The sequence below is a fragment of the Schistocerca nitens genome, chromosome 1 (assembly GCF_023898315.1).
Source record: "Schistocerca nitens isolate TAMUIC-IGC-003100 chromosome 1, iqSchNite1.1, whole genome shotgun sequence".
NCBI classification, from domain to species: Eukaryota; Metazoa; Arthropoda; class Insecta; order Orthoptera; family Acrididae; genus Schistocerca; species Schistocerca nitens.
The window spans coordinates 493692575-493980932 of NC_064614.1; the positions used below are offsets into that span (position 1 = coordinate 493692575).

At 40.3% G+C, this 288358-nt stretch overlaps 1 protein-coding gene across 1 annotated transcript; it reads right to left on the minus strand.

The window, feature by feature from the left end:
- Window positions 1-2171: 2171 nt before the first annotated feature.
- On the minus strand, window positions 2172-228991 carry LOC126252652 (kinesin-like protein KIF11-A). Its single transcript, XM_049953558.1, has 18 exons — window positions 228820-228991; window positions 213434-213581; window positions 213187-213336; window positions 194160-194317; window positions 164565-164714; window positions 144764-145193; window positions 83320-83502; window positions 83012-83220; window positions 69379-69518; window positions 57542-57657; window positions 54414-54599; window positions 45641-45808; window positions 27571-27828; window positions 12560-12739; window positions 7514-7736; window positions 7308-7432; window positions 7049-7159; window positions 2172-3711 (listed from the first exon to the last, which is right to left on the minus strand). The coding sequence occupies exons 1-18, from the start codon at window positions 228873-228875 to the stop codon at window positions 3595-3597; spliced, it is 3108 nt and encodes a 1035-aa protein (XP_049809515.1). The 5' UTR covers window positions 228876-228991; the 3' UTR covers window positions 2172-3594.
- Window positions 228992-288358: the final 59367 nt, after the last annotated feature.

A 288358-nucleotide genomic window follows, 5' to 3' on the forward strand; every position in this document is an offset into this window, starting at 1 on the left:
TGCGATTGTTGAACTGTAAATTACTTGAATGCAGGTTAATTCAAGGAAGGCGGACATGAAATCGGGAAAACCTCTTACAAATTAAAAGTGCACAATAATATTAAATCAGTGTATTATATGCTTAACTCATACAAATATGCTTACATTTGCCAGCACTCGAAAGATGTCCGTCGACACACAATAAAGACAAGAGAAGAAGTAATGAAGACGACTAAAAAATTAACAAAAGAGTGTATCTTACAAATTATGAATGTCTTCTTTCGTAATATGGCACTGGGGACGCTATAACCACTACTGTATACTGTCACTCAGTAGTCTGACAACACAAGTATATAGTAGGAAGCAGTTGTGATAGATCTTATGTTGTTTTAGCTATAAAGTAAGTGTCATTTAATAAGCATCACACTGTGCAGGGCACAAACAAACATGCCCTTGCCAAAGGAAAATACATATATGTTATATTTTTCCTTAGGGCAATATCAAATTTTTCACTTCAACTATCTCTCTCTTCCCATCCATGATTCTAGTTGGACGTGTTGTGTGTGTTAGACAGCTATGTGTATTTGTGTAAAAGTGTTTTTCACAATGTGTCTTGTGGAAAGGAAGGCTGTTTCTTTCATTTATAAATTACTCATCCTGAAAATGGTACCTACATATACTGTAGACAGCAATCTTTGGATATCAGCGACATTATTTCCGATTGTATTATACTGCAGTCTTGATCATGGTGCTTCCTTTCCTTCAAGAATGAAGTAGTAAATATAACTCTGTTTAAAGGAGGGTTAATACATCAATCAATTTAGACTGTTTCAGTGGCAATCTTAGCGAGGGACTGTACAGGTGCAAATTCAGATGCATGAACTGCTTCTGGTGAAGGTATCCACCAGCCACACACCTCGAAATAATTCAGATTAGTCGCACCTCCTTAGGCCACATGTGCTTAAATAGCAGTATAAGTGTCACTTCATGCAGCAATGACAGATTTCTGCCAAATGATTACCCCTGAAAGACACACTGTCAGTCAGCAAGAAACACACACACACACACACACACAAACACACTCTCTCTCTCTCTCTCTCTCTCTCTCTCTCTCTCTCTCACACACACACACACACACACACACACACACACACACACACAGAGAGAGAGAGAGAGAGAGAGAGAGAGAGAGAGAGAGAGAGAGAGAGAGAGAGAGAGAGATTACCTCTAACTTGGAGTACCCTGGAAGCAAAAGCTATCACCTTTGGCAATGTTAGTGCCTCCTTAAAAATTAAAAAAAAAAAATTATTATTATTGTTAACTCACTCTCTGTCTGTGTGGGTGTGGTTCTTTAATTTATAAAAGCAGTTTATATATAAGGCTGCCCAAACATAAGTATAGAAATCTACGAATTTTAAGCAATCTGTGGGTATACATCTGGTGGAAAATCTGATGAACTTTGACAGTGCCGGTGAATGGTAAAACAACAGCTGAATTTTGCAGTTCCACCAGAGAGGGCACTGCCACTGTGAAGTGTGGTCCATCTGTCAACTTCAATCTTTACATTTGAATGGAATACTCTGAGCACACTATATATGGTGGAATGGAGCAAGCATTCATTGGTTCACCTGAAGATGACTGACAGGTGCCCTGTCGAAATATCATGCAATGAATTAGACAACAACTGGATGCAAGCCCGAAATTTGTTTGAACAAAGAGTCTGTATATTGAACCCAGAGGACTGTATAGTAGCTGGATATTTCTGTACGGAAAGCATGGATGGAGGGATGGGAGAGAGGAAGAAAGGAAGATTAAAGAGTCTTAACATCCCAACAACAGGGCAGCCATGGGTGACCAAGCACAAGCTCTGACTACAGAAAGTTTGGGAAGGAAATCAGTCATGCCGTTATCACAGAAACCATCCCCACATTTGGCTGGAGCAATCTAGGGAAATTATGGAAAACCTAAGTCTAGATGGCCGAACAAAGATTTGAACCACTGTCTCATGAATGTGACTCCAGTCTGCTGGTTGCTGTGCTACCTTACTTAGTAAGGAGAAGTTGTCATGCACGTTAAAAATAACATTAAGTTAAAAATTACGAAGTATACACATCCCCACAGGGAGATTTTCATATATTTTTGGAAGGAAAAATTTCCATTGTGCCACCTAGCAGACACAAGAAACAAAATAATATTCGAAGAGATTTTAATATTAATGTTCTGAAGAATTATGATGAACATAAATTGAAACTATTACTTTGTCACTTACAATAGTGTTCCATTCTTAATGTTTCCACCAGAATTACACAGGAGAGCAGTGCATTAATATGCAACACATTTAGTCAATGACAAACATTTCTAAAGCAAAAAATGCCCCTGCCATTGACATTATTTTTTTCACAATTTTCTGTTGCCAATACAGTATGGGAAAAAAAGGAGAGAGGGAGGGAAGGAGAGAGAGAGAGAGAGAGAGAGAGAGAGAGAGAGAGAGAGAGAGAGAGAGAGAGAGAGAGAGAGTCTTGAATCACGAAAATTTTCATATCACATGAAATACTATATAATAATAATTCAGGCAATACTTGAAGAGAGAAGTGGAGCAATGTGAATGTCCATTATTGTTCAGCTCCTTTCTTTAAGCACAGTCAGGCACCCAAGTATTAAACAAGCTCAGAAGACTGGCATTGATACTGCAAAGGATGAAGCAATGCCAATGCTACATATGTACAGTCAAATTTCAGTTGCACTGGCCAGTCTCACGGTTTTTTCTATCATGGAGGTGCTGGAAAATAATATGTACACAAGAAAAACACACCTATTGCAAAGTACAATACTTCTCAAATTTGATTTTCAAATACATCTCTCCATAAAATTTACAATTTTTCTATTCATGTATCAAATTATACAAAATTTAAACAAAATATTGCAAACTGGTGTATTCTGTTATTTGTCCAAAGCATCTTCTTGTGCAGCTCACTCCATTTTCCTACAACAGGAATTCCAGTAGTATGGTATTGAGATCTGGCTGCTAACAGAAAGGTTGGAGAATATTCCACTAAAAAACTCAGGGCACGTACACTGTAAAACAACACCTTCAGATTGTGGCTGACTTACTACAAGTGTACCACAAGGACTGACGCTGGGACCACTCTTTTACAGGAATACAAAAAAATGATTTGTTATAAAAGCATTACAAACTGGAGTCAATTTACTGTAATACAACTTTGGCGTCATAATGGCACTGTTTCCTTAATTTACAGTAAGACTCGACACAAAGCTGTCAAGTTCAGTTATTGTTACAGGAATGTACAAAAAATTAAAATAAATGCCTAGTTACAAAAGAACATTAGCACACTAACATACAATTTATTATATTTCTATAAATATTCACATGTATGATGGTAAAAATGGCAGTGAAAACCTAACCCTACTGGCATTTTTTTCTCTTAAAACAAGCTGTAAAAACTTTGTCATAATATTTACAGACAGCTTCGCACAACTACAATATATGTTTCATTTACATTTAATTGCAAGATAAAGCTGAGGTTCACTAAACTTTTGTTTCCTCTTACAGGAATGTACAAAATAAATTCAAGTAACGTCGTGATATAAAAGCATTCAGTTTTTAGCATTCAGAGGTTTACGTGGTGTGACTTTCATATCATTTAAACTTGCAGACTTGAGTAACTTGTTCGTTTCTTTGTCACTAGGCCGTGAATTCTCTTTATTAATATCCTGTAACAAAATAGAAGTGTGATTCAGAAATGGAACACTTGGAGAAATATGGTAAAAGTTATCTAGTGCCACCTAAACTTATTCCAATAAGTTGTTGCTTACACCATTGAAGTTTGAATGAAAGGGCTACAAAATTGTAATTCTCAGTCCCGCAATGTAACTTGCTTAAATTTAAAAACTGATATTGAATTTTCTGTAATAAATATCTGTAGTATGCACACAATTTTCATATCAAGAAGTTTCAGTTCAAATTAAACTAAACGGTTTTGAGTGTTTAAGTACTACAGTATTAAGTTAAGTGTCAGAACCAGCATCCCCCAAAAAATACAGTTGATCCAAGTAGGGCATATTAGTAACTGGATCTAGTGAAACAGCTAGAAATTTAGTGTATGGAAGGTGTGTGTGTGTGTGTGTGTGAGAGAGAGAGAGAGAGAGAGAGAGAGAGAGAGAGAGAGAGAGAGAGCAGGGTGGAATTGGGACGGGTGTGGGGGATGGAAATGTGTAATTGGGGGATGGGGACATTGTAAGCATTGAAAACAATGTGTTGCAAGTTGGATGGATAGGCACATTGGGAGGTAGAAGTCTCAACAATACGATTTCGTTACAGTCCTGTGTATTATTGAGTGACAAGAGGATATGCCATCATTATCTGAACAGAGAAGAGAAGTTTGTGGCACAACTTGACTAGAAGAAGGGATCAGTTGGTAGTGATATGTTCTGAGGCATCAAGGGATCACCAATTTAGTATTGGAGGGCAGCGTGGAGGGTAAAAATCGTAGAGGGAGACCAAAAGATGAATACACCAAGCAGATTCAGAAGGATGTAGGATGGAGTAGGTACTGGGAGATGATGAAGCTTGCACAGGATAGAGTGGCATGGAGAGCTGCATCAAACCAGTCTCGGGACTGAAGACCACAACGACGACGACGACAACAACAACAGATATCAATTAAAATGCAGGGTCTACAGGTGGCGACACTGCAGGAGAGACTTTTTGGTGCTAACCAGTTGACAGCTGTTGAAGTTGAGTTGTTGCTGGTCACTGGTAGGTTTGGTGTGAACACACATTCTTATGGGGCAGTCAGTAGGTGAATGCAAACATCCACAAAGGTGGATAGCCGAGCTGAAGACAATCAGGTAAAGGGGGGGGGGTCTAAGATGGCCCTCACCCTGTGAATAAATCATTATGACACAACACGAGGTTTGCGACCAAGTGACTACAAAAATGCCTTGAAATAGCCCAAGAACATACTGGAGTGTGAGGTGCAGACCTGCTGGTATGGCAGTTGTAAATATCTTTGTACAACCATCCTTTAAGTGACTGGCTCATGAATTTGTTCATTTCAAGACATTTATAACACTAAAACCAAATGTTTAGGATTCTTGACATTTGTTTTAAGAATATATTTTATTCTCATGATATGTGAAATATCTAACTTGAAAAGTTACACAACCAATTCAAAAGGGATGTCTCGTCTATAACAGCGTCAATAAAATCTCCTTGCACACTTGCAGAAGGAATTGTGGAAGTCACAGATATGCACTAGCAATAGCTTATCAGCGAAGTTTGTGAATGCTTTGACACTTGCTCTGTCAGCACACAAGTGAACACACACAATTCCTCCAACAAAAGCATTGAGACATCTTCCCTGTGGATAGATTAATTCATTTTCAAGAAATATAATGGATATTACCAATTCCCTAATCCTTCAGACTGCAACATGTTGTCCTTCCTACCCTGTCACCTCAGATCATGAAATTTTTATCCAGATATTTTCAACAAAAGCAACAAAAAGCTTGTTTCAAGAAATTATCTTCCAAAAACATATATTTTTATTAATAAAAAACATCCTACATTGAAAGACATTACTTATATACTTACAAAGATAGCTTTTAAAGCTCAAAATAATGAGTTATAGCTTTCTGAACATTTCCATAAATAAATTCCCGAGTGTACTCATGTACTGGACATCAACTAAAATATCAAAAAACTTTAAGTCACTTTTTAGTTTGTGTAGCTATGAAGTCGTTCACAAAGGTTTCCTGTGAACACTAACATTGGAGGAGCTTGCTGGAGCACAGTGGACGTATTTTCTCTTACCATTGGCCAGCACTTAACTGACGAACTGTTGTAACTTCCAGTTTCTAATGAAAACATCACATTTTCCTTCACTTTCTGAGCTGCTAAATTCAATGTGAGTCTCAGGATTACTGTAGTATCCTCTTTCAAAAGTGCTGCCTAAGCAACAATATGGAACAGAAGTTGAAAGTGTGTGTTTTGTTGGCAAATATCCCAAGCAGCGCACAGTGTAGACAATATCTAGAGGCAACCACCTCAGCCAAAACACGACAGCCACACTAAGAATGTAGGATTTAAGCAAGATTTAATTTTTCAAAGATCTCTTCTTAAGTTGCCCGAGGATACTTGGGATTTTTTAGCTTTCCAAAATAATAAAACCAGAGTAAATTGGGATTTTATGTTTAGAGGTAAAACAAAAGGCTGCAAAATATTTTAAATACAATAAATCTTACTGAGATAGGGACTCTGCCATTGCCACTTCCCATCAGTGGTAACTGCACACATTGTGATTCTAGAAAGCACTTAGTAATAAAATAAATGAGGGTTGCCCAGAAAGTAATGCACCACATTTGTTTCCTTTAACAATCCTTTATTGAACATAATGAGAATTACACACACGAAAGAATTGTGTTTATTTTTACACACCCTATTTTTCCACTTTATCTCCATCTCATTCTATGTTCTTCATTCAGCGCGAAACAAGGGCGTGTATGCCCTGTTGGTATCAATCCTTGTCTTGGTGGCAGAGCTATTGCTTCACTGTATGAATCGTCATCTGTTCATACTCGAAATGTCTTCCACAAACGGCATCCTTTAATGGCCCAAACAAGTAGAAGTCCGAGGAGATTAGGTCAGGTGTGACAGCCATGGACGGTCTCCCCGACTGCCGCAAATCTTAACGCTCTGCTGAACCGCCTTCTGATGACCTCACTTTACGTGCCCAGCGACTACTTTTGCTGACAGCAGTTGCTCCATAGACTTTGCACAAGTGTTTGTGAATATTCCCCACAGTTTCTTTCTCTGCAGTGAGAAATTCAATGAAGGCATGTCGCTTGTAATGCACCATTTTGTAACTGCCCTGCAGCTACACTACCTGTCGGAAGTGGCAGAAACTTGGTGCACTCAGGTGACTTCACATAACACGTAAGTAACGTTTCACATTTACAGAATTGTTTTCGGCTGAGAAAAAAAATGTAGTGCGTTACTTTCTGGGCAACTCTTGTACATTGCGGAAATATAACTCTAAACAATATATACCTCATTACTCTTAGCTTTATGTAAGCTAATGGGTGTCCTTAATATATTTTCTGCATCTTGATTACTGATGGAGGAGTCTGTGCTCTCTGCTTCTACATCTTCTGAAATAACCTGGAAAACACAAGATTATAATAGAGAAAGCATTACATATATAATGATTTCAAGCTTTGTTTTCTCCAAGCAGCATGTACAGGTTAACAATGGACAGGATGGTGCATTTATTTTCTCCTACAGCCCACATCAAAAATATGTAGCTCACCTGATCCAGCTTATTTTTGAGTTGCGCAGCTTCATGAATTTTTTGTAACTTTTCCAACACCCTTGTAGGTGTTGAATTTATTAAGGTTGTCGGGTAGTTGAACTGCCTTCTCTGCGGAGTGGTGCCTACAAATCAAGGGACACAATTAAGAGGAAATGGCTCTGCAGCAGTTATAACAAACACTGGAAGCAGTAAAGTGAAATTACCAGTAGGGATATCTTGACGTAGCAATTCCACAAGGAACTGTTCAACATCTTTATCCCGTTCTTGCACATGACCATCAATACTGTACTGCCAGTCAGATATATGTGCACACTGCTGTTCGAGAGAAAGGACACGGTCACGAATAAAACTGGCATATGCCATGCGTTGTTCTTCTATATGTACTTCTTGAGCATGTGCTGACTTGTGGAGACTCCCAGTTAATAGCTGTAGAAGAGACACACATACAAAAACAGGCATGAAATTTTGTTATTGAACTAACATGTTAAACGGAGTACGTGTAAAACAACTAACACTGTTTATGTAAAGAATTATATTTATATTTAACTCTTCCAGTGCAAACTTTGTAGTATATTTCACCTAACTAATTATCTTTTATTCAATTTTCTTTCCAAAGCATAAATGTATATATAATGAAGCTTCTTACAAGAATAACAGCGCCTTCAGTGAGAGAAAGAACTTGAGTGTATCCAGCACTTCAGACACTGACTTTTTGGAAGTGGATAAAGCAGTAAATACATTTGGAAACTTTTACACATTTGATTTAAAGAGAACCTTATCCGGGTGGTAAACATTATAGGAATATAGGACAGCTGTAGAGCGAAGATGCCACAATGTTAGGTGAAGAGCGAGTGATGTAGGGAGTGTGTGCGCACGAGCATGTTTACCATTGTGCGTCTCAGCAGGACTGAGAGGTAGACCGCATTGGCATAGAGAAATCTGGAAACTGATTTTACACACATTAAAGCAGAGATGTCCAATATAACTTCTGCTGACAGGCTACATGTTTCAGGATGAAGCAGCTCTAACGAATTTTAAGAGATTGTGACAAATTGCTTTTATTTAAGCCAACTGACATGTCATTTTTGTGAAAATTTGTAGGTATTTCATCACATGGAAACAACGTTGTTGTATATGATTCTTGGCTTCCCAACATCTACACTTTTGTACTATACTAGTCATTTATAAACAATCTGGGATGAACAATTCGATCAGCCTTGCAACATTTAAATCAAAATGGTCAATGGAAACTCTTAACTTAGAATACTTTACATTTTTAATTTTCTTTAAATTGAAATATTTTTATTTTAGTTTTGTAAATTCCAATCAATAGATAAGTCAATCAAATTTATCACCACCTTGAGCATCATTGTGAAAACTGAGTCAGAACATGTTCTACTTTGATTACAACACAGTGAAACCGTTAGCCTCCCTTTACTAAATTTTCCACCTGGCATTTTTCTGCTATGAACTCATAAGTGTTTTCCAGGCAGAAAGTGCAAAAATAAAACAATTTCATCTGCATTAAAATCATCATTAGGACTGTACTTTCCTATGATAGCTTGAAGAGTATTTTTCCACAATTCTGCAGTGTCAATGTCATGCTTCCTGCCTCACATCTAACATTTATGTACTAATTGTGTGTTCTTGTCATTTAAAATATGGTATGCTATATAGTCATTGGGACATTTTCTTGGGGACCCAGAGAAAAACACACAAACTTTGGTAAACATGTGCAGAACAGATCAAATGAGGAATGAAAAAGCAAGCTGTGGAAAACATCCAGCCAAGTGATGAACACACAAGATATCATCATAAGTAATAACGACAGGAAATAATACAATTTTATTTCATACAACATTCAAACAGGATTTAAAATTTTAATCCTCAATAATATGTGAAAGTTATTTACTCAGTTGCTGGTAACAGCCTTTCTACTAATGGTCAAAACTTTAAAATATACAATTCTGCTATGCAGGTACTGTTCACATTTAGCTGAATCCTCCTTTGTATCTTTTTATGAGGCCAGTGGAAAAATCTATTTATATTACTCTTATGTGATATGCAACTGAAGTGACACTGTTACTGTCTGCATTATAACTGTATGCAGTACTGAGGTGGAGCACTTTGTCATCACTATTCTTCTTTCCTCTAAACATAATTTGCTTCATCTCAAGCAACAAGAACCCTTTCAAGTTTGAGCAGAAAATGCAGGAATTAATTAATTGTAACCCTAGTGCTCTGCTTCTTGTAATGAACTGCTGACTGTCAATGTGTTAATGTGTGAGTGCAGCTTCATGGATATCTTAACTGAAATGATCGTGTGTTTGAGATCCCCGACACAGATCCTCTTCGCAGTGAATGAAAATGATTTATTCGTAAGAATTCATTCACCTGTGTTCACCCAAATTCAGTAACAAAGTTTCCTGTATGTCAAAAACTTAGTATCATCAGTAAATTTATTTTAGTTACATTTTAAATGTTGTCTTCAAAATTTGCTGTCATAAATAAAACTAATGAAAGCGTAGAGCATATCTCCAAGAGAAGTGATACCAATTCCTTCTTTGTCACTGACCAGTTTAAGATTTTAATGAAACTGAAGGCTATGTATGTGTTCTGTATGGGACGTGCAACTCTGCTGGTGTTAGAACTAAATCACTGTTTCCTAAGTTTTTACTACTGTGGCCAGATTAACAAGGAACATTTACCACTGATTGGTAGACTTTTTCCACCTATCACCAAACACAAATTAGGAACATTAATGGTGCCTGCTGTGTGCAATATGAACCCATTCTGTTCCTGTATCACAGATATGTTTGTGTTACAGAAATTCCTCATGAATGAATAATAGCCACTATATTTGTGACTTTTTGGCTTAGCAAATGCAGTTTAAGGAAATCAATAGTCCTCTAAAAAAGACTGTCTTACATAAACGTACTGTCCACATCCCCACTGCTTTCTCTGCTCACAGCTTTCCTTCTTTCTCAGTGTCCTTGCTAATGTTACTGACCTCCTATGATAATACTGCTGTATAATACGTATATAAATAACAGAATAGATTTTCTTCAAGAAACATGATAGCAAAATGATTCATTGCAGGACAACTAGTAAAAAATTCCTAGGAAAACTAAGCACAAGTCATATGCATCCATTCAGCAATTAACCACTGGTGTATAATAAGATCAAGGGATCTTTCACAGAACCCAAAGAAGTTCTGGTCATATGTAAAGGCTATTAGTGGCACCAAAGTTAGTGTACAATGCCTAGCAAATGAGACAGGAAACTAAATTGATAGTAGCAAAGCAAAAGGTGAAATGCTTAACTCCATTTTCAAATGTTCCTTTACAAAGCAAAACCCGGGAGAAATGCCCCAATTTAATCCTCGAACCACTGAAAAGATAAATGAACTAAGTATGGTGTCAGTCGTATTGAGAAACAGCTGAAATAGTTAAAAGTGAACACAGTTCCTGGGCCCGATGGAATCCCTGTCAAATTTTATGCAGAATTTGTGGCCAAGTTAGACCCTCTTCTAACTATAATCCATCTTAGATCCCTCAACCAAAAAACAATGTCCAGTTCTTGGAAAAATGCACAGCTCACATCCATCTACATGAAGGGTAGTAGAAGTGATCCCCAAAATTATCGCCTAATATCCTTGACACAGATTTGTTGTAGAATTTTAGAATATATTCCGAGCTCAAACCTAATGACGTATCTCGATCAGAATGACCTGTTCAATGCCAACCAGCATGGATTTCAAATTCTTGGTTTCCGAAAAGCATTTGACTCAGTACAACACCTATACTTATTGTCAAAAGACCGAACATATGGGGTATCAAATGAAATTTGTGACTGGACTGAGAACTTTTAGGTACAGAGGGTGCAGTATGTTATGTTGGATGGAGAGTCATCGTCTGAGGTGGAACTAACTTCGAGTGTGCCCCAGCGAAATGGGTGGGGATGCCAGGCTTTTTGCAGATGATGCACTTATCTATAATGAAACAGTATCTGAAAGAAGCTGCATAAATATTCACTCAGATCTTGATAAGATTTCAAAGTGGTGCAGAGAATGTCAGCTTGCTTTAAATGTTCAGAAATGTAAAATTGTGCACTTCACAAAATCGTAAAATGTAGTATCCTATGACTATAATATCAATGAGTCACTGTTGGAACCTGTCAACTCATACAAAAAGCCATGTGTAACACTTCGTAGGGATATGAAATGGAATGATCACACAGGTTCAGTCATGGGTAAAGCAAGTGGTAGAATTTTGTTTATCGGTAGAATACTGGGGAAGTGCAATCAGTCTACAAAGAAGATTGCTTACAAATCACTCGTGCAACCAGTTCTAGAATGTTACTCTAGTGTGTGGGACCCGTACTAGATAGGACTGACAAGGAACAATGACATATACTGAGAAAGGTAGCACAAGTGGTCAGAGGTTTGTCTGATCTGTGGAAGAGTGTAACAGAGATACTGAAGGTATTGAAAGACTCTTGAAGATAGTCATAAGCTATCTCAAGAAAGTCTAATAACGAAGTTTCTAAAACCAGCTTTAAATGATTATTCTAGGAATATACGACAATCCCCCATATGTCACTCACATAGGAATCGAGATGTTAAGATTAGTGTAATTACTGCACACACAGAGTTATTCAGACTCTTTCTTCCCATGCTCCATGTACACTGGAGTGTATCCTCTGCCATGCACCTTATGGTGGTTTGCGGAGTACAGATGTAGATTTAGATCTAGGAGATAGAGGTGTACTTATTCAGGTTTTGCCACCTCCCTCTGTACATTGTTGAGTATTTTTTACTGTTACTTTCTTCGCTGAGCATTGAAAGGCCTGATAATAGGACTCCTGAGACATCATCATGATCTGAATGAGCCTGAAGTATTTCATTATTATGAAGGTTGAAGACCAATAAATAAATAAATAAATAAATAATAAAACATGCGTAATAAGGTTGCAGTATAGCCACTAAATCTGGATAGCTGATGTTGTGTAAAAAGCTAATGTATAACTTTAAATAAATAAATAAATATTATAATTGTTTATTTACAAGCAAAGGGATGAAAATACTCCAGACTGAGGTGAGAAGGAAAACTGGAGTAACTTTGTGTCAATGACGTTTTACATTGTTCTGAAAGTACACAACTGTCACAGTATTAGCTTTCAATAACAAATGCAGGATGAAAACAATTGCCAACCAACAGATTAGGTTTTATTACTTGTTACTAACTTACTTGAGTATGATCTTGATGCTGTTTCTCAGCTTCTCTAATATTTTCTGATATATGACGAAGTTGTTGCTCAATGAAACTGTATTGTTTTGACCATGCTCCTTCTGTATCTGAAACTGCTTTCCTTACAACAGTTTCCAGTTCACCATTACATTCTTCAAGCCCACTTTTAACAATAGAAATCTGAAAAAAGAAAACAATTTAATTTTAAGATAAATATTAAACAAATACTAACATTATGTATAAGGGAATTAGATTAGGAAATGAGACACTTAAAGTAGTAAAGGAGTTTTGCTATTTGGGGAGCAAAATAACTGAGGATGGTCGAAGTAGAGAGGATATAAAATGTAGACTGGCAATGGCAAGGAAAGCGTTTCTCAAGAAGAGAAATTTGTTAACATCGAGTATAGATTTAAGTGTCAGGAAGTCATTTCTGAAAGTATTTGTATGGAGTGTAGCCATGTATGGAAGTGAAACATGGACGATAAATAGTTTGGACAAGAAGAGAATAGAAGCTTTCGAAATGTGGTGCTACAGAAGAATGCTGAAGATTAGATGGGTAGATCACATAACTAATGAGGAAGTATTGAATAGGATTGGGGAGAAGAGAAGTTGTGGCACAACTTGACCAGAAGAAGGGATCGGTTGGTAGGACATGTTCTGAGGCATCAAGGGATCACCAATTTAGTACTGGAGCGCAGCGTGGAGGGTAAAAATCGTAGAGAGAGACCAAGAGATGAATACACTAAGCAGATTCAGAAGGATGTAGGTAGCAGTAGGTACTGGGAGATGAAGAAGCTTGCACAGGATAGAGTAGCATGAAGAGCTGCATCAAACCAGTCTCTGGACTGAAGACCACAACAACAACATTTGCTACTTATGCAAAAAGCAATGATATTATCAAGTAAGAGAATTCTTGTTAACCATTTTAAATTGTTGCATGATATGTAGTTTGCACAGTACACACAGATCTGTACATAAGACACTACTTAATTGAATGTACTTTTTAGTTACTAAGAACACATCGGTAACCTCAGCAACAACTCAATAAAACATATAGACAAGATTCAAGGATACTTCACTGCACACCACTTTTACTATTATTCTGATAAACATTATTACATTACTACAATTGGTTTGTCAGTGAAATATGCAAATTTGTCAGATTTTTGAGACAATATTTCAGGGTCTGTGTAAATAAGAAAATGATTAAAATTATTTAGCACCCCATTTTCGGTTACACCCAATAATGTACTTCTGGAAATGCAATTAGAAGTGACAGACCTTTTTTTTAAATAAAATAAAAAAAAAAGCCCTTAGCGGAGATAAAACTACAGCACCACAAATCTGTTCAGATATACTGGAAAATTGGTTGATTCATGGGAGGGAACCAAACAGCGAGGTTATCAGTCTCATGGGATTAGGGAAGAATGCGGAAGCAAGTCAGGACCCATCCTGGCATTTGCCTGAAGTGATTTAGGGAAATCACAGAAAATCTAAATCAGGATGGCCGGATGCGGGTTTGAACTGTCAGCTTTCCAAATGAAAGTCCAGTGTGCTAACCACTGCGCCACCTTGCTTGGTAACCATTGGAAAATCTGTAAGCATTGGAAAATACGGACTGCAATGCAACATTATGAAACAAGATAGATCAATACTCACCACATAAGGGAAGCATTTAGTAACTGGCAGGCAGGCATGTTTAAAAAAGACTGCAACACTTCATATGCAGAAATGAAGACCCCCCTCCCCAAACACACACACACACACACACACACACACACACACACACACACACACACACACACACACACACACACACACACACACACACACACAAACGCTGGTCTCTCTTCCTCCACCACTACACTGCTATCCCTCCCCTTCCCTGCACCACACCTCACACCTCTTCTGTACTCCCATTCCCACCCCGCCCCCTCCCCCCCAGACAAGCTCAATGCTCACTGCAGTTGGGCCATAAGCCCGTCACAGGGGGAGTCAATTTGACTGACATATAATTATAAAATTGTTAAGCCTTTCGAGGTCACTTGCTAACGAACTGCCTATTGGCTTCTGTCTCTGGTTCTTCAGCTGACATTCGTCTGATGATTTTTCTGACGTTCGCCAGCACGAGTGGCTAGCATTGTCAAAGTTTCACACTCCATTGCTGGTGGTGGACGTGAGCCGAGCTCGCGGCCACAGACTGTATGTACCTGGTGTGCCGATGTCCAAAGGCTTCTATGCAGTCATTTCCGGTGTGGTTCTCCTCTTGCTACGGTCGTTCATTGCAGCACAGGAAGCCAGGATCCATTTACCTTGAAGCTTTCTTCTTTCTTGATGAAGCTATTCCCATGTTTTTGTATTTCTATAGGTTCTCTGAACAAGTGTGTGTGATAGTTCTCCTCTCCAGCCAAAACTTCAGTGTTGGAAAATTTTACTACGTAGTCTAGTCTCCTGCAATGCGTGCTCTGCCACGGCCTATTTCTCCACCTGCTCCAATCTGCAATGTTCCTTATGTTCTGTGATCCTGGTGTTGATTGATCATCCAGTCATTTGACAAACTTTTCACATGTGCATGGTATGTGGTATATTCCTGACACTGCAAGTGGGTCTTTTCTCATTTGCCGATCTAAGACACTTTTTGATCTTCTTTTTTTGTTTGACAATAGTCTTTAACCCACGTTTGCACAATATGCGGCCAATTCTGTCTGTCACTCTGGGAATTTATGGCAGAAAGGCCGAGCTTGATATTTATTTTGCTGATTTGTCACTTTGCTGAGTGTTTTGGCTCTGTTACACCACATGTCATCCTCATGTGGAAAACCTTATGTCGGAATGACTGGATGATCAACACCAGGATCAAAGAACATAAGCGACATTGCAGGTTAGGGGAGGTGGAGAAATTGGCCGTGGCAGAGCACACACTGGATGAGATTTACAGGGTAGAAGAAACAGACATGAATAAAACAACTACCCAGGGACAAATGCAGTCCATCCTAAAATAGAATTCACCGTTAAGACAAAAGCAATCGTGAAATTAAATTTCCTGTACATCACCATAGACACAATCAACAGTAAACACAATACAAACTATACATACAGCCGTGAGTACAACTGTTAACAGCCAGTCCACTCACAGAAGTGCACAAAGTTTCACATACATGCTACACTCCATAGGACAAACTCAACTATACACATGAAATGTACACAATGAATCAGATAGCTAGAGAGCATGGGTACAATGCACAAACAATAAGAAAACTGAACAACAAATAAAAAAGCAAATTACAGAAAAAGTCGTCAGTCCTGTGACTCACTCTGAAGATGGCCGGACGATACGCAGCTGAAATATCAGTGGAGGAAATTTTATTTGCGTGGCTGCATGCCCGAAATTTAATGGACTATTCATTACGCCGCGAGAAGTTGAAAATGCACATCAAGTACCTCTTCGAGGAGGAGATGGTTTCATGGTTCCATAGTTTGGACATATTACGACACAAGAGAGCAAGACTATTGAGCTCCTTGAGTTTCTTACTGAAGTGCCATGACCATGGAGTTGTCCCAAAATTTGCAAGGTTGGTTCACTTTGTTAAGAATGCTGCAGTAAATAAAATTTTACATAGGGCTGGTTCTGTATTGTCAGAGAACGAATTCATTTTACTAGTTGGAAGTTTGACATTGTATCTGAACACCTATATCATCTGCATTTGAAGGTAGCAGCTGAATTATGGTGTTGCCATGGGAAGTCCCCTCTCCCCTCTGGTAGCTAATTTATAAGACATGCTGTATATCGGAAACCAACACATATCTTCATGCCAGTAGATGCCATCACCCTTCATAGACCATAGGTGTCCTTAAGACCTTAGTGCATCGGGTGCACTGTATACCCGATAAAGACAATTTGCAAGAAGAGCTCACACATCTCAAGAGCATTTTTAAATCAAATGGATTTTCTCCAGAGCAAATTCGTAGAGCATTCGATGCAAAACCTAAAATGCATGTATGTGATGGGGAAGAAGATAGTAATGCCTTCAGATCTAGTGCGGTTTTGCCCTATGTGGGTGCTCTTCCCTCGAAGATAGGCCGTATTCTTGATAAACACTGTGTTAAGGTGATCTTCCGGCCCCCCACGAAGATTGCAGCTTTACTCGGCTCTAGGAAGGACGATTTAGAGCTTCGTAAAGCTGGTGTGTATCAGATTACTCGCAGAAATTGTGAGAAGGCGTACATAGGTCAAACAACACGCACCGTTCATGAGAGGTGTGTTGAGCATCGAAGATACACATTGTTATTACAGCCAGACAAATCAGCTGTGGCCAAACACTGTATTGATACAGGGCATTCCATGAATTACAGTGATGTGAAGATTTTAGCATCCACTTTTTTTTTTTTTTTTTTTTTTTTTTTTTTTTTTTGGGAATTTGTCTTCAAGGAAGCTATAGAGATTAAATTGCAGAGAAGTCGTCATGATCATACATCGATAAGTGAATCTAATGTCTGTACACCTTCGCCACAGGCAGCACATGTGTAAACGTATTTCTCTGCCGCCGACCAGCACCTGTGACCTGCATGCGCAGTACCGCTGTGGTGGAGCATCTGAGGCCGCGCTTGGCATCTTGTCAGACTTTTGACTCACTCTGAGGATGGCTAGACGATACGCGGCCGAAATTTAATGGACTACAGAAAAACTAATCAAGGATAAATTATCAGCCGCTACAAAACCCAAGAGCACCTACACTTGACAAACACAGAATGGACCATAGAAATGTATATCAACAATGATGTCCACAGGATGGGGACGATTCTGAAGAAATGACTACAATATTGAAACAGATGGGATGTTCCTCAGAGAAGCAACAATTGGGTCAAGATTTTGTTATGAATGTATCTGCCATGAGGAGGATTACAACTACAGAATGGTTCCAGCTTTAGGACCCAACACTAAAAAAAATTCTGTGTCTTGCAGCAGCATGAATATTTTGATACTTGTAAATAAAAATAAGTCTTGTTATAGAGTTTAACAGGGTAACACAGTGGGCAGTGTGGGAATGATATTCGGAAGATATTGTCTTACTTTAGGGCTTAGCTTGAAAAAGTCCCAGGATGTAACTAGATAGAAATGGGGGAAACCAGTTTTGAGTTTACAAATTGTGGTACTGGGGGTTTCAATGGTAGGGCAGATCAGTTTAGCACTGACACCTAAGTTGTAGGCCAGGTAGAATTTCATAAAGTTGTGAGATCTGTCAATACTGAGGTACTTTTTGCTTAATAGCTGGTTTCATACAGACTGAGGTTTGAATATGATTTTTAATGACTTGGAAAAGGACCAGATATATGTAAGTTGGGGTATGATGTGTTTAAGGCTGTTGGTTTTTTTATGCGACAGATAATGGCTTTATGGTTATAAAGAAATCCTCCATTTGGCCTTATCTATCAAAGTTCTTTTACTATAGAGTTCAGAACTTTTTTTATAATTTGTGGATTTTTTTTGAACACATTTTATAAACAATGGAAATTTTTTTGCCATACATAAAACCTGTTTAATTACCACATTATCACATAACAGGCTCATAAAAATCAAAACCTAGCCTTATTTAACATAATTTTAGTTTTGAAAGATAAGTAAGAGACTCCTTTTTAAAGCATTTTAAATAGTTCCAAAATGTATGTGAAAGGTCCAAAGACAAAGGCTTCAATTTATACAACTTCTGTGCACACTGTTTCGTACTGAAATTAGCCAGCCAATGACCTAAAAATGTGTTCCACTGCTTCAGTATCTTCCTTTGATATAGTGAGATGCCTTCCTGTTGAACCAATAGGAACTTGAGCACTTACAATCGTCAATCTTCATAATATTGTGAACAGGAACTGAGCACTGATGGCATTGTTTTTGTCCATCACCTGGAAACCTATATCCAGCAGCTAGTCCATTTGGTAGCATAAAGTTCAATTCAATTTCGTTTAACTCATAATGGGTGCCTATAGTCTCTGCAATCCACTAGTCACAGTAATACACACATGCCACAAACATCCATCTTCTCAGGTTGAGAATCTGAACATTATCCTGCTGTTTCTCAGGTGTTGGCCGAACGAACTAAATTTCTTCTTTCTTGCACTCTAAAGTGCATGCAATATGAATCTGCCTACACTTTAAGTCCAAAAATGTAGTCTTCTGAGTTCCTTTCACAGGAGTAGTTTGTTTGGACCATTCGTCTTTTTCTGCTCATGGAATTCTTTGATTTCCTCTTTGGACAAAAGAAGGAGAGCTGAGGATGTGTAAGATTTCACAACTCTAGTAAAATCCTCAGCATTCTGAATCCCAGCTGTATTTGGTCTGGAAAGATTATGTTTTGTAACATGGTGCTTCAGCAGGCCTCGTACACCATCACAAGGCCTCTTCCCATGGCCACTACCACTGTATACCCAGTCAGCTGGCACAAGTGACTTACTCAATCCAAATAGCTGGTAACGATTTTTAAAATGACTAGGAGCATGATCAGAAATAATGATGATCATCTCTCCCCTGTTTGCAGTTAAAGAATATTGCGCATTGCTAGCAAAGCATGTGCTGAGTCATGTCCTGTGTCATCACTTATAACTGCAACACTTTTGGTTTTGTTTTGAAAAATGTCAGTCCTGTAAAAATTGAAACTTGGTCATTACTCCAATGATACCCTTGTACTTCTCATGGTAGAATTATGGACCAGTGAAGCACTAAATGTAGTTCTTCAGCCTGTACACACCCTTTCACTTCTGCAATGTGTTATTGTTGCAATTTCTTCAGATGCTGGTGTATTACTGCTTTCACTGACCATTTACCAAGTTCATGAATGAAACTGTCAAAGGCAACAGTTTTCTTAATTACTTTATTTTCCTCCAATGTCACATATGTAATTTCTGCACAGTTATCGGCTACGTCTGTAAAGACAGTCCTGCCTTTCCAGGGGAGTGACCACATTCTTGAAATAACTAAGTATCTTACTTTACGTTACAGACTACTTACGACTTCACATGTCCAACCATGGTGTCATATGTAACGTGCTCCAGTAAGTTCTGCAAAGTTACTACACAAAGTTCAAATTCACACAGTACACACATAAACAGACATCTCTATGTAGATGTGGAACTACCTACTTAGGTCATAGTGCATAAAATTTTGATCTTCCAACGTGTGAAGTTGTATAGGTGCTCTTATAAATTGAAAAAGTTTCTTTAATACTGCAAGTTATGTACCTCTTCACTTTCACAACTTTTTTACCTTCAAGTGTTACAGTTACAGTGTATTTTTCGTCAGCGCTTTGCCGATAACAGTCCCATTTACCTTCCAGATAAAATGACCACACTATTTGAACTTGAGCTGCTTCCACAGGATGACCATAATAGGGATCTGGTCTTCCAAATACTCCTTTTACATACCTCGCATTTCTTGAATTGTCTACCATGTACTTTAGATACTGGTGGAATGTGGTTCAAAATTGTTTTCTTTGAAAAATGTCTCTGGAATATTAGTTAGAACTTGCACATTTTCACTGTTGGATGCACAATATTCAACAGCTGAATTGATATTTGTGAAAAATTCCTGGCAAGAGGTGCAACAGTGCTTTGGTTCATTTTCTTCTGAAGATGGACTTTCTACTGTGAATAGTGTGGTCAGTTTGCTGTAGTGTATTCATCCATAGCTTTATTAATTTCTCTGCACTTTCCTGTGTCTCCTGTCAGAAGACATTTAAAACAGTCCTTTTCACAAAACACACTGCACTTTTATCTAGTGGCAAATTCATCGCGGAAACATGGATCTCACTGGACGGTATCAGACTTCTTGGAAGCCTCTTCGGTAAACAAATTAGCACTGAACAACTACAATACAGAAACCTGCAATGAACAACCATGACAAGGAAACTGACGAGAAACTACAGCAAAGTATAAGAAATAACTGCAACAAAGAAATTAGTAAGAAAAAACTTCAGTGGAGACATACTTTATCCCTCGAAGTAAAAAAAAAAAAAAAAAAAATAAATAAATAAATTTAATAATAATAATAATAATAATTTTTAAAATAAAACCTATCCAACACGAAAGTAGAAGATCTCCTTTACAGCGAATATAGTACTACATAGTACTAATCTAATCAACAAAAAAATGTTACTTTTCTGGATTTAAAAAACTACTGTATATTACTAAAAAATTCAAAAGGTGGCAGTAAGAGAGCTCTGACATATGTCCAAACAGAGGATACCATTGTACTCATAAAGCATTTATCTTTGGAGGCCAGTATCTTGGGGCAGGATTACTACTACTACTACTACTACTACTACTACTACTACAACTACTATTATTATTATTATTATTATTTGTGGGAAAAAGGTTTCTTATTTACTCCTGAATTTTAACAAATGCTAAATTCAATAACATCTGAGGCTATGAAGGTAAACCCAACGTGCCTGAAGTGATACGGATTATGCCAATAACATCATACATGACATCGTGTCATCCAACATGGCGTTTGTCATGTCATGCAATTTGACACACTCTTTAGGATGCATGCACCCTCATTCTAGGATATTTCATATTGAAGATGCATCCCACTCTCCAGAAGCACATCGATTTCTCTCTGTTTGTTCTTACACACATTTAACATGGGTTTAAGCCACTGGTTCATAGAATCTTCAATGTATAAACAATGAAATGATAATCAACTTCTAGACTGCTATATCATGGCAAAGAAACAATCTTTCACAAAACAACACGATGACCAATAATTACAAGTTTTTCTACCACCTTACAAAATTCGAGCAGATTCGTGTAAGTTTGAAACACACAGGTAGCACATGTATTTTGCATGTAAAAACCAAATGAAGCTAGACTTTAAGTGGCTTTCCAATTTCATTGTAAGAATCCTTCTTTTAATTTGATTCACTTTAAGCCATTTCCGCACATTCAATTCACATAAGAATGAATTTTATGTGCTACATTTAGTGAACTTTAAATTATTGTATCTGAAGAACGGATAAGGATTATAGGACAAAAAAGTTCATTTTTACTTTACCATTTTATTTACCTTCCTATATTGTTTGAACAGTGTCGCAACAACTTGAAGTACACAAGTGGCGCGGTCCAAAAACCTCCCGGAAAAACATGTTTTATGCATGTAAAATCCAAATGAATTAAGATTTTTTAACAGTTAAAACTCACCTTGGACCAAGGACTGATACAATGGTGGACCAAATTTGAATCACCAGTCTCTCTCCAATCCGGAGTAACTGAAGGGCAACTCTTTTTGTAAATAAAATCTGAACAGCGCACATTCAAATGGTGCAATTGATTTCAGCTCAATTAAAAACTTTTGCAAAAGGCATTAAACAATTCACACAATTTGCCTGGGTGCCGGTTCTGGTTTGTTGTTCAAACTTTGCTTAATGTACAGTAACACAGAGGGGTTACACAAATGACCGCTGGTCCTGGCTAAAATAAAAACTTTTTACACGTAGGAACTGAGTACCAGGACCCAACCGTGAATCAGCAAGTGGCCTTTTAATACATATTTGTTAGAGTGCTTCAACACTGTAACAATGTCTTCCACGTCAACTGACAAATTACAACCTAAACTACACTGATTTTACTTATTCTGCCCTTAATTTGTCATTAAAATAATATTTGTACTGAATGTTAACTTAAATTGAATTTCAGTCACAGTTGTATCCAAGAAAATGGCAAAATACACTTCACGAGAAAGGTATAAATACAGGGTATCCATTTATGTAGATGTGTCACCGTACTAGCCAGAATAGTATCAGTGGGCTCCTCTACTTTTGTAACAAAGGCAGGAAGTCATCTGCTTGGGAGAAAAGCAGACTTTTTTTTTTTTTGGGAGGGGTGTTGGGGGGTATAATTACATCAGCTGATTAGTTGACACACAGGTCAACAGCAGTCGACATCACTAACTAACCGTGTATAAAAATGAATATAATAGAGGGAAACATTCCATGTGGGAAAAATATATCTAAAAACAAAGATGATGTAACTTACCAAACGAAAGCGCTGGCATGTTGATGGACACACGAACAAATACAAACATACACACAAAATTCAAGCTTTCGCAACCAACGGTTGCTTCATCAGGAAAGAGGGAAGGAGAGGGAAAGACGAAAGGATGTGGGTTTTAAGTGAGAGGGTAAGGAGTCATTCCAATCCAGGGAGCGGAAAGACTTACCTTAGGGGGGAAAAAAAGACAGGTATACACTCGGGCACACACACACATCCATCCTCACATACACAGACACAAGCAGACATTTGTAAAGGCAAAACTCTTTGCCTTTACAAATGTCTGCTTGTGTCTGTGTATGTGCGGATATATATATATATATATATATATATATATATATATATATATATATATATATATATATATACACACACATACCTGTCCTTTTTTTCCCCTAAGGTAAGTCTTTCCACTCCTGGGATTGGAATGACTCCTTACCCTCTCCCTTAAAACCCACATCCTTTCGTCTTTCCCTCTCCTTCCCTCTTTCCTGATGAAGCAACCGTTGGTTGCAAAAGCTTGAATTTTGTGTGTATGTTTGTATTTGTTCGTGTGTCCATCAACATGCCAGCGCTTTCGTTTGGTAAGTTACATCATCTTCGTGTATAAAAATGCATTTAATAAATCATTCCTCTATGAATTTCTGGGCTTAAATTATTTTTATTATTAATTCATTTCTTTAATCAGTAACTTCTTAATACCCAGGTTAAAAAGAATTGGCACAAACTGCATTTTTTAAGGATAAATGAATGGGAATGTGTTGCTTTGTGCACAGATGGAATTCATGGGGATGAGTCAAGATAAATATGCTGGCAAAGCAGGGACTGAAGTTTGAAAAATTTGTACACAGTGGAAGCTGCTATTCCTTGCTTGAAACTATGGATCTGGGATATTGGCTAAGCTTTAACCCTGAGACATTGATGCTAATTATTGAATGGTGTGAAAAGCAACATGTAAATACACCTAATAGCATATTTATCAGTCAATAAATAGAGAAATAAATAATTTTACATAAACCACAACCTTTTGTACTAGAAATACGATTTTTGGGGAGTTTCTTCTTCAATCCACTGCATTATTGACAGAGAACAATATCCTACTTCTGACAACAGTCTTTTAGAAAACTGACATTGTGGTTACACAGCCCTTCAGCACTTTTTTTTTCTTTTTTTGATAGGTAGTACTGATGATATGATTCCATACTTCTAACAGATCTTGTTGAGCAACTTTAGGGTTATTTTGCAGATAATAACTGGAGTGTTACAGTAGTTCCAGTTCACTTTTTGCAAATTATTCTTTTCTTGTGGTTTTTTGTATGTATGCATGTTTTGCCCATCTTTAGAGCCAATCATTTCAACAGCAGCAAGCAAATCTTTGGTGGTTTTGATTGCCTTCATCTTGAAAATTTATGTTCTTGAATACAGGTGCCAGCAATGTTGATATGGTTAATGTATTAAGATGTTCAGCTGGTAGTAAGTGTTTTTTGGCTTCTGTTATTATATTATTCTTTACATTCCCTTCAACAGTCAGTATTGATTGTATACCAGATGTTTTTATGTTCAACATACTGGTTTTGAGATAAATTCACTACTTGCAACATACTTTTCTACGCAAATTACCAGTGTAGCCAATTCTATAGACCAAAGAATATCACAACGATCTAAAATATCGGTAACTGACAGTGCAAGTGGTGCACTAGCATGGCAATAACTGGATATGGCTGCACAAAACTTTGCATTAAATCTACTGGATACTGCTCATATTAGTTTGAAATCTCTTTCCTTAGCTCATCACTTGCTATTAAACTTTGTTTACACTACATTACAATTATTTACACAGTATTTACCAACTCAAGTCAGACTTTTGGATAGCTTATTTACTTCATTTTATTTTATTTGTGTGTGTGTGTGTGTGTGTGTGTGTGTGTGTGTGTGTGTGTGTGTGTGTGAGGGAGAGGGGGGGGGGTTGTACCAATGTGAGCAACGCATATTATGCACTGCCTTCTTCCACACATTATTTCTTTTCAGTTTAAGAAGTAGCTGCACTCTTTACTTGCTTGTATTTAGAGACTTCTGCACAACAAGCTTCTTACTTATGAACAATTAAGTCATTTTTATAAATTATATTTTTACGCAAGTCTAGGTCAGTGGTTCTCAACCTGAGGGTAATTACCACCTGAGGCATAAAATGAAATTTTCTGAGGAGTAAAAACTGAACAATTCGATTCTGTTTCAGTCATAAAACTAATATTTTTCAAAATATAATTACTATTATCACAATTTCGTAAGACTCTGATAGTGATTATATAAGTTATCAATAATTACATCTTCTCAATTAGTAGTATTAATGTGGTGGATGTTACAGGTTCCTCACATAGTCCAGCCATGACACGTCATGCATTGTTCCGCACATTGCTGATGACAGAAGTGAGACTTATAAATAACAAATGCTAAATATCTTAACAAAATATCTTCTCCAAGTTGTAGATAGTACCTGTAGTAATCCAGAAATTATTTTATTACTCGACATACTGAAAATATACATAAATTTAACACAAAATATCTAAGGGATGCGCTATGACTATTTTGGAAGAATTGTAGATATAAACACACACATAAGAAATTTCCCGAATGACTTATTGAACAAACTGACCTGCAATACAACTCCTACCTAAAAATTTTATTGAAATATTTGACAACTAGAATGGATAAACATGAAATCATAGATAACACACATACGAAATTTTTATAACTAAATAATATCTATGCAATAAACACACCATCTTGGACTCCCAAAGAAGAAAATCTGTTATTATACAGCACCTAAGGATGACTACTGTCAAATGACTATCAAACAATTATCACGAATAATTACAGATTATAAAAATACATGATTATAATATTATTTCGTAACAGAGAGTTCACAGTTGGACCCTGGATCCCATAACATTGTCAACTCCACCTATACATAAGCACACTGTAATTTATAAAAATGGCATTACTGATCATAAGTAATACAGAAATAAGAGTCACTATCTACATTAACCACAAATGCACTATAGGTCGAAACAGGGAAGCTTTTTGTGCAGAAATCTCTAAACACAAGCACATAAAGATTACACTGCAGTTACTTGAACTGACTTTGTGTAACACGTGGTATTCCTGCTCAGCTCACCCTGCAAGCCCTACTGACAAGAATACATTGACAGTGGTAACAAGTAGATTGGTTTTACACCAACACTGAAGGTCGATATTTTGTCATCAACACTGATGTAATTATGTTTCAAATGCTCCAGTGTCAAGATCGACATTCTGTAAATATTGATGACTATTTAACATCCATACTTCAAATTATCATTTAGGACAATATTATGCAATTGTAAATAATCTCTCAAATTTCTTAATGGGAGTCAATTTCTGTATCTCATATATTTCAGGAACAACAGTATACTAAAATGACAGAAAAGAAAGAAGAAATATTATGTTTAGGACCTTAGTTTCCATTCTCATCACCCCCTTCTACAAATTTAACACATTAATTTCTTTATGTTTAAAAATATCAATTTCCTGTGAAGTGTTCCATAATATCAAATTCCTGTGACAATGGTGATCTACAATGATAATCCAAAACATTATGACCACTGCCCACTGTGATGTTGGATACTGCCTTGTGGCACTGCAGGCCTATGACATGGTAACAAATATATGCAGAGCAGACACAAACAGATGAGCACCTGAGTAAAGATATGGGCTACAAATGGGGAAATACATTGAGATAAGCGACTCTGACAATAGGCAGATTATTATTACGCAGAGCATGGGAGCGAGTAAGTTAAAACAAAGAAGAAGAGCCACTGTCTTGGGCCTCTATGGAAGAGGTAGAAGAGCAGTGAAACTATCAATAGGCACTAAATGGTTGGACGTCCACGACTCTTCACACTGACTGTGGGGTTCGGAAGCTTGTGAGATCTATAAAGTAGGAGAGAATGTGATCTGTGGCCACTCTGCTGAAAGAGTACAATGCTGGTGCATACGCAAATATTTTGGAGCACACAGTTCATCGTACATTGTTGAACAACTCTGCAGCAGACCACCCCTGTATGTTCACACGTTGACCCAAAACATCATTAATTACAACTGCAGTGGGCACAGAGCCATCGAGATTCAATCATCGATAAATGGAAACGTGTTGGCTCTTTGGTTGAATCACATTTTTGCTGAAACTAGGTTGATGATTGCCTCCACTTATACCATCACTGAGATGAACGGCAGTTCGAAACGTGCAGCGCGTCATGGACGCAGTAGTGGAAGACACGCACATAGACGCAAACCACCTGCTTTCTTTCATGCTCAATGTGTTCCCTGACAGCAATGTCATCATTCAGCAGTATAATTGTTCATATCTCTGAGCCAGAACAATGCTGCAGTGGTTTGAGCGGCATTATAGGGAACTCACGTCTCGGCAATCAAATTTGCCTGACGTAAATACTATGGAACCCGCCTGGGTCAAGTTCAGGTACCATCACCACATCTACAAATCAACAGCCCATTATTTATGCGAATTACGTGGCCTGTGCATAAACATCTAATGCCACATACCTCCACAAATTTACGAACAAACTAACAGGTCCCTGATATGCAGTATCAGTGATGTATTTCATTCCAAAGACAGACAAATAAGCTATTAAGCAGGTGGTCATAATGTTTTGGCTCATCAAGTGTTTATGTGCATTGTTCTACAGTAAATCAGTTTATATCCTGGTATCACTTTATTCTTTATGGCACTGCTGTCAAGAGATTACAATTTTTGGGAGTAAAACTATTAAAGATGTACCTGAACAATATCTACTGAGACCTCAATTCCCACTTCTGAGGGCAATTCTTTTGCTCTTTGTTCTATAATAATTACTTAGCATATTCAGTTCAGTTACTGCACTAGAAATTGAACACTCATTTTCATTTTCCATACTCACCCTTTCAAGAAATCCTTTTACCATTTCCGAAGTTTCTTCGCCATGCACCTCTATGCTAGTATGAAAATCGCGGCACCGTCTTTCTTCTGTTTCCAAAGCAGATGATACCATAAGACTAGCTTTCTCTGTATTTTGCTGGATTTGCTTAAAATCTTCATCTGTTTCCGACTCATCATTTTCTTCTGTAAGAAATTCTTGGTGTCTTCTTTCAATATTTCTAGCATTTTCTATCAATTTTCGTAAACTGGAGAAAAGTTCCTGTAGTAAAAAGAGTAATGCTTTAATGCACAGGTGTGATGATAATTGCTACCTTCAAAGCTCTTATCAGATAACCTTCAAACAATTTTGAAACAAAAGTCAAATGGAGCCTTCTGAACTAGTGTAATGATTAAGGGCCTCGAAAGATAACATCCGTTTTTGGCGAAACTGGAACCAATAAAAGCAAGCACGCCTCACGCACACGTCTGTCAACTCCATCTAGGGCCAGAATGCAACTGTCGCATGAGATGCAAGCCGCAATCTGGGGGCGGTTGGAAAGGGAAAGGGATAGTAGAACATGGGTGGGGAGAGAGACAAACGCTGTCTGATAGAGTGTGCAGGGACTGGAATGCCAACACGCGTAGTGTCAGGAGGTTGTGGGGCAGCGAAGTGGGGAAAAATGGACCAAAGAAGGAGAGGAACAGGGAAAGACTGGCAGTTGCATTGGCAGAGGACTGGAAATAAACAGGGTGAGAGATGATAAGACAGGGGTGGAAACTGTTGGATGGAAGTTGTGCGAAAAGTATGTTACTGTAGTTTGAGGGTGGGATACTTACAGGAGCAGAGAATTTGTTGTAAGGATAACTCCCCATCTATCCAGTTCAGAAAAGCTGGTAGTGGAGGGGAGGATCCAGATGGCTCGCGCAGTGAAGCAGCCATTCAAATAAAGTGTGTTATGTTCAGCTGCCTGTTGTGCCACCTTAATTCCAACACTGAACCCTGCATCTTCCAGTTCATACCACCATAGAACTGTGATCCTCACACTACCCCCCCCCCCCCTCCCACTTAACCCCCACCAGTCACCTTCGAGGAATTCCTTATTCCTTGCTTCCAACTTAGCCTTCACCATCCTTCAGTGGAAGAAAGAACAGCCATACACAACCTCAAAACAAATCCTGACCTGACCATTCAACCTGCAGACAAAGTTTCCACCACTGTTGTCATGAATCACAGTGATTAATTGGCGGAAGGTCTCCACCAATTATCTAACTACTCCATCTATAAACTCTGCAAGTGTGATCCCATCCCAGAAATCCAACCCAATCTCCAATCCCTGCTTAAGACCATAGCCAATTCCCAGAAAATCTCCCCTGAACCCATTTCCGTCCTCACCCTATGACATCCGCACACCTTCTACACACTCCCCAAAATCCACAACCCCAACAATCCTGGACGTCCTATTATGGCTGATTATTGTGCCCCCACTGAAAGAATTTCAGCCCTCATTGACCAACACCTTCAACCGATTGCCCATAATCTAGCCTTCCACGTCAAAGACACAGACCCTCCACCATCACCACCCCTTTACCTCCTGAATCCTTACTTCTCACTGTTGACACCACCTCCCTATGCACCTTCTTTCATGCCCACTGTATTACCATTATTGAACACTACTTTTTCCAGCATCTTCAGATTCCAAACTCACTACCTCATTCACCTTACTAACTTATCCCAACCCACCCTTTGAAGAGAAGGTACATAAATCCGAGGCACAGCCATGGGCACCCACACAGTACCATCATATGCTAACGTTTTTATACGATATCTATAGGAGACCTTTCTAGCCTCCCAAGCACCAAACCCCTTGTCTGATTCTGGCTCATTGATGATACCTTCATGATCTGGACTGAGGGCCAAGACACTGTATCTTCATTCCTTCACAACCTCCAACACTTTCCCACCCATCTGCTTCACGTGGTCCTCCTCAATGCAGCGTGCCACCTTCCTAGATATTGACCTCCCCGTTCTATCTAATGGCTGCATCTGCACCCCTGTCCACATTAAACCCACCAGCCACCAACAGTACCTGCATTTTGGCAGCTGTCATCCCTTTCACAGCAAAAAAATCCCTCTTATACAGAATGGCCCTGGCTCAGTAAGCTGAGGGATTTACCAGGGCCATCACAGACAGGTACTATTCCCCAGACCTAGTCCACAAACAGATCTCCTGTGCCATTTCTCTTCACACCCCCAATCTTTCCACGGCCCTCAAGAACCAGCCACAAAGGAGTGTCCGCTTCACCACCCCGGACTAGAAAAACTGAACCACATCCATCGCTAAGGCTTTGATTACCTACTATCATGCCCTGAAATGAGGGACATCCTTGCTGAGATACTTCCCATCCCTCCTAAAAGGGTGTTTCGTTGACCTCCCAACCTCCACACATAACGATCATATCCCTGTGGAAGACCCAGGTGCAAAATCAGCCCAATCCACCCACCCAGCACTTTCTATTCCAGTCCTGTCACATGTTTATCCTACCCCATCAGGAGGTGGGCCACCTGTGAAAGCAGCCACGTCATTTATCAGCTCTGCTGCAATCACAGCACAGCTTTTTACACTGAAAAGCCACAGGAACTGGTACAAGTCCTTAGTATCATGCAGGGGCCCTGTGAGCATGCAGAAATGCTGGAACAGGACATGGCATGGACACAGCATGGATTCGACTAATGTCTTGAAATAATACTGGAGAGAATTGACACCATGAATCCAGCAGAACTGTCCATAAATCAGCAAGAGTATGAGGGGTGGAGATATCTTCTGAACAGAACATTGCAAGGCATCCCAGATATGCTCAATAATGTTCATGTATGGGGAGTTTGGTTGCCAGAGGAAGTGTTTAAAACTTCGTTCCTGGAGCCACTCTGTAGCAATTCTGGACAGGTGGGGTGACACATTGTCCTGCTGGAATCGCCCAAGTCTGTCGGAATGCACGACGGACACGAATGAATACAAGTGATCAGACAGGATGCTTATGTACATGTCACCAGTCATAGTTGTGTCTACATGAATCGAGGGTCCCATTTAACTTCAACTGTACACGTCTCTCACCTTTACAGAGCCTCCACCAGCTTGAACAGTCACCTGTGCAGGGTCCATAGATTCATGAGGTTGTCTCCACACCTGTTCACGCCCATCTGCTCGTTACAATTTGAAATGAGACTTGTTTCCAGTCATCAACAGTCAAAATGTCGGTGTTGACGGCCCAGGCGAAGCATAAAGCTTGTGTCGTGAAGTTGTCAAAGGGTACACGAGTGGGCCTTCAGCTCTGAAAACCAATATTGATGACGTTTCGTTGAATGGTTTGCACACTGACATTTCCTGAGGGCCCAGCATTAAAATCCACAGCAATCTGCTGAAGGATTGCACTTCTGTCACGCTGAACGATTCTCTTCAGTCGTCGATGCTCCCGTTCTTGTAGGATCTTTTTCAGATGCAGCAATTTAGGAGATTTTATGTTTTATCAGGTTTCTGATATTCATGGTACACTCATGAAATGTTCGTACAGGAAAATCTCCACTTCATCGATACCTCCAAGATGCTGTGTCCCATTGCTTGTGTGCTGACTATAACATTATGTTTAAACTCACTTAAATCTTGATAACCTGCCATTGCAGCAGCAGTAACCAGTCTAATTGCTGCACAAGACACTTATCTTATGTAAGCATTGCTGACCACAGCATCATATTCTGCCTGTTTACATAGCTCTGTATTTGAATACGCATGCCTATACCAGTTTCTTTGGCACTTCACTGTATATTGGTATGAGTACCAACCAGATGTCCACCAGAATGAACGGCCACCAACAAACAGTGGCCAAAACTAAAGTAGACCACCCTGTGGCCCAACATGCAGCAGACAAATAACACACTTTATTTCAATGGCTCCTTCAATGCCCGAGCCATCTAGATCCTCCTCTCCACGGCCAGCTTTTCTGAACTGCACGGATGGGAGTTATCCTTACAACATGTAACAATCTCAGCCTCAACCTACAGTAACATACTGTCCACACACCCTCCACCCAACGGTTTCCACCCCTGTCCTATCATCTCCTCCCATTTTCATATCTCACCCTGTTTATTTGCAGTCCTCTGCCAACACATCTGCCAGTCTTTCCCTGCTCCTCTCCTCCATTTTCTCCCACCTTCCAGCCACACAATCTCCTTATTCTGCGACTGTTGGCATTCTAGTTCCTACATGCTCCACTAGACAGTGCTCGTCTCTCTCGCCACCTGTACAGTACTATCCCTTCCCCCTTTCCTGCCCCCTCCAGATTGCTGCTTGCACCCCATGTGATAGATGCATTGTGGCCCGAGATGCTGGAGTTGGTGTGTGTGTGTGTGTGTGTGTGTGTGTGTGTGTGTGTGTGTGTTTTACAGGTGAAGGCTGTGGCCGAAAGGTTTATGTAAGTGTCTACAACTTAGTATGTCTTTTTTGACAGGAAGTAGTGATCTGTCTTCTACTACATTTATGAAACATGACTTTAGTTATGACCACTAAATTCCTAATGTGTGAGGACAGAAATGGGTGTGTGTTGTGCAACTGTCCAATGGATATAAAAACCAATTACTTCAGAATGGAAGCTGATATTGCTCCGATCTCAATCTGAAATTTCTATAGCTTATCTGCATTTCATATGCTCAATATATGATCTAAAATCAAGCATACACAAAGTTTATCTAACGTGTTTTTACCACTGCAAATTCTTTAAAATTGTGTGCAATGTTTTCCTTATATTGATGGAGTACAGTAACTGATGTATAACAAAAGGAAATTGGTCTTTTATCAAGTGAAAATATCAGACTGTAACATGTGCAAAATCAATTTCTTTCATCGAATAATTTTCTTAAAATCTGATGATAATTACTTCATAGAGGCCTGAAAGCCATCTCAGCACAAGTAGCAGCATTTGACGAGTAGCATAGCCACAACAAAGCTACAGTCAGCATGGATGACAGAGAGCATGTTCGTAACAATGAAAGGATTAATGGTAATTATTCATTCGTTTTCAAACAATAGTGACTGGAAGTTTAGTATATAACTGTCTGAAGTAACTGCATGATAGATAATTATCTGTCTTCTTTTTCCATCAGGGACTGTCATTCTCCCCTTGGGTGTACCAACCTTCCAACTTCCACTAATGAATGAAATCAATTTTCGTATGTGTAATGAATGATCAAGGTTAAACCAAGTCTGATAAAGCTACACAATATTATCCAACAAGGGAACCTCCCCATCGCACCCCCCTCAGATTTAGTTATAAGTTGGCACAGGGATAGGCCTTGAAAAACTGAACACAGATCAATCGAGAAAACAGGAAGAAGTTGTGTGGAACTATGAAGAAAATAAGCAAAATATACAAACTGAGTAGTCCATGCACTAGGTAGGCAACATCGAGGATAGTGTTAGCTTACGAGCGCCGTGGTCCCGTGGTTAGCGTGAGCAGCTGTGGTACGACAGGTCCTTGGTTCAAATCTTCTCTCCGGTGAAAATTTTAATTTTTTATTTTCAGATAATTATCAATGTTCAGGCACTCACACATAATCAACTTCGCTCTCCAAAATTCCAGGACATGTTCAGATTTGCTTGGACATATACAGAATTTGACGGTCTACGCACGGAAACATTTGAAAACGTAAAAAACATATGTTTTGACAGAGCACAGGGAAAACTGTGCGACTCTGAAACTGTTGCATTCATTTGATGCAGTTTATGTGACAAACTCTTATGTTTTCATCACTTTTTTTTGGAGTGATTATCACATCCACAAGAAAAACATAAATCGGGTAAGGTAGAAGTATCTTTTTACCCATTCTCCAAGTGTGCAAGTTAGGTGGGTCGGCAACATATTCCTGTCATGTGACGCACTTGCCGTCACCAGTGTCGTAAAGAATATATCAAACGTGTTTTCCTGTGGAGGAATCGGTTGACCTATGACCTTGCGATCAAATGTTTTCTGTTCCTATTGGAGAGGCACGTCCTTTCGTCTACTAATCGCACGGTTTTGCGGTGCGGTCGCAAAACACAGACATTAAACTTATTACAGTGAACAGAGACGCCAATGAATGAACAGACAGATTGTAACTTTGCGAAAATAAAGAAAGTAAAATTTTCACTCGAGGGAGGACTCGAACCAAGGACCTTTCGTTCCGTAGTTGCTCACTCTAACCACGAGACCACGGCGCTCGTCAGCTATCATTGTCTTTTATGTTGCCTATCTTGCACATGGACTACTCAGTTTGTATATTTTGCTTATTTTTTCATAGGTCCACACAACTTCTTCCTGTTTTCTCGATTGATCTGTGTTCAGTTTTTCAAGGCCTATCCACTGTGTCAATTTATAACTAAATCTGAGGGGGGTGCGATGGGGAGGTTCCCTAGTAAGGTCTCACCCACCATATTCCACAAAAATATCAGCTATTATCTCTCCATCTCATATTTCTGAACCATTAATAAATGAAGTCAACTAAGGTTTACGTTTCTCAGCATTGCGCGTAATGAAAATTTACTGCCTTTGAGAAGATACAACCTTCCTGAAGTAACAAAAGAAGCTTTAAAAGTGTTGACTGTTCCCTTCTCCTAGAAAGACAACAATTGTTATCTTTCTTATAATCATCCAAAGCTATCATTTACTTCTTACTCTGACAGTTTTAACCTGGGAAATGCCAATTTGCTGTGACAGTTTCATTATAATTTCACCATTATTTTGCTATTGACACCAATGTGCTTTTGCTTATTTCCCAAAGCTGTTGTGGTCCTCTTAAGACCTGACTAATAGCTCACAAGTTACCTTTTCTGTTCCAAAGCACTCTTTTGCCACATGGATGTATAGCACATATTTCTCCCTCATGTGTGTGGCTTGTACCATTCATTGTATACATCACTGTTTAGAATGAAATGGAAGTGAATAAGCATGAATAATAACAAAAACTAAATAAACTCACTTTTGCAGTTAAATGACTCTAAAAGCCAAATATATGCACACAAGTTCCGGTTCCATTGCACAAATGATGTCATGTGGTCAGCTACACATCAATAAGTTATACATAATATGGTAGCTATTGCAGTAAAACTGGTTAATCTAAATATTTTATTCCTTTTATGTCTAAATATTTAACATACACATGAAGTGCACAGATTCAGATCACTGTACTGTAACCACAATGGTAAATCGGGACACTATCGGAAAGGCTGTTTTGTATCTGCATTTTTGGAAGGCAACATAGGTATTTGATGAATGCAGCAGCAGTAGCAGCAGTGGGGGGGGGGGGGGGGGGGGGGTAGAGAGAGAGAGAGAGATGGACCAAATTCAAATTTGTTTAGTTATTTTCCAGATGGACTATGTAATTCAGATGAACAATCGTAACTACAACTAAGACAATGAAGGTAGTAACTCAAGGGACAAAATATCCTGTTTTAGTGCAAAGTTTGGCAGCTGAAGTAACATCAGTTAGTGACACTGCTTTACAGATAATAAGTGTAAGAGGAGGATGAGGCACAGACACAGAGTGATATTTCCTCCTAAGGCAACACAGTTCCACTGCAGATACCAAGATTTTTTGCTATGATATTTGTGCAACTAATGTGTAATGCATAATTAAGGCACATGAATTTTAATTTTTATCTGTGAAGTGGTAATCAGAGGCAATTAACTTTGTAAACCTTGACAATATGTACTGGCACACTGTGTTCCTATTTCACCCTTAACATCTCTGAAATGTGCGTAACTGAACTTCACATACGATGACAGAAATCAAGTAAATAGTCAGTTAATTCATATTTAATATTTTTCAGCCCATATAAACACTTAGTTGTTTAAATTATATAAAATAAACAGGAAATATCACAAGTACTTGCAGTCATTCAGTGTCAGATTTCATATGATTTTCACCACTGTTATACCAGCAATATATTCCCAATATATAAATAAAATACTGCAGAAAAAAAAAGATCATCAATTGAACTGAAATATTAAATCCCATCTCTTTTGCACAGTCAACACACGTCTTTCTGCTGCATTCCACGCAAACTGGGTGACCAAATTTGATGCACTTATATGCCATTTTCCTCTTCTTGGTGACAGGGCACTTCGTACACGCCTTCCTTTTGACCATTCTATCACTTGGTATGCCTTCGCTTGATCGCTGAGTGTCTCCTAGAACTTTGTGTATCATTTCCTTGACATTTCTAGGACGAGTTAGCATGGGGTTTCCTCTGTAGCACAAATACAGAACAAAACTGTTCATGCAACTGATGTTTAAAAGTGTGTAAAAGACTGCCATTGGGCAGCACCTTGTACGTCTGTTTGACAAATAATTGGCACATTTCATGCCGAGCAAATCATCTCCAGATTTCATTACTACAATGCAACAAATAATTTCTAGCTTATGTTTTATGGTATCATTTTCAATGGGATGATGCTTTGAAGACACAATAATTACAGCTTTGTTTCTCTTAGGAACAAATGAAACCAGTGTTGTATTCTCAGAGAATCCACATAATGCTGATCCAACTGGCCTACTTTTATCAGCCAAAAACTCTTTGAGAATTTCGTGTTTGTTCTTTCTGACCGTTCCTACGTATGTTAGTCCTCTCTTTCTCAGCTCACGAATGAGTTCTAGAGATGTAAACCAGTTGTCAGCAGTAATATTTCTGTTACTTCCTTCTATTGGTTTGCACAGATGTAAAACAGCCCGAGTTGGTTTGGCAAGCCTTTTCTCTTCTTCTGTCAGGCCACATCCATCATTATCTTTCCCTGAATATATGTAGGCATTGAAGAGGTAAGCGCTTCGAGAGTCTGCCAGGCACATAATTTTTATGCTGTATTTGACTGGTTTGCTAGGCATATAAACTCGGAAAGGACGTTTTCCCCTGAACGGTACAAACATTTCAGCCACTGTAACATTGCATTTTACACAGTATAGTTGCTGAGAATTGAAAATTAATTTCTCAAAAATGTTTGATATTGCAACAGCACGACCTGTCTTCTTTCGTTTCTGGTAGTCGCATCGTCAAGTCTCAGGCTACTTAGAAGTATTTCAAAGTGCTTTGCCGACATTGTCACCACAAATATACGACAACAGGTCAGATCCTTTTCGAAAAGAGACTTGTCAGTATCTCTGTAATTGGACGGATTAGTTGTTTCCTGCAACTTTACCCTTTTGTATTCAGTTTCATATTTGTGTGTCAAACTATTTCATCTATCATGTCATCATCAAATAAATTCTCCCATATTTGAGATTTAGTAGGACTTTGTCCCAAACTTCGACTTTTGACTGTTAGGCCAGGCATTCCTCCTTTCAGAATATTGTGCTCTGGTGGTGTTCTCATTCTAACAGCCCACTGGATATTATTTTTGCCATAAAAGTACTGTGTTTGCTGTGAGCTATTATCTGTAGTATACACTGCTCCAGGCTCTTCTTCCAATAAAACCTTTTCTTCACTATTATCACTCTCTGTTTCAGGGTGACTACCACCTACCATGAAATCTGTATCATCATCAGAATCGTCAAACGTGTCATCAGTATGTCTTCAGTGACGAAGTAAAACTGATTGTTGACAGCTGCTTTACACGCGGCAAGCACTACGGCGAAGGTACTGAGCAAGTGAAGCCGCGCTCTTTTGCACTGCTGCCACACTCACCATTTAAAATAAATCAGGGGTCTGAGAGATCAATGTTTCATGTTAAGGCTTAAGCATAAGAGCATTATGGGTAATTCCATGTGAATTCCATGCAGGGGGGATTTTGTCAACCTGATCATCTCAGATTTCTTTTCAATTTGATTCATTCAGTGATTCCCATTAGAGATGGAAGAATACCAATTTGCAGAGGTGTATGAGAACTGCTAATAAAGGAGGAGGGGGGGGGGGGGGGGCGGACATCCCATTAGATCCCCAAAGCTAAGTGCTGCTACGCAGGGCTAACACTTGGATGGGTGAGCATCCTGTCTGCCGAGTGCTCTTGGCAAGCAGGGTGCACTCAGACCTTATGAAGCAAACAGAGAAGTTACTTGACTGAGAAGTAGCGGCTCCCGTCTCGTAAACTGGAATATGGCCAGAATAACGATGTGCTGACCATCTGTGTCTCCATCCAGTGACGCCTGTGGGTTGAGGATGATATGGTGTCCAGTTGGCACTGTTGGGCCTTCAGGCCTGTTCGTGTAAAGTTTAGTTCAGTTTTATTGCTTGAATATGCAATTGTGAACACCATAAATACCAAGTCGACACACCAAAGGCATTATGCCCAAGAATTTGTCACCATCAGAGTACCTATCAAAATGCTTAGGAGGGGGGGGGGGGGGGTGAGAAGAAGTTGTGGGTCAGGATGAAGCTGGCTAAGGTAATGAGGTAAGAGGTTTTAGGTAGGGTGGCAGGTGATCGGCGTGAAAGGAAGTGCTCCATCGCAGCGAGGCCCTGGACGTGCGGAATATTTGTGTATAAGGAAGTGGCATCAATGGTTACACGGATGGTTTCCGGGGGTAACAGATTGGGTAAGGATTCCAGGCGTTCAAGAAAGTGGTTGGTGTCTTTGATGAAGGATGGGAGACTGCATGTAATGGGTTGAAGGTGTTGATCTACGTAGGCAGAGATACGTTCTGTGGGGGCTTGGTAACCAGCTACAATGGGACGGCCGGGATGATTGGGTTTGTGAATTTTAGGAAGAAGGTAGAAGGTAGGGGTGCGGGGTGGCTGTGGGGTCAGGAGGTTGATGGAGTCAGGTGAAAGGTTTTGCAGGGGGCCTAAGGTTCTGAGGATTCCTTGAAGCTCTGCCTGGACATCAGGAATGGGATTACCTTGGCAAACTTTGTATGTGGTGTTGTCTGAAAGCAGACGCAGTCCCTCAGCCACATACTCCCGACGATCAAGTACCACGGTCGTGGAACCCTTGTCCGCCGGAAGAATGACGATGGATCGGTCAGCCTTCAGATCACGGATAGCCTTGGCTTCAGCAGTGGTGATGTTGGGAGTAGGATTAAGGTTTTTTTAAGAAGGATTGAGAGGCAAGGCTGGAAGTAGAAATTCCTGGAAGGTTTGGAGAGGGTGATTTTGAGGAAGAGGAGGTGGGTCCCGCTGTGATGGAGGATGGAACTGTTCCAGGCAGGGTTCAATTTGGATAGTGTCTTGGGGAGTTGGATCCTTAGGAGTAGGATTAGGATCATTTTTCTTCGTGGCAAAGTGATATTTCCAGCAGAGAGTACGAGTGTAGGACAGTAAATCTTTGACGAGGGCTGTTTGGTTGAATCTGGGAGTGGGGCTGAAGGTGAGGCCTTTGGATAGGACAGAGGTTTCGGATTGGGAGAGAGGTTTGGAGGAAAGGTTAACTACTGAATTAGGGTGTTGTGGTTCCAGATTGTGTTGATTGGAATTTTGAGGTTTTGGAGGGAGTGGATCTGGAAGTGGGAGATTGAGTAGATGGGAGAGATTGGGTTTGTGTGCAATGAGAGGAGGTTGAGGTTTGCTGGAAAGGTTGTGAAGCGTGAGTGAGTTGCCTTTCCGGAGGTGGGAAACCAGGAGATTGGATAGTTTTTTGAGGTGGAGGGTGGCATGCTGTCCTAATTTGCGGTTGGCCTGTAGGAGGATGCTCTGAACAGCCGGTGTGGATGTGGGAGAGGAAAGATTGAGGACTTTTATTAAGGATAGGAGTTGACGGGTGTGTTCATTGGCTGAGTTGATGTGTAGGTGAAGGATTAGGTGGGTGAGGGCAATGGATTGTTCAGTTTGTGTGTGTTAGTTTGTGTGTCTATCGACCTGCCAGCGCTTCGTTTGGTAAGTCACATCATCTTTGTTTTTAGATATATTTTTCCCACGTGGAATGTTTCCCTATATTATATTCATATCATTAATCTGAACCCAACAATTACGTTTGTTATTGTCACTGTTGCATTTCGAAATCTTTTCTGTCGTCTTATTTTCTCTTTCTGTTTTTGCCAGTAGTTTCACTTTGTATTCACCTTCTTTTTAGCGTAATCCACTATACTATTTTATCCCGCCTATATATACTCAATAATACGTAACCCACTTCCATACCATAACCAACAACCGCTGCTATAAAATCCATCGTTTCTAGTTCACAAACAGTTCCTTTCACCTATTGAACAACCATTTCGGCTAGTTCTAATAACTTTCGCTATATTTCCGTTTTTCCCACATCACTGATAATTTTTAGCCGCTTCCCACAGGTTTTAACGTCATTATTTCTTCGTCAGACAACTGTTAGCCTCATTTTCATAATCTGCCACCACAAAACCACTCCTTTTAATACATTTACACGCAGTTTTTTCGAAATTTTCCCGAATTTCTCCGTCCTTTAACGTGTTTTAGCGGCAACACAACCACCTAACCTTTGTGCACATCGTTGTCTACCAACCCAAGTCCAACATAGCCCAGCTGTAACCAACACTTTGCCTTTTTTCACACCAGATCTCCAGTTACTTTCCAGTTCACCTTTATCTATCCCCATATATTTCTATTTTCGTTTTCATATCAGCCTCATGTTACACTTTCCACCACCTAATACCATGTCACCCTCACAACAGCCCCACAATGACCCAATTAAGTTTTATTTACATTCCCTCCGGAAACATGCCTTCGCCCTAGCCAGATTACGCTCCCATACTCTATTTTCTCAGGATTGTCTAACATTTGGCATTACCCCCAAAGGCCTCACACTTAAAGTTCCCATCTCTGGCTGCAACCCTTCTTTCCATCCGTCCCTATACCAGTTCCAAACTGAACAATCCATTCCCCTCACCCACCTAATCCTTCACCTACACATCAACTCAGCCAATGAACACACCCGTCAACTCCTATCCTTAATAAAAGTCCTCAATCTTTCCTCTCCCACATCCACACCGGCTGTTCAGAGCATCCTCCTACAGGCCAACTGCAAATTAGAACAGCATGCCACCCTCCACCTCAAAAAACTATCCAATCTCCTGGTTTCCCACTTCCGGAAAGGCAACTCACTCACCCTTCACAACCTTTCCTGCAAACCTCAACCTCCTCTCATTGCACACAGACCCAGTCTCTCCCATCTACTCAATCTCCCACTTCCAGCTCCATTCCCCCCAAAACCTCAAAATTCCAATCAACACAATCTGGAACCACAACACCCTAATTCAGTAGTTAACCTTTCCTCCAAACCTCTCTCCCAATCCGAAACCTCTGTCCTATCCAAAGGCCTCACCTTCAGCCCCACTCCCAGATTCAACCAAACAGCCCTCGTCAAAGATTTACTGTCCTACACTCGTACTCTCTACTGGAAATATCACTTTGCCACGAAGAAAGATGATCCTAATCCTACTCCTAATGATCCAACTCCCCAAGACACTATCCAAATTGAACCCTGCCTGGAACAGTTCCGTCCTCCATCACAGCGGGACCCACCTCCTCTTCCTCAAAATCACCCTCTCCAAACCTTCCAGAAATTTCTTACTTCCAGCCTTGCCTCTCAATCCTTCTTAAAAAAACCTTAATCCTACTCCCAACATCACCACTGCTGAAGCCAAGGCTATCCGTGATCTGAAGGCTGACCGATCCATCGTCATTCTTCCAGCGGACAAGGGTTCCACGACCGTGGTACTTGATTGTCGGGAGTATGTGGCTGAGGGACTGCGTCAGCTTTCAGACAACACCACATACAAAGTTTGCCAAGGTAATCCCATTCCTGATGTCCAGGCAGAGCTTCAAGGAATCCTCAGAACCTTAGGCCCCCTGCAAAACCTTTCACCTGACTCCATCAACCTCCTGACCCCACAGCCACCCCGCACCCCTACCTTCTACCTTCTTCCTAAAATTCACAAACCCAATCATCCCGGCCGTCCCATTGTAGCTGGTTACCAAGCCCCCACAGAACGTATCTCTGCCTACGTAGATCAACACCTTCAACCCATTACATGCAGTCTCCCATCCTTCATCAAAGACACCAACCACTTTCTCGAACGCCTGGAATCCTTACCCAATCTGTTACCCCCGGAAACCATCCTTGTAACCATTGATGCCACTTCCTTATACACAAATATTCCGCACGTCCAGGGCCTCGCTGCGATGGAGCACTTCCTTTCACGCCGATCACCTGCCACCCTACCTAAAACCTCTTACCTCAGTACCTTAGCCAGCTTCATCCTGACCCACAACTACTTCACTTTTGAAGGCCAGACATACCAACAATTAAAGGGAACAGCCATGGGTACCAGGATGGCCCCCTCGTATGCCATCCTATTCATGGGTCGCTTAGAGGAAGCCTTCTTGGTTACCCAGGCCTGCCAACCAAAGTTTGGTACAGATTTATTGATGACATCTTCATGATCTGGACTCACAGTAAAGAAGAACTCCAGAATTTCCTCTCCAACCTCAACTCCTTTGGTTCCATCAGATTCACGTGGTCCTACTCCAAATCCCACGCCACTTTCCTTGACGTTGACCTCCATCTGTCCAATGGCCAGCTTCACACGTCCATCCACATCAAACCCACCAACAAGCAACAGTACCTCCATTATGACAGCTGCCACCCATTCCACATCAAACGGTCCCTTCCCTACAGCCTAGGTCTTCGTGGCAAATGAATCTGCTCCAGTCCGGAATCCCTGTACCAATACACCAACAACCTGACAACAGCTTTCGCATCCTGCAACTACCCTCCCGACCTGGTACAGAAGCAAATAACCAGAGCCACTTCCTCATCCCCTCAAACCCAGAACCTCCCACAGAAGAACCACAAAAGTGCCCCACTTGTGACAGGATACTTTCCGGGACTGGACCAGACTCTGAATGTGGCTCTCCAGCAGCGATACGACTTTCTCAAATCCTGCCCTGAAATGAGATCCATCCTTCATGAAATCCTCCCCACTCCACCAAGAGTGTCTTTCCGCCGTCCACCTAACCTTCGTAACCTCTTAGTTCATCCCTATGAAATCCCCAAACCACCTACCCTACCCTCTGGCTCCTACCCTTGTAACCGTCCCCGGTGTAAAACCTGTCCCATGCACCCTCCCACCACCACCTACTCCAGTCCTGTAACCCGGAAGGTGTACACCAGGGCTTCACAACATACGTGCTCGCGGAGCAAGCTGTGAGCAGCAAGGCGCGAGCACGGAGCAACGCGAGCACGCTATCCCCACTACCGGACCAGAGCGGAGAGTGGGGAGAGTCATTTGGCGTACACAACAGCTGCTGCCAGTCAATGTAAATCCGCGGCTACCTGCAGGGATATCACTCACGAATTATTACTGCGACAAATGAAACAAATAAAGGAGAATGTACACGTGCCACATAATTTTATTAGCTTAGTGTATGCCTCTACCATCTGTAGACACTGAAACTAAAGAATTCCACAACAATCCTATATTTTCAACACTTTCTTCAACACTACTTAAAATATCACCTCCGGTTGTAGTGTTCTTCATGGCTACTACATCGAGGAGCTCCTCCCTCACCTGAAGATCTGTATTAACACCTCTAATAAATATGGCAAGCTGCGCTGTTCCAGTGATATCAACACTTTCGTCCAGAGCTAGAGAATACGCCATAAAATCTTTACAGATATTTGCAAGCTGGCTCTGGACGTCATCTGCCATGTCCTGTATGCGAAGCATAATGGTCATGTTAGATAATGGCACAATCCGTAACTGTTCAACTTGAGATGGACACAAATGTTCCGCTGCAACTACCCAACATTATTTTATTAAATCGCCATCAGTGAAGGGGCGCAGGGATTTTGCTAAAAGCAAAGCAATTTTGTAACTCACTCTGAGAGCTGCCTCAGTTGGTTTTTCTTCGTCGTCCAGATCTTCTTCGGATGGCTTCCTTTTAAGTTTGATAACTTCCTGTGCACGATCTGGTCCATCACATTTTCTACGTCCGTAGTCTTTCGCGTGGTACGACATATAATGTCGCTGCAAATTAAATTTAGTAAAAGAATTCAGCGTTTTGTGACATACTAAACATTTTGCAACACCATCTTTTTCTGTAAACAGATACAATTCCTCCCAATGGGGGTTGAACTGCGAAAGCATGGTTGGGGTTACACAACGGCGACTTGACATGATTCTTAACCAGCGAAGTGACTGTTAGAGCTGATCGTAGAATTTTAAACGTTACACAGTCGGCGTGAATTCAATAGGCACGCAGCGGCCCTATTCAAACGTGTGCACGCCTTTCCCTCCATCCGTACTCCGCGACCTTGCACCTGCTCGCGAGCACGTGCCTGAGCAGACGCGAGTACTCGCGCTCAAAACAGGCCAGTTGTTAAGCCCTGGTGTACACGATCAAAGGCAGAGCCACGTGTGAAAGCACCCACGTGATTTACCAACTGGCCTGCCTACACTGTGGCGCATTCTATGTGGGAATGACCAGCAACAAACTGTCCATTCGCATGAATGGACACAGGCAGACAGTGTTTGTTGGTAATGAGGATCACCCTGTGGCTAAACATGCCTTGGTGCACGGCCAGCACATCTTGGCACAGTGTTACACCGTCCGGGTTATCTGGATACTTCCCACTAACACCAACCTATCCGAACTCCGGAGATAGTAACTTGCTCTTCAATATATCCTCTCTTCCCGTTACCCACCAGGCCTCAATCTCCGCTAAATTCAGTTGCCGCCACTCACTCATACCTCACCTGTCATTCAACAACATCTTTGCCTCTGCACTTCCGCCTCAACTGACATCTCTGCCCAAACTCTTTGTCTTTAAATATGTCTGCTTGTGTCTGTGTGTGTGTGTGTGTGTGTGTGTGTGTGTGCGCGCGCGCGCGCACGCACGCAAGTGTATACCCGTCCTTTTTTCCCCATAAGGTAAGTCTTTCCGCTCCCGGGATTGGAAAGACTCCTTACCCTCTCCCTTAAAACCCACATCCTTTCGTCTTTCCCTCTCCTTCCCTCCTTCCTGATGAGGCAACAGTTTCTTGCGAAAGCTTGAATTTTATGTGTGTGTGTGCCAGCACTTTTGTTCGGTAAGTCACATACAGGGAAACATTCCACGCGGGTAAGTCACATCATCTTTGTTTTTAGATATATTTTTCTCACGTGGAATGTTTCCCTCTATATATATATATATATATATATATAATAGAGGGAAACATTCCACGCGGGTAAAATATATCTAAAAACAAAGATGATGTGACTTACCGTACGAAAGCGCTGGCAGGTCGATAGATACACAAACAAACAGATACATACACACAAAATTCAAGCTTTCGCAACCAATGGTTGCTTCGTCAGGAAAGAGGGAAACATGAAAGGATGTGGGTTTTAAGGGAGAGGGTAAGGAGTCATTCCAGTCCCGGGAGCGGAAAGACTTACCTTAGGGGGAAAAAAGGACAGGTATACACTCGCGTGCACACACACACACATATCCATCCGCACATACGCAGACCAAGCAGACAAAACACTTTGCCTTTACAAATGTGTGCTTGTGTGTGTGTGCGCGCACACACACCCACCCACACCCACACACACACACACACACACATAAAAAAAAAGAAAGAATTTAACCCACACCAGTGGGTGGGTACGGGGGAGGGAGGGGAGAGAGATTCAAAACCTTTTTGGTCATAGGGTAGATTCGTTAAATTCTTTCTATCTGTGTATTGGGCAACACATGCATCCTAAAAGTAGTAAATGTACTTTGGAGTTGAAAGTGACATTTTAGGAAATTGACGAAACTGTGTTGGAAAGCAACCAATTTTTGCTGAAGGTACTTTGTTACATATTTTTGAAACATTTAATCACAGCACTGTGTTTTCCACTGTTTATGAGCATGTAATTTCAATTTCATAAAGATTAACATCACCGAAATCATGCATCTCCCTTATTCAATCTTCTTTCGCAGCTGTAATTAAAACTTAATGGAAAGTAAGCTCCAGATTTAATGTGTAAAATTAAATACATAATTAAGAAACAATCTTGCTTTCTTCTATGCACTACACAGTTTGGCACGTCACTGCTGTAGCAAATATAATCTCTATTCATTTTTAGGGTCTCAAAAACTTAGAATATAAATAAGGGTAAATTTGACTGTAGCATTACCTCATTATATTTCTGTTTAGCTTCTTGCCTCTTTTTATGATCCTTCTGCATTTGCTCTGTTGTCTCTTGAACTATCTGAATAGGAATGCTAAAACTATGTCGTAGTTGCGACAGAGCTTCCAGCTGCATTCTAGTGAATGTTGCAACTGTCTCAGAGCTTCTCTGGGTCTGAAATTAATTAAAAAAAAAATAAAAAAAGGTAGCATTACTGTAACTCGCCTGAGCTAAATTATTCTCCGAGTCTCATTGAAATAATTCAAGATCGACATGCAATCTTTTCAAGCCACTGGATAATTTATTGCTTCCTTGTTGCCAAAGTTGGCGATTTTATCATTAACAACTTAACAGTAGGGGTCATGATCAGTGAACTACTCCAAATTCTCTGCAGTCATAAAATATTGACCAGGAAAGTGGTCTATCCACATCATAGGCAGATTAAATATCCCTGAAGATATGTCCAATGTAGCATAGTCTTCTCTCCTACTGAGGATATAGTAGATAGTAACAAAAGTACAATAGCATGGATTTCTTGTCAAACTTACATAATAAAACAGAATTGTCAAATCTGAGAAGGTACGTGACCAGGGGAAGCAGTTGCTCAAATTCAGGAACACATTTTAAGTCATGCCACATTCTTGGAAGGTTTAGAAAAGAATTTTAAAGAGTTAAAGCTTTGTACTGAGTAAATGTTTAAACAAATAATAAAGAAGATTGACAAGGTTTTACAGTTGCTCAATTAGTGGCTAATGCTGATCCTAGTCCCCATAGCACAGTCCCTGTCAGGATCAGAGAGAGAAAGTAGAGAAAGTAAGATCATTATTTAAGACTTAAGAAGGGTCTTAATGGAAACTAACATAAGAGAATCAGTGCACGAGTTAAACGACAAGGTTCCCACTCTTTTCCTGATCTGAAAATTAGAGCCTGCGAACACTCGCGTTCTAAAGAGGAAACTAAAGAAGAAGTTGCGAATTTAAGGTAAGAAATTCACTAGTCCCACATAATTTTTTTTATTTAGCAAAACCAATTAAAAGGTGTGACACACTTTAAAACATGTATTTTAAAAGTAAATTTTATTTTACACACACGTAATATATAATTTAGTTTCATATCTTTCTCTAAACCTTTACAATGCACCAGAGTTATCAAAATTAAAACAGTTTTTATGGTATCTCTATGTGAATGTTAGAGATATTTTGCTTGCAGTGGCGCACGTCGATTGTTTGTTAGATCATTTATAGTCTTGCATTAACAAGGACAATGACAAAGAAAAATATATTTCTATCTAGGCTTTCTGTCAGAAAACTGTGGAAAAGAAACTAACATCTTCCACGAGGAATGGAAGCTGAAGCATATTATTATTATTATTAGTTTTACTGTAAAATGGTTTTTGCCTCATTAAGTTAACAATACTGATTACTAATTTTCATGGTTCATGATTGATATTGCTAAATGGAATGATATGAAAAATAAAGTTGCATTATCAGAATAACAGTGTTTTTGGTTATAAAAAAATATGCAAAAATCTTTAGATGTGGAATTTAATTTAAGCATAAAAATTAACTCAAGTCAATGATTATAAAGAATCCGCCTCGATTGCAAATACACACTCACGCAAATGCAACTCACTCAAGATATGTCCAAGTTTGAGGAAGGTATTACTGGCCAAAAGCTATCTTTGTGACAGTCTTTTTGTTGTGCCTATCTGCAACTCAGCATCTCCGCTATACCATGAGTAGCAACTTTCTTTTTCATAATATTGTTACATTCCATCCTGCATTTTCCATTGTTTGAGATGTGATTCATGACTGTCAGCGATGTAATTTGTGATGTCACAGAAATGGCGGTGGCACATGGAGGCATCAGGATAAAAGACCGGATCACAATTTGAATAGTGATTACAGGAGAGGCAGGAACAATTGGAATGCTAGACATTTTAGGAATTAAAGAGATAGCAGACGTAATGGCAAAGATGGTCACAGAAATGAGACACATTCAGTCTTGCACATTGGGGCCGTACAATCACTTGAACTGCGGAATAATGTGTAGTAGCCACGAACAATTGAATGTGTGTAATTTTGAAGATATGGGGGAGCTTTTGCTTGTTTAGAAACAGGAAAAATTAAATTCTCTAGTGAGTCCAGTGCTTCAAATAGAAGGTGAAACCACTGGTAATACATTATGCACCATTACTTACTATTATTCCACAAAGATTAGAAGAGCTAGCAGCAATAAGCCTTGTTTGTCCTCTTGGGATAACTAATAAGGGGCCCATTTGCAAGTCCTTAAGGCATTTCTTGCATGAAGTTAGACAGGTGAAGAAGATGGTATTGGACAACAGTCCATAAATCAGATCAAAAGTCTGTAAACATGCTCCACAACATCACAAGATTAGAACTATTTCCATTTCACTATATCATCAGGCATCCAATCCTTACGATAGTATGATGAAAGAAAAGGGAAAATTGCGCAGACTTTTATTGTTAAAGATGCCACAATCATAGCATTCCTATATTCAACAATTTGAGGAAGTCCTTAATGAATTACAAAGTAATTCAAAATACCCATCACAAATTCAGGCCCTGCGTACGGGGGTAGGGGGTTGAGACAGTGTTTATGTGCAGCTGGCTTTATGGAATATCAGAAGGGATGCCAGGAACAATAACTGCAAGATCGTAGCGAAGTCAATAGTCATGGGATAAAATAACCAATTACCCAGTAAATGATATTCACTGATACAGAATGCATTTTTTTCCTGCATATTTAAGACCATACTGAGTGAGGTGTGTTGTACATGAAAACACAATCAAGGTGGAGACTAAAGAGCAGGAAAAGCCAGGGAGCCCTTTGTCTCTGCAATGTGGAAATATATAAAGAGCAGAAAGTGGAGAACAGTATTTTGACTTGGAGTCCTGTTGTGATAAAGTATTTACGGCTCTTTGCCTACTATGTTCTGTATTATGAGATGGTTGAGATTTCAGAAGTAACTGAGTGACGCCACACTAGATTTGTTCAGAATAAACAAAGAGGAAGTATTTGAAGGATTGAGTGCAGCCACCACAGGAATAATTTCAGGATGGACTTGAGACAAAAAGTAGTAAGATACAGCAAGCATGATGTGAGTGAGCATGCTGAAACTTCTACCTTTTATCCCTGTATTTTAATGAATGAAAATAACTTTTCGACCTAAGGTATAGAAGGCGTGTAGGGTTTCTTGTTTTATGTTATTCGTATCTGAATTGGTGAATGAGTACCATTTTTCCAGTTAGGGCAAATTTGAACATCAGCGTTGAATGTGTAATGTTAACTACCTTACAGAAAACATTCCAAGTCTGCCCTCAAATTCCAGTGGAATCTGATGGAAATGGAAATAATCTTATGGCACTGTTGGCCGGGAGGTCCCATTCGGGGGAGTTCGGCCGCCGTATTGCAAGTCCTCTTTAGGTGATGCCACATCGGCGACTTGCGAGTCAATGATAATGAAAATGATTACGAAGGACACACAACACCCAGTCCTCTGCCGGGAATCGAACCCGGGTCCCCTGCGTCGTAGGCGGTAATGCTATGGAGGAGGACAGGGGAATCTGATGACAAGTGTCCACTATAATTGGCCATCTATCTACTATTATGTTTTTACACAACTTTGACTCGCAAGCAATCTTTGCTGTTATACCTGTGACACATCCACCAACATCCGAATACTTACACCTGCTTTGGGTACACAAGTGTTTCGCTGAGGACTATGATGAATGCACAGCTATGGCTAATGTCTACTGAGGGTGTTGTTGGCGCACATGGCTTACTTGCTATTAAGGAAAACAAGCCTTCGAACTATTCCATTTGGGCTGTTTGGAAGGGAAGGTATGTTTTGCTCATGAATGACATTGTGTGGTGACAGTGACTGCGTTAACACACACAGATAATAGGAGGGAGATATGCATGGAATCAGCAACGGCTTGTACTGACGAAGTAATAACAAGAATATACAGCTGCTTTACATGCTCCTATCCTGCAACACCCAGTAATGTTATTATTTGCTTTACAAGTGGCATAATGGCACTCGCAGTTATGATCGATGCGGGGCAGATCCCATTTCGTTTATGTATTGTTTGATTTGTGATTGGGTTTAACAAGTCAGTCTTGCACTCACCAAATAGGTTTAATATTTTCTATGCCTTTTCAAATTTATGTCACTGACTGGAGAAAGTCGTACATGTCTTGAGTAACCTTAATGGCTTTGAAATAGGTAAAACTTTCGTTATTGTGGAACAATAATAATTATAAAGTTAATGCAAATCTCATTTTATTTCAAATTTGCACCTTTCATAAATTTAATTAACAGAAGTACAACTATTATTAGATAGTAGAAGTGGGCACCAATGACGCATAGCACATTCCTTATGTGGAAGTAATTAAAACAAAATATTCTCGAGCCTAATCCAAGTCAGCTTTTTTTTTTCCTCATCGAAACCATTTTTGCCCATAGTGGATGCTTGCAAAAACCACTCTTTGGATTGGTAAACTACTTTTATGTTACAGACAGTAAGTTACCTTGAGAGCTTTGAGACTGTGGCTACTCAAAATTTTACTTACTGGGTTTGCGATACTGCAGTACTGTAAGGGCATTTCACTGAAATAAAACAATTTCATACATGAAGCATAAATTTGGGTCTCTGTATTGCTTATTGTTATGAACATGAAAATTTAGCGTATTTTTGTTTATAAATGATTGTGTGTTTAAATTTGAAAGATTGTCATACTATCTGCCTGAGGATGAAGCCTTAGCATTTTGAAACAAGACTAAAAAATTGATGATTTGGGACCTTTTTGACTGGAACATTTGCTTTTCTCCTAAATGATTTTGGCTAATTTTCTTCTTTTTCAACAAATGATACCTTCTGTTGAGAAAAGGAACGATTTTCCCACCCATTTCAAAAATTCCAAAATTCCATGGTACTGACTTCTGGCAAAATCAAACAATGGCAAATCCAGGATGGAATGTAACAATATTACGAAAAGGACAGTAAAGAGGACACACACACACACACACACACACACACACACACACACACACACACACACACACTCTGGCTGCTAAAACTAAACTTGGCAGTCAGATTTCTGAATGAAGGCCTTGTTGACCGGAAGCTCGCTTTCTAACCGTCTCTTTGTTCTGTCTATTTGCAATTCTCCATCTCCGCCACATGGTGTGTAGCTACTATCCTTTCATAATATCGTAATACTGACTAACGTCAGTGGGCATTCATAGCCATGCAACACATACTTGACAATGTTAGAGAGGGAACCAACAAGGTAGATACTGGTACTTGGAGAAAAGTAGATAAAATATGCCGCAGAGAAACAGAGGTGCTGAACTAAAGATTAAATGTCCTTTGCCATATTGCTGTAAAGGATAAAAAATAAAACACGCTTGACAGCCAGCACATTGTTCACTAAAACGACCAATAATTCATACGGTAAACATAAATTGGAACATGAGTGGTTAAAAAAGGGCATTCAATCAGGAAATGACGAACCGTCAAAGGTTGAGGGCAATAAGCAGAAAGTGGTGGGGAGCACCACTTGACAAACAGTAATGGCTACGAAGGTAAGGCCCAATATGCAACCTAGCTAAAATGATCTCAGATAGATAGGGCCAGGAGGTTGTCCAAGCCACTGGGAAAGGTTAAATTTCCCAGAGCTTGTTCCCACGAAGAGAGAACCAGTGGTGTTGCCAAAGTGACATCACCTGCTGACGGACAGCTACAGAGAGATCCTCGGAGGGAATGGAAGAACTAATGGGCCGAGGTACCAGGACTGCAGCCTTGGCAGCAGCATTTCCCGTCATATTGATGTGCCCAGGAACCCACAATGACACAGTGGATCTATCAAGAGTGAGCAAGTCATAGCTTTCCTGGAACTGTTTCACCAAGGGATGGACAATGTACAGCACACAGAAGTTCTGAAGGGTACAGAGAGTTGGAGCAAATGATGCAATTGAAAAGCCTGTGTCTCCAGATGTACTGCATGGCCTGATACAGGGTAACGAGTTCTGCTGTAAGTACTGAGCAGTGTTCCGGAAGCTGGTATCGAAAAAAGTAGGTGCCAATTTCGAAGCCACATCCGAATCACTTTCACTTTCACACGTTACACTAAGGCCATCAGCATGATCAAAATACATTAACACATACTGCTTTGTGGTCACTTTATAGTGCAGAGTGCTGGCACTATAAACTGGCAGTTGCTTACGAACATAAACCAACTAGAATTTTGACTGCCATAGATAATAGTAGCAGTGCAGGGAAGCAATCCCCTTGCAGTGCAGCCAGTGTACAACCGCATTCTGCGTTTCTGGAAGAACAGAACTTGATACACAGTTACTGTGATCTCCGATCCCTACTGGTGTTATTAGCTTCTATACTCATTTAAAAAGAAAAGAAAACAAGAGCAATGCACAATGCAAAGCATTCAGTAATAGCTACCACAAAACTGCTTGCTGATGTTGGCAATGTCATGAACAAGGTAGTTCAAGCCCGAACTCAAGCAGTAGTTTATACAACCACAGCTCTAAACAGTCACCTCCTAAAACTTCCATGTTTAAGTGCCCACATTATGCCAAATTTTGAACTTAAACTAGCAGAAAAACAAAAAACACATTTCTTTGTTCTCAGGTTCTACATCCCACACTTGAGCCCTACATCGCATTGTGTAATATACAGCTTACCCAGACCATTCCGAATAATAAAACTAGCCTTACAACAAAGCGTCAAGAGCAGATATGTCATTGCATTCATACATTTGTTGTTTTGCAAACATGTTCTTACATACATTATATATAGAAACTGGGCTTCACTAGATTTGCAATACCAATAGCTACAAGCTGAGTACACTTTCAGTATTTACCTGCAGAAAACAAAGCTATTTCAAACTTGGTCTGATAAAATACAATTCACTTCAAAATAGCATTTATGCGTAATTTTGTGTTTCTGCACTTGAGACAGAATTCGCTTGTATGTTTACATCTACTGGAAACTGCAAAATTTTCAGGTCCCTGCATGTTATGCAAATATGAAATACTATTAGGTGGAGGTAGCTTAAGGAAGAGGCAATACTGAAGTATTACAGACATTAAAGTAAATGTTACATTGCACTATATAAGTATGTGTGTCTGTACAACCACAGTTCAGAACAGCCAGGCTATATTTCATTAATTTAGGCCTTATTCAGTTTTTAAGGAAGGGTAATCTTTATGTGGGACTTAGTTACCACAGAGTATTACAGTTAAGATAATAAAAAATATCCATTTGCTGCACAGACTCCATGCAGGATTCCCTTATGCTTGTGTTTTACTGTGAGCCCCATCTGATACTCTTCGGTCACATTGCACACAGCATCCCTGTGTTTAGGAACAGTCTATTTTGGCTGATTGTCACAAAATATGCAACAGATGACGCAGAATCGCAGCCAAATTCTACAACCAGTTGTTAATAAGAATAATGCACCCTTAATGTATTCACAGTTGTGAATATGAACAACCACAAGCTGTATAAGAGAATGATGACAATGAAAATCTGTGCTGGACTGGGACTCAAATACAGATCTCCCACTTTACGCACGTGGGTGCCTTAACCACTTCATTATCCATGCATGAGCCATGGGCATACCGAAACTTACATATGTTGTCACTCATGCAACACAATCTGTACACAATACCATACTGCAGTGCCTGTGCTGTTAAAAAGAACAATGCAGTGACCCTTTGGACAAGCATGCAAGTCTGAAGGAACAGGCACTGCAGCGACTACAGCTGTTACAGCAGGAAATCTTGGTTTGAGTCGTGATCTGGCACAAATTTTGATTGTTGTCATTTCCTTGTACAGCTGATGGCTGTTCGTATTCTTAAGTACAAATAAATTCCACACAATTGTTAACAGTTACATTGTTGTCAATTGCACCACTATGTGCATCCAAAGAATCATCCAAGTGACGCCTTCTAGTGAAATTGCAATCTTTCTACAACACCATTTCTTTAAACATTCACTGTAAATAAACTGCTCTGCCAATTTGAGTGCTGGCATTATTTGTTTAACAACAGATTTTAAAACCACACTAACAATACGTCAACAGCACCATTTAATGTTGCAAAAACTCAAAATGTATGTGTCATATAGGACTAGCAGCCTGCCTACACCGTATATGATTGTCCCCTACCCAACTTTGTTGGGATTTAATCTGCCAAACTGTAACTTTGTTCTTGTTAGAAATGTTCAATGATGGGTACACATGGAATTTGTGAATAGTTTTACAAACCTACATCATAAAAGAGCAATGTCAAACAGAGTTGTCATTATGGATAATTACTGGATGAATAAGAACACAAGTAAATGGGGTAACACCATTGACTGCACTACTTTCAGGATACTGAAAATGAAATGTAAATGGTTGGCAAATATCCTGTAAAGCTTAGAATCTATTAACAGTGTCTGCTGCTGAGAAGATTTACCAACAGACGAGTAATTGCACAGATGTTATTTTAGCAGGTCAAATTAAATAACTACATATCTTCTACGGTATCATAATGTAAGGACGCATATTCTAACACATTTGAGAAAATGGATAACATCTTTGTTAGAATTATGCCTGTCTACTCATTTTATATTCCGATCACAAATAATTCTTGTTATTTAACTACATTCTCATCACATGAAACAGGCTTAGGCTATATTTCAACAGTAAAGAAACACCAGAAATTATGTTTTACACAGTAATTACTCACCTGCTCAATCACAAGGCGTGCAAAACCATCATTTTCAGCTTTTGAGCGAAGAATTTGATGTTGAAGATTTTGGGTTATGGGTAAAAATCTTTCAGTCAAGAAACTGTGTACCGAGTTTATTTCTGTATCCGTTATGCTTCTCGCATCTTGAAGAAGATTTTGTGTATTTTGTTGTGCTGCACCTATCTGAAGCAGAACATATTTTTCACTTATGACAGGTATTTAAAGTTGCCTGAATTTTGTAAGGCAGTGCTGCCTTTATTCAGTGCAAGTGACACCTTACAGTCTACAATTACACACACCATGATACAGCAGGCTGTAATGTTTTGAAGTTTACATGAGAAAAGATTGATCCTTTTAAGATATTAATCAACTCTCATCAAATAAAAAATAATGACCAATCTTTGGTGTTAACAGAACCTGTTTCAATGTTTAAATACACCTAGTTAAACAGTGGTCTTTGAGATCAATTAGAAATAAATGCCAAAATTTGAGCATCCTGGATGTTTCTCATCTTCATTATGTAAATATTCCTCAATGTCTTTTAGTAACAAACGCTTGGTTTTTTTTTATGTTGGGAAAAAATTCTCCCAGAAAGGCAGAATATTGATTCAAGCCCCAATCCTACACTGTTGCTTTATTTTTTATTTTATTTTATTTTTAACCCTTCGGAAATAGTATACAATCCTTTGTAATCAATTTAATCCACTTCATTGATTTCTGAATGAGTGACAGAATATTTTAGCTCTACTGCATTAACTATTTATTAATAAAAACAAATAGCTGAATCTTAAAAAATTACTCTCATTGATTCAATTTTATAGAAAAATGGATTTTGTTTCATGTATTTCTGTTTACTTTGTTTCATGCAGTTTGAGTGAACATATAGCAGATTAGATTAAATGAAGAATTACCCATTAGCAGTGTTTCACCAACATGAAAGTGAACAAATTATATGTGGATGAGAACAACAAAGTGACTGACGTCTAGCTTTTTACTGATCAGAGAATGCAATTGGTTGATACTTCCATTCGCCATTGTCAAATCACACTGCTACTGCAGGTAGCAGTTACCAGCTGGTTGCAGACAATGCTTTTCACCAGTAACCTAAGAGTTGTGATCTGCTTTTATTGTGTGCTTTAGTTCTTTGTATTTACACCACTGAAACTTGCAGCAGGAGTGTGCAGACAAGTGTGGGTGTTTAATGGAAAGTTCAGCAATCTGCTCACGCCTTGTGTGGTGAGAAATGTGGGTTTGTGGGATCAGTGTGGGAATATTTCGAGAAGAAGAGAGAGAATAGTGTAGCTATTGCCTCTAACAAATGTAGTCTTAAGAACTGCAGACATTCTAAACGGTCACAACAATCTTGTCAAAGTTTCTATGGGAAAATACTTTGTGGACCAGGAACGGGTTGGTTCATTTAATCTACAGGGTGATTCATGAAAATTTGCAAATATTTTAATATGTTATTCTACAAGTAAAACTAAAGAAAAAAGTTCATATAAACAGAGGTCCACAAATGTTAAGTAAGGGAGTTTTCTTCTTGAATCATCTTGTATAGACAACCAGCATAAAAAAGAAAGACAGAACAATGAGAAAAACTCTGATTTATTCCAATACGATGCTACTAGTCACCACATATATGGATATTATAAGAGAAAACTGTGTGTTACTGTTCACAAGGTACGATTATCCAGTGTCAGAAAGAATTCTTTGTTAACAGTTATCGTAACCTTCGGTTTCAGATACAAAAAAATTACTTATCACAAAATTATAATTAAGATAAGTGATGATATTGCGTAGCACACACTAAATGGTTTGGGCTCTCCAACAACAAACAGTTATAGCATAACTGTGGCAGAAATTGTTAGTAGATGCAGTGGCACAAATAAAACCAGTGTAGTGGAGTAGTGCTGTATGACACACACACACACACACACACACACACACACACACACACACACACACACACACAATGAAGTGACTATAGAAAGTAATATAATTATATCCTTCACCAACTTCAGTGACTCTTCCACGGACCATAACAGCATAGTTAACATGTCGAGGTAGGAAGTGGGATTTATCCTTTGTTTAAGTTTGTCTTCCTTCACTGTCTGCAGACATCGGTGAGTGGCATCTGCCACACTTCCATAATAAATCTCATATCATTCTTTGTGAATATGCCTCTGCATTAAGTATGACATATCACGTGGACACTACACAGATTGGCATGTACTTAAGCAGTTGATACTATTTTAATGTTGTTAGTTATTGTATTCACATGCAGTAACCTTACCCATTTGAGCATCCCCTTTGTATAAAATTCACCAACTAAATGTGAATAATTTTGATTATTATAAAGACAGTGCTCACCCCTTCACTTTTGTTGAGGTATATAAGTAATAGGAAAACATTTATTTTATACACAGTAGTACATTCCTTAAGCAACAAGGATATTGTGACCCTGTAAAATGAACTCAATATTGCATATTAACAGAGTGTGTGAGAGGATGTTCAGTACCGAACTGTACACCTGTTGCTACTACAGTCAAATTGTACATGCATGCAATGGCAAGCCTACAAAACACCCCCATTCATACTCAACTGCGCTTTGCTGTCAATCACTGTTATTCTTATCCACATATAATATGTTCTTTCAGTAAGGACATAACATATACATTTCTCACTGTGTGTAGAATAAACACTTCCACAAAGCAGAGTACAAAATATATATGCATAAGTATTTTCTGCTATTAAAAAAAGATGTGCAAAGTTATTCTCTTTCAGGTAATCAGCCTGAACATTCAGTTACACTGAATCTCCAGTCTTTCACACTCTAGTTTCAACAGTGCCACATGGAATTAAATCTGATACTGTACTCTCATGAAACAGGAAACCCAATTCAGTTCTTCACAATTTCTGTGTTTTAGTACTTGCATAAATGTCGAGCTTCACATGCAGAATATTTATGGAAACTATCATTCTACTGTAGCCTCAGCACATATAATTAATCAGAAATTTTTGAACATTACATGGAGCGTAGTGTGTATTAGCTGCTGAAGTCATATGCTCTCCCAGTCGGGTCACACTAAATTATTAATAGTCACCTGAATTTCTTGACAAATTACCTTCTCAGAAGATTTTTTGTTCCACTTCTGCAAGGTAGTTGTTAGCATATTTACTAAGGAAGCCAGATCATCACTTAATATGGATAGATCTTCATTTTTCTTCTGTACACTTTCATCTGAAATTTAAAATAAATTTTTCGTAAATACGTAATTCACGTAATAAGAATTGTAATGTTGTCATGAATGTTTTGTTTGCTGAAATATAATATGTTAAGAACGTGCTTTTAGTTGTTAGTACAACCACAAATTTTGAGAGACCTACGAGTTATCAACTTGGGATAGATACTAAGCTACTCAGGAACTGGTGCATGGTCTGTGTAGCACACGTCTGGAGAAGAAACATATTTATTATGAAGCAGTGATACCTTTGTATTTATGGCTCTGGTAGAAGTTCTGGTATTTTTGCAGGCTTATTGAGAAGGTTGACAACATGATTCTGATAATGTCATCAAACAAGAGCGTGCAAGTAACAGAAACCATTGGTGTGTTGATGAGAACATGATAAAATGGTCGTAAAACTGTTGGTGTGATGGATGCTGACAGTCGACAAGCAGTTATACCTTTTAACTTTCAAACTCTGCACGAAACAATTTGAGAGCAACATGGAGGACATTTTGCAGTAAGTTTTTACTGTCAACAAGCCATGGATTACTATAAAGTAAGTAACAATCCAAACAAGCTGTTTCTAATGAAGATGCTCCAATACAGACAGATTGTTCCATCTGCTGGGAAAGTGATGGAGCATGCTTCATTTTCAGTGCTACCTCAACCATACTTAAATTCATTAATCCAAAAGTAAATAGTCTTCAATAATGGTCCAGAGTCAGTGTGAACTTCATTTATTTCTGTTTTGATTTGTGTGGCAGATCAACCCTACAAATGAAAATTAATAACAGCACAAATACTGTCATCTCGACTTTTAATCCCAGTCGATGCACCGAACAATTCAGACAGCTTTACACTCTACAGTGTTGGAATTCTTCACACTTTACTTTGTACAATCAAGCTTACCAGCCATGAAGATTTAGCAATATTTGTTCCATTCTCACATGGAAATTTACCACACATATCACACCACCCTCGTAATTCTCTCTCACAAAAATGCGAAATATAGAGCGTATTGAAAAGAATCATCCAATCTGGCACGTCTATATTTCTGAAACTGATCAACATATACAACGAATTTTGTTTTTCTATGAACGAGAGACTCAAAAAGTTTTTTTTCCCCCCCCCCATACCTTTTCATAGGTGTTCTATATACCCCACTCAAGATGAATTTTTGTAGACCCCGCCACAAGAAATAATCACATACACCCAGGTCCGGTATCTCGGAGACCAGTAAACTAAGGCTGAATCATTTGGTCCAGTACAACCAATCCATCGTTCAGTAATCCTTCGATGTAAAAATTCCCGCACTTCCAGTTGCCAGTGTGGCAGTTCCCCATCCTCTTGGTAAATGAAGTCATTCGTATCAGTTTTCAACTATGGGAAAAGAAAGTTTTCAAGCATATCGAGACAGGTGCTTCCCGTTACAGTGTTCTCGGCAAATAAAAATGGACCATACACCTTTCCTGTGAAACTGCACAAAACACATTAAATTCTGGAATTCCTCTCATGTTTTACAACCCCACGTGGTTGTTCCATACCCATATTCTCACATTATGACGGTTCACCTTTCTATTTAAATGGAATGTTGCCTCGTCACTAAACACTAAGTGTGGAAGGAAACTGTCATCCTCCATCTTGCTAAGAGCAAACTCCACACATTGTTGTTTGTCAACTTCACTAAAAGCTTGCAGTAGCTGAATTTCATATGGTTTTGTGTGTAAACGTCAATGCAGCACACATTGGGGGCATGTTGAGCTGTCGAGCTGCACAGAGAATGAATTTCTGAGAACTTCTTGTGTTAGACATTCGGGGATGGCCCAGCAATTTGCCTTTACATAAACAACCTGTTTCATGCCATCATCTAATGCTCTTTTCTAGAATGGAAGTGGGCACACACTGCTGCTACTTAAGTGGAAACCATGTAAAACTCGAGTGTTTGCTCTTTCCAACAGTATGTTGTTCACACACGTATCTCAAACATAATAATAGTTATGATTTTTAATTGGATGATTCCTTTTGATACGACCTGATAAAAAGAAATTTTTCCATCGAGTGTTTGCAAACATAACTCTTTATTTTCAAGCTTTCATTCACTAATTTAAATAACTTTATTTCCAGATCATTACACAATTTGTGTGTGCATTCATTCAAGAGACTGTTCTACATCACATTTCAGTCCTTAACTTCTGGGAATGAGGTCTTTATTCCAAGGATATCTTAAGTTTGGTTAACACTAAGCAAACAAACATCAGCTCAAACTGCATTCTCTCGTGTGCAAACGGTAGGCAGGTGCGAGCAAATGACATTCAATTAAGTTTGATTCGTAGGTCACTCACTATGCACCATGCCTCAGATGTTTTTGAAAATGTTCAGAAACATGTGACTCAAATCTCTTCTTTCACATTACATTATTTTCCTCATAAATGAAACAAATCCTGTCTATAATGTAATTTTCCCTTTCATGCTTAGCCTTTTCCACAGAGAGAAACCAACTTACTAAACAACTTAATACCGAATGCATAATGCCAACATTTGCAAACATTTCCATGATGGAATCATCATTCTGTTGTGTTCCCTTCAATTCGCTATCCTGTAAATGCCCACGAAACAGACACCAGAATGGCAGAGAGCACTAACAAACTGCTCACTTGAGCCCTAGGTTTCCATCAGAGTGATGTGTAAACAGTGGGCAAGCACAAGAAACATTCTCTCATGTTTAGTATGCATTCGCTGGTCTTTGGTCGTGTTAGGTAGTAGTTAGTCTTTTAGCGAAACATCAAAGGAAGTCAAAACTTTGCTACTTCGGGTCTTGCACTATCCACTGCTTCATGTGCAAACAACTTTGTGATGATCATGGGTAGTTAATGCTCTTTTAAATTTTCTGCTTTAAGTATAAATGGGACCCAATGAAGGATGTCAACCAACATATACTGCTATAATGCTGGAGCCGAAACTGAGTTTTAAGTTCACCACCTCGATGTAATTCACAATTATGTAAAATTCAGACACCTACACACTTATTTCCTTACTCAGTTTTGCTTCCTTCATCAGAAACAGCAGGGAAAATAATTGTACCCCAATACCAAAGATTTACATCATAGCTATAATTAGGGCTGTTATTGTGCGAAAGCTATGTGATCGATTTAAAAAGAATTGCAGTGTTAGTAGAGCCGGCAAGATATGCTCATTCTCTCATGTTCTCTCCTGTGTAACCAATTGCTCACAGGCACAAACAGGGTGTATACGTAGATGAGGGGAAAAAAAATTCCCCAGATTAGTCCTGGAATTCCCAGTTAAACGTACACTTCCTCCCAGGTGAAAACACACTTTTTCCGTGTTAAGTCAGTATACTTTTCCTCGGAACTGTAAAAGTTTGAATGGTTATGGTTTTATACATCGGCGTAGAATTTCCCAGCACTTTAGCAAAAGAAACTCAGGGAACAAAACATGATTTGGGAAGATGTCTGATGTGCAGCAACATGTACACTGTTTTTTCATATTACAAAAGTAAAAATTTGAATTCCACCAAACACCGCATTTTACTTTCTGAAGCATTGAAATCGAGATTGTGATGCGCTTTTGTAAGCCAGTCATAGCTCATGTCACGAGATCTCGCCAGCCGACAACAGTGAATATTCAGAACCTAGGACATGTGATGTAGTCAGCCAATAGCAACATCACTTAATTAGTGCGAACACACAAATAGGAAAACTTAAAGGTTTAAATTAATACACATAGTGCTTGCTACAAGAAAAGAAAAGCTTTTACATATAATGATGCCCCTTCTTACACATGTTACACTTTAAGATACATCACACAAATGTGCCAGCAAACTTTTTAAGAACGTAAATGTCAGATCTTTTGGGCTCGAAATTATTCTTAATCATCATACTCGAAAGGCTGATTTTTAAATGAGAGTCGAACGCTCTGTGATTGAAGAAATTCGTCGTACATTCTCACACACAGTTCATCTTGCGTAAAAGGAAATTTACTTTGAAAGTAACGCTTTTCAAACCACTATTCGCAACATTTTCCCGTGACCTATTACAAATAGGTTCATTTCAGCAGCTGCCAGAGAGCGCCAGATAACAAGCGTCACCTCGCTTGCCCAGCCACGACAGCACAGGAAGCCCGTATGTTCGTACGTGTAAAACATTAATAGATCTTACATAATTGCATAAAAGAAACAAGACATTAGAGGATACTCCAAGAGCACGGGAATTTCGTGAACCATACTGAAATGCATAATTCGGCTGAAAGTGCACATTCGTGTGTCCAGATTCAGATGTGAATTTTCTTCGAGTACCTGTACTGTATTATCTCATGTTTGGTTCTTTATTGTGGCATAATGCCATGTATGCTAGAAGATGAAAACGTGCACTTGAAATGCAGCGAACAGTTGAAACTAGCCAAGAAGTGTGGAATTAAACACTCCGTTTCAAATAAATTGGTTGGCTCAGTGGAAAAGATTAAATAAAGCCACATTTCTTTATCAAATCAACAAAAATAACTTCATTGTTCTCCAAGGTGATTATACTTGACTGTCAGAAAGGGGACATAAAATAAAATCTGAAACTAATAACATATTTTAGCCTTCCATAATTATGTAAATGTATTTTAATGGACTTGATAGCTCCCGGCCACAGAAATCAGTTTTGTTTTCTTTCAATGTGAGAGCAATAAACGAAAAGGAAACAGCAAACTCACTAAACGTGAACACACATCACATGGGACTACCCGCCTCCCCATCACGACTTAATACTGCTCTGTGGATCAGGCCCGGATCTACGATATTTCCAAACTGGGGCAATACTAGATAGTGGCGCCCCTCCTACCTCGAGCGTTTGAGGTAGGGCGCCAAAAATTTTAAAAATAGACTTTTAAAAAATATGTCCATTTTGTAGCGCACATCTTTCTGAAGAGTTTGATACATAAAACGAATGTGTTTGAGGAAGTGTTTGATCTTAAATGTGCCAAAGTGTAGTGCCACGCCTCTTCACACAGCATTCTTCCATCGCACATCACTGTATTTCGCTCTGTGGAACTCAAATGTGTAACATTTTGTAATGAGTGCCATCAAACTGTATACAGGACAGTGGAAATTAAAATGTCTTGTGGTACCTCTCTTGCTCCCAGTCAGCCGGTTTGACAACCTACCCCTGTTTAAAAAAACTCAATAAATACTGGATGGGATTATTTGTAACCGGGAGAACAGGAACTCTTCACAAAATCTGCACTCTTTTATTGCCTATTAGCTAATAATTTTATGTTTTGTGTGACATAACATTAAATATAGAATACATAAAACCAGTAAAGACAATAGACAAGCAAGACAGTAGACAGTTCTTCAATCCTTAGCTCCTAGAATGGCTTTTCTCACTAACCTTATTACAGCTTTGCATGGTGTGCTTTCCTTTTGGGAAAGAATCCATTAGCTCACCAAAGGTTTTGCCACATGAAAAAATCAAATGTCATCATCTAATACTGAAAAAGCTATTAATATGAATAGTATCCAATACTGGTGTGCTTTCTCGATCTGATTACATGTATTTTGTCACTGTCTGCTAGATACCACAAAATAGGTCTGCCTAATACTGCAGGAATTTTAACACACACCGAATAAACGACACTGTTTTGACACAAATGGTCATTTTTATAACATGATAGAATATAATCACGAGGCACCAATATCAAATGCCTATTAGGCCTACTGCAAGAAAAAAGCTTCATGTTAGGAAATAATTTCACATTTCATTCAAATGCTCTAGCTTCTGAAGCATGAAATCAAAAAGTAGTAGTACAAAATTTTATATAAACTTGGAATCATCATATTCTTCCATAATTTTTCCTTCTCCTTCCTCGTTCTAACAATCTTGCAATTACTAATACTGTAACTATTCCTGCCACGGTTAAAACTTATTTTCCGGTTAACTTGACTAACCCTGCCACAATCACCGGTTTAGTTATCCCGCATTTATTTTTGGGTTAGGCGTTATTACATGTTCATACAACGTGTTTTCCGCGCTACTCCCAGAATACAACTTTAGCGGCTGCTAGCCGGGGACTGTACAACTGCCCCTTACTAGTGTAGCGTTCTGGAAAAACAAAATTTCCGCCAAAATTTCATTTTCTTGGATACGCCGAGAAGATAATACGTAATCTTTCTTACCTGTTATTCAGCAGGGATGCATTTCAAAATCATAGGAATAACCGATAGACCGATGTGCGCTGGATGCTAGGCGCTTTGTGAAACAAGGTCTTTCCTCCCCCACCAGAAATTGCCGCCCGGGGCAGATACCCCGGTTTGCCCCCCCCCCCCCTCCTCCCATACCCCCATATCCAAGGCCTGTTGCACATGCATGAATCTGAAATTTTAGGTGCGCCAGTGAAATTTTTTCCGGGTAGCATCTGGCTCCTTGCTGCTATTGCTTATACAGCCAACTGCCACACTTCTGCAGCCAGATGCGGGAGAAGGTACTACTCATACGCGACTCAACTGTGCATGCGCTCGCTCACAACTGCTCAAACAAATCTAATGTAAATGGTTGTGATGTCACGCTCATCGGAGGCAATTTGTTGTTAGAAGCATTGCATAGTCTTCCTAAAGCCGTTGACACATTTTGCTGTTGGTAGACGCTTGTGTGAGCTCTGTTTTTTTTGCTGTATATGGCGCATTTCCTTGGCAACTCAGTTTTATTTTTGTTTCTCTCTCTCTTTCATGTTTTATTGCTGCACTATTATTCTGCAGTAGTGAGATACAGTAATATGCTTTGTTAGAGTATTGGTTCTTACCAGTCAATGTTACAAAAATTTAACTGAAAACTAAAGCAATGAAAAATTCCCAGAATTTAAAAAATTCCTGGTTTTCCCCAGGATGAAAAAATTTCCACGTTTTTCCCAGATCTCACGGTCGTTCTGGGTCGTATACACCCTGACAAATGAATGATAGTGAACGCTGCCGAATTGACTGTTCACTTCCATTTGCTGCAGTGTAAACGAGGCTTTACACTAGTTCATGTAGTATGCACCAGGCTTTAGAACACAGAAATATCATCATATGATGATGATGATGATTCCTGGCTGGAAACCATAGTCATAATACACTTCTTAAGTGAAATCATTGCTGCCATTACACTGTTTTTATTATTCCTGTATTTCACTACTGCGATTCCAGCTGTGGAACTATTTTCAAGTGCAAGGTCACAACTAAGTACGGCTCCTTAAATTGTGTTGTTTATTAAATTATGCTTTCCACTTTGTTAACCATGTTTTATAGGTTTGAATTTTCACCTTGCACTTGAAAATGTCTCTACAGCCGAAATCAGGATAGTGAAATTAAAGTGTCAGATGGCGGCAATGAATTCATTGAAAAGTATCATATGGCTTCGGTGCATGACGCGCAGTTGCTGCATTACACCATCGTGTAAATTTCAGCAGTCTTGAGTGCTTAGAGCTCTTTACTAGTTATTACTTGTAACTAATGCATTCATTCATTTGAATTCAAAATTCACTTCCATAATCTTTCGTCACCTTTAACAGGAAATCTGAGCATTCTTAGTCCATGACTTGTCCGTCTGTTGCTTCTACAGATGATTTTCTCAGAGGCATTCAGCAAGATGACTCAATCCATTAGCAAGGCTCCCTCAGAAACAACTGAACTTCGCAGCCATGAACAGTGGAAAGAGACTAAGGGATTGCTTGTCGCTAGGCAAGGTTCACACAAATTTCACTGAATGGAGTGTCATCTAGTGATTGATGCCACAAGTAAGGGTGTGGTGGTATCGGTTACAAATATTAACACACTCCTGCCCTCAGATGTAAAAGATTTTTGTACAGCAACTGTGAAAATGCTAGTTGAGGCAATTTGTTAGTCAGTCAGTTTCACAGTAGTCCCTAAAAATTTATTTTTTGTGTTTTCATTACTGTGAAATTCTCTCTTCCCTAAATATAGGTGTAGCAAAGCCAAAACCCAGAACTATTTTTCAGCTCTTTGAAGACAAATACAGTACCAGTCAACCTCCATACTGCAATGAACTATTGCCCCACCATTGCTCCAATCTCATACGTATAACACACTTTCAAAACTAAACTCATTAAAATAAACCCAATCAGCAAGATCAGGAATGATAAACTCTCCCTGAGTTGATGCCAAGGATGGTCTTAGCACAACCATAATCAACTATCTTGTGACAAGCATATTGTCAGTCTATAAAGACATTTCATTTGTCCAGTGCTCATGGAAATCATTCCACACAAGGGAAACGAAGCACCGCCTAAGCCATCAATAGAAAGGAAAAATTACAAGCACTTTTATACCAGCTGATCAGCATTTTACCAGCTTTGTTCAAACCTTGGAATACATTGTTCACAATGTACATCCTAACAATTCTCTATAGTAATGGATGAGCTGTAATATACTACAGATAACCATGCGGCAAAACAACACTGACATGTCCAGATTTGAGCTACGAATTTGAAAGTCATATATGATACACAGCCAACAAAATTTAAACATTTGAAATTTTCAGACAGCGTGATGAATCAGTATGAAACACACTGAAAAAGACTACAGCACACTGTCCGTAAAAACAAAAAGTAATGCTTAACTCAAGTTCCCGTTCGGATGAGCACAAAACTTTATTTTAAGCACCAAGTTATTTCAGAATCTCATCCAAAGTTAAACAATCTGGAAGACTGCATACTCTTACCACTTGTCTCTTAGGTGGCCTTAATAACGCATTTAAAACTGAAGAATCCAGATGTAACAATGGATGAGCACTTCTATCGTGCAGAAAACACTGTCCCAAGCACAGGGAGACTTCCGCATTGTCTGAATGACACTTAAAAATTTCAGAAAATATTTCCTCAGACTGTGAATGGGATGTACAGCCATGATTATTTTTCGGTGCTACTGACACTGCTGTGACTAACGCAAGGGGCCGTGGGAGCAGGCCAGGCCAGAGCCAGACAAGCATAGTTGCATCAACTACTACCCACTGTGTGACACCCTGACACCATATCAGGAGATTGGCACATTGATGGCATGACCGAAGTATCTGCATCGTAATAATGATACGGCAGAAAGACAAGAGCCATTGTCGGGAGGTGGCTAGTTTACTTCAGGTCCGAACCACGGGCTTTGTTGGGCTATGTGACAGGAACTGATGACTTGGCATAACAAATATGGACCGTGCCTGTCATTTTTATCTAGAAAGCATTAGTCTGGCAAGAGCAAGCACCAAAGGGACATCCATGTTGATCTACAAGTTGACGTGAATCTACGATTTGTCAACACAAGACAGACATCGCTAACTGCAAACACACTGTGCCCGAGTCCAATATAGGCCACCTCTGGGCCTACTTCCTGTCACTGCCTGCCTCTTATCCCGGAGAGCTATCGTTCAAGAGCATGGCGGTGCAGCCGCCCAGCCACCTTCAAAGTGTGGACATACTGTTGCATGTGTGTGTCACTACAAGTGCAGGCCCTGCTTTTGAGAGCTGTCTTCCTCTTCGGGGTCCACGGCAGGATTCTGTGCCTTCCGGCATGTATGTCCTCGTGTGTCAGCATTGCTGCTGAATCACTGCAGTCACCGCAAGCTATTGGAGGCCACATGCTTACCTCAGCATTTCCACACGCGCTGTCTTAAGCAAATACCCTGGAATGTCATGCCACCTCAGAGCATCTTTATGATTGTTGTTTATGTTCACTAATAAAATTTATGCTTAATCAATGATTTTTTTTTTCCTTGATGACATGTCACCCTGCAACCAGACTACCACTTGCTGTCCCAATTCTAAACCACCCAGGATGGTGAACTACTGGTTTCTAATTCTTCCAACTCAGTAAAACTTGACAAAGGGCCGTCAGCTGGAATAGCTGAATTGTGAATCAGTTTTCCATATCATAAACTTATAGGTGTTGTCCACACCTGTACATTGGGTGGCCCATTGTAAACTTTAGCCACCAACTCAGTTCCAGCATCCACTGCTGCAGCCAGCCATTACATGGAAATCCATGGAGTCTCTATTTGGGCCGAACAACTGTTAGTACAAGCTATAAACCAGAATAAACTATTAATACTTTGGTGTCATATGTGCCCCTGCTGAAAGAATGGCTACCACAGTTGCACCAAGACTACTCCATGGAACGGGTGAGCATTATTGGTAAGTGAAAATGGTTTACGCATGCACAACAGGAGTTGCGGAGTCATAATGAAAAACATCAGCCACCTCATTGTTAGTGTGATAGGCAATGTTGGCAGTTCATATTGTAGAGTCAGCACCAGCTGACACCTTCAAGATCTCGGGACGTGTCCCAGCACAGGGATGGTGTTTCACTGGTTTCTGAATATTTCTGTGCCCCACTATCTTGGATCACAGATCATGTACTTATAAATGCGAACATATCTTACTTATCAAGTATCCAAATTGTATCCATCTGTTAAACAAAGAACATTTTCTAACTATTCCTTTACTGATGGCACTCCTTGAACAAGATAGATTGCACTAAACACACTACATTGCATCTAACTAAATGGTAAAGTGTTTCTTTTTTGCCAGCATTACAATTTTTTCAACAACTCCCCTCACTGCCTCAGCTCAAAACTACATATGCCTTTCTTTAATAACCTCTGTTCAGAATTTTCACAGACCTATATAAACTCTGCCCCCCCCCCCCAAATGATGATGCTTTTAAGCTGATAATCAATTTTGGGTGTTAGATTGCACACTAAACATAATATCTAGCATCACATGTGTGCTTACGAATGTACTGATAAAATATGACTGCCTGGTTAGTTATGAGATACTCTTGCCAGAATAAATAAATAATTTTTCTGAACATTCTCCTTGAGAAAAGCAGCGTTCTAGCAAAAATACATTAAAATGGATTAAAAACAGTCTTGGCTGCAACAAAATATTCATTTTTAATAATTGGTTTTGGTCAGAATGTGAGTATCTGCAGATCATCACAATGGTAGGTGGTGGCAGTGAATGAAATAGGTGTTATGGTTCCCAGAACGGTAACTGCAGTGAACAGTCCATGGAGCCGCAACTTCTACTCCATTCACTGCCACCACTTACCATCATGATATAAATGGTCTGAAGATGGTCACATTCTGACAAACAGGTTGCCATCACAAAAATAATTTACTGTGGTCAACTCAGTTTAAGTCAGTTTTGAAATAAATAATTAACACATGCCCTAAATTATGCAGTTCTCCAAAATAAAATTAAGTTTATTGTAATTGAACAAATTAAATACACAACATAAAATAGAAAATGACAATATTATGAAAATTAGAGATTGCTACCAGCATAGAGGCAATGCTGAGTTGCAAAAAGCATAAAAAAAAGGCTGCTAAACTTGTGAGCTTTTGGTCAAAAAGCCACCTGCTAATGCAGAAAACACACAAGCAAGCACAACTCCCACAACCACTGAGGCAGAACTGCGAGAAACTGCATCCGATGGAGATGAAATCTGGGTGATGAGGATAAGGAGGACTGGAGAGGGATAGCAGGGTAGTGGGTAGTGCTGCTTGTGGGAGCATGCAGGAACATAGTACGTACCCTTTTCATATGATCATCACTATTCCATCTTGTATTTTACATTGTTTTAAAAGAGAAAATTGTAGTACAAGATTAATTTAAAAAAACTCTTGAAAGCAGAATTAAAATTTCAACTTATAAAATCTAAATTCATTGCAAATTTGAACTGCTGAAAATCTTACCAAGTGTTTTTCTTATTTCATTTAAGGCCGTTATATGCCCACTTAAAAAATTTGTGATGTCACCCTGTATCTCAGTAATTTTTTTGTGGAACTCTAAGCGAAAATCATGACTGATTCGGGAATTCTCCTGTTCAACAGACCTAGAAAATAAAAAAAAAAAAAAACAAAAACAAATAATGAACAAAGCAAAATCGAAGTGTGCAGCTACTAAATGATACAATGCCCGACTGTCTATAACAGCGGTGGTCAAAAACCACTGTGTTTCGATACCAATACTTTTCAGATTAGATTTACTTTCATTCCAATTTATCAGTAGTGAGGTGGTCCTCCATGATGTAGAACATATCAGAAAAACAATACTACAAGACAAATATTTACAACTGAAACAAATAAGTTAATGTACCTTCCACAGGTCCCAAGTGAAATGACTGTCTTTTTTTTAAATTAACACTATACAAAAGAATCATTCTACAAACACTCATTTACTAGGATCGCATTAATGCACTGAACTTAAAATTAGAAATCTTTATTTGTAAGGTAATAATACATGTACTAGTACACATTACTGCACTGAAACGGCGCAGAAGTAAGATTGTACTTAGTTAAATTGTGTACACACACACACACACACACACACACACACACACACTCACACACAAAACAGTTGGTCCTACTGAGAAATTCGTCAATGGAGTAGAACGAGTTGGCCACCAATAAATCGTTTAGGCTTCTCTTAAACTGAGTTTCATTGGTTGTTAAGATTTTTATGCTGCTGGCAAGTTATTGAAATGTGTGTTCCTGAATAATGCACACCTTTTTGTAAAAGAGTAAGTGATTTTAAATCCTTGTGAAGATTCATCATCTTCTTCTTCAAGTACCAATTCCATAAATTGAGCCGTTGGTTTGATAAAGCAAAATACTTTTAATGACAAATTTCATTAAGGAATAAATACACTCCTGGAAATTGAAATAAGAACACCGTGAATTCATTGTCCCAGGAAGGGGAAACTTTATTGACACATTCCTGGGGTCAGATACTTCACATGATCACACTGACAGAACCACAGGCACATAGACACAGGCAACAGAGCATGCACAATGTCGGCACTAGTACAGTGTATATCCACCTTTCGCAGCAATGCAGGCTGCTATTCTCCCATGGAGACGATCGTAGAGATGCTGGATGTAGTCCTGTGGAATGGCTTGCCATGCCATTTCCACCTGGCGCCTCAGTTGGACCAGCGTTCGTGCTGGACGTGCAGACCGCGTGAGACGACGCTTCATCCAGTCCCAAACATGCTCAATGGGGGACAGATCCGGAGATCTTGCTGGCCAGGGTAGTTGACTTACACCTTCTAGAGCACGTTGGGTGGCACGGGATACATGCGGACGTGCATTGTCCTGTTGGAACAGCAAGTTCCCTTGCCGGTCTAGGAATGGTAGAACGATGGGTTCGATGACGGTTTGGATGTACCGTGCACTATTCAGTGTCCCCTCGACGATCACCAGTGGTGTACGGCCAGTGTAGGAGATCGCTCCCCACACCATGATGCCGGGTGTTGGCCCTGTGTGCCTCGGTCGTATGCAGTCCTGATTGTGGCGCTCACCTGCACGGCGCCAAACACGCATACGACCATCATTGGCACCAAGGCAGAAGCGACTCTCATCGCTGAAGACGACACGTCTCCATTCGTCCCTCCATTCACGCCTGTCGCGACACCACTGGAGGCGGGCTGCACGATGTTGGGGCGTGAGCGGAAGACGGCCTAACGGTGTGCGGGACCGTAGCCCAGCTTCATGGAGACGGTTGCGAATGGTCCTCGCCGATACCCCAGGAGCAACAGTGTCCCTAATTTGCTGGGAAGTGGCGGTGCGGTCCCCTACGGCACTGCGTAGGATCCTACGGTCTTGGTGTGCATCCGTGCGTCGCTGCGGTCCGGTCCCAGGTCGACGGGCACGTGCACCTTCCGCCGACCACTGGCGACAACATCGATGTACTGTGGAAACCTCACGCCCCACGTGTTGAGCAATCCGGCGGTACGTCCACCCGGCCTCCCGCATGCCCACAATACGCCCTCGCTCAAAGTCCGTCAACTGCACATACGGTTCACGTCCACGCTGTCGCGGCATGCTACCAGTGTTAAAGACTGCGATGGAGCTCCGTATGCCACGGCAAACTGGCTGACACTGACGGCGGCGGTGCACAAATGCTGCGCAGCTAGCGCCATTCGACGGCCAACACCACGGGTCCTGGTGTGTCCGCTGTGCCGTGCGTGTGATCATTGCTTGTACAGCCCTCTCGCAGTGTCCGGAGCAAGTATGGTGGGTCTGACACACCGGTGTCAATGTGTTCTTTTTTCCATTTCCAGGAGTGTATATTAGTAAGCAGTAGTTAGTATCCCTAGTTCCCTAAACAGGCTTCTGCAGGATGTTCTTGAGGTCACACCACATATAACTCTTATTGCACGGTTTTGTGCCCGGACAACTTTAGCTTGGCTTGATTAATTACCCCAACAAATAATCCCATATGACATTATGGAAAGAAAGTAAGCATAGTAATAACACGCCACCATAGTTTTCATTTTTATATCACCGATGTCTGACAATTCGCATTGCAAATAGATTTATTTAGATGCTTCAGAAGTTCTGTGGTGTGCTCCTCCCAACACTGTCCAATTCTTCTATCTGCTTGTCAACGTATGTTAGGCATATACTCGTGAGACACCCCTTACAAGTTCTGAACTGCATGTAGTGTGTTTTTCCAAAGTTTAGTGACAAATAATTGGCTAGGAACCAGAGATTAATGTCCACAAATATTTTACTAGGCAATATTTCTAAGGCTACACTTTATTTGCTATTTATTGCAATGTTTGTATCATCGGCGAACAAAAAGAACTTGGCATCAGGTAATGTTACTACAGAAAGGTCATTGATATACACAGGAAAAAGTAAAGGCCCTGGGGGTGGAACCTTGTGGGGACCCCACATGTAATTACTTCCCAGTTGATGATGCCTGATAGCTTAATACATGTCTCTTTCCTAATAACACCCTGTTTCTTGCCAGAGATATAAGATTTGAATCATTTTGCAGCATTTCCTGTTACACCATAATATTCTAATTTACTTAAAAGGATATTGTGATTTACACAGTCAAATGCCTTTGACAGATCACAATATATACCAGTTGCTTGCAATTTTTTGTCTAATGAATTAAGCACATTTTCACTGTAAGTGTAGATAGCCTTCTCAATATCAGAATCCTCTAGAAATCCGAACTGCAACTTTGACAGTATGTTATTTATGGTAAGATCGTTATAAAGCCGATTGTACATTACTTTCTAAACTTTTTGAGAAAGCTGGCAAAAGTGAAATTGGATGGAAATTTGATGCTATTTCTTTATCTCCCTTTTTAAACAGTGGCTTAAATTCAGCATATTTCAACCATTCAGGAAACATTCCACTGATCAATGACTCATTACACAGATAGCTTAATATGTCACATTCTTTAACTATGTTGATATTTCATCATACTCACTAGATGTTTTTGATTTTAAAAATTTTACTGCGGACATTATTTCTCCTGGGGTAGTTAGGGTCAAATTCATATTATGGAGTTACTTGAAATGTCTGGTCTGAGGTATTATTCCATAGCAGCATCTAAAGAACCTGACAACCCCATCTTTTCAGTAACAGTTATAAAATATTTGTTAAAAAGTTCTGCAAAACTACACACATCTGTCTAAATGTTATTTGTCCCTCTTCATGTCTGGTTCTACCGGTCTCCTCCTTCACTATATCTCATATTGTCTTCATTTTGTTATCTGATATATCTTTTTCTTGTAATGTATTTGCTTTGATGTCCATATTGAAGTCTTTAATGTTTTGCAGTATTTCTTGTAATGTGCTATAGTATCAACATCAGAACTGCTTCGGATTGACAGATACAGTTTTGTTCATTGGACTTTTCTATAAAGATAGTATCGATGGGTGTTTGTGAGCAATTGGCTACCCTAGTGGGGAACTTTACATAACTCAAATAAGTTCTTATTGGGAGAGTCTTTAACCCTAGGACTCACTCTGGGGTCATAGGTGACCCCAATCATCTTTACTATGGATAAAATAATATTTCTATTTCTTGTAAAAATCCAGAATTTTATGACTTTTACCACACAGTATTGTAGTTCTCTCACAAAAATTTTTAGAGCGCTTGACGCAACATTTAAGTCAATAATTAACAAAAAACTACTGTTGGGGTCAGTTATGACCCCAGATAGATTATATGTAACATTCATAGAATGTATAGATTATCAACTATCAATCTCTTTCTTAGGTATTTTGAGTTGGTAACACTGAATTCAGGTGTTATTCAGGTGTTACTCAGAACTAACCTCAAACTGGAAGTTCGTTTGTACGTTTGTTGTTGCAGTGTAATTTCAGCATGGATGGAATACGTTTTGCTCCTGGCTATAGTGTAGAACAAGCTACGGAAGACTTATTTCGTAGCAGTAGTGATTCAGGAGGTAGTGACGCCGAAGATGATGGAACAGAGACACAGGTAGACCAAAGTGATGTAATTTGTTTACATGAATTAGAAGAAAATGAAATTCTTGCTGAAAATGATGACAGTGGAGAAGATGAAAGTGCAGTACCGGTAAGCAGGGATCGGGTTAGAATTATGTTTCCTGTTGAATTGTTCATCACATTTTCTGTAAATTTTAAGCCATTGTGAAACATTTACGAGTGAAACAAATTATGACTTAGAGTAATATTGTAACTTCTGATATGTAATTACTCTGTCATATGTAATGTAATTCTACTACGTACATACCTGTTAAAAAGCTGTGAAATGTGTCTAAATAATAAATAAAATGTAAACAAACAGTATTAAACGACAGTACGTTGTTCTCTGAATGATTAGTACACACAGTCAATTATATATTGATTGGGGTCATGTATGACCCCAGATGGAGTACTAAGGAAATTTTAGCAGAGTGAGTCCTAGGGTTAAGGAAATCTACATTTAAATCACCAGCAACCACTATTCCTTTGTTTTTTTGTTAAATGGGCCAGTACAGCTTCAAGGTGGTTTATGAACAGATATACTCTTTATATTACGAAGGATTTTTTGCGAAATTCTACTTCTGTTGCACATGCTTCCATATGCTGTTCTAGGCAAAATTTATGAATGTCTATGTTCTTAAATTTATGACAGTTCCTGATGAATGTTGCATTAACATTAATGAAGGAAGTTCTTATTTTAAACATAACATTTTACTACACTAGAGAATTTTTTTTTTTTTTTTTTTCAGTCTGCTGTGAGATACTTAAAATCTGGCCAATAAATAGTGAGCACAGTTCTCATAGTATAGCATTAATGTCCATCAGTTAGTTCATACTGATATTTGAAATAAATTAATGTGAGTGTTGAGTATAGTGAGTCTCAAACACTGAGATTAGTCTTGGCACACCCTTGTGCAAAACTACACACTACAAACTATTTTGTTCTGGCACCTTCTTGCAAGTTTTCAGTAATTGAACATATCACCAGAAGAATATAGTAACCAACATTTTTGACAATTGCACCTCAGAACAGTGTTGTACCTGACACCCTGCATCTGCTGATTCAATTTTTTCTGCCTCACAATTTTAGTACCACTGTCAAACCGCAAAGTTCTTTAAGCTCCAAAGTCATTTGGATATCAAAGTGATTGTAAATTATAATTTTAACAAAATGCTAGTCCAGATAACAAACTAATTTTAAATTCCAACTATCAGTTTCAGTTAATAGGATCTCCTTCAGATCAGAGGCATTGAAATGTATAACATAATAGGTCATGTAAGAGGGTGACTCCAAAAGAAATGCACACTATTTTTTTTTTAAATTCATCTTTTATTCTACATGTTTGAAAGTGTGTAGATACGTCCTTTAGGAACAATATTTTCATTTCTCCACATAATTTCCATCCCTCTCAACTGCCTTACGCCATCTTGAATCCAGCACCTGTATACCCGAACGGTAAAATTCTGGACCAACCTGTTGGAGCCACTGTTTGGCAGCGTGCACAAGGGAGTCATCATCTTCAAACCTAGTTCCACAAAAAGAATCTTTCAGTTTCCCAAAGAGATGATAGTCACATGGAGCCAGGTCAGGACTGTAAGGCGGGTGTTTCAGTGTTGTCCATCCGAGTTTTGTGATCGCTTCCATAGTTTTATGACTGACATGTGGCTGTGCATTGTTGTGCAACAGCAAAACATCCTGCTTTTGCCGATGTGGTTGAACATGACTCAGTCGAGCTTGAAGTTTCTTCAGTGTCGTCCCATATGCATCAGAATTTATGGTGGTTCCACTTGGCATGATGCCCACAAGCAAGAGTCCTTCAGAACCGAAAAACACCATAGCCATAACTTTTCCAGCAGAAGGTGTGGTTTTGAATCCCCCCCCCCCCCCCCCCCCCCTTGGGTGAATTTGCATGATGCCACTCCATTGATTGCCTCTTCGCCTCTGGTGAAAAATGATGGAGCTATGTTTTCATCACCAGTCACAATTCTTCCAAGAAATTCATCTCCACCATTCTCATACTGTTCCAAAAGTTCACTGCATACCATTTTTCTTGTTTCTTTGTGAGCCACTGTCAACATCCTGGGAACCCACCTGGCACAAACCTTTTTTAACACCAACACATTCAGTATTCTGCAAACATTTCCTTCCCCTATCCCAACGTAGCATGACAATTCGTTCACTCTCTGCACATTGTCTGGAGAGTGTGCAGTACAAGGCCTGCTGCTGTGAGGACAATCTTCTATATTGCCGTGCCAATTTTCATCGCATAAACTGCTTGCCCACAAACTGTACTGCGATCGACAGCAGCCTCTCCATACACCTTCAACTTCTTGTGGATGTTTCCCACTGTCTAGTGTTCACAGCACAGGAATTCTATGATAGCACGTTGCTTCTGACGAACATCAAGTGTAGCAGCCATCTTGAAGACATGCTGTGATGGTGCCACTCACAGGAACAGGTTGAACTAAATTGGAAAACAAGCGAGAAGAATGTATCTACACACATTGTAAAACTTGCACACATGCAGAATGAAAACTGTATTTTTACAAAAATAGTGTGCATTTCTTTTGGAGTGACCCTCGTACAACAACGTTTATTCGCCGTAAAAACTAACACAAAAGCAACAGTTATAAAATAAAATAACATGTTACCAGATGATGTGAAGACCTTATACACAGAGCTCCTGTGAATACCAACAGCTACTTATCAAGTGCTAACTAGCTAGCAAAGGCTAGGCATCATAAAGAGGACACTCCACCCACTATTCCACATACGATCTGCGATAAAAGCAGTTAAAATTGACAAACAGTGCATGTATGATCAGAAAAACATCATCCAGGGCACACAAAGATAACACAATAAATTATCAAAAAATGGAAACTTCAGTTAACAATTAAAGCAAGGCATTGATGAATAGTGCATGGCCTAATGTACTGAGGACACATGGCCCTGTTCCTGGAAAATTGCCACCTCATGGGGTGAGTGGAAAAACACCATTACTTATTATGAAGAAATGTTTCTCAAATTTTACACAACCAAAAAGTTGCACAAGATTTTCATTCACACTAAAACCTTTACATCACATATTTACTGAAATGTTCAAAATATTTGGAATGCAATTTCATTCTTTTCTTGAAAAGAATTTCCTAATGTTAGTTTACATGAAGAGAATTGCAGGCAAATGATAAGGAACACTTATTTCAAAGATTTTACTCTCATTATTATGACAAGAATAACAATTCTGGCTTCTCAGTGCACTGAGATGGCTTATGTGAAGAGATTTACAACAGAATAGGGTGTCTCTTATTGTCATTGTTCATTTACATACAATTTGTCTTTAGAATTAAGTGAAGTGTCAAAAAACACTGTGTGACGTTCTGATTATTACAACTTAGATTGATAAAGAAGATACAAGAGGAAAACATTCCAACAAATCTCACAACACACAGTTCACGACAGTGAGAAAGAAACACTGGATCATTTCCATTCCAAGAAAGTGAATACTCCATGTATAAAAGTAAGACCATATTTTAGATCTGAGCATGCAACAAATTTACGTCCTTTTCAGGAGTACACCAACTAAACACTGTCGAAATTATATCTAACAAGGGAACCTCCCCATCGCACCCCCCTCAGATTCAGTTATAAGTTGGCACAGTCGATAGGCCTTGAAAAACTGAACACATATCAATCGAGAAAACAGGAAGAAATTGTGTGGAACTATGAAAAAATAAGCAAAATATACAAACTAAGCAGTCCATAGGAAACAGGCAACATCAAGGACGATGTGAGCACAAGAGCGCCATGGTCCCGTGGTTAGCGTCAGCAGCTGCGGAACGAGAGGTCCTTGGTTCAAGTCTTCCCTCGGGTGAAAATGTATTATTTTCAGACAATTATCAGAGTTCAGGCACTCACACATAATCAACTTCGCTCTCTGAAATTCCAGGACATGTTCAGATTTGCTAGGACATATGCAGGATTTGACGGTCTACACACAGAAAAATTTGAAAACCTTAAAAACATATGTTTTGACAGAGCACAGAGAAAACTGTATGACTGTGAAGCTGTTGCATTCATTTGTTGAAGTTTATGTGACACACACTTATGTTTTCATCAATTTTTTGGAAGTGATTATCACATCCACAAGAAAACCTAAATCGGGCAAGGTAGAAGAATCTTTTTACCCATTCGCCAAGTGTGCATGTTAGGTGGGTCGACAACATATTCCTGTCATGTGACGCACATGCCTTCACCAGTGTCGTGTAGAATATATCAGACGTGTTTTCCTGTGGAGGAATCGGTTGACCTATGACCTTGCGATCAAATGTTTTCGGTTCCCATTGGAGAGGCACGTCCTTTCGTCTACTAATCGCACGGTTTTCGGGGCGGTCGCAAAACACAGACACTAAACTTATTACAGTGAACAGAGACGTCAATGAACGAACGGACAGATCATAACTTTGCAAAAGTAAAGAAAGTAAAATTTTCAGTCGAGGGAAGACTTGAACCAAGGACCTCTCACTCCGCAGCTGTTCACGCTAACCACGGTGGAGAATTTCCTGGCACTTTAGAAAACAAAACTCGGGGGGGGGGGGGGGGGGGGGGGTTGGAAAGACGTCTGATGTGCAGCAACATGTACACTGCACATTCTCATATTACGAAAGTATAAATTCAAATTCCACCAAACACCGCATGTTTCTTTCAAAAGGATTGAAATCGAGATTGTGATGCGGTTTTGTAAACCAGTCATAGCTCATATCAAGCTATCTCGCCAGCCGATGACAGCGGATATTCAGAGCATTGGACACGTGATGTAGTCAGTGAATAGCAACATCACAGTGAAGTAGCGGGAACACACAAATAGGAAAACATAATGGTTTAAATTGATATACATAGTGTCGCTATAACAAAAGAAAAGCTTTTACGTATAGTATTGGTCTCTAAGATTAATAAGCTCCAAGAGAAGCTAAGCTTTCACACATAATGTTGATCTTTTCTGTGCATGTTACACTTTTAAGATACATCACAAAAATGCGCCGGTAAAATTTTTGACGACAAATGTCCAATCTTCTGGGCTCGAAAATATTCTAAATGGCCGTCCTCAAAGATTTGAGGGAGAGTCAAACACTCGGTGATTTAAGAAATTCATCGGACATTCGCGCACAGAGTTCATTTGTTGTAAAAGGAAATTTACTTTACTTGAAAGGTACGCTTCTCAAACAACCATTTGGAATAGTTTCCTACGACCTGTAAGAAATAGATTCATTTCAGCAGATGCGCCAGATGAAAGGCGTCGCCGGGCTTGCGCAGCTACCATGACGCAGGAAGCCCGTATGTTCGCACGTGTAAAACATTAAAAGATCTTACATTATGTCATAAGACATTAGAGGATACTCCAAGAGCATGGGAATTTTGTGAACTGTACTAAAATGCATAATTCGGCTTAAAGTGCACATTCGTATGTCCAGATTCAGATGTAAATATTCTTGGAGTACCAGTACCGTATTATCTGATGTTTGGTTCTTTATTATGGCATAATAACTATACGTGCTAGAAGATGAAAACGTGAACTTGAAATGCAGCAAGCAGTTGAAACTGGCCAATTGTGTGGAATTAAACACTTCGTTTCAAATAAATTGACTGCCTCAGCAGAAAAGATTAATGAAAGTCAAATTTCTTTGACAAACCGACAAAAATAACTTCATTGTTCTGCAAGGTGATTAACGCTTGCCTGTCAGAAAGGTGGAAACTAAATAAAATCTGAAACTAATAATATATTTTAGCCTTCCGTAATTATGTGAATGTATTTTAATTCACTTGATAGCTCCAGGCCACAGAAATCCATTTTGTTTTCATTTGACATGAGAGCAATAAACGAAGAAGAAACAGCAACATCACTTAACGTAAACACAGATCACGTGGAGACTACGACCTCCCCACTACAACTCAGACTGCTCTGTGCATCATGTTCGGATCCACGATATTTCCGGACCGGGGCTATATTAAATAGTGCCACTCCCCCTCCCTCGAGCGTTTGAGGTAGGACGCCAAAAATTTAAGAAATTATTTTTCAAAAATATCTTCCTTTTGTAGCGCACGTCTTTCTGAAGAGTCTGATACATAAAACATATATGTTCGAATGAACGTAAGACATGATATTTGGTCTTAAGTGTGCAGAAGTGCAGTGCCACGCCTCTTCACACAGCATTCTTCCATTGCACGTCTCTGTGTTTTGCTCTGTGGAATTCAAACTTGTAATACTTTGTAACGGGTGCCATCAAACTATATTCAGGCCAGTGGAAGTTAAAATGTCCTGTGGTGCCTCTCCTGCTCCCAGTCGGCCGGTTTGACATCCTTCCCCCTCTTTAAAAAAAAATTCCAGAACACGAACTCTTCAGAAAACTTGGGGTCTTTACTGCCTGTTAGCTAATAACTCGCTGTTTTGTGTGACATAAAATTAAATATAGGCTACATAAAACGAGTAAAGACAAGAGACAAGCAAGACAGTACACATTTCTTCAATCCGTAAGTCCTAGCTTTTTCCTCTCTAATCTTGCCACAGCTTTATATGGCGTATTTTCATTTTTGGGAAAGAATCTATTAGCTGATCAAAGTTCGTCAACGTTTTGTTATATGAAAAAACGAAATGTTGTCTAATACTAGAAAAGCTGTTGTTAATACAAATAGTACCAAGACTGGTGTGGTTTCTCGATATGATTACGTGTATTTTGTCACTGTGTGCTAGATAAAACGAAACAGGCCTGCCTAATACTGCAGCAGTTGTAACACACACCAAATAAATGAGACTGTTTTGGCACAAATGGTCATTTTTATAACACTACAGAATATAATTCATGACGTACCAAAATCAAATGCCTATTAGGCCTACTACAAGCAAAAAGTCTTATGTTAGGAAATAGTTTCACATTTCATTCATACTCTCTAGCTTCTGAAGCATGAGATCGAAAAGTAGTAGTACAAAATTTTTATATAAATTTAAATTGTCATATGCTTCTGTAATTTGTGAGAGTCCCTGTTTCTTCTCCTTCCTCGTTCTAACAAACAATCTTGTCATCACTAATTCTGTAACTATTCCTGCCAGTGTCAAAATTTATTCTCTGATTAACTTCACTAACCCTGCCACAATCACCGGTTTAGTTATCCCGCATTTATTCTCCGGTTAGGCGTTATTACGTGTTCGTATTACGTGTTCGTACAACGCGTTTTCCGCGATCCTCCCAAAATAGAACTTTAGCGGCTGCTAGCCGGGGACTGTATAGCTGTCCCTTAGTGGTGTAGCGATCTGGCCAAAAATTTTCTGTCAAAAATTCATCTTCTTGGATATACGGAGAAGATAATACATAATCTTTGTTACTGTTATTCCTGTTAGTCGTTTATTTCCACTCTGGTAGTCTGACTCTATGGATTTATCTAGTAATTATAACAACGCTGATCATTCGCAAACCCAGTCAACCACATAAACAGCGACTGTCATTCACCCTTTCGACTTTATTTGCTCAGCTCGTATAGATCCGTCCCCTTTTGTCTGCAGAAATTTTTTTTTCTAGATGCGACGGGGATTTCCCTGGCAGATACATTACGTGTCGTACACTATGCACGCATTCAGAAATCAACTTAGAATTTGATCAAAAATGTTCAAAAACCAACAGGGATAGGTTCAAAATCATATAAGTAATCGATAGACCAACGTGCGCTGGATGCCAGGCGCTTTGTGAAGCAAGGTCTTTTTCCTTAATAATATGAATTTGGCACCCCTCCCCCCTGAAACTTCCACCTGGGGCAGATAACCCGGTTTGCCCCCGCCCCCTAGTTCCGGGCCTGTTGCACATACGTGAATCTGGCAGCTTAGACACATCAGTAAGATTTTTCCGGATAGCATCTGGCTGCTTGCTGTAATTGCTTATACAGCTAACTGCCACACTTCCGTAGCCAGAAGCGGGAGAAGGTACTACTCATACGCGACTCAACTGCACTTGCGCCTAAGCTCGCTCGCAACTGCTCAAATGAATCAATTGTAAATAGTTGTGACGTCACACTCATCGGAGGCAATTTGTTGTTATGAAACATTTCAGTCTTTGTAAAGCCATTAACAAATTTTGCTGCTGGCAGACGCTTGTATGAGCGCTGTGTTTTGTTCTTGTATATGGTGAATTTCCTTTGCAACTCATATACACACAGAAAGGGCATTTCTGAAGGCAACCAAGTCTTTTTTGGTAACTGTAACAAAGAACTCAAGTCACTGAAAGGTTTACCCATCAGATCAACAGAGACTGCTGAAATTACACTTGTGTTATAGTCATGAAATAGGTTCAGTTATCTGCTTCTATCGTGTAGCTTTGTTTCCAATGTAATTTGAACTGTTGCAGGAGCAGTAATGCAATTATTTGGCATTAAGGAAGCTTTATTGATAAAGGGCTTGTGCACTCTTCAGCAGCAAAATTAAGTGTACCAGAATGGGGTTCACAAGAAACTTACTGGTCTGTTATCCTACAAGGTTTCAAATGCTGGTGAACAAAATTCACACTTGCCAGAAGGAATGAAGTGACCTTCGAAAATTAATCAAAATCTTCCTCTACAGTTTCACTAAAATTTCTCTGGGTTTACGACCGCATTTTTAATATATAAAACTACCAATGCTTCAATCCCTATTGCAAATGACATTCTTCAGGGTGTTTTTTGCTTAAAAACGAAAGTCACTTGCAACAGGGACTGAAACGTCAGTAGTTTCATATATTCATAATGCAGTCACAAACCCAGAAAAATTTTATTGAATGTGAGAATAGTTGCGGAAGTCTACGTTTATATTCCTCTACAGTTATTTATTAAGAGGCTACTTCAAGAGACCTCAGTGTCCCAATAATAGTTAACATTTCCATTCAATTTGACCAGTCCTTTGTGGTTGGAGAGAGGGGGAAATCTCACAGCTAGAATATGGTAACATCAGGAAAGGTGGGGGGAATAAAAATAAATAAAAAAAATTCTGTACTCATCATTGATTTCTGAGTCAACACATGCACACTTTACTATTTATTTGGCGGAAAGAAAATTTACCTTTTCCTGTCAAGTTTATCATGGAGCTTGTGTGTATCAACAGTAGAAGTATTTGCAACGGCAAGTATACTCTGTGCTTGTTCCATTAGCTGCTTCTCTTTGTCAAGTTGCTCTTTAACTGTTTCTGCAGCTAACTTCAAAGTATTCTTGGAATCCACTAGTTCACCTTCTGTTTCTTCCAAAGACATGCGAAGTTGGTTGCACAAAGCCTGTAATCATTTACAACTTAACTCATAGGTAACAAAATTTGTTTGGGGAAAAAAATATTACAAGAAGCAATTTTTTAGCTATACCTAACATCAACTTGCCTCTTTATCAGCCTTCTCCTTCTCCAGAACTTTAACAAGTTGCAGCTTTTCATTTATTTCTTGACGATTCAATTCCAGCTGTCGTGTCATCTCATTGTAATTTTCCAATGCAATATATACACCATTTCGTTCACGAGCTGCCAACAGGTCACGTCTCAGGCGATCAATTTCCTCAGTGTATTCCTGTAACGAATTATGCAGTGTATGAGCGAATAGCCTAACAGCATTCCTGATAAAGAATTTTCATGTACATGTTCAGGAAAAATGGTATAGCTGCAACAATGTCAGATACATTGTATTGTTTATTAAGCCAATTGCAAACAATTCAATTCACATTTGTAAATACTGCTCTTGGACTCTCACAATTATACAAGCATAAAATCTTGAGGACAAAAATTGAAATCCATCAAAGTAAATATTGTTTCTATAACAACTCAGTTTCACAAATAATTCTCCACCTAGTAAAAATTACTTGCAAAACACACATAAAAAGAAACTGAAAATGTGTATTTCTATAGGCAGATTTTTCTACTATATATATATATATATATATATATATATATATATATATATATATATATATATATATATATATAAGGCACAGTCACACGCCACGAGATAAATTCCTTCTCTGATTCGGATGCTAGGGATTTCAGGCCATGCAGTCCTTAGTCCCTAGTTCTAATAAGGGTAGTGGGGAGCGGATCTAGCTCTTTATTAACATTCCGAGCTGACCGTATTTACATTTTCAAAAACCATTCCTGCAGAAACTCATGCAGCCTCACTGTTCACCACTTTCACAATGCACTGGAGTTAAAGGAGGAGGTATATCGCGCGCTACACCGCAGCCCAGCGCCGCGCCGGTATGATTGCAGCGACGCCATCGTCGCACCGCCCCTAGCGCAGCGGTTTCACCTTGTGTGCAACATAGTTGATGACGACTGTGAGCACGGCGGAGGCGAGCAGCACCAGCGTGGTGAGGGCCCAAATCGCCACAGCCCCAGAGCCCATCTAGGCGCGGCCCCATAGCTCAGCTGGTTCGCTGCGAACCGGCAGCCAACGCCGTTATGCGCTTACCGAGTGGCAGTCCCACACAACTACGCCCGCCCCTCCTGCCCCTCCCACGGTCGCTCCCGAGCAGCGGCAGTGAATTTCGCGGAGCCTGCCATGCGCCGTCGCTTCCTCTTTAATCGTCGCCCTAATTAAAAAATGAATTTTCTAATGTCTTCGCTAATATGCTTTGTTCTTGATAACTACTTATTCAGAAGCTTTAGGTTACAGGAGAGATTGGGGGGGGGGGGGGGGCGTTGCATGGTCGTAAGAAACTGAGCTCTTGTACTAATGGATGAAGTTAGGGGAGAAAATTGGAAGCTGCCTGTTCAATAGAACCATCCTGGTATTCATCGTAAGCGTTTACAAGAAACACAAATTCAATTCCGCTGTTCCCAAATACAAATCCGGAGACGCGAAAATTTCACCATTCCACTTTATATACCCACGAAGCCTTGTTAAATGACTTTCATATAACACAATACACTTAGCCCGCTTGGAAGTGACTCATCTTACAAGACAGTGATCACATTTTTGGGGCAAATGACATGAATCACTTCCAGTGAATCAACGAAAGTATCGTTAAAGGAAACTTTTCAGAATCATCAGTAGAACGTCTAAAGCCTGATTAAAGATAAAAAGCAGTGTTATAAAGCATGAAAAAGTTTTATTATGCGTTTCACCTCCGCTGTGTTTCTGAATTGTTCGCACGTACCATTTCTTCTTCAGCACCAGAAATAAAGTTACTTAAATCAGTTTTATTTTATGCGCGATTATCATTCTCTCCGCTTGTTATTGGATAGAACAGATCTTGACCAGATAGCGCTGTGACTTATGGTTGTATGTAAAATGTTTTTTGTCTGTATACGACAAGAAATAAAAGGAATCTGACAAAACAGTATCTAATGATTACTTTCATGGGTTAGTACAGCATCCAAATATGCAGCTACTGACACTTCATCGGGAAGTATTATGTGTACAAATACAAATCATTACGTGCTAACTGGGGGAACTTCCCATTTTATTGGTTTAATTATTCAGTGGTTTCACAAGGAAAAGCATACAAGTTTCAAGTCATTCACGCCAGACAAGTATCAGAAGACATTGTGTGCGAATCGGTAAAGCCACGCCAACAGATCGAATAAAAACCGAACGTTTCTCAGAATCAAAAGTGAGTGACAACAATGTGGACTGAATTCATTTTACCGAAACTAAGATCACTAAAACCGACACCATATAAAGTTTTGTGACGTGTAACAATATAACTTCCGTACCAATAAACCGTCACTGACCACCGCACACGGAGTAAGTACCTACCGCTGTTTAAGCCTCTTTCGGCTGCAGTGTACCACATAGTTTAATGGAAACTGTTCAGCGGACAATCGCCCGGTTCACGTGTGTTACTTGTGGTGCAGTATAGAAAGTTCTCTCTTTCATATAACTATACACTAAAGTACGCTTCGTCAATAAAATGAGAGATTTTACTCTGGAAAAGGGCCGCCTCTTGAGCAAAATGATCTAAACGATTTTTATCTCGTCTAAACTGTACTTTTACAAGTCATCGTACAGTGTGTGAAGGAAGTTACAGAGTAACATTGCTATGTCCTCTTCTCTCCTTCCTCACACATTCGTGACTGTGCGATAAAAAATGAATGCCACTGTCGCTCTGAATGCGAGAAATTAAATCTTTATTGACCCACCTTGGGATTTCGGGAGTAAATCATTTCTTGGACTTCCACTGCGGACTTACATATTCCAGTGATTTTGTCGGATCGATAAGAAAACTTACGAACTCTCCTTCCGTTAATTCATGTTGCTACGAGTTCTAGGGTGACTAATAAAATTCAATCGCGCGCTGACTTTGCAACTGAAATCAATGTGGCATTGCATTTGCCTACATCAAGTTTACACGGCTGTTCCACTTCAAATTGATCCGTGCTAGATACATGGCGACTTATGCACAACATATATTGGTTTGTGTGTGGTGCGCAGACAATCTTACCAACATGTGTCCCTCATGTGCGGATGTTGTGAACATTACGAAATCTTTCCTGTATACAACAGCTTCGTTCGCGGAACTTATGGGTATACGACATTGTATCTTGATCGAAGTACCTGCCGTGACATCGTCGGAGGATTTATCTTGCACAATTATCTAAAAAAGAAACCTTTAGTCTGAACTACACGATAATACCTGTTTCCAGAGACTGAAGGATGCATTTTTGTCTCAGCTCCAGGACGCCGTGTAAGCCCAATACCTGACTGTACTTTGATATTTGATACAAATTACTGTAGGTTGGAGAGGTTCACGTGCACACTGAAGGTGAAAAATTTGCCCCATCACAATAATTTACCTAGGTTTAAAGGTGAAAAATCCACAATTTCAATAGCCATTCGTCTATAAATTTATCGGCAGAGAATATTAGAGAAACAGGGAAGCAACCAAAACTCCGCTTGTCGCTAAAATTTAGCGTTGCAGATTTGAACGGTAGCTTTATAACTTTATCGCTATTTTCAAATAAAAACTCTACGATTCGTTCCATATTATATTTACAGGTCTAAACGAAGAGTCAAGCTTTTTAGTCACAGGCCATCAGCCGAGAGTTTCATGAAGGACCCACAGGCGGAAACAACTTTCACTACAGGTTACCAATTACGTTTGCCTTATTGGACAGTGCCGTCATGTTGCTCTCTCTGACTTAAAAATCCAACCAATGGTATAGGCCCGCACCTATGAGATATAAATGTTAAATTTATTCCGTTAAGACTCTTGAATAGGAATGTATGAAATTGATTACTCTTAAGCGGGAACACAGAATATAAAGACATAAAAGTAGCGAGATACTTCCTCTGGCGATTTTTTACAAAGTCGTTCTCTGTGTGGAAGAACCTTGACAGACGCACTCATCTCGCAGGTCACATCAAGGAGACGAGACCTGTAGCCAGATTTTATACTCTTCAACGTAGAGAATCCAGACTCGCACTAGTAGGGCGATGAGAAAGAAACGAGATATTGCTTTATTCACGATATCCGGATATTCACTTTTGACAGATCCCAGAAACATCTGGACAATTTTCTTTAAATTTCGATTTCAGGATGATATTACGATATGTTACTCTTTTTCGGAGCTATCATTCTGCTTTGGATAAGCTTTCCTCGTCAGGTGCAGTCATCCACTCCCAGCCAGTAGTTGATATCAGATGGAAAGTGTATGGATATCCCTTCTTGCAATTCAGGTATGCATCCTTTTATACGTTCCTTCATCTGATTTCCAGGGTTCTGTACCTCAATTGGTGAAACCCATAGAGCAGCATCACTTTGTCGTCCGCCTGTTGAAACCCCTTTCTGTTATATACAGATAGGCGTATCGAGTTGAAATTTATGTCACGTACTATTTAAGCTTGTGTAAGTCAAAGCACTCACAATATACGACCATTCTTTCTCGGACGTTTTTAAGGAAACTATACGGTAATAAACTAATTTTCGCGCATCTTTTAGTTTAATTCGTCAGCTTCATGATGAACAGGCTATCATTTCGTTAATGGTCATAGTTATTGTGATATTTCGATGGTAGGTAAACTACTGCAAGACATTCTTAGTTTGCAGTGAAAAAAATTGTACCGCTATGAATCTGTGTTTGGTGCGTTCAAATTCTAAAGGTGGCAGGGGTAAAATACAGGGAGCGAAAGTCTATTTACAATTTGTACAGAAACCAGATGGCAGTTATAAGAGTCGAGGGGTATGAAAGGGAAGCAGTGGTTGGGAAGGGAGTGAGACAGGGTTGTAGCCTCTCCCCGATGTTATTCAATCTGTATATTGAGCAAGCAGTGAAGGAAACACAAGAAAAATTCGGAGTATGTATTAAAATCCATGGAGAAGAAATAAAAACTTTGAGGTTCGCCGATGACATTGTAATTCTGTCAGAGACAGAAAAGGACTTGGAAGAGCAGTTGAACGGAATGGACAGTGTCTTGAAAGGAGGATATAAGATGAACATCAACAAAAGCAAAACGAGGATAATGGAATGTAGTCGAATTAACTCGGGTGATGCTGAGGAGATTAGATGAGGAAATGAGACACTTAAAGTAGTAAAGGAGTTTTGCTATTTGGGGAGCAAAATAACTGATGATGGTCGAAGTAGAGAGGATATAAAATGTAGACTGGCAATGGCAAGGAAAGCGTTTCTGAAGAAGAGAAATTTGTTAACATCGAGTATAGATTTAAGTGTCAGAAAGTCGTTTCTGAAAGTATTTGTATGGAGTGTAGCCATGTATGGAAGTGAAACATGGACGATAAATAGTTTGGAAAAGGAGAGAATAAAAGCTCTCGAAATGTGGTGCTACAGAAGAATGCTGAAGAATAGATGGTAGATCACATAACTAATGAGGGGGTATTGAATAGAATTGGGGGGGGGGGGGGGGAGTTCGTGACAACTTGACAAGAAGAAGGGACCGGTTAATAGGACATGTTCTGAGGCATCAAGGGATCAAAAATTTAGCATTGGAGGGTAAAAATTGTAGAGGGAGACCAAGAGATGAATACACTAAGCAGATTCAGAAGGATGTAGGTTGCAGTAAGTACTGGTAGATGAAAAAACTGGAATATAATATTTATAAATTCCTCGTATCTCATAAATGGTCTGATATATCCAAATAAGATTTTGGCAATGATAGCGCGCAAAGAAGGGGGTGTTTTGCCATACGATTAATATGCGAAACTTCCATATCTATCGTGATATTCAAACGACTATAGAGTTTTTTTCAGTGGAATAATGTAAATATTGAGTCATCTATAGCTGGTCAAACGAGAACTGCTGTAACAATTTAAGTGAAGAAACTGCAAGTTTATATTCATACTATGAATGGCCTGTTTCATAAACATCACTCAGTTGTTAGTTTAATAAGACACTATTTCAAGATTCTGTCGCAATTTCAACTGCATTAGAATGTTAGTGAGATTGCTGTGTTTTGACAAAAGAAGCAGATTTTAACATGGCAACAAGGGAAGTTACGTACTTGTCAAAACTCGTCACAGTCCTTCATGAACCTATGTCTCTTGAACTGCCTTCATTGTATGGCTGACAAATCAAGACCAGTCTTGTTGCGCAACATTTTCAATGGCTTCTTTGGTCAGCATTTCAACCTCACTCAGCGTAAGCTGCTGCTTGTTTTTTGCCCCATTAGTTTTCATCTAGGCCCATATACTCATCGGGTTTAAATGAGCATGATACGGAGGAAGCCTGATTAAACTATTTCCTTTACCGTTAGCCAGTTCGTCGATAACGTAGCGTGAAGTTTTGACTTGTACAGCACTACAAGTTCCATTTCCTTCGCCTCATACATGCTAGGTTAAATTTTAACTCAAGGAACATTTCTTTGTACCAGCAAAATATCCGCTTTCCTTCACTGCATTGTTCGAGCTTTATTCATCACAACAGAGCGACCGAGTGGTAATGCGTTTTGTTCATTACTACCGCCGAATTCCGAGGAATGTTTTGCGGCAGAACGTTATCTTTCCAGCCCATGAAGGTGTTCTCGGACGACACTTTTATTGAAAACGTCGTATTCAGGTGTACTGCATAGCAACTAATGCAACACCAACACAAAACACTTGCTCATAGTACCTAATGACTACAGAACACTTCAATGCCAGAAAATACGTTGCAACGCGAATTGATGAACGTTAGTACTTCTAATGCGTGCTGTTTATTCATGGTCTGGCAATTGGGGCGCGTTGCCAGCCGATCCACTGACGGCGTGGTAGGGAAGTCGGCTCTCCATTGGTGCTACCTGGGCAACGGCGTCACGTCCTTCTTCGGTCAGCCAAACGTCAGAAGTAACAACTAATTTTAAACGTACTATAGTGTCATGGTTTTGTATTTTACCAGTATCGATATCGATAACAGGCAAGAAGTCTATCTAAATCATCGATTCCGCCGAAGGATGAACTATATGTTATTCTACAAGTAAAATTAAAGAAAAGAGTTCATATGAACATATGATAAGCAAGTGTTGAGGTACGGAGTTACGGCTAATAAAAGAATTTGACTGAAATTTAACAACTTCGCTAATATGAAGCCATCGCAAAACTATACAAGGTTAAAGTAAAGCACGATTTTCATTATTTTGTTGCTATTGCTCTGGTGAATCTAATAAAACATATCCCAGACGTGTACCTGCAGTAGTTTTCCAGAACATACAGAGAAGCAAAGAAGTAATTTCGTAAAATTTTTAATTTATTAACTAGTTAGTCCAATTTTTTTTAAATTCCAGACAATAGCACAAAGTTTTCAATAGAAGTTGTAGAGAAATTAATTTTGGAAAAATGATGGTAACAACGTTATTGAAACTGTATGGTTGTTAGCTAATCTGCTTTTATTAATACCATAGCAAACGTGAATTCCTGTTAAACCGGAAAATACACTTTTGTTCTTTCACTGAATAATACAGAAAACTAACTCGTTTCAAGGTCAGCAAACGACTGAAACAAAAAAATGTTCAAATGTGTGTGAAATCTTATGGGATTGAACTGCTAAGGTCAACAGTCCCTTAGGTTACACACTACTTAACCTAAATTATCCTAAGGACACACACACACTTGGCCGAGGGAGGACTCGAACCTCCGCCGGGACCATCCGCACAGTCCATGACTGCAGCGCCCCAGACTGCTCGGCTAATCCCGCGCGGCTGACTGAAACAACTCGCTAACGGTGCCCACCAACGACATAAACATTTCTACATTCTTAATGGAAAGTAAAAAAAAATTGCTTTTATAATAATCTTTGCTTCGCTGGATGTTCTGAAAAACTACTGCAGATACACGCCTGGGACACATTTTATTAGATTCACCAGACCAATAAAACGAGAAATTGAAATCGTGCTTTACTTTAACCTCTTACAATTTTTCAATGGTTTCATATTAGCGAAGTTGTTAAATTTCGGGCAAAATCTATTATTAGACGTTTGCGGACCTACGTTTATATGAACTTTTTTCTTTGGAATAACATTAAAGTATCAGCATATCTTCGTGAATCACCCTGTATATACAGATAACTCTCGTTGCGCGAATTCTACTCGTACTAACGGGGATTTTTTTTTTCCCCCTTGTCCATTCACTCACCTGATGCGGTAACCGTAGCTGAAAAATCTGTTACTCGTAGATCGTTCTCTCCTGTAGCCGAAGTCCAAAGGGTGGGTTTTTACGAAAACGCGCTGATTTTATCACTTGTATGATCGCTTTATGCAGTCCGGCATAACTGAATTGAAAGTTAGTTGAAAATATCAGAGGTGCGCCAGCTCAGCGCACCAAATGGGATTTTTTAAGACATTCACAGTAAGGGAACTTCTTATTAATTCTAAAACATGGAAGTAGTTCGTAATGTTCTAGAATTATTCTAAGATTGGCTGTGGAATAATACTACGATCTGCACCAATTTCTTGACAGAGTTTCTCAAACGCTTAGGATTTTACAGGATGAATTTATTACATAGTTGATCATTGTAACAACAGTTTGAATGACGTCAAACAAACTATTTTCGCCTGCAATGTTCACCATTCTCAGTAAAAAGCGAAGGGTAATTATTACTGATCGGTTTTATGCCGCGCGGAAGTACGAACACTACCTTAACGTGCCGCGCATTACACGGATCTGCGCACATTAGCTCTCGTTGTTGAGAGATATTTTCTCTTGCTGAAGTGTTCTGCAGTAATCACGTATTGAACTAGTTTTGTGTTGGTGTCGCATTAATAAAATCAGTGCACCACATCTGAACTCGAGATTCGCAATAGAAGTGGTCGTCAAATAACACGTTCACCGGGTGTGAAGGTAATGTTGTGCTGCGTAATATTCCTCTGAATTCAACAATAGCGATGGACAACACGCCACATCACTCCGATGTGATGGATAACGCTTCAACAATGTATGGAGGAAAGCGAATATTTTGCTGTGGGTGCAAAGAAATTTTCCGTTAGATAAATGTGAAGATAACTTGTGTGCGGCGGAGTTCAAGGAACTTCTGTACACGCCAAAAACTCCAAGCTGCCAGGTCGATGCTGACGCTGAAAGGCATAGTTTAATCAGGCTTCCTCCATATCATCCTCATTTAAATCCGACTGAAAATATATGGGCCTACGTGAAAATTAATGTGGTTGAAGGATTGCAACAAGTTTTGAGTAATACGTAACTTCTCTTGTGCCATGTTTAAACACAGCAGAGTTGACAGATGTCGATCTCACCACCATTCTAATGCAGTTGAGATTGTGACAATCTTAAAACAGAGTGTCCAACTATCAACTGAGGGGAAGACAGGTCAATAGTTGTGAGAAAGTCCACTCTCAGTAGTAAAATAAACTTTTAACTTCTTCACTTATATTGTTATAAAATCCACAGCGAATCTCGTTTCACCAACTACTGATGGTCCTTAAATCTTACATTATTTCATCTTTTTTTATTAAAAAACTGTAGTTGCTTGAATATCGCGTTAGATATGGAAGTTTCGCATATCAATCATATGGCAAAATACTCTCTTTGCGTGGTATCAATGCCAAAAACTTGTTTCAAAGAATTTCGCGCAGTAGTTTCCCTAATATCCAAATATCACATTAACTATGACCATGAACGAAATGATAAGCAGTTAATCATGAAGCTGACGAATAGACCTATAAGATGTGCGAGAATCAGAGTTTATTCCCGAATAGTGTCTTTAAAATCCTTTGAGAAGTATTGCAGACAGGACGGCTTGCTATTCAGGCATCCAAGCTAGCTTAACAGGTTCCGCGTTCAGTACACGCCGGCAACTGTTTCCCACCATCGCTACGTACTGAACTGGCTAAAGTCACAACCAATTTTACATGCACTGTAGAAAACCATTTACATATTCTGTCATTGCAGCGGTGCTATCAGTACATATAGCAATGCAATCCGTCCACTTGGCCCCGTTATCTTGAAAGAAACTCACAATAACGGCAAATCAGTTACAGTGATGGTGGTTTCCAGTTCTCGACAAAACGGGTACGGTTGAATAATTTCTGATCTACAAACAAATCTTACAAAAGATAGTAATCGAGTATTTCCGGAAATGACAGTGCTTTCACCTAACTGTTAGAGCAAATTGTGTGTTTGTTTTCTATAACACAACTTCGAAAATCAACTGACGCGCCGATCATTTGACGATGATACTTTTGAAATCTGTTCACCTTCTTCCAGTCTCAAAGATTTCTTTACATGCCAGTAAAACAAGCTCTTAGCCCATGTTGTGAGGTTTCTGTTTCTTAACAATCATTACAGAAAATCTGAATGTGGCCAAGAGGGCTTTATCTGAGATCTTTAATAGTTTATCGATCAAGATAATGTCTGAATGCAAGAATTCCGAAGTTTAAGATACTCTCGGCTTGTAATTCCACTGACTGGGATAGTACTGTCATCAGTACCACTTCGACGTTAGCGCCGATAATCGGTGGGAACTTGTTTGGATATGCCACGGACAACGGTGGGATACCATCTGACTGCCGCCCCGTCATATTGCCCGACAACCATGAGTGATGGCGTGGGGTGTCATTTCTTTTCATAGCAGAACGCTTTGGCTGTCATTCGCACAACCCTTGCAGGACAGCGGTACATCGACGATATTCCACGCCCCGTTTTGTTCCTCTTCGTGACAAGCCATCTTCGCCACACATTCCAACAAGATAATGTCCTCCCGCACAAGGCGGTAGTTTGAATTACTTGTCTGCGTGCTTCCCAAGCCTACATTGGCCGGCAAGGTCGCTGTACGTCACAGGGTTATTTGGTAACCGTGATAGCGTTACGGAGATGTTTAATAAACTCAAGTGGCAGACTCTGCAAGAGAGGCGCTCTGCATCACGGTGTAGCTTGCTCGCCAGGTTTCGAGAGGGTGCGTTTCTGGATGAGGTATCGAGTATATTGCTTCCCCCTACTTATACCTCCCGAGGAGATCACGAATGTAAAATTAGAGAGATTAGAGCGCGCACGGAGGCTTTCAGACAGTCGTTCTTCCCGCGAACCATACGCGACTGGAACAGGAAAGGGAGGTAATGACAGAGGCACGTAAAGTGCCCTCCGCCACACACCGTTGGGTGGCTTGCGGAGTATGAATGTAGATGTAGATGTACCTCTCGCCAATTGACAGTGTTTGAAACAATAGGCTGCACCTCCAACCTCGGGATTCTGGGAATCTAACGCGCCAATTGGACAGCATTGGGCACGATATTCCTCAGGAGGTCTTCCAGCAACTATCGGTCACTACCAAGCCGACCCAATAACTGCTTGCGTAAGGGCCAGAGGTGGACCAAAGCGTTACTGACTTGCTCATCTATGAGCGACCGTTCGTTTTAGATGGTTCAAATGGCTCTGAGCACTATGGGACTTAACTGCTGTGGTCATAAGTCCCCTAGAACTTAGAACTACTTAAACCTAACTAACCTAAGGACATCACACACATCCATGCCCGAGGCAGGATTCGAACCTGCGACCGTAGCGGTCGTGCGGTTCCAGACTGGAGCGCCTTTAACCGCGCGGCCACTCCGGCCGGCTCGTTCGTTTTAGAGTTGAAAGCAAAAAATTCATTATTATGATACATGTTTAAATGCATGTAATCACAAATAAAGGTAGCCAATTTGCTGCCAGTTGGGCTATTCCAAGAAACGATTTGGCAATGCTTTTTTGTATCTCCTAAATATTGTATCAGCGGAAGATTAGACGACATTAAAAATCTTACCACACACCTCACATTTATTCCGAGATACAAATGTGCCGCGACACGGCAGTTGAACGCTGGTATATGCAATCTAGTTCCTGTTACAAGGTTTTTTTTTAAGATCCGATATGGCTAAATGGATGTCAGACTACATACAACTCCTAATGCCTGCAGTTCCATCCTCACATGGTTCCCCTGTCATTAAAACTTATGTCTTTTCCGGAAGTAGTATGTATACACGAAATAATGCTAAGTTGTGACATTTAAGAGTCACAGCTAAACTCTTAAGTCCCTCTATAACTGGGACTGGGTGCATCAGTTCTAACAAGGGAACCTCCCCATCGCACCCGCCTCAGATTTAGTTATAAGTTGGCACAGTGGATAGGTCTTGAGAAACTGAACACAGATCAATCGAGAAAACAGGAAGAAGTTGTGTGGAACTACGAAAAAAAAATAAGCAAAATATACAAAATGAGTAGTCCATGCGCAACATATGCAACATCAAGGAGAACATGAGTAATGAGCGCCGTGGTCCCGTGGTTAACGTGAACAGCTGTGGAACGAGAGGTCCTTGGTTCAAGTCTTACCTCGAGTAAAACTTTTACTTTATTTTCGCAAAGTTATGATCTGTCCGTTCCTTCATTGACGTCTCTGTTCACTGTAATAAATTTAGTGTCTGTTTTGCGACCGCACCGCAAAACCGTGCGATTAGTAGACGAAAGGACGTGCCTCTCCAATGGGAACCGAAAACATTTGAACGCAAGGTCATAGGTCAACCGATTCCTCCACAGGAAAACACGTCTGATATATTCTATACGACACTGGTGACGGCATGTGCGTCACATGACAGGAATATGTTGTCGACCCACCTAACTTGTACACTTGGCGAATGGGTAAAAAAATTCTTCTACCTTGCCCGATTTAGGTTTTCTTGTGGATGTGATAATCACTCCAAAAAAAGTGATGAAAACGTAAGAGTTTGTCACATAAACTGCAACAAATGAATGCAACAGTTTCACAGTCGCACATTTTTCCCTGTGCTCTGTCAAAACATATGTTTTTTAACGTTTTCAGATTTTTCCGTGTGTAGACCGTCAAATCCTGCATATGTCCAAGCAAATCTGAACATGTCCTGGAATTTCGGAGAGCGAAGCTGATTATGTGTGAGTGCCTGAACTCTGATAATTGTCTGAAAATAAAAAATTAAATTTTTCACTCGAGGGAAGACTTGAACCAAGAACCTTTCGTTCCGCAGCTGCTCACGCTAACCACGGGACCACGGCGCCCATAACGCACTTTGTCCTTGATGTTGCCTATGTTGACTCAGTTTGTATATTTTGCTTATTTTTTTCGTAGTTCCACACAACTTCCTGTTTTCTCGATTGATCTGTGTTCAGTTTTTCAAGGCCTATCCACTGTGCCAACTTATAACTAAATGTGAAGGGGGTGCGATGGGGATGTTCCCTTGTAAGACTGGTGTAAGACAATGACGTATAACCTTCAAGATGCCCAATTTAGTCCAGCACCGACGTGTTCAAACTATCTCTTTGAACTGAGAACAACTCTGCCTTTATACTGAGCGAGAAGCAACCATTCTGAAGGCACTAGACTTCCATTTGGGTGGGGGGGGAGGGGGGAGAAGCGGGATTCAAATTTCCACCTGGCCAACCAGTTTTGAAATAAGAGCAATGAACGACTGCTATAAGCACTTTTAATTTCCACCATCAGTTGTTACTGTTCAAAGAATTAACACAGGACTCTCTCCAAGATTAAAGTGTATTGGGCGCTCATCAACAGGCGCATCGGAAGAAAACTAGTTTCACGTTTTGAGAATAACTGAAGACGCCGCCTTCTGCGGTCTTACGTTTGGTCATTACCGTTGCCATTGCGATGGTCGCACTACCTCAGACAATTCACGCTCAAAGTGGGATTTCTGTTAATGGGAAGTTTAGTTTCAGCACATTAAAATTGTGTTTTTAACAACCTACTTACTGACGTAACTTGGTTATATCAATTTTAATGGTAGACGATGCGACAATCATGCGCCTGAATATTCCCTGATACTCATCCAAATTCCCTGATACTCATCCAACGAAATCGAAAAGACGACTAATGAAATAACTGCCCTCTTAACTTTTCCGTGAACCGAACAAGTACACTGATTTTTAAACGGAACGGTTTACTTTTTAAACGGAATCTAAATCTCTTGTGCCGGCGCCGAAACATTTCGAAGTATCCGTGAAATATGCTAAAACTTATGCAAGGGGATCAGAATCGGCTGTTGTGTGAACACCGACATGTGGGGCACTCACCCCAGAATCCGTCGTAAGAATTACGACAGGCATGTCGCACACCGGCAAGGAAAGTGATACCAAATCAAGAAACGGCAATTTTAGGTTTCTGTCATCGCAATATACGTGGGAAGTGAGCCAACGTGCGAGAAAAAGTCACACCTCTATCTCGCAGTTTGTCTGCTTCAGGACAGATGTGTCAGCTTTGTTGCAGGTTACTTCAGGATACGCTATGATAAGAACAGCCAACAGTGTCTATACCAGGATTGTTACTGGCAGTTGCGCATGGGTCATTCACGAAGAGCGACACCTTCTGAGATGTGAAACTTTTCATGTGTGAAGTTGAATGTAATAGTTAATAATATTGATAATGACAACGTCAGTGTTCATATACTGTATCTTACATAATAATGTCCTCCGCATATGCATGCTTAGCTGAAGGAACAGACACTGTTGACGACTGAAGCTGTTGTAAATTTTACAAAATTTCGTGCGTTGTAGCGTACAAGCAAAAAATGGACATTTATACTATAAATAACGTTCAGATTGAATAATTTTTTTCGGTCGAAAGCATTCCTGCATTATATTATCCCATTTATGATTCCACGTTTCCTTAAATTGCGTTCCTTAAACTTTATCTAATTTATGTTCCTTATTAAGTTTTATTTGTTTTCATAAATTACAATTCTGCAGTTTTTTGTAATACAACAATTTCAACTTTTTTTATTTTTGATGTTAACTTAAATATAACCACTCCTGTCCGCCGTTGCGGTTGATGCGTCCGTGCTCGAGCTGGCCTTGTCCCGACTCATGGGCCGCTTTTTAACAGGTAATTTTTGTTGCTGCTAGTTCGTTTTAGTGCTCAGTCACCTCTCGTATAGTTTCTGTCGTTGTACGTGTTTTTTGTGCTGTGAAGTTTTTGGTGCTTACTGTACGGTGGTTTTACAACATTGCTCTTCTGTTCTACGTTGTGTGCACTCTACAGTTGTGTGTGTTTTGCAACATATCAGGAGTAAAACTTAAACATATTACCCTTTCACCGAATGAAAAATTAACAGCCCTACGAAGACTGGACAAAGGCTAAGCCAGGGAACTCAATGTTGACGTTACAATTGTAAAAGATTAGAGAAGAAAGCGGAAAGACACTATCATGTTCAATTACGATGGATGATAAAAACGCTCTTATGACTCGCAAAACATTGAAAAAGCCTAAACTTTAACAGTTTGACAATATATTGTGTATGTGGTTGCATCAAGAAAGTAGGAAAGGGACCCCGACATCTGGGCCCACTATAACAGAAAAGGCAACAGCTTTGCACTTAACCCTTAATTCACGAGGTGTGGTCTCTCAGACCGCGTGATAATTTTTGAACTCGCTCTCCAAGGCCAGTTGTGGTGGAATGCTTCTATACTCCCCCTATACTCCAAGCTTACGATATTTTGTCGTCGGTTGCGTTATCGCCTTCTGTGTTTATTGGTTCAAATGGCTGTGAGTACTATGGGACTTAACATCTGAGGTGGTCAGTCCCCCTAGAACTTAGAACTACTTAAACCTAACTAACCTAAGGACATCACACACATCCATGCCCGAGGCAGGATTCGAACCTGCGACCGTAGCGGTCGCGCGGTTCAAGACTGAAGCGCCTAGAACCGCTCTGACACAACGCCCGGCTCTGTGTTTATTGTTGACACGTGTTATTGATAGGTATTGGAGTCTCCTAGACCGCGCCTCGTGAACTACGTACCTTTTTTTTTCCAGTCGGTACCGTACAGCTCAAAATGTGTTGGCACGAATGTGCCATTTTTAACTTTAGCGAGTTTGACGAAATTGTTGGTCTATGGAGGAAGGTGTCAGTGATATAGATCAAGAAATAAACGAGAAAGACAAAGATTTTACATTAGACAGTGATCACAGTTCTGCTATCGGACATTGGTATTATTCAGAGGAAGAACTTCAGCAAAGCTGTGATGGGGATCTGTCTGTTTCTTCAATGAAATACTTGAGGTGTGTTAAAATCGAATGTGTTCCGAGTGGTGATCAGAGGAATGTAGTTCCCAGCAACCCTCGTGAGTTTGACAGTTTCTTTTTGTAGCTATCGGGTGGAATTTACAGTGAGTCCAAAACGTATTCGTCTAGTTGTAATTTTTTAAAAATCTAAGTATATGTCACGTGAAAGGAAGGGAACATAAAATGTGAACATCCAGTCATATGCAACGAACCTTGGTAAGTCATTTTTATTGATGGACAAGGAAATAAATACATCCATAGCGATAACAAATTTAACAAAATTGAGAATTTATTCAAGTGCTACTTCAAAAAGTATTCGTTCACTCATACTTTCGTAATTTACAATCAGAAAATGTGATTTCAGTTACAAAAATTATATTTAGTGGGGTTTCCCTTTGCAGCTATTATTGCTTGTAGTCGTCTGGGCATCGACTTTCCCAAGTCTGCCGTCAGAGAGGTATGAATTTTGTCCCATTCGTCTTGAAGTGCTTCTTTTAGGTCTCTTGTTAGAAATGTGTATTCCTCCTGTTGCTATCTTCCAGTACTTTACAAAGGTGTTCAAATGTTGATATACATATGGTGATCCATTGCACCTTCTATGAAATGTAATTTTCCAATACGTGCAGCGCTCATCCAGCCCACACCACCAGGGAGCCACCACTGTGTTTAACCGTTGGCACCTTAATTTTATGCCACACCATTCGCCTGCCATCGACCCGAATAAGTTATATTTACTCTCTTCAGAAATATTACTCTGTTCCAGAAGTCTTCCTTTTTGAATCTATGTTCCACCCCAAACTGAAGACTTTTCTTTCGATTCTGTTCACTGACCCAAAATTTCTTGCGCGCTACCCGGCCGTGATACACGTTTTGAAGACATTTCTGATTGTGTTACGACATGCCTTCTTTCCCCCTTGACTCTTACTCCCCAGCCAACTTAGGAGCGCTGATTTTAGGTTTCTTCTTCATTTTCCTCATGATAAATCTCACGTCTGCATCAGTCAAAGTGTGAAGGTGTCCAGTACGTGGTTGGTTTCTTAATCATTTTGTTGCGCAAAATCGATTTATTATTGACTGAACCGTCGACCTAGGTCTACCGACTACTTCAGCAATCTCGTAAGACTATTTGTACTCATTATGTAATCGCAGAACAAGTTTCCTTTCTATCAGCGTCGTCTCAATACCCTTACAGCCCATGGCGCTAATTGAATTGTACTGTATCGGCGCCGTTCAGAACCACAACAGCAAACAGAGTGGAGCCGCGCACGGTTGACTCAAGTGTGTGCCGTGGGTCAGCGTTGAAACTCACTGCGCGCAGAATTTCGGCATGATCTGATGGACGAATCTTAACTAGCTCTTGTATTACATTTTCTATTTTGTTAACCTTGCTGTCGATTTGGATGGATTTCTTTCCTTGCTTTTCAACAAAATTGACTTACCGAGGTACTTCTTACATGACTGGCTCTTTAGATTTTCTAGACATTTCTTTTCATGTTACACAGCCTGTTTTCTAAAAGACATGCAGCTAGACGAATACTTTTTGGACTCACTGTAGCTTTACATGGAAAGCTATTTGCTACAGAGATTGTATAATTTTTTCAGAATGTAAAATTCAGTACTCCAACAAAATTATGTGCTTTTGTGTGATAAATAGTAAAAGGCTGCAGGCTTTGTTTAGTGCAATAAAATAAACTGGACACATTTAAACAACACTTAAATAATCGTGAAAATGAATGTTATATGGCATAAATTAAAAATTTCATGCGATTTTTGCCTTAAATCTCTGTTTAAACATAGGGGTATCAGAGCCTCCCCCTCGTGGTATACGTAACAGAAGTCATCTCGCGAGTTAAGGGTTAAGACTAGAATTCCGATGCAAGCTCACAGCTAGTGAAGGCTGGTGTTATCCTGTTAAACCCGTCATGGCGTACAGTTTGTTTCAGTTTCTAGTGATAAACTATCTACTGATGGCGAGGAGGCAAAAGAATTTTCTGTGCAAGAAATTGTCGAAGCAATTTAACTGTTACTTTGCCACTATAACGAGACAGGCCTAAACTACAAAATATGCTGCCAAACTAAACTCTCGCTGCATCAAGTAAAACAGTAGCAGGAACGAAACTGTAAAGATAGGATAACCGCTACTCTTTGCAGCAACGCTCACGGTACACCCAAGCTTCCCCAGCTTGTATTGGCAAATTTAGAAAGCCAAGGGCGCTAACTTTATCTTCCTTGCTGGTTTATTACCGCAATAAAAAAAATGCTTGGATGGACTGTAATCTTTTCCAACCTTGGTTTTTCGACGAATTAGTTCCATCTGTTGGAAAGATTTTAAACAAATAAGTTCCCTGTTCTTGCTCTGTTGCTATTGGATAACGCACTATCACGCCCATCCATCCGAGGATGATTTAGTTAAAGGAGTCGTAAGAGCTATCTACCTTCCCTCAAATGTCACATCACTTATCCAAACAATGGATCAGAGAGCGACAGAATGGTTAAAGAGGCGATATCGTAGAAATACATCAGCTTAATTTTATGGAAGTCCAAAGTAAGTTGTAACGTACTTGCAGCTAAGAAAACCCTCAGCGTCCAAGCCCTTATCTATACAACTGCTGTGTTATTAGAGGAACTAAAACCTGACACGCTGCGAAAATTTTAGCGTACGCTTTGGCCGGGAGTTCTGACCGAAAGTGACCAGATGGAAGGCGAGCAAAACGACAACACGAAGGAAATCGTTAAAGATCTACAAACCATATAACCTGATGTCCCTGCCGGTAAGATTGAGGAGTGGATTGCCTAATGTGATAAGACAAGCCGGTCAAGAGTTCAATGACAACCAGATCATTGGCGCTGTTTTGGAAAAAGAAAAAGAAAATGGTGAGGAAACTGAACGAGGACTGACGGTGATGATCAACCCCCTACAAACATTTCACACACCGACGCCAAGAACGTTTTTGATACTGCCCTTCAGTACATCGAGTATAACTCAACCACATCATTTGTGGACATTTTGTGGACCGAGAAATGGAGAAACACTGCAAATAGGTCTATAATTTTATCTGCTAAACAAAGCTCTATGACTGACTTTATTCCCAAGTAATTTTTTACTAGTGTATAGGCTACCTTCAATTTTTACAGTTCTGTACAAATGCACTGTATGTAGAGCACTATAAATGCATACTGTATAGTATTGCTCTTTTTCAATCTGTATTAACAACAGATTTCGTGCTGTTTATTGCAATTTTTACTGTAGAGAACAATATACATATTTAAAAGTCATTTTTGAGTTAAGAGATTGTTTATTTTAACGTAAATCCGTGTTTTGCTTTAGTTTCTGGTGATTCGAAATATTTGTATTTTTTGGTTTGGAGAAGTGACAAAAGTATTACATGAAGGGTCATAAAAACAACTTACTTTTTAGAAAGTCAAGAAGTGACAATTCAAAGAATTAATAATTACCTGAAAACTATCAAACTATCACTCGACGAGAAACAGAACGACATGCCCATATTGCTGTTGTATAGACTATAATGGAATTTACTGGGAAAATTACTAACTTTAAATATAAGAATGCTTATACTACTTTAATACAAGTTTTACAGAATTCTTCAAGTCGTTCTATCACAAGTAGTGCATTTTTTAGTTGTCACTATTCTTGCTAGGGTGCGATATTATCATACTAAAATAGGCTTGGCCCGTTGCCCTACTAGGTATTTACATTGCCTTGCCTTTCAGTTTTTGCGGGAATTTCAATAGCAAGATTATAAGCGTTATAAGAAGTAGCGCATTCATCTTTCCAAGAAGCTTTCAAATACACAAAGTATATTGTTCCATTTAATGAAAAATAAAATAATTGGAGTGACAATGCGACTTTCCCTGAATATCGTTGATAACAGTCTGTGCAAATTAACTTTAAAAGTAGAAGTACGAATTTGCTTAACTTTCCCCAAACACTCGTTTGCGTGGACCAGCAGCTGCAAGTAATAGTGCTTTCAATTCTCAGGGCGGTGGGGGTAATTGGGATGATTATGGTGTCTGCACTGAACTTTTTTTATCTAATACGGGAAGGAAGCATCGGCTTTGCTAAAATGTACGGAAAAAGTTAACTACGTTTCGCGATGATGATACACAGAAATTAAGGTTGCTTATGATCTGCACAAGAGTAGTCAGATATTTTATTTGTTAACCGTCCCGTTGTTTGGCGGTGTTCATAAACTAAAAACCTGCTGACCGTTTTTGCACAACGGGTCCTGTGAGTTACAAGCGAGCGGCGCGCCGAAAAGCGGCCATTGAATCCGGTTTGGGCAGTCTTTCTGACACGCGTATCAAAGGATGACGTCAGTCCCTTTACGTTAGCATGCTGCGCTGAACGCAGAATACCCAAACAAAAAGCGAATGCGCAAGCCATCGGCGGAGTCGGCACGAATGCGATACACTTTTGGAACTTCATCATACGAATGGACGCAGAACTTACGTACTGCACTAATAATTTATACGCAAAATGTGTTCCCATATGAGAATGAATCAAAGTATCTAATTTGCCTCGAACGTAGAAGCAGAACCAGGTGAAGATCAGTTTTTCTTCCGGGAAAACATAGCAAACAGGCGAGGCAACACTGCCCTCAAAACTTATAGGGAAATTGATCGTGGCAAGAAAATCTACATTTATAGCATTTGTAGATAGAGAAAAGGCTTTTCACAGAGTTGACTGGAGTCGGTCAGTGAAAGTCTTAACCTTCTGCTTACCAGAAAAACTGTATAGCGTTGCCTACCAGTCGGGCCCCTCAGACTCGTGTTGTTTAAATTGACATACACTGACACTGTTTTAACTACCTATGACGTGACCTAGTTCTGACGTATAAACACTTCTAAAACACAATTTTTATGCTTGGTAGCTTTTATTCTCATTGCAAACTGATGTACAGGCAATAGCAGAAAGTTCCAAGCATACAGGTTTGGTGCGCTTATAACATGTAATTTGACTTAATTTTTCTTCTCTACACAAATGCTCGTAATCTTTTCTTAGCTGGTGGTTTCACTACCCTTCCTGGATCCTATGCTACTAACAAACTGACTGACTTCTTTACCCCTGGTAGTTGCTTTCCCAAATTGATGATGAAAGTCTGATGTCTCTTTTTATTGATCCATCCAAATTATGTATGCATTCATTCCACTCACACCGATCATGCTGAAAAAAAACTATCAATGGCGAGTGCCTTATTTTTTACTCTTCACAATGTATCATCGCGTCTTTTTGTCCACGGTGTCAACGCCGCACTTTGTGGTATCGTATATCATTACAACTACAGCCTTCTTTACTTGTGCTGATGGCACCGTTGGTTGGTACTGAACAGAGCAATGGACGGTAACGACTTCGACTTTCTTAAGAATAGAAGAGACTATCACCACAACTTGTTGAAAACCAAATAATGTAGGGTATACTTCACGTCGATTAGGTATAGTAAAATCTGTAGAAAGCTCACCGTTGCTTTTCCGGATAGTACCGGCCAGTGTCAGATCTTTTGAACGCAATAAGCTAAATCGAGAGATGTAAAAAAATTATCACAGGTGATATTACGTCCAGACTTTTCAAGTTCAATCACCAGGGTTTTCACATCATCTCTCCAAGTCGCACGACTGTGGTTTCTTCCTCCTTCCTCAAATACACTTTCATCTTCCAGAACTTTATCCCCTATCTACCAGGTTTTGATGCGACGTATTGTCGAAATGAGCAGCGACTTTGGAATGTGAGCGACTGTTCATCCACGGTCTTGAACCATCCTGGAACGTAGGCACCCGTAAGGGTAACTTCCCACATTTCAAAAACTTGTAATTGATTCTAATTTATTTGCTGACTATGTTCACATCGGGCTGCTGCACTGGCAATGTGCAACACCCACAGAATATGATAGAAGCTGTTGTGAGACAATTTCATTGAATTGTGGTAGGCCATTCTCAACACTCCTAAGCTGACAAACTGGGAAAAACCCATAAAATTTCATTAAAATAAAAAATACAGACGATACTAAAACATCACGGACAGGCCTCTTGAGGCCCGATGTAGGTGAAGAGTTAAGTAGTACAGTGAACAGAAAGTTACATGCGACTAGTACGGAGGACAGAAAAGTCACATAAATAAATGGGAAATAATACCGTTGTTGTGGAGGAAGTCGCAAAGAGTTGAAGCTTTAGCAGGTACATCTTGCTGTTTGGGCAATAAAGTAATTGGCGATGGCTGAAGTATAGGGTAGACTAGCAATCTTACGAATAGCTTTTCTGAACAACAGTCTATATGTCCACACCGAATAAAACTGAAGTGTTACAACGACTTTCCTATTTATATCCGAAATGTAATGTTATAAAGTTGACGAAAAAATGCGCATACAACTACAGGATAGATAATTCTTAAATGTAGTAAGAAAGATGAAGATTACACAGATAGTTACTAGATCTTAACCAAGAGGTTGGGAATTGAACTAGGAGGAAAGCTTTATATTATACCATGTCTAAAAAAAATGGTTCAAATGACTCTGAGCACTATGGGACTCAACATCTTAGGTCATAAGTCCCCTAGAACTTAGAACTACTTAAACATAACTAACCTAAGGACATCACACACACCCATGCCCGAAGCAGGATTCGAACCTGCGACCGTAGCAGTCCCGCGGTTCCGGAATGCAGCGCCAGAACCGCTAGACCACCGAGGCCGGCTATACCATGTCTAAAAGAAGGGATAGGTTGATAGGACATATCCTACAGTCTCAAGAAACAGTTAATTTTAATTTAGAGAGAGAGAGAGAGCAGGCTACGTACTGCAACGGCTTCCCATCCATTTCTGTACAAAAGTTTACAACAGCTCCCAATTTGATAAGCACCCATTACACCATAGTGACACCCAGGTAATCCATGATAATATTAATAAGTCACGTCTAGTCGAGGTATCATTATGCAAATATATCGCAGTTTTCTTACGAGTCTATCTCAAGTGGGTTTTGAAAATTCCGAAGACATGTGTAAGAGTGATTAAAGATGTAAATACTAACACTGCAAGACGATTAAGTTTCATCTATAATTCCAGATATACATATCGCCCGTTTTGAACGTACGTTTCAAAAATTCAATGAGATTAACTATAATATTAATCAGATTTCAACACAGCACTAATGCGGAACAGCAGCGAACTACCACCGACTTACAGATATCATCACCCCATAATTACAACATTGCGAATGCTTAAGTGAAAGAATAAGTACTTTACATTTACAGAATGTGCTCCGTGTAGAATATGCACTGTCAGATGCAGTTTTGTAAGTTGGGACGTCGGGCGAGCTCCGTAGTTCGTGAGGCTAAGAAGGATGGCAGAGCTGCAAAAACTGGCTCCGCGCACCAGGGTCCAGCGATATGCAGGCCATTAAATCATTGCTGCCTGTCTCGCTAACAAGACCACTGCGCATTCAGGAACTTCACAGTCAAAACAAACATGCTCCAGTTTGAAGATCTAGCCTTGGTACAAGCTATTTCAGTATAACAGTGAAATTAAAATTACGGAACAAGAGGTAGTAATAGGTTCATCGGTATACAAGAACTCAGTGGAAAATCCAGGATAGATTGCTAACCACCATATAACAGAGATGAGTCAGAGACAGGAACAACAAAAGACCACTAAATACGTAAATTTTCTGATAGAGGGCGTTACTGAATAGATGCCTCGTCTGCCAGCGTGTGTGTGTGTGTGTGTGTGTGTGTGTGTGTGTGTGTGTGTGTGTGTGTTTTTCAGAAGACGGCCTTGTGGCCGAAATCTTACGTGTTGAGTAGTATTTTGTAGTGCTTGTCTGCGACTTAACATCTCTGCTATATGGTGAGTAGCTATCTATCCTTTTCTGGTATACAACAACTGCATTACTACCCGGCTTTCGCATATTAACATCACTTCAAGATTTTTGTGTTGTCACACTTCATGACCCAACTGTGTTCAACGGTTCTTGGCTGCATGTTCCACAAGGAACTTAGTAAGGTATTCATATCGATTCCAAGCATTTTGATGAATAATTCGGGAAAACTTGGTACATTTGATCTAACGTCCGTGGATAAAGATATCCAATTTCATTCAACAGAGTTGGTTTCCGCCGCATGATAGGAAGAAGTTTATGCCAGAAAAATAATTATTCTTGTTTAAAGTATTTGTAATCACCGAATTTGATAAGGTTGACGTAGCAAACCTGTGTGTGTGCGTGCGTGCGTACAACCTTGCAGCCCAGCCCGCCTTGAATCCTGTGTCAATGACCCTTCTTTAGTTATCCGATATATCCACCAAATCATCAGAATTCTTCTGTAGCACCACATTTAAAAAGTTTTTACTTTCTCTTCTTAGAACTGTTAACCGTCCATGTTTCATTTGCTCGTAAGGCTGTCTATGTTAATACCACGCTACTTGACAATTTAACTTACTATTGCAACAAATATCGCAGATACTGAATAATTTCGTAACATTAAATCGAGAGCGATGCAACTCCAGACTGCTGCCTCTGTGGAGAAACTTATATAAACTGAAGTTAATACAGTAACTGGAAATGTGTTAATTTCTAGGTCACTGTTTACAGCTGGTCGCTGTCAATTGTTTTCGTTAAACTACCTTAAATGTATGAGCTCGTGTCACATCCAATTGACAGTGGACATACGGGTGTTCTGTTAAATCAGATGCTGTAAACCCTCCTCCCCCACAATGCCTTACCCCGCTGAGGCAACATTCGTTGTGAAGTTTGACTTCCGAGCGGCGCCGTCAAGTAGTACAGGGCAAGGCATGGCATGGCGCGGCCCGGCGCAACGCAGCACTTTTACGATCCCTGGAGGCAGACCAAGGTTACGATGGACGCTGCCACGCGCTCAGCTCGCTCTCCAGCGCCAACGCTACGACGGAGATGACCACACCGTCCCAAACCTTTATCGCAGTCTTACGCGTCAAAATGTTTTTGCACACAACCATTTCAGAGAAAGTAACAGCTGAAGCAGACTGCGCTCCAATTTACTATTCCATAACGACCTCCAATCTGTCAATTAGCTTATTTTTCGGAGCCCTCGTGCAAGGCTGATGCGCGGGACTGTATCGGCAATAAATGGCTGTTAACTTCGAGGTCAGATCGGGCGGCTGAACTTTTGTTCAGCGCAGAGAATGTCTGGGTAAGGGAAGATGCAAGATCCCTAGTGCATAACTATAGCTGCATGTTTCATTTAGTAAAGATGAAAGCGGAAGATGTGTGTAATGCATAACTTGACAATACACGCGCCCATGTGCCGTAATGATTCTTGTTCCACAACCCATCGCAGTCTACTATAAGATGAACAAACCAATCAAGAAAAAGAAACTAATGAAATATCACAAAATTATCATAAGTACAAATCAATAACTTTTACCAGAGAAATCTTCCGTTATTCAGTTCCGGAAATTTTAAAATAAAAGTTGCGTGCACGTGGGTCAGGTTCCGTTACCTGCGACCGAATACATACGGACAATTCCGAATGATCAATACCATCAATCATTCCAGCAGCCCGTAAACGATCAATGAAGGAAACTAGGGCTACTGGTGAATGGGAATTACCGTAACTGTTTCCAGTATCATAACTGTATCTTAGAACTATTTTATTTATTTACTGTCACTTGGGTGCCTCTGGACTACAACGCAGTGCTCACAGTGTCTCGCAGAGATTTTTATGATGTAAGTGAAATATATATCTTGTCTCCTTAAACGAATGTCAATACGTTGCTTGTTTCGTGCCTTTGTCAAGGTAACAGATGAAATGCTTAGACTAGCTCACCGGGTAACTGAAGGAGCACATAATCATTCGTCTCGCCAGCAAGACGAGAACTAAACGTATCGAAATCTTAGACTCTGATCAAGCAATTTTCCAAGAATTATGTACATAAACTAGAAAAAATTGTGAGAACTCTGATCATAAGCATGAACATAACATGTTCAAAAGTATCAAACCACTCACGTAACAAATACCTTCTCGCAGTTTTCGATGTAATTCTTCAGTTCCAAGTACCACGCACTGTCTGAAGTGCGCAAAATTTTTGTTTAGAAGATATGGTCACTAAATCGAGCTATGCCATTTTTTGTGTATTTGCAACTCAAGGCATCCTGCTATCGTTCTTTGTCATTGACGTATTAGAACTGTCTCAATATTAAAAAAAAAGGGTCCTGTTCGATTACATCCTGTAATCTGATATTAAAACACACAAACTTCGCAGATGGCAATACAAACAAGATATGACAGTGGATTTCAGACCATATTGAGCACCAGGAAACAGCAGTGAAAGGAAGTAATTAGTGATACGAAAGGGGTCTGTTGTTGTGGTCTTCAGTCCTGAGACTGGTTTGATGCAGCTCTCCATGCTACTCTATCCTGTGCAAGCTTCTTCATCTCCCAGTACCTACTGCAACCTACATCCTTCATCTCTTGGTCTCCCTCTACGATTTTTACCCTCCACGGTGCCCTCCAATGCTAAATTTGTGATCCCTTGACGCCTCAAAACATGTCCTACCAACCAATCCCTTCTTCTAGTCAAGTTTTGCCAAAAACTTCTCTTCTCCCCAATCCTATTCAATACCTCCTCATTAGTTACGTGATCAACCCACCTTATCTTCAGCATTCTTCTGTAGCACCACATTTCGAAAGCTTCTATTCTCTTCTTGTCCAAACTACTTACCGTCCATGTTTCACTTCCATACATGGCTACACTCCATACAAATACTTTCAGAAACAACTTCCTGACATTTAAATCTATACTCGATGTTAACAAATTTCTCTTCTTGAGAAACGCTTTCCTTGCAATTGCCAGTCTACATTTTATATCCTCTCTACTTCGACCATCATCAGTTATTTTACTCCCTAAATAGCAAAACTCCTTTACTACTTGAAGTGTCTCATTTCATAATCTAATTCCCTCAGCATTACCCCACTTAATTTGACTACATTCCATTATCCTCGTTTTGCTTTTGTTGATGTTCGTCTTATATCCTCCTTTCAAGACACTGTCCATTCCGTTAAACTGCTCTTCCAAGTCCTTTGCTGTCTCTGACAGAATTAATATGTCATCGGCGAACCTCAAAATTTTTACTTCTCCATGAATTTTAATACCTGCTCCGAATTTTTCTTTTGTTTCCTTTACTGCTTGCTCAATATACAGATTGAATAACATCGGGGAGAGGCTACAACCCTGTCTCACTCCCTTCCCAACCACTGCTTCCCTTTCATGTCCCTCGACTCTTGTAACTGCCATCTGGTTTCTGTAATAGACTTTCGCTCCCTGTATTTTACCCCTGCCACCTCCAGAATTTGAAAGAGAGTATTCCAGTTAACATTGTCAAAATCTTTCTCTAAGTCTACAAATGCTAGAAACGTAGGTTTGCCTTTTCTTAATCTTCCTTCTAAGATAAGTCGTAAGGTCAGTATTGTCTCACGTGTTCCAGCATTTCTACGGAATCCAAACTGATCTTCCCCGAGGTCGGCTTCTACCAGTTTTTCAATTCGTCTGTAAAGAATTCGCGTTAGTATTTTGCAGCTGTGACTTATTAAACTGATAGTTCGGTAATTTTCACATCTGTCAACACCTGCTTTCTTTGGGATTGGAATTATTATATTCTTCTTTAAGTCTGAGGGTATTTCGCCTGTCTCATACATCGTGCTCACCAGATGGTAGAGTTTTGTCATGACTGGCTCTCCCGAGGCCATCAGTAGTTCTAATGGAATGTTGTCTACTCCCGGGGCCTTGTTTCGACTCAGGTCTTTCAGTGCTCTGTCAAACTCTTCACGCAGTATCTTATTTCCCATTTCGTCTTCATCTACATCCTCTTCCATTTCCATAATATTGTCCTCAAGTACATCGCCCTTGTATAAACCCTCTATATACTCCTTCCACCTTTCTGCCTTCCCTCTTTGCTTAGAACTGGGTTGCCATCCGAGCTCTTGATATTCATACAAGTGGTTCTCTTCTCTCCAAAGGTCTCTTTAATTTTCCTGTAGGCAGTATCTATCTTACCCCTAGTGAGACAAGCCTCTACATCCTTACATTTGTCCTCTAGCCATCCCTGCTTAGACATTTTGTACTTCCTGTCGATCTCATTTTTGAGACGTTTGTATTCCTTTTTGCCTGCTTCATTTACTGCATTTTTATATTTTCTCCTTTCATCAATTAAATTCAATATTTCTTCTGTTACCCAAGGATTTCTATTAGCCCTCGTGTTTTTACCTACTTGACCGTCTGCTGCCTTCACTACTTCATCCCTCAGAGCTACCCATACTTCTTCTACTGTATTTATTTCCCCCATTCCTGTCAATTGTTCCCTTATGCTCTCCCTGAAACTCTCTACAACCTCTGGTTCTTTCAGTTTATCCAGGTCCCATCTCCTTAAATTCCCACCTTTTTGCAGTTTCTTCAGTTTCAATCTGCAGTTCATAACCAATAGATTGTGGTCAGAATCCACATCTGCCCCAGGAAATGTCTTACAATTTAAAACCTGGTTCCTAAATCTCTGTCTTACCATTATATAATCTATCTGATACCTTTTAGTATCTCCAGGATTCTTCCAGGTATACAACCTTCTTTTATGATTCTTGAACCAAGTGTTAGCTATGATTAAGTTATGCTCTGTGCAAAATTCTACAAGGTGGCTTCCTCTTTCATTCCTTCCCCCCAATCCATATTCACCTACTATGTTTCCTTCTCTCCCTTTTCCTACTGACGAATTCCAGTCCCCCATGACTATTAAATTTTCGTCTCCCTTCACTACCTGAATAATTTCTTTTATCTCGTCATACATTTCATCAATTTCTTCATCATCTGCAGAGCTAGTTGTCATATAAACTTGTACTACTGTAGTAGGCATGGGCTTTGTGTATCTTGGCCACAATAATGCGTTCACTATGCTGTTTGTAGTAGCTAACCCGCACTCCTATTTTTTTATTCATTATTAAACCTACTCCTGCATTACCCCTATTTGATTTTGTATTTATAACCCTGTAATCACCTGACCAAAAGTCTTGTTCCTCCTGCCACCGAACTTCACTAATTCCCACTATATCTAACTTTAACCTATCCATTTCCCTTTTTAAATTTTCTAACCTACCTGCCCGATTAAGGGATCTGACATTCCACGCTCCGATCCGTAGAACGCCAGTTTTCTTTCTCCTGATAATGACGTCCTCCTGAGTAGTCCCCGCCCGGAGATCCGAATGGGGGACTATTTTACCTCCGGAATATTTTACCCAAGAGGACGCCATCATCATTTTATCATACAGTAAAGCTGCATGTCCTCGGGAAAAATTACGGCTGTAGTTTCCCCTTGCTTTCAGCCGTTCGCAGTACCAGCACAGCAAGGCCGTTTTGGTTAATGTTACAAGGCCAGATCAGTCAATCATCCACACTGTTGCCCCTGCAACTACTGAAAAGGCTGCTGCCCCTCTTCAGGAACCACATGTTTGTCTGGCCTCTCAACAGATACCCCTCCGTTGTGGTTGCACCTACGGTAGGGCCATCTGTATCGCTGAGGCACGCAAGCCTCCCCACCAACGGCAAGGTCCATGGTTCATGGGGGGGGGGTCTATGCACAGATAATTAATATTTATCAATTTCATTGTAGTACCGAAGCATTTGGCTGTGACTTCAAAAACTCTATAAAACCTCGGCGACACAAATTATTCCCAACGTTTTCCGTAGAAGCCAGAAATACACGAACGTCGACGTCATTTGTCCATTACTGTCTCTCTAAGTCAAGGTTTGCCGAACTGTGTTTCGCGAAAAAATAGCGGTTTTTTGTGATTTTTCACGACACTAACTACTTTTGAATTTTTTTACTATTTCTGTGCTATTACAGATTAAAATACGCTTTCAGCTACACTGGTCGCACATTTATGTACTAAATCGCATGATCACGAAATATCTGCATCAGAAATAAACTGGAATAGCGCTTATTAATTAGGTGGTAATTTACATAAATTAGTATGTAATGAGCCCCGCCAACAGACTAGATACAGTACGATGCACTTAAGTTGGCTACTGGTCTCCAAGTCCTGATCCGTAAGTCGGCACCATTCGGAACACTTCGCGTCGACTGCTCTCTATCTCTTATGTCCATTCCTGTGATTGATGTTCTGCGAGACTTCGACTGTTCACTTATGTATGTGGATAAAAGACTTTGATCTTATTTTATTATATTGCAACCAGTTTCGGTTGTACAATGGAAGACTCCTATAGGTGGGCCAACCACAAAGGAGGCAGCTTATAAAACCCTCGAAGGGTACTTGAGTACTCTTAGCTGGCCTACGACCTTTAGCAGACGGGACTAATGGAAAAAACAGAATATCCCAAGAGCAGCGCGTTTCGTCACCAGTTCGTTCAGCAAGAGCGAAATCGTCAGGAAGATGTTCATCCAACACTTCAGTGGCAGACGCTACGAGGCGTTGCATCACTAGTAACCGTGAAGATAAAATTAGACAGATTCGATCTCACACGGTGATTTACCAGCTATTTTTCTTCCCGCGCACTATGCGCTTCTGGTTCAGCGGCAACAGTGAAAATTTCACAAAATCTTTTCCAGTAATCAGGGAAGTTTTACAATTTGCGGAACTTATCGAGAATATGGCAGGCTATATTGCATTAAAATGTAGTCATGATTGGTCCTCACGATCTTATCTCTCGAGATGTCAGTTACGAGCTTCGTCCGTAAATATTAAAAACCGAGTACGAAATTCTTCTCAGCAAAGTCCTTAAACGTGTATATTAACTAGTCTTGTGTCATTCTTACGAGAAGAAATAATGATTTTAAATTTGATAAGACACTGAAATATGTCCAGCCGACAATCCACAGCAAATCATCACTGCAGAATACGATGTAATATGAATAGCATGCCATGTAGTTTTCTTTTTAGCTGTTCGATACGTCGTGTTCTATATAATATGTACTAACGATTCTGTTAATATGCAAACTGGACACTTATGAGTGATTTTTATATCAGACCTATTTAATCAGAGAAATCACATTTAATGATCAGGAACTTACTAACTGCTTGATTCTCAAAAAGGTGTGTATTAAACTGAGATACGCAATTTCACATGAACCTAGTTAAGTTATTTCGGAAGGTCTTTGATCACCCCACAAAATTTTAACGGTTGCCCGCTCCCATGAACTGCAGTTATGTTTAGCTCAAAGACCAAAGCAGTGGTACTTGTCAGCGGACGCTGCAAACAAATTACGCTTCCGCGACTTAGTGAAAACAAACCCATGCTTAGTCAGTCGTTTTATTTATAAACAGTGAACCAGCTGGGTAATGTCTACGACTAAATTTAGTACACTTTTCGCAGAAACAATGAGTTCGATGACCCAAGCGTGTACATCGCTCTGGCTGCGAAAAGCTCCGGTACGAAGGGAGATGCTGTTACCTGTGAAGTATCTCGCTGCCGAAAGTAAGAAGACGCTTCTAGTTCATTCACAGAAAAACCCTCCGACAGGAAATTTGTCAACATTTCTGTCGCCATCTGAAGTACCAATTTTAAGACCACAAAGTATTTTCGAACACACATTTGAGAAAAATTAATTTTTTAAAAATATTTTATCGCCTTTCCTGTGGTGCATTTCATTTTTAAACACACGCAATACACCAAAAATATCGGATTTACGAGCCCCCTTCTACATTAACGTAAGTTAAAATTTTTGAATAACGTACAAAAATTATCAATGAATAATATTAAGTGCAATCAAACGTATGAACGTTGAATGATAGCCACTTAAAAAATGGTTGCTTTCACAGCAGCTAAGATATGTGCAAAATTGGCGGTAGCAATGTACGAGTAGGCACGTACAAGAAAAATTTCCGATGCTCACTACTGCTGTCTTCTCCAAACTGTGGTATTTTCCGTTAAATACGACACAGCTATCACCAAACCACTTCCACTTTCATTTGCAGGACAAATGCTTCTAGCAATTCACGAGAACTGCATGACTCACAACAGATGTACATATCACTTTCGGAAGACTTAGTATTACAATAGCTATATTACTTAGTTCCTCCAACATACAGGTAACAAACAGTTCCCAGAGAGCAACACAGCATAAAATTCTCACTATTCTTCATTTGGTGTTAACACAGACTATACCTCTCACTAGTTTTCTTAGTAAGATATTTCATGTTTCACTTCTATCTCCCTCTCCCCCCACCTTTTAACAACATACTTTCTCCCTCTCATATTGATCCTTGTATGTTTTTCTTTACTTCCCTATTTTGGTTATTCGGAACTTATTAGAGACATAGCACAAGCTTAATTTTGATGACAGAGCATAGAATGCATCTGCCATACTGTTCCCAAACGGACTGCCAGAAATATCTACCACATTTAGTAAAATACAGAAGAACTATCTTAACAGAGATTGGCAGCTGGAGAGAATTTTCTGTTTGTTCCATGCTCAGTTCTTTAAATGCCACCCCCTGCACATTTTCTTTTACGTAACTTTTTATCATCCCTGTATTAGCAAATTCAGCTCCTACATAAAATGTCATCCCTCTATTACTCACATCACAGCAATTCTTTAATTTCTCTATGAGAGCAGTGGGTAGAACCTGATATAGCCAGTACATGCTACAATAAAAATTATCTCTGTAGAGAAATTCAAATTGAGCAGATGTGTGTGTGGCACTTAAGTGTGCTCTTGCTTCTCCCATAGATATCTACAGCAGGACTGCCAAAGATAAATATTGTAACGAGAAAATATTGGTGCACATTTGCCATTTATTGCTCTCCTAATCTTATAAACCTAAGTTCTGTCTGATGGCTGGAATAGGATTTCAGTGCAAGGGTCAGTTAAAACAATATTCTTGTACACTGTTTGATGAAGTTTGAATTAAGCAAATGTGTATAATTTGTTACCTATCTGATCACGTTACTTAAGCAGTACCTATATTTCCCAACTTGTGAGGTGTAATTCTGTTAACTCTCACATTTCAAATATTTCCAGTTAAAACCATCACTCTTCTTCACTCATAGGTACTATTAAACACAACCACATCTGGTTGGTAAAAGTGGTCTGTTCTGCTGATTTTGTACATCAAGTTCATTAGTTATGTTGTGGAATCTAGCAGTTTCACAGGGGCAACCTTAAATGATAACACTGTGCCTCTGGTTGCAGACCAGCCAAAAGAAAGAATATAATTTATGAAGTAAACAACATAGCTCCCATTCTGGTGACAGATATAATGCAGTGACTCATTAGCCAAACAATAATTAATGTACATTATTCTGTGGAGACAATGATTTAAAGCTTCTAGAAATTTTTGGAAAATCATGGTTTGCACATAGGTGTTCAGTCAACTTATTAAACAAGCAGTTTCGGTAAGAAAAAGATCACCTTCAGATATAATGTGACATCAACCAGATGCATGACAATTATTATTGGACTGGAAACAGACTGGATGCAACTCCAACAGATTTTTCTTCTGTATACCATAAGCTGTGCTTATTCCAGTGTCCAACGTCCACACACCAACCGGTGGCAGGGACTGTCAAGTTTATGAAGATTTGTTCCTTTTAACAACAGCACTCCACATGCTCTTTAATTACCACACAAATCCCAAATGTTGCTTGAACTGTGTAATTTGGCATGTACAACGGGGACAAATTGTTGTGCAGAATAACTTGTTAGACTGGAATTTGTAATTTAACCATTGGTAAAAGCCATCACTGCTTTCAACAAATAGTTGTTACCAGCAGTATGGACAATGGAAGGAATGAGATCAGCATCAGAGGATCTACAACGAAATGTTTCTCTGCCTTACTTCAGCTATATAATTTTTAATAAATAATGTGGAACTAATCTGAAACATTATAAAAAATGTAAGCCAAATGAAACTGCGACCTCAGAAAATAACTCTGCCAGAAATGGTGACACTTTCAAATCAGTGGCCACCAAATTCAACGATTATTTCCTCACAGTGTCTGCAAAATTGCAGCTATTTCTAAACAACCAAATACAGATGTGTTACATTTACCTGCACAGACATTGTCTGCACCACCAAACAGGCAGTTTCAAAAATATAACCCCTAAGCAAATCACAGATTCATCTACTTGCTAAAAACTAGCAATTTTGCTGGCTATGATGGTGTTTCTAGCAGGATGTTAAAAATCTTGTGCTGATTTTAGGATTACCCTTAAATCATTTTTGTAATCAGTCAATGGCACAGGCATATTTATTGACAGAAGTAAATCTGGTGTAAGAAGCCCATTTACAGTACTGGAGATAAGCAAACCACTTCTCATTACCAACTATATTACTCCTTCCAGTCTTTTCGAAAGTGTAACAATGGCATACAATAAAATACTGTCTCATTTAAGAGAGCAGAAACCATTATCATCAGACTTGGTAGAAGCTTTTCTACAGAAAACAATTCAACACTTCACAAAAGAAGTGCTATCAAAGCTAAACAAGAAAAATTAATGTACTGGTATAGTCAGCAACCTTGGCAAAGCCACTGCATTGATCACAAAATTGTACTTAGCAAACTATTGTGTTACGGCATTGACGAAACCAATTTTCGTATGGATGGTATCTTTTGTTCACAAGAGAGCTGATTATCTCATTAATAGATTGCCACTGGGATGAAACTAATCTCAAAATGAGGGACCATAACATGTGTGCCACTATGACTGATTACAGGCCTACTCTTGATTGAAATCTACACAAATGATTTTCCAATATCTTTAAATGGTAGTGCAAAAACTAATGTTTGCCAATGACGAAAATCACACCCTCAAACCCAGTATTAGCAGACACAGCTTAGATAATAGCTGTGAACCAATTACAGGCATATTCAGGTAACAGTTCAAGCTTTTATCTTGCAGATAAATATTTTACAATTTTAAGAAAGCGAAAATGACCTTTTAGCACTGGAAGTAAACATTAATGGCCACACACGAAATGAAGCACAATGTGTAAAATTTCTAAGGATCCAACAGGATAAGAACTCTTTAAAAATTGCAAGAACTAGCCCACAACTGTCCTACAATATTGTATCAATATGCAGTAATTGTGACTCCGAAAAGAAAGTTGTTTGTTATTATGACAGGATGAGTAACTTACGAATGTTGCACTACACTCCAAAGTGACAGACACACGACACTATTTTCCAACGTAGTCACCAAGTTTGTTGAAATAATGGTCAATGCGTTCTACCTATCTTTCACTTCTGTGGCGAGAAAAATCTGTTCTTGGCCACATGGCCCTTCGAGAACTGCTGAATGATCATCTTTGCCAAAAAGATGGAAATCACTGACTGCATGCAGATGCTTTCAACCCCCCACTCCCACCCCACCGAATACACTGATACAAAACTTGTGTTACATATGTAGGTGGAGTGTGTATTTTCATGCACAGGAACAGTGTCTTTGCTTAAGATTTTTATACCTCTTGACCTTTACATTTTGCTCCCAAGAAAGTTACTGTCCCACATAGTTCAAGAGTTTGAGTTACTACAAATCTGAGATTTGAGATTGTAGGGAGTGCTTTAAATTAAACTTTCAGCATGTAAATCCTTTTGATAAAGACGAATCTAATCATTTTTCTATGTCGCTGTATTTGAGATGCTTACCCGATTCCAAACATCCCATACACAATAGACAATAGATCTAGGGCAGTACTTCAACAACGTACATGAAGCGTGGATACCATCAAGCAGAAGTTGCTCTGGAGGATTTTTTAAAGTGATTTCTGCACCCTAGGGTAATTGGCAACCTAGGAGGGTGCTTTCTGGGTTGAAGAAAGTACGGGCAACATTCCAACTGTTTTTGGATGGTGTGCTGAGAGGTTTGAAACCACAGCAATGTCTTCATGTCAATCATATTTTCAAGGTATACGTGAGACACAGACAATGAATGAGGGAAGTAATTCAAGAGGTTATGAGCAGCTCGTTTGACACTCAGCATGGAAAAATGTCACTGTGTGCTGAGTAAGCACATCGTGAGGACGGATCTGAGGGTAGTGCAAGCCGTACAAGTTTTTCCGATGCCACTAACAACCAAGGAATTGCAATCTCTTCTCGGTCTTGAAAACTTTTATAGGAAATTTATGAGAGGATATACAGACATACCACAATCACTTATGTAGCTGTTAAAGAAGAGTGTTAGTTTTGTATGGTCTGAAGAATGCCAGGGAGCATTTGGAAAACTGAAGAATGTATTGACATCTAGTCCAGTGTTGGAACTTCCATATTTTCAAAGGGACTTCATATTGTCACATGATGCATTGACTCATGCACTTAAGTGTGTTTCAAGTCAGGAAGTGGGAGGGTGGTCAGGAACATCCTGTTGCTTTTGCATCAAGGCAGTTTAACAGAGCAGAGAGGAGTTACTCCACAACAGACAGAGAGCTTGGTATACAGAGTAACGTATTTTCAGTGTTACCTTTATGGCAGACAAGTCAAAGTAGTGATGGACCATGCTGTTTTGAAGAGGTAACTATGAAGGATCCACCCAGTACACTGATGACGTGAGCATTGAAACGCTGTGAATTTGACTATGAAGTAATCGACAAACCTGGGAAGAAACACGGAAATTTAGACAGACTGAGCAGAAAGATAGTGGCAATGCAAGCACTTTGTCAGGACTGAGGAATGACAGGCTGAATAGAGCAACAATGACGAATGTAAGCAATACAGCAACAGTTGCATATGCATGACAGTTTGTTGTGCAGAGACAAAATTAGGTCCCCGGGTGGTCGTGCCAGCAGTGTTGAAAGAGAGAGAGAGAGAGAGAGAGAGAGAGAGAGAGAGAGAGAGAGAGAGAGAGAGAGAGAGCGAGAGAGAGCGAGAGAGAGAGAGCATGCGTGCGCGCGTTGGGTGGGGGCGGCAGGGGGCAGTTTACGGATGATCAATAGCGAGGTTATCAGTACGGATGAAAAAGGTAAAATTTTGGCACACAATGAGGAGTAAACCCACAAAACTTTACTCACTCACACTCACTGCACCAAGAATCCGTGCGACAGAGGGCTGTGACCTATGCAAAGACAATTATGGAGGACCTAATCTCATCTTCATGAAAAAGGAGGTAAATCACAGCTGCGCTGTGGGCTTTACTGCAGCTTATTCTCTGTCACGGGCTAGTCACTCATCTTCTCACCGACACACAATTCTATACCTCAACAGCGAGGTGATAGCATGTAGGCAGGTGACACAAACTAAAATTACTCTCAGCCTCTACAGTAACCAGTGTGGCAGACAGTTAAAGCCCTTAATATGGTGGTGTACTTGCTCCACATGAAGTGACTTCAAGCACATGCTGCATGCAGTTTTCAAATGGTCTTGTTGCTCTTCAAAAATTGGAGAAAAGGTGTTCCAGAGACAGATGAGTAACAGTACAGCATGCATGCGAATTCAAAGCTGCTATGAACTTACACACTTGGCACACTATGAGGAGCTACCACCAGATGGTGAGTGGTGGCTCCCCAGTCTCAGCACTGGCACTGGGTATGGGGCTGGTCATATAATCGCCTGTGACCAGGCTAATCCCCTCATAGTGGATAATGTCAATGACCTTCCAGTAAGAACACCTATCTCATATGCATACACTGTGCATCCACAGCCTTGCTGCAAACATACAACAGCCCTATAAAACAGAGCAGATGCACCCTTGTCTGTTCCCAAGACCTGTGGCTAAGGCACCTCATGACACTGAGTGCCTTCTGGGTTCTGGCTTTCAGGTGTCCCAGGTTTGGTGACCTAGACAATTTGGAGCAAAAAATTAGGCTCAGAAACCTCACTGAGTTTTTAAAGTATAGAATGGTGTCCCTGGTATGCAAGCCAGGTAAAATAAAAATACAGTGAGAACTATTAAAATGAACACACACATATTTATCTGCAGAAAACTGAAAACCCACCTTTGTACCCCAATCCTCTATCCTCTAAACTATAAGTTTAACTGATAAGCCACTGTTGCAGCACAGAAGGGACAGAAAACACCAAAATTGTTCACAAATAAGGAGCAGTGTACAGGACTGCTTACTATACACATGATACTGTTTATGGGTATGAAAAAGAGGGTAACACTTAAAACACTGCCCTGAGGGACACCATTCCGCTGCTGAAAAAACAATCTGACAGCTTGTCACCAACTCGGGATCCAAAAACCTGCTTTGACAGGAAGGATGGTACAAAGATGGGCACAAAAGGCCCTCTAATGGAGTTGCTCTAGAATACTGTGTCTTGCACATCTTACTGATGTCAAAGAATATACTGAGACAGTAATGTTTACACAGGAAAGCCTGCTGAATAGCAGCCCCTAGCAGGGTCAGGTTGTTGACAGTGGACCGAAATCTCCAGAATCCCCACAGAATGGCTAAGGAGCTGCATGGACTAACAATCAGATGAGACGATGGTTAAACATTTGTCCCAAGGTCTTTCTGACAGCTCGTTAAAGCGATGTTCCAATAACTTCTGAGACAAGAGTAGTCCTTTTTTGGTTTACGGAGAGGTATCAAAATTGCCTCTCCACATGTTGGGAGGTGACTTGCCTGCCATACCAAACTAAAACCACTAGAGAGGATTTCCTTAGACGTTGTTGGCAAATGTCTGAGCATGCATTACCAGATTTGGTCATGACTGGAAGCAGTATCACTAGTCTCAAAGTGTCGATTCCAGCTCCCACATGGAGAAAAAGCAGTTGTAAGACTCAGAACTGTTGGATCTGAAATCCAACTTACTTCCTTCTCTACAGTCTCACAATAGCAGTGAAATGCTGGATCCCGACTTGCACTGGCAACAGTTCTTGCAAAATGCTCTGCCATTGAGCGATGTCTCCAGACATTGTTTGGAGACACTTCTGTTTCAACACTGCTGCTATTGGTGAACAACTGTGTCTACTGGATATACTTCTGATGGCTTCTCATACTTTTGTACAACAGGTAGAGTGGTTGATAGAGTCCAGGATCACTTGCTCTCGTTAATTTCGCAGCGAGCCTTAACTCTCATGACTCAAAGCTGTGTGGTTGTCTGGTGTTGGGCAGTATATTCAAACCATTGAAGAGCTACACCCTTGTCCCAGATTGCTGAGCAGCACTCGTCAGTCCACCAATGTACACACTGCCTCCTACAAAGAACCGAGGACTTGGGGACGGATAAGTCGGCTGCACGATGGATTACTCATGTGATGTGGTCCACTTATTTCTGAATGCTGTTCAGTGTTCAAAACAGAGCCAGATGGCTGAACAGCGTCCAGTTAGCCCTGCTGACCATTTCGGTGTCTTCTGTTTAAATAATGCTCTATTAGATAGGTGGATCCACAGCTGGCAGTGGTCGCTGGAATGAAGGTTTTCAGTTGCTTCCTACAGAGCTGAGTCTGCAAGGGCTGGAAAGTAGAAAGGGTGGTTGATGGCTGAGGATGACCCAACAGCAGCCGAGAAATGACAGCAACCACCTGAGACACTAGGAGGTTTTCCAAGATAATTCAAGACCCATAATACATTATAGGCATTGGTATCACCCTTTATGATAAATGGGCAGAGGAGCCGTTCAATAAGGTCTTTGAGAGCTTCTAAGTCTATCGCATCCTACAGAGGTAAGTCCAGTGAACTGACCCATATGAATTGCAACAGTTACTGCTTGTAGATCAGTAACCAAGGAGACAACAGAGGAATGCTGTGTGTTATTGACAAAGGCAGCAATCCCTCCCTCGGCTCTTTCCCCAGTCAGGTCATCCTTTCAATTGAGGTTACAGACCCTTAGCACAGGGACGTCACTGGCTTTAAAATGTGTTTCTTGTGAACACAAGCACAGGTTGTGTGTGTGTGTGTGCCATGAGTACCAATTTCTCCATGACTCCTGAACCAATTCATGATCCACTGTAGTGTGGAAGACATTTATCATGGGAACTGCACTTTCATGTCTTTCCGCAACGGCAGGTGGCCCGCAACAGGTTGATGTTAAGACTTGTGGCAAGATGGTTGCCCAGGGCAGATTTTGTATTCCACTGGCTCTGAAGCAGAAGTAGCAGAGCAGTCAGTTCGAATGACATCAACAGGGTCTGAACATCTACCGCCTGTTTTTGGCCAAAGAGGAATTCAAAGGTGTGCAAGTCTGAGAAGGGATCACTGATGTACAAAATATACTGAAAAGGGTGGCTGGAGATCTTGTACAAATCCGATTCCTTCACATCTTTACCTTCAATAGCATGTAATTCCCAGAGCAGAAAGGCGAGTGGGTTCAAGAATTTAATTTCACAGGTTCCAGCTCGATCCCACATGCAGCAAGGGAAATAAAGAGTCCAGCCAGACAGACTCACATGCCTAGGTGCAGCAGATTCCCCAGGGGTTGCCTGCTAATGATTGTTCCACCACCTCTGCCCAGTGTACCATCAGCAAACAGCAGACGTTGAGATTAGGGACTTATTTATAGAGGTTTTACTATCTTCACAATCAGGTGATCAAGCCAAGATCCCTGCCCAGAGCTTATGGTGACAAAGGACTGGTGGCAATAACCAGCCCCAGCTCAGGAACCCTGAATTTACCAAGCCCATAGCCAGCAAATGAATGAGCTCCTGAGAGTTGGACGTATTAGGACCATTCGACCCACCACCAGCAGATACAAGTCTTGTGCTGACCATAATAGACCATTGTTCTCATTTCACAGAAATGATGCCAATGCTGGGCCAACAGGCACTCAGTCGTATAGACATTGGTGAACAGGTCAATACTGACATTTGGGGAAGATCCTCTGCAAAACCGAAACCAACTTGGGCTCCCACAGCAACAATTGCCCTCCAGGTTTGTGCTAATCAGATATTAAGATTACACAAAGGCATAAAAATTACGGTCTATTTTGCATCTTTTGCGAAGAATGTGCCCATCTGGCCCAAGAATGTCCTAAAACTACTGACACCACTGAATGAAAACAGAACTTTAAAATTGCTAAATGGTATTTTCTATGTCAAAACACAGGACGTAAATTTTCAAACTGGGAAAGTAGGATATGGCATTTTGTGGTGGTGGTGGTGGTGGTGGTGGTGGTTAGTGTTTAACGTCCCGTCGACAACGAGGTCATTAGAGACGGAGCGCAAGCTCGGGTTAGGGAAGGAGTGGGAAGGAAATCGGCCGTGCCCTTTCAAAGGAACCATCCCAGCATTTGCCTGAAACGATTTAGGGAAATCACGGAAAACCTAAATCAGGATGGCTGGAGACGGGATTGAACCGTCGTCCTCCCGAATGTGAGTCCAGTGTACTAACCACTACGCCACCTCGCTCGGTTATGGCATTTTGTGTTAGTTGAAAAAGCCACAGCAAAAGGCAATAAGCATCACAAGGTACAGTGAATGACTTCTATGCCAAGCTCCACGTTCTTGGAAACAGCTCACGTGCACATCATAGAAACTACAGGACTAAGTAAACTTGCTTGATGTCTGCTAAACAAGGAATCCTTGCATCACTCATAGGAAACTCATTAATAGAAGATTTTAAAATGTCTGTCTCCAACCTACAACACCTTAGTATTTTTACATTTTCATCTCATGCTAACTCCTCTACATTTTCATCTCATGCTAACTCCTCTACATTTTCATCTCATGCTAACTCCTCTACATTTTCATCTCATGCTAACTCCTCTACATTTTCATCTCATGCTAACTCCTCTACATTTTCATCTCATGCTAACTCCTCTACATTTTCATCTCATGCTAACTCCTCTACATTTTCATCTCATGCTAACTCCTCTACATTTTCATCTCATGCTAACTCCTCTACATTTTCATCTCATGCTAACTCCTCTACATTTTCATCTCATGCTAACTCCTCTACATTTTCATCTCATGCTAACTCCTCTACATTTTCATCTCATGCTAACTCCTCTACATTTTCATCTCATGCTAACTCCTCTACATTTTCATCTCATGCTAACTCCTCTACATTTTCATCTCATGCTAACTCCTCTACATTTTCATCTCATGCTAACTCCTCTACATTTTCATCTCATGCTAACTCCTCTACATTTTCATCTCATGCTAACTCCTCTACATTTTCATCTCATGCTAACTCCTCATGGTGGCACAGCCTTGTTAATTTCAAAATTAGAGGATTGTTGACGAATTCTATGACTTCTTTAAACAAGTATGAAAGTGACCACTGCTTCACACCTCACAACAGAGTTTCAAAGGATATTACGAATATACCTGTTCACGCAATGCAATTAGCAGATCCACGGACAGATTCCCAAGAAGAAATCCACATTGAGAATTTAATTGGTACTGATTATTAACCCATTAAGTCCCAAATTAATTTCCAAATTAATTTCTTTAAATTAAATTTTTTATTCCTTAATTATAATGTACATAGTGTATGAACCACAATAAGTACAAAAATAGCCAAAGAATATTTACACATGCTGATATAATGACCGTCCTCAAAATAGGACGCTGGGATATAACAGTATCATGTAGCATACTAAACTGTATTCAAATCTTAACTTTTTATTTCTTGTGAATTAATAATTCTGAAGGTGGCAGGGGTAAAATACAGGGAGCTAAAGGCTATTTGCAAGTTGTACAGAAACCAGATGGCAGTTATAAGAGTCGAGGGGTATGAAAGAAGCAGTGGTTGGGAAGGGAGTGAGACAGGGTTGTAGCCTCTTCCCGATGTTATTCAATCTGTATATTGAGCAAGCAGTGAAAGAAACAAAAGAAAAATTTGGAGTAGGTATTAAAATCCATGGAGAAGAAGTAAAAATTTTGAGGTTCGCCGATGACATTGTAATTCTGTCAGAGACAGAAAAGGACTTGGAAGAGCAGTTGAACGGAATGGACAGTGTCTTGAAAGGAGGATATAAGATGAACATCAACAAAAGCAAAACGAGGATAATGGAATGTAGTCGAATTAACTCGGGTGATGCTGAGGAGATTAGATGAGGAAATGAGACACTTGAAGTAGTAAAGGAGTTTTGCTATTTGGGGACCAAAATAACTGATGATGGTCGAAGTAGAGAGGATATAAAATGTAGACTGGCAATGGCAAGGAATGCATTTCTGAAGAAGAGAAATTTCTTAACATCGAGTATAGATTTAAATGTCAGGAAGTCATTTCTGAAAGTGTTTGTATGGAGTGTAGCCATGTATGGAAGTGAAACATTGATGATAAATAGTTTGGACAAGAAGAGAATAGAAGCTTTCGAAATGTGGTGCTACAGAAGAATGCTGAGAATTAGATGGGTAGATCACATATCTAAGGAGGAGGTATTGAATAGGATTGGGGAGAAGAGAAGTTTGTGGCACAACTTGACTAGAAGAAAGGATCGGTTGGTAGGACATGTTCTGAGGCATCAAGGGATCACCAATTTAGTACTGGAGGGCAGCGTGGAGGGTAAAAATCGTAGAGGGAGACCAAGAGATTGATACACTAAGCAGATTCAAAAGGATGTAGGTTGGAGTAGGTACCGGGAGATGAAGAAGCTTGCACAGGATAGAGTAGCAAGGAGAGCTGCATCAAACCAGTCTCAGGACTGAAGACAACAACAACAACAACAACAACAACAACAACAACAACAATTTATTGTATATTTATAAATAAATATGTGCTCCCAATAGTAGATCAACCCTTGCAGTATCTTCTGGATCCTTTCCACAGTATAAATCAAATTTGAAACACTTGTTCCACAAAGAGACCACAACTTATAGCCAAATCTACACTCCTGGAAATGGAAAAAAGAACACATTGACACCGGTGTGTCAGACCCACCATACTTGCTCCGGACACTGCGAGAAGGCTGTACAAGCAATGATCACACGCACGGCACAGCGGACACACCAGGAACCGCGGTGTTGGCCGTCGAATGGCGCTAGATGCGCAGCATTTGTGCACCGCCGCCGTCAGTATCAGCCAGTTTGCCGTGGCATACGGAGCTCCATCGCAGTCTTTAACACTGGTAGCATGCCGCGACAGCGTGGACGTGAACCGTATGTGCAGTTGACGGACTTGGAGCGAGGGCATATAGTGGGCATGCGGGAGGCCGGGTGGACGTACCGCCGAATTGCTGAACTCGTGGGGCGTGAGGTCTCCACAGTACATCGATGTTGTCGCCAGTGGTCGGCGGAAGGTGCACGTGCCCGTCGACCTGGGACCGGACCGCAGCGACGCACGGATGCACGCCAAGACCGTAGGATCCTACGCAGTGCCGTAGGGGACCGCACCGCCACTTCCCAGCAAATTAGGGACACTGTTGCTCCTGGGGTATCGGCGAGGACCATTCGCAACCGTCTCCATGAAGCTGGGCTACGGTCCCGCACACCGTTAGGCCGTCTTCCGCTCACGCCCCAACATCGTGCAGCCCGCCTCCAGTGGTGTCGCGACAGGCGTGAATGGAGGGACGAATGGAGACGTGTCGTCTTCAGCGATGAGAGTCGCTTCTGCCTTGGTGCCAATGATGGTCGTATGCGTGTTTGGCGCCGTGCAGGTGAGCGCCACAATCAGGACTGCATACGACCGAGGCACACAGGGCCAACACCCGGCATCATGGTGTGAGGAGCGATCTCCTACACTGGCCGTACACCACTGGTGATCGTCGAGTGGACACTGAATAGTGCACGGTACATCCAAACCGTCATCAAACCCATCGTTGTGCCATTCCTAGACCGGCAAGGGAACTTGCTGTTCCAACAGGACAATGTACGTCCGCATGTATCCCGTGCCACCCAACGTGCTCTAGAAGGTGTAAGTCAACTACCCTGGCCAGCAAGATCTCCGGATCTGTCCCCCATTGAGCATGTTTGGGACTGGATGAAGCGTCGTCTCACGCGGTCTGCACGTCCAGCACGAACGCTGGTCCAACTGAGGCGCCAGGTGGAAATGGCATGGCAAGCCGTTCCACAGGACTACATCCAGCATCTCTACGATCGTCTCCATGGGAGAATAGCAGCCTGCATTGCTGCGAAAGGTGGATATACACTGTACTAGTGCCGACATTGTGCATGCTCTGTTGCCTGTGTCTATGTGCCTGTGGTTCTGTCAGTGTGATCATGTGAAGTATCTGACCCCAGGAATGTGTCAATAAAGTTTCCCCTTCCTGGGACAATGAATTCAAGGTGTTCTTATTTCAATTTCCAGGAGTGTAATAGGCTTGACTCTGATAAACTGTTTCAGCCCACTTCGTCCATAGTATTTGACTATCATTTCGTCAATTGACAAATTTTCCTCAAATATTCCAAATTTTTGAAAAGATTCATTTATCATTTTCAGGAGACGTCTAGTTTTGAATCCGCGATCATGTTTGTTTTCATTGGCTAAGTCATTATTTTGAAAATGAAGCAATTTTTCAACTTCTGATATTTATTCCTTGACGTAGCTGTCTTTGTAACTGGTATGCCAACATCTTCATCCTCAGACCAGTATAGCTTCTCAGCAGGGAGCTTATGGTAGCCAGCAAAAAGAAGAGATCTGACAAAGACCTTCACTTCTTCAACTGTGAGGGTAAAATCCTGCATATTCTTCATATTTACTGCATATCTCACAGTTTCTTTCACTATGAACTCATATGTTTTCGTTCCAGTTCTTCAAACATCTCCTTCGGAGTCAAGGAAGAAAGTTGTTCCTTCAATTCCTCTCTCTTTGTGGTGATGTCATGCTCACTAGTTTGAGACAGCTTTGTATAAACTGTAGGTGTCTTTTTTCCAATTGCTTTCTCATCAGTAAGACGTCTCTTCTTCGATTTACTTCTGAAAACTCGGGATGTACTTGGCAGTGAAGTTTTAAATACAGTTTCTTCGTTATTCTCTGATGATGCAACATAATGTAATTCAATATATAAAAGAGGGGTCGTTAGTTAACTCAGCAACAAAATCTGGTAAAATTACCACGTTCTAAAAAGAAAATACATCAGCAGTAGCAGAGTTTCATATTCGAACGTGCAGCAATACAAATAACTGAAATGATAACACCAAGTCCCAGTGTCCTATTTCGAGTACACCAAATTTTATAACAATGGAAAACAATGAATATAACTCCAATTGAGCTAACAATGCAAGTAGTTTAAATAACATTGTTGACTATTAGATAATCACAATTATTTCAAGTACTACATTTTATTTCAAGTACTACTAAATTGTCGATAAAGTAAATACCTGTAATAACGAGAAGTGTGCCTTAGTATTCAATAATCAATTAATGGTAGGATTTATTGCTTTTAATTTCCTGTAAGCATAAATTTGTTATAAAAAGCGTCAACAAATGACGTAGAACAGTAGTAGTTGCAAATTAATAATTTATTGTGTATTTATAAATAAATATGTGCTCTGTCCTCAAAATAGGACACTGGTACTTAATGGGTTAAAGGAAAATAATTACCCATAGTTTACCAATAAGCATTCCATTGTTCTGTTTCTCATCAACTTTGGTTGGATCCTCATTGGGGGCGGACTGCCGTCTGTGTGAATTTAGCTGTTATCCTTGAACCTCAGACACACATGCCCACAAATGTTTGAGATTATTTTGAATCATAGACACAATTAGCATAACTGCACTATCATGATACAGTTAAGACCACTAAATATCCTGTCCTCGAAAAATTTCAAGCATCGCCTCATCATCATCATCATCATCATCATCATCATGAGTGGTTAGTCTTCCTAAGAAACAAAATAATATTCTACATTCTACTGGGATGCAGGGCACCATCAAGAGGTGCTTACAGAAAGTGTTGGGATGGTCAAGACTAACTGCAGAACAACTCTCTACCACTTTGGTCAACATCGAAGCTGCCACCTCTCTCTCTCTCTCTCTCTCTCTCTCTCTCTCTCTCTCTCTCTCCCTCTCTCCTGGAGATGATACTGGCCCACTTTTTGGTTGATAACTGGTTACTAAATTTGCCCATTGGACCTGAACCTACTGCTCAAACAATCTGCTCAAAGAATTCAAACTATGTCAGAAGCTAACAAACAACTATCACACAGCTTTCATGAAGAGGCACATCTGCAAGATGTGTTGACTACTGGCCTGGTGACCTGGCTTTGATTCAAGAGGGTGGATGGCCATGACATCTCTGAACAGTCAAAGGGACTGTGTCTGTGATACAATATCTAGTCAATGTCTGCCTTCAGGAGTTCTGGGAACTGGAGTGATGCAAAACTTTTTTGTGTGTAATGTTGTTATCTGATCTGACTTATTGTAAATTCCTTGTAAGATATGTTCTGTGACTAAATAAAGCGTACTGTATTGGAATCACTGCTCACCACTAACATGACAGCTGCGGACTAAAGCTGAATATAATCTTTAAAATTATATTGCATATAAATGAAAAAATACTTTAGTTATTCATTAGGCTAGTTCTTGCACAGAATGGGAAATACATAATGGGGTTGTAAAAATATTCCATCATAACAGGAAAGCCTCAGGCATGGTCAACCGATTCGTGTCTTATTTCCCACGTCCCTTGTTTACAACCTAAACTGAAAGACTTCAGGATATTTTGGCTCAACAGCTCCCTGGTTTTGAAGAAACAACCTCTCAAGTTCATGATGCATTATCCATTAAAAACTGACAATCTGAAGATAATTTGAAACCAACCATTTTTCATCAGCCTATATGGGGTCTGCGAACATACATTTTCGTAGAAACTGAGGAAAGAAACTTATTTGGCTGCCACTTATGTACCCGTAAGATAAACAGTTTAATGGCAGTGCTGCTGGCTTAATGATCAAGGCATCTGGCAGTGAAGCGAAGAATTTGTTCAATTCTAAGATGCATTCTGCAGTTTTTTCCTTTTGTATATCGAAATTAGTATGAATAGAAGGGTTGATAAGATATACAAATAAATTTCTCAAACGACTTGCATTAGTAAGGAATAAAAATTTTAAGACCCATATGAAAACAATTCCGAGTAAGACTGTTGCGACGATGAGCATTTGCCACACATTATCGGTTAAGGAAATAAAAGGAACCATTGTTGCTGTTGGTATTATACATATAATAATGTATTCATACATGGTGCCACATTTTATCAAAACGCCTACAGAATTATTGCCTTTGCCCAGTTTTCCTGTGCTTACAAGAAACTAATGATTAATTTGTCCTTGGGGTATATAAGCAGACAATTGTTAACAAATGAATCTTCCTGGCAGATTAAAATTGTCAAAGACAATTAACGTTACTTGCTCCAGATCTGGGAAATTGACAAATTTAATTTACAAAACTTATCTTGAGAATATTTTAAAACCATATGTTGCTGGTAAGTTTTGTCTGATACTGGACTGCTGGGGTGGACAAACTTATATCATCACATATGACAGCAATTTATTGATGACTACAGTCAGAAAATGGTTCAAATGACTGTAATCACTATGGGACTTCACATCTGATGTCATTAAGTCCCCTAGACTTAGAACTACTTAAACCCAACTAACCTAAGGACATCACACACACACACACACACACACACACACACACACACACACACACACACACACACACACACACACACGTCCGAGGCAGGAAAACCTGCTACCGTAGCAGCCTCGGGATACGGACTGAAGCACCTAGAGCCGCTCCACCACAGCGGCCAGCAATGACTAGGGAAAACTGACTGACATGATAGAAGGAATACTGCACACCTGTTTGCCAGCTGTGTGATGAGTATTTTCAACACCAAGTTAAAAAACATTATTCTGAGGGTTAAAAACTGGAACCTGCTTCTGGAAAACCCAATGGGAATTTTGCAACTGTGGAGATTTAATAACAACTCACAGCATAACTCATAATCAAATTGCAGGACCAATTTTCCAGGCAGTGTAACTGTATGCATGGAATGCATCAAAATTAATTCACCACGAAATAAATAAATATAAAAATTTAAACCAAGCCTGTTTTCTGCAGAACCCTTGGAAGGAATGATGTAGTTACACAAGGACAGCATTCATTAGATGTTCTTGGGACTGTCAATAAATCTGCTTACAAGGGAACCTCCCCATCGCAACCCCCTCAGATTTAGTTATAATTTGGCACAGTGGATAGGCCTTGAAAAACTGAACACAAATCAGTCGAGAAAACAGGAAGAAGTTGTGTGGAACTATGAAAAAATAAGCAAAATATACAAACTGGGTAGTCCATGGGCAACATCAAGGATGATCTGGGCTCAGGAGCGCGGTGGTCCCGTGGTTAGCGTGAGCAGCTGCAGACCGAGAGGTCCTTGGTTCAAGTCTACCCTCGAGCCAAAAGTTTACTTTCTTTATTTTTGCAAAGTTATGACCTGTCCGTTCGTTCATTGACGTCTCTGTTCACTGTGATAAGTTTAGTGTCTGTGTTTTGCGACCGCACCGCAAAACCGTGCGATTAGTAGACAAAAGGATGTTCCAATGGGAACCGAAAACATTTGATCCAGGAAAACACGTCTGATTATTCTATACGACACTGGTGACGGCATGTGCGTCACACGTCAGGAATATGTTGTCGACCCACCTAACTTGCACACTTGGCGAATGGGTAAAAAAATTCTTCTACCTTGTGATAATCACTCCAAAAAAAGTGATGAAAACGTAAGAGTGTGTCACATAAACTGCAACAAATGAATGCAACAGTTTCACAGTCGCACAGTTTTCTCTGTGCTCTGTCAAAACATATGTTTTTAACGTTTTCAAATTTTTCCGTGTGTAGACCGTCAAATCCTGCATATGTCCAAGCAAATCTGAACATGTCCTGGAATTTTGGAAAGCGAAATTATGTGTGAGTGCCCGAACTCTGATAATTGTCTGAAAATAAAAATTTAAACTTTATACCGGAGGGAAGAATTGAACCAAAGACCTCTTGTTCCGCAGCTGCTCACGCTAACCACGGTGCTCCTGTGCCCACATCATCCTTGATGTTGCCTATGTTGCCCATGGACTACTCAGTTTGTATATTTTGCTTTTTTTTTTCATAGTTCCACACAACTACTTCACGTTTTCTCGATTGATCTGTGCTTAGTTTTTCAAGGCCTATCAACTGTGCCAAATTATAACTAAATCTGAGGGGGGTGCGATGGGGAGGTTCCCTTGTTAGAATGTTTATACAACAAGTACCATGTATCTAGTAATTCAAAGCAAACTGAGAACACATAACAGAGTAAAAGAGCTATGATTAAATTTTCAGTTCTTAATTAATCCAAGTTGTTCGTTCCTCACTAATTTTGCTACCTCATTAAGGGATAGAAATCCCTACCAACTTCAAAACAGAAAAAAAACACAAATGGAAAAACTGCAAAATTTATTTGGAAATCCAACAGTTTCTCTGCTCTGTAGCCAGATGCCTTAGTCGCCAGGCCAACATTGTGAATGGCAGTCTGAATTTTTTTTTTACTGGATTTTTTAAAAAAAGTGTTTGCAAGAGCTGTATATGATTAAGAAAAAAATCTCAAATTTCAGTTATTTCTTGATTCCATCAATTCTGAGTTAACTGCGCATCATGAACTTCAGAGTTTGTTTTCTCACAATTTCTTAAGAATCTCTCATTTTCAGTGGTACACAAACAACTTTCCAGTACTGAGATGAATTGGTTGGTGCGCATTGGGTACCAGCACCGCCACTGACTCTTCCCGACACTCACACCGTAATATGATGACAGAACGGGAACACCACCATTGAAAGAGAGAAGAAAAGGGGAAACGAAATAGAAAATGAAAACACACACACACACACACACACGCACACGCACACGCACACACAAAACCAAGGCAAAAGGTTTGGAAAAAAGGGGAGGGAGAATCTGGCTGCTGAGAAGGCAAGGCCAGTGCTAACTGAGAGCTCCAGTTCCTAAAGGAAATTCAAGGACTTAAACCATTTTCGGGAAGAAAACCAAGGGCAGACAAACATGCGATGGTCGTCTGATAACACCAAGGACAAGGAAGGTGGCAGGCCATATTTAGTGTGAAGATCTATAAGGTGGGGGAAGTCTATTAAAACAGAGATCATGAAGGGGGCTGGCTGTTTGTTGTAGTCTACATTTTGAGATGCCAGAAACTCTGCACCATCGGCAGCTGTGTCCTTTACTGATTTTCTTTGAAGAGCAATGGACTCCAGAATAACGGCACTGACAAACGCAGGTAGTAGAACCACCATTAGCAGCTTCAGTCTGTGTAGAGGCACTGGCTTTTTGAATAGACATTTGAAGTAAGTAGTGAAAAATGGGAGCTGGGTGGCCATGCCATTCCCAAGCACTGGCAATCGAAACATCACACTGGGTTGGGCAAAATAAAATCACGCATTTAAGCAAAGGAAACCTGCCTTGATATGCTCTGGAAATGTTGGGCTACTGAAGGTAAGAGTGAAAGAATCTGATTTGACCAGTTCACCATCTGCAGTATGATTTTGAAACCAGGGTGTATATGTGTGGTGGTGGTGGTGGTGGTGGTGGTGGTGGTGGTGGGGGGGGGGGGGGGGGGAATAGTTTCTTTCCTTTGAATGGTAAAGTTTTATACACTGGCGTAGAGCTTCGCGACACTCCCAGCAAAAAACACATTTTGGAAAGATCTTTAACGTGTGGCAACATGTACACTGCAGATTTTGGTATTACGAAAGTATGAATATGAGTTCAGCAAATACAGCATAGTAGCTTCCAAACACAGAACACTAACCCATAAGAAGTGTGACATCCATGCTACGATACAGAAACAGAGGCCTTAGTAGCGCTACGAGGGCCTGGTAGTGAACTACAAATTCGAAAAAATATGACGCGATAATATGAGCACTTCAACTACTCCACAGAAAATCCAGTTACATGTGAAACTGCTAAACAACTCATCTTGCCCTTTTTTTGAAGGATAAATACACTTTTTGTCATTGTTGTTGCATAATTTGTAATCTATGTAAGAACTACAATAAATACGAAAAATTAACATTGAAGATTGGTCTTTTTTAGCTTGTGTTCACTTTAAGACAAATCAAACACAAATGCACCAGTAATATTCTAAATGAAGGCACATTTGGCTGGTCTTCTGGGCCTGAAGTTTTTCTAAGTGGCTCGCCCTCAGTGTTAAGTTCTGAAAGAGTCAAACTCTGCACGATTTAGGAAATTCATCACATATTCTGAAATGTAACATACTTCATCTTGCGTAAAAAGGAATTTACTTTGAAAGTAACACTTCTCAAACCACCATTTGCAATATTTTCATGCTACTTATCATAAGTGTGAACAGTTGGGACTTCACGCTCATCAAATGCGGTTTGCTGCTACAATGTATTACATAGTCTTCATCCTTACCCCTTTAACACATTTTGCTGTTGGCACATTCTTGTATGTACACTGCTTTGTTGTTGTGAATAGTGCATTTTCTTTGGAACTAAACTTTTATTTTTGTGTTAATTTCTCATTCATTCGTTTATTTATTTTGCTGCAGTATTATTCTGCAGTAGCAGGCTTAAGTCAAATTACGTTTTAGAGTATCAGTTCTTACCAGTCAAAATTACAGAAATTTAACTTATAACTAAAACAACGAAAAGTTCACGGAATCCTAAAACATTCCCAGATGAAAAAATGCCCAAATTTTCTAGTTGTCCTGTGGTGTATACACCCTGTAGAACATATATTGTGTTCAAACATTATGAATTACATCTAAGAAAATGATGTACTGACAAACAGTCAGCACATATTCAGAAAATATTGTTCTTGTGAACCACAGCTACCTCTTCACCAACATGAATTAATGAGTCCTATTGGCAGGGAATCTCAAATCTATTCCATATTTGTAGATTTTCAGATGGCTTTTGACATCACACCACGTAAGATACTTCTGATCAAATTACATGTCTATGGGGTATCAGTTGTGCAACTGTATATGTTTATCCTGTCAGAACGGTCACAGTTTGCAGTAACTGATGGAAAGTCATCAGTGGCATCTGGCATTCCCAAGGAAGTATTACAGGAGTTCTGCTGTTCATAATCTATATAAATGATTTAGGAACAATCTGAGTCACTCTCTTAGATTGCTTGCAGGTGATTCTGTTATTTACTGTCTAGTATCTTCATCAGAAGAACAAAACCACTTGCAAAATTTTTTAGACATAATGTCTTCATGGTGCGAAAGTGACAACTTACTCTGAACAATTAAATGTGTGAAGTCATCCACTAAGTACTAAATGGAATCAAATTTCACTTACACAATAAATCACACAAATATAAAGGTTGTCAATTCAATAAAATATTTAGTGATTACAATTACAAATAACTTGGAATGGTCACATAGACAATGTTGCAAGGAAAGTAATGCACAAACTGTGTTTTAGTGACAGAACATTTTAAGATGCAACAGAACCACCATGCTCATCTGTCGTCTTCTGGATTTGGTTCAAATGGCTCTGAGCACTATGCGACTTAACTTCTGAGGTCATCAGTCGCCTATAACTTAGAACTAATTAAACCTAACTAACCTAAGGACATCACACACATCCATGCCTGAGGCAGGATTCGAACCTGCGACCGTAGCAGTCGCCCGGTTCCAGACTACAGCGCCTAGAACTGCACGGCCACTCCGGCCAGCTGTCTTCTTCTGGACTACCACTGTATGGTATGGGATCTCTATCAGACAGGATTGACGACAGCCATCGAGAAAGTGCAAAGAAGGGCACTCGTCTCATTATCACGAAATAGAAGAAAGTGTGTCACAAATATGATATGCCAGTTGGGATAATCATTAAAACTAAGGCATTTTTCATTGGTACCACAGCTTTTCACAAAATTCCAATCACCAACTTTCTCCTACACAGTAAGAAATGATAATCATAATACAATAAGAGAAACTGGAGTCTGCACGGAAAGATTTAAGTATACATTTTCCTTGCAACTTCTTCGAGAGTGGACCATTAGAGAAGCAGTCACAGTGGTTCGATGAACCATCTTCCAGAAACTTAAGTGTGAATTGCAGAGCAGTCATGTATATGTAAATCTACTCATTACATTATATTCTGCATGTCAATGCTGTTTTATTGAGACCACTAATTGTTCAGTTCCTCTTTGGGAATATCAATAATATCTCTGCACGACACCACCTTTACTGTAGTTCACGGTGTTGACAGCTCAATTTCAACTGCATTTTCGCAAAGCATTTAATTTTCTGGAGATTTGCTGCTGTAGGGAACTTTAAGATTCCACTGAGCGTCCCAATTCTCAATAACCTAAGGGTTTTAAAGTGTCAATGCCATCTACACCCTTTTCAGTGTAAGAAGACGAAACTTTCTCAAAGCCGCCCTCTTTCCTGTTAATTATTAAACACACTTTCTGTCTCGCAGCATGTGTTCAGTTACTACAAACATAAGAACTATAAATAATATCCATGCCAGGAAGACTGGCTACACAAACTGCTTTGTCAGGCTGGGTGTTTATATCCTCCAGTGGTACACCGATTCTATTGGGACTTGAAATGAGAGATGTCTGAGGGTACTGACTCAGTCCCAAGAGCAGACAGGAAAACAAGGGACCGCCCAGACAGTGCCATACATGCCAAAGCAAGTGTTACACAACTGAGGTGCAGCAGGTTCCCCACATGTTGTCTGCTCTGTTCCACCTCAACAGCATGACCATCATCTCAGCTCACAGCACATTGTTTTTTCTTTTTTAATAGGAGTTTGTATCATCTTTGCAATCTAGGTGGTTAAGCCAAGATTCCTGTTCCCTGTAACACACAACATTCCACCGCCATACTATGTGATGGTCACTGTGGCATGTCCAAGATTTCTAGTTACAGGGAATGGTGACACCAAGCTCAAACGCAGCAATCTAACACTGTGCTCCTTGACGTGCTCACCATTCAGGTGGGTCTCACATGACTTTATCGAAAATACCATTGATGGGACAAGCATCATCACCCCTTCTGACGGTAATGAATTGTGAAATGTTTTTTCAGTATCCTGTATGACAAGTAATTGTGGAAAGAGTAAAGAGTGTTTTCCAAAGGTACGGGAATCTTCCTTAGCTGGTGGGGCCATCTGCCTGCCACATTGGTATTAGATAGCAATGGAAGAGTGAACACATTGCACGTATGCTGTCAATATGTTCCACCCTAATGGTAGTTCTTATGTGCAGACATGTCGTGCTTTTCACTCCCATTTTCAAATCAGTCGATATCAACTGGTGTCCGCCTGTGCGATTAAAAAGTAAGTTAAAAACATTGTAGTGAAACCGTCAGTGACAATAAAGAAGACTAAAAAACAGACAAGAGTAATGGATTATTGACAAGGCCCATTTTCATTTGTCAGGTTACATCAATAAGTGAAAATTTAGGTTCTGGAGTGACATGAATATTGGACATCAGCACTCAGCAACATCTCCATTCCACAAAAGCTACTGCACTGTGTTTTCATCAGGGATAATTGGACACTCCCTTCCGAAAATTGTGCTAGGAAGTCACAGACACACGCAGACACATTGGGAAACATTTACTATACAATTTCCTCAGTACAAAGTAAACAAGGAGACATTACTTTTAAACAAGATGGAGCAACTTTTACACACAGCACGAAAAATCAATAACAACATTCATGCTTACTTTCAAATCATGTGACATATGTAAATGGAAATCAGATGACCTCATTTACTGGACTTCAGGGGAGTATGTACATCCTATACCTACAGTTTTAAATTTGCAATATTGATGACCCATTAACTCAGAACCTTCGAGAGTTAGAGATCTGGAATTTTTCATAAGTATATAGTTCCACTCCTTTTCTTATTACTGTACCAGGATCAGAATATACAGACAAATAATTAATTAGTCATGATTTTTCAAAAATTAACTTCAATTTTTTTAAAAAGTTCCCTGTTCCTTCTCTAAGGAAAAACCGTTACAAGTTGAGATGTGGCTCGGCAGGTGCACTGTACTAAGAGGGAACATAGTTTAAAGTAAGACATTATCTGTAATAGTTCCCGAGACAAAATCAAATTTAAACATTTTATTTAATATTAACTCACATATGGAGCCATGCCAGCTCCTAGAAACAGCCAGGCCCATAATCAGCATTATCTGGATTATGTACTTGATCATTCTGCAAACCTAGAAGCTTCCTTCTTTTCCTGTTTTTTGCTGCTTTAGCCATTTCCTCTGCTGCACACTGCGCTTTCATGATCCAGTCGATCCATTTGCTGGAAGGCTTGCAGTGTGTTGGCTCCTGGAGTGATACCTAGTTGCTCTAGTAACCTAACTCATCCCTTATTGTCATCATTAAATGTTGTCACAGCATCAAACACCCAAGCATAGAGTTTTAATGTCTACGAAGACATTTTTTGGCATGTGGGTCCAAATGACATTACTGAAAGACTCATTCGGGTTTTGCATTCGACCATGGAGAGAAGATCAGAATGAGGTAACACACTATATATTGGCTTAATTACATCCATCACTGCAGAAGGCATGTTGTTTTTGTGCCTAAATTGTTCCTCTGTACCTGCTACCTGAGTTTTGGGGTACTTGCACCATGAATCAGCACCAGATGGGTAAGGTCCATGCATCAACAGTGGATGATTTTTGGAAGAATGTAGCCCACACTGCTCTTTTCATTCCTTGAAGGTCATGTGTGTTGTTCCTTATTGCCATTCCATAATTGTGCTGGAGTTCATCACTGTTTTCGTCTGTAAGTCTTCCTTTAACATTTAGAGCATTTCCATCCAATAACTTCTCTTTTCCTTTCATCAGCTTCAATTTTCGAAGGCACGTTCCCATCCATTTTCGAGTGTGGCCCACACATTCAATCTTAAAAATATTCTTTTCACCATAAGGTTGACTTTCCAGGACTGATATGAAGGCCTCCAAATCATCCCGTCCAAGTAATCACTGTAGCACACACCTCTTTCCTGCTGTAAGCTTCAGAACATAGAAACACCTGCAGCAGCTTCCATATCCCCCCCCCACTAGTTCCTCGTAATTCTTGGCACAATTTGTTTCATGATTTTCACTGTTTCATTGTCAACTGATTTACACTGTGGCAGTATTTAGTTAGCACTTCAATGGCTACAATTTTACCTTTGTCTACACTAGTGACAGTTGCAACTGCACTTTTAGATGTGTGGCCTCTCTTCTGCCATGTACCATTAACTGCCAGAGATAAGTGTAATATAATTCTACTGCTTCTCTAGTAGCAGCTTTCATAGAAGCAACAGCAACAGATTTTACACATTCACCAATTACTTCAGTGTATTTACTTGATCTGGTTAGTGCGTTTGACTAGTTCAGTGTCGCACATAATACTTGAGCTGTATTCAATCCTTTACCTATGAACCTCATTCCACACAAAATCAAACATTGCTCTCAAACAAGTCATTCTTGCACTTTCGAAAAGTCCAAAATAATGTAGAGAGCTTGCAAACTTTACATTGAACAAGTTTGTTAGCTAGTCCAGTTCTTGCACATGTGTCCTCAAAGATGCTGATTTGCCCACCAAAAACCTTACATGATACAGCATCTAGTAAAACTTGTCCTAACACACTTAAATCTAATAAAACATCTATTTACATGACCTCCTTTGCCAATAAATAAGGCCTCGAAGTTTCCAAGTTTCCTCCTCGAAGCACTAGTAGGTGTGCCCTTTCATGTGCCTATGAAACATCTATTTCAGGACCAGCTCTGGATTCAGATCCAGTTATATGCCGATTCCCATGGAAATTGCTTCTTAAAAGAACTCTTTCTTTTCATCATGTTGAAAAGAGGTAAAGAACGTGTAATAGTACACCAGACCACTATGTTTACAGTTCAACACCTATAAAACACTACACCCACAAAGTAAATGCACATGACGAATGTGAAATACTGCCATTTCTGTTTTAACAGTGCATCCAATCATGTTACATGAATTCACGGAAGAAATATCTGAGAACCACAGCCTTGTAGATTGAACAGTTCCAGAGATAGCAAGTCAATGCAGAAAGGCCGGATTTTTTTTATACACTTGCACTAATAACTTTAAAATGATAAAAGTACGCTTCCATTTGGAATTAATTAACAGTTGATGCATCAAATTATTCAGGAGAGATCAAATATTATTAAGAGATAGTAATCAGAAAATGTCACTTTTTGATCAATTTCACTCCCCTTAACAACATGCGACTTTTTCTTGTTGTGCTGCCTGGAGACTAACCGATCAGGATAACCCACCACTAACAGTTTAATCACTGAAAGAACAAATATGACATGAGGTATTTCACATCCCATGTATCACAAGTATGTAATGAATAATTTCCAGGTGCACTTGGACAATTGTCTATGCCTGAATGGATTTCATCTCACTGGAGTTATTGTTTCAAATTAGAGTTTTATATAATTTGATCTTTTTACAGGCTTTTCAAAATCACTTTCTGATCTGATCCACCCTGAATGACAGTTAATCTAGCATAACTATGCTGACAGTATCGATTACAGATAATTTAGATTAACAATTTGTCAACAGAGGAGAATATGATTAATCTAGGTTCGAATATCAATACAAAAAAGACAGTTTACACTTGTCGCACAACAGATCGAGCCCTCCACCAATGCAAATCTGCTGTTTAAAGGCTTGTTTATATAAAAGTGTACACAAGTTTAATTACCTTGGATAGTGGCTCTGAAAACTGGAGCTCAGGCACAGAGATAACATAGCATAGAAAAAACCTGTAATGTTTACACAAAATTCAAGAAAAAAGTACAGGTCTAGGCCTAAACCTTACAGTTCAATTTATAAGGTATTATATCTGGACTGAATAATGGACAGTAAATATGACAATAGCAAAGAAGATCGAGGCATTCGACAGACAGCAAGAATAACTAACACTGGAGTATTACGATGAATACACAAATAACGTGCAATATTGACAATGTTTAAAATAAGAAAAACTGCAGACATAGTGTGATATAATAGATTGTTTACACTCTCCCTCACAGTCAGATGAAAGACATTCAAAAGCCAGTTAGCTAATTAGCAAGTAGACAAGTTTCCAATATGCGTGCTTTGATTTTCATTCGCACAGACAATGGGAAAAGCATGAGCACCGGACATCGGCACGATGTGATGCTGCCAAGCATCTCCATCTGCTGCGAGGGTGGTGTTTATATTTTGGCATCTCAGCTTGGCAGTGTTTTGGAAGGTACAGAGCAAGCACCTCAGTTGACAATGTAAATGCCAGGGCAAACAGTTGAAAGAAGCCAAGATTCGCTTTGGAAATTTTGTCCTGAATTATAAGAGGAGTCACGTATGTTGTAAATGTTCAATAAGAGAGTAACTAAATACAGAAGGGTTCTCTAAAAAGATGGTTACATCATTTTGTAGTGAGCTGGCAAAAACGTGATCTCTCTTGTAGTCCTTGACCCTTTGTAAGAAGGCGAAGAGATCCCACAATACACTCAGCGGCACTGCATAGTAGGTTCACAGCTTCAAGAAACTACAAGAATATGGCCATAAATCTTCAATAAGGTAAAACTGCTGATAAACAACATCAAGATGACAGATTATTAGTGAAGCAGTTGATTCAGTTACAACATTTCACCAGAACATATCTTACGGAACACCTAACAGGGTTGCCACAAGTTTCCTCAGGTGAAAGTCCCTGGTTTCCAGAGAAGTTTTAGCATTTTTCCCTGACAAATTTCGGAATCTCAAGAGTAAGTAAAGACACAAGTTGACAAAAAATGTAAGTACTTCCATATTTCTCCCCATATGAGCAAAAATCGTAAGTACCAACATCAGCATCTTTTGTAATGAACTGTTCTTAGATGGAGTAAGCAATCCAAATGGTATGTGTGTTTCATTAAGACCACTTATTTTATTTCCATAAAACGAAACATTTGGCGATGAAAATACACTTTTCCTTAGAGCCACAAGACAGATCTGAAGTACCTTCATTGATTTCAGAAATAACCCTAGAAAAACGAAGGCCTCTTGAAAGAAGCATGTAAGGCAGGGTAGAGTTATGAAAACCAACACTATAGGTGACCCACCAATAAAATGTTGGTTCTACTATGTTTGTCATTCTGTTTTGTCTATTATTTTACGGGTATTGTGTGATTTTTCTTTTGAGAAATATATGAGTACATAGCTTACAAACCAGCAGCGACTGCCACAATTTTCTTCTTATCGTCAATACTTTTTAATACATAAATTATTTTTGAAGTTCCAAACTGTACTATAATAAATAAAATGTCTATAAAACGCCGCACTGTACAATTTACTTGCAGTGAGACTGTCGCAATTCCTGAAATCATCACCCATGGCCTCTGGCCTGCCGGGGAGCACCACCGTCCTGGGGTCCTTGGACAAATCACCAAAATCCGCAGCATTATGCCACACACAAACAGACCGAACCTGCAGGCAGGTCGGCGAGACTAGATCCGACGTGCAGGGCTTGCACATTAGTGGGAAATGAAGGGCTTCAAATTTGCAGGCCTGACCCGTTAGATACCCATAGAAATGGCCTGCGGTTTTGGCACGTCATGGAAGTCCACTCGCGAGGCCAGCTGTTCACGTATCACAGACACCATGTTGATGAAATGAGACTGCAGTGATTAATCCATGCAACAGATAACTTGTGCAAATACTCTGAGAATCATAGTAATGAGGATAGGTAGCAACTCACCATAAAGATGATCGCTAGCAGCAGACAGGCATGCAGAAAAGACAATCACACTCTCACAACTAAATTTTCGGCCATAGCCTTTGTCAGAAAACAAGAGCATACACACATTCACAGTCACTCAAACAACTCATGCACACATGGCCACCATCTCCAGCTGCTATGTCAACAATATCTGAGGATCAGATCCAAACAAACCATTCCTCATGCCTCACTGCCTCTTGTTGGCAGACAGTGATGGCAGCACTGACTGCAAGCTGAGGGAAGAGGTAGGAAGGGGGGAAGCAGTAAGAACGAGGGAGTGGGACACGTACTCAGCTGTGCCCTGCCAGCGACAATGCACTAGATCTCAGTAAACAAACCCTTTCATCTACTGAGACAAACATGATATTTTCCCTGTGGTTATTTCCCTATTTCCTTGATATTTCCCCCGACACATTTGAAATTCCCTGGTATTCTCCAATCCCAGAATTTGTGGCAACCCTGCCTAATATAATCGATAATGAAAGGGGAGGATCAAGATTAAAAGAAGAATACCTTTGTTAGGTAACAAAGCAGTGGACACAATTACCAAGCAGAGGACTATGAGGCACAGATCAACTGCTATCTCTGCCACCTACACTTTGATTAGTCAGTTGTATCTTCTTTAAACATTTTCTGTTCTAAATATTTTTACAGAGGACACACACACACACACACACACACACACACACACACACACACACACACACACACACACACACAGCATGAGCAATGCCATTTTCAAGCAAGTGCATTTATAATGACAGAATATTACACGAAATATTTAATTTATTCCTTACCTTTATGAGCTGTGCTTTAGACAGTTTTTCATTCACTTCAGGTCTGTTCTGAATATTCTTTGCACGGTTGGCATATTCAAGTGTGCTCAATGTTTCTTCAATGTTGCACGAAGCTGGTGATATGGTGGCTATTATCGATGTTTTTGTTCTGCCTCCAAGAGAATCCTGAAGCAAACGTGTAAGCTTAGATTCTCGATACGGTATATGTGGAGCTTTCTCGACAAGTGCAGTTATAACTCGCCCCAAAGTTAAGAGAGACTGGTTGATATTGCCTGCCTCACGGGCACGTTTCTCAACTGCTCCTGAGCGGCCTATGTTCTCACTCCCAGCAAGATCAACAAGATTTAATTTGCCCGTTTTCAGTAGTTCCTCACTGTCAACAGCTTTCTCTCTCATATGGACTGTTATAGAGAACACTGTATGTGAGCGGCTGCAACAAAAGAAAAACAAGTGAACTAATATTGACATCACAAGTAAGACAAACAGATTGATGTTTTTTTTTTACTGAAATAAATGTATCAATTATTATTTGCTAATTAAATATGCAATGTAAGTTTTTCTAAACTGGTTTATAAATATTGATAGAATTAATTTTAAGAAAAATGGCATTATAATACACAGTAACTACACAGTAACTCAGTTCTAACAGCTGCAACAGGTAAATTACGATAAGGTACAAAATCCAATACACACACAATGCCAAACTTTAATAAGGAAAGAAAAACAATAAAATAATGGAAATCCAGGATGGAACAACAGTATGAAAAGGAAAGATTCCTGTTCGACATAAAAGGAGGTGTAGAGTGGCAGACAGGCACATTGAAAGACTGTTACGTATTATTCATCCATCAGACCATAGTCCATCAGATGTACACAAATCTAAACACCCACAAATGCGCATCTCACAGATACATGCCCACTTTCATCTCCTGTCAGTAAGGCCCGAGTGTGCCCGAGGTGAAGAGTTATCTTTGCTTGTGTGGGTAGTGGGTTTAGGGAAGAGGTATGAGGCATGGAGCTGAAGGGATAGCACGGTAGAAGTGGTGGAAGAAGTTAGTCTTGCCTGTAGAAGCTTGAAGGAATGTGGTGGACACAAGCTAGTGTGCTGCACTGAAGTGGGGTGGCGATGGGGGTCGGGGCGGGATGGGCGAGGCAGAAGTAGGGAAGATAAAAGGTCTGTGCAGGTGGACTGATGGGATAGAAGGCATGTGTAGAGCTAGAATGGTAACAGGGAGGGAGATGTATAGGTCGAGTACAGGAACTAGCAAACATAGACAAGAGGGTTACAGAACTAAGAACTGTTGCAGTCAGTCGCCATCTATGCAATTTAGGAAAGTTGATGTTTGGCAGTCTTTTTCAATGCACCTGCCTGGCACTTAACACTACTATGTAGTGAGTAGCAACTTATACTTTTCATACTGGAGATAAAATATGAACACTCGGTAGAAATGAACTTTGTTTTTGGAAGTTGACACGCAAATATGCAGAAGTTCACATTTTACATTGTCATACACTGCCAAGTGGTGATGTATTTGTGTCTGTGTAGCTTACGTTGCCAATTCTTAAAACAATAAGGGCTATGTTTGATGCATCACAATTGCAGTAACTATTGCATGCAACTGCAAAGGGCATAAATACCATCTAAGAACAACTGGTCAAGTTTTGAATAGCCAATGCACTAACATACATGTAGGCTGTGGTCAAATACTGATTTGTCTCCCACCTTGGGTTCTTCAAGTTCACGCGTGTAACAAAGAAACCAAGAAACTATCAAATTTTGTAAACCAGATTTATATTATTTAGGCATATTATTCAGAAGCACAGGCTCTCAGAAGCAAAGAGATCCATCAATTCCCTGACCTGGCATCAATTAGTATGTAATAACTTTACAGGAACACTGTGTTACTGAGGATAATGTCGGTAGGGTGTGTGAAGAATGAGGTAGTGAGTTTAGAGTCTGAAGGATGTTGGGAAAGGTAGTGTTCAATTGCAGTAATGCAATGGGCATGAGGAATGTTGGTGTTTAGGGAGTTGGCGACATCAGTGACGAGTAGATCCCGGTGGGCTGAAATTATTTCAGTGGAAGCACAATAACCAGCAAAAATGGAGTGTCTACGACTGTTGCCAGGTTTGTGCCTTTTGGGGAACAAGTAGACGTTGGGTGTGCAGGGGTTTTATAGGGGTGAGGAGATAATGGATTCAGGGGAAATGTTCTGGGAAGGGCCTAAGGCTTTAAGCAGTGACTGGAGTGTGTTGGACTTCTGGGATGGGAGGGGATCACTCTGGTGGAATTTGAAGGTGGAAAAGTCAGTCAATAGGTAGAGGCCTTCTGCCAGGTAGTCACAGCAATTCATAACAACAGTGGTGGAACCTTTGTCTGCAGACAGGATGATTAGGTCAGGATTTGCTTTGAGGTTGTATATTACTGTTCTTTCTTCTACTGAAATATTGGTTTTCTGAGGAAGGTACCTGGGGAAGTAGGTGGGGCTAAGTTGGAGGTAAGGAATTCCTGAAATGTAGTTAGGTGGGAGTGGGGGAAGATCACAGTTGAATGGTGGTATCAAATGGAATTGGCAGGGTTCAATGTTGGAATTTGGGTGGTTTTGGTTGGAGGGATGGCGGCAATGGAGTGCTTCCATTGCAGGGACTGGATGCTACATTTTTTCATTTTGTAAAGTGCACAATTTACATTCCTGAATATTTAAAGCAAGTTGACAATCTTTGCACCACTTTGAAATCTTATCAAGATCTACCTGAACATTTATGCAGATTCTTTCAGACAGTACTTCATTACAGATAACTGTACCATCTGCAGCAAGTCTGGGGTTTACTGTTAATATTGTCCATGAGGTCATTAATACACAACATTAACAGCAAGAGTCTAAATAGACTTCCCTGGGGCGCAATCGAAGTTATTTTCACATCTGATAACAAGTCACCATCAAAGATGACATACTGCACCCTCCCTACCAAAAAGTTCTCAGTCCAGTCACAAATTTCACTTGATTCCCTTATGATCATACTTTTGACAATAAACATAGGTGTGGTATCAAGCCAAATGCGTCTCGCAAATCAGGAATTACAGCATCTACCCAACTGTCTTGATTCAAATCTTTCTGTATGTTATGCGACAAAAATGTGAGTTAGGTTTCACATGATTGATATTTTCGAAATTCATGCTGGCTGGCATTTAGGTCAATCTGTTGGAGATACTACGGTATGTTTGAGCCCAGAATATGTTCTAAGATTCCACAACAAATCTATGTCAAGGATATTGGATGGTGTTTCTGTGGATTGCTTCTACTGCCCTTCTCATGGACAGGTGCGACTTATGCCTTTTTCCAAGAACTGGGCATGGTTTTTTGTTCAAGGAATCTACGATACATTATAGTTAGAAGATGGGCTAACTCTGCCGCAAATTCAGTACAGAATCTGACAGACATTCCATATGGACCTGGAGCTTTTTACAGTTTTAACAATTTCAGCTGTTTCTCAACACCACTGACAATAATAATTATTTCATTCAATTTTTTTTCTTTGGTATGAGGACTAAATTGGGGAAATTCTCATGGGTTTTCCTTTGTACACGAACATTAGAAAACAGTTAAGCGTCTCAGCTTTTACTTTGCTAGCCTCAATTTCGGTCCTGTCTCACTCACTCACTAGATACTGGACACTAGCTTTGGTACCAAAAAAATGGTTCAAATGGCTCTGAGCACTGTGGGACTTAACATCTGTAGTCATCAGTCCCCTAGAACTTAGAACTACTTAAACCTAACTAACCTAAGGACATCACACACATCCATGCCCGAGGCAGGATTCGAACCTGCGACCGTAGCAGTCGCGCGGTTCCAGACTGAGCGCCTTAACTGCGAGACCACCGCGGCCGGCCTTTGGTACCACTGACTGTCTTTACATATGACCAAAATTTCTTTGCGTTCTTTGAAAATTCATTTGACAACATTCTGCTACAGTAGTCATTGAAGCCACCGCACATTGCTCTCGACAGTCAAACGCGTTTCATTGAGCATCTCTCTATTTACAGCCTTACGCTTTGTTTTACACCTATTATGCAATAATCTCTTTCTTTATATGCTTCTTTACAATGACTGTATACCATGGAGTTTCCCTTCTATTATCATCTGTTCCACTGGGTACACATCTATCCAGTGCATCGTCAACTACTCTTTTAAATTTGAGCCATAGTTTGCTTACATGTTCCCACCTTGTGCTGCAAAATCCTCATTGTGATACAAAATTAGTGATTTTTATATAGCTCGATTAACATATGTATCTTTTTGCTTATTTTAGTTGCCCTCTGTACTTTGGTAATCATTGTTGCCACAACCACATCATGATCACTGATACCTGTTTCGCGTGGACATCCTCATAGATGTCAGGTCTATTTATTGCCATTATATCCAATATATTTCCATCAAGAGTGGGGTTGTGAACTATTTGCTCTACGTAGTTTTCACAGAAGGCATTTAGTAATAGTGCACAGGGCATGTTATCATACCCACCAGTAACAAAGCTGTTATTTTTGCAATTAATTGTTAATGATTAAAGTCTCCACTGATGATTACAGTATGATTGGGGAACTTGGGCAAACTGGGGTTTTCTACACTGTTTTCGGTTACATAAGGAGATGAGTATGGTGAGCAATTGAAGGATCCAGTAACCATTTTAAGCACAGCCACGATACTACTGCGACAAATATGCCACCTCCATTTTGCATTAGCCTATCCTTTCAATATACACTCATATTTTCCCCACAAATCTCACCATTTCAACCAGCTCTCTGCACTTAGTATTATGTGGGCTTCACTGCTTTTCATAAGCACCTCAAACTCTGGCACTTTGTTGCAAGTGCTTCAGCAGTTTACCATTAGGAGTTTACTAATCTCGCCTGTGTTAGGCATTTCTTTCAATCTTACGCCGATACTTCCAGCTTTCCTACAGCTATCCTTTATCTGGACTTGATAGATAGTTATACTTATATGGGGTGGGACACTACGAATGTAGTGTGTGGACATACAAGGTGAGAATGTGAGTCTCGTGGGAGGCATGTGCGAGATAGTCCCTGCAGTCACGCTATCCTCTGTGTCCTTGGTGGCTCAGATGGATAGAGCGTCTGCCATGTAAGCAGGAGATCCCGGGTTAGAGTCCCGGTCGGGGCACAAATTTTCACCTGTCCCTGTCGATATATGTCAACAGCTGAAGGTATTAATACAGGGTGTATACGTGGACGAGGAAAAAATTGCCGGATTTTTCCCGGATAAAAATACATTTTCTCCCGGATGAAAATACACTTGTTCTGTGGTAAGTAACAGTATACTTTTCCTCGGAACTGTAAAACTTAATCCTTTCAATGTTTGTCGTTTTATACACAGGCGCAGAATTTCACGGCACTTTAGAAAACAAAACTCAGAGAAAAAAACACGTTTTGAAAGATGTCCGATATGCAGCAACATGTACACTGCAGATTTTTGTATTACACGAAAGTATAAATTCGAATCCCACCAGCCACCGCGTGTTAGTTTCCGAAGGATTGAAATTGAGACTGCAATGTGCTTTTGAAAGCCAGTTGTAGCTCATGTCACGAGATCTCGCCAGCCAATGACAGCGGATATTCAGAGCATAGGACACGTGATGCAGTCAGTCAATAGCAACATCACTGTTAAGTAGCACAAATACGCAAATAGAAAAAGGTAATGGTTTAAATTACTATACATAGAGTTGCTCCAAGAAAAGAAAAGCTTACACATATAATATTGGTCTCTAAGATTAATAAGCCGCAAGAGAAGCTAAGCTTTCACACATAATGTTGACCTTTTTTGCTCGTGTTACACTTTAAGATTCATCACACAAATGTGCCAGTAAAATATTTTACAACATAAATGCCTGATCTCCTGGGCTCGAAAATATTCTAAACGGCCGCCCTCAAAGATCTGATTTTTGAATGAGAGTCAAACGCTTTGCGATTTAAGAAATTCATCGGACATTCGCGCACAGAGTTCATCTTGCGTAAAAGGAAATTTTCTTTGAAAGTAACACTTTCCAAACAACCATTCGGAATATTTTCCTGTGACCTGTTAGAAATAGATTCTTTTCAGCAGTTGCCAGAGAGCTCCAGGTAACAGGCGTTGCCGAGCTTGCGCAGGTACGATTACACAGGAAGCCCGTACGTTCATATGTGCAAAACATTAAAATATCTTACATTATGTCATAAACAAAACAAGAAATTGGAGGATACTCCAAGAGCATGGGAATTTTGTGAACCATACTAAAATACATAATTCGACTTAAAGTGCACATTTGTGTGCCCAGATTCAGATGTAAATTTTCTTGGAGTACCAGAACTGTATTATTTCATGTTTGGTTCTTAACTATGGCATAGTGTCATATGTGCCAGAAGATGAAAACGTGAACTTGAAATGCAGCAAACACTTGAAACTAGCCAATAGTGTGGAATTAAACACATTGTTTCAAATAAATTGACTTCCTCTGCAGAAAAGATTAATAAAAGTCAAATTTCTTTAACAAACCGACAACAGTAACTTCATTGTTCTGCAAGGCGATTAACACTTGACTGTCAGAAAGGTGGCAACAAAATAAAATCAAACTAATAACATATTTCAGCCTGCCGTAATTATGTGAATGTATTTTAATTCACTTGATAGCTCCTGGCCACAGAAATCCGTTTAGTTTTCATTTGACGTGAGAGCAATAAACGAAGAGGAAACAGCAATATCACTTAACGTAAACACTGGTCACGTGGAGACTATAGTGGCTCTCCCCCTCCATCGAGCGTTTGAGGTACGACGACCAAAATTTTAAAAATTCAACTTTTCGAAAATACCTTCATTTTGTTGCGCACATCTTTCTGAAGAGTCTCATACATAAAACATATGTTTGAGGGAACGTAAGACATGTTACTTGGTCTTAAGTGTTCCAAAGTGCAGTGTCACACCTCTTCACACAGCCTTCTTCCATCACACGTCTCTGTATTTCGCTCTGTGGAATTCAAACGTGTAATATTTTGTAATGGGTGCCATCAAACTATATTCTGGCCAGTGGAAATTAAAATGTCCTGTTGTGTCTCTCCTGCTCACAGTTGGCCGGTTTGACCCTGCCCCTCTTAAAAAGAATCTCGCAATTAATACTGGATGGGATTATTTGTAACTGGCAGAACAAGAACCCTTCAGAAAATTTGCAGTCTTTACTGCCTATTAGCTAGTAAATTGCTGTTGTGTGTGACATAAAATTAAATATAGGATACATAAAACGAGTAAAGACAAGAGACAAGAAAAACAGTACACATTTCTTCAATCCTTAAGTCCTAGCTTTTTATTCTATGTAATCTTTCCACCGCTTTATGTGGCATACTTTCTTTTTTGGGAAAGACTATTAGCTCATCGAAGTTCATCAACGTTTTGCCACATGAAAAAATGAAATGTCGTCGTCTAATACTAGAAAAGCTGTTAATACAAATTGTACCCAAGACTGGTGTGGTTCCTTGATCTGATTACGAATATTTTGTCACTGTCTGCTACATAAAACAAAATAGGGCTTTCTAATTTGCAGCAATTGTTACACACACCAAATAAACGAGACTGTTTTGATACAAATGGTCATTTTTATAACACGACGGAATATAATTCACGAAGTATGAATATAAAATGCCTCAAATGGTCATTTTTATAACACGACGGAATATAATTCACGAAGTATGAATATAAAATGCCTATTAGGCCTACTAAAATCAAAAAGTTTTATGTTAGGAAATAGTTCTACATATCATTCATATTCTATAGCTTCTATAGCATGAGATCGAGAAGTAGGAGTATGAAATTTTTATATAAATTTTAAATCGTCATTCTTCCGTAATTTGTGCCAGTCTGTTTCTCTGGTTAACTTCACTATCCCGGCCACAATCACCGCTTTTGTTATCCCGCATTTATTCTCTGGTTAGGCGTTACAGTATTACATGTTCGTACAACGTGTTTTCCGTGCTAGTCCCAGAATAGAACTTCAGCAGCTGCTAGCCAAGGCCTATATAACTGGTCCTTAGTAGTGTAGCGGTCTGGCTAAAAATTTCCTGTCAAAATTTCACTTTCTTGGATACACGGAGAAGACAATACGTAATCTTTGTTGCCTGTTATTCCTGTTAGTCGTTTATTTCCAGTCTGGTAGTCTGAATCTACGGAATTCGCTAATAATTATAACAACGCTGATAATTAACAAACCCTGTCAACTGCATAAAAAGCGACTGGCATTCACCCGTTCGACTTTTTTCTGCTCAGCTCCTGTAGACCGGTCCCCTTTTGTCCGCAGGAAAGTTTATTTCTAGATGCGACGGGGATTCCCCTGGCAGAGACATCACGTACACTATGCATGTGTTCAAAAATCAACTTATGATTCATTCAGAAATCAACTTCGAATTTGTTCAAAAATGTTCAAAAACCAACAGGGATGTGTTCAAAATAATATGAGTAATCGATAGATCAAATTGCACTGGATGCCAGGTGCTTTGTGAAAAAAGGTCTTTTTCCTCGGTAATACACAAATCATGCTCGTAATGATCGTCTTATTTCGTGAACGATTCAAGATAATGAAATGAAGTGTTTTGCAAATGACAGCACACAAAAAGGCACTATTTTGTATAACAAATACTCTAAACTTTTTTATTCACTGAGATATGGAAGGAACCTGCACCCAGCAGCGACAGGTCGGAGGCTCAGGACACAGACAGACATTAATATCACTGTAGGAAAACTTAAGTGGCATGTGGATGTAAATCCACAGCATCTGGCACATGGTGGAGCAAGACGTGCATATATGTTCACAGCTGTGAAAGGGTTAATTAACACCAGAGAAATAGCATAAAGTTAAACAAAGCAGTGTCGTGTTTGATACGTTGCACCATGCTTGTCTTGTGATCTGAGCCAAGTGCAGTTATTGGTTCCTACCTCTGACTACCAATGTGTATCACTTCAGTTTATTTCTTGCAGGCCAGTCCACTTTAGGTTCCTATTTCCCTGTTTTATTTAATGGAGCTATAAACTGTTAGAAGATATTCCTTACCAAACCTTTAACTCTTTACACAGTCTTCTCACATGCTCAACTCAGTGAGTTGAGTTAATAACTTGTTTGTCAATGATATGAATTAGTTCTGTTTATCGCATAGGCCCTGCATATCAGGGGTATAGTCACGAAATTAATATAGTTCCCTTGTGCTAAATCTGTGTAATAGCAATTTGCCTCACTCTGGGTAGCTTCAAAAAATGGGAACTTGGTTAGTTTGAATTTAACTCAATACCACAAATATCACTTTCAATCAGTGTTAAGTTCTCCGTGGTTCCATATGTCAACGTGAAAATGTGCTGTGGCCGGCATTGCTATAGATCATAGTTTATTGCACACATTTACCAAAAAGATCAAACGACAGTAAACCTCATTACACCACAGTTACTCATTGTGGCTTGATGGAAACATTCAAATTCCAGGTGAAAAACTTCATGAAGAATCACTTCTAAAGAGAAAAGAAATGAGATGTAAGATGTTAACATTGAACAACACAGGGAGGTGTTCTGTTTAGGTCACATGATATAAAATTTATTTTCAACCATTCTCATGTTCTGCATGTAATACAATGATCATATAAAAACAGGTCATCTGCCACCATTTCTATTAAATGTAAAATGCAAATTAGACATTTTTTAAGGAGCAACACTAACACCAGTAAAGCATTTAATACTCTCCAAAGAGATTAGCTGTAGTTGACATTACACAGGACAAGAGCGCACAGCTCCACCACAGCAGCAGCTGCCAGGTGCCAGCAAGTGGGCTCCAGAGAGCTCTGACGCATGCAGCATTCACAGGCAGACAGTATTCCAAGAAATCTGCTGCAAAAATGTTATTGGACAGAACTGTTATTACTGGTGTGTCAAAAAGTGAAATACACTGTAGCTGTGCTACAATTACACTCAGTGCTTCAGCATTCAGATGAAAGTCGTCATAAAAATTTAGGAAATGAGCAGTTTCGACAGCGTGACATTGCATTCAGACAATGTGCTATTTACCACTAGACCACAGGCACAGACATATCTTAACAACTCAAACAGAAGACAGACTTCCTCCACCGACTGCCACAGCCTGCAGTGTTGCCAGACTGTACAAATAGTCAGACTACCAGCATGCCCATATTATTCGACCCACGTCATGATCAGCACAGGCTTAGATTCAGTGGCCGACAGCTACCAGCAAGGTTTTATGTCAAAGAGAGTACATCTGGCAAACAACACTGAATAGCAGTAAATTACAGACTGGGGGAAAACCAGAAAAGAAGTTAATGCATTTGGGCTGTGGCATTACAGAACGATGCTGAAAATTAAGTGTACTGGCAAGAAAAGAGGGGCTTTTACGAAGAATCAACAACAGATAATATAATAACCAACTACAAGTAATGACAGAATTATGAGACATGTTAAGACATCAAGGAATAACTTACAGCACCAGAAGGAGCTGCAGACTGAGTAACTGTATGGAAAGACAGATACTGGAATATACCCCATGAATAATTAAGGACAATGGATGTAAGTGCGACATTTGATGTGTTATTCTTAAATGAAAAAATGCTACAAAAATGGCCCATTTTGTTGGTTTGTATCTTAATTCAATACCTCAAATACCACTTTCGATCAGTTACGTTTTTCATTAATCCTTATATGTCCCTCAAGCTGTGCAGTGTGACTGCTACAGAGCACACACTGTAGGGTATACACACATCATGATGGGCTACATCAAATTAGTCTGAGGACTGTTGGAAAAGCCGATCAGTGTCCACATAGCCAATAATTATTCATACATCAAAGGTAGCTGACTTCAAACTATATACAAAATTCAGGATGGCTTTATTTTTTTGCTAAAAATAATTTAGCAAACAAATGAAAACAGCCCTTACCTGCAATTTCTCTGAGCAATAAGTGGGGTACTGCATCACATTAAAGACCACTATCTCATTATTATGCCAAAATGACAAGAATTCTGCAACCGAAGAATTATGGCACACAAGAAAGCACCGAAAGGCATGTACCCACTAGCAAGTAATTTCCACAAGTTTATGCTGAGGTGTTCATACTTTAACAAAAACTTCTAAAAGTTGTTTGGGAAAGTTAATTTCAGGAACCTGCAAGTACTTGCAGACATGTTTTGCTTCATGTGATGGGCAAGTGGAAGTTTACAATGTCTTGTTGATTTCTCAAAGCAGCTGGCACCACTATTGAATTATTATTATTATTATTATTATTATTAATTTTAAGTTTTGAAGGAACATGTAGTTAGTTTCATTTCTGCACAGAGACCATAATTTGTGAATGCTTTTGCACATTCAAGCACCTGTTGTCTCAACATCTGCTACAATATTTTCCTATTCTGTCCCACTTTCTAATCCTATTCTTAAAATCCAAATGCTTCTCATCACATAATACAAGGAAACACACTATTTACTGTTAACAACTATATCATGTCACTGGTTAACTTTTTCTTCTTCTTCTTCTTCTTCTTCTTCTTCTTCTTCTTCTTCGGCTACTGCTCCTCCCTAGTTTTGACACCAACATTTTCGTACCAGTGTTGAACACACGAAACTTCTGCAAGTCTGAGAAAAACTTTTGGCAATCGGCATGTTGGCCAAGTAACCGCAAAAATGACAAGAAACTGTTTCCACTAGCTTGTGGAAGTAGACTTGTTGGGTGAATTTCCACTGCTAATGGCTTGCAGAAGTAGCTTCTACAAATGAATTGTGGAAAGTTTACTTGGTAATGGATGTGCTTAACCAAATGCAAAGAAAAGCCAGTTACTTTGTGTAATATGTACAACTAGAATGTAGTGCAGCAGAAGAACAACGTCTATATGTTAAGGGTGGCCAACCTGCGGCCCGCAGGGTGCTAATTTTTGGCCTGCAGAGCTGTTTCCTGTTTGGAAGGGGGGGAGGGGGGGGGGGGGAGATCACTATATTGGATTTATTTTGAAAATAATCCCACGCACCATCTTAAAGAAAATATAGTACACCTTGACGATATGCAATCAATAATCAGCAGTAGTATGGATCATGCAACTGGATACATTTGTTGCGCTGCACAAGTGAGACGAGTGCCAAACATAGCCAATATGTCCCATATTTAATTTTACTACAAACTCAAAACACGATCGACTGTAAAGTTAAGGGCCTTCGGGTGTATATTTGGTGCAGATTCGATTGTGATAGACCTACCATCACTTCAGGTAAGTTTGCCAGCTTTTATGTTTTTACAATTAATCTCGGATGCTTGTCTTTAGTTTTAGTAGAGTTGTTTTATGTATTCAATTTGGTGAGTAGGTACACTGAATGACATTAGCAATAGTTTCTGCCTCAGTGCCTTCTTTTCATTTTAGTAGTACAAAATAAATACATAAATAAAATTAATAATGTGTCTTTGCTGATGAGGTTTAAGACTCCTCACGATAAAGGTAGAAAAGGGACTCTCCTAATGTAACTTCATCCAACTCTCTCTCTCTCTCTTATTTACAGCATTTGAGAATGTTATCAACTTGAAATGCAGAAAACTTTTAAGAAACAGTCATGACGAAAAAAGTCAACATGGAAGTCGAAATTTTAAAGTAAGGTTGATAGGTTGCATGAAACGTAGATAATTTTTTATATTTATAATGCATGATGTGGAGAACTAAAATATCAGTTTCCTAAAGCAGTTGAATACTAATCACAACTATCAAAAATTTTCAAGAGAACAGACTATGAAGTTTCTCAAGTGCATATAATACTCAAGTGAAGGACAGATAACTCGATGAGTAGTGTAACACTGTGGTACGATGTTAGCTATCCATGTGGAGGGCAAGGGTTCCATTGCCATTATGTTTTTAAATATAAGTTAATAGCTGATATATATTTTTGAACACAGTCGCATGCTCTACAAGCATTTCTGGGAAGTGTGAAATATATAAAGATCGGAATGTTCACATGACGGTCTATCGTCAACAAATAAGACCTAAGGAGGAGAAAGTTAGAAGAGTTCGGAACTTTTCAAGCCAAGTGGACTGTAAACTTTTTTTGTGGAATATAAAACAAAACCCATGTGTCTGATATGCAATGAATCTGCCTCAGTTCCAAAAGAATATAACATCAAACGGCATTACAAGACCAAACATGCAGTTATGTTTGACAAGTACAAGGGACAATTTTGACAAGATCAGGTAGACGACTCAAAAAACAACCTGTGCTCAACATCGTTTTTTTCCAATATTCGGATGGTGAAATGGTTAAGGAATGTGTAGACAGAGTCGTTGAAATTGTGTGTCCAGAAACAAAAAATGATTTCTCAAAAGTAAGCCTGTCTCGTCAGACTATTACTAGACACGTGGATGAAATTAAAAGACAAATTGTAGATAATTTAAAAAGTCGTGAATCTGAGTATATTTTATTCTCCAGCTTTGGACAAATGCACAGATATGGCGGATACCGCCGAAGTGGCGATTTATGTCAGAGGTGTTGATGCCCATTTTAATAAGAGAGACAAATCAGTAGTGCTGTATCCACTTTAAGGATACCAGAAGACAAAAGATTTGTTGGAAGCAATTATATGACATTAGCCCTTAGCTACACACGCTGCTGCAAGTTACACCAGTACACATACCCGGCACTCCGTGCCGCAGTTCCATTTTCCAGCAATCATACCACATAGTATTTTTAAAATATTTATTGAGCAAAAAAATTTTAGTAGTACAACTATTACAAATGACTCATGATGGCAAATATAATACTTTAGTAAATATTTCAAATATAACTCATTACTTATGACTAACTAGGAACAATGTTGCATAAAAAACATAGCACTGAACAAATATTTAGAAAAAATAAATACTAAGGTGTCACGGGTCTTCAAATTAAATGTTGCAGGCATTGCAAATAGATTTGCAGGTGGAATGCTTTTTGCACACAAATCGCGTACACTCTGAGCATGTTATTGTAGTTTTATTCTTGTGATGTTTACCACACTCATGGCATGGACCAGATCTTAGTCGCTCTCCTGAGGTTTGAGGGATTACTGGTAAATCAGAAGGCTCCTTGTATTTGACCAAATACACTTTTATATCTGGGGGTAGCGATTGTATGTGAGCCCTCTCTTTCAGATAACCCTCAAGTAGGCTAAATCCCAAGTTCTCAATAAACTCTCCTCACCTTTGCCTCTTCCTTTCCAATGTTGATATGTCGTTGGCAACAAAAATAATATGGGCATTTACAACTGCCATACAAAATATCTGAAAAATAATACTAGTGGCGACCTCCTTGTCCTTCGTCTCTTTGAATAATTGGCACATTTTTGGTCATGTTAATCAACGCCACCTAGCGTTATAATCAAGAATAATGTCTGGTTTTGATTTCGGAACGTGAGACACCAGAGTGCAACAATCTTGAAAGCCAAATAAAGTTGATCCTACTGGGCGATTTCGGTTAGGAAGGAACTCAAGAGGCATGTCTGGCTTGTTCTTCTTCATGGTAGCTAGAAAAGTAGCGCCATTTTCAAGAAGGGTGTATAGCAAGCTCATAACCTGAATAATAGTTATCAGTTGTTAAATTTCTATGTGAACCTTTCAGTGGTGCTACTAATCTCTTTATGATGTCCATCGGCTTGTTCGATAGTACATATTGCCCTGGACGCCACAATAAATCTCAAAATGTGATACATAATACGTTTTCGCATCACATAAGGCACACATTTTTATGCCATATTTGGCTGGCTTATCTGGCATACAGATGATGAAGCCACGTCGGCCTCGAAATGGGTGGAGCATTTCATCAATGGTGACAAATGCAGATAAACAATAACTTTTCTGAAAATTTTCATTTATTTCTGAATAAACCTCTCTAATTGGGGCTAATTTATGTACCACACATCTCTGTCATCAAAGTGTAGGGAATGTACACTACTGGCCATGAAAATTGCTACACCAGGAAGATAACGTGCTACAGATGCGAAATTTAACCGACAGGAAGAAGATGCTGTGATATGCAAATCATTAGCTTTTCAGAGCATTCACACAAGGTTGGCGCCGGTGGTGACACCTACAACGTGTTGACATGAGGAAAGTTTCCAACTGATTCCTCATACACAAACAGCAGTTGACCGGCGTTGCGTGGTGAAACGTCGTCGTGATGCCTCATGTAAGGAGAAATGCGTACCATCACGTTTCCAATTTTCATAAAGGTCGGATTGTAGCCTATCGCTATTGCAGTTTATCGTATCGTGACATTGCTGCTCGCGTTGGTCGAGATCCAATGACTGTTAGCATAATATGAAATCGGTGGGTTCAGGAGGGTAATATGGAACGCCCTGCTGGATCCCAACAGCCTCACATCACTAGCAGTCGAGATGACAGGCATCTTATCCACATGTCTGTAACTGATCGTGCAGCCACATCTCGACCCCTGAGTCAACAGATGGGGATGTTTGCAAGACAACAACCATCTGTACCAACAGTTCGCCGATGTTTGCTGCAGCATTGATTATCAGCGCTGAAGCCATGGCTGTGGTTACCCTTGACATTGCATCACAGACAGGAGCGCCTGCGATGGTGTACTCAACGACGAACCTGGGTGCACGAATGGCAAAACGTCATTTTTTCGGATGAATCCAGGTTCTGTTTTCAGCATCATGCTGGTCGCATCCGTGTTTGGCGACATGACGGTGAACACACATTGGAAGCATGTATTCGTCATTACCATACTGCCGTATCACCCGGCGTGATGGTATGGGGTGCCATTGGTTACACGTCTCTGTCACCTCTTGTTCTCATTGACGGCGCTTTGAACAGTGGACGTTACATTTCAGCTGTGTTGCGACCCGTGGCTCTACCCTTCATTCAATCTCTGCGAAACCCTACATTTCAGCAGGATAATGCACGACCGCATGTTGCAGGTCCTGTACTGGCCTTTCTGGATACAGAAAATGTTCGACTGCTGCCCTGGCCAGCACATTCTCCAGATCTCTCACCAATTGAAAACGTCTGGTCAATGGTGGCCGAGCAACTGGCTCGTCACAATACGCCAGTCACTACTCTTTATGAACTGTGGTATCGTGTTGAAGCTGCGTGGGCAGCTGTACCTGTTCACACCATCCAAGCTCTGTTTGAATCAATGCCCAGGCGTATCAAAGCCGTTATTACGGCCAGAGGTGGTTGTTCTGGGTACTGATTTCTCAGGATCTATGCACCCAAATTGCGCGAAAATGTAATCACATGTCAGCTCTAGAATAATATATTTGTCCAATGAAAACCCGTTTATCATCTGCATTTCTTCTTGGTGTAGCAATTTTAATGGCCAATAGTGTAGTAAAAATCAAAATCTGTTTACTCCAAAAGCAGCCCTGGCCACCGTAAGACTGGCACTATTTGTCTTCCACGCATGCGAAGCATCACCTCTGCAACTCTTGTTGACAGCTAAAATATATAAAAGCCCTAAAAGACCTATGATTACGGACCGAGAGGTGTCCTTACAATCTTTATCTCTGGAATAAATGCAACTACTTCTCTTTCTTTCTATATATAGATTAGTGTAATTTACAATTTTATCTATAATATCAATTGTAAAATACTTCAAAAATGCATGAATTTCAGTTTTAGCATCCTGTGAGACGTGTGGGTTCAGGAAAAAATTTCAACAAACTACATGAAGACATTTTCGAGGTTTGGGTCACTGGATTGCTAGGCCGAAATGTTTCAGACCTTTTCCCCTGCCCCAAAAACACTTTAAATCCACTTGGCAGTTCCAGAGTTTCTTGGCCTTTGTACCCTGACTGTTCAATCTCGTTGGAATGGTCATCTTCAGTAATTCTCTCTTCTTTGGCACTTTCGTCTGAAAAATCGAAAGTATCTTCTTGCTCTAATCTGCCTTCACACTCTTCATCAGAGAGCTCTCTTAGTAGCTCCACAATCTCTTCTGTCTTATTATAACGTCTAGACCTGAAAGATGAAAAACGAGGGAATAATGAAAGCAAAAGTAAAGCAAATAAACGACGAAAGTCAATAGAATAATTAGACGAATGAAGCAAAATGTAGATTATTTTTGTAATAGAAGTAATAATAATTATTCATTAATAAATGTATAATACTAAAAAAGCAACAAAGTAGTAAAAAAAATACTTACATGATCATGTATTATAAATATAATTGTAGAACACCAACACACGCAATCAGTATGGGTTGCCGCAATGAGGAAGTCTCTCGGTTAAGGGCTTGCAGACAACAAGCTGTAAATCACACACACAGGCATGGAGTGATGCGGGAATCACGTGGAGACTTCTGGTGGGAGAATACCTGGAAGCTCAACTTCAAGCCTCCCATAATTGCTGCCAAAACTCAGAAATGCGCCATTTGCGGCATGGAGTGCCGCTAAGCGTGTAGCTAAGGGTCAAGTCGTGTTTCATTAAAACATAACAACCTACTGCGGCTAACAGACAGACACAAAGGTTTAGTCTAGTTGATTGAAAACGAGGCCAGCAAAGTTGGCAATACATCGATGCTAAACTTTCATTGCATTATCCATCAAGAGAACTTATGTGCAAAGTCCCTCAAAATGGACCATGTCACAAAGGTAGTTGTCAAAACAGTGAACTTCGTTAAGTCGAAAGGACAGAATTACTGTCAGTTTCAATTTCTGAAGTCTTCAGATTCACTGCATGATAACATATTTTTGTATTATACAGAAGTAAGATGGCTAACCCGTGCAAAAATGTTTAAGAGTTATCTGAAGCAAGAAATGCCATCATTCTTTGAAAGCAAGTCAAAGAGACTCCCAAAGTTCAAGGAGAAAGAATGGCTTTCCAACCTGTTCTTGGTTGATACAACTAGCCATTTAAATATGTTAATACCCGACTCTAAGGAAAATATCATCTGATTAACATCATGCATGATATTTCCGCTTTTCATATCAAACTTGGGCTTTGGGAACAACAGTTATGAACAAATAAATTCGCCGTCACACGGGTATTTGGACAAAAAGAAATATCCAATATTTTACGAATATTCTTTAAAAATGATTTCATTATTTGGAAACACTAACATGTGTTAACAGCTTTTTAGTCAGCTGAGTTACATCAAATAACAAATGAGAACACGAATTACTGATGTTCATCCGGAAAACTTGTCGCATGTAGCAACAATTTCAGTTGACATAAACACCGACTCACTCAGTTCAAACAAAGACAGATATCCCACTTACATTGCTTTTCACTAAACTGTATAATATTTTTTCCTCCAGTATCCTTTATTTTCTTTAAAAACTAATCCAATATTTTTGCTTGTTTTGGTTCACAAAACAAAAATTGGTAATGCACCCTGTGGGGAAATCCCCTCTCAAAAATTTGGATTGCCTGCCAAAAAGGTTGGGCACCCCTGGTCTAAATAATACACATTTCACCACCCTTCTATGTGCTTGTACCTAATTTCAGGTACAAACTGACACACAGTACAACTGCAGGAAAATTTACCCAACTACTTTTCCAACACAGTTTGAAATATATATTATTTACCAGCATATTATCATCTCATTACGATAGTTTCTTTTATGCTGGAAGCCAGCTAACAAGTAAAAATATACTACATTCACAATTGATTTTCTTTTTATAACTCAAGGTTCATTGGTTGGTCGAGTTGAGGAGAGGACCAAACATTGAGGTTATCGGTCCCATTGGATTAATGAAGGATGGGGACGGAACATACCGTGATTCATTAAGTTCTCATTACCCTGTGTTCCAAACACTGATCTATCAATCTGCTTACTGATTGCAGGCTACAGTAACTAATTTTTTTAATAGTACAATCAAGGATTAAGTGAGTGTCTTGGAGGTGATGTGTGCATACAGTAACCACATTTTGCTGATACAGGTTGAAAACTTACTCTGTATAGTATTTATACGTGATTAACTAGTTCTGACTTCGGTTTCAGATAGAAAAATTAAAATATGAATAGCCCATTGACTTCAAGTTTATTTTAGACTGAGTACAAGCTAAGCTGACAAAAATGAGGAATAATATTAGCCCAGCCCAGTTTAGCTCATTTTTCCAAAGTGACTGACAAAAACCATCAAAATTAGGAAGCCCAAGAAAGGATTTAAGCCCTGTATTTTGTGAGTGTGAATCCAGTGTCTCAACCTGTGGCATGGTCACAGAACTCTTTCACAATCACAAATTTTATCTTCTTTGGTATCACCCCACTACTTCATGTCACTCTCATTCTGTGAAAGATGAGTGCCTTCTATTTTCAAAAATCAAATGAAGTTACCGACATTAGCTGTCTCCCTGACTTCCCAAAATACGTCAAATGTTCTGCAACAGTTCAATATACAAGGCTTTAGGTGAAAGTAATCATGAAACTTCTGGTGTGTGCATAAGGATGGAGGCCAATATCAAATAGTGAATGTTTTTCTTTTCCATTTTTCCTGCTGCAGTTGTTCCAATATCTGGGGGTTGCTACGTTATTTTACTTACAGGAATTGGTCTATCAGGCAAACACCACAATAGTCATCAGTTTACTTGAGATCTTCATTCTGACAAAGTTCAGCAACTTTTAGCTATTTAAAGAGAATTTTTCCATTCAACAATTTTACTAGTTCATTATTTAACACAATGACTGGTTCAGCTAATATCCAATTAAAAAGATTTTGTGACACACACGTCTTTAATTGTTACACTACATACAGTTTCTGCTGTCTGGTAAGTACTATCTTATTCATAGCTCAAACATTACCTGGAATTTGCATTCATAAGAGTGGCCGCTGTCTGCCGTTTGGTCGTACCACGATCCATTATATTGAAAACTTCATTTTTGCTGTGTACTGTCACCTCCTCCAGCCCATTAATAATAACAGAACCTTTTTTAGTTGAATCTTCAAACAGCCTGCAAAATAAATTGACATATTTACAATATGTAATAACATGTAAGTGAGTATCAAAAAGATTTTACCATGAATCAAATCTCCAACTTACAAGGCAAATTCCCTCTACAATAATAAAACCAGATCAATTTATCCTGTACCAGGTATGAAGTTTTGTGGTAGCTGGTTTTAGAATAGAGCTCTAGAAAATACTCAACTCAAAAGACAGGTCAGTAATATTTAACAGCATTTCTGTTTCACACTTTTTACAATCTGAATCACTGAATAGCTGTTAGATGTAAGTCTTAGTCTGGCATTTCGAAACTTTCCATTTGTGTCATAACTACTGTTAGCAAATTAAATTTGTTGTGACTAAAGTATTGACATCCAATAGTCTATATGTATTACAGAAAAATGCAAGTGAACTATAAATAAACATTTAGGAATTAGTTTCAACAGCACAGGTGGTCCTACTGTCTCACTAAGGAGGTAGACTGATCATCACAACTTCAGGAAGAATTAAGTTATTTCTGATAAAACAGGTACCACAGTAAACTCTTCTCATAACAGCTACAAACTTCCAAGACAAATTGTCAATGGCATTAAAACAATTCTTTTTTTCCTGGATTCGCAAACATCCAAAAATTTATCAGTTAATGAAGTTATGAAGTTTAAATCTAAGAACATAGCAAATGGAAATAAACTGCAGCAGCCTCTCAAATACTGTTTAAAATCATTATGAATACCATAAAAAGCACATTCCAAACTGTGTTTGACAGCATAAACACAATGTACAAAGTCATTTTACCTGGTAATCTAATACTTCCATTACTGATGTCTATGTACGACTTGTGGTCAGCAACACAAAAGAAGAATGAAATCTGGACCAGTTTCACAGCTCTGAGAATGACAAGAAAATGAGCTTCACCACTGGATGATATGATTTGAAGAAATTAGAAAAACACCATGTAAAGCATTGATAATATTCTGTATTACTGATCGTCATCTACACCAAGAACATAAAATAAAAGGGCACACAAAATAGTATGGTAGGCTATGTAACATTGGAATCAAACATATCTTCATAGGACAGCCGTAGGTCAGTGAAGGACAATGTCCAAAGTAAAAATCTGGTTGGTAGTCCTAAAAACATTGCATCTAAAAAACTGGAAGATAACTGCATGATCTCTTACCAATATATTCAGTTTTAAAGCTTAAAAAAGCTATGTTTAATGCAAGAGTAATGATAGTAGCTTATCAAGGATAACTCATCTCCAGAGAAAATAAAATGGCTGACAAATAACAGCCTGTGTATAAAGCTCTCATATTTCTGTAAGTGGAACTAAGAAACTAATTATGAGTTGTGTTAAATAGGAAAAAATCTCCTTCAAAAGGGAGAATCACAATTACAACATGGAACACTATAGATTATTATGGCTACTATTAAGTTTCCTAACAGTTTTCAAAGCTTCCGATCACAGTACGAGGAAATTATTCTAAGCAGCAACTAGGTAACAGTCATGTTTCATATTACAACTAGCAAGTAAAACACTAAGATTAGTCATGGTTTGAAAGTGCAAACGAAATTGAAACACTTAATACCAGACAAAATTCCTTACAGTGGAGGAAACTAGTATAAACAATTTATTAACAGGGGGGGGGGGGGGGGGAGGAGTTTAAATTGTGAATATTTAAAGTTTTTCCTCTATTATGCTCCAGAACAAATGTGGACATGTGTCCAAAGACTGGTTTGATGGAGTTCACCCCCCAAAGTCTATCCTGTTCAAGCCACTTCATCTCAGCAAACTACTGCAACCTACACCCACCTTCCTACCAAAGCCAAACCTTTGTTTCACCTCTACAATTTTTATCTCACTCCCATTCCATACTTCCCTTCTTTACCAATCACGTAATTTTTTGATGCCTAAGGACAAGTAGAGCATCAAATTATTAGAGCGATTAAGTTAGTTACAGAAGAAGTTTTATAGTAATGAAGTTAGTTGAAATGTGAAGGAGTTTTGGGAGCCTGAAGTCAAGTGTGTGTTACATTCGGTTGCGCAGTTCAGTGCTGTGGCACCTTGGCATATTTGGGTTGGCAGAGCACAGAGTTAACCCTTTTGCAGTGAGCCGATTTGGAGTGGTATGTGCTAAAAATGTTGTGCATATTTATACCGTTATGCTACATTCTATTGAAATTGCCATATATCACACAGAATTCACTTTAAAAATGTAAAGAAATTACCACTTATCCATAAAAGTATGTAGAATATTATGGCTTACACAGATTATAATGTTTCAAATTAATTTGATTGTGACAGTCCAAATAAAAATTTTTTTTTTTAATATTATAAATTTGACTGATTCCATATATCCAACACTGTGCTTCAATTTAAGAAGGCTAACTATAGTCCATAGAATCTACACATATTTCTGAGTAAAATGACATGAGAAATATGAGATTTGTGTTATTATTTAGAAAGATAATTATTATTTATTTGAAGAGAACATTACAGAATTTCCATGTTTACAGTATGACGTGCGTTTAGGAAAACATTCACTATGCAATCCCTTATTACATCTATTACAAACAGTTCTTGACCTTCTTTTCCTTCCCTCACTAGTACACACACAGTATCTTACTTTCTTCTCTGAAATATTGCTCAAACCCAGAGAATCACGAGGATCATCAGTTGCATTTTTTCCTTGCAGCCATTCATCTGACAGTATATACATATCTGGAAACAACTTTCCTTCCTTTATTATGCTCTTTGTATAATATGTAAGAGTTCAGCATCATTCTTGACATTATGTTAAAAGCTACTATCTTCCAGTAGCGAAGAGTTCGCCTCTCATCCAAATACACATACAGCATCGTGTCGGATGTGTCTATTCCACCCATATACTGGTTGTACTGGTGTGTTATTTCTGGCTTTTTTACTGTTTTATTTTTATTTTGGACTTCAATGTCACCAGAACCAATATTACTTGACAATAAGAGAATGGGGGTATGCTGTGATTTTTTCTCTCTGTACGCACATGCCAGTACCTGAGCTGACTTACAACACATCTTTTCCCCAATTCCAAATTTCTTTCTAAATTGGTCTGGCAAATATTTCCTGTTTTTTCTTACAGTGGCAGTAATGTATGTACCTAATTTATAAAGACTTTTTACAACTGGTACTGACATGAAAAAGTTGTCCACAAACATCTGATATCTCTTGCTCAAATAATTGCCCAAATGCAGTAACTTCTGGACAACAAAGTAACCTAAGCCATGTCTTGCAATCCCAGTCTTATCTTCTTGGCTTTTGGCACCTCAGTAAGTATAAAAACCAAGACAATAGTACGTCATAGAGTCTCACATCATCCAGAATTCCAGAATTCCCCATCGGTGGTGGTGTTTTTTTGGCAAATACTGTAATAGGGAAGTGTGACATTTAGTGCCAACTAGACTCTCATCAATACTAAGTTGTTCAAGAGGTGTGTAATGATGTCTAAATATATTAATGGCATGATCTACCAATGGCTAATACCTGATACATGGGTCATAATCAGGATGACCTAGTGCTGGACATTTCTCACTATCCACAAGATGAAAGAATTTCGTAAGATGCCTAAATTGTGAATGTATGCTTTCCCGGCGTATACAGCTGGCGAAGAGTTCTCGGCCTTCCAGCCAGGTGGCAGTGTCTTCAAACTGCGACGATTCGACGAGTGACATACTCGTCATCTTCTGGCGAAGTGCCGAGACTTTTCGGATGCCGGTCCCTTTATACCTGCGGTGTGCCCCCCACCACTTGGCCGCGGGAGGCTGGGTCCAGAGGAGCCGGCGGGCGGGGTGGAGGAGGAAGCAGGTGCGCCATTCGTGCCTCCGTCAGAGCATTCCGGTCGCGTCTCGTGAGCTGGACGGTTCTTGGTGCATTCCTGGCGTATTGCGGCTAATGCTGGATTCCAGGCCGCACTCAGTTGATAGCCTTCATCCCTGTTCACAAGATTCTTGTGGACCCGCATATCTATTGATTCTTTAATGACGCTATCCCAATAGCTCCCGGCTCGGCACAGCACCCTGGTGTTTTCGAAATCAAATGTGTGGTTTTCTTTGATGCTATGTTCAGCTATAGCAGATTTCTCTATCTGTCCAAGTCGGACATGCCTGATGTGTTCCTCGCACCTTTTAGAGATGCAGCACTGTGTTTGTACAATGTACTGCACACCACATTTGCATGCAATGCTGTATACACCAGGTGTGTTGTGTTTGACTGGGTCTTTAGCTGAGCCCAGCAGCTCTTTCGTCTTCGGCGGTGGTCGGAAGACGGTATTTATGTTTGGTTTTCTTAGTAGCCTCCCAATTTTGGCTGATATGGGCCCCAAATATGGAAGAAAGGCGAGTCTCTTGTTAACTTCCTCCTCTTCTTTCTGAAATTTGTCAGCCTGTCTCCTCTTGAAGGCCCTACCAATCTGTGTTTCACTGTACCCGTTTTTCCGAAATACCTCTCTTAGGTGGTGTAATTCGTCTGAGAGGCTTTCTTTGTCACAAATGACACGTGCCCTATGTACCAAGGTGGTCAGTACTGACTGGCGTTGCGCCGGATGGTGGCAGCTGGTTGCATGGAGGTACAGGTCTGTGTGTGTCTTCTTTCTATATACTGAATGGCCTAGTGTGCCATCCGCTTTCTTCCTGATCAGTATGTCCAGGAATGGAATACAGCCATTCTCTTCTACTTCCATCGTGAAGGTTATATTCTCTTGTATGCTGTTTAGGTTGTCTCCAGTGCCTGCCTGCCATGCTGCCAAATCACGAAAGTGTCGTCCACATAGCGGAAGAAGTGCCTGGGTTTACAGTGAGCAGTTTGTAGTGCCACCTCCTCAAAGTGTTCACATGATGACTGCAGCGTCCCACCAGTGGTTTTTAATAGTGTCGCCAGGTATTTGGCCAGTCCATAACTGTGTGAGTTGATAGTGTCCTGAATCGGCCGTAGAGGTACCCCATCTTTGTGAATCTTGGGCAATCCATACAGGCGCGGTGTTGTTGGCGCTCTGGGATACAGCTGATTCTCCACTGCCTCTGGTAGATCTGAGTCCTTCAGTAGCGCCACAGTTTTCCTGGTCATCGTCGATGTAGGGTCCTTGTTGAGTTTCCTGTAGGCTGGGTCTTGCAGCAGTGAGCAGATTTTCTGTTGGTAGTCGACTGTGCGAATCAGCACCGTCTAATTTGCCTTGTCTGCTGGGAGGACCATGATGCCAGCATCATCCTCAGCGCGCGGATAGCCTCTCGCTCCGGCGCAGTAATGTTGGCTTTAGGGCGTCGTGACTTGTCGATGATCCTGCAGGTCTCCCTTCGGATCTGCTCGGCTTCCTCCTTGGGTAGGACCCAGATTGCTTCCTCTACACTGCTGATGATGTCCCGTTTCGGTATGGTCCTTCATACAGGTGCAAAGTTCAACCCTTTCGTGAGAACAGAGGTTGTGGCTGCATCTAGCCCCTTATCTGTCAAATTTACAATAGCTCTGGTGCTATTTGTCACCTTCTAGGTCAAACATAAATACCGTCTTCCGACCACCACCGAAGACGAAAGAGCTGCTGGGCTCAGCTAAAGACCCACTCAAACACAACACACCTGGTGTATACAGCATTGCCTGCGAATGTGGTGTGCAGTACATTGGACAAACGCAGTGCTGCATCCCTAAAAGGTGCGAGGAACACATCAGGCATGTCCGACTTGGACAGATAGAGAAATCTGCTATAGCTGAACATAGCATCAAAGAAAACCACACATTTGATTTCGAAAACACCAGGGTGCTGTGCCGAGCCGGGAGCTATTGGGCTAGCGTCATTAAAGAATCAATAGAAATACAGGTCCACGAGAATCTTGTGACAGGGACGAAGGCTATCAACTGAGCGCGGCCTGGAATCCAGCATTAGCCGCAATACGCCAGGAACGTACCAAGAACTGTCCAGCTCACAAGACGCGACCGGAATGCTCTGACGGAGACACGAACGGCGCACCTGCTTCCCCCTCCACCCCTCCCGCCGGCTCCTCTGGACCCAGCCTCCCGCGGCCAAGTGGTGGGGGGCACGCCGCAGGTATAAAGGGACCGGCATCTGCAAAGTCTTGGCACTTCGCCAGAAGATGACGGGTATGTCACTCGTCAAAACGTCGCAGTTTGAAGACATTGCCACCCAGCTGGAAGCCCGAGAACTCTTCGCCATGCCTAAATTGGTGTGCAGAAAACATTTTACCAAACCATGGAAATGCCTGTGACAGTTTTGTGCTCCAGTATGAGAGCATTGTGGGCCTTTCATCGAGTCCCATATTTAGTTAGCAAGCAATAAAACCTCTTATCTTGGTACTTTTCACATTCTTCCATTTCTTATACGGTTTGGACAATGTAGCATGTTTAGTTATGAACTGTTTAGCTGAGCAATTTGTCTCAGTTACAATAAGCTGCAGCAATGTTGTAGTAAAGAACAGATTGAAGTATTCTATCATAGGAGATCCTGCTTGTGGCATATGTTTTGGTCCTGGCAGCTCTCGAATTGGATGTGGTAATGGCTGTAGTGTTTCAGGTGCAATTACTTCAGTGTATTGTACATCTTCCATTTCGTCTTCACTTTCGTTCACAATATCGTCAAGTACATCACTGTCACTTTTGAAAGACCTGCACCAGGCGAACGGTCTACCCGACGGGAGGCCCTAGCCACACGACATTTCCATTTCCACTGTCACTTTCTGAACTATTGCTACTTTCGCTAAAACGCTCTTATCATCAGTACATTCTAAAAGTCCACAAATTTCTTCGGCGGTAAGTCCTATGCTGTGGCCTGGTGTAGGTCGCATTTTTCACAAAAATGCAGAGAAAATAAACAAACTGTAAATCTTAACGTGAAGAAAACCACACAAACAATGATAAATAACAGTACTACGCAAAAACAAGGACGTAGAATGCAATAACAGAAGGTAAACATGTACTGCGAAACAACATCAACAAACAAACTAATAGTTCACCGAAACTATGCTCAATTGTCGATAGCTATCGACCTACACGTAGCTCGAGGCAAAGAGATTCTGTAATCAGCACGCCAACACCATCTAGTGCCCAATTCTGTAAGCTGAACGAGACAGTATTATCATCAGTAGAGGGTGACGATAGATCGTTACCTTGACATTCAAAGGGTTAAGCAACACGAAGGAAAACACTGTCACCAGCCAGCAGAGGACATGAAAGCAGCAGCTCGCAAAATGTGAGGGTGTCAACATCTGGGGTGGTAATCGGGTCAGTTATACAGCCGAGCAACACCAGAATGTTCCACCCACCTACTGGGGAAGAAGAACCGCAGACGTCAGTAATAGTCACTGTTGCAATGCAGGTCATCACCTAGGGAGCATCAGAGTGACATCACCGCTGTAGTCATCATCGTCACTATCGTCAGATACTGGCAGCTGCCTATAATGGGAGTCACTGCCTACGGTGCATTGTGGTATTGCACTGTCGACATTGTTCTCTGGGATGCTGCTGCCACAAATGCCGTGACCAGAACAGGAACTGGGGACCATGGGCCACTGACAGCAGACAGCTGCCACTTGGGATGGTTGCCGAGACAGGGCACTCAACCATACCACAGCCCCCCCCCCCCCCCCCAAAGTGCCATCACAACAGAGGCCTGCAGCCCGTGGCTCCCGCCACCACAGTACAAGCTGGCGAAGTCGCAGCACTGCTGTCGAGGCAACAGATTCCAATTATGCCAGCGCAGCTACAGACGCAGCAATGGGCACCCAGGAATCACCCATGGACACATCCCCCCCCCCACCCCCACCCAGCGGAGAACCCACACTCACATGTGGCGATAGGCAGAGAAGTCCAGTGCCTGTTAACACGACCCGTTTACACCGCTACCAGGTATGGATGTTTACAGATGTGTCTTCTCAATCAATATCTTCTCTTGGTAATTTAGCGCCACAATTTTTTCAATATTTCAATTCACTACCTCTTCATTAGTTATCCAATCTACACGTCTAACACACAGCCTACATCTGCACCATCAGATTTTGAAAGTTCCTGTTTTCTTCTTGTCTTTATGTTTATCATGCACATTTCATTTCCGTACAAGGCTACACTCCAAATACCTTCTGAGAAGTCTGCAAAACAGTGAAATGAGTTCCTGATCTCAAAATTAACTATGGTTTGTTTCTTAGGAAAGCTTAAGAATTTTCTACACAAGTTACACACAAATTTCAAAGTAGCTAGAAACTCTTAATAGATGGTGCCGTAACTGCAATACATAGTGCCTATAAATAATGAGGCACTGCTCAGAGCAATTGGCACTACTCAAAGATATCAGTTCCAGGGCTGAAATGTGAAAGAAGGAAAAGACTGAAATCACGTATTGCACTGAGCATTTTTTTCTGGTACTGGAATACCACAGGTTAAAACAGTTCTATGGTAACAAGGTGCAGCTTTCAAACACTATTTAATGTTCCAAAAGGACCCAATCCAAAGACCATTCGCAAGCTCTTTGTCAAATTCTATCAGACACGTAGCGTGGCTTATGATCTAGCAGGGAATGTTGACCACAGGTAAATGGTTGTTACTCCTGAAAATGTCACCACAGGAATTATTAAGCAAAATCCAAGGAAATCCATCTGAGGAATTTCAGCAGACATTGGTTTGAATCATTTGAGGAGAAAATGCCAAGCCAGAGCCTACACGTTTCCATTCAAAATACAAAGCCACCAGGCCATACCAGTACAAGCTGTGCGACAGAGGGCTGCCTTTGCGAACCCGATTATCATAATTACCGATATCACAGAATTTGAAGTTGGCTGCATTTGGATCACAGGTGAAGCACACTTCCACCTGAATGACATCTTGTATAAACAAAACAGGCATTTGGGGGGGGGGGGGGGTGTTTCAAAAAAACCCCTTTTGTGTGAAGTGAAACCACTGCATTCTCCCAAAGGTACTGTTTGGGCTGCAATATTCAACAGAGGCATTATTGTCCCTATTTTTCATGCAAGAAACCAACACCAGTGAACATCACATTGCAGTTTTGGAAGTGATGGAGGATCGACCAGGCACAAAGTAGTTCTTGCGAAATGGGACCAGACCACTTCCCACTGAACATGTATTTCCTTTCTTGATGAATACTTCAGGAATAGAGTCAGTGCATCAGATTATTGCAAATTTACTGGCACAGGGCTGGTTTGGCCTCAGTATTTGCCCACTGTGGCTCCTCGTGAAAATTTTTTATGGGACATACTGAAAGACGTTGTCTACCAAAACCATTACTCTATGCTGGACAAGCTCAAATCGGCGACCAGCACTGCATCTGAATCCATTTCCATTGAGACACTACAAGATGCAGAATTCGTTATTCATTTGCACCATCTCTCAGTACTGCAAGTGATGGGCAGTTCAAAAATATTGTGATTGCAAAGACTGCTTGCAGAAAACAAGTTTAATTGCACATACTGATATTGTATGGGCTGCAGAGTGTACAGTTCCATCTGTCAGAAGCTTTTGAAACCACTCTCAAACTTCTCTAGAAAATTCTTACAACTTTCACAATAAACATACTATTTGTTGCACTGTTCCATCGATCTTAGTTTTCAAGATACTTAATTTTGAAATCATGGAGTCCTTTGGTGGACATCCTGTATTAAATGTTAACTAATCTCTCTTTTCGAAAAGATTTCTTACCATTGTCAGTCTCTTATATCATCTCTACTTCAGCTACTGCCAGTTATTTTGATGGCCAAATAATGACTATGTACTTTGGAGAATCTCACTTTCTAATCTAATCCCATCAGCATCTCTGATTTAATACAACCACATGCCTTTACCCTTGTTCTACATTAGTTCGTGTTCATTTTATAAGCTCTCTTCAAGGCACTAACCATTTTGTTCAACTGATCTTTCAAGTCCTTCACATTTCATCTGAATTGTAATGTTATCGGCAAACCTGAAACGTTTTATTTCATCTTCAATTTTAATTTCCTTTACACATTACTGCTCGACTTCTTTTATAGCTTGCTCAATGTACAGATTGAACAACATCTGAGATAGGTACAAACCTATATCACTTTCTTCTGAACTATTGCTTCCCTTTGATTCTTAAGACACTCTTCAGGTTTCTGTAGAAGTTGTAAATAACCCTTTGTTTCGTTTATTTTGTCCCTGCTACCTTCAGAATATCGAAGTGTGTATTCCAGTAGACACTGTCAAAAGCTTTCTCTAAATTTAGATATTTTATCAAGGTAGATTTACCTTTCTTCGACCTATTCTCTACGATAAGCAGGAGGGTCAATGTTTTCTCAAGAGTTTCTACATTTCTACAGAACCCAAATTTATCTTCCTCAAATTTGGCTTCTACTAGAGTTTCCATTCTTCTGCAAATGATTAATGTTCAGTATTTTGCAACCATTCTTATTAAACTGATTGTATGATAATATTTACCTGTTAGCCCTTTCTTCTACAGAATTGCCAGTAAGTCCAAGGATATTTTGCTGTCTCACATCTTGCAATTCAGGCTGAATAGTTTTGTCACAACACATGGTCTCTCATCTCAATAACTGGGAGGTACTGTCGTCTCCAGGTGCCTTATTTCAACTTCCAAGTGCCCTGTCCCACTATCTTCACACTCATGTTCCTCTAATTCTATCCACTTCCCTTTCCATAATATTGTGTTCAAGTTTGTTTCCCTTGTATAGTCCTTAATTTTACAAAAGGATGATGTAGCACCTTTATTGTTAATGGTTTCAGGCACTTAATTTAATGCAGGCATGCTAATCAGTGATTATCTTTTTGTTAATTAGGAGCATAGTATTTATTGTATAGCCTTCTGGAACATCCAATTTTAATCAGCTTGAAAATTTAAAACTTTTCTGGTCTGGCCATAAGAATGGGGAATTTGGAAAATTATACTGGGCATTAGCGAAAATCCACTTCTAAGCTATATAAGTTGGAGAGAGGATGGCCTATGACACTCATTTTGAGACCACAAACAATGTAAGGCCTGTGTATGTTTGGTTGGCATTTTCAGCCTCATGTCTCACGTTTAGTAATTTTGTGTGCAAGTGCTCTCAGCACTTGTCAGTTTTTCGGGGTTGATTCACAGTTTGGACTGAAAGTTTAAAAACCCACAAAATATTTTCAGTGTTCTTGAGTCTGGTTACAGTAACTTTTACAATTTTTCCATGATGAATGCCGGTCACAACTTTTGAACTTTCTTCCTGTTAGCCACAACTGGGGCTTGCATTTATTTCGTGCAATGAAATTATTTGGTTTGGGCTTCGAATATTTGACACTGTATGGGGTCTCTCAAGTCAGCCTATGCATTTAAATTTTTCTTAAGCACACTTTAATAATAGTGAGGAAATAAATACAGTTTAAATTCACTTTATGCACCAGGAATGTGTATTAACATGAACATTTTTATTTAAAAAAATTCTGGGAAATCAACAACAATTTCATCTCAGCTACAGATATTTATATTATATTACCCATCACCAAATTAATGTTCCATTGTGAACTTATAGCTATGTAGATGCCGCTTATATGTGACAAACTGACAAACAGACACAGTCATCCCCTAGACAACAAACAGCCAAAAGTGTGGTTGCATTTAGAACTGAATCATTTAAAGAACTTGACACAGGACATTGCTCATTGTATTTCAAAAGCACTTATGAAGTTCTCGGTACTGTCAACCTATGTAGGTATTGGATGTTTGGTACACAATTTCACTGTTCATAAATGGGTGGCTTGCAGAGAAATAGGTGTTTCCATGAGAAGTTTTGCACATCTTAACCACTTTACTAATCAAGTGCAATTTTACATCACAACGCACTCTGAATGAAAAAAATTATATCTTTTGGAAAAGATCCCTCATGACACTTTAATATCAGAAAAAGTTTTTGTGATACAAGAATCACTGTTATAGATCATTGGTTTCTGAAGTGATATTTTTGGAGGGCTATCCTCTGAGGATCTATCGGTGGGCTGGTATTGTGCCCGAACAATACATCAAACCAGTGTAGTGGATTTTTTGCCATTAGATACATAGCTTTCCCTGCTGCAGAAAGGGGAACAATAACCTAAGACAGTTGCACTGTTCTGGGTACACCTTAAGCAAATTAGGTGCAGCAAGTGACCCAGAGGTTGCCCACTAACAACTGTAGAGCTTCAACAACCATCGAATTCATCAGTGTGTAGCACCCTCTCCCTATGACAGCCAACATTTCACTGTCAAGCTGCAAAGTGCTCATTGAAGCATGTACAAAGCTTACACTTGGAAGACCAATGGCACTCACCAGTGCCCAGCTCGGAAACCCTGGATTCATTCAACCTGTGCTCAGCCAAAGGCAGCAGAGTTCCCTGAAGTGTCTGCCATTTGGTACAAACCAGGGAGCATGTGTATCTTGTCAAATGTTATGGACGCAATTAGTATTAACACAAATGGTTGGAGATCAGCCATTTTGAGGCATCAAAATGTGACAAAAATCTCAAACCTTTGGAAACTTCAAGAATTAGTAACTTAGAAGCGAATAGTCCCAAATTTTTTTAATTTGGGTTTCTTCATGCAATCAACTAATATCAAAATCTGATATGTCAAGAACAAGGCCACTGGCTGAGTTCACATGGACTGATCCCATTAGAACAATGCATTATGTCAGAAGTGCAACCACAGTTGCATATCAACAGTAAAGACAACATTTTTTGGTACGTACACAGCTTCAACACTTAATTCTGATGGAAATATGAAGAATTTTTGCAAGCTAAAAAGTTTGCACTCTTGCAAACAGGAAATAAGATTTCAAAATACTGGCATGACCTGTTCTTTTAGGCGAAGACATAGCATGAGCAACATGTCTGTGAATTAGGGGCCAGCTATGTCACTGTGATATCACGTCAAAAGGCCCACAACTAAAGACTATATTTGCAATATGACAATAGCAGTTTGCTGTGAGAAGATTGCTGTTGAGCTGAGAGTTGCTGAACATAATTACTGTATGTCTGTCTCAGCACCAGAAACACTTTGCTTTCCGTCACACTATAGTGATTAAGTGCTGTGTACGGGGCTGTACTAGCAATTATCACACTTGGGGGGGGGGGGGGGGGGGGGGATGTGTGTGTTCAGATTTACAAAGGACTCTGAACTGAGGAAGTAGACACATACTATTTAATAGGAGAACTTCACTCGCTTAAAAACATTCTGTGGTAACACTATCAAGTTACATTAATAACAAAAATCAAAGTTAATTCCAGTGTAATGTTGGTATGCAACAAACTACAACCACAAAGGCTCTATTAAAGGAGATGTTAACTACGCAATGCATAAACTTCATAAAACTACATATGACAATGTGAACGGCTTATTTAATTTAAATTCCCTACAGTAATTACAAATGTAATTCCAGCATACCAAAATTTCTGGTCCTAAGGTTTTTTGCATTTGATGACTACATTTGCTGCATTATGAATATTTAAAGGTACTGATCTTGCTTTATCATATGCGTATGGCATACTTTTACTAATGGGAAATCATTATATAAAGATGTGTAAGTAAAAATATTTTATTTCAATTTTTTCTGAAATTTTCCTTTACTTTCCAACTTTCTCAAGAAAACTTTATTCAGAGTGGGCTGATTCTCTAAAGCACTGTATTTGACTACAAAGTAGGCAGAACATTAACATTTCCTTTGGGGAAATAGATTGAAAGGAAGTGCAGTGCCATTTTTATTACCAGACTTTGTTGGTGATTTGAGTTCAAGACAAGATGTTTAGTGAGAACCCTCAGGTCAAACAGGACATAGTATGGAAACAGATGCTTCGAGATGAGCTATATTCTAAAGCATAGAAACCACTTCTGCACAAAGGGAAAGAATACAGTTTTCATGATTATGATTACTCTGTGTGAAAAAATGAAGATGTTATACTGAATGAACCATAGAGTAAATATGTCAAAAAAGGTTATGTACTGTTTCTGTACTTCAACTTATACCTCCACAGTATTGCATACACAACAGTTTGCAGAAACTGCAGTGTTATATACAATTTAAAGGACATTTACTCTTCCACAGTGTAATTGAAATTATGTTTAAGTTATGTATAGACTTAGTGGCAGGATGAATAATTACACATACGACTAATTCACTCCCTTCTTGAAATATTACCAGTTTAAGAAGGTTTCTTTCCATTTCTGAAGCCAAAGTGCAATGTCTCTACAACCCAAGGCTCATCATAATTTTGATCAAAAGCTTTCGATTCTTTGTTCTATGTTGTTTACTACATCCCCACACACAAGTTTTTGTGATCATCTAGTTTCGTCATTCTCACTTACCCAAATCCATTAAGGAGGCTTAATGCAGATGTAAATAATAGTCAATTATTTCAGTCACTTAAAAGACCAAGTTCTATGTTTGGAACTACATGAACTGTTTGTAACATTTATGGTTTACAAGTTTCACCACATCAAACTGTATATGCATTATAAAGGAAAAAATGTTACTGGAATGACTTTCAGTACTGGGGATATAGTAGCCAGTGCACATATATTCATGATTCATAGTATACCGTGACGTCGTCGTGTTGTATTGTAAGGCGCCATGTATACCATTTGTATATGTGTACATGTATGTCGTCATTGTCTCTTCTTTCCCTCGTCGATATTAGAACATGAAAAATGTTTGCGTTTACCTATTTGTTGTTAACAACACACAACTACACGGTCACAATACCACCTGATTCCAGAATAGCTAGGTTAATATAGTATAAAGATAGTGGGTTTCGATGCAGCATTATTTAAGTGTGATTTTATTCTTCACTTAATCTTCGAGACTAAGTGTGTCTTAATCAGGCCCAAAACTCTACTTTTAACAAGAGCACTTATGATCAGTCCGTCATAATATTAATAATACGTAAGGCTCTACACCTCTATAAGAAAATATCACTGTTCATGAAACAACAAAATATACAAATAAACTTCTTTATATCTTTCCTTTTATTCAATCAAATGCTTTCAAATGTTTATTTCGCACCAACAAATCACACACACCACTATGTAGAGTGTAAATGTGTGCATGAAAAGTAGTAGGCTGTTACTGCTGATAACCACATATGAGCTTATGGGTTGCTAGGCTACTTCGATCAACAGGATTTATATTGGATTTTGAAATTGATCCTTCTATCCAAACGTATGTCCTCCACAATGGCCCATCGACAGTGGGGTAACCATAAAATATGCTTCCCTTTCACGATAATTAAAAATTCATGTAAATTCTATTTTCGCGAGTTTACAGCAAACCATCGGCGTCGCGAAAGCAGTCTTGATGCCGCGTCACACTCGCGACACTTATTAGCCTGTCACAAAATTGATCTGCACACATCTACAATCAATTTCAAGTTCATAATTCGCCCCACACAATTGTGTGCAATTTAACTTTGTCAAATCAATTATTCCTCAAATCGTAATCACTGATCCCAACACTGACCGTTCATAAACGCACAATTAACACACTTTTTCTAAGAGTAAAAGAATGACTTCACGTGATCTACATAGTTATTAAAATATTTTTCCAAATGACCTCAAACATTTATCGTCATTATATTTTAATGGTAATCAGAAAAAATATGATTTATTATTGGAAAAGAAAACACAACAGATTGCAAAGTGCACGTAACTAAATGACAGCTTTGCGTAGCATCGGGACTTTATCACGCAAAACTATATAAAGATATGCCTGAAATCTCAATTTCTTCATACCAACTGACAGATACAAGGAAGATATTCAAGACTTCATAGGTCAATCCCGACCTATAATGTAATAATAGTATTTCTTTTTCTTTCAAAATGGTTGTGCATGTATTGCCTGTGAAGAAACTAAATGCAGAAAGCTTGTTTAATGTAATGAGGACATTAACAGTAAATGTAGAAGCTGTGGGCTTTCAGACTGTTTCAGCAGATGATAATTCGACCCACAGAAAATCTGTCCACATTTTCCAAATCCACCACTAGCCTATAGATACTGAAAGATCATTGTCTTTTCATGATAAAATCTTCTGGGTTGACAGCCGAGTCAATGTGGTGTTCTCCAGCAACGTTACAGCAAGTTTCTTACTTGCCATCTCCAGGCACAGTGTCGGGTTCACACCTCGTCCGGATCTTTATACCCACTGGACCATGGGCTTCTCTGCATCCTCGGCACCGGTCGGGCCAATCAGGCACGAGCAGAATCGGTGCGGTGGCGTGTGGTAGGGGGGAGCCGCGGGTGCCAGGTCCTGGCATCTCATCTCAGTGCAGCCTGTTTATGCCATCTGCCGCCATCGACCTGCCTCCATCAGTGAGCTCTTTTCTCATTATTGATAATGTTGTGTTCCATGCACTGCTGAGTTGGAAGCCACTATCCCGATTGACCCGATTATCACTGACCTGTATCTCCACTGCCTCTTTAATAATAGAGTCCCAGAAATCTTTCTCTCTACACAGTTCCTTGGTTTCTTCAAACTGAAACTTGTGTTCTTCACTGAGACTGTGCTCCGTTACTGCGGATTTTTCTTTTTGCCTGAGGCAGACGCTTCTCATTTTCAGGGATGCGTTGTGTTATGCAACACTGTGTCTGCCCCATATATTGTTTCCCACATTCACAGGAAATACTGCAGACACCCAGTGTTCTTAGACCCAAGTTGTCCTTCATTGAGCCCAGCATATTTATGATTTTTGCTGGAGGATGGAAGATGGTTTTTATCTTTTTCTTCTCCAGTATCCTGGAAATCTTGGCCGTGGGCAGCCCTGTATACGGGAGGAACGCCCAGACCTTTGTTGTTCTTGTCTTCCTGAAAGTCCTCCTCCTCCTCCTCCTTCTTCTTGCCCATCTTACGAGCACATCTAATCTGTGTTTCGGTATATCCATTCTTCTGGAAGGTTTTCTTCAGGTGCTGAATCTCAGTAGATAAACTGTCCTTGTCAAATATGTCATGAGCTCTGCAGACAGGAGTAGTGAGCACGGATTTCCATTGTGCTGGGTGAGGGCAGCTGTTAGCGTTGAGGTACAGGTCTGTGTGTGTTTTCATTCGGTAGACCGAGTGTCCCAGTGTGCCGTCCGTTTTCTGATTTATTAGGATATCGAGGAAGGGTAGGCACCCATTCTCTTCCAATTCCATTGTGAACTTGTTCTCGTGTATGCTGTTCAGATAGTTGAGAAATTCCATTAGAGGGTACTCGCCGTGCAGCCAGACCGCGAAAGTATCATCCACGTACCAATAAAAGACCTTGGGTTTAAGGCATGCTGTTTCCAAGGCGATATCCTCTAAGTATTCCACGTACAGATTAGCGATACATGGTGCCAGTGGGGATCCCATAGTGACTCCATCCACCTGTTGGTAAAACTTTCCCCCACACTGGAAATAGTGGTCGCCGATTCCGCTCATGCCTGATTGGCCCAACCGGCACCGAGGATGCAGAGAAGCCCGTAGTCCAGCGGCTATAAAGATCCGGACGAGACGTGAACCTGACACTTCGCCTGAAGATGGCAAGTAGGAAACTTGCTGAAACGTTGCTGGAGAACAACACATTGACTCAGCTGTCAACCCAAGAAGATTTTATCACCGAGATTCGCGGAGAAAGCCGGCATTCTCATAGATTGTCTTTTTTTGCATGACAGTGTTCATATTTTTAAGTGCATACAAAACAAGTAGATAAATCAAGATTCTTGGGCAAACATTTCGTTAATGTGCGTCTTTTTGCTGCAGTTAGGGAAGTATATTATATAGGAAGGTGTAAGCTGCTAAAATATATTTATGGGTTGTCAGTGAATGGCTAAATATTAAACTGGTTACTTGTGCATTCAGTGAGTATGTCGAAAGTAGCTTGGTTGAATTGGACAAGATTAATGTAGAAGACTGGAATGGTATAGCAAATTTATATATTTGATTATGATCTGATGGAGCACACTCAATGTTAATCAAGATGTCGGAATATCTCACTGAGGCAGTTGGTGGAAACTGAAAAGTTAAGATTCTAGAGTATTTGAGAGCTAAATGTGTACCTGCAACAGAAGCTGAGAATTGCAGATTCAAGAGTGGCGATTAAGGTACCTACAGCAGTGTGCATGACATTTGTCAACATTTTCTAAATTTCAGCTTCCGTTATGATGAATTCAAACATGTTTTATCTGATCCCAGCTTTAACAGAAATTGCTGGTTTCTGTTGTCAATTATTATAAGGAACTTTGTTGTACCGAGAGTACAAATTTTTTCTCTCTTTGTAAGTCTATGACAACTGATGAGCAGTTCAGACATTTGGACAGTGGCAGTTTTATGCTCCCATGCACATTTCCTGTGAAATGTAGTAACATAGTTATTCGACTCTGCAAGGCTTACTGTTAACACCTTCGTTCATAAAGCTGCAAAATGAAGAGAGCACTAGCAGCTGAACTCATTCTGTAAATACTTATGGCTAATGATGTGATGTGTGAAAATTATTCTACTCAACACACGGTAACATAAGTGCAAGAAAGTTATATGGACCAGTGTAAATATTGTAATGAATAATTTTTGCAATAATAATAATAATTTTAATAATAATAACAACAACAACAATAACAATAATAATAACAACAATAAAACTTCTGTACAATCTCTTGGCGGCTTTAAGAAGAGGAAACTTCACTATACCTCTTGATATATTTTTTATTTTTATCTGTTTCCTCACTATTGCATACTACTGCATTCCACATACGTATTGCATACTACTGCATTCCATATACCTCAACATATCCTCAATACAAAACGCTTTTACTCTTTGATGAATCACATACTGTGCTCATAGATCAGCGTAAAATCAAATAGAAGTGTTGCACAGTCCTCTGATAACTCCAAGAAATAAAAATCATGTTTTTAGGCACAGCCTGACAAACACCTCTTTGAACACTCAATAAGCATTGCTTACTGCATACCATATACTTGTCCTTCCAGATTTACTCAAAGGGAACAACAATTTCTTTTGAATTTCAAACTGCAAAAACTAAGCAAACACACTGCCAGGAGTTATTGTGAATAGCTGCCACACTTAAAGTGCCGGTCCTATGCAATTAAAGTATCATAATTCTCAGAGAAATTAACTGTCAGGAGACTCAACAGTATTGTTATTAGTCCCTTTAGCCTCATAATCAAGAAGCCAATAAATTGCAGTCAGATCAAAAGCTATGTGGCACTGTCACAAGAAATGACTTATGGGGAACACTGCACAGAACATTGGTAAAAGATGCAGGATAAGCTAAAGTGAAAGCAGTGAGAAGTGCACAGATAAAGGTTCAACTAGAAGAAGAATTGGGTGGAGCTGCAACTCTCACTCCTCTTCTGCACTGATACTGGTAGAGAGAATGTAACATAGGGTGGCAGGATTTGAAGTTCATGTCTGGGCTAGGAAGGAGCAAGATGAAGATTGCAGGAGGTACAGCAAGCTATAGAAGATGGTTCTCAGCTCTGCCGTAAACACACTACATGCTCCCGGCAGCCAATAGCGTTTCATACTGGCAGGAGATGTAAAAGCATATCCTGTCTGACCCACAGTTTTAGAGCCATCGGTTGAAAGATGGCAGCACCCTAGACGTAGATGAACTGGACGTAAGAGAGAGTGATAAATAATGGGGCAACAGACTTTATGACTTTTGAAAAAATTGGTCCTAATCTGTGGACCTTTCTTTTTTGTTTTGGTTTTAGGGCGCAAAACTGCTATGGTCATTAGCGCCCGGTCCGTGACTTAGGAAACAGTAAAAAACCGAAAATGGAAACCAGCAGCAATGGGAACGAAACTCAAAAAATTGGAGAAACTAAAAGCAGAAGGAAGGCTTAAAAATCCACTACAGAAAGGGGTTGGTTGTCCCCCCCCCCCAAAAAAAAAAAAAAACTTCAAATGACTGACGTCATTTCACTGGCACTAATAAACTCTAGAACGAGATCGGCCGAGCACGTATCATCTGCTAAAACTGACGATATATCAGGCGACAGCTGTAGACGGGCGCTTAACGGAGTAAAATAGGGGCACTCAAAAGGTGTCTTACCGTCCACAGCTGAGAGCAGTGGGGACAGAGTGGGGGAGGATTGCCGCTTAAAAGATGTCGATGGCTAAAAAGACAGTGCCCTATCCGGAGTCTAGTTAAAATTACCTCCTCCCGACGACGCGTTCGGGAGGAAGAGGTCCAAGCACAAGGAAGAGCTTCCACGTCCCGCAATTTATTATGGGGAAGTGTTGACCAATGTGCGTGCCATAAAAGAACATTACGACATAAAACGCTCCGTAGATCGGCGAAGGGAATCGACTGAATAGCTGGTCGAAGAAGAGAGACTGCAGCATTGGCCGCTATATCAGCCCCCTCATTTCCACAGGTACCAACGTGTCCCGGGAGCCAGAGGAACGCCACCGAGACGCCCCCCAGGTGGAGCAAGCGCAGACAGTCCTGAATCCGGTGGACCAGAGGGTGGACAGGGTAAAGAGCTTGGAGACTGAGGAGAGAGCTGAGAGAATCTGAACAGATAACGTACTGTATCTGCTGATGGCGGCGGATGTAGTGGACAGCCTGGAGAACAGCGTAAAGCTCCGCAGTATAAACCGAACACCGGCCGGGAAGCCGAAATTGATTTGGGGTGTCGCCAACAATATAGGCACTCCCCACACCAAACTATGTTTTTGAGCCATCAGTATAAATAAATGTGGCTTCCTTTATTTGTGCACATAGAGCAGAAAATGCCCGACGATAAACAAGTGAAGGGGTACCATCCTTGGGAAACTGACAAAGGTCACGGAGCAGGCAGATCGGGGGACGGAGCCAAGGCGGTGCTGTAGCCCAAGTTGTCAAGAAGGTTTTAGGAAAGCAGAAGGAAAGAGAATGGAGCAGTTGACGGAAGCGGACTTCCGGTGGTAGTAGGGAGGAGGGGCGGCCTGCATACCCTACATCAAAGGCATCGAAAAAGATGTCATGGGCTGGATTAGCAGGCATGGAAGACAGATGGCTAGCATAACGACTCAGAAGGACTGCTCGCCGATTGGACAGCGGAGGTTCAGCAGTCTCAGCATACAGGCTTTCCACAGGGCTGGTGTAAAAAGCTAAACGTAATCCACGGTGGTGGATAGAGTCGAGACGCCGAAGAATAGACGGCCGAACAGAGGAGTAGACTATGCTTCCATAGTCCAATTTCGAGCGCACTAAGACGCAATAGAGGCGGAGAAGGACCACTCGGTCCGCTCCCCAGGAGGTACCATTCAGGACACGGAGGGTGTTGAGGGATCGCAGACAGCGAGCCGAAAGATAGGAAACGTGGGAGGACCAGCACAGTTTTCTGTCAAACATAAGACCCAAGAATTGAGCGATGTCCGAAAACGGAAGGTTGACAGGTCCTAGATGTAAGGAGGGTGGAAGAAACTCCTTACGTCGCCAAAAATTAACACAAACGGTCTTACTGGGAGAAAAACGGAAGCCCGTTTCGATGCTCCAAGAGTGCAGGCGATCGAGACAGGCTTGAAGACGTCGTTCGAGAAGGCTAGTCCATTGAAAGCTGTAGTAGATCGCAAAATCGACCACAAAGAGGGAGCCCGAGACATCAGGAAGGAGACAATCCATAATTGGATTTATGGCAATGGCAAACAGTACAACTCTCAGCACGGAGCCCTGGGGTACCCCGTTTTCTTGGGAGAAAGTACGGGAGAGAGTAGTGTTCACCCGCACTAAATGTGCGCTCTGCCATAAATTCGCGAAGAAAAAGGGGCAGCCGACCTCGAAAGCCCCAAGAGAACAGTGTGCGGAGGATGCCTGTCCTCCAACAGGTATCGTATGCTCTCTCCAGATCAAAAAATATTGCTACTGTTTGGTGTTTCCGGAGAAAATTGTTCATGATATAAGTGGAGAGAGCAACAAGATGGTCAACTGCAGAACGATGCTTTCGGAATCCACATTGGGCAGGTGTTAAAAGACTGCGGGACTCCAGCCACCAAGCTAAACGGCAATTCACCATACGCTCCAAAACCTTACAGACACTGCTCGTGAGAGAAATGGGGCGATAGCTAGAGGGGAGATGTTTGTCCTTTCCAGGTTTCGGAACAGGAACGACGATAGCTTCCCGCCATCGTCTGGGAAAAGTACTGTCGGTCCAAATTCAATTATAAAGGCGAAGGATGTAACGCAGACTATGGGTTGATAAATGCAGCAACATTTGGATGTGGATACCATCCGGTCCTGGGGCGGAGGAGCGAGAAGAAGAGAGTGCATGTTGGAGTTCCCGCATGGAGAAAACAGTATTGTAGCTTTCGCGATTTTGAGAGGAAAAAGCATGATGTCGCACTTCCGCTGCACGTTTCTTCGGGAGAAACGCTAGCGGGTAATTTGAAGAGCTCGAAATCTCAGCAAAGTGCTGACCCAATGAGTTAGAAATTGCGACGGGGCCCACTAATGTATCACGCGCGACAGTGAGCCCAGAGAGCGGGGAGAAACTAGGCACGCCTGATAACCTTCGAAGCCGACTCCAAACTTGCGAGGAGGGAGTGAAGGTGTTAAATGAGCTAATAAAGAATTTCCAGCTTGCCTTCTTGCTATCGCGGATGACGCGACGGCATCGCGCACGGAACTGCTGATAGCGGATACAGTTGGCCAAAGTAGGATGGTGACGAAAAATGCGAAGAGCACGTCGCCGCTCACGTATTGAGTCACGGCATGCCTCGTTCCACCAAGGAACTGGGGGGTGCCGGGGCAATTCGGAGGTGCGTGGTATTGAACGTTCCGCAGCTGTAAGAATAACGTCGGTAATATGTGTGACCTCATCGTCGACGCTAGGAAAGTGACGGTCATCGAATGTCGCTAGAGACGAAAAAAGTGTCCAATCGGCTTGGGCAAACTTCCAGCATCGCAGGCGCATATATGGCAGTTGAGGCTGCAGTCTAAGGACACATGGAAAGTGGTCACTCGAGTGTGCATCATTAAGGGCGAACCATTCGAAACGCCGAGCTAGCGGAACAGTACCGACCGAAAGGTCCAAATGAGAGAAATTTGTCGTGGAGGCAGACAAAAATGTAGGGACCCCAGTGTTGAGGCAAACTAGATCCGCTTGGTGGAAGACGTCTAGCAATAGTGAGCCACGTGGACAAGGATGTGGAGATCCCCTAAGCGGGTGGTGGGCATTGAAGTCCCCAACCAGCAAATAGGGGGGTGGAAGCTGACCAAGAAGATGAAGGATATCAGCTCGTGCCATTGGTGTGGACGATGGAATGTATACAGTACAAAGAGAAAAGGTATATCCAGAAAGGGAAAGACGGACAGCGACAGCTTGGAAGGAAGTGTTTAAGGGGATTGGGTGATAATGGAGAGTATCATGGAGAAGAATCATGAGTCCTCCATGGGCTGGAGTGCCTTCAACAGAGGGGAGATCAAATCGGACAGACTGAAAATGGAGGAGAACAAAGCGGTCATGGGGACGCAGCTTTGTTTCCTGAAGACAGAAGATGACCGGCGAGTAGGATCGTAGGAGGATCGACAATTCATCCCGACTGGCTCGAATGCCGCGGATATTCCAGTGGATAATGGACATAGGGTGAACAGAAAATGGAGGAATGTGACCAAAGTTGCTGTCAACTCAACGACTGCTCAGAGCTTGCGATCGACAGCATGGAGTCGCATTCAGCCGAAGGCAGAAGATCCTGATCCATAGGTTGTTCAGGAGCAGCTCCTGCCACCAGTGACCGGCGGGTTGATCGGCCGCCAGCAGTGCGTCTCGGCGACACAGAAGACGGCCGAGGGCGATTTCCACCACGTGGTGCTGTAGATGGGACATGCCTTGGCGGAGAAGGAGATGAACTGGGTTTCTTAGTAGCCTTCTTGGAAATATGATGTTTAGATGAAGGAGGAACCGATGGTTGTGAAGTTGGGGTACGTAAAAAATCTTCACGAGTATGCTCCTTTTTCGAAGTCTTGGTGTCTGACTTTTGGGCTCGAGACTTAGCAGAACCCGATGAAGGGTGAGCCATAGAGTGGGCAGGCGAAAGTTGTGAGGTTGAACGGGCGATCTTTGCGCTGGCCGATCTGATGACCGTGGCACTAAAGGTGAGGTCGCAAGTCTGCCTGGCCGCCTCCTTTGTTGGCCGAGGAGAAGCAAGGACAGTGCTGTATTTTCCTGTGTGAGGCACGGTGGGCTGTCGACTGGCGAATAACTTTCGAGCAGCAAAGGTCGACATCTTTTCCTTCACTCTGATTTCCTGGATGAGCTTTTCGTCTTTAAAATGGGGCAATCTCGAGAGGAAGCAGCGTGGTCACCCATACAGTTGATGCAGTGAGGGGATGGAGGTGGACAAGCACCCTCATGGCCATCCTTTCCACAAGTAACACATTTGGCCGGATTGGAACAGGACTGGCTGGTGTGATTGAACCGCTGACACTGATAGCAATGAGTACGGTTTGGGACGTAAGGGCAAACGGAAATTATCTCATAGCCTGCTTTGATTTTCGAAGGGAGTTGAACTTTGTCAAATGTCAAGAAGACAGTGTGGGTTGGAATGATGTTCGTGTCAACCCTTTTCATAACTCTATGAACAGCTGTTACGCCCTGGTCAGACAGGTAGTGCTGAATTTCTTCGTCAGACAATCCATCGAGGGAGCGTGTATAAACGACTCCAGGCGAGGAATTTAAAGTGCAGTGCGCTTCAACCCGGACAGGGAAGGTGTGGAGCAGTGAAGTACGCAGCAATTTTTGTGCCTGGAGGGCACTGACTGTTTCTAACAACAAGGTGCCATTCCGTAATCTGGAACAAGACTTTACAGGACCTGCAATTGCGACGACACCTTTCTGAATAATGAAAGGGTTGACCGTGGAGAAGTCGTGACCTTCGTCAGACCGAGAAACAACAAGGAACTGTGGCAATGATGGAAGAACTGACTGTGGCTGAGACTCAGTGAACTTACGCTTGTGAGCAGACATAGTGGAAGGTGAGGAAACCATTGCGGAAGAATCCCCCATGATTACCGGCGTCTCCGATGGCACGCTCCTCCCTTGTGGAGGCCCTCTCTGAGGGCACCCCAGCCTTAGGTGATTGTTCACACCTCAGGTCACACCTCCCAACAAACGGATGGAGGGACCAATCGGCACTTTCGGAAGGTATCAGCTCGGGTAATCACCCCTTCCTGGGCCTGGCCATTACCAGGGAGTACGTACGGGTCCTACCTGTCTACCCAGGGCGGGGAATTACGCGTTACCCCGTCACCGGCTACGCATGGAAATGCATGGGTCGGCCTTCAGACACGCACAGGGAGGAAAAAAGACAAAGGGAAAGGAAAGAAGAGAGGTCTTAAACGCCATAGCGGAGAAAAGGGCAAAGAAGAGGTAAGGAAAAGAGAAGGACAGAGGAAGGACGAAGACTTGCAAGCGGAGAAAGCAAAGAATTTGTTACAGTTTCGAGCGTCCGTCTCCAGACGTAGGCACAAACCATACTCCCAGAGGAGGAGAAAGGGAAGGAAAGAGCCCAGAGGTGATGGGGGAGGGGGGGGGGGGGCGAAGATGGGGGATGGGAAAGGATGCGGAAAGGGAAGGTATGCAGCCCAGAAAGGAAGGAAGGCCACATTAGCTCGGGGTCCCATGCTCGCTACGCACATATCCACAAAAGAGTTGTGGACCCCCTGGGGGGGAATCTGTGGCCTAGCCCCTTGCAAGGTTAAGTGCAGGAGAAAATGTGGAGAGCACAGTAGAAGGAGCGGAGATGGAGATCTCAGCAGAGGGAAGCGAGATGCTTTCCAGTCGGTAATACCGCCCGAGGGTGGGTATCTGGACACCCCTCGTATGTGAAGAGAACCAGATACATGAGATTATCAGATAACTGTCACATGTCCATTGCTCAGGAGACCAAGAGCTGGTACTGTTTAATTTGAAGAGGAAAGATCCCCATTTTGGGAAGGATACTAGAGAAAGGGGCTAGTCCAAAGGGCATCAGTGGCCAGACACATGCCACGTTGGTGGAATGTTTGTAACAGTTTCAAACTGAAAGAGCCACTGAGCCATAAACCTGGGAACCATAGTTTAGTGGATAGTAGTGTCATTCATACCCCATCATTTGTGCCCCAAGATGTATCGGCAAGGAAGCAGCCAGTGTTAAGCTTCCACATGCAGCTAATCCTCATGTGACTAATATGGCACAATTTTTATCAAAAAGGAGCCCATGAAATGAGAGTGCTACAGCATCCAGGTGCTTGGTACGTAAGTATAGTTCCAAGTCAAGATGAACCATTGTACAACAGCAGAAACACATGAGCCGTATTTTGTATGGAAAGATTTGAAACCATGAGAAAGAGCCCGTGCAGACACATGCTGGTTGGCATCTTTGAGCTGGCATTCTGCATATACTACTTATTGGGAGATTTACCAAATGCAAAACTTGTCAACATACAACACAAAGGTGACCGGCAGTCCAACAGATGTCAATGTTCCATTGATAGCAATGAGTAAGTGTGCGACACATGCCTTTCTCTTAGACCTGTGGGGAGCTGAGAAGTGCCAACTAACCCAGAACAATCGGTGGGATACAAATTGATCAATAAAAATCGGTACGGGGCCTCAAAAGCCTCAGTCATGGAGGGTAAGTAATATGTGAGGGCACCAAGAGATGTCTTACAACTTAAGCAGGTCAAAAAACTGCAATAAGATGTTGGCACATACAAAAAGCCTTTTGGATCGCTGCTTACAACCTAAGCTTGTGACTTGTCTATCCCAGAGACCACACAGACAGGGGGCAAACTACCCTGATATTCGAGAACACAGCATAATCAGCAGGCAACCATCCTTTTAAGCATCTTACAGATTATGCTGGTCAGGCTAATCGGCCAGTAAGTGTTTGGAGAAGTTGGGTTCTTGGCTGGCTAGAGGGTTGGGGCAACTATGGTATCTCATACGGGGAAGGCACCTTTTAGTCAAACACAATTGGAGACCCTGAGGAGATGTTGCCTTTAAGGAACATTCAGGTGCTGGATCAACTGATTTGTATTGAATCAGGGCCCGTGGCTGTGTTGAGGGGTGAGCCAAGAGCCTGAAGTAGTTGAAAGTCAGTGAAGGGTTCAATATAGGCTTCAGGACAGTGGGGAGCGAAATGTAACGGGAATGTCTGCAACTTGTCACTCCTACAGTAGGAAGCCAGCCAGAGAGGAGACATAGCGCACACAGCACCACTTACTGTGCCTGATTTGACAGCAAGCCTTAGCATGAAGTCGCTTAAAAGTGATGAGTTTCATTTGCGAAGGATGTTCGAGTCGTTGCAGGGCACATTGGTGCTCCATAATAGCAATTGCAGTGTCTTTGGGCCACCACAGCACCCTCATCGTAAGCAGTCTGTAGTTAGGAAGTATTGCATAGTCTTTGCTCTAAGGCCTTTGAGACAATCCCTGGAGCTTAGGCCCACAAAGGGAAGACCAGTGGCAAAGCCAAAGTGACACCACCTGCTGACAGATGGCAACCAGGAGATAACCTGAAGGAATGGGAGAACTAGGTGGCCGAGGTAGGACGACTGCAGCCTTGTCAGCAGCCTCATTTACCATCAGACTGACATGACCAGGTACCCACATAAACATCGCATTGTCTCTCTCTCTCTCTCTCTCTCTCTCTCTCTCTCTCTCTCTCTCTCCCACGTGATTTACCAACTGACCTGCCTACACTGTGAAGCTTTCTATGTGGGAATGACCAGCAACAAACTGTCCATTCGCATGAATGGACACAGGCAGACAGTGTTTGTTGGTAATGAGGATCACCCCGTGGCTAAACATGCCTTGGTGCACGGTCAGCACATCTTGGCACAGTGTTACACCGACCGGGTTATCTGGATACTTCCCACTAACACCAACCTGTCAGAACTCCGGAGATGGGAACTTGCCCTTCAGTATATCCTCTCTTCTCGTTATCCGCCAGGCCTCAACCTCCACTAATTTCAAGTTGCCGCCGCTCATACCTCACCTGTCTTTCAACAACATCTTTGCCTCTGTACTTCCACCTCGACTGACATCTCTGCCCAAACTCTTTGCCTTTACAAATGTCTGCTTGTGTCTGTGTATGTGCGGATGGATGTGGATATGTGTGTGTGTGTGTGTGTGTGTGTGTGTGTGTGTGTGTGTGTGTACCTGTCCTTTTTTCCCCCCTAAGGTAAGTCTTTCCGATCCCGGGATTGGAATGACTCCTTACCTTCTCCCTTAAAACCCACATCCCTTCATCTTTCCCTCTCCTTCCCTCTTTCCTGACGAAGCAACCATTGTTTGCGAAAGCTTGAATTTCGTGTGTATGTATGTGTATCTATCGACCTGCCAGCGCTTTCATATGGTAAGTCACATCATCTTTGTTTTTAGATATATTTTTCCCGCGTGGAATGAAAAGGTACGGTCAAACTTTCAGGAAACATTCCTCACACACAAATAAAGAAAAGATGTTGTGGAAACGCTTAATTTCCATGTTAAGAGCTCATTTTAGTTTCGTCCACCTACGCTCAATGGAGCACGTTATCATGATTTCATACGGGATACTCTACCTGTGCTGCTAGAACATGTGCCTTTACAAGTACGACACAACATGTGGTTCATGCGCGATGGAGTTCCTGCACATTTCAGTCGAAGTGTTCGTACGCTTCTAAACAACAGATTCGGTGACCGATGGATTGGTAGAGGCGGACCAATTCCATGGCCTCCACGCTCTCCTGACCTCAACCCTCTCGACTTTCATTTATGGGGGCATTTGAAAGCTCTTTTCTACGCAACCCCGGTACCAAATGTAGAGACTCTTCGTGCTCGTATTGTGGACAGCTGTGACACAATACGCCATTCTCCAGGGCTGCATCAGTGCATCAGGGATTCCATGCGACGCAGGGTGGATGCATGTGTCCTCGCTAACGGACACATTTTGAACATTTCCTGTAACGAAGTGTTTGAAGTCACGCTGGTACATTCTGTTGCTGTGTGTTTCCATTCCATGATTAATGTGATTTGAAGAGAAGTAATAAAATGAGCTCTAACATGGAAGGTAAGCGTTTCTAGACACATGTCTACATAACATATTTTCTTTCCCTGTGTGTGAGGAATGTTTCCTGGAAGTTTGGCCGTACCTTTTTGTAACACCCTGTATTTATATATATTTTAAAGCTGAAATACAACTCATACTCAATTACAAGAAATTCAATTTACAACAACTGTTTGTATGTCTATACAACTTAGACATTTTCAACACTTCTGTGGACACAGCAAAGGCTTCATCACCCTGTTATGTCTTGCTATACAACTTAAGATTTCCTTGAGACGGTCATATACACACCATAAATGTCAGTTCCAGTCTGTCTCCGGTAGCAGCCTATGAACTGACAGTTCGAGTAGTATCAATTGTGTACATGTAATATCTGAGTAGTTCAAACAATACAGCACATCTAATAATTTACCACCACCAATTAAATGATTTTCATTGTATTTTTCTTACCTTATTTTACTGTTGTCATCAACTGGAGACAGCAAATCAAACAGCTCTTCGTTGTACAACTCCAGAAAAGACACTCTAATGGTGTACTCAACATCTTGTATTCGCAATTCATCAATCAGATGTCCTACAGCTCTTGGAATAACACCAGCAAGAGGATCCTAAATTAAAATGACACTGTTTTAACACAAAGCTTCCAGTTCTTTGGGTTTATTAGACTTTAACCACATAAATGTCTCAATTTTAAGACAAATGCATTTATTACATCTGTTACGTGTTTGATGTCTCAGCCTGTTCAGGTCAACTGCAATTTGGTCCAGTCAAGTGTTATTATCCTCACTGATATTAAGACGTGTAATGCATAAAAAATTAAGTAGGATAATAAACAAGTTAAACAATGGAAAACCCAGAAAGAAATAACAAGAATATTATAGTGAAAACAATTAGATTGATAATTACCATATAGAGAGAAGTTGCAAACAGGCACAAAAAGACTGTTACACATTTGAACTTTTGGCCGAAGATGATGTGCTGATTGTAGGAGCATGCAGGGACACAATGGAGACAGTAGGGATGAAAGTAGGGAGTGTGCAGGGACATGATGGAGGCAGGGTAGGGCTGCCAGGTGCACTTGGGAGGTTTAAGGAGAGGGGAGGGGAGCAGAAAAGGAGAGGAGCAGAGGGGGGGGGGGGTGTTAGTCGAATACAGGGTATCAAAAAATCTGGGTACACGGAATTCTAATAAACGTTCTATAAATATTAATAAAATAAATTCTAATACATTTTGTTTTCTCCAGATTGAATGATGGCTGTGTCTAAATAAGTAAAAGTTAGTATTCGAAGTGGAAGAGAAGGATCGTCCTATCACAAAACTGCAGAAGAATTTAACCTTTGACACCCTCATCAGCAATCTATTTGTTTTACTGCCATCAGGAAATTAATCACCTAGTTTAAAGTAACAGGGAGTATGTTGGACAAACCACATTTTGGATGACCTACGACTTTAGACGAAATTAAAGAGGCTGTCTTTGCCAACTTTATGCTATCCCAAAGAAATCACTTCATCTGACATTCATGGAGTTGGGTGTTCCAAGGTCAACCATCTAAAAAATCCTGGCACAGGAGAGGTTTCATCTGTAAAAGATACAGCTATTGCATCACTTAAATGAAGATGGTCCCGACAGACACAGATGTGTGAATGGTTTGCAGATAAATTGGATGAAAATTTCAATTTTACTGAAGACTGTGTAGTGAAGTGATGAAGCTGTGTTATGTCAATGGTGAAGTGAACAGAAAATCTTTGATACTGGTCTCAAAGCAATCCACACTGGGTGAGTACATCCAAAGAGCAGGGCTGCCAAAAGGTGATGTGTGCTTCGTGGAAAGCTCTTCTTTGAAGAAGATGTAAAAGATGAGATTTATCAGAACATACTGAGAGAGAAATTTATGTCTCAAACTGAGTGTTGGTGTTGGGTGACAGACTTCCAGACTGGTTTCAGCAGGATAAGGGCCCTGCCCATTTTTCTGCAGCTGTTAGAGATTGTCATTCAACCAATTTTCCCAATTGGATTGGGAGAAGAGGTCATGTGGCGTGTTCGCCTCATTCGCCAGACCTTTCTCCCCTTTATTTCTTTTTCTGGGGTATGCTGAAAGAATGTTTTCTCTATAAAGATTACAAATTTAAACCACCTGACAGAACACACTACCGTTCAAGTGTGCTAAGATCGATGGCAATTCCAACCTATTCCATCGAGTTCACCTACATCATGCAGAGCTCATCAAATTATGCATTGAAAAGCATGGAGATCATGTTGAAAATAACATTCATTAATGTTAAAGTGACTAAAACATGCTTTATTGTTATTTTTTAGAATTCCCTGTGCGCCCATATACCCTGTACAAGGCTGCGCAGTGGTAGGACATATTGGAAGGAGAGTTCCCACCTGCACTGTGCAGAAAAGCTGGTGTTGGTAGAAAGTAGGCACAGGTCGCAGGCTGGGAAGCAGTCAAAGTGAAGCACATTGTGTTGGGCAGCATGTTCAGCAACTGGTTGGTGCAGCTGCCTCTTGGCCATAATTCTTTAGTGACCATTCACACAGACATACAATTAGTTTGTTGTCATGCCAGCATAGAATGCAGCACAATGGTGGCAGTTGACTTGTAGATCACATGACTGGTTTCACAGGTAGACCTGTCCGATGGGATAGGTGATGCATGTGACTGGATGGGTGGTGGTGGTGGTGGTGGTGGTGGTGGTGGGAGGACGTATGGAACAGGTCTAGCATCTAGGTCTGCTGCAGGGATTTGAACCATAAGGCAAGGGGTTGGGAGCAAGGGTTCAATGGGCAGCAGAATACCGATGTGAGAGTGGTGGGAAGGATAGTGGGTAGGGCATTCTTCATTTCAGGGCACAATGAGAGGTAGTCAAAACCTTGGCAGAAAATGTGATTCAGTTGCTCCAGGCCTGGGTGGTACTGAATGACAGGCAGGCCGGTGGTATGTAGGCGGACACTGGGGAGACAAGGCACCTTCAGTTTATTTTATTTTATTTTTATTTACATGTCAAGTTCCGTAGGACCAAATTGAGGAGAAAATCTCCAAGGTCATGGAACGTGTCAGTACATGAACTTACAACATAAAAGTAATAACAGATAAAAATAAATGTTCATGAACCTGAAAGAAAATCAGTCCATAAGTTTAAGCAAACACTATCAGCATTACAATGAGAATCAGCTTAATTTTTCAAGGAACTCCTCAACAGAGTAGGAGTGACCCATGAGGAAACTCTTCAGTTTCGATTTGAAAGCGCGTGGATTACTGCTAAGATTTTTGAATTCGAGTGGCAGCTTATTGAAAATGGATGCAGCAGTATACTGCACACCTTTTTGCAGAAGAGTTAAGGAAGTCCGATCCAAATGGAGGTTTGATTTCTGCCGAGTATTAACCGAGTGAAATCTGCTTATTGTTGGAAATAAACTAATATTGGTAACAAGAAACGACAATAAGGAATATACATATTGAGAGGCCAATGTCAAAATACCCAGACTCGTGAACAGAGGTCGACAAGAAGTTCATGAACTCACACCACTTATTGCCCGAACCGCCCGTTTCTGAGCCAAAAATATCCTTCTAGGATGGGAAGAGTCTATGACACGTTCAGTGTTCCCCTTAGTATATTTGTAGAGAGGCTATTCGTCACTACTGAGGCAATGGCCAAGGGTGGCTAGTCTGCATGGAAAGGATTTCTTTGTATGGTATGAGTGGCAGCTGTCCAAGTGGAGGTGTTGGTGGCTGTGATACGGACAACAGTAGTGTGGTCATTTTTTAGATGGATGTAAACATCAAGGAAGGTGGCTTGTAGGGTTGACAATGATCAGGTGAAGTGAATCGGGGACAAGTGGTTGAGGTTCTGGAGGAATGTGGATACGGTGTCCTCACACTTGGTCCAGATCATGATGTCATCAATGAATCTGAACCAGGTAACGGGTTTGAGCTTCTGGGTGGTTAGCAAGGGTTCCTCTAGGTGGCTCATGAATAAGTTGGCACAGGATGATGCCATGTGGATGCTCACTGCTGGAACACAAATGTGTGACAGGTGATTCCTTCAAATGGTGATGTAACTGTAGGTGAGAGTGTAACTTATCATGGTGACCAGGAACGCTGTTTTAAGTCTTGAGTCAGTTGGGCACTTCAGTAGCAGCAAGGCCATGGGCATTAGGGACGTCAGTGCAGAGGGAGGTGGCACCAACAGTGACAAGCAGGGTGCTGTGTGGTAAAGGATCAGAAACTGTGGGGAGTTAGTGGAGGAAATTGTTAGTATCTTTCTCATAGGAGTGCAGGTTATGGGTAATAGGCTGTAGGTGGTGTTCTATGAGAGCATAGATTCCCTTAGTGGGGTCACAGTAAACAGCCACAATTGGGCATCTTTAATGGTTGGGCTTGAGTATTTCCTTTGGAAAGAACTGATACTTCAATGGGATTAAGGTTTGTGAAGGAGAGGTTGATGATTGTGTTTCAAGGTCTGTCGAGGTTCTGGATTCTATATGGTTGTGTGAGGGAGTTCCTGAGGGCATGATAAATCTAGCAGGTCTGCGAGGAGTAGATGGTAAACACGTCCTATCAACATGAGCTTTTCTGAATTGTGCAGGTGGGAATTCCCCGTGTTTAGTGGGGTCACAGTAAACAGCCACAATTGGGCATCTTTAATGGTTGGGCTTGAGTATTTCCTTTGGAAAGAACTGATACTTCAATGGGATTAAGGTTTGTGAAGGAGAGGTTGATGATTGTGTTTCAAGGTCTGTCGAGGTTCTGTATTCTATATGGTTGTGTGAGGGAGTTCCTGAGGGCATGATAAATCTAGCAGGTCTGCGAGGAGTAGATGGTAAACACGTCCTATCAACATGAGCTTTTCTGAATTGTGCAGGTGGGAATTCCCCGTGTAGTATACCCTACATTCCGATAACCCCCTCCCGGCCTGGGCCTCTAACTTTGCTAGTCCCTGTGTTACATCCACCTATCCCCTTCTCTGCTCCCACTCCAGCACTACACTGCCTTCTCCTGTTCTACAAATACATGCCTGAGTCTTTTCCCCTTCTATACTTTCTCCTTTTCCACTCCCATCCACACCCCTCAAACCTCCAAACAGCACCTAGCAGCCCTACCCTCTCCCATCACATCTCTGCATGCTCCTACACACAGCACTATATCTTCCGCCACCCTAACCCTCGCATCCCTTCCCCTCCCTGCCCCAAACTCTTCCTTACCATCCCCCCTATCCACAGATTGTTTCTCCCATCAACCGCATCTACTGTGCACAGTCCAGCAGTGCCAAAAGACAGCGGTAAACACATGTGCAAGTTGTGCTTGTGGGAATGTGTGTGTTTTCTACTTTAGAAGTTTTTTGGTAGAAAGTTAAAATGTATATGTCTTTTAGTGTGTGTGCATTTTAACAAGTTATCTTAAGAAGCTGCAGGGCTTTCACATATTCCAGTCCTTTAAACTGTTTCACTGTTGATGTATTTGTCTGTATGCTTTCTGTACATAAAACACACAACTCCTTAGCCATTACTATTATGTGAACACAGGAGCAAATTCTGTGACTTATGGCCCCCCCCCCTTTTTTTTTTTAAATCAATGAGGATGAGAATAACCCACGAGTTCATTTCTTGTCAACAATGTTCTCACGCAGCTCACTCAAATTACTGTGTGTTGCCATGCCCACTTATCTTGGCTCACCAAATGTACCATGTTTGGAACCAGTTATAGCTGGCCAAACCATCAGAGATGCTCACCACTTTGTATCAACCAGTGAACAATTGTACCCTGACCAATGTAACAGATGTGCCAAGTATTGTCCTCAAACCCTATGTAATACAATTCTTACAGATGACATCTTTATTGTGACATACAAACTGATTGCTTTAAAGTTCTGATCAATCCACCACTACAAATCTGTTAACAATAGCCAAAAATAATAACAAAAGTAGTTTTAATGTCTTACAAACAGGAAACAAATCTGAAATGTAGCTCGGGTATTTTTTATGGAGTAACTGACAAGGAGAGGGAAATCAGTGGTGCAATTGATTTTTTTAAACTATCTATACGGTGATGCAGGTTAAGATCTCAGGTATCATTCACTGCAGTCATTCACCCTGGAGAGCCCTCATTTGAGAGTAATTGAAAAAAAATCCGAATTTTGTGTGACAGTAGCGTTAAAAAATTATAATTATTTAGTCTAATTGTGTGGTACAACGAACAGGATAACAGCTTCACATCCAGGAGGTTGTGAGTCAAATCTTGTCAAATGAAGTAACTTCTTTTTAAATATTCATCAGAATAATTTCAATCATCATTTTTATTCAATTAATTGATTTTTTAATTCCATTCCTTTGCTACATAATTTTAATCATAATATCAACTTGCTCTCATTCTTCTTCATACCATTTTTCCCCACTCTGAATATTCATTCATGCGTTTCTAATTAATTTTATATATTAATTTTGATTTAATTTCTTTTGTTTTGTCACCCTGCTTTTTTGTCCACATTATTGCAAATAGCTATATTTCTTATTTTGCCCAAGTTTTGTTGTACTTACAAAACTGTCTTTCATGTAAATTTTCATCTGCGTTGTTTTGTCCATAGTGCAACAGGTATTCAGGTTATGTTCTGAATATTTGTATGACAACTAGCAGGCAAACAAAAATTGCACAATAATAATATTAAGCAAATGAAGTTCATACAGTGATTAAAATAAAGTGTCAAAAGAATAGAAATAAAAAATTAGTATATTTAATGAGATTCGAACTCACAACCTCTTATATGTGAAGCTGTTACCCTATCCATTATATCACACAACCGGACTACATAAAGCAACTTCTTTAATGCTCTTAAATGTCACACAAAATTCCGAATTTTTGTCAAATACTCGCAAATGAAAACCCGCCAGGGTGAATGGCTGCAGTGTGTGATACTTGGGATCATAACCTACATTACCATATAGATAGTTTCAGAAAGTCCATCACATCACTGGGCACCTCTCCTTGTGAGTACCAGTAATAATCCTCAAATAATTTTAAAAAATTTAAGTCTGGGACCAGGCATTTGTCGTTGATATGTTAGAATTTTTTTTTTTTTTTTAGCAGTGTAACAGTGAGCATAAATTACTATGTATTCATAGTGTACTATATATTTAACAGGCCACGAACATATGTAAGGCTACTACTGACTTGGGACTTAGTGCAGGAACTACCAATCCTGCACGATGTGTTTTATGGGCATAATAATTTTTAGGCAGGCAGGATGAAACTTAAAAAATAGGCAGCATTTTGTCACCGGAAGAAACCATGATCTAGTTAGTAATCTCATAGACAAATAGCATCAAAAAGATTTATTTTTTGTTGCTTTCATTAAGCACACCAGATGACGCTTCTGACTGCTAACAATCTCTAAATTTTTTATCCAAAGACTGTCTATTCTGCATCTACATCCGTAATTCACATGATACTGAGAAGTGCACTGTACCACACGTCACATTTTCTTATTGCTCCATTCACATCTTTAGCACAGGAGAAATGACTTCTTAAGCAATCCTCTCTGTAGGTTGACTGCCTTTTTTCATTATCTCACCAAGTAACTGAAGTCTCACCCATTGTACTTACAATTAAGCCTACATGTTCATTCCGTTTTGGTAAAATAATCCAAATACCTGGATGTAACCATCTGCAGGGATTGCTATACCCAGGTACTTGTAATAGATAACAAACCCAATTGTGAGGACAAAGCTATTCTTAATTTTGTGAAGTGCACATGAAAGGGATTCCGCTGTGTTCTGGAGCCTTCTTCAATTTTAACAATTTGATCTGTCTCTGAACACTAACTTAAGTAACATATAAATCACATTTTTTGCAACAGAGAGAGATTTGAACTGGACAGTACAGCTTTATGTTCATTTGAACAACAACCAGTCCTACGATTAAAAATATCTGGAATAACTGTATATTGTTTACAAGAAAGATTCAATTTAAAAATATTTTCAATGTGTCACTCTCGCATATTGTTTTGCAGCTTCTTTAGTCCTAGTTATGATATTAACATTATTAACACTCCATACAATTTTCATTTTCTTGTAAGTCAGTATCAGGTACTATTCATCAATCTCAAAGATTTTTGTTTCGAGTTACTGCAACACTGCATCGACTACCACAATAGTAGTGTTGTGACAACTGCCTGACCACCTCATTTCTGGAGCTACAGCAATCCAATGTTACAACTACTCTTCAGAAGAAAAGTAACAAAATGTTCATGAGTGTATATTCACACTTCTTCACGTGTTCCATGCCAAGTGGGCTAATTTCGAAAAAGGGTGATATTTTATTTTAACATTGGTAAAGTTTTACTTTCACCGTTTAATAGTTGCAGAGATACAGTCATTTGTTTGACCCCATAACATACCTTTCAACAGTGTACCGACCGATGAGTTAGCAGCAACTTTGCGACAGTATCTCAGACAATATTTTCATAAATTAAAGAAAACAAGGCCAAAGTGAAATTTAGCTTTTCAAATCTCCAGAACTAATTGTGAGATAAACCTGACATTGAGTGCAATAAATTACCAACCCTAGGTCTCAGAATATATAATTTTATTCGCCTCTTGCTTTCCAATAGTTTACACAAGCAGTGGTCAAATTGAAAATTTTTGTAAAAATCCCAAAAATTGAAATTTTTAGCACACCATTTTTGGAAAAGTATTTCCGGCAAACACAGTTAAACTATTTTCATTAGACTACATTCTGAGCCATCTAAAAAAGCTAGATTTGGTCTTGCAAGACGAGCACATAAGGTGCTAAAAAAACAATGAAACAGTGAAGGTGTTGTGAAGCTATGCCCCTTCACTGATAAACGAAATCTGACATTTTATTTTGTTTTTCAATTGTTTACTAGTATTTAGGTACAATCAGAAGCCCCAATGAAGAGACGTGAGATTTAAACCGAAAAACAAATAAAAAGTTGTGATTTTTAAACATATGTTAAGCACTCAAAACTATAAAATTCTTTTTCTAAAAATGAAAAGGTGTAAAGAATCCAGCAATAAGCATAGTGATCTTTTCTGCGTATCTAATAATTTAAGCTAATCAGCTGAGAGTTCCAGTATGGCAGTTTAAAGTCAGCAATTTGAAGAATGCTCACACCAACGTGAAAAGTACCGAGCTATGGACCAGATGTTATAGCAATTGCTAGCCAATTCATACAAGATGACCGATTATTGTGTATAAGCAATGGATCCATGCCAATCCGGACACTCAGGGCACGAAACAAATGCCAGTGGATTAATTTATTTAGGAAGTAGGAACAAAAATTTACAATTTTTCATGTCACTACGCCGTTAAACATCAAAGTTCGCACCTTTAAGCCACTACATTTGATCTAATAACAGGTAAGATTATTATCCTAATGGATTTTGCCAAAAATTACTCATTTACCATTCAGGATGCAATGCAAGTTTTTCACTGTGAAAATAGTTGAACAACAATTCACTCATTCATTCATCTTCTATTTTTCCAAATAAGAAAGTGGAATCAGAGTTCTTTAACCTGTCCATGACTGTCTGCAACAATACAACTACTTTTCATACTGACGAATTATGTAAAAAAAGTAAAATAAAACAAATAAAAAAATTGGTCAGATTTCCCCCACATCCATTATTTCCACTGATGGCTCCAACACCTAGATAAAACTACCTCAATTTGTGCTGTCATAAAGGACTTTAGAATGACAGCAGAATGGATTTTCTATGCTGCAAGTCATGTAAAGTCACCTTGCAATGGGATAGAAGATACAACAAATTTATTAGTGTCAAGAGCAAGCTTGCAATGGCCAGTTGATGGGCAGATTATTACACCTATTGATATGTTTCACTTCTACACAGAGCATTAATGTAATTAAATTTGCATTCACCAGCAAAGAAGATGGACAAAATAAATCTTCACGAGGACTCTTGCACAAGCTATACAAAAATAATTTTTTCCAACTGATGAAACATCAGTTCAAGTCAGCAGAGTTTGAAATAACACGTCATATTTTCTGGCAAATATTAGTGACACTGAAGGAGATATATTAACTTCGGATCTCCAGCCAGGACAACTGAACACTGCACGTATCTATCTATAAAAGATTTTTTTTGTTATGGTTTTAGGGCGCAAAACTGCTACGGTCATTAGCGCCCGTCTGTGACTTAGGAAAAGGTAAAAAAACCAAACTGGAAACCAGCAGCAATGGGAGCGAAACTCAAAAAAGTGAGAAACTAAAAACAAGGAAAGCTTAAAAAACCACTATAGAAGGGGGGTTGTTTGTCCCCAAAAAGAGCCTCAAATGACTGACACTAATAAACTCGAGAATGCGATCAGCTGAGTGCGTGCCATCTGCTAGAAGGGAAGATATATCAGGCGACAACTGTAGACGGGCGTGTAACGGAGTAAAATAGGGGCACTCAAGTAAAAGGTTTCTCACCATCCACAGTTGAGAGCAGTGAGGACAAGGCGGGGAAGGATCGCCACTTTAAAGATGTCGATGGCTAAAAAGACAGTGCCCCATTCAGAGTCTAGTTAACATTACCTCCTCCTGACGACGAGTTCGAGAGGAAGAGGTCCAAGCACAGGGAAGAGCTTTCATGTCCCGTACTTCATTATTGGGATGTGTCGACCAATGTGTGTGCCATAGAAGAGTAACAAGACGACATAAAACACTGTAGACTGGCGAAGGGAACCATGCGAACAGCAGGCTGCAGAAGAGAGACTGCAGCCTTGGCCGCTATATCGGCCACCTTGTTTCCACGGATACCAACGTGTCCCGGGACCCAGAGGAACACCACATATGCCCCCTAAGTGGAGGCAGTCCTGAATCCGGTGGACCAGAAGGTGGAAAGGGTAGAGAGCTTGGAGACTGAGGAGAGAGCTGAGAGAATCTGAGCATTTAATATACTCTATCCACTGATGGCGATGGATGTATTGGACAGCCTAGAGAACAGCGTAAAGCTCGGCAGTAAAAACCGAACACTGGTCGGGAAGCCGAAATCAATTTGGGGTGTCGCCAACAATATAGGCACTCCCAACACCAAGTGATGTTTTTGAGCCATCAGTGTAAATAAATGTGGCATCCTTCATTTGTGCGCATACAGCAGCAAATGCCCGATGATTAACAAGAGCAGGGGTACCATCCTTGGGAAACTGACGAAGGTCACAGAGCAGGCAGGTGGAGGACCAGAGCCAAGGCAGTGCTGTAACCCAAGTTGTCAAGAAAGTTTTAGGAAAGTGGAAGGAAAGAGAACGTAGCAGTTGAAGGAAGTAGACTCCCGGTGGTGGTAGAGAGAAAGGGTGGCCTGCTTACCCTAAGTCCAAGGAGACGTCGAAAAAAATGCCATGGGCCGGAATAGCAGGCATGGAAGACAGATGGCTAGCATAATGACTCAGGAGGACAGCTCGCCGATTGGACAGAAGAGGTTCAGCAGTCTCAGCATAAAGGCTTTCCACTGGGCTGGTGTAAAAAGCTCCAGTCGCTCCAACGAAATCCACAGTGATGGACATAGTCGAGACATCAAAGAATAGACGGCCGAGCAGAGGAGTAAACTGTGCTTCCCTAGTCCAATTTCGAGCGCACTGAGGCGCGATAGAGGTGAAGGACCACTCAGTCCGCTCCCAGGAGGTACCATTTAGGACACGGAGGGTGTTGAGGGATCGCAGACAGCGAGCCGAAAGATAGGAAACGTGAGAGGACCAGCTCAGTTTTCTGTCAAACATAAGACCCAAGAATATAGCAATGTCCGCAAACGGAAGGTTGACAGGGCCTAGATGTAAGGAAGGCGGAAGAAACTCAGTACGACGCCAAAAATTGACACAAACGGTCTTACTGGGAGAAAAGCGGAAGCCAGTTTCGATGCTCCAAGAGTGGAGGCGATCGAGACATCCTTGAAGATGTCGTTCAAGAAGGCTGGTCCGTTGAGAGCTGTAGAAGATCACAAAATCGTCCACAAAGAGGGAGCCCGAGGCATCAGGAAGGAGACAATCCATAATTGGATTTATGACTATAGCAAACAGTACAACACTTAGCACAGAGCCCTGGGGTACCCAGTTTTCTTGGGAGAAAGTACGAGAGAAAGTTGTGTTCACCCGCACCTTAAATGTGGGCTCTGCCATAAATTCACGAAGAGAAAGAAGCAGCCGACCTTGAAAGTGTGCAGAGGATGCCTGTCCTCCAAGAGGTATCGTATGCTCCCTCCAGATCAAAAAATATTGCTACTGTTTGGCGTTTCCGGAGAAAATTGTTGATGATATAAGTGGAGAGAGCAACGGCAGAACGATGCTTTCGGAAAGCGCATTGGGCAGTTGTTAAAGGACTTCGGGACTCCAGCCATCAGGCTAAATGGCAATTCACCATACACTCCAAAACCTTCCATACACTACTCGTGAGAGAAATGGGGCAATAGAGGGGATATGTTTGTCCTTACCAGGTTTCGGAACAGGAACGACGACAGCTTCCCACCATCAGCTGGGAAAAGTACTGTCGATCAAAATTCGACTGTAAAGGCGAAGGAGGTAGGGCAGACTATGGTATGATAAATGCAGCAACATTTGGATGTAGATACCATCTGGTCCTGGGGCAGAAGAGCGAGAAGATGAGAGTGTGTGTTGGAGCTCCTGCATGGAGAAAACAGTATTATAGCTTTCGCGATTTTGAGAGGAGAAATCCGCTGTACGTTCTTTGGGAGAAAAGTTGGCGGTTAATTTGAAGAGCTCAAAATCTCAGCAAAGTGTTGACCCAATGAGTTAGAAATTGCGGCGGGGTCCACTAAGGTATTATGCATGACAAACCGTCGAATCCGACTCCAAACTTCCGAGGAGGGAGTGAAGGTGTTAAATGAGGTAGTAAAGAAGTCCCAGCTTGCCTTCTTGCTATCGCGGATGACGTGACGGCATCACGCACGGAACTGCTTATAGCAGATACATTTGGCCAAAGTAGGATGGTGGCAGAAAACGCGAAGAGCACGTTGCCGCTCACGTATTGCTTCACGGCATCCCTCGTTCCACCAAGGAACTCGGGGGGCAGGGGGCGGGGGAGGGCAAAGCAGATGTGCGAGGTATTGAAAGTTCCGCAGCTGTAAGAATAACTTCTGTAACATGAGTGACCTCATTGTCGGCACTAGGAAAGTGGCGGTCATCGAATGTCGCTAGAGATGAAAAAAGTGTCCAATCAGCTCGGGCAAAACTCCAGCGCCTCGGGCGCATATGTGGCAGTTGTGTCTGCAATCTAAGGACACAGGGAAAGTGGTCACTCAAGTGTGTATCAGCAAGAGCAAACCATTCAAAGCACTGAGCTAGCTGATCAGTACCGACCGAAAGGTCCAAATGAGAGAAATTTGTAGTGGAGGTAGACAAAAATGTAGGGTCCCCAGCATTGAGGCACACAAGATCCACTTGGTGGAATATGTCTATCAATAGTGAGCCGCGCGGACAAGGACGCGGAGATCCCCCAAAGCCGGTGGTGGGCATTGAAGTCCCCAACCAGCAAATAGGGGAGCAGAAGCTGACCAAGAAGATGAGGGAGATCAGCTCTTGCCATTGGTGTGGACGATAAAATGTATGTAGTACAAAGAGAGAAGGTGTATCCAGAAAGGGAAAGACGGACAGCGACAGCTTGGAAGGAATTAATTAAGTGAATTGGGTGATAATGGACAGTACCATGGAGAAGAATCATGAGTCCTCCATGTGCCGGAGTGCCGTTAACAGAGGGGAGATCAAATTGGACTGACTGAAAATGAGGGAAAACAAAGTGATTGTGGGGACGCAGCTTTGTTTCCTGAAAACAGAAGATCACTGGAGAGTAGGATCGCAAGAGGATCGACAATTCATCCCAATTGGCTCGAACGCCGCAGATATTCCAATGGATAATGGACATAGGGTGGACAGAAAAGGGAAGAATGTGACCAAGGGTGCCCTCAACTCAACGTCTGCTCGGAGACGGCGGCCGACAGCGTGGAACGGTATTCATTCAGCCGCAGGCAGAAGATCCTGATACATAGGTTGTTCGGGAACAGCTCCTGCCACCAGCGATCAGCCGCCAGCAGTGCACCTCGGCGACACAGAAGACGGCTGAGGGCGGTTACCGCCAGGTGGTGCTGTAGATGAGACAGGCCGTGGCGGAGAAGGAGAGGAACTGGGTTTCTTATTAGCCTTCCTGGAAACAAGACACTGAGATGAGGGAGGAATCGATGGTTGTGCAGTCGGGGCATGTAAAAAATCGACATGAGTAGGCTTTTTTTTGGAAGTCCGGGTGTCTGATTTTGGGGCTCGTTATTTAGCAGAAACCGATGAAGGGTGATCCATAGTGAGCAGGTGTGAGAGGGGAGGTAGAACAGGCGATCTTTGTGCTGACCGATCTGACGACTGTGGCTCCAAAGGTGAGATCACAAGTCTGCATGGCTGCCTCCTTTGTAGGCCGAGGAGAGACAAGGACAGTGCTGTATTTACCTGCGTTAGGCACAGTGGGCTTTTGACTGGCGAATAACTTTCGAGCAGCAAATGTCGACACCTTTTCCTACACTCTGATTTCCTGAATGAGCAGTTTGTCTTTGAAAATGGGGCAATCTCTAGAGGAAGCGGAGTGGTCAACCATACAGTTGATGCAAAGAGGGGATGGAAGTGGACAAGCACCCTCATGGCCATCCTTGTCACACGTAACGCATTTGGCCGGATTGGAACACGACTGGCTGGTACGATTGAACCACTGACACAGATAGCAACACGTAGGGTATGGATGTAAGAGCGAACGGAAATTATCTCATAGCCTTTTTTTATGTTCGATGGAAGTTTAACTCTGTCAAATGTCAAGAAGACAGTACGGGTTGGAACCAAGTCCTTGTCAACGCTTTTCATGACTATGAATAGCTGTTACGCCCTGGTCAGACAGGTAGTTTTGAATTTCCTCGTCGGACAATCCATCGAGGGAGCGTGTATAAACCACCCCATGTGATGAATTTAAAGTGCGGTGTGCTTCCACCCGGACAGGGAATGTGTGTAGCAATGAAGTACACACCAATTTTTGTGCCTGGAGGGCACTGACTGTTTCTAACAACAAGGTGCCATTTTGTAATCGGGAACAAAACTTTACAGGACCTGCAATTGCGTCAACACCTTTCTGAATAATGAAAGGGTAGACTGTGGAGAAGTCTTGACCTTCGTCCGACCGAGAAACAACAAGGAACTGTGGCACTGATGGATGAATTGTCCGTGGCTGAGACTCATTTAACTTTCGCTTGTGAGCAGATATAGTAGATGATGAGGAAACCATTGCGGAAGTATTCCCCCACGATTACCGGCATCTCCGATGGCGCGCTCCTTCCTTGTGGGGACCCTCTTTGAAGGCACTCCTGCCTTAGGTGATTGTTCACACCTCAGGTCACATCTCCCGACTGGCCGTCACCAGGGGATACATATGTGTCCTACCTGTCTACCCGGGGCGAGGAATCACGCGTTACCCCGTCACGGGCTACACGTGGGAATGTGTGGGTCGGCCTTCAGACACGCACAGGAAGAAAAAAAAGAGATAGGGTAGAACAAAGAAAAGGAAAGGAAAGGAAAGAAGAGAGGTCTCAAACACCGCAGCAGAGAAGAGGGTAAAGACAAGAGGTAAGGAAAAGAGAAGGACAAAGGAGGGACAGAGACTTGCCAGTAGAGAAAGAGAAGAAGAGAGACTGTTTGACAGTTTCAAGCGTCCGTCTCTGGACGTAGGCACTAAACATACTCCCAGAGGGGGAGAAAGGGAAGGGAAGAGGCAGAGGTGGGGGGATGTGGAAAAGGAAGGTATGCAGCCCGGAAAGGAAAGACGGCCGCACTACCTCGGGGTCCCGTGCTCACTACACACGTATCCACAAAAGATTTGTGGGCCCCCTGGGGAGGGGGTTATGAAAGAGAGGTGGATTGGAAACCTATTTAAGAGTTCCGGCAGGCAGGAATATGCTTTAATAAGCTTCATCAGGGTGTACACGTAGACAAGGGAAAAAATCCCCATATTTCCCAGTTAAAAATACACTTTTTTGTGTTGAGTGACAGTATACTTTACCTCAGAACTGTAAAACTTATCAATCCTTTGAATGGTAAGGTTTTATACATAGAGCTTCCCGGCATTTAGAAAACAAAACCCAGCAAAGAATGGGTTTTTGCAAGCTCTTTTGATATGCAGCAACATATGCACCGCATATTTTTATATTACGAAAGTATGAATTTGAATTTCACCAAACACAGTACTTTAGTTTCCAAAGTACTGAAATTGAGATGCACTTTTGTAAAGTCTATCATAGCTCGTGTCACATGATACTGCCAGTCCGATGACAGCAGATATTAGCACGTGAAGAAAACAGCCAACCAGATGCAATAAAAAGATTATCAGATTGTTGCTAACACATTTCATGAGGAAATGTGTGTGATTGCTTTACGAACTGGCTGCTAATGTTAAGTGTTTCTTGTCCTAAAGAAGACTAGTTTAAATCCATTTAAACTATGGTTAAGGTTAATTGAAAATCAGTATTTCAACTAGATGGCTGTCTTATTCACCTGCTATTCTGTAATTGATGCTGAAGTCCAGCCATGTTCAAGATGTTACAGTAGCTATTCAGGGCATGGGATACATGGTGTAGTCAGCCACTAGTGACATAACTTTAAACAGTGCAGACACACAAATAGGGAAAGTTACAATATCATAAAAAGGAAAGTTGCAACTCACCAACAAAAAGGCTGTCACAAATAAAGCTTTTGGCCAGTAAGGCCGTCTCTCTCACACACACACACACACACACACACACACACACACACACACACGACTGCAGTAACAGGCAACTGAAACCACACACTATTGTTTCAGTTGCCAGAGACTGCAGTCGTGTTCAAGTTTGTGTTTGTGCGCGCTCACGGGCGCGCGCGCACAGGGGTGGGTTGTTGACTATTTTTGACAAAGGCCTTATTGGCTGAAAGCTTTATTTGAGACAGTCTTTTTTGTTGTGCCTATCTGCGACTCACCATCTCTGCTATATTGTTAGTAGCAACTTTCCTGTTCATAATATTGTTACATTCCATCCTGAATTTTTCATTGTTTAATATGAAAAATTAATGGTTTAAATTAATATATATTGTGTAGCTACAAGGAAAGGTGTTAGTCTTTAATATACATCACACAAATGTACCAGTAAAATTTTAAATGACAAATGTCAGATCTTCTAGGCTCAAAACTATTAAGTGGTTGGTCCTCAAAGCATTAAATTATAAGAGAGTCAAACACACTGTGATTTAAGAAATTCATCGCAGATTCTCACAGTAATATAATTCAATTTGCGTAAAAGGAAATTTCCTTTGAAATTTACACTTTTCAAACCAACATTTGCAATATTTTCCTACGACCTGCTAGAAATAGGTTTGTTTCACCGTTGCCAGAGAACACCAGAAAACAGTCATTACTATATGACACAGGAAGGCCTTATGTTCATATGTATATAGCATTCATCTTCTTACATTATGTCATAAAAAAAACAGGACATCAGAGGATACTCCCAAGAGCATCAGAATTTTGTAAACAGTACTAAATTCATAATTCGGCGCATTCATATGTCAAGATTCGCAATGAAGTATGCCCATACCCGATATTAAGCTTTTCAGTGTGGTTTCTGGGGCAAATTTTCTTGGAGTACCAGTACAGTATTGTCTCGTGTTTGGTTCTTTTATATGTACCAGAAGATGAAAACATGCACATTAAATTCAGTGAACAGTTGAAACTAGCCTACAATGTGAAATGAAAAAATTCATTTCAAATAAATTGACTACTTCTGTTGGAAAGGTTAATAACAGCCAAATTTCTTTAGAAAATCAACAAAACTGACTTCATTGTTCTGCAAGACCATTAATGCTTGACTGCCAAAAACGTGAATGAGATCAGAAAACTGAAACTAACAACAATTTTAGCCTTCTGTGATTATGTGAATTTATTTTAATTCACTTGACAGCTCCCGGCCACAGAAATTCATTTAGTTTTCATTTGACGTGAGAGCTGTAAACTAAGAGGAAACAACAAAATCACTAAATGTAAACATGGGTCACATGGAGACTACCCCCTTCGTCACTATAACTCAGACTGGTCTGCGCATGCATGAATCCAGCAGCTAGCGGGTGCCAGAAAAATTTCTGCTGGTAGCATCTGGCTGTTTGTTGCTACTGCTGATTCAGCTACACAGCCAGAAATGGGAGAAAGTACTGCTCATAAGCGTCTCAACTGCACAAGCAAACATGCATGAGCCTGCTGCCAACTGCTCATTTCCTTTGTAACTTTTTACTTTTTTTTCCTGTCATTTATGTTTCATTGCTGCAGTATAATCACAGTAGTGGGATATAGCAAAATTCTGTTACAGTATCAGTTCTTAGCTGTCAAAACCACAAATTTTAACTTTAAACTAAAATGAAAAATTTCTAGAATTATAAAAAATTCCCATATTTTTCCCCAGTTGTGTCTGTGCATATACGCCCTGTTTATGCACCCACATAGCCCGCAAATTTGTTTTATTTGCCATCAAGGAGTGACAAGTGTGGTATTCCTGATCTGTCTTTATTGCAGTTATTATAGCTCAGTCGGTGACAATCTGCCCAGCAAATGAGACTTCTAAACTAAGTAGCTTAGAGTGGACATAAACTTCAGACCTAAAAGAGACAACATCTACTTTTGGCCTCTTATGTTTGCATTACAAAAATGAATCAAGCATTAGGTGGTTTGGAACATGGCCTTACTAATGAGAATGGTTGAAAAAGAGTATGCAGAATATAATTTTTTGTAAAAGTGGGATCAAAATGTGAATTTTTGTCATTTTTACTAAAGTCGTCAACTTTGCCATCAACTTGTACACTAGTGGAAAGTAGTAAGAGAATTAAATTTTATATTCTAAGACCTTTTGTTGGCAAGTTGTAACATACAAAGCTTCAGTTTATTACACACTTACTTGGCAAGAGTCATAAAATACACCTCACATTTTTTCCAAGCTGCTATTTTTTGGCCAATTTTGCTTAAAGCTATCCACGTGAAAAACATTAAAATTTTTGTTAATTATTTCATTATGAGTCAAAAAAGTTGTACAATAGGGCCTAGCCTTTTTCTTTCTTTCAAGAAAATACTGATACGGATATTATGTCTCAAAGTTGCTGAAAACTTGTGGGTACTAGCTGCCAGCTGCATTATAGGGTCAAATAAATGACTATCAAAACAATGTTCATTAAAAATAAGTGTCTACTGAGAACATGTACAAATGTTCACACAAAATTCCATCAAAATCCATTATCATCGTGTGGGAGTCTCTAGACCATTTGGCATGGAATCCGCCTTAAACATCTAGTACCAGTACCTTCAATTAAGAATGTGTAAGCCAGAGGTTTCACTTGCTACAAAAATTCTTATCTAATATTTGAACTAACATTAAATAGATTTAATAACAAAAATTAATTTTACTTACAGTTTGCCACGAACTTAAAGCATTCCCCTTTTCGCCTAACATAGTGAATGTCTTTCCTGTGCCAGTCTGGCCATAAGCAAATACTGTACAGTTGTAGCCAGACAACACCTCATCAATCAATGGACTAACAACACAGTTATAAACATCAATCTACAAGCAACAGAAAAAAGTTACAAATTACTGATAGAAAGGCAATGAAATAGAACATAACTCCATTCTGTAATATCAAAAAAACAAAAGCTATTACCTGTTTAGAACTGGGTCCAAAAACACTGTCAAAGGTAAAAGTTTTTGTTACTTTATCTGAAGTCCTTTCGCTGATTTTCACTTCTTTTGAACCAGAAATTTCAACGACATTAGTAGTTCTCTGATTTTTTTCAGAGTTGTTCATTGGCCTGTAGAGGGTCAATTTTTTTTCATCAACTGAATGTTATATTTTGTATCAAAAATGACTTTACTGAAAATGCTTGCATTAATCAAGGACAGAAAGCAAAGAAAGCTGGACTTCATTTAGCACTGCCTGTGATCAGACAATATTAACTGTAAAAGTTTACAATTACATTCAAGTAAGTATGGTTAAACTCCTATGACACGGGAGAATTTAAAGAAGAAATACTACTACTAAAGTAATTAAAGTGATATTTACGATGAGTAGAAACATCTATTTGCAACATTGTTTTCGATGAAGTGTGCAAGAAGTTTCCAACCATGTTTGTTGTTTGTGTCCTACTCCACACTAGTGACAAAATTTCATGTTCAGTACTCCCAATTTGTACTACACAAAGTCTGACGGAGAGGATGAATTAGTGCTACATTAATTACAGGCAAATGAATTTTTTTTAAACTTTTTAGTTTGATAGTTTATCTTCATGGATTTTTATGCGCCGAATCCAAATCTAGCCTTAGTTTTTTTGTATCACCCATAGTTTTCGAGCAATATGCTTTTTATTATATAGTATACAAATCCTATGCTATACAGTAAATGAGGAACTTAATGAAGCGTAGTTTGTATTTACAGTAAGATACTTAAAACAATGATACGTGTTAATAGGGGTTTCACTTGTCAGCTGGAATTGGTTTGAATTATCTTTCTCTTATTTCTTTGAAGCGTCAGTGTAACTTTTTCTATGATGAGTCGCTTGCTGAACTTCTTGGTGAAGTGACCAACAGCTGGTCCCCATCCTGTTGGTGTTCCAGCAGCCTTGGCAGCTTTTTTCCATCACTTCAAGCCCTGGTGAAAACACTCTCCTCGCTCCTCACTAACATCTCCAATATTATCCAGGAAGTAACCAAGGTGACTGTGCAAAAAGTGAACTTTCAGGCTCATTAAACATCATAAAGTTTTAAACTTCTTTAACACTGTAGCTATAATAGAAACATATTCTGGGTCTTTTTCATCTCCTAAGAACTTTGTAACAACTTGCTTGAATGATACCCATGCTTCTTTCTCATTTAAGGTCGTTGTGGATTCAAAGTTAACATCGAACATCAATTTTCTAATGACAGGTCTGACAAAAACGCCTTCTTTTAGTTTAGCTTCTGAAAGGTGTGGAAACTTTTGGCAGAGATACTTAAAACATGGTCCATCTCTAGGCAAAACCTTTACAAACTGTTTCATTAGGCCTAACTTTATATGTAGAGTTGGTAGGAATATGTTTTTTGGCTCTACAAGGTTTTTGTGTAGAATGTTCTTCTCACCAGGTTTTAAAGGCTCCCTCCCTGACAAGTTCTTTCTGCACCAGTGTTTATCCCTAACCCTACTGTCCCATTCACTCAAGAAACATGGAAATTTGGTAATGCCACCTTGCTGACCAAGGAGCATGCGTGTTACTTTTAGATCGCCACATATCACCCAACCATGAGCAGAACAGCCTATTTCATTTAGCACCATTTCTACGTTTTCATAGCTTTCTTTCATATGTATAGAATGCACATCAGGTATAGATGCATACATGTTACCTTTAAACTAGTTTTGGATGAATCAATAAACAGCCTTATCTTGCATCAACTTCATTTGTATGCTCATAATTTTTTTTCGAATTTGGAGACACTACTGTTAGTTTGAATATCTCTGCACTGGGTTAAGTTACAGCACAGCAAATGACTAAATTGTTTTGAGGAAAGTCTCCTCTACAACATCGTTTATTACCCAAAATATGCTTAGTTCAAAAATTACCTTCAAAGTTGGGTACTGGAAATTTAGAAAATTCACTTTTTAGACCCAAAACTAACAACCAAGGAATTATTTATCAGAGTATTTTTTCTCTAGTTAGATAACAAACTACTCGCCTTAAATAGAGAAAGAACACTGACAAATGTTTCCTTAATTTTTGAAATTTGAAAATCTTTTTTTAATGTTAAGTTTGGAGCTAGTTATCTCTGGTGGGACTGGACATAAAAATTTGATTTTAGCACATTTTTTACATCTATATGGTAAAGTACTGCAAAAATTTCAACACTGATATTTGACTGAACTTTTGAAACTGAGGAAATAATTCACATTACACTACAACTTATCTTAAAGTTGTTGCCTATTTACATGGTTTATTGTTTCATTATAATAATGTATAGCTGTACAATATTTAGTTAACAGCATCACCCTATATTTAGTTGGTATTATTTTAACAACAAAATATTAAACAGGAGTTTTTGCTTTAGTTCTGTTAAAAAAATAATAAGTAAAAAAACAAAAAAACACCATTAACATCTAGGTTTATTCTCACTCAAGTTGCACATTATTACAAGTTCAAAATGAAAAAAACTAAAATAATATATGCATGAAATTTCTCTATTGTTGAAAAGGCTACAGTTCTGTGTACGAGATTAGACCTCACGACAAGTGTGTACAAGAGCCCAATGGGTAGAATAACAAGGCTGCACAGGAGCCCAGTAGTCAGTGACAAATATGTACATCAACTGTGTACCCCATTACTTTTGCTGGGTGTGGCATTGTTGTCAGTCTATTCAGAAACCTGTCAGAGTGGATGTAACTACTTCATTGAGAGTGTAGAATATTTTGTGCGCTTCTGTCATGAGTGCAATTTTTTAATTAATTAAAATAATTTTAAAATTCAATAATAAATGTCTATGGGACAGATAGTAAGTGAAGTGTCACAAAAAAAGTTACAGGTTCAGTTTCAAAAACTTAAAAATGTTCATGAGTTTGAAGAAGATAGACAAACTTCGTTTACATTACGAGTAAGTTGTTCTATGTCATCATCGGTTTGTATCACGATAAAAAATATATACTGAGGTACAATCACATTTTTAGAAAAAATGCTCTAATCCACTTATAGTTCATTAAAAAGCCAGTTGTAAAAAAGATTTCAAGGAAATAAAACTTGGGGTTGAGGGAAATAAAATTGGAACATTTGGCTCTGAGCACTATGGGACTCAACTGCTGTGGTTATCAGTCCCCTAGAACTTAGAACTACTTAAACCTAACTAACCTAAGGACATCACACACATCCATGCCCGAGGCAGGATTCGAACCTGCGACCGTAGCAGTCCCACGGTTCCGGACTGCGCGCCTAGAACCGCGAGACCACCGCGGCCGGCCTTGGAACATTTGCCCTTAAGAACTAGTAAAACAGCTTCCAGAATGAAACTTTATGTAATTCCTGGAAATATTCCCTGTGCCCAAACTGTTATTTGAAAATGTGTGTCTTGGAACCATTTATATCCCTAATGAGGAACCTACAAGCAAACTGGATTTTGCTTGTTCTAATTTAGAGCTATCCCCTTCTTTAAAAATAAAAAAAATCACTATGGTAGCAGAATAAGAGAAAGCAAGATACGAGTTTCATACAAAATTAGAAAACACAGGATCATGCTTTAATAATGCAGATACCAACAGTATTTCTAAGAAACAAGAAATCTACCCCCAGAATCATTCATCACTGAATATTTGAGCTTAATCAAGAAATTGAAAAAGTGTTCAGAGACACCTAAAGAGGAAAAAGTTAAAATTTTAAGTTTGCTCCCTGACTCATGGTCTAGAGTAAAAATAGTTCACAAGTTCAACATTTCTGATTATTTGCTTAGACTAATCTGAAAATTAGTGAAAGAGCACAGCATTCTACCAGTTTTAGGAAAGAAGAAACGAGAAGGTATTAGTGACAAGGTAATTGAAAAGATCCAACAGTTTTTTCTGATGACAATGGAAACAATATAATGTGTTCTGGTAGCAAAAATAGAAAAAGAGTTGTTACAAATGGAGTTACAGTAACAAAGCAGAAAAGACTAGTGCTATACAATTGAGATGAACTTCATGTACGAGGGCAGTTCAATAAGTAATGCAACACATTTTTTTTTTCTGAAACAGGGGTTGTTTTATTCAGCATTGAAATACACCAGGTTATTCCCCAATCTTTTAGCTACACAACACTATTTTTCAACGTAATCTCCATTCAATGCTACGGCCTTACGCCACCTTGAAATGAGGGCCTGTATGCCTGCATGGTACCATTCCACTGGTCGATGTCAGAGCCAACGTCGTACTGCATCAATAACTTCTTCTTCATCCGCGTAGTGCCTCCCACGGATTGCGTCCTTCATTGGGCCAAACATATGGAAATCCGACAGTGCGAGATCGGGGCTGTAGGGTGCATGAGGAAGAACAGTCCACTGAAGTTTTGTGAGCTCCTCTCGGGTGCGAAGACTTGTGTGAGGTCTTGCGTTGTCATGAAGAAGGAGAAGTTCGTTCTGATTTTTGTGCCTACGAACACGCTGAAGTCTTTTCTTCAATTTCTGAATAGTAGCACAATACACTTCAGAGTTGATCGTTTGACCGTGGGGAAGGACATCGAACAGAATAACCCCTTCAGCGTCCCAGAAGACTGTAACCGTGACTTTACTGGCTGAAAGTATGGCTTTCAACTTTTTCTTGGTAGGGGAGTGGGTGTGGCGCCACTCCATTGATTGCCGTTTTGTTTCAGGTTCGAAGTGATGAACCCATGTTTCATCGCCTGTAACAATCTTTGACAAGAAATTGTCACCCTCAGCCACATGACGAGCAAGCAATTCCGCACAGATGGTTCTCCTTTGCTCTTTATGGTGTTCGGTTAGACAACGAGGGACCCGGCGGGAACAAACCTTTGAATATCCCAACTGGTGAACAATTGTGACAGCACTACCAACAGAGATGTCAAGTTGAGCACTGAGTTGTTTGATGGTGATGCGTCGATCATCTCCAACGAGTGTGTTCGCACGCTCCGCCATTGCAGGAGTCACAGCTGTGCACGGCCGGCCCGCACGCGGGAGATCAGACAGTCTTGCTTGACCTTGCGGCGATGATGACACACGCTTTGCCCAACGACTCACCGTGCTTTTGTCCACTGCCAGATCACCGTAGACATTCTGCAAGTGCCTATGAATATCTGAGATGCCCTGGTTTTCCGCCAAAAGAAACTCTATCACTGCCCGTTGTTTGCAACACACATCCGTTACAGACGCCATTTTAACAGCTCCGTACAGCGCTGCCACCTGTCGGAAGTCAATGAAACTATACGAGACGAAGCGGGAATGTTTGAAACTATTCCACAAGAAATTTCCGGTTTTTTCAACCAAAATTGGCGGAGAAAAAAAATGTGTTGCATTACTTATTGAACTGCCCTCGTAGCTTCCAAAAATGCTAATCCTGAATGCAAAAGTGAAGGTCAAAATTTTGTGACCTTTACCCGAAGTGGTGTATTTTAGCCGGATCCAAGTGGTTGTTTGTATCATCAAAATGTCAAACTGATGACTGCAGATGCAAAACTCGATGTTGACAACCACGAAGAGTTACTACATTTTATGTTCTTTGTTACTAACAATTTGTGACTGAATGATGAGTTTCTGTGATAAATGTCCTGGTAAAGAAGTCACTCCTGAATTGTTTAACAGATCTGAGGAAGAAATGCCCAACAAAGTTACCTTCAAATAGTGGGTCACAATAACAGGTCCAAAAAAACAGTGGTTAAATCTCAGGAAGATTACTCTGAATCTTTAACATTAACTTTCTAAAATACAAAGCAAGTTTTTGAAGAGCAAAACAGGACAACTTTATGGAACTGAATACATAGCACTAGCTGATTTTACAGAGAACTTAACATTTGTGGTTCAGGATGGTTCGTTTCCTGATTTAAAAGGGGGGAGGTACCAAACTGCGAGGTCATCTGTCCCTTGTTCCCAGTAGAACAATTACCCAAGGGAAAGAAGGAAATGAAAATGTATGGCACAATAAGTGGAGTAAGGAACAACCAGAAGAACGACAGAAAGGAGAAGCCAGCCACTCTGCAACACATTAAAACCTCCACCCTAAACGCTCTAGGGTGGGCAACAAAGAGGGACAAAGGACATGCACTAAAACTTAGATCAAATGCTAAAACCCACCCTCATGAATAAAACGTAAAACTGAAGCTTCTGTTGAGGCATTGTCACCCAACACTGAAGGTAGGGTGCTGGGAAAGTTAAATGTCCACCACAGAGCAGCTAAAAGGGAGCAGTCCAGCAAGAGGTGAACGACTGTCATTTGGGAGCCATAGCAACAGAGGTACATCCTCACGACGAAGGAGGTACCATGTGTGAGCCACATATTGCCAATGCGACAAAGAACAACTGATTCCCTGAGAGAAGCCCACAGGGAAGACTTCCACACATTTGAGGTCTCATAAATGACATGCAGTTTGTTGTCCATACTGTTATGCCACTCCGTCTCCCAAAGCCTAAAAACCTTGCAGCATAAGACAGAGATGCCCATCTCCAGGAGCGGTTTCTGTGTATCCTGTTTGGCCAGCCTGTCAGCAAGTTCGTTGCCTGGGGTCCACACAAACACCACTAACTGGAGCATTCCAGGGCAGAGATGGACTCCTGGATGTTCGCTACCAAATGATGGCGAGGGTAGCACTGGTCGATAGCTTGTAAGCCGCTCGGAGTCAGAACAGAGAAGAAACGACTCACCAAAACAGGAACGGACGTACTGAAGTGCATGAGATATGGCCATCTCTGCAGTGAACATACTGCAGCCAACGGGCAAGGAATGCTGTTCAGTGTGGCCTCTGTGGACATAGGCAAAGCCAACATTACCATCAGCCAACAAGCCAACTTCAGAGCCCCAGAACACATCAGGAATCGAGAGGAAGTGACAGCGGAGAGTGGCAGGATTAACAGAGTCCTTAGAGCAATGCAAAAGGTTCAGACGAAGCTTCGGCCGAGGAGTACTCCATGGGGTGTACATGGATGGACCTCAAGCAGAGGTGGTAAATGGAAGGACTCCAATTTGGAGAGAAGGGATCACACGTGTACTGCAATCGTGAGCCCTGAACTGGGCCGCCGATGCGAGAGATGAACTGCCACGAGTGTGAAAAGGAGACGGTAATTCGGATCCTCAGGAGAACTACAAAAGTGTGCAACATAACTGGCAAGCAGTTGAGTACGTCAGGAGGGACTCCAGCCTCCACCAGGACACTTGTCACCAGACACTTTCTAAAAGCTCTAGTCACTAGGTGTACGCCACAGTGGTGCACTCTGTCGAGTAAACACACCATTAAAGGTGCCACCGAACCATAAACCAGACTCCCATAGTCAAGGCGGGATTGAACAAGGGCCCTGTAGAGCTGCAGCAGTGTAGAGCAATCTGAACCCAGTTAGTGTTGCTCAGGCAGTGGAGAGCATTTAGGTGCTTATAAGCTGACAAAGGTGAGGTAGCCAAGTCAATCGGGCGTCGAAAACCAGTCCTACAAATCAGTACATCTCCACTACATAGAGTAGATCATCATTAAGATAAAGTTCAGGTTCCGGATGAATGATACAATGCTGACAGACGTGCATGAGACACGACTTCGCAGCTGAAAACTGGAAGCCATGGGCTGGAGCCCATGACTGCGCCTTGTGAATTGCTCCTTGTAGGCACCACTCAGAAACACCAGTACTGGAGGAGCAATACGAAATGCAGAAGTCATCCACATACAGAGAAGGGGAGACCAACGGTCCTACAGTTGCTACTACGCCGTTAGTGGACACTAAAAAGAGAGATACACTCAATACAGAGCCCTGCGGAACGCCATTCTCCTGAATACAGTGGGGTGGGGGCTATGGGACACACCAACTTAGATATGCGAAGTAGGGAGCAACAGCAAGTTTTGCATAAAAGTCGGGAGCGTGCCCCAGAGACTCCACTCATTCAATGTGGCATGGATATGTCGCCAGGTCGTGTCGTATGCTTTACGTAGTCAAAAAAGATGGCAACCAGACATTTGCATCTGGAAAAGGCTGTTCAGATGGCAGACTCTAGGGACACAAGATTATCAGTGGTAAAACGATCCTGGCGGAAGCCGCCCTGACGTGGAGCCATTAGGACACAACTCCAGGACCCAACCCAACTGCCAACACACCATACGTTCCAGCAGCTTACAGAGAACGTTGGTGAGGCTGATGGGTTGATAGCTATCTACATACAGCAGACTTTTACCAGGTTTTAACACCGGAACAATGGTCTCCCCTCCCCCCCACCCCACTGCGGTGGAAAGACCCCATCACACCACATCCGGTTAAAGATGACGAGAAGATTTTGCTTGTAGTCAGACAAGAGATGTTTAATCATCTGACTGTGGATCCAATCTGGCCCAGGAGCTGTGTCGGAGCAATGTGGAAGGGCACTGAGGAGCTCCCACTCTGTAAATGTGGCGTTATAGGGTTCACTGTGGCATGTAGCGAACAAGAGGACTTTCCTTTCCATCCACCGTCTGAGGGTGCGAAAGGCTGGGGGACAGTCCTGCAACACAGAGGCTCAAGCATAGTGCTCAGCAAAGTGCTCGGCAATCGCATTTGCGTTGGCAGAGAGCATGCCATTCATGTTAATGCCATGGACACCTGTTGGGGTCTGGTACCCAAAAAGACATCTGATCTTCATACAGACTTGGGAAGGTGACATATGGCACCCAACGATCGACATGCACCTCTCCCAACACTCCTGTTTCCTTCGATTTATAAGCAGACGAACACGTGCACAGAGCCGCTTAAAGGCTATTAGGTGTTCTAGGGAAGAGTGCCGCTTATGTCACTGTAGAGCTCGCCGACGCTCCTAATTGCCTCAACAACTTCCAGTGACCACCAAGAGACTGTCTTCCACCAGGGACACCCTACAGAACGAGGGATCACATTTTCCGCCGCAGAAATTATCGTTATAGTGACCTGCTGTATCACAACGTCGATGGCACCATGTGGGGGAGATTCAACGGTTACAGCAAAGGTGAAGGCTACCCAGTTTGCCTTGTTTAAAGCCCATATGGGTAGGCGGTCCATGGGCATGAAGCTGGGTGAGTGGCAGGAAGATGGGGAAGTGGTCACTACCACACAGGTCGTCATGTGCTCTCCAGTGGATAGATGGGAGAAGTCCTGGGCTGTAAACTGATAAATCAATGGCCGAATAACTACCACTGAAATGTGTGGCAGCCCCAGGAGTCGAGTTGGGACAGTAAATTTTCGACATCTCTGCCACGGCCAGTAAGCATGGTGCTACCCCACCAGGGTTTATGGGTGTTATAATCTCCCAAAAGTAGGAAAGGTTTAGGGAGTTGATCAATCAGGGAGTTGATCAACCAGTGCAGCCAATACGTTCAGGGGTACCACACCATCTAGAGGGAGATACACATTGCAGACAGTTATTTCCTTCGTTGTCCATATCATGACAGCCACAGCTTCAAGTGGAGTTAGAAGGGGCATAGGATGAAATACAAGGGTACTGTTGGATCAATGACCAGGCAACAGTGCATCTATTTGTTCTGTACTTCAAAAATGAGACATAGTTTGCAGTTCTTCAATTTGCATTCTAAGAGACTATTTGGAGCAAAACACTGCAGTTGATCATGTGTTCCAAAAGTATGTAACAAATTAAGTAAAAGAAAAGTTGCTCGAAGTTGACAAGCTCATATACTTTTCAGGTGGAAGTGGTGGATAATACAAAAAAATAAAATCTTTGCAACCACAAAGTAGATTTTGGATTGGAGGCCAAATGGCACTTTTTTGCCTCTTGTCACAGTAAAAATGCATGCAATGTAGTAGGGGGCACAATAAAGCATGAGGTGAGTAAATCCAGCCTACAAAGACCTAATTATTACATTAAGGGACATTTATGTCTTTTGCTAAGATAGTATTAAAGGCATCACCTATTTCCTCATCAAGAAAGAAGAGGTAATTCATATAAAAACAACACTCCAAACAAGATTTGAAAACTGTATAGCAATAGAAGGAACAAGGCAATTCCACACTGCGTGCATGGCATTGAAGAAAACTTACTTCATGCTATGTAACAGAAACTACAATTTATAAGAATCATTGTGCTGTCTAACACTAAATGACAGTCGGGTCATTCCATGTCAAGTCACCCAGGCCTTGACACCAACCATGTCAGATTTTGATGAAACTTGGCACAATTACTTCTTTTATCGCCCTGAAAGCACTTGTAAAACTTTTTTGCTCTATCTCTTATAGTTTTTTTTTATAAATTTTTAAAGTTTTTAGATTTGGCGTTGTTTCAGCAGTCGGAAATTGTAACTTAACGTGTCCTCACAACTAAAAAAATTTGTATATTAAAGAATACTCAAGATATCAGTATGAAATTTTGGAATAAGTTTGTGTATTATATCTAAATGTTAAAAAAAATTACCATAAAGATATATTAAAATCTTCCAAATGAAAAAAAATTACAAGGTGGTTTTTTTTTTTTTAAAGCTAACGGATGTTTAGTTTTACAAAAACTGCAATATCTAGAGTCTCAGACCTGATAGAAAGCTCAAATTTGTTTTAAAATACTCTTAATTGTATAGGCTATTAGATAAAAGAAAAATTATGTTGGCTTTTTAACCTGTTTAATAGTTATCTAATTTTTAAAATAATATTAATTATATTTTAAAAACAAAAAATACCAAGTGACTTAGACACCGAAAATAAGTTTTTGTCTTCTTGGAGTAGAAATGTACACTTGGATTTTGTTTTGTTACTCCTGTGTTTTGAAGTAAAAAATTATTACAGTGTTAAATAGTGCTTGGATAGTATTTTATTAAGTTTATTCGAACTCTCAGTAAGTACTGTTACTTAGTTTACGGAGATTCTTTTCCAATATCCTATAAAAGTAACCAGAACAGTAATCAGACCAAAAGTGAAATCAGTATGTCAGATATTCAAACCTGTAGTGTAAGGTTATTAAAAAATCTGACTGTTTCCAAACAACCTACACACCTTCAAAAAAGTTACAACCGGTATCAGAATTGAGTGAGAAAGAAAAAGATTTGATCCACTTACGATCTGGAATTAATCTGTGTGAATTTAAGAATATATGTTCACACCACAGCTACTACTTTTTAAATGTTTTTGAAAAGTATCAAACATGTGTAGACCCACTAAAAAAACACAAAAAGCCCATCAAAAAATCGTTGAGAAGTGTAGGCTTGGATCTTTCTAAACAATTACTGACAAAAAATATTAGCATAAAACCCGGACAAAAGCTTTGCTCAACATGCCATAACTTTTGTGAGGAAAAATTAAGAGTTGAAGTCAATGAAAGTGAAACAGATGATGAAGTCATGGTTGAATTAGAATCATTGGAATCCAGAAATGAATCCCTCGTACAAACAAACATTGCTCTTGATTATTTAGGTTTAACACCGATAAAGCTTCATGGCTTGTCAGAACAAAGTAAAGGGTCTTATTTTAAAAGGTAGGTTAGCAGTATTGAAAAGACTGCAAAAAAGGTGGTTTCAAAAGCATTAAAATATGATGCACCAAGTTCTGATGATGACGAAGAAGATAAAAGTGTGGTTGAGAAAGCAAAGGATTTTGATGTAATGATTTCTCTTATGAAAGAGAAGATTTTATCTGTTGGGAGGTCTAGAAAAATCCAGATTCTGACCTTGGCTCCAGATTCTTGGAGTCGAAATAAAGTGATGAAAGAATTTAATGTGAGTACATGGTGCGACAAGCTAGAAAGCTAAAATCTGAAAAGGGTATTTTGGAAACTCCTGGTCCAAAAAAAGGTAAAACTCTTTCTGAAAATACAGTAAGACTTGTAACAGATTTTTATGATAAGGATGAAAGTTCCAGAGTGCTACCTGGAACGAAAGACAAAGTAAGTGTTCAAGAAAATGTGTACATGCAAAAAAGGCTCATTTTGTGTAACTTCAGAGAACTCTATTATTATTTCAAATAGGAGAATCCCGAGGTAGAAGTAGGATTTTCAAAATTTTGTTTCTTGAGACCTAAATGGTGTATCCTTGCTGGTGCTGCAGGCACACACACTGTATGCGTATGCAGTATCCACCAGAATGTTAAACTATTACTGGATGCTGTGAAAATTTAAGAATCTTATAAAGACCTAATTAAGATGCTTGTGTGCAACACAGAAAACCAAAACTGCATGCTACATCATTGCAACAGTTGTCCTGCAAATACTGCACTAACAGAGTGCTTAACTGAAAAACTAAGTGAATATTATGATTTAGAAGAAGAAATTGTAATCAGTCAGTGGGTTAACACAGACAGGGCAGATATGATCAAACAGTCTATCAGTGTTGAAGACTACATTTCTTTATTGGAAAAGCTCACCCCGAACTCGTTTATAGCAAAATCCCAATCAGCAGCCTTTAAAAGATTGAAAGAAGACCCACCACCCAAAACAGCAATTATTGTGATAGATTTCAGTGAAAATTATTCCTTTGTTATACAAAATGAGATCCAAAGTTACCACTGGAATAGAGGTGGTTGTACTCTACACCCAGTTGGAGTTTTTCTAAGAAATGAGGAAAACAATGTTTTTGTTGCCAACCACTGTTTTATTAGTGATGAAGAACATGACACTGGTTTTGTTAACTTTGTACAAAAAGAAATTACAAAGTCGCTGTCATTACATCATACTGACATTGACTCAGTTCACTACTTTACAGATGGTTGTGCTGGGCAGTACAAAAATAGAAACAGTTTTAAAAATTTGACAGAACACTTGAGAGACTAATTTGAAGGCCCAACACTCTTTTTTTGCAACAAATCATGGGAAGTCAATTTGTGATGGCCTAGGAGGAACTATTAAAAGAATTTTAAGGAAAGCCAGTCTACAGCTTTCAGACAAAGAACAAATAATGACAGCAATCGATGTGTATAAGTTATGTGAAAAAAATATTGAAAACATTCATTTTCACTTTATTGACAAAAAGGAAGCTGATTTGCTACGGTTAAAACTAGAAAAACGTTTTTCAGCAACCCAAACCATTCCTGGAACAAGAAGTTTTCATAACTTCAAACCACTTCCAACAAACAACCTTGAAATTAGAAGGACTACAGATAGTGTAAAACCCTCCTTAGTCTTTTCTTTCCATTCTTCTTCTGATTGGGTTCGTGTTCAACCATCCATAAATAGCTATGTGGCTGCAAATTATGATGGTAACTGGTACTTTGGACTGGTAAAAACAATATTCAATGATGAAGAAGATGAAGAAATTCTATTTCTACATCCTTCAGGACCTGCTGCATCATTTTATTGGCCTGAAAGAGAAGATTCCTGCATAGTGCCTTTGGAGCACATAGTCTGTGTAGTAGACGAACCTCAATCAAGCGGCACTGGGAGAATGTATTACTTCAAAAAAGACTGTATCAAAAGAACTGAAAGCACTTGGATGAAGTGGAAAAACAGTTTGAATCAGCATTAATGTTTATTAAAAAGACAAAATTACTCAAAAAATTCAATGTTTCAAGCAATCAGTTGGGTTATACATAAGTGTCGTAAGTATCTTTGTACATAATTCTAATGTAATCTACTATAATTAATAAACATGTTAAAAAGCCATCATTATTTTTGTTTTATCAAATAGCCTATATGTTTAAGAGTAAATTAAAACAAATTTGAGCATTCTCAGGTCTGAGACTCTAGATATTGCAATTCGTATAAAACAAAACATCCGTTAAAAAAAAAAAAAAAATACATATATATTTTTTTCATAGTAAATATTAATATATTTTAATAGCATCATTTTTATCTTCAAATATGTATAATAAATAAACTTGCTGCAAAAATTCATGATGTTATCTAAGAGTTTTTAAGATAAGCAAATTTAAAGTTTTGATTACAAATTAAATTGACCATTTCCGAAGGTTCAGAAAACGCAAAACATAAAAACTTTAAAAATTTATAAAAAAAAGTGTAAGAGATACAGCAAAAAAAAAATTGCAGGTGTTGTCAGGATGGTATTAGAACCATTTGAGCCAAATTTCATGAAAATCTCAGGAGGTGGGTGTAAAATTTGTTTTTTATTGGGTGATTTGATATGGAATGACCCAGTGGCATGTGTGTACGATGGACAATTGTGACTTGCACAGCTTGAAATAATACACATGGAAAACAATGATATTTGTGTGCATTTTTACCATCTTGCTGGCTCAAGAATGTCATTCAAGAAATCTACTAGCAAAGTTCAGATATCAATAAAATGTATTAAGAATGCTTTCTTTCAGTGTTGCACTTACCACAGCACCTGGGAAGTCTTATTCTGTGTCACAAAAACTACCTGAAGAAATACGTGTTCTTAACAATTACCATTAGGATTAGGGAGCACCACATATGACAAGGATGTTAATTGAAAATGATTATTTTAAATGTCAAGATTATGCAAATGTTTCGTTAAGTAAATTTTCGAGTTTATTCATATAATTCCACACCTTAACTTCACTAAAAGTTGATTACATCCAGCCCATACGACATGAATTAGGCAATACCCATAAGATCAATTTTAGTTTAATCATTTCCTCACTTCCAAAAATTCACACCTTTGTTCACAGTCACAATATCAGTGTTGAAATTTTTACAGTGCTTCGCTACCATACAGGTGTATAAGACATACAGAAATCAAATTTTTATATTCAGTCCCATCAAACTTAACAAAAAAAATAAATTCCCCAAATTTCAAAAAATTTATGATAAATCAAGGAAACATTTGTAAGTGTTCTTGCTCTATATGAGGCTAATAGTTTATATGTTACTAGAGAAAAGAATACACTCTGATACATCACTCCTTGGTTGTCGGTTTTGGGTCTAAAAACTGTAGTCTCTAAATTTTCAACACCAAACCTTGGAGGTAATTTTGAGTGGTTATTATTGAGTTTAAGGTATTTTGGGTAATGAACAATGTTGTAGAGGAGACTTTCCTAAAAACAATCGTGTAAATTTTAATACTGTTTTCTCACACACACACACACACACACACACACACACACACACACACACACACACAGAGAGAGAGAGAGAGAGAGAGAGAGAGAGAGAGAGAGAGAGAGAGAGAGAGAGAGCGCACCATGTCCCTGTACTAGTTTCAGTTAAACAAAACATTGCTTGTTAAAGCACAAAGCATTACTATTCTATTACAAACAATTCAAAAATTTTAGAAAAGAGAAACAAAAAGTTTAAATTCAGTGAAGTACATTTGCAATTCGAAGTCTTTAGTTGCACAAAAAGTTGGCAAGCAATATACTCGGCGCAATGCAAATTGCGCTTGCATACAGCGATTAGCATAGCAAAAGGGAAGAAGACTAAATTTTAAACCTCCATAGTCCAAATTGGTAGACATGACATTTACCCGGCAAATCAAGCTATCCACCGAAATCAGTACATACCTTACTCTAACAAACACTTTAATGTGCTGGTTTTTATCTTTCTTCTTGGAATTCATGATGTACACAAACCAAAAACAATCAATGGGTGGCCAACCGCCAACGGAAACAACTATCAGTTCAGCACGTATTTTCAAACTATGTACGATCTGCAGCAGGCGCTCCGATTGGCTACAACTGCAACAAACAACGACCATCAGACAAACTGTGGCGGGGGATGAAAATATTCGATTCTCAAATCGATAGATATCGAATCACGCATGTAACCCAGTGATCTCTATACTGATGTAACCAGTGCCATAACGAGAGTTAAATGCAAACGAAACCGAAACCCAAACGTTGGAACCAGGAACAAATTTCATACAGCAATCAATCAGAGGTGACAAACATATTTATAAAAGGTATAATACTTGAAGACGAAAATACTGTCTGATATAGCAAATAAATGCACGTAAATATATTGTATAAATACTAGGAATAAGAACAATCTACATAAAGATCTAAAACCACTTACCTTGGTCCATAAAGGGGTCCAATACACAGGAACAGTAATTTTCATTAAATTGCCAGCAACCAATAAAAACTTGCATTCAGATAAAGCATAGTTTAAACAGAGTTTCAGACTTTTGATAGGCAACTCCTTCTATTCTATAGATGAAAATCTTAACAGGGACTGTTAGACCAGCTTACGTAAAAATGTGGTTAGATTTCAGTTTTGACAGCACCTGTTCACAACAATCAAGAATAGATTTTGTGTATGATAAAATTATTAAAAGGGCATAACAATGTTTCATTCTGACAGTGTATTAATTCTTAAATCTGTAAATATTAGCAGCTCCTGTTTACTCTTGCGTATTCACCTGTTTTGACAATCTCCTGACAAATGATCATTGTAGTAAGTATTATATTCCAATATTTTATTGTTTTATGTTATACTTTCTGAGATGTTCCATACCATGGTTATCATTACATTTTTTGGGTCGATGGAACGAAAACTAAATCTAATATGATCTAACCCAGGGCTTCACAACATACGTGCTCGCGGAGCAAGCTGTGAGCAGCAAGGCGCGAGCACGGAGCAGCGCGAGCACGCTACCCCCAATACCGGACCAGAGCGGAGAGTGGGGAGAGTCACGTGGGGCACACAACAGCTGCCGCCAGTCAATGTAAATCCGCGGCCACCTGCAGGGATATCACTCACGAATTATTACTGCGACAAATGAAACAAATAAAGGAGAATGTACACATGCCACATAATTTTATTAGCTTAGTGTATGCCTCTACATTCGCATTAATTTGTGAACTGTTACACAATAAAAGATGTCACTGAAGTGTGGGATTATCGGTTATCTTGTACTTTTTGCCCTTTACAATTGCGTCTATGTTCGGAGTAATTGTTCTTGTGCATTTTAGGCGCAGCGTGCAGTTTAAATTTCGATCAGACAACGCGTTTCTCAGGCGCGTCTTGTTACATTTCATTGCAGAGAACAGTTGTTCACAAACATACGTGGAACCGAACATTGATATTATTGCAGCCGCCAGTTTGTGCAAACGAGGAAATCTATCCTGAGGGAAGAGTCTGTAGAATTCCAAAATGTTTTTCTCGTTCTGAAATTTGTCTCTGTATTCTCTGTCCCACTGCAGGTCAATAATTTCTTGCTGCAGCTCAGGACGAATCTCTTAAATATTTGCTGAATATGGAGAGAACAGATCAAAATCACTGTCTAGTGCTGTCAGATCTTGAAAGCGCTGATCAACTAAACTATGTGAATAACATTCACAGTCTTTGTGAACATCTTGCATGGATGATAATTTAGGAAAATGAGCTAGGTTTCCTGTTTACAGCTGACTCACCCAAAGTGTCAATTTCATTTTAAAATCTCGTATTCGATCTATGAAATGAGTAATTAGCAGATCTTTGCCTTGTAGTAAAATGTTCAAAGCATTCAGATGGCTAGTTAAATCTGCTAAGAACGCGAGATCACATTCAAACGTGCGCGCGCATTTCCCCTCCCTCCCCTCCCACCCTACTCGGCGACCATGCACCTGCTCGCGAGCACGTGCGTGAGCAGACGCGAGTACTCGCGCTCAAAACCGGCCAGTTGTTAAGCCCTGATCTAATCTGATCATCTGCAGAGACACCGCTCTCGGGGAATTTTTAAATTATACAATATTCATTAATCTAATTTCAAATAATTCTATTTTTTACCTCCACATCACACCCTGGCGTTATTTCCTGCATACAGTCTACAATTTCGACAGTGCATCGTCTCTCAGCTCACAATGTTTAACTGCGATTCACATATCAGGAAACGGAATGTAAGGACACATGAAAAAATTCTACAATATATACCAAATAGCAACATTCACGTTGGCAGTCAATGGCAAACGACATGGAGAAGACCGTAACAATTAAAGTTTTCATGAGAAGATAGTATTCTCCTTGACACTAGTGGAGCGACGCTGTCGTCCTCTGCTAACATTGTAAGTTAACCTTGTGGGATTGGACGAAAATATGGAAACATCGCGAGAAATTCGTACTTGAACATAAAATGTACATGCTAGGCAAGCCTGCAGCTTGCATTGTTGTATCTGACCACGAGCAGCATCTATGCAATGTTCCCAATACGATGCAATCGCCCCTCATCGTCGGAACAGTGGTCCGTTTAGTTTTGCATTATATTGGGGCTAGGTGAATTAGAATGTGGGCAATTTGTTGATGCTCGTATGATGTGTGGTTCAAATGGCTCTGAGCACTATGGGACTCAACTGCTGAGGTCATTAGTCCCCTAGAACTTAGAACTAGTTAAACCTAACTAACCTAAGGACATCACAAACATCCATGCCCGAGGCAGGATTCGAACCTGCGACCGTAGCGGTCTTGCGGTTCCAGACTGCAGCGCCTTTAACCGCACGGCCACTTCGGCCGGCGTATGATGTGTGCTTCCACCATCAAGTTACTGTAGCCGAAGTGCCATCAAGTTACTGTAACAGAAGTGTTTGATGTTTCAAGAGGCATCGTATCGAAGATTTATACAGATTACAGGGAAACAGAAAATCGTCTTCCGCTAAGTCACAACACGGTCGAAAATGTGTTCTGAATGATCATGACTGACTGTGACCGAATACGATAGTGACCAACAATAAGAGGACAAGTGCAGAAGTCACTGCAGAGCTGAATGTCACACTCTCGAACAATGTGAGCACCAAGACAACACGAAGGGGCATCCGGAAGCAGGGAATAGCACGGCGAGTTGGAATTCCAAAACCACTCACCATGCCGGCCGAAGTGGCCGAGCGGTTCTAGGCGCTACAGTCTCGAACCGAGCTACCGCTACGGTCGCAGGTTCGAATCCTGCCTCGGGCATGGATGTGTGTGATGTCCTTAGGTTAGTTATGTTTGAGTAGTTCTAAGTTCTAGGGGACTGATGACCTCAGAAGTTAAGTCCCATAGTGCTCAGAGCCATTTGAACCATTTTTTTGAACCACACATCAGGGATGTAAACGCCTGTATCAGGAAAACGTGGTGTCGTAGCCACAAAACATGGACTGTGGAACAACTGAAGAACGTCGTTTTGTTGAATGACTCTTGTTGACTCTTGTCAAGTGTTTTTTCAACTACTGTGAGAGTTTACGCCCCAAGGGTGAAACATGGTGGGTATGTGGTGATGGTTTTGGCATCCATATCCTTTTATTCTATGGGCCCCACAGTTACTCTGTAAATTCGAACTGCGGGGAGTGGTCGTTTGACAACAATAGAAGCAAACGTGACGTCATTTTGACGTCATGGCCAATATCGTCAGCCGCATGATCGGCTATCTACTTTGTGACAAAGAAACATACGAACGTTACTGCTCCTGGATTTACTCACAACAATTTAAGCTGTCCTCCTATGTACCTGGTTAACCACACACTAGGAAATTGCCACATATTAGTAAATAAACAGCGAAATATTTGTGACAAGGAAGAATATGAATGTTGTTGCTGTTCATTACACTCTTAGTAATTTAACCCTCCGCTGGGCACGTGGGGTCTTTTGAGACCCCATACCACTTACACTACTTGTACTTCATTATTTTCTGGATCTGTAGCACTCATGGTCCCTTACATCTCTCTCATAGTTATGATCTAAATTACTACTATTCAGAAATACCACTAATTAACTATTTCTTTATTTTATGATCACTTAGTTTAGGAATCAATGAAAATGGGCATTTGGAATCTTCAAAGACCCCAACTGGTTTAACTGACTCAGTGTTGCCAGAAAATGGCTGATATTGGCAGCACTTATTAACAATGAAGTTTCCTCAGTTTATAAGCTTCAGACAGCATTGTTGATGTGAGGGAAGTGGATGATGGCTGGCTTTATTAGGTAAGCACAGTATTTGTTTTCAAATTTTACAGTTTTGGGTACATGTATGATATTATTCACAAAAAGAAAGAAATGACTGTTCATTATAAAGTAAGTAAGTAAAAATTAAAAAACTGTGGGAACTTTAGGAAAAACTATTTTCTTATACTTATGTTAGAATTTAAATATAGGATTAATTTTTTGTTTAGGGTTGATAGCAAATTTTTTTGGGCTGAAGAAGCTGATAAGATTCTTCTTCAAATGTGGGATGATGCTGACGTATTTCTGACTTGAATGATGTTGAGTACTTGCCTTCAGGTCGTGATGAGGAGGAAGGCAGTGATGTAATGGAAGAGGAAGATAACGTCATTCACAGTGAGGATGATGTAACTGTAACTAATGATAACACTATGAAAGGTTATTTCATTGGAAACAATTGAATGACTTGGTAGAAAGAGCCTCCAACTAAGTGCCAAACTCCATCTCATAATATATAACGTCATAAACCTGGTCCTATAGTGGTACCCCTAGTTCAATAAAATAAGTCCTAAAGATCGTAATAACCCCAGAAATAATGTCCGTCATGGTAAGGGAAGCCAACAGAGAGGCTAGGCGAGTGTACAAGTAGTTGAATGAAGATTATCCTGGTAGTACATCTAAGGTATGGAAGGAACTAGAAGTAGAAGAAATAGAGGCATACATTGGTTTGCTTATCTCTTAGCCTACAGATCAGGGAAGGAGGACTCGAGTGAACAGTGGAAAAAGAATATGGCACACTTATTTTCAGAGCAACAGTGCACCTGTAATGCTTTCAAGCTATCATAAGTTTTCTTAGATTTGACAATAAGGAAATAAGGGAAGCTCGTAATATTCAAAATAAATTATTTGCATTTAGAGACCTCTGGGATAAGTTCATTTCACAGATTTCTTCCATATGCAGTCCAGGCTTTGACATAATTGTTGATGAACAGCTTGTTGCGTTTAGAGGGAAATGTCCATTTCGACAATACATGAAAAGCAAGCCTGTTAAATATGCTATAAAAATATGGTGGGCTTGTTATTCTAGAAATGCATTTCCACTGAATGGACAGATTTACTTGGGGAAACAACCCAGCAAACAGAGAGAAGTAATTCAGGGTTCCAGAGCCATAAGACATCTAATTGGAAAATGGTTCAATAACGGCTGCAGTATTATAGCATACCTTCAGTGAGAGAATTGCTGGCAGGGAAAACCATCTATGTCGGAACTCTAAGGGAAAACAAGATCGAAATTCCTAAGGAGATGTAGCCATATCGTTAGAGAGAAGTAAATTCCTCTGTGTTTGTACTCTCTGATTCCTTAACACTAGTATCACGTATAACAAAGACATCATCAGCAGTTATACTTGTCTCCTCTCTTCACTCATCATGAACTGTAGTTGGTCACGAAAAGAAGCTAGAGTGTAATAGAGCATTACAACAAACATAAGGGGGACGTTGATACCATGGATCAACTAGTGGGCACCTATAACGTGGAATACAACACCAAGTGCTGGATCCTGTACTCTTTTATAATATGATCGACATTGTTGGAATCGCTGCAATGATTATATGTTTGAACCATCCCCACTAAGCCTGATTTCAAATCAGAAGAGGCAGCAGTTCCTGCTGCAGTTAGGACAATAGGCTGTGCATCCTTACATCACCAGAAGGCTACCTGATAGAAGGAGCCTTCAAAAGAGAGCAAAAAACGATCTTCTTGCTCTTGGATATGACTATGAGTCTAAAGGATTCAGTACACCTGTGAATCACCAACCCACCAACTAACGAGAAAGGTGTTCTTTGTGTCCAAGAAACCTATACAAAAAAATAAAAAACAATTTGTAACTACTGTTGAAAATTTGTATGCAGTTCTCATTCCAGCCAGATAGTGATATGCTTCGAATTTGATAAAAGTGAGTACATGTGTCGTGGTGACATGACCATTTCTATCACAGTAAAATTAGAACACCTATGTATTTCATTGTACTGAAGTTCTCATTTCCTTTTCATTTTTGTTACGATCTCTATAGATACATAAAAACTGATAAATAAGAAAATATATCAGTTGCCTTCAAAAAGATAAAATAAAACGGTATGTCCTGATAATGTTTAATATGTAAGAATGTAAACTGTAAAAAATGAAAGATTTTTTTGTAAGAATAAGCAATGTAAAGCAAAATGTGCCCAAATTATATAATAATGAATTTTCTGCCATACAGTATAATAAACAAATTTTCATATGATATACAGGATGAGTCACTAACTATTTCCACCAAAAATAATTCCAAAGGTATGATAGGAGCTGAAAAGTTTGTGGGACAAAAGTAGCTTGGGACAATGGGGGACATAACATGAGGTTGGTTTTTTGTTGCTAGGTATGTTCACTCCAGAGGTATGAAATGGAACTGAAGTGTGGTAAGTGTTCATACATAACCACCTTTCAGGACAGTGTTGCAGCAATTCCAAATGAAAAAATTGGTAGCAACATCTATGAACACAACATTACATTTGTTTATGCCTTGCCTCTAGTTCGTAAGGATGTAACTGCAGATGCAGTTTTCTGTGGCATGATGAATCTTCGAAATACCACAATCAAGATTACTAACTATAAACGATTTATAGGATCTAAAGAAGAAGATGTCCATATAGAGTCTACGAAAAATGCTGTGGAAGAGGCAGTAATAGAAAACAGTAGTAATAGAGACTTGACTGCAGAATTCAACGGTAACTGGCATAAACGGGGACACCATCTCTTCATGATGTAGTATCTGCCACCAGTATATATACAGGAAAGTTTTAGATGTAGCAGTAATATCTAAGTATTTTGGCTGTCCACAAAAACATAGAGGTACGCATGAAAATAATTGTGCAGCTAACTATAGTGGTAGTAGTGGAGGAATGGAAGTGGCTGGTGTTGGTAGTGTATTTCAACATTCTGTTGCGTGTGATATAGTGTGATATGTGAATTACTTTGGTGACTGTGATTCTAAAAGTTTGAAACATATTAAAGAACTGAAGCCCTATGGAGATGATATTGTAGTACAGAAATTTGAATATGATGATCGGAACTAAAATAGTGGCAACTATTTATTCACAACGGATACAAAAGAGTTACACGTTTGCACCTGTTACTGGTCTTCAAAGTAGTCACCAGCTTTGTGTAGAACCCATTTCCAGCGATGTGGAACGCGTAGTACACCGTTAGCAGAGCCTGTTCTGTTGATGGTGCTAATGGAACGGTCTACTGCGTGTCGAATCTCTCGAACAGTTCTGAAGCGAATGCTATTAAGTGGTTCCTTCATCTTCAGAATCAGATCAAAGTGACAAGGACTTAAGTCTGTAGAGTATGGTGGATGGCACAGTACTTCCCAGTCCCATCGACCGAACAGAGCAGCCACAGCTTGCGGCGTACGCACCCATGCATTGTTGTGCAAAATTATTGGTGGGTTGTGCAGAATGTGTCACCACTTCTTTTGCAAAGCTGGTTGCAGGTGATAGATACTCCAAAAACGAACAGTAATACTGTGCACTGGCGGTCTGGAATGTAATTCACTAAGATAACACCATCACAGTCGTACACGAGAATCTCCATAACTATAGACTGCTCCATTCACACCATCAACAGAACAGGCTCCGCCTTCCACATCGCTGGCAACGGCTTCTACACAACGCTGGTGACTACTGTTGTGAATAAATAGTTGCCACTATTCAAGTTCCAACCGTCGCATATTGGACAGATACAGAAACTATGAAATCAAGACTTCGGCGGCTGAAAGCTTCATACAAACCACAAAAACTCTGCGATGATAAAGTGTTGGATGGGAGAAGAAGGTTAACTGATGGTGAAATTGGCAAGGTACAGAACTACTAGAATGGCTATCAGGCAAAACATACACAGTGTCAATGAACTGAATAAGGTTGTTTGGGCTCTTTCTTTTCATACTTTTTCAACCAATGAAAGTTCCCATCATTACTTGTGTCGCAAAGGAGAAAACAGTTCACGTAAGTACAACAAGACATTGCTACCTGGTGAAGTGTACACTCATAAACATAGACTGCCTGATGCAGTAATAGATGTGATAAAACTTATTTTCAGAGACTTATCAGCACCAGAACTGTTTCAGAAGTGTGTTCATGGGAAAAAACAAAACCCCAGTGAAAGTGTAAATAGTGTTATATGGTCAAAAATCTCCAAGACTGTGTTTGTTGGAATAGAAACACTTCACTATGGTGAGTATGCTGCTGTTGCTACTTTCAATTATAGCAGCGTTGTAAGTTGCAAAGTTATTTCGAAATATGGGAATGAAGATAGGTTTCAACATGGTACAAATGATGCCTGCTTTAGACAAGGAACGTCTTCAGGCTGCTGACAGGGCTGTAAAGAGGAAGGTGGAGGAGTAGTTTGCAGAAAATGAAGATAATCCATTCTATGGACCTGGAATGCACTAGAAAGGTAATCCAAACTTTTATTTTGAGGAATCAGCCTCAGTTGCGCAAATTTTCTGGTCTTTACCATGTTTGCTAAATTAATCTAGCCTTCTTCAGAAGCATAAAATTACTATAACATGCCAGAGTAAGGCACAGTCAACATTAAAATAACAACCTATAGTACTGTGGAACCATGTAGAATTAAAACTACTTAACTGGCAGGAGCAACCAACCGACCACATGTTGAAGGGATGCCAGGGCTGGACTTCAGTTAAGTAGTTTTAATTCTACATGGTACCACAGTACTATAGGTTTTAATTTTAATGTTGACTGTGCCTTACTCTGGCATGTTATAGTAATTTTATGCTTCTGAAGAAGGCTAGGTTAATTCAGCCAAAACCTGGTAAATACCAGAAAATTTGGCAACTGAGGCTGATTCTTCAAAATATTAGTCTATCACAGTTGCTGACGGGGCTGCAATATGCTAAAAGTTCTTAAATCCAAACTTTGTCACTCGATTCGCAAAAGTTAAATTTTTTCATGCAAATTACATGTTTTCACAGGATCTATGAAACCATTTTGCTTCAAAATTCAGGAAATTGTACACAGTCCCTTCTGTCTTTTTCGAAAAACCTGTGTATCGGTGAATTTATAACAAGAAATGGCACAAAAAACAGTGAATTTTCATAATAAGAGAAAAAATCCCTGTTTCAAGTCGTAGCCAATACTCCAATAAATAATCTCTAAAAATTTCAACTTCCGAGGTCAAATACGTTCTGAGGAAATACGTAATTTATAAGCGCTATTTTAATATTGGAAAGATAGGGCTTTCCGGAGCTCCTTAAGCCTTGTGAGAGGCCTATCGAACCCTAACAAAAGTCGATAGGCAATCATGCGTTGTCGATATTGCATGTGACGCCAAAAGGACGTAATCATTGAGGTAATTTATATGAGACGAGTAATTCACTCGAATTATTGTTGAAGTTCATGTGACCATTTTCCCCATGGAGGTAAAAAAAAGAAGGGAGGTGGTACTACGCACCCTTTTAGACCCAAAACCGGATATCGTAAACCGATTTCCCAATACCGCTTCTAGGTTGTCACGTAAATACTTCAAAATCGACTTTGGTTGGTAGGCTGGTTGACTTGAGGGAGGTGCCCAGACAACGGGGTCATCGCTACCACCGCATTAGGGAAGGCTGGGGAAGAAAGACGGCCTCGTCCTTTCAAAGGAACGACCCCTGCATTTGCCTGTAGCAATTTAGGGAAAACACGGGGAAACCTAAATCAGGATGGCCGGCTGCGGGTTTTGAACCGTCGTTCTCCCGAATGCGAGTTCAGTGTGCTAACCACTGCGCCACATCGCTCGGTAAAATCGATTCTGAAAATTCGCTTCTAGTTGCCGGTTTTCCAGTTCTGCAATCCGTTTTCTCTCTCACGTAAACGCAAAAGGTTTTGAAACATGCTTGAGCTGTTAGGCGTCATCTTATTTTTAAAAAGTTCAAAACACTAGGAGACTACTGTTTATGATCACTTCTTGCTCATCATTTCTCTCGTGTGCATGCAACAACTGTTTTAAATACTAAGATTTACTGTGCTTGCATGACTAACGTAGTGTCAGAAGGAAATTTTGGAAGTTTTTCTGTTCTTGAATGTGTATTTGCGCTAGTAACACGATACATTTGGCCTCGTTAATGTAACCTGGTTTTATTAATGCATTTCGAAGAACCAAGAAGAGAAGGATATCACAGTGTGAAAAGAATGCTTTTGTAATGGATTCTGTACAGCTTTCACTATATTTGTGTGGATAGAAAATGAAGCTGGAATTCCGAAACTAATGCTTGTATGGCACATTTTCAGCTTTCAACTTGTAAGCGCAATATTCTTGATGTTTACTTTTGCAGAAAACTTACCTACATATGTTCTTTGTTAGCCAATAAACGTGTGCAATGCGAAAAGAAGCAAGGCATGCTATCATATCTTGTGCATGTCAACAAAGTAGACTATTACTGAAATGGCTAAAAAAAAACAGAACTGCATAGAGGTACACCTCCACACAGAATAGAGGTCTTGATTTATTAAATTGTCAGTGCACTAGTTTCAGTTTAGTTTACATACTTTCTTACTTTGAAATCTTATCTATGATGCCTCATGAAGTGTGTGCCAAATAATAGCAATTTACAGAGGAAAAAAAAGCTATAATTTATTTAAACATCTTCCAGGATTGTGGAATACTATAATGTGATTAAGGGAATGGTTTCAAACGCTAAAGAAACCATCAAATGGATATTTTGATTCAACATGTTTGTAAGTAACTTTTTTAGCAATGATTGCCTAACTTGTATAAGATGTAGGCCTATCTTATCCTGGAATATTTCTTACCAATAACTCTGGCAGTTTTTCGGGAATAACCAAACATAGCACAATTGGAATGTACATCTACTTTCATTATCTGCTTGATTTTACTTTTGAATTTCATTTGGAGGTTTCCAAAGTATCTAAGCCTATTCTGCACTTTGTGATATACCAATAATTAGTTAGTTAGTTTCATGTTCCATGTATCTTTTGCATGAGAAATTGTAATGATGTTGAGTCATTATATTGACCTCAATTATTTTTGTAAATATCACTCCAAGCTGGTCACTGGATGGCTTTTTCGTTTTTTAATTAAAGGTAGATGTTTGTCTGCAATTCTTACCAATCACCATTTATAGATTACAGTAATAGATAACCTATAGTGTAATAGGAGGAGTTTTCAAAGAGAAACTATTTCACTTTAGTTTCAAATTTTACTTCACTGTCTGACAGGTGCTTTGTATCAATGGGTAAGTGATCAAGACTTTTGGTTGCAGCATTGTGAACCCATGTTTGTGCTACAGACAACCACCTTAATGTGGCGTAATGTACGTCACTTTTTCATCTGGTATTGTAATTATGTACAACATGGTTCCTGTTGAAGAGTGCCGGCCACTGTGGCCGAGCTGTTCTAGGCGCTTCCGTCCAGAATCGTGCTGCTGCTACGGTCGCAGGTGCCTCAGGCATGGATATATGTGATGTCCTTAGGTTAGTTAGGCCTAAGTAGTTCTAAGTCTAGGGGACTGAGGACCTCAGATGTTAAGTCCCCTAGAGTTTAGAGCCATTTGAATCTTTTTTGTTGTTGAAGAGCAGTGGGTTATTTACAAACAACTTTATGGGCGAATAACTATAATGTGAAACAGATAGATTACTACTTGCCTGCCGATCAGCAGGCAGGTACTACAAAGACAGTGTTCACATAAATTTTCAGCCAAAGCCTTCTTCAGAAATGAAGCAAAGCACACATACACATTCATTCAATCATACATACAAAACCCACACACGACTACTGTTTTGCTGTTCTAGCAAGAATGTTTTTAAAAGGGGAGTGAAGTGTGAACAATGAATAATTATCTACGGGAGGAATTGAGGGCAACAATCAGCATGATTACATAGCCGTGTGTTGTGTGGCGATGAGACTGTTGATATTGTGTGGCTCAGATGTCAGTGCGTTGGCGATTTGAAAGCAATGAAAAACATAGGAAAGAAGAGAAAGAATGTATGCTGAGCAAAGTAAGTCAAATCTAAAGTCAAATGACAGAAATAAAACCTTTACGATAGAAGTAAACAGTGCAACCATAATTCATGTATACAAAAGTAAATATTGCTTGAACAGCTCCACTTGCGAATGAAATTTGACTCCTTTAAACTTTAGACTGTGGTTGAAATGATCGTTCAGCTGTAAACAACCCAAGCTGGCATTTTTTATGAAACAACCATGTCTCCACACAATCAAAACATTCAACTGGGTCAAAACTGGGCACAGGCATGACAGAGTGACATTACCATTGCTGTGAACTTTGGAGATATGAATGCAGTGAACGTAATGTTTTGGGCTACATGAGATAACGAACATTGTTTTCTAGTTTGTATTGTAATGACATCTCCCTTCTTTTCTTACCTCTATCATATATACAGTATAGAAATAAGTAGGACCATGGCTTCATATAAAATTTTGTTTCTGATTTTGTTGTTGTCAGAAATGTGGTAGGCCAAATTGTAAGATGACATCTTAAAGTCATGCGAATGAAGCAAGGTCATTGCACTCTTGTTTTCGAGAAATATATGTCTCTTTCATCCCAAACACGTCATTTCAATATTGTGTTGTCTGAGGGTATGGTACAGCTTGGGCGTAACAACAGAATTTCATCCTGGTGCGTTAAAGGGAAGGACAAGATGAAAATGTTACTAAATTATTACAAATTTTACTATTCCATATTTTATTCATAAGATATAGTCTATACTCTAGTTAATTACAGTTGTAAGTGCTCCAGTGTTACGACACAAACAAAATATGTACAAAAAATGGTTCAAATGGCTCTGAGCACTATGGGACTTAACATCAGATGTCATCAGTACCCTAGAACTTAGAACTACTTAAACCTAACTAACCTAAGAACATCACATACACCCATGCCCGAGGCAGGACTCGAACCTGCGACCGTAGCAGTCGCGCGGTTCCCGACTGAAGCGACTAGAACCACTCAGCCACCACGGCCGGCCAAAATATGTACAAAATGCCCTCCTTTACAGTTTATACTGACAAGTATACTGCTCAAAATGTTGGTGGGAAACACGAATTGGTACCAGCTGCAACCATAAATTCTAGGAGAGTTTAGCACTCTAGGGTCAAATTGCTGGGACTGAAACTATCTTTTTGATAGTCCATTGCTGTAGATATTTAGCTGTAATTGTACAGATAGGTCACGATTTCCAGGACTGTGGTTAAGATGTTTTCGGCTGTATTGTCCGAATATCTCGCGATTTCGTAGAGCATGGTAAGGCTGAGACATAAGAACACTACTTGAATCGCAGAAAAAAATCCGGTTGTCGTGGCAGAGTGATCTGTAGCGAAGCCAGAGGTTTAGGTTAGGTTGAAATGTAAAAGTCTGGTTATGAGTTCGTAAGCCCAACGAATGTGAAAGCAAAAAACCTGATTGTGGCGAGAGACTAATCTGTATTGTAGCTAGAGGTCTAGAGTAGGTTTGAATGCAACATTGTGGTTGTGAGATGCGAAGCTAACGAATGTGGAAAAAAAATCTGACTGTGCTGACTGATTGATCTGTAGCATTGCCAGATGCCTAAGTTAGATTGGAAAGCAACAGTTTGGTTATGAGTTGGCCAAGTGAAATGTAGGAAAAGGAAACACAACAGAGGCCGCGAAATCGTAGGAAACTGAGTGTTGAGTGGGTTTAGCAAGAGTCAAAAAGAGCTTAATTGATTCTGTTGAATTTTGGACCAAGGAAGGGTTCAGAATAACAAAAGAAAAAATCCTCCGTGGGCCGAAGATCGTTTGTGACGGTTTAAATTTATACAACACTATAGGCGCTGTAGGTTTTCAACACCATAGGGTGAACCATAGTCTGAACATTGTAGGCCCGAAAGACAGTTCTGTTCACACAAGAACGTGGAGAAACTCTGCTCAGGGGTCAGAGGTGCCATCACACGACATGGCAGAAAGACCAAACACTTCACGGGTTATCTAGTTGAGTACATGTTCCGTCAAGCACACCACCAAAAAGAAATATTACATGCGTTGTTTCTTGAAGCCATAATTCTTTTGAAGAATGTTACAGGCACGACTAGCGTCTACAATTCCCCGTGTTTCAAGGAAGCTGCTCACTTTAATTTCTTCAATATTACAAATATGTTAAAGCATTGCTTTTCTCGGTAATGTACATTACTTTGGCATATCTTCTTCATTCGTGTTTCATACGTAACATTTTTTCGTCGTATGCGTGTTAGCGCTTGAAAATGTGATGATATGATTGGTTGATTATAGAACGTGTAATGTTCTCTCATTTTGTGTTCTGACTGCCTGAGAAGATCAAGTGTCCTACCCCAGCTTGTGTAACAAAAGCACATCGAACAGCAAGATCGTGATTTCCCAGTTTCCGAGGATATCGTTTCATATTTGGTGGATTCAGTATTCAGACTTGCATATTGCGCAAATATGCAGTTTCAGTGCTATAGCGCGTTATAGATCTATCCTAGAGACATCAGTTTTTCCTCAGTTTTTTGTGCTACAGTGCCTGTAAGTGCGAGACCGAAAACAAACATAATATGTAGGGTAAACAGGCTGTATGTAATCCTTTATGAACATTATTTGATATTGTGGAATAAACATACTTTCTCCAGGACGTAAATGTCGATGTATCGAAGCGTTGTTTCGTTTCTCAGCAATTTACCAAATAAAACTGGTCAAGAACAACCCATTATGAATTTCGCTTTGCCCATTAACAAAGTTTATTCTAGTCAGTTCCTCAATTCCAATAATATACTCCTGATTTTTGTATCACAGATGGTATCTTAAGCTGACTTTTATTGTTTGGTACTGCGCCTTGCATAGTGTTAACACCATTTCATGGCGACGTCGCCTGATGGCAGATTCCATTCTGTTGACGCCTAGTGCGAATCGATCTTCATACAAATCATTTTTCTAGTTTCGTGTTAAAGTTATTTGTTTATTCATCCAAAAATCTTTCACATTTGTGGAATACATCATCCATATGGTATATCTGTGCAGTAGCACACACACACACACACACACACACACACACACACACACACTCACAAAATATGGAGCAAATTTTGACTTTCGGATATCAGTGACTTACGTGAATGTTACATTTCCATAAATGGGAATTTTAATTGCTATTTGTCGCAGTTTAAAGTCACATTTTACATATCCACAACTCATATCCCTCATTACTCCTTGAACCTTAAAATGCGATTTGTCACCTTAGATCTTACACTGTATTTAGGCACAAGTAACAACTTACAGGCACAAGCAAGTATATCTGCTAACTGTGTCAGTGCAACAGAGGTTTGCAAACTGAGTATTTCAATAGACTGTCATTGCAAACATTACGCGATTTAATACAGATGATAAATAAATGTGAAATGCACTGTGGGTGAATATTCAAAATTCCATTCTTACATTGTTAAAGTGATGAAATTACCTAAAATATTCTACTATATAATTATTGATAAATGCTGATAATGCAAGTGAAAAGAGTGGGAAGTGCAGATCTTCCAGTTAAATGTTCACATCAGAAAAGTTTAAGTGCAGTACTCGAAGATAGGCACAAAAGTTTATCTGTCTATCATTGTGTTCTAGTGTTAAACATTTATTAAAGATTTTATACCTCCACTTGTTATCTTTGTGGTATATGTACGACTCGTTGGAGCCTTGTCCATTATCTAATATTCCAGGTGGTTATAATTAAAGTGCATCTACCCTTGGAAGTCCAGTGTGGGGCAATTATCCTATGGCAGCGAAACTTCGTAGATATTCTAATGAACTAATGTGGAACTAATTTATGCTGGGGAAAAATTAGTTCCAATTTTGACCTCCAGATGCGAATTTGGCGTTGTACATGTTTTGTATGAGGGCATGATATCCACACCGTCATTTGAGAAGCCATACTGTGAATGAATAGTACGGCTATCAAGAAGACAGACAGTGTGCTATTAGTGAAACTGTATTATGTGAACAGCAGCAAATGCAGTGCATTACCGACTCAAAGGCCTGAGAAGAAGCTCGATGTTGTAATGTTACAAGTATGCAGGCAAGCTAGTTGTCCACCAAGGGCTGATGCTGAGGAGAGCTGAACTTGCTTGCTTGGCTGAGTTCGAGTCAGTTGGATGAGGATATTTGCCACGAGGAGTGGCCAAGTGGTTTGAGGCGCCATGTCACGTAGGTTCAAGTTCTCCCTTGGGCATGGGTGTGTGTGTGTGTGTGTGTTGTTCTTAGCATAAGTTAGTTTAAGTAGTGTGAAAGTCTAGGGATTGATGACCTCAGCCATTTGGTCCCTTAGGAATTCACACACATTTGAACATTTTTCAAATGTTGATTGCGAGTGATGTTAAAAAACAGTGCTATTTTAAAAGTGGTCAGTCACATGTATTAGTGGACACCACAACTGAAAAAGAACCAAAAGACACTTCTGTCAAGAAGGCATAAATTATTTTACTTTTATAACAATTCGTTGTCATTGTACGTGACTGTGCTTGCGCAAGAATTCTAGCTTCTTTATTTATGAATAAACCTTTATTCGTAATTATTGTGAATAATCTGAGTGGGACCGAATATTAATAACATTTCTTTATTTAAAAATTGTAGTAACATTTTAGTTTACCCCGGGAAGTGGTCATGATGAGACAAAAACTATGTTTGTGAAACGTAAGAACGATGTATTTTTGTTGTCGATGGCCTTCAGCCAATAGAAAAGCAGACAAAAAGACAGTAGCGGAACACTACTGGAGTTGAGTGGAGACTGAGACTTTTCGAGTTGAAAGCTCAATGGAGCGATTTTGGACACTTTATGTCGAGTTCCTGAAGAACATAGAGCTGCCTAAGATTATGTTCGTGATTCGATAGTATAGGTGTTTGATTCTGGGCGGTGAACTACCGCTAGCAAACCTTAACTTATGAAGGATTTTATATTTTGAGAGGCCTGATTGTGCTCCAGAAAAGGATTGTAATTCCACTTGTGTCACAAAACTGAGGGTGTACAGACTATTAGTTACTATTCTTTATGTCACCTGTGATAATTTGTAAATTGTCATGTTGAACTATGAACTCTTCAGATTGATTGGTTGGTTGATTTGGGTGGAGGGGCCCAAACAGTGATGTCATCGGCCCCACTGGATTAGGGAAGTGGGCCATGCCCTTACAAAGGAACCATCCCGGTACATGCCTGAAGCGATTTAGGGTCATCATGGAAAACCTAAATCATAAAGGTCCGATATGAGTTTGAACCTTCATCCTCCTGAATGAGAGTCCAGTGTGCTAACCACTGTGCCACATCGCTCAGCAAACCCTTTAGAGCTGGCAAATGTTCCGTGTACTGTGATTACAAAATGGACTTCATTTTTCACGTATCTTCAATGACAGTTTAGTTTAGGGATTTTGCTACTATTCTTATAACGATTCCATTGCAACTTTACTACATTTGATTAAGGTATTTTCTTATCTGAACTTCTCATTTATCTGAGTTGTCCCTTCTTGAATAAACATTATTCAACATACTATTCTGTAGTCTCCATTAATTGCAGACTTTAGAATAGAACTTTTGTTATTGAATTATTCATTTAACTTTTATTTTGTATTTATGTGTGTTTTGTTACCTCACAGTTCTAGCCTGTCTATAGACTATTGACTGCAGTGACACAGCTGCAGATTGTTATTTACAGTGAAATAACTGTGGGGTAAAAAAGCAGATATGCACGGCTTGACTCTGTGACTACATCGAGCTATTTTTTTTTAAATAGTGCACCTGGTGTGTTAGTATAGGATGCTGTCTGGAAGAGTCACATCTCAAGCAGTAACCATTAGGTACTGCCACAATATCATTAAATGGTTTAAAGAAGATGATAATTAAATTCGAAAGTACGGGTGAGGTTTTACACTACAAGGTGCTCTGAATACAGGGAACTGAGGAATTTTGGGTACTATTAAACAACATGCTGTGGAAAAAGAGCCATTGCATTCGCTGTATTTGACTGTGTGGTGTGGATTCACAAGCACCTTTATTTTGGTTCATTCTTCATTGAAGAGAATACACCCAGAGAGCATGTCAGGTGTACCATGCTGTCTACATGTTATCGAGACGTTATTGTACACCATGTGATTTTTGCTTGAAAAGAGTGCAATTGTGTGGAATACACTGTTTTCATGCAACATTTCATTTTGTCTCTGGTGATATCTAAAAGAACCTGTTTACCAGGGACATGTTCGGTGGATACCTGACCTGAAGGAACATTTTGCTCAAATTACATCAGAACTGCTGCAAACAACTGTTGATCACATCATTTTATGGATGTATCATCTCGTCGATGTCTCTGGTTCTCATACTGAGGAAATTCTGTTGGTGGTGGTTGTTAATAAATTCAAATGTATGCCTTTCTCACTTATTTGATAATTTCTGTCCACATCCTGATCCTAATCCGTTACATATGGAAACACTTCTATCCAGCTTTCTTGCATTCTCAACGCCATATTTGCACCTGTTGGCCAAAATCGGAACTAATTTTTGTCCAGTGTAAATCAGTTCCACTCAAAGAGGACATGAGCCAATAGGCTAGTCTTGTGCTTTTCAAATTCCTTTATTGCAGCCCTCCACCATGATTCATTACAAGCGGAGGCAGTGTGGTTGAGGCATCCAGCTGCCTCCAGCATGCTTGTACGTGATGTCTCGCAATTCTGACAAAGCATGGCATGGCTGAGCAGTGGTGCAACATAACTGCTTCTGTCAGTTAAGACCTCTGGACTCAGCAGCTAAGACAGCAGCGGCTGAGGTGTGGTCGATGTCTCCAGCATCGCAGCGGTAGTGACTCACTATAGAAGTGACTTGGTTGGATCCGTAGTGGTGGCAGCACTCCGTCTTGTGTCTCAGAGCATGGTGCTTTGATGCAAGGTCCAAACTGTGAATTCTATACAGCGTTTGGGATGGCGCCACAGGAGTTACAGCACTATAGTGGTAGTGCTGTGATGTTAGCACAAGATGATTTCAGTACGAAAGTGGCTAAGTATTTATATGCTCATGGGCTGTCCTTGCTTGGGCTTTGCTATACCTTGCAGCATATATACTACTAAACACTTCCACAGTTGGAGATGTAGAGAAGCTTCCATCTTCTTCTGCTTAGGTGCTGCTGTATCAACTGCTTCTACACTTCGTCTTACAAGCTCGCCTCACAATGTGCGATGGCATAACATCTGCACTCGCCTGCCACTGGATCTGCTTCCTAATTAACACATTAATAACCAAATATGGTAGGTGTGCTACAGAGTCCTTCCTCTTAACAAGACCCAGTCCCTCAGGTCAGCTTATATCGACTGTTCTTGAGCACTAAAATGACAGATCCTGGCGGTTGGCCGAACTCGTTCCAGTCAACTTTTTCAAGATTAATTTTATCATCAAATTCCCTTAAACATTACTCATCACAAGTTCCTTAGTCTTCTGCTCAACTTCACTTGTTGTTACAGCTCTGTCCACTGTCTCCTATCCTCTGGGAATCCAGTCGATCAGAATTTTAGCAGAGTATGTGTCTTTATCCACATGGATGCTCTGCAAATCTCATTTAAGTGCCTGGCAGAGGGTTCATCGAACCACCTTCACAATTCTCTATTATTCCAATCTTTTATAGCGTGGAAAGAATAAACACCTATATCTTTCCGTACGAGCTCTGATTTCCCTTATTTTATCATGGCGGTCGTTTCTCCCTATGTAGGTCGGCGTCAACAAAATATTTTCGCATTCAGAGGAGAAAGTTGGTAATTGTAATTTCGTGAGAAGATTCCTCTGCAGCGAAAAACGCCTTTGTTTTAATTATGTCCATTCTAAATCCTCTATGTTTTCAGAGACACTCCGTCCCATATTTCGCGATAATACAAAACGTGCTGGCCATCTTTCAGCTTTTTCGATGTACTCTGTCAATCCTATCTGGAAAGGAACCCCTATCATGCAGCAGTATTCTAAAATAGAATGAACAAGCGTAGTGTAGGCAGTCTCCTTAGTAGATCCGTTACATTTTTTAAGTATCCTACCTATAAAACGCAGTCTTTGATTAGCCTTTCCCACAATATTTTCTGTGTATTCCTTCCAGTTTAAGTTGTCTATAATTCTTAGGAATTTAGTTGAATTTACGGCCTTTAGATTTGACTGATTTATCATGTCACTGTGGTAATTGGTATAACAATTGTCAGTGTTGTGTCACTCCTATACCGATTCTCCCTACACTGACCCACATGCTGCATCAATGTTTCCACAGAGATTCGGCCCTCCTGTTCATTAATGAGTATGTATATGTACTGTATTAACATGGGTTATACACCTGTCTCGTGCCACTGCTAAGTACAGATGTGTTATCGGTACTTAAGGCACATACATATGGTATAAACTATTGTAAATTACATTGTTGTCACCAGCCTTTGTACCTTAAAGATCGAGTCATACTGCAAAGTTTTAAATGACTACATAATCAGAATTAAAAGGGTTTTAATTAATCCAATCAAGTAATACTAAATCAGATCACGTAATCACACAGTAAAATATGTATTAAATTAATAAAATGGGGGCTATGCACTTCAGTGGTGAGGGCTCCCTCTCAGATTATGTTTCATTATTATCACTGTCCGCTTGTGCAGCTTGCAAAAACAATACTGAAATATTTCGAGAAAACATAAGCATTCTGTACACTATATTTTGCTATGAAGCTGAGTGTATGGTAGGTCAGAAGGAATACAAAGGGACATATGGTTTAGTTTTCAATGAGTACATTTATTTTAATTCATATGTGAGAAATAAGGTGGAACATCACAACTCAATAGCTAGCTGGTGCCTGAGCATGAAACAGCTTATCAGGTAACATTAAAATAACACAACGTTGTGCATCTTAGTTGATCATATGAGAAGTGAAAGCAGAGGAAAAGAAATGTAAAACCTAATACACTCAGACTGAAGCCACACAAGAGAATAAAGTTCAGAGAGAAATTAAGAATCACCATACGCACACAGTTAATTGCAAAGGGATTTATACTGACTGAAACAATTTTGCTGACATAAGTACAAGATCTGGGAATTCGAGCCTGGAATATATAAGGAAAGGGAAAGAACACATGGGTGAATAAATCACTCATCGAGCAGCATCTTGGTGAAACAGATAAAAATCATGAAGTTACAAAAATAAAGAGTGCAAGACTACAAAGGTTACGATTCAATCACGAAGAACTTCGAACAGATCAATGTGACCAGGAAATTTAAAGGTGTCACTGGGTCATGGAACATGTTGTCCCACAAACAAAATACGTTGCTACAATCCCTCAAAACTACCAAAATAGAGCTGCTCAAATAATACATTAGACAGTGAACATTAAGTCTATCTAGGATAGCGCATTGAAATACAAGGACTAGAGGGGAAGTCGCATTGAACGAGGAACACGTGGAAATAGGTGTAACTAAGCACATGAGGAAATCAGTATTTCTAAGCAAACATTTATCTCAGGCAGGAAAAAGACCCATAAATTAGAATAGAAAGAAACACACATACACGAAAACACAATTATTTTCACATTCACACAAGGTAAAGATTGCTCTAACTTGCCTAATCAAAATGTTCCAACGGCTCTGAGCACTATGGGACTTAACATCTGAGGTCATCAGTCCCCTAGAACTTAGAATGACGTCATCAGTCGCCTAGAACTTAGAACTACTTAAACCTAACTAACCTAAGGACATCACCCACATCCATGCCCGAGGCAGGATTCGAATCGGCGACCATAGCGGTCGCGAGGTTCCAGACTGAAGCGCCTAGAACCGCTCGTCCACCACAGCCAGCTTGCCTAATCATTATACGGTGGATAACGTTCCACACTACAATGTTCTAAAGCAACAGAGCAAACCCATAAACATGTTCCAGTTTTCTGGACATTGTTCTACCAGCCAGAATTTCATACGAAGATACTGAAAAGGCACAAAGCACTCACCTAGAACTGGCCAAAGTCAGGAATTCAGACTACTGTTCCATAATGTTTGTAACAGTGTTGTTACCTAATGGATCACAAATAGTATATGATAATTCTACAGGTAATCCCAGCCCATATGTCCTTCCACCCTACTGACAATTCTTCCATTCACTACATAACTTGGCTCAACCTGGCACTCAAGGCACAATAAACTTGATTCGACAGCGCTACATTTGGCATTCATTGATACAAGGCATAAAGCTATGGACAAAATCATGTGTTTACATTCAATGAGCAAAAATTTCAAAACATATAAACAGTTCTCGTGGAACTTTGGTGAAGTTGGCGGTTTCTTCTATCATGTACAGGTTGATCTAGTGCGTTTATTACCTTGCTCTCAAGGCTTCACCTATCTCTTAACAATGATCTACATGTTTACTTGATGGCCACAGGTAGTTCCACTGAAGGACATTTATGCAGAAAGTGTTATCAGCACTCTCTTACTATTAAGGATCACTCGGTTTTTAGTCCCAAAAGTCGCCACCGCTGATAGGGGATGGAACTTTGAGTGTGAATTGTTCAGTCACATCACAAAATAATAGGTAAAGAAACCACTGCTTACCATCCAGTGTCGAACCGCAAAGTGGAACAGTAGCATCTCAACATCAAGACAACAACCCGCCTGCTTAGCTGGGTGGTAACATGCTTGCCTCCCGTGCCAGTGGCCCCAGGTTCGATTCCCGTTCCGGTTGGAGGTTTTCGCCGCTCGGGGACTAGATGTTGTGTTGTCCTCATCATCATTTCATCCTCATCACCGGCGCGCAAGTCGCCCAATGTGGTGTCGCCTGAAATAAGACTTACACTTGGTGGCCGAACTTCCCTGGATGGGGACTCCTGGCCAACGATGCCAAACGCTCATTTCTATTTTTTTTATCAAGACAGCACTAAGAGCATGACTCTCAGATGACTAGGTCTACAAATAATCTACAATTTTAATGGCTCTCAGTACCTAAGTGGTCTCAGAATATAACACCACTGCTGCAGAAATGACTTGTGGCATGATTTTTTTTATCCTACTACAGTGGTGTGTAACATTTCAGCTTTCAAGTCACAAACGAATTAAAGACATTTGCTGACAGTGGGCCCTAATATAAATCAATAGGGAAAGATGAAAATTTATGTCGGACCAGGATTCGAATGTGGGTTTTCTGCTTACTAGGCAGATACGCTGACCACTGTACCTTTGGACACAGTGGTCCTAGCACCAGCACAGACTACACTAGCATGCCTACTGTCAGACCCAAATTCTCAACTTATGCATCTACTGCCGACGTAGTGCCCCTTATCCATTATCCTCATTAATCGCGGCATTTCGTCGCTTCCCGTAAGAGTTCGAGCTTGGTGGCTATCTGCACTGAAAGGATCACTCGTCATTATCACCTTAACTATAAAGAGAGAGTCAAAATTATATGAACAATCTTGATTTTGTTTCGTTCCCTATTTCAGGTTGTAAGTACCCACAGCTGACAGAGAAGAGTGGCAGGAAGATTAATGGAAGTTATGCAGTCGGCGATCGAAGTGCGTCGGAGGTCTGCAGAACGATTACCAGATTGATGATCACCAACTCGTTTAACAGTTTGTCTCATTTACCAGAAGTTTGTATCAACTTGATATGTAACAGTCAGTTATCACAGAAACGCGGGGCAACTTGGAATGTGCAGAAGTGAAGTAAAGATTGCTATAGTGCAGGCCATACGACAGAGTCCATCAAAATCGATGAGACGTTGCAGTCTGGAAACAGTGATTCCACGTAGGACAGTTGACCGAATTCTATCCAAGGACCTTGACATGTGACTGTTCAAAGTTTGACTGCTCAGCAGAAACAGGAATGAGTAGAATGCTGTGAGGGTCGGGCAGAAATGTTAAGATTGCAGCTGGGCATTATCTGGAAAATAATTTTCAGTGATGAAGTCACCTTTCGTACTAGTGCCCATGTTAATTCTCATAACGCAATTTTCTGGGGTTCTGAAAATCCAATTCTTGTATTATTAGTGAGCATAAACGAGAATCCGCAAAGGTAAATGTGTGGTGAACGTGATCGCTACTGGTATACAAGTCCCATTTTTCTTTACATCCCCAATGCTGAATGCATATGACTACTTGCAAATGCTGAAAGAGTTTGCACATTCATAATATGCCCCTGCAACTTAGATGAGAAGCTGATTTTCAACTTGATGGTACATTGCCCCATTTTACTCATTCTGTTCGTGCTTCTGTTGATCAAACATTCCCAAACAATGGGTTGGTCACGATGTACAGTTGTTGTGGCTTCCCCAATTGCCGGATCTCACATGGTGTTGAACGTTGGTTTGAGTGCATTAATTGTTCTGGTGATCAGGTTGAGACTCTGTATAACGAAAACTCAGAGTAAATGTTTTCTCTTAAATAATTTTCACATCAATTTGACTCCCGTGTATATGTGGTGTCTGTTTTATCGGACATGTCCAAAAGACCGGATACCAGATATCCCGTCTTTCATTTTCAACTTGAAACAACACATGGCGTCGATTTAACCAATTCATGTTCGATATGCGGTTTCATGCGACAGAATCTGTCCTTACCCATCCTGAACTCATGACCTCTTCAGGTATTTTCATGAGACACGATGCACATAGAAAACCTCTTAAAACCTATCTATGATGGACCATATCTGGTACATCCACACTTTGGTATTGAAATACCTCATGGTCAGAAGCCCATTCCCATCAACAGACTCTAGCCATCCTTCATGTGAAGAATGTGGATTCAAGATCACCTGTGTCAGTGCCACATCAACAATCAGCTTCAGTCACCATAACTGCCAAGTGCATAAGCCAACTTAGTGAGTTACAAGTCCTAGACACACAATGCACTTCCCAAAGAAATACCTCAGCATTATCGCTGGGCATGGAATATTATGTGACTCTGAGAGACACAGTGAAATATAAACTCTGTAATAATTATAGATACACATTGTAGTAATTAGTCTTTGCTTTGTCTGTTTATCATTTCCATTGCAATTGTTATGTTATGTATACATTCTTTGTAGCTTCTGTAGTGTTGCGTGAAATAAATAATTGTTTTTACTAGAACTCATGACATTATAGTCTGTTATTTTCTTGTGGAAGACTTGAAAAGAGGCTGGCTTTAATAAATTAAATTTAAAGGCTGTCAGTCAAGAAGCTCCAGATAATATCTTTTCGTGCATGGGATGCTGAAAAAAGAAGAGCTGTGAAGTGTAATGAGTGAAGTACAGTTGCAGGAATGTATGTGCTCTTTTTTAGAAGTGTACAGAACAAATTTTTCGAAGAACAAAAATAAAAATGCCAGAAATGGGTACTGAATTTCATACCATTATTTAAAAGGCTTTGTCATAGCCATAAAACGAAAAAAAGTTATCATGGAGTATGTTTTCTTTGCATGTGATCCACCTGCTTACCTGAGTGATAGCATGTTTGCTTACCACACAGCGGGCCCGGATTTGATTCCCAGACGGGTTGGAGATTTTCTCCACCTGTGAAGTGGGTGTTGTGTTAACCTCACCATCATCCCATCATCACCGACACCCAAGTCGCCCAATGTGGCGCCACTTGGAGTAAGACTTGCAAGTGGCAGCTGAACTTCCCTGAATAGGACCACCTGGCCATCAATGCTACACGACCATTTCATTTCATTTTTTCTTTACATGTGTGGTTAGTAAAAACCTCTGTCCCAATTTGTTTTCCAATGAATGTAAAGAAATATTTTGAGGATTTCGTAAAATTAATTTGCTTGAAAGGGACTTTACAGGAGCATGATTCTAGGTGACTGAATCTGGATAAATATGAATTAACACAAATTAAAATAAATCGATTTTTAGATATCAGAATGTACATATTAATTAACAAGAATCAAAACAAATCGATTTTAGTAGTCATTAGAGCATTTCACAGTATAGATTGTTACACTTAGGTTATGTAAATGTCATCATGATCGCCTTTTGACTATAAAATTACTCATCTGTACAATCCACTACTGTAATTTCTACAGTGTAGCCATTACCAAGTATGAATAACTGTGCTTTAGCACATATCAAATCCTTAAAATCCTCTGACTTGTATGTGTGTCATGTCAAATGATTTTTAGATTATTTACACTTGAGAATGGCCAGATTAATGAAATTGAATTATTGGGTTGTGCAAATTATAATTTTACAGCCAAGATCCGACAATGATGTCATTTACAAAATATTACATAACTGTGAAGTCGTCACATGGGATAGCTGTGTGGTCTGAGGTGCCTTGCCACCATTAGCTCAGCTCCCCCCCCCCTCACCCCATCAGATGTTCAAGTCCTCCCTCAGGCATGGGTGTGTGAGTTGTCTTTAGCATAAGTTAGTTTAAGTTAGATTAAGTAGTGTTTAAGCGTAGGGACCAATTACCTCAGTAGTTTGGTCCAATAGGAACCTAAAACAACAAAAAAACTGTAAACTCCAGCAGTAAGGAGAAAACCGTCAAGTACTTGATGAATGGGTATGGTTTGTTCGTGGCTAAACATGAACCAACAAGAGGATTGCCTCACACTGTTGTTAGCAACCTAAACACCTGCGACTACACAGTAAGTGTCATGTACCCATTCAAAGCAGATCATTATGCATTATTTGTCCACCTACATAGTCAAAGGAACCATCACATAGAAGACAGTATGTGGTATTCTGACTATATCTTCCATAAAAGAATTAAATGGAGGAAGGATTAAACATCTTCAAAAATGTGGTTGTCAGAACTGATTGGCAGTTTGAAGTTATAGGACTGGGACAAAGTGATGCTACTAAATGTGTTTCCCTGCTCCTCAAAATAAATTTTGACAGCTGTTATCCACCAGTAACGATAAAGAATCCTGAGAATCCTGTAGATAAATACAAAATAGAACAAAAATTGGCAGAGACAAACCATGATACATTTCCAAGCTGGAAAAAAAAGCGTGTTGTTTTGCTGCTACAGCACCGAGTTAAAACAGTAATAAATGCCAACGCTAAAGATATGTTTCATTTTTATTATCTGAAATCTAAGGAAGGAAGTTGGAGCAGCCAAGAAGGCATGTAATGTTAGGTTCATTTCTGAAGCCTGCAGCCCATGCAAAGTAGCCTCAGAAATGGTTAACAAACAGAGAAAAAGGCCCAATGTGCCTTTCAACACTTGCAGTACTGATGATTTTAACAAATATTTTATTGGTGTTGTTGGGAATAACGTATCTGAAGTATAAGATTTAGAAACTGGTATTACAAGCAATATAAGCACTAGCAATGGTTGCACTTTGACCAGGGGGAAGAAAGTACTCTCTGAGGACAGAGAAAAAATTGTGCATGGTTTTAAAGATTTTGTTTTCCAGATATATATGAAATGTCTTGTGATGTTCTGAGTTTTACTGTATCTTATATTGTGGAAACTTTTCCAGACTTCTTAAAAATGGCAAAGACAGTACCAGTGTATAAAAACGGTGACATTAACGGATATCCATCTATAATACTATACTAGCAAAAGTCACTGAAACTATAATGAAGAACTAACTGTTATATTATATCAAAGACAACAACGTCTTCCTGGGTAACCAACATGGATTTAAAAGTGGGAAATCTACATTTACTGCAATGCTGGGTGTAATAACAAAATTAATGAAAGCATTTGAAGAAAATAACTGCATGGCTTTAGGTCTTTTTGATCTAAGAAAACATTCGATGGCATTTCTCATACGATACCATTGGAAAAATTGAAATCTTAAGGCCTAAAGGATGACTCTGTCATCCTACCTGAGAGACAGGGTGCAGAACGTTTGTATCCAAGGAACGATATCTTATGAAATGACATCTGAACATTGTGTACTGGAGGCTCCATACATGCTCCCCTCTTCTTTTTAATAACTGTCAATTACTTAAGTTGTGATGGTCATACACTGCTCTTTGCAGATGATACAACTTTAGTGACTAAGAGTAGAAATTCATCTGAAGCACTATTGATGGATGCTGAAATTTAATTTGAAGTTGCCAAAAGTAGTTCAAAGGTAACAAAATGAAACTAAATGTAGACAAAACCCAGAAAATACGATGTAGCCCTGGTGACTGATGATCATAACAAATGTTGATAGTGTCAGACTCTTGAGAATCACAATTGACAATAAGCTGATGTGGAGCAAAACACTGCAAATATGTAACCTCTCAATAGAAATTTATCTCCTCAGGAAGAGCAAATGTATGATAACAGATCAGTACTTAATCACAATATATTATGCTCTGTTCCACAGCCACATCACATATGGCCTGTTGCTGTGGTGACACTTTACTGGAAGTAAAGCTGTAAGAATAATATCTTCCAGCAGGAAATTCAACCACTGTTAGCGCATTTTCAAACAGCTGGGAAATATGACAATATTTAACTAGCATTTTTTCAATGCACTTGTCTATCAAGAATCCTTCTGCAAGGGACAAGAAATTCACAACTATGACACTGAAATAGCGTCGACACATATATTGAAAGCTTTCACCTATGTAAGACCCTGGACAGTTTTCACACAGCACCACCGAAGATGTCCAACCACCTACCACTGTATACCTGAACATTGCCATTGAGGATGTTCAGAGCCAGACTGATGTGTGTGCTCAAGCAACAGCCACTATATTGTGTAAATGAATTTTTCTTACAAGTGGAATTGTAGACTGGTCAGCACGATACCATCACATGTGAAGCCACTAACTGGAAACATTTAAGAGCTGTCAAATGTTGTCTGTAACAACTGTTCATAACATCAGCATCATGTAATACTTCTTGTCTGTTATCATAGTGTTAGTAGTGTTTTTAATACAGAATCACTAAGATGTGATGCAATCAGTCTGGCCACAATAGCTACAAGATGGGCTCTGAGCACTATGGGACTTAACTTCTGAGGTCATCAGTCCCCTAGCTACAAATTGTTAATCTTAGTTTTTGATTCAGATTTCTCAAATATATTACCTTGAAAGTTACAAAATGCTTCCAGGCACTGACTTTACCACTAGTCAACAAGTCCCAACAATAAAGTACAAATGAATTTAGTATAAATATTTCAAAAAAGCAAGAAGACAGATTTTCTCACCATATTTTCCCATACTGGAATTCACTGCCAGGTGACTAGCACTACTGCTGTCATTCTTTGTTTCTGTATCTATACTTTCAACTCACGTAGTGAAGAAACCACATATTCTGACTGCCTAATGTTCTTCATATAATAAAAAAAACAGTTCAGTGGTTTAGTTGGGTTGGGTTGTTTTGGGGGAGGAGACCAGACGGTGAGGTCATCGGTCTCATCGGATTAGGAAAGGAAGTCGGCCGTGCCCTTTCGAAGGAACCATCCCGGGATTTGCCCGGAGCGATTTAGGGAAATCATGAAAAAACTAAATTAGGATGGCTGGACACAGGATTGAACCGTCGTCCTTCTGAATGCGATAGTGGTTTAGTATGAACCAATAGATTCCTTTGTCATATGTTGTTGCTTCCATATTATAGCTTCTGTGTTATGACAGTACGCTGTTCCAAGTTATTCTTAAATGTCTGTTAATGACACATTGGTTTAAAATGAACAATAATAATGCTCAAAATTGTATATGATTGCTATCGTTTGTCTCATGGTTTGAAATGTACCTTTACAGGATGGAAGGAAGTGATTTTGGTTCAAAATGGTTCAAATGGCTCTGAGCACTAAGGGACTCAACTGCTGTGGTCATCAGTCCCCTAGAACTTAGAACTACTTAAACCTAACTAACCTAAGGACATCACACACATCCATGCCCGAGGCAGGATTCGAACCTGCGACCGTAGCAGTCGCACGGTTCCGGACTGCGCGCCTAGAACCGCGAGACCACTGCGGCCGGCGAAGAAGTGATTTTGCACCCTGATTCATGCTTATATATATATATATATATATATATATATATATATATATATATATATATATATATATAATCATCTTCGCGTTTATGACAAATTCTGGGACTTTCTTATTCATGTAACAGAGGTATGCTCTGCAATATTCGATGTTATTTACAACACAAGAGTGTGTGCTCTCACCAACGATTTTCTTCCATTTGCGGACCGTACTTTGATTAAAGATGAAATTTCTCTGAGTGGAACAATCAGCAATGACAGCTATGTTCTTTATGGTCACAGATATTTGGCTGTTTATTTCTGAATATGTAGCGATTTTCGAGTGTGGTTAGGTAGGTACGTTACTTAAGAGGATAGGTTAAATAGCTGCAAAACAAACAAACAGCATTCATATTTATAGTCTTGTTTGTCACAAATGTTTAGCTGTGACCAAATCTATAGCAATGCTTTCGTGAATTTCGTGGTCAAAGCAAAGATCGCACTATACATCGAGCAATGGAAGTAGTGTGACCTTTTTCAGCCAAACAGCTTCCACATGCTGTGGTACCTTTTGATGTTAGTCACCCAGGCTCATGTTATAATAAATCCAAGCATATACTGAGCAGCCAGAACATTATGACCACCGACGTATCGATACAAACCTGCTCAGGCGACAGCAGCGTCATCTGGCGAGGAATGACTGCTGCTAAGACACATGCACAGTGCATGTAGTATCAGTGCTGTCCATGTGTAGAATGGGGAAGGCAAGTGATCTGTCTGTGCTAGATCGAGGGCACATTGTGATGGCCCACAGGTTCGGGACGAGCATTTCGGGAATGCTGTGGTGAGTGTCTTCAATTCGTGGCATAACCAAGGTAAAACAATGTCCAGACACCGTGGGGTTGGGTAGCCACCCCTCATTGCCGATGTCGGACGTTGCAGACTGGGCAAACTGGTAAAACAGGAGAAGCTGCGAACTGTGGAGGAACTAACATCAGACTTTAATGCTGGGCAGAGTACAAGTGTGTCTGAACATAAAGTGCACCGAACATTCCTAATGATGGGCCTCTGCAAAGGACGAATAATGCATACGCCAATGTTATCTGTGTGACATCGGCAGGTATGACTGAAATGGGTACACGACCATCGGCACAGGACGTTGGTGCAGTGGTAGACTGTTGCACTGTCTGAAGAATCCCGTTACCTTTTTCACCATGCCGATGGGAGGGCACGAATCCATCGCCTTCCAAGGAAACAGCTCCTTGATATCTGTACTTCAAGATGGAGATAAACTAGCAGCGGCTCCATTTATGATCTATGGAACATTTACATGCATATTCATTGGTCCACTGGAGCTCGTGTGAGGCACCGTGATGACCAAGGAGTATCATACATTGGTTGCAGACCAAGTACACCCCTCAATGCCTATCATGTTTCCTGACGGCAGTGGCGGTTTTCAGCAAGATAACGCGCCATGTCACAAGGCCAGGAGAGTGATGAAGTGGTTCGAGGAATACAGTGGCGAGTTCTAATAGATGCGCTGACCCCCCAACTCGCCAGATATGAACCCGACCAAACCTGTCTGTGATGTGACTGAATGTGGCATCAGAGCTCATTGCCCTCCTTCCCGAACTTAACGAAAATTAAGTGACTTGTGTCTGTAGATGTGGTTCCAAATTCCTCCAATGGCCTGCGACCTTCCAAGGCCTCACTACTTCCATGCCATGACACGTCGTTGCTTTTATCCAAGTCAAAGATGGACATGCTGGCTTTTCGGTAGGTGGTCATAATGTTCTGGCTGTTCAGTGTACATATAGCAAAAGAAGAAATGTTAAACACGCTTCCTAAAAGTGTCATTGACTGATTTTATGGGAAAGGTCTCATCTCAGTTTTAAAAAGACACAACATGTTCAGTTCTGCACATGTAGCACTATTATACCAATGATAAGTGTAACACATGATGAGGAAATAACAAACAGAGCAGATACTTCAAAATTCTTAGGTGTCTATATTGACGAGAATTTAAACAGGAAAAAGCACATATTGTAACATCTAAAACAACTCAGTTTAGCCACATTTGCATATAGAATCATTGCAAATATTGCAAAGAGGCTAATCAGGATGACATATTTTGCATATTTTCATTCGATAATGTTATATGGAATAATGTTCTTGGGTAACTAATCTCTTCGTAAGAAAGTCTTCATTCCTCAAAAACTTTCTGTAAGAATAATATGTGGTTCTCACTCATGATCATCTTGTTGGTGCTCTGACTGCTGCTTTACAGAATGTTTACTCCCTCATCAAGTTTGTTGTAAATAATGCACTACAGTTCAAAGGGAACAATGTTGTACATTTTTACAATACCAGAAGAAAAAATGGTATTCATTACTCCAGATTAATGTTTCCTTTAATAGAAAAATTAGTGCATAACGCTGCAGTTAAAATTTGTGATAGCTTACCCACTGATATAAAATGTCTGAGAAACAGCAAAGTAAAATCTGAAAACAAACTGAAAAAGTTTCTCCTTGTCAACTCCTTCTGTTCCACAGAAGAATTTCTATTATTGTAATATGCAAAGGTGGTTGGTAACAATTAGCAACTCACATCCATATATTTAGTAATAATAATAAATAGTAAAGAAACTTATAGATGTTCAGCATGTTGCCATATTTACACATAAATGTAATGTGAATGTAAAATGACTCCTTCCACATCATTATGATTTATCATGCAAATGATCTGTGGAACATGAAACTAAGTAATATGGTACTTTGTTCCATTGTTTTTGAATATAACTGATGCAGGTGGTATCCATACTAAATAGAACTAACAGGGGTAGTAATCTATCCATAGAACTGGCTTAACCAGTGGACTTTTGTCACGTTAGTAACAATGATTGCCAGAGGTGAAAGAAACGATAAATAAAAAAGTAGAAAATAGTTCACAAATAGCACTCAAAGTAGTATCAGAGAGAGTTAAGAAAATACGTATAGTTCCGCAGGAAAACGTCCACAGTTGTGAATATAGTGACCAGCACGACATCGTTAAGTGATTTTACACAGAATATTAGAAGAAACGTTTATTTAAAGATTTTTTTTATTTGCACCTAACAACACCCTCACATTGTAACAGAAGGCTGAGCCTAAGTGACATTTTATTAGGCTGGTTTATATATTCGTAGCGTTTTTGTTTTGATGTTGTTATTGCAGTTGCTATTTATCGACTGTCATTTTTTATTTGCAGCAAATGGAGCTGAGAACGCTAGAAAATGGCGTGTCAAATGGAGAAATCGGAACAATTACGATATATTCTTCTGTTTGAGTTCAGTAAAGAGACGACAGCAACGGAGACAGCCAGAAACATTTGCATAATGCATGGGGAAATGCCACTGGACAGAGCATGGCAAGAAAATGGTTTTCTCTTTTTAAGGAGGTCGTTTTGGCATTGGTGAGTCTTCATGTTCACGAAGACTCTCAGGGATTGATGAAGATCGTCCACAACGATCCACGTCACTGTACTTGAGAACTGTCGAATATGATGAACTGAGATCAATCCACCATTGTGCGACATTTGCATGCAACAGGGAAAGTTCAAAAATGGGTGTATGGGTACTGCATACTCTAAGCCAGAATCTCAAAAATCAGTAGGTGGCGATATGTGCATCTCTGCTTACCCATCAGCAATTGGCTCATGAAGAACGCTGACCATTACTATCCTGTACCGTTACTGGTGCCGAAAAATGGTGTCTCTATGTTAGCATAACGAAAAAAAGGAATGTTTGAGCCCAAAAAAAGCAGCAACTCCCCATGTAAAGACCGATGTACATCCAAAAAATATAATGTTATGCATCTGGTGTAACAGCGACGGTGGGGTGTAGTATGGATTGCTTCCCCAAGGTGTAATCATCACTGCTGACATTTTTTGTCAATAACTGAGACATCTTGCAGATATAGTCCAAGAACAACGACCAGGAAGACTGTGTGAAGTGTTGCTATTCCACGATTGGTCCGCCCGTGTCACGCTAGACTGAAAAAACACTATACAGGAGTTTGGTTGGGAAGGCATTCTGCAACCACCTTATTTACCTGTTCTTGCTCCCTCAGATTTTCACCTTTGTCGCCTTCTGTTGAACAACTGTCAAGAAATTTCCTTTCCAGATGAAAATGTGCTCTGAACATGGCTCGACGAGTTCTCCACCTCAACATTAACTGACTTCTGCTACAGCAACCAGAATCATACACGACCTGGAGACAATGGCCGACCGGCCGAGGGTGTCGACAGTCAGTCACCGAAAATCACAGAAAGACAACCACAGCAATGGACAAACAACGAAGACAACATGATATAATGACAAGTCCAGTGAGTAAACCACATCGAGAGCCTAGACGTATCAATATCAGGAATCAAGCAACTCTGAGTATAATGAACAATATGAGAGCACCGTCAGAACATGACTGAGGTCTGGATCCCTGTTTATAGGGTGACAATGTGTGCCGATAGGGTGGCGGCAGTGGCGCGGCCCGCACCTAGCCCTGAGGTGGCGACAGCAGCGCTCGCAAATATTCGAAGCGCTGCCTAGAAGCTGTTGTCTAGGTCCGTTCTCTCTGGCAAGCTTCCGAACTTGTGCCGATTACTGCATCCCTCCACATGCAACAGGGGTGTAGAGCCTGAAGTGCCTTGTATGATGTTTCAGAAGGTGAACCAGTGGTATGGTTGGTGTCCCAGTGAAGGAGCCCACAGCTGGGAAAAGGAGGAGGGGACACTGAGCAATGTGCTGCAGAACAATGATGAGGGACACGACTGATGAGTGAATGGATGTTGCAGTGAGGTCTCAACCTCCACACCTGCATCCACAGGGACAGCCAATGGTGCCCAGGTATTCATATTGTATCTGTATGGCTGAGGGATTTGCAACAGCAGGCTCTCCAGCTCCAAGTGATCCACCAATGGTGGCGCTGTCAGTAGGTAGGGATGGAATTGGTTGGTGTATCGACACTCCAAACGTTTTGGAGTATTAACTGTCATAAGGCACCAAGCATGAGCGATCACCAACATAGCTGGCATCCATCAAGGTTTTGCTCCATATGAATGTGCCCAGACTGCTCAACCTGGGAGGTATCGTACAGCATGTCAGATATGGGGGTGCGAGGGCTGTGGTGCGAGGAGGTGGAGAAGAATATGTGGCTGTCAGCCATGGGGGAGTTCTCTTGAACTGCAGTCATGGAAAGGGGTAATTCGGTAGGTGCTCAGGAAAACTATGAATGCTGCTGCAGTGGTGGATGTGTCCATTGCTTTCAACATTTATTGTTTAAATGTTTGTATCATCCTATCTGCTTTATCATTGGAAGATGGGTCAAAAGATGGGCTAAACAAGTGATTAATGCCATTGATGTTGCAGAACTGTTCGAAGGCTGTCATAGTGAACTGAGGCTCATGGTCAGACATGAGGGAGCATGAAAGTCTGATGATGTCGATAATTTGGATAAGTGCATTGAGTGTGGTGGCTGTAGTGGTGGACACCATGCAAAACGATACAGTTAGTTGGAATAAGCATCCACAACAATGAGCCACATACAATCAAGAAAGGGAACAGCAGAATACAGATGAATGCTGTCATAGAGGGGACAGGGAGTGGACCAGAGGCTGAAAGACTGGGGTGGAGCAGCTTACGTTGGGCATGTACAAAACAGTTGCACACTATGGCCTCCATGTCTTTGGCAGTCCTCGCCAGTGGGTATTTCACCTCGCAAAGGCATTCATCTCTGATATACCTCAGTACAAAAGATGGAGGAGTCCCAAGACAGAAGGGCGTAAGGTAGTCGGGATGGAAACACAGCGGGTATCCACTACAGCATCTGGTAGGAAATCATCAGAGGCAATAGACAAACAATGAGAAAGGTGAGCCCAGACCCAGAGTTCTGGCTCAGCAGATTTTGCAAAATAAGTGGACCAACCGTGTAGCACATAGTGTGTGGCACACTGTAAGATAGTGTTGTGGCGCATGTCTGTCGCAGTATGAGTAGCAATAGTGAGAAACCCATCCGAGGCGTATTGACATTGTATGTCAATGTGGAAACAAGAGATTTCCCGTTGTTCAGTTGCCAGATCTGGTCCTGAGAGCAGATGAAAGAGTGCATCCACGTATGTGTGTTGTGCAGCTGGTATGTACTTAGTGGTGTAATTGTAAGAAGTGAGGAAAAGAACCTAACACTGAAGACTTTGAACCATCCGCTCAGGCAGCCACGAGTGTGGAACATGGAATTTCTTAAAGGCAAAGATGATCGTCAAAGCCTCTTTCTCGACCTCTGAGTAGTTTCTTTGAGCAGACGTCTGTGTCTTTGAAACATAGGAGGTGGGTTGCTCAGTATCATCATCATTACGGTGCACCAGCACTGCACCAGTGCCATAGGGGGAAGCCTCAGCAGCCGAAACAAGAGGATGTAATGGAGAAAAGAGCGTAAGGCAGGGAGCCGAGGGTGAACGAATGCTCAAATGAAACTGACCACTGGACCTGAAGGCCCCTCTTCTCCAGCTAGTTGAGTATGTTCATAATGTGTGCTGCTTGCAGGTGGAACTTCGAATAACAGTTGCTTCCCCAAAAAGGCCTGCAGCTTCTGTAGGTTTTGGGGACGTGGGGAGAGAGTCTACAACTGAAACATTACAGTCAATGTGCTCAATCCTGTCTTCATTGAGCAAGTGTCCTAGGCAGTCCACTCGCTCCTGAAAAAGAAAGTATTTGTAGAGGCATCACTTGAGCCCTACATCATGCAATGTGGTAAAAAGAGTGCAAAGGTTGCTCAGGTGGTCTTATTTTTAAATATATATGCCATATAAAAAGCTATATCGATACTATTATATAAATATAAATCGTTGTTTAAAGGTGTTACCAAAAATCTCGAAAAATAATGGATCGATTTACCGCAAATTTTTACACAATGTTGTAATAAACACTCGGATGGCTATCGGCAGTATATATATATATATATATATATATATATATATATATATATATATATATATATATATATATATATATATATATATATATATATATAAAGTCATTGATTAATGCTGTACCAAAAACCTCGAAAGAATTTGGCTAATTTACTTCAGATTTTTCTCACTACTCTAATAAATGTTCATCTGACATAAGCTACATATGTACATATTTTTAATGTGTGTGGTATATAAATATAAATCTAGAACACAAAGAGGAAACATTGGTAGCAAAAATCTCAAAAAGTTCTCCACTGATTTAGTTCAAATTTTTACGTGGTACTCTAATACTTTTGGATCGATATAGGCTACACATTTGCTAAATATATGTGATACATAAATGTTTATATAATATATAAAGAGGAAACATTGTTAGTAAAAATGGTTCAAATGGCTCTAGGCACTATGGGACTTAACATCGGAGGTCATCAGTTCCCTAGATTTAGAACTACTTAAACCTAAGGACATCACACACATCCATGCCCGAGGCAGGATTCGAACCTGCGACCGAAGCAGCCACGTGGTTGTCCCTGAAGCTCCTAGAACCGCTCGGCTACCGCGGCCGGCCATTGATAGTAAAAATACAAAATAATTCTTGATCATTTACTTCAGATTTTTACATGATACTGCAATAAACATTCAGATGGACATAATCTACACCATCTATATCATACATAAAGGAGAAACATTGTCAATAAAAGTTCCTGACCGATTCTTTCCTAAAATATAGAAGTAATACATAAGAGAAAATATTTTTAGCAGATATCTTCAAAAGTTCTTTACTGATCTACTCAGTATTTCAATAAACTTTCTGACAGGCGTACGCTATACAGTTTTCAACATAAAGTTGTAGCATCTGCTAAGAAGTTCGCGTCAACTGGCGATGTTATTGTGGTCAGTGGTGCAGTGTTGTGTGTGTCTGTGGTCTCTATTAACATAATAGTTGCAGTTGTCGAACAGTTTCCACGACAGCTGTCAGGGGAGCTGTGTTTCATAATATGTTTTATATTCTTTTTTGTTGTTCATTTCTTTACACATAAATGTCTATTCGATTTCGTTAGATTGATGATTTTATCTTTACCCAGTCTCTCAGCAAACAGCGTCAAGAACGGTTTTTTTTGCCTTCGTCTCTTCCTTAGTTATACGCAAATCTTGAATGTTTCACCTGCGAGTTAAACGTTCGGATTCGTATTCAACTTAACCCTAAGATGCATATACAGAGCCTCCAAAGCCTTTGTATGTCTTCATTTTTTTTAAAAATCTGTAATTTTTTGTTTGTTTTCAAACTGCTTTCCAGTACTCTTTCGCTAACACTGTGACATTCCTCCTATGAAATCTGAACGAGATACCTTTTTAAGTTTTTCATATAATTCAATACGTTTACCTATACACTGTGAATGCATAAGCAGGGCTTCAGAAGCCCTCACACATTTATAAATGTTGTTTAGCCTCTATTGTATTCAACATTTGTTTGGGAGCAGTTATTAAGTCAACAGTAACTGCAGTGGTATTTCCAGCAACAGGTGTGCCAACAGCAGCAGTAGCTGTAGTAGTAATAGTATAACTAAAAAGTAATACACACTACTTTCACATACTGGCGATGTCGTTGTACTACTGATATTTTTGCTATCAAATGTTTTATTATTGCATAGTATTGTTATCCTGTGCTGCTCTTGTCAGTCTCATTGGTACTGTAGTTCGTTTGTTGCTGCAAGATCCATATTGTTACGAGTATGACTCGTTTAGCACTGCACAAGCTGTTGTTCGAGAGAGAGGCATTTTGCTATGGCATCCACACACAAAGCAAGAGAGTCAGTACGTGCAAGTGCACCTAATTTTGAAAGTGTTGTGGCTCAGTGGTTTGAAGAAGATAATTCTTACGAGGAAGGAAATATTTTTGAAGATGCAAGTAGTGAAGAATCAGCCAATGAACCTGAGGATGTGAATATTGAGGCAGATGACAGTCCTTCCGATAATATTACTTCATCAGAGTCTGAAAATGAAGAACAACCACAAAAAGGTATAGAAGACCACACATACATTAGTCGGAATGGAACAATTTGGAAAATAGATCCTCCTGTAACTTTTCATACGCCTGTCCATAATATCGTAAAGAAGGCACCTGGTCCAGCCCATGGTTTGAAAACCTGTAAACCTAAGGATGTGTGGGACTATTTCATCTCCAAGGAAATACTAGAGGAAATCATTAACTGCACAAATATTGAAGGCAGAAGAGTGGCTACTTTATGTGGTAAAACGTGGAAAAACGTTTCGCTTGCTGAAATGGAGGGTTTTCTTGGTCTTTTACTGCTTTCTGGAGTTGAGAAGAAACACTGATGAAATTCATGCAGAAAATAAACCAGATATAATGAAGTTCTATAACTCTACGAAGGGTGGAGTAGATCAAATGGACCACAAAATTCGTTATTATACTTGCAAGAGACAAACAAGAAGATGGCCATTTGCACTATGGATGAATATGATGGGCGTCGCAGCAATGAACAGTGAAATTATATTTTCCGCCCAACATCTGACATACATAGTGGAAGAAGTGATAATAGGCGTTTGTTCCTAAGAGATTTAGCAGAGGAAATGGTGAGACCACTAACGGAACTTTGTATTCAGATACCTAATCTTCCAAAGAAAATCGTTGATGCCATGCAAAGATGTGGTGTTCAAAAAGATGTCATATTGCCGAACCAACTACCTGTTTCAGGAAAAAGAAGAAGATGCAATTATTGCCCATATAATAAAGACAGGAAAAGTGCTATGACAGGCATTAACTGTAAAACCAACATTTGTAAGGAACATAGTGGCGTTCTTTGTGCTTCTTGTTTGTCACATGTTGAAAACTAAGAAAAATACAATTTTATATGAACAATGAATAATAACTTTTTGTCAAAATATTGCCTATATACATAATATTGTGAATAATGAGTATGTTTTAATTGAAGAAATTGGTTGTAATAAATGTTATAAAATGTAAACTGCAACTTACAAGTGAATTAAAAAAATTATTTGTACATGTTGTATGTAAATGGATGTAACTAATAAAAATTCACTCTTAGAGTTTTTTAAAAAATAAATAAAATGTTAATCAGGCCCACTAGATCCTCTTACTGTATCTTAGGAATCTTTCAATATGACAATAAATTTGACAGAAATAAATTTAACTCCAAAGAATGATTATAAGAAAAGAGGAGAATTTTAAATTACGGCAGGGCCTTGTAGGCCCTGCATATGCATTCGTGTGTGTTTTCGGCTAGGGTTAAAGAGTACTCGCTTGACCACTTGTTCGGCAGACAGTGTGACCAAAATAAAGAATTTTTGTCTGTGAAACCGCCAGACTCACTATGTTCATGCCAGCCGATATGGGCTGAAGAAGAAGGTTGAGCAACTACTATGGAACTTAAATATCGTGCAAGATACAGATGAGCTAACAGTGTCTAGACCAGCAGTCCGTTTTATTCCATTCTGGCCAGACAAACTAGCTTGCTCAAGTTCAACAAGTTTTAGCTACGCAGAAATTATGGCTGACTCGATAAAATTTGCCCTCGTTGTGAGCCAACTTTGACCATCCCTATGCTGCAAGAGTGCAAGATGTGACCACTGCATCGCTGCACGAAAATTCATATGAAAAGCTTAAATCTGAATTAACCCTCTAGTCCTCTGTGGTACATAAATGACACACTGGGTTTGAAGGTCTGCAGAGACAACAATTTGCTTCCTTTCTCCTTAATGTCTGGCGTGACGCAACTGTTAATACCTCATAGCTGTCTCTGGTAGTGCTCATATGATAGAGTGTTGTGGACAAAGCGCACTGAGGTAGTTCCATTAGCTGACAGCTGCTGTGGACAGTCATCACGCCAGGTAACAGTGTTGCCTTCATTGTCTTCATATTACTACAGTTTTTTGGAATATTTTAATGTATTACTTTATGTTGCCATACCACAAATTGTAAATATTGATTGGGAATGGAATAACTATTCTATAGGGTGCTGTAATAGTGATTGAAAAGGCACGTTACAAGTATGTAACAATGGGCAATGAGTTATGCAGTTGTTGATGAATCCCTAATTATTTCACTTCATGAAACAATGGAACTCGTGATAAGATCAACGGGATAATGATTCTTTATCGCTTTTGTAGCTACCCATTAAAGATACACTTTCTATTCCAGATGAGCCTGAAGTCTGTGACTTAGAAGATTTGTACTCAGATGGTGCTGCTGAAGACTCTGATGAAACAAATGCAGTTAAGACCAGAGACTTATTAAGATAGGAACAAGTATCCCCCAATATTCCTTTTTCCGCTGATAATAATGCTGAAGGTTGCTTAGCTGAAGAAGTTGAAGAGTCCACAGTGGAAGAAGGGGTTTTGGCTACAGTCATTGAGCCATTTGTTCCTTTTCCTGTATCAGCTCCTACTGGACTAATGAGTCCTGTCCAATATTTCAGAACTCTGATGACAGATGACATGCTTCACAAATTGGTAGACCAATTAAATCAGTAATGCACAGAAGACCAGAACTACAGTGAACACAAGCAAGTCATAACTGAAACAAATGTTAGGCATGTATTTGAGAATGGGATTGCTCAAATGCCTAACATTGGCTGGCCCACCCATTGGTTATGGCACGATATAGATTTGAAAAACTGTTGAGCGTCCTCCACTTCGAAAATAATTGATTAGCAACTGATGGAACTTAAACTAACGACAAGCTTTGGAAAATTCCACCATGGCTCAATCACTTCATAAAAACTGTTTGAAAAAAGTTCCATAAGAACATCATAGTGTCGGTGAAGTAATTATATGTTTTAAAGTCAGAAGCACCTTAATACAATTTATGCAAAACAAAAATGTAAGGTGGCAACTGAAAAGGTGGGGTAGGGCAGGAGCTTTTTGGCTACTTATATGACTTTGACATTTATCACAGCGCAGCAGGAAAAAATGTAAAAAGGAGGAGAGAAGCAGGGAAAGGGCTCACGTAGGAAGTGGTCGTAAAATTAACAGACATATTGCCAGAAACCCACCATTTCAAGGTGTATGCCCACAAATTTTTTACGAGCAATATGCTTGTTCAGCATCAGTTGAACAGAGGTTTCTATTTCATTGGAACAGTAAGTCCAAACAGGCTGAAAGTGATCTGCCCAACGAAACAGACATGAAAGCCAAAGGACGAGGAGCAATAGCAAGCCTACTAGACCACACAGGGCGAGTCGTTGTAGTGAGCTGGTACGACAACAAACCTGTTACTTTGCTGTCATCTTTATTTGGTTTTGAGCCCCAGTATATGGCTTTCAGATGGAACAAATCACAAAGAGAATATGTGCAAGTCCCGAGACCAACTGTAATCCCAGCTTACAACACCTGTATGGTAGGTATTGATCTGATGAACATGCTATCATCACTATATAAATACTACATAAAATCAAGAAGGTAGTATTCATACATCTACTGACACAGTTACAGTTGTGGTAGTCAACAGTTGGCTCAAATACCGTAAAGACTGCAGGTTTCTTCAAGAACAACACATTCCACTGCACAAGTTCCAAGCAGAAATTGCGAGTGGACTAATAGTGGCACAGAAAGACAAATCAGAGTAAGGACACCAAAGTAAAGGTGACATGTCGAAAAAGAAGAAGAGGGCTGCCACAACAGTTCTGCCAGTTGTAAACTACCAAAGGAACAAGTATGATCATTGGCCCATATGGTCACAAACAAGAGGACGATGCAAGATATGTATCAAGATGGTATTATATTTGGGATGTGAGAAATGTGATGTATTTTTGTGTTTAAATAAAGGCAAAAATTGTTTCAGAAGATTTCATACATAAAAACTGACAAATTGAGTTGGCTAACAATTTCAGTTGCTTTTTTCTATGTTATTGTGAAAAGTAATTAACAGCTTTTCATAATATACTATTTAGTGAATCAGCTGCTGTTTTATAGTATATAATAACCTGACTTCTCAAAAGTGAACCGAGCGAGGTGGCGCAGTGGTTAGCACACTGGACTCGCATTCGGGAGGACGATGGTTCAATCCCGTCTCTGGCCATCCTGATTTAGGTTTTCCGTGATTTCCCTAAATCGTTTCAGTGTAGTGGTCCTGTTTGTAGAAGCTTAACTCCAGTGAAGTGATCTCATATCGCTAGTGGTGTGTAGTTTGATGTTAGTGTTTATGACAGGACAGAGTTGATTGTAGATAGCAATTTTTAGTGTGCAGTGTACTGTAGATAAACTAACATATTTTGTGTGCAAGTGAAAAAACTGTCAGGTCTTGTGTTCGAGTAGGTAATTTATGAATATGGTTAAATTGCGTAGTCAACGTCCGAGTAATATGGATACTGAGGAACAGCCATTAGTTAGTGCAGGAAATGTAGAAACGGGTGCATTAAGCAGTACAAGTGCTCTCTTTGAGGATGTACCATGCGAAAATGTGGGGGCAGGGGCACAGGAAGTGATGCCACCGCCCACCAGTGCTCAAGGAGAGGTAGATAAAGAAATTACACCACCTCCAGAAAAGCAGGAACCAGAGAGTGGTAATCTGCCTGGTGGGTATTCACTTCAGGCGATATTAGAGCGCGTGCTGGATTACCAGGCAAAATTTGCGCAACAACAAGCTGAAAAAGACGAAAAAATTGAAATCTTTCTTGCACAGCAAGCTGAGCGAGATCGCCAGCAAGCTGAGCGAGATCGCCAGTTAACAGAAAATTTACTTGCCCAGCAAGCTGAGCGAGATCGCCAGCAGGCTGAGAGGGATCGCCAGCAAGCTGAGCGAGATCGCCAGCAAGCTGAGCGGGACCAACAACTTGTGCAGTCGTTAGAAAATATGAAAAAAGAGATTGCCTGTATGAAACAGAATTATGAGTCGATACCTAAGGCCGTGCAGGAGTTGACTGTACAGGTCAACAACCTGCAAGTAGCAAACACTAACATGGTAGACGAGATAGGTGTCTTAGCCAACCGAGTAGAAAAGCTAGAAATAGATTCCACACAGCTTGTAGAGCAGAAGTGGAACGAACAAGCAACTAAAATTGAAACCGAATTCAACTCATGGCTAGAAGCGAAGGAGGGTGAGATTGACAAAAATATTAATTCTAAGGTACAAGCAGCCATAGCAGATAGAGATTCCGAATCGTTCAGTACCGCAGTAAATAGTCAGGTACAGAACGACGTGCAAACTATCAAACAAATACTCAGTGAGGATATTCCGCAGTGGCAAGTGAATATTAACAAACGGATATCCGACATGGAAAAGGGTTTAGCACAAAGTAGCAAACATCTTGAACATGAAACTATGTCGCCATCAGCCAATGTTTTTGGCAACGCACAAACTTATACGCGACGCAACAATAGTGAATCTTTAGGCGATAATGCGAAGAGCTGTAGCTTCCGTTCGGACCATACAGCCTATGTCCCAGGAGCAAACCTGTATAGCCCAAAAATATTAGTTGAGGAAAGTTTAATCAAAAATAGTCAGTTTCAAACGTTTACTACTGAACGAAAGTCAGTACACCCAGTAGTATTCATAAAAAGCTTTAAAAATATCTTGCCTAGTGTGTGGAACGAAGCACAGAAGATTCAGTACGTAATGTCATACATTCAGGGTGATGCAGCGTTGTGGGCTACAGAAGTAGCAGACAGCTGCATGACATACGAACAGTTCGAGAGGGCGTTTTTGTCGAAATACTGGAAAAGAAGTATACAATCCCGAACCGTACTCACCCCGTCTTGGGAATCTGAGACGGTATTTCGAGAAGTACATAAACAAAACGCGTTACTGGGACGAGCCTATCTCACCAAGAGACATAATAAGACTTCTAAAATCACATTTACCCATTCATATCAAAGAGAAATTAATACACGTACCAGAAAGCGACATGGAACATTTCCTGTCTGTTTTAGATTCAATAGACTTAATACAGGAAGACGCAAAAGCAGCGTGTGATCACTCGCGGAATAATGGATCAGGATGTAAACATGACAGAAATAATAGTGCACAAAACCACAACCATGGAAATGGTGGGGGTGGTAACAAGCGGCAAGAGCATTCGCAAAAGTGTAATAATGGTAGAAGTCACAACGGGTATGGGCAGCCGTCCCATAACAAAAAGCGTCGATTTGACGACCGGTACGATTCCGGATTGCCAGGGACCAACCGCTGGAAAAATGCGCGAGGTCAGTGGCATAGCAATTACAATGACGGTAATCGTAATTGGAATCAGAATCAGCGACCAAGCCCAGAGCGGCAGGGTAATGACCGGTACGATAACAACAGACCACCACCGCAGAACGCGCCTATTGCGCAGTCGTGGCGGCCCACAAACCAAAGCGTAAACATAGTAGAGGTCGCGGACAATAGCCGTCCTAGTACCTCGCAAGCAAGCCATCCAACAAACTAGAATCGGCCTCGATATGCTCTCCATCGCTGGCCGAGGGGTGGAGTGAGAGCAACACGAATGACAAGAATATTCCTAGAGTACATATGCTGCGATACAACGACGGTATCAGTATGGATAAAGATCTACTGACCGAACCGCATGAATGTAAGAAAGATAGCAAAGAAAATGTGCAAGCTATAATAGAAGCGAAAATCAATGACGTTGCAGTGAATATAATCATTGACACAGGTGCCTCAGTGAGTGTAATGAGTACAGAGTTGTTTAAAGCGCTAGGGAAGGGACGTAGTATACCGACTTTCCCGGTTAATAATTGCAAGGTGTCTGGAGCTATAAGTGCACAGAGCCAGTTAGTTAAGTACCAGGTGCAGGTGGAGATTTGTAAGGAGGGCGAAGCCATAGTGAGCTCGTTCCTCATTGTTAAAGGGTTAAAAGTGGCCTGCATTCTGGGAGTAGATTTTCTCCGTGAGAGGGACGTAGTGATCGCCCTCTCCTCGGGAAAATTAAGTATAGTTAATAAAGGTAGGAGGATTGAGTTGTCTATGAGAAATCGAAGGAGGTACTTGTGCCATGTTGCAATCGAATTAATATCAAAGGTAGGAACCCCTGGGTACTACACCTTAATGATTATTCACCTGTGACTGATCTCTATTATCCGAATGTAGGAGATAGAAATTTTGAACCAAATGTTGATGAATTTCAAACCAAAGTACAGGAATCTGAAAGTTTAAGTAACATACAAAAGCAACAGTTGACGCAGCTGCTATCGGAATATACCATGGTATTTACCGACCGACCAGGAATAGTCAAAGGGTACCACTATCACATAGAAGTGATGCCTCACAAAACATACTGTCGCGCATCTTAATCCATCCCTTGGTCGAGGAGGGAGGTAGTGGCTAAAGAGATTTGAAGGATGTTGGAATGGAATAGTACAGTGATTTATTCAGTGACATATCTGATGTAAATAGTAGTAGTAAGAAGATTTCAATTGTGTTTTAGAGTATAAGTATGTTAGTTTTAAGAAAGAATTTGTGTATAGTTACAATTTTGAGGAAGTAGAATCAGTAAACTGAGCAATAACATGCAAATGGAAGACTTTGTTTACAGACAGTTAGTGTCATTAAAGCACTATATGCTCTTCAAGCAGTGAATAATCTTTTGTTGATAAAATAATGATGAATTTCTTGAATCATTTTGTAGTAAGTAAGTACAATTAATGATGAAATCTCATATAAATATGTAGCAGATGTACTTGTGTTAGAATTAAGGAACCCTGAGAGAGAGTCTATACTAGCCAAAAATTGACTTTGTAGTACGAAATAATTATGTGATGTAATGTTTACTGCCAATAGTAATCTGAGAACGACACTGGAGCAGAATCCAATAAAAAACAAAACCGTTCCGTGTAACCTATGCTTTGTATGTATTAATGCTTCAATTGAAGCCTGTGTACTTGGTACACGTTCTTGAATATTAATTACGCGGTACGTGAATCAAGTTACGCGGAAACTACACTGTAGTCCTGTAGGACAGACCGTTGAAAATGATACTAGTACTAAATGAAGTATTTATTGAACAATATGCCCAAGTCAAGCTGTCATGCACATGGTAAAATCTGTTTGCTAGATGGGTGATAACCTAGCAAGCTACACTAAAAGAGGAAAAGAAAGCTATGTACAAAAAATTACACACCTTTAAATAATGACAAAAAAGCAATATAGGCCTAGTAATAGTATTAAAAGTGTGTAATGAGAAGGTAACACAATGGACTCAATGTAGATGAGAGTGATTATGCTAAGAACAATTGTTATGCATTAAAAAATAAACTGTGTGCATAAACAATCTAGGAAAGGACGGAATATTGTGTGTAGTAGGGACAGAAAATGACTGTTGTGTCTGCACCAATATATACGTCGGTATAAGTTAAGGGTTGGGTGACTAACTGTCATAGTGCAGTGCTCAACGAACAGTACACTGTGAGTAAAAACGGTAGTTAGTGATCCGTTCGGAGACGATTCAAACAAACATCGCTCGACGGAGACATTTAGTATGTGTGTACCGAAATATTTTCGCGTGTTGAAAGACGCTCTGGCAGTGTATCAACAGTGAGAACAAGTAAAAGTGTGTAGTACAATGTGCGTGTGACGAACCCTGAATACCAGTGTCACAATGCCACAAGAACCTGTTATCACGCCAAAACAGCCTGTGCATACCAGCGAAGCGACGGCGTAATGAACAATAAACGCTTTTAACCAAAGTGCATTTTCTTCCACAGCTAATAAGTTGTATCCTTAAAGACAGTACACCGTTGTGGAATATTTGTTTCATGCGTTACGACGGGGAGCCATGCGGAGAAGCAGAGACGGGTGCCGTGCCGCCAGCCAGCCGGTCGCAGGAAACCACCGCAACACGCCGACATTGGTGAATGGTTCGGCGCGGTTCGCGACTGCTCGGGCGCCACCGCAGCACGCCGTCGCTGTTACTGCTAGCAGGTCGTCGACCTCAGCGGTCGCTGGCACGCCGCGCTCCAGACGACGCTACGCAACAATTGCTTCGCGCCGCCCGCTCCGTACGACATTGTTGACGTTCAACCGAACATTAACAACTACGTTGTTCATGTACTAATATGAAAATGATTTATTGGACACGAAATTACGTGACAAACATTTTTTTTCTTTAGTTTCCTGTATATAAACTCAAAACATTTACCTGTTCGATGATATATGTCATATGTTTTCGTCATATTAGTGAAACAAACTGACACGAATGCCATACAATGGTAGAACATTTATAGTGAGTAAGTGTAAAGACAATCCATTACATTGTTGTCGAACTGTTTAATGATTGACCTTAATTGTGACACAGAACACAAATGTGAAAAACTGTAGAAGGTACATTTTTAATAGAGAGACTAAAAGGTTTAACATTTTGACATAAATAATCATTGTTATCTGTGAACATTGGATAAGGTCCACCCTTGTTTGATGAACAAAATCGTGTGTTAAGACAAACCAGGCGAGACGACCATGGCTCCGGCGCAGTTTTCCCAGGTTTTCTGATCGCACGTAGCCCAAATGGGGGAGCCAGAAAACTGTAATGACCCTGGGACTAGGTTTACGGTCACCTCGCAAAGTGTAAAAAACTATAAAAAGTGTAATTAAAACTATAATGTAAAAGATGAAAGAAGTGAACAGTAAATACTCCAAACAAGGTGATAGACAATGACAAAACGGACGTTAGTGGCAGCATATTGCCGAACATTCTTAGCGTTAGTCAATTGCTGCCAGGGGGCATTGTAACGTCCCTTAGAAAAAGACATATTTTGTAGTAAAGAGAAAATATTGTGCATCGTATTCTGTTATTGTATGGAATTATGTATTTTTTTTATTATTATTTATTTTAGATAATATCTGTGTCGGCGAGTACGGAAACCGCACAGACGATAAATATCATACAAAGATGAAAAATGTCAATAGTATAAATAATACAGCATGAGCATTAATTTCTCTGTCTTCTTCTTGAAGTTACGGGAGTAAGATAGCCTGTGTCGCAGTTGTACACGCTAACGTAGTCTTCTTTTGTCATGGTTAATCGATGTACACCATTACGTACTCATGTTTAAAAAAGGTGTGTATTGTAGATAAGTTAACATATTTGAATGTTTAAATAGAGTTATTTAGATGAAAACTTGCATTATTAATTGTTATAGCTTGCTTGCCTATTATCCCATCCTGTTGAGACATTTTTCAGTTAGTTAAATATTATCCGTGGTGCAGAGCTGCGCTACGAACGAACAAGCCGCTGCCGCGGCGCATTCAAACTGCATTAAAAGAAATTGATCATACCGCAAAGAAGCGGGAAGGTAACAGTGAAATAAAAATTATCTCTTTCAGCTTCCGGACTTGCAGAGCAGAGAAGCAGATTTTATTATGTGTTTTGCAGGTTGACGCGGGATGCTGATAACATATTGCTAACAGTACAAAAGAGATAATTTACCTTCGTAACATATTATGAATTTTGCTGTGCTTAGTTCTGGTCTGGCAAACCTTATAGTGAAAACGTATTTTTCTCCGACAATAGTCTCATGTTCTTGTGCTAGTCGTGGTAATTATTGGTGTTTTACGCTTAACAAAAATCCACTGCAAAATGTTGAACAATCTTTGCGAACTGTAACGTCAGTATTTCATAACAAAGTAATTTTCATTTTCCATAACTATAAAGTAGGGAAGATATGTTGATTTTTATAGTGAGTTACAGTAACCAAAAATGTTCCTTTAATAGAAAGCCAGATACAGAACAATAAGAACCCAATATATTCTGTTTTGTTGAAAATTAATGATTATAAAGAAATTCTTGGCACAGCATTACTAAAAGGTATTTCGCGGCTCTTTTCGTATATGCGTTATTACGCGAACAAAAACAAAAACCGAAAATAAATAAGAAAAGAGAGTATTTACAATTTATCGAGTTACGCGAAAGTATTATATTTGGGATGTGAGAAATGTGATGTATTTTTGTGTTTAAATAAAGGCAAAAATTGTTTCAGAAGATTTCATACATAAAAACTGACAAATTGAGTTGGCTAACAATTTCAGTTGCTTTTTTCTATGTTATTGTGAAAAGTAATTAACAGTTTTTCATAATATACTATTTAGTTAATCAGCTGCTGTTTTATAGTATATAATAACCTGACTTCTCAAAAGTGAACCGAGCGAGGTGGCGCAGTGGTTAGCACACTGGACTCGCATTCGGGAGGACGATGGTTCAATCCCGTCTCTGGCCATCCTGATTTAGGTTTTCCGTGATTTCCCTAAATCGTTTCAGGCAAATGCTCGGATGGTTCCTTTGAAAGGGCACGGCCGATTTCCTTCCCCATCCTTCCCTAACCCGAGCTTGCGCTCCGTCTCTAATGACCTCGTTGTCGACGGGACGTTAAACACCACTAACCTAACCTAACCTCAAAAGTGAAATATACAGGGTGGTCCATTGATCGTTACCGGGCCAAATATCTCACGAAATAAGCATCAAACGAAAATACTACAAAGAACAAAACTTGTCTAGCTTGAATGGGGAAACCAGATGGCACTATGGTTGGCCCGCTAGATGGCGCTGCCATAGGTCAAACGGATATCAACTGCGTTTTTTTAAATATGAGCCCCCATTTTTATTACATATTCGTGTAGTACTGGTACTTAAAGAAATATGAGTGTCTTAGTTGGACCACTTTTTTCGCTTTGTGACACATGGTGCTGTAATAGTCACAAACATATGGCTCACAATTTTAGAAGAACAGTCTAGGTTTTCTAAATTGAAATACAGAACGTAGGTACGTTTGAACATTTTATTTCGGTTGTTCTAATGTGATAGATGTATCTTTGTGAACTTATCATTTCTGAGAACGTGTGCTGTTACATTGTGATTACCTGTAAATACCACATTAATGCAATAAATGCTCAAAATGATGTCCGTCAGCCTCAATGCATTTGGCAATACGTGTAACGACATTCCTCTCAACAGCGAGTAGTTCGCCTTCCGTAATGTTCGCACATGCGTTGACAATGCGCTGACGCATGTCAGGCGTTATCAGTGGATTATGTTAGCAAATATCCTTCAACTTTCCCCACAGAAAGAAATCCGGGGACGTCAGAACCGGTGAACGTGCGGACCAATCCGCCTGGGCATGAAATATGCTAATCAGTACTGCTTCAACTGCACGCGAGCTATGTGCCGGACATCCATCACGTTGGAAGTACATCGCCATTCTGTCATGCAGTGAAACATCTTGTAGTAAAATCGGTAGAACATTACCTAGAAAATCAGCATACATTGCACCTATTAGATTGCCATCGATAAAATGGGGGCCAATTATCCTTCCTCCCATAATGTCGCACCATACATGAACCTGTCAAGTTCGCTGATGTTCCACTTGTGGCAGCCGTCGTGGATTTTCCGTTGCCCAATAGTGCATATTAGGCCTGTTTCAGTTACCGCTGTTGTTGAATGACGCTTCGTCGCTAAATAGAATGCGTGCAAAAAATCTGTCATCTCTTGTGCCCAGTGGCAGAACTGTACACGACGTTCAAAGTAGTCGCCATGCAATTCCTGGTGCATAGAAATATGGTACGGATGCAATCGATGTTGATGTAGCACGACATTTTTGAGATTTCCGATTCTCGCACAATTTCTCTTTTACTGATGTGCGGATTAGCTGCGACAGCAGCTAAAACACCTACTTGGGCATCATCATTCGTTGCAGGTCGTGGTGGACGTTTCACATGTGACTGAACACTCCCTGTTTCCTTAAATAACGTAACTATCCGGCGAACGGTCGCGACACTTGGATAATGTCGTCCAGGATACCGAGCAGCATACACAGCACACGCCTGTTGGACATTTTGATCAGAATAGCCATACATCAACACGATATCGACCTTTTCCACAACTGGTAAACGGTCCATTTTAACACGGGTAATGTATCACGAAGCAAATGCCGTCCGCACTGGCGGAATGTTAAGTGATACCACATACTTAAAGAAAAAAAAAATACGTTTGTGACTATTACAGCGCCATCTATCACAAAGTGAAAAAAGTGGTCCTACTAAAACTTTCATATTTCTTTACATACTACACGAATATGTAATAAAAAATGGGGGTTCCTATTTAAGAAAACGCAGTTGATATCCATTTGACCCATGGCAGCGCCATCTAGCGGGCCAACCATAGCGCCATCTGGTTTCCCCCTTCAAGCTAGACGAGTTTCATTCTTTATAGTTTTTTCGTTTGATGCTTATTTCGTGAGATATTTGGACCGGTCACTATCAATGGACCACCCTGTATACAGTTACTTTCTGTTGCATGATAATAATCACTCATTTATTTCATACTGTATGTATTAATTATAAATACATGCATTTAAAAGTAAACTGGTATTAATATATTCATTCTTCAACACAGAATATTTCATAAAAATGAGAATACAAGAGATTTAGGAACTAGAACCTATGAATCAAATTAAATTATAATCTCAACAACATGTCCTGCGATCCAGTATTTTATACTGTCTACTGCCTGGTGTAACAAATATGTCACATTAATATTTCATGGTGGAAAATGTTAAAAGCGTTAGAATTTCTCATGAAATAGCGAAAAGAGGCAGAGGTTTCGGTGAAATAGAAAATTTTGGGACTGTGGGGAATGGTGTTGGGCATTACATGGTTAATCCGCAGAGTCGCTGCGTCGCACGAAGAGCGAATCAGAGAGGTACTGATGCAAGAACATGTCGGTGATCGTAAGCAGTCGCATTACCTGCGTCATCTGCGGAACAAAGTCGACACAATTACCGTCTCTGACAACTTGCTACGCACCCTGTGGAGCAGCCGATTACCTCTGCAAATCAAATCGATCGTGGCATCAATGACGGAAATGTCGTTTGATTTGGTGGCGGAGTTTGCGGATCGGATTCAGGAAGTTATCGCACCCGCACAAGTTAGTGGAGTGACAGTGTTATGCACTAATTCGATAGTGACACCAACGTTGGTGCGGACGGAATTCGATTCGCTGGCGGCGAAAGTCGACACGCTGTGCACACAGATCGGCGCGCTACTATAGTCTGTCTGTAAACTGAAGAGTGAGTAGCGCTTTTGGTGGGGGAAGTGGATTTTCCCGGGAGAACGCTGCCACCGGACTACAGGGGCACCCAAAATCTGATGCCCGTTACCTGTCTAGCGGTGTAGATCGGCGCACACTGATATACGTCGTTTCTGTTCGTGGGATTTTAGTTGCCAGTGTCAGTTAAGTCCAGAAGTGATGGTTAATCGTCTAGCACTGTAAGAAAATGTGCAGAATACGAAGAAGAGGAGGTATTTGCGGAGTAACAAGCGTTCGATCGTCTCTAATGTTAGTGCAGCGTATGTTAAAGAGACAACGCAAAAAGAACCCTTGGCTAATATTACTACTCCCAACCAAACGGCTGCAATTTAGGCAAACGTCAGCCTCGCCGAATAGGACACATAAAGAAGAAACGCGGAAATAAGCCACATGGTTTACTGGAATCGGCACGAAGGAAATTAATAATTTTGTGAGGAAACCCATCGTTATAGACAGTTTCAAAATCACGTAAAACCTTTCATGCTGATGGAACACTAAATATCTGTCTCGGTCACTATTCACCAGATTCTAAGACATATTGCTTAAAACATGCTATTGTAAACATTGCTGAAATTTCCTTCGAAACACATACCCCCATTCTGGACTTCCAAGCAGAAAGCTTGACATACGAGGTGCGCTTACATATTAACTTTTATTTTTTTGTAAGAACTTTATTTGTTAGTCTACAGCAATGTTATACTCTTCAAAATATTCCCCATTACATACTACACACTTATGCCTGTGCTTTTTCCAATTCCCGAAACACTTTAGGAACTGTTTCTTCGTGATAGTTTATAGGTCTTCTAACTGCACATTTTTAATGTCATCCATACTTTTAAAACTTCTGCCCTTTAAGACCCACTCTGAAATGTTTATACCACTTGTATGCCCTTGGTTTACTCATAACAAGTTCACCAAAAGCAATATTCAACATTTCTAAAATTTTCATACATTTTATTCCATTCTTACAACAAAATTTGATACAGATTCTCTAATCTATTTTTTATACAAAACAAATAATCGTTGATGCTACCAAAACACATGTAATCTTTTTGACAACTGACAACAGAGCAAATAGCCAATATGCATAACATTGTACACATACTTTAGAGACATGTTCACGAAGACAGTGACAAAAAAGTAGTGCAAATCGGACTAACACACAAAATTATAAATTTCTGCTTACTTTTTAAACACTCTTCATGTTGCAAGAATTGTTAAGTTTCAATACAGTCCTTCAAAGAAAACTTTTACCTTTCAGTGGAAAGACAAAGTGAGAACAAGCCTTAAATTCTACAGATTGATTGAATTATGTGCGGTTCGTTTTACGAATAGCAGTAGAGGAACATATACCATCTTCACATGAACAAGCATTCGGTTCTATGTTTGTAGTAGAATCCTGACTTCCGTTCTTATGTTAATATCATTTACTCTATTGTTGTATTTCGAAAGAAGGTATCGTCTTTTGTATTCCTTATGGTCTTAATGCATTTGTCTAAAAATAAACGCAGCCGAGACGTATCTGTGTACGGTGTCGACACAGATTTAAATCGCGCGCCGCGGCAGGGTCGGTACTACGTTGTGAAACAGCCTGTAGAAGCACCTTGTGAAATAGCTGGGTTGGCAGAGTGGGGACTCGCTCGCTCGCTCTTCAGTTTACCGACAGACTATACCTCAGGGCGGTGCTTGGAATGATAGAGGATACAACCGCCACAGATTCACAAGCCGATCATCAACCGACGGTGCGCTGTCGAGCACAGACCATCCTATATGCTGGTACCACCGTAGGTTCGGCGAACATGCGCGTTATTGTACAACACCGTGTTTGCAACCAAATGCCAGCGGCAGCCGGTAGTAGACACGACAGGTTACTCAATAAAGTCACGGCGTCTGTTTGTTACTGACAGGAGATCCGGTCAGAAGTATTTGATAGACACCAGCTCAGACTTAAGCCTCCCGCTAAGAACTTCAGTCCCTTGCTGTAGACCGCCGACTGCATTCCGTTTATCCTCTGCAAACAACTCATCTATCTCTACATATGGAACACAGTGGATCGAGTTAAATTTGGAACTGCATCGTCCATTTACAAGGGATTTCATCGTCGTCGACCTCACGGAGACGATAATAGGAGCTGATCTTCTGGCACGTTACTATCTTTTACCAGATATAGCCAACGCCAAAGTAGTCGACAAAGTTAAGGCCCGTCCACACGCAACGATCAGTCTGCACAAATGTCTGCGCACATCACATCTGCGCAGACAGATCGTTGCGTGTGGACAGAAGATTTGCACCAACCTGAGGTGTGTGCAAACCTGGAAGTTGGAGTTGGAGGTTTGAGCGAAACCTCTCAAATCTGTGGGTTCAAACCACATCTGCGCAGACAAGTTGTAGCGTGTGGACAGGAGATCGCCGCAAATCTGGCGCGAAACAGCTGTTTTCTCAGTCTAGTGTTTGTATTTGTGCGCACAGGGCATTAAAATGGCTGATACTCGTCAGTGTTCTCGAGAGTTTGTTAGTGAATTCATTAAAATATCCACCCATGTTTGTGGAAGATTAAAAGTAAAGAATATAGTAACCGAGACAAGAAAGACAACACCATACAATGCTCTAATTGAAAAATTGCGGGAAGTTGACGCCTCGGCAAACAGAGAAACAGTAATAAAAAAAAAAAAAAATTCGTTGCGAACTGTTTACCGAAAAGAGTTATCCAAAGTTCAGAAATCTAGAAGATCTGGTGTATGAGTAGATCAAGTATACCAGCCAACGTTATGGTATTTTGATCTGCTTGGCTTTCTTAAGGTTCGCCCTGCAAATCTCGCAGTAAATTTACGTGAGAAAACTGCTTTCGCTTTAGCAGCCACTGTCTACACCATTTTGACCGCTCTCTCTGTTTCCTGCGGTTGGTCTGAATGTTTTTTGCAACACAAGTTGCGAACACAGACCACAACAGAACTTCTTCCATTTCTATATTTCAAAATAACTGAATTAAATTTTTGACGTTTACGGGGAGCGTAGTCGCTTGCCACTGATATTTCTTTTCTACACCGACAGATGGCGGGCGAGTAGTAGTAGATTGGGGTTTGTGTCGTGTGAACACACCACATTTGCAGCGATCTTTTGCATGTACAGACATCTGCACCGATGTCTGCGCAGGCACATCGTTGCGTGTGGACCGGGCTTTACCAATCTGATTGTAGCAGGTTTTCACCATGACACATCGGAGCGTAGTGCCAAGCTAGTATAGGTGTATGACGAGAATTACGCTGCGGTGTTGGGGAAATATCCAACCCTGATCAGGCCACAAGGTGCATCTATGCATGTGGCACACAACACGGTACACTATATACAAACCACAGATGGACCACTGGTGTCTTGTACACCCAGTGGGTTGGCACCTGATCGTTTGGGCATCGCTAAGGAGGAATTCAATGCGATGCTTAAGCAAGGTATAATCCGGCCATCAAGTTGTCCATGGTCGTCTGGGCTTCATCTTGTTCCGAAGAAAGGAAGAGCCTGGTGCTCGTGCAGAGACTATCGCACACTCAAAGCAATGGCCGTGCCTGACTGATACCGTGTGAATTTGTTGCGTGACTATAATTACGGGCGGCATGGCTCAACAATATTCAGTGTTTTGGCCTGTGCCAAGATATACAGGCTGTTACAAAAAGGTACGGCCAAACTTTCAGGAAACATTCCTCACACACAAAGAAAGAAAATATGTTATGTGGACATGTGTCCGGAAACACTTACTTTCCATGTTAGAGCTCATTGTATTACTTCTATTCAAATCACATTAATCATGGAATGGAAACACACAGCAACAGAATGTACCAGCGTGACTTCAAACACTTTGTTACAGGAAATGTTCAAAATGTCCTCCGTTAGCGAGGATACATGCATCCACCTTCCGTCGCATGGAATCCCTGATGCGCTGATGCAGCTCTGGAGAATGGCGTATTGTATCACAGCCGTCCACAATACGAGCACGAAGAGTATCTACATTTGGTACCGGGGTTGCGTAGACAAGAGCTTTCAAATGCCCCCATAAATGAAAGTCAAGAGGGCTGAGCTCAGGAGAGCGTGGAGGCCATGGAATTGGTCCACCTCTACCAATCCATCGGCCATCGAATCTGTTGTTGAGAAGCGTACGAACACTTCTACTGAAATGTGCAGGAGCTCCAACGTGCATGAACCACATGTTGTGTCGTACTTGTAAAGGCACATGTTTTAGCAGCACAGGTAGAGTATCCCGTATGAAATCATGATAAAGTGCTCCATTGAGCGTAGGTGGAAGAAAATGGGGCCCAATCGAGACATCACCAACAATGCCTGCCCAAACGTTCACAGAAAATCTGTGTTGATGACGTGATTGCACAATTGCGTGCGGATTCTCGTCAGCCCACACATGTTGATTGTGAAAATTTACAATTTGATCACGTTGGAATGAAGCCTCATCCGTAAAGAGAAGATCTGCACTGAGATGAGGATTGACACATTGTTGGATGAACCATTCGCAGAAGTGTACCCGTGGAGGCCAATCAGCTGCTGATAGTGCCTGCACAATTTGATCACGTTGGAATGAAGCCTCATCCGTAAAGAGAAGATCTGCACTGAGATGAGGATTGACACATTGTTGGATGAACCATTCGCAGAAGTGTACCCGTGGAGGACAATCAGCTGCTGATAGTGCCTGCACACGCTGTACATGGTACGGAAACAACTGGTTCTCCCGTAGCACTCTCCATACAGTGACGTGGTCAACGTTACCTTGTACAGCAACAACTTCTCTGACGCTGACATTAGGGTTATCGTCAACTGCACGAAGAATTGACTCGTCCATTGCAGGTGTCCTCGTCGTTGTAGGTCTTCCCCAGTCACGAGTCATAGGCTGGAATGTTCCGTGCTCCCTAAGACGCCGATCAATTGCTTCGAACGTCTTCCTGTCGGGACACCTTCGTTCTGGAAATCTGTCTCGATACAAACGTACCGCACCACGGCTATTGCCCCATGCTAATCCATACATCAAATGGGCATCTGCCAACTCCGCATTTGTAAACATTGCACTGATTGCAAAATCACGTTCGTGATGAACACTAACCTGTTGATGCTGCGTACTGATGTGCTTGATACTAGTACTGTAGAGCAATGAGTCGCATGTCAACACAAGCACCGAAGTCAACATTACCTTCCTTCAATTGGGCCAACTGGCGGTGAATCGAGGAATTACAGTACATACTGACGAAGCTAAAATGAGGTCTAACATGGAAATTAAGCGTTTCCAGACACATGTCCACATAACATCTTTTCTTTATTTGTGTGTGAGGAATGTTCCTGAAAGTTTGGCCGCACCTTTTTGTAACACCCTGTATATGCCGATACCTGTAGCAAAAGAGGACATTTCTAAGACAGCAATAATCAATCCGTTCAGACTGTTTGAGAGTAAATTTATAACGTTTGGGTCACAGAACGCTGTACAAAGCTGGCAGAGGTTTATTGACTTTGTTCTACGAGGACTGCCGTTTTGCTTCCTACACCTGGCCAACACACTCATGTTTTCTGCGACCAGGGAGCAACAGCACCAGCAACTACAAGTATTTAAGTGTCGAGAGCATTTTGGCATGGTGTTGAATGTGCCCAAGTGTGTGTTTAGACAGCCTGACGTGGCGTTCGTAAGTCACTGCATTTCATCTACGGGATCCCTACCAGTAACTGAGAAGGTAGAAGCAATCTTGCATATACCACGACCGACGACAGTCAATGAGCTACGCCTGCTTTTAGATATGCAGAAATATTACGGCCGACACTTGTCCCTAGCGGCGGAACTGCAAGATCCTTTCAGTGCAGCACTTCCCAGCCCTAAGATTAGAGGTGGCACTCCAGTGCATTGGACTGAAACTATGTGCTCCATTTTTGAAGCTGCGAGAAACAGCATAACAAACGCAGCACTGCTCGAGCACCCTAAGTCGGACGCACCTTAGCATTAGTGGAAGACATGAGTCGAACGGCTGTCGGCATGGTAGTGCAACAGTGGTCAGAAGATTTGCGGCAACCATTCACATATTTCTACCACAAACTGCCACCGTCTCAGCGTAAGTGGAGTGCACATGACCACACACACCTGGTCGTATATGAGGTAGTTGAAGACTTCCGTCCACAAACAGAAACGAGTAAATATGGATCACAAACCACTGATCTACGCATTCAAATGGAATAGCATCATCTACTCTCCTCGCCA

Coding starts and splice junctions, on each gene's coding strand:
- LOC126252652 (XM_049953558.1), bottom strand. CDS start 228,875: ATGAATTCCAAGAAGAAAGATAAAAACCAGCACATTAAAGTGTTTGTT. Junction 83,503..144,763: donor CTAAAGCACAGCTCATAAAG/GTAAGGAATAAA, acceptor AATTCGTTACAG/GAATACACTGAGGAAATTGA. Junction 45,809..54,413: donor CACGCCTTGTGATTGAGCAG/GTGAGTAATTAC, acceptor AATTAATTTCAG/ACCCAGAGAAGCTCTGAGAC.